Genomic DNA, 229,004 nt, shown 5'->3' on the forward strand with positions numbered 1-229,004 from the left:
TGGACTTGAGTTTTTCTTGTATAAATATCTTCTCTCTTTGTCATCTCATTCCTCAATTTGAAAAGGAAAAGGTCTACCTGTCTACCTATCTAGCTGTCTGTCTCTCTGTCTGCCTATCCATCTAATCATCATCTCTTCATCATCATCCATGTATCTAACTGAACCTAGGCTGTTTATCACACCACTAAATTTCGGTGTGTGTGAAAAGTTTTCTAATAATCCTATCAGTTTCACCCAATTTTATCCAATCCTGTATATGATTGATTCTAAAGATTTTTCTTTTCTCCCCTTCCTTTCCCTTCCTTCCTTCCTTCCTTCCTTCCTTCCTTCCTTCCTTCCTTCCTTCCTTCCTTCCTTCCTTCCTTTTCCACCACCTTTTTGGGCCTCTCTAAACTGGCTGGAGGCTGAGTTGAAGCTCTGAGCATGAATGGGTTTCATGTCCATAAGCTGAGACTATCCATGCCAAGTTGCCACACTACTTTAAAGCTTGTATAAAAAGTCACACTATCAGGCCTTAGTTTGGGCTTTTCAGTGCCTGTTAAGGGGAAGATGGCATCATCATGAATTCTGAGTAGTTGTAACCTGGGGCATGAACCTTGACTGCTGAGAAATGAGATGGGGGAGCCACACAGATAAATTCCCAGTGTTCTCACCTGGCTGTGGGCTGTTCAGAGGTGTGGGTTTGTCTCTTACATCTCCCTATAGCTTTGTTTCATGTATCTCCTTGCCTCGCTTCCATCTACTCCTCACTCTTTGTAACTGTCAAGTCATGTCAGGTCTTTAGTCCTTGCCTCTGCCTCTAAAGGACCACCTTTATTTTAATACGGCAACCAAAGTTCAGGAGTTGGTTTGTTCAAAATCAGTTGGCAGCAGCCCTTGGATTTGCATCTGGATCCCAGACCAAGCCAGATTGCTGTTAAGTGTTTCTAAATGTCTACTTTCATGTTTGTAATGTTCTTTTCACAGAACAGTAACAATCAGTTCAGAAACCAGCACTGGTCAGTGGACCATCACCATCCTGATAATACCAGCACTGCAAAAGCCCTGGGGTCTCGAGTTGTATTGCCTTTGCCATCTCTACCCTATATCTCCTTCCGGCAGCACTCACTGCTGGCAGATGTCAAAGGGACTTGTAATTTATCTATTATGTATTAAGTAATTTAAATGCCATTGCTTTCCTTCTTTATTTAGAGATGGAATTAATAGTTTAGGATCCTGGAACATCTCTCAAAAGTTCAAGAGAGCATTGTGTTTGATGGGGGAAAATAAAAGTTTGTTTTATTTAGATTATCATTTCACCTGGGCTGCATTCCGTCTTCCTGTATTGGGTCCCAAAGCTCTATAGCTCAATATATATATATTTTTAAAGATTCATTTATTTATTTGAGAGAGAGAGAGCGTGTGCATGCATGAGTGGGGGAAGGGACAGAGGGAAAGAGAGAATCTCAAGAAATTCTTTGCTGAGTGTGGAGCCTGATACAGGGCTCCATCTGAGGGCCCTGAAATCTGGCCTCAGCTGAAATCAAGAGTTGACATTTAACCGACTGGGCCACCTAGGTGCCCCAAAATATTTTTAAGTTTATTAAGAGAGAAAGTTCATTTGTAAGGGAGGTAGAAGACATTTAGAGGTTGATAGGAAGCTGTAGAGTCAGATAGATTTAGTTTCAAAATCTAGCCTCACTTATAATTTAACTGTGTGCTGGGGTAAATTATTTAAGCCCTTTAGATCTCAGTTTTGTCATTCTGAAAAAGGGGATAATAATAACTAGTGGCTAAGGGCTCAGGCTGTGGAGTTAGGCTGCTGGCATTTGCATCCTGGCTTTATACTTACAACTTCGGAGAGTCTTCTTGGGTGTGTTACATAACCTCTATTTCACTTTCCTTAAATATTAAAACAGAGTTAATGCCACTACTACCACATAGACTAGTTGCAGATTATAAATTACGTATTAAGTATCGAGTTCTTAAAAGATGGCATGGCATAGTACATAGTAAGATCTCCATAAATGTTAGATACTACCTTAGGAATAGGGTTGTTGTAGTGGTTGAATGAGATAACCAATGTAAAGCCTCTGACACATGAGAGATATACAGTAGATTGAAAACCTTACTCGATCATTAGATCCCTAAGAAGTACATCACCTCTTTTTTTTGCTGCAAAATTATAGTAATTTTGCATTGAAAATTAATGTCTTTTACAAGACTTTTTAACTTAATTTTATTGACATATAATTAACATACAATGTTACATTAGTTTCAGATGTACAACGTATTGATTCAACAATTCTATACATCGATTTAACAATTTTATATGCTACTCACCATGATAAGTGTAGTCACCAACTGTCACCATTCACTGCATTTCCTATGTTGTACTTATTATCTCCATGACTTTTTATTTTCTAATTGTAAGTTTCTACCTCTTAATCCCCTTTATCTGTTTCACCCATCCCCTGCCCACTCCCATCTGGCGACCACCACTTTGGTCTTACACATCACTGCTGTTTGAAGGTCATGATGCATGTATACATGTAACAAAGAACATTTGGATTTTCAGTTGGCAGAACTGTTTTGGAAAAAACCTGGGGAATTCTATATAGATTTGCACCTAGATTTATACCTCTTTTAATGAAAACTTACTGAATACATGCAATGTGTTAGATATTGCAGCCAACTCTCTGAAGACTATAACAGTTGACCCTGCCCAGAACTAAGAACTGTGAACTCAAAGCTACATAATTGGGATAAGACATATTCACAAATAACTCGTGCCATGCTGAGCTGCTGGGTTCTAGAGACATACAGAGTATTTGGGAAATCCCAATGAGGGGGAGATCACATCTAGCTGGAGGAACAGGTCACTTAAGACACTAATCACTTAGGGATGCTTGCGTGACTCAGCAGTTGAGCATCTGACTCTGGCTCAGGGTATGGTCCCAGAGTCCCAGGATCGAGTCCTGGGATGAGTCCCACATCGGGCTCCCTGCGTGGAGACTGCTTCTCCCTCTGCCTGTGTCTCTGATTCTCTCTTTCTCTGTGTCTCATTAATAAATAAATAAAATCTTAAAAAAAAGAGAGACTAATCACTTAAGCGAGTCTTAAAGTCTTAGGAGGACATTCATAGAAAAAGACAGGAAAAGAGGGCATTTCAGGAGTCAGAATCAGCATGAACAGAAGTCTGAATTTAGGGAGATAGGGATAGCATTTGGTAAGTAAGCATTTGGCAAATAGTAAGTAGTCCAGAATGAGGATAGCACAGGGTGAGTGTACACAGAAAATTGGCTGTATATAACTGGAAGGGTGGCTCATGGATTAAGTATGACAGATTATGATTCCAGTTGTTACATTTATTCCTTGTTTCACTGGTTTCCAGGAGGAGAGATTGTCCCTAAACACTCCTGACCTGTTGACCTACTCCCTCCCCTACTCCTATTTTAAGGTGAAGGGATCTTTCTGCTTCATGAGTTCAGGGGCAGAAACCAAGCCTAGCTCCTTCTTTTGCCTTCTTTTGTTTCTCTGAGAGCCATAGACCCACAAGAAGGCCAGAAACCACGTGGTGGATTTTGCAGAGGCAGAGTGAGAAAAGGAATGAGGGGTTGGGGGAAGCCTAGGGTCCTTTTTCCCCCCTGTTTGGGATGTTCTGATGCCATCTATCTAAGCCTTGTATTTCAGCCAACTTTTACCAGTGATAGACTCCTATATATTTATTTACATTTACATGTTTATCTCCATTTGTTTCTCTTCCTTTTTTGTGTGTTCTTGGAGATGTTGTGTCATAACATAACAAGACATAACCTCATACTATTAATATCCTGTTAGTATAGTAGAACACACCTGAAAGCTTATCTCCAATGCCATAGGATAGTAGGTGGAGCCACTATCCTCCCACCCTCCTTCCCTCTGAGAGTGTTCTTGAACCTGCCATCAGGGGAGCTGGTCATCAGAAAAAGCAGTTTTCTCTGTCCTGCCTCCATCTTCCCAGCAAATCATTTTTACCAATCTGATAGGTGAGAAATGATATTTTATAATTTTAATGTCAATTTCTCTTATAATAAGTGAAGATTAACATCGTTTTTGTAAGGACTATTAGTGTATATTTTTTTGAGGACAATTTATTTATATTTTTTTACTTTCTTCTGTTAGGTTTTAATCTATTTTCTTGGTTTTAAGAGCTTTTTATATGTAAAGGAGATTAGCTTTTTACCTGTGATATGGTTTATCAATATTTTCTCCATATTTGTTTGTTGTGTTTGATTTACCTTAGGGTCACTTTGACAAGCAATAGCTGGACTTTAAAAAATAGTCATGTGGTCAAATTTATCATCTATTTTATGTCTCTTGATTTTGTATCACAGTGAGAGTCTTTCCATACTCCGAGATTATAAAGGAAATTTACCTATTTTTCTTTTTCCCATTTTCAAATTTACATCTCACCCTCCTTTAGAGTTTACTATAGAATAAGATATATGCATAAAATTTACTGAGCATCTATTATGTGCCAAAATGAAACCGTTTCTACAAGGATATGTATAAGTCTCAAAATATCAGAATTTGTAGGTTTTAACAGATCATCCAGGACAATTCATTATTCATAAGAAACCTTCTATAAAAGTAATATTTTGTATTCATAATGAACACTAGTCTAGAAATCAGGTGACTCTGGTCACTAGAACTGATTTGCTACTAAATTTCCTTGTGACCTTGAGTAAGTCATTCAACTTCCTATTCACTAATAGTAAATATTGTCTACCCTACATTTCAAAGATTTTCTTAATTTACATTAATCAAAATTACTCTGTGTCTCTCATGAATAAATAAATAAAATCTTAAAAAATAAATAAGGGGCACCCGGGTGACTCAGTGGTCAAGCATCTGCCTTTGGCTCAGGTTGTGATCCTGGGGTCCTGGGATCGAGTCCCCCATTGGGCTCCTCACAGGGAGCCTGCTTCCTCTGCCTATGTCTCTGCCTCTATCTCTCTCTGTCTCTCATGAATAAATAAATAAAATCTTTAAAAGTAAAAAATAAGTATATTGGTAAAAATTAAAACACTCCTTTAGGAGAAAGGTAACATTCTTACAGTTTGTTATGACAGTAAGTAACTCAGTTGAACAAGAAATAAAGTAGATTGAATATATGTTATGTTGAACAAAAGTCATACATTTTGCACTAAACTATTAGAGGATCTCCTTTACATAAGAAAGTTTAAAGTAAATATAAAGTTTTAAAAGTTTATTGCTTATCTTTGTTTATAAGAGCAGCAAAGTTTATTGAAGAAAAACTGAAAGACTAAAAAAACAGTAAACAAACACCCATAATATCACCCATAGCCCATAGCCTAAAAAATAGCTCAGGAGAAAACATTTCATAACAACAGAAGAATGTAGCCCTGCAGCAGGACTTTGCAGACAAAGCACAAAACTTGAGAGCCATGCATAAAAAGATTGAAATGCTGTGTAATTAAAAAATTTATTTCATGGCAAAGCATAGTCAAAATCAGAAGGCAAAGAGCAAACAAAGATATTTCTAATGCATATGAGACTAAAAGAGTATATTTACTTCATTGTGTACAAAAATGTGTTAAAAATAATAAGAAAAAAAATCATAAGAAAAGCCAACAAAACAATAGAAAAATAGTAAGTATATAAGGAGGCAGTTTTCAGAGAAACAAATACAAAAGGCTTTAAAAACTGTGAAAATGCACTCAATTTCACTTACCATGAAAGAGAAGCAAAGATACATAGATATAGGTGTAGATATAGATATTATTTTGAAGATTTTAAAAATTTGTTTATTCATGAGAGACACACACAGAGAGGCCAGAAACAGGCAGAGGGAGAAGCAGGCTCCCTGTGGGGAGCCCAATGCAGGACTCCATCCCAGGACCTCGGGACCACGACTTGAATCAAAGGCAGATAGATGCTCAACTGCTGAGCTACCCAGGCATCCCCAATATTTATTTTTATTTAAGTTTGGTCTGCTCCCAACATGGGGCTTGAACTCACAACTGCACGATCAAGAGTCACATGCTTTACTGACAGAGCCAGCCAGGACCACTATTATAATTGAACCCTTGATATATGCTATAACTAAGAAAAAAGACAATGATTTATTTTCCTGATACAGATGGAGAACTGGCATTGAAAAGAAATAATAACAGCAAACTGAACACACACACACACACACACACACACACACACACATAATTATGAACTGTAAAAAATGCCATGAGAAAAAGTGAAGTGTGAAATGAGAGCATTTCACAGAATGTGTCAGAGAAAGCATTCCTGAGTAAGTGACCTTTGAGTAGGGGCTGACTAAAAGTTAACTAGGAAAGGTGGCTGGAAAGGGGAGGAAACATTGAAGAGATAAGAATAGTATGTTCAAAGGCGCTGAGGCAGGAGAAGAGAGCAAAACTTGTGCAGCAAGCAGAGAGAATATGAGGGTATCTGGAGGAAAGGAAGCAAAAAGGTGAGAGTATGACATGGAGAAGTGGACAGAGCCATATTACCATACAACCCTGAAGGGCATATGCAAAGCAGGCAGGTTCAAAACAGTGAAATATGCTTATTTTGGCTATTTGAAAAATAATTAGATACATAAAAGTTAACAGCTGGTCGGCTATTAAGCTATCAGGCCGGGTCTCTGTCAAGAGTGAAGTGAACAAGCTAGGATAGGAGCCAGTACACAGAAGCCGTCATTTGCTCATTAATACAATAGTCTGCTTTAATTTCTCTCAGCAGTGTTGTTTAGTTTTCAGTGTACAAGTCTTTCACCTCCTTGGTTAAACTGTATTTTAAGGTATAAGTAAAAGGTGTTTAGGTAATAGGTCTTTCATTCTTCAGGTGTTACTGCGAATGGAATTGTTTTCTTAATTTTCTTTTCTGATCGTTCCAGGCTGTTGTATAGAAAAGCAATTGACTTGTCTGTGTTGATCTTGAACCCTGCAAATTTGTGGAATTTATTCATTAGCTCTAGTAGCTTTCTTGTGGGTTTCTTTGGGATTTTTCCGTATATAGGATTATGGCATCCGTGAATAGAACTTTCCTTCTTCCTTTCTTTTGGTTTTTTTTTTTTTTTTTTGCATTAACTATTTCTTTTTTTATAATAAATTTATTTTTTATTGGTGTTCAATTTGCCAACTTACAGAACAACACCCAGTGCTCATCCTGTCAAGTGCCCCCCTCAGTGCCCATCACCCATTCACCCCCACCCCCCACCCTCCTCCCCTTCCACCACCCCTTGTTCGTTTCCCAGAGTTAGGAGTCTCTCATGTTCTGTCTCCCTTTCTGATATTTCCCACACACTTCTCCTTTCCCTTATATTCCCTTTCACTATTATTTATATTCCCCAAATGAATGAGAACATATAATGTTTGTGCTTCTCCGATTGACTTACTTCACTCCAGTTCCATCCACGTTGAAGCAAATGGTGGGTATTTGTCATTTATAATAGCTGAGTAATATTCCATTGTATACATAAACCACATCTTCTTTATCCATTCATCTTTCGATGGACACCGAGGCTCCTTCCACAGTTTGGCTATTGTGGACATTGCTGCTATAAACATCGGGGTGCAGGTGTCCCAGCGTTTCATTGCATCTGCATCTTTGGGGTAAATCCCCAACAGTGCAATTGCTGGGTCGTAGGGCAGGTCTATTTTTAACTCTTTGAGGAACCTCCACACAGTTTTCCAGAGTGGCTGCACCAGTTCACATTCCCACCAACAGTGTAAGAGGGTTCCCTTTTCTCCGCATCCTCTCCAACACTTGTGGTTTCCTACCTTGTTAATTTTCCCCATTCTCACTGGTGTGAGGTGGTATCTCATTGTGGTTTTGATTTGTTTTTCCCTAATGGCAAGTGATGCAGAGCATTTTCTCATGTGCGTGTTGGCCATGTCTATGTCTTCCTCTGTGAGATTTCTGTTCATGTCTTTTGCCCATGACACAAGGCTGGCTCAACACTCGTAAAACAATCAATGTGATTCATCCTATCAGCAAGAGAAAAACCAAGAACCATATGATTCTCTCATTAGATGCAGAGAAAGCATTTGACAAATTACAGCATCCATTCCTGATCAAAACTCTTCAGAGTGTAGGGATAGAGGGAACATTCCTCAACATCTTAAAAGCCATCTATGAAAAGCCCACAGCAAATATCATTGTCAATTTTCCTTCTGTTACTGATTTTTAGTTTTATTCATTATAGATAGTCAGAAAATATACTTTGATTTCAATCTTTGTAACCCTGTTGAGACTTCTGGCCTAATCTATGACCTGTCTTGGAGAATGTTCCATGTGCACTTGAGAAGAATGTGTATTCTGCTTTTACTGGGTGTTGTAAACTCTTTTTTTTTTTAGGCCTAGTGAGTTTATCCTGTTCAAGTTCTTTATTTTCTTATTAGTCTTCTGTTTAGTTGTTTTATTGAAAATGGGATATTGAAGTTCTGCCTTCAGTTCTATTAACATTTCATATAATAGGGGGACGGGGCACGATGGCAGAGGAGTAGGGTCCCCAAGTCACCTGTTCCCACCAACTTACCTAGATAACTTTCACATCATCCTGAAAACCTACAAATTCGGCCTGATTTAAAGAGAGAAACAGCTGGAATGCTGCAGAGAGAAGAGTTCACACTTCTAACAAAGTAGGAAGAGGAAAAAAAAAATCCAGTGGGGGAGGAGCCCCGCGAGAAGCCGGGCTAAGGGGGGCAGCCAGAGCCTCCAGGACAGGAAAGTGCAGCCCTGGAGAAGCAGCAACTTTAAAAATCCATACCAGATTCTCCCCAGACGGAAAGGCGCTTAGCAGGGAGCTCGGGCAGGATCCCAGGAGGGGCAGTGGAGCCCCCAGGTTCCCGGGGTCACTAACAGAGGAGGTGCACCCAGGGGAGAGCGGCCACACCCCGCAGCCGAGCTCCCTAAAGGGAGCTGCAGCGGCGGGCAGCGGGGCCCTGGGAGTAGCTTGGGCGGTGGCTCGGGTGGAGGGGGCTGCGTGGGAAGGGGGCTGCGCGGCCCCGGAGCGATCCCAGCAGCGCGGGTCCTGGAGCCCAGGGCGCCGGGGGACACAGCCCGGGATCCGGTGCTCCCCTTGGGACAGGTGGAGGCCGGGAGGGCACAGGACAGCGAGGATGCTCCTGCCGCTGGGGCCCCGAGCTGTGCAGATAAGTGCCCCCCACCTCTGGAGCATGCAGGCCCCTGTGGACTGGGAGCTGTGGTAGTTACTGTGGGAGCTGACTCCAGGGCTGGAGAGCTGGCCACCGCCAGTGGGGTTGTGGGTTGTTCATCCTGGTGTCACCTGGTGCCGGGGCGGGGGGGGGGGCGCTGCCAGGGAACAGGCCTCCCAGGGTAAACAGCTCCCACTAAGCCGTGCACCTGAGAATCAGCACAGCAGCCCCTCCCCCAGAAGACCAGCTGGAAGGACAGGGGAAGAGCAAGTTCTGGACAGAGCAGCACTGGAAAGCTCTAGGGGAAGTCGAGGGATTTACAGTATACAGAATCAGAGGATACCCCTCCTGGTCTTTTTCTGTTTTGTTTTGTTTTTTTCTTTTTTGTTCCTTTTTCGAGTACAACTCGGTTTTAGCCACTCTGCACTGAGCAAAATGACTAGAAAGAAGAACTCACCACAAAAGAAAGAATCAGAAACAGTACTCTCTGCCACAGAGTTACAGAATTTGGATTACAATTCGATGTCAGAAAACCAATTAGAAAGCTACCAGTGGCTCTGGAAAGAAGCATAAAGGATTCAAGAGACTTCATGACTGCAGAATTTAGATCTAGTCAGGCCTAAATTAAAAATCAATTAAATGAGTTGCAATCCAAACTGGAGGTCCTAACTATGAGGGTTAATGAAGTAGAAGAAATAGTGAGTTACATAAAAGACAAGTTGATGGCAAGGAAGGAAGCTGAGGAAAAAAGAAAAATAATTAAAAGACCACGAGGAAAGGTTAAGGGAAATAAAGGAAAGCCTCAGAAGGAAATTTTATATATATATAAATCTATCTATCTATCTATCTATCTATCTATCTATCTATATAAAAGATTTTATTTATTTACTCATGAGAAACATAGGGAGAGAGAGAGGCAGACACAGGCAGAGGGAGAAACAGGCTCCATGTAGGGAGCCAGACATGGGACTCAATCCCGGGTATCCAGGACTGTTCCCTGGGCTGAAGTCTGTGCTAAATCACTGAGCCACCTGGACTGCCCAAAAAATCTATGTTTAATTGGGGTTCCAGAGGGCACAGAAAGAGACAGAGGACCAGAAAGCATATGTGAACAAATCATAGCTGAGAACTTCCATAATTGGGGAGGGAAACAGGCATTCAGATCCAGGAGATAGAGAGATCACACCTAAAATCAATAAAAACCATTCAATACCTCAACATTTAATAGTGAAACTTGCAAATTCCAAAGGTAAAGAGAATGCTTAAACCAGCAAGAGACAAGAGATCCCTAACTCATATGGGGGGAAATATTAGATTAGCAGTAGGCCTCTCCACAGAGACTTGGCAGGCCAGAAGGATATACTCAGGGTCCTAATGAAAAGAACATGCAGCCAAGAAGACTCCATCCAGCAAGGCTCTCATTCAGAATAGAGGGCGAGATAAAGAGCTTCCAAGATAGACAGAAACTGAAAGAATATGTGACCATCAAACCAGCTCTGCAAGAAATATTAAGGGGCACTCTGTAAAAGAAAGAGGAAGCCCAAAGAAATAAGCCACAAAAACAGGGACTGAATAGGTATTATGATGACATTAAATTCATATCTTTCAATAGTAACTCTGAACTCGAATGGGCTTAATGACCCCATCAAAAAGCGCAGGGCTTCAGACTGGATAAAAAGCAAGACCCATCTATTTGCTGTCTACAAGAGACACATTTTAGATCTAAGAACACCTCCAGCCTGAAAATGAAAGGTTGGAGAACCACTTACCATTCAAATGATCCTCAAAAGAAAGTAGGGATAGCAATCCTTATATCAGATAAAGTTTATCCCAAAGACTGTAGTAAGAGATGAAGAGGAACACTATATCATACTTAAAGGGTCTATCCAACAAGAGGACCTAACAATCATGAATATTTATGCCCCTAATGTGGGAACTGCCAAGTATATCAATCAGTTCATAACCAAAGTAAAGACATAATTAGATAATAATACACTTATACTAGGAGACTTCAACATGGCACTTTTTGCAAATGACAGATCTAAGCACAACATCTCCAAAGAAAGAAGAGCTTTAAATGATACAGTGGACCAGATGGATTTCACAGATATTTATAGAACTTTACATCCAAACGCAACTGAATACACATTCTTCTCAAGTGCGCATAGAACTTCCTCCAGAATAGACCACATACTGGGTCACCAATCAGGTCTTAACCAATACCAAAAGATTGGGATCATCCCCTGCATATTTTCAGACCATAATGCTTTGAAACTAGAACTCAATCACAGGAAGAAATTTGGAAGATATTCAAACACATGGAGGTTAAAGACCATCCTGCTAAAAGATGAAAGGGTCAACCAGGATAACAGAGAAGAATGAAAAAGATTCATTCAATGAGAATGAAGATATAACCATTCAAAATCTTTGGGATACAGCAAAAGCAGTCCTGAGAGGGAAATACATTGCAATACAAGCATCCCTTAAAAAATTGGAAAAAACTCAAATACACAAGCTAAGAAACTGGAGCAACTAAAGGAACTGGAGAAAGAACAGCAAATAAAACCTACACCCAGCAGAAAAAGAGAGTTATTAAAGATTTTGAGCAGAACTCAATGAAATAGAGATCAGAAGAAATGTAGAACAGATCGACAAAACCAGGAGTTGGTTCTTTGAAAGAATTAATAAGATAGATAAACCATTAGCCAACCTTATTAAAAACAAAAGAGAAAATATTCTAATTAATAAAATCACGAATTAACACCAACCAACACTAAGGAAATACAAATGGTTTTAAAAACATATTATGAGCAGCTATATGCCAATAAATTAGGCAATCTAGAAGAAATGGGCGCATTTCTGGAAACCACAAACTTGCAAAAATGGAACAGGAAGAAATAGAAAAACTGAACAGGCCAATAACCAGGGAGGAAATTGAAGCAGTCATCAAAAACCTCCCCAAACACAAAAGTCCAGGGCCAGATGGCTTCCCAGGGGAATTCTATCAAACATTTACAGAAGAAACACTACCTATTCTACTAAAGCTGTTCTGAAAGATAGAAAGGGATGGAATACTTCCAAACTTGTTCTATGAGGCAGTATCACCTTAATTCCAAAACCAGACAAAGACCCCACCTAAAAGAATTATAGACCAACCTCCCTGATGAACACAGATGCAAAAATTCTCAACAAGATACTAGCCAGTAGGATCCAACAGTACATTAAGAAGGTTATTCACTATGACTAAGTGGGATTTATCCCCAGGATGCAAGGCTGGTTTGACACTCATAAAGCAATCAAGGTGATAGATCATATCAACAAGAGAAAAAACAAGAACCATATGATCCTCTCAATAGATGCAGAGAAAGCATTTGACTAAATACAGAATCTATTTCTGATCAAAACTCTTCAGAGTATAGGGATAGAGGGAACATTCCTCAGCATCTTAAAAGCCATCTACGAAAAGCCCACAGCAAATATCATTGTCAATGGGGAAACACTGGGAGCCTTTCCCCTAAGATCAGGAACACAACAGGGATGTCCACTTTCACCACTACTATTCAACATAGTCCTAGAAGTCCTAGCCTCAGCAATCAGCCAGCAAAAAGAAATAAAGACTTTCAAATTGGCAAAGAAGAAGTCAAACTCTCCCTCTTCACAGATGACATGATACTGTACCTAGAAAACCCAAAAGACTCAACCCCAAGATTGCTAGAACTCATAAGCACTTCACCAGTGTGGCAGGATACAAAATAAATGCCCAGAATTCAGTGGCCTCTCTATACACTAACAATGAGACTGAAGAAAGAGAAATTAAGGAGTCAATCCCATTTACAGTTGCACCCAAAAGCATAAGATAACTAGGAATAAACCTAACGAAAGAGGTAAAGGATCTATACCCTAAAACCTACAGAACACTTCTGAAAGAAATTGAGGAAGATACAAAGAGGTGGAAAAATGGTCCATGCTCATGGATTGGAAGAATTAATATTGTGAAAATGTCAATGCTACTCAGGGCGATTTACACCTTCAATGCAATCCCTATCAAAATACCACAGACTTTCTTCAGAGAGTGGGAACAAATCATCTTAAGATTTGTGTGGAGTCAGAAAAGACCCCTAAGGGATCCCTGGGTGGCGCGGCGGTTTGGCGCCTGCCTTTGGCCCAGGGCGCGATCCTGGAGACCCAGGATCGAATCCCACATCGGGCTCCCAGTGCATGGAGCCTGCTTCTCCCTCTGCCTATGTCTCTGCCTCTCTCTCTCTCTGTGTGTGTGTGTGTGTGTAACTATCATAAATAAATAAAAATTAAAAAAAATTTAAAAAAAAGAAAAGACCCCTAATAGCCAGGGGAATATTGAAAAAGAAAACCAAAGACTACAGCATTACAATGCCAGATTTCAGGTTGTACTACAAAGCTGTGGTCATCAAGACAGTGTGGTACTGGCACAAAAACAGACACACAGATCAATGGAACAGAATAGAGAATCCAGAAGTGGGCCCTCAACTCTATGGTCAACTAATATTCGACAAAGCAGGAAAGACTATCCACTGGAAAAAAGACAGTCTCTTCAATAAATGGTGCTGGGAAAATTGGACATCCACGTGCAGAAGAATGAAACTAGACCACTCTCTTATACCATACACAAAGATAAACTCAAAATGGATGAAAGATCTAAATGTGAGACAAGATTCCATCAAAATCCTAGAGGAGAACACAGGCAACACCCTTTTTGAACTTGGCCATAGCAACTTCTTGCAAGATACATCCATGAAGGCAAGAGAAACAAAAGCAAAAATGAACTATTGGGACTTCATCAAGATAAGAAGCTTTTGCACAGCAAAAGAAACAGTGAACAAAACTAAAAGACAACCTACAGAATGGGAGAAGATATGTGCAAATGATGTATCAGATAAAGGGCTAGGACCCAATATCTATAAAGAAATTATTAAACTCAACAGCAAAGAAACCAACAATCCAATCTGGAAATGGGCAAAAGACATGAACAGAGATCTCACAGAGGAAGACACAGACACGGCCAACAAGCACATGAGAAAATGCTCTGCATCACTTGCCATCAGAGAAATACAGATTGAAACCACAATGAGATCCCACCAGTGAGAATGAGGAAAATTAACATGGGAGGAAACAACAAATGTTGGAGAGGATGTGTAGAAAGGAGAACCCTCTTGCACTGTTAGTGGGAACATGAACTGGTACAGCCACTCTGGAAAACTGTGTGGAAGTTCCTCAAAGAGTTAAAAATAGAACTACCCTAGAACCCAGCAATTGCACTGCTGGGGATTTACCTCAAAGATACAGATGCAGTGAAACGCCAGCACACCTGCACCCCGATGTTTATAGCAGTAATGTCCACAATAGCCAAATTGTGGAAGGAGCCTCGGTGTCCATTGAAACATGAATGGATAAAGAAGATGTGGTCTCTGTATACAATGGAATATTACTCAGCCATTAGAAATGACAAATATCCACCATTTGCTTCGATGTGGATGGAACTGGAGGGTATTATGCTGAGTGAAATAAGTCAATCGGAGAAGGACAAACATTATATGGTCTCATTCATTTGGGGAATATAAAATTAGTGACAGGGAATAAAGGGGAAAGGAGAGAAAATGAGTGAAAATATCAGAAAGGGAGACAGAACATGAGAGACTCCTAACTCTGGGAAACGAACAAGGGGTGGTGGAAGGGGAGGTGGGGGGGGGTTGGGGTGACTGGGTGATAGGCACTGAGGGGGGCACTTGATGGGACAACCACTGGGTGTTATGCTATATGTTGGCAAATTGAACTCCAATAAAAATAATAAATAAATAAATAAATAAATAAATAAATAAATAAATAAATAAATAAATATCTTTAAAATAAAATCCCTTAAAAAACATTTCATATAGTCTAGGGCTCTGTTGTTTGGAATATGTATTATTATAATCATGTTTTTTTTTCCTAAATTGATTTTTTTAAAATATGTAATGTCTTTTGTCTCTTATAACAGTTTTTGATTCAGTCTATTTTGTATAATATTAGTATATTCACTTTGGTTCTATTTTTGTTAGTATTTGTATGGAATATTTTCTTCCATCTGTTCACTCCCAACTTATTTATCTATTTTGATGTAAATGAGTTTCATGTAGACAGCATGAGTAGTTGGCTCATTTAAAGAAACTCATCCTGCTAATCTCTGCAGTTTGGTAGAAGAGTTTAGTACATTTACATTTAAAGTAGTTGCTGATTTGTAAATCAAATCATGTAAATATAAATTAGTTTACATTTAAAGGAAGTTGCTGATAAGGAATGGCAGTTACTTCTGCCATTTTGCTGTTTTCTGTATGTCTTACACATTTTTCCTTTCATTTCTGTCATTTCTCCATTTTCTTCCATTGGTGCCTCCTGATTTGTTGAGTTGATTTTTTTTTTTTTTGTAGCTGTTTGATTCCCTTCCTGCTTCCTTTTGTGTATATATTTTTAGTTATTTTATTTTGGGTGATTATACTTAAACATCATAAGTTTATAACATTATAGTTTGAATTGATACCAACTTAAGTAAACACAAAAACTATTCTATTTAGCACCATTCCCCTCTTCTTTTTTCACAGATTATATCATTATATAGAATTTGCTCCTGAAAATATATTTATTATTATTTTTATGCATTATTCTTTCAATCTATGTATAAAATAAAAAGGAATTATAAAATCAAAAAATACAATAAAAGTGGCTTTTATTAGCCCACATAGTTACCTTTTCTTACATTTTTATTTTATTTATTTATTCATATTTAAACTCAGTTAGCCAACATATTGTACATCAGTAGTTTCAGATGTAGTTTTCAATAATTTATCAGTTGCATATGATACTCAGTGCTTGTCACATCATGTGCCATCCTTAATGCCCATCACCCAGTTACCCCATACCTCAACCCACTTCCCCTTCAGCAACCCTTAGTTTCCAAGAGTTAAGAGTCTCTCACGTTTGTCTCCCTCTCTGATTTTTTTTCCCCATTCAGTTTTCCCTTACTTCTCTTATGGTTCGTTGCACTATTTCTTGTATTCTGCATATGAGTGAAACCATAGGATAATTATCTTTATCCAATTAACTTATTTCACTTAGCATAATACTCTCCAGTTCTATCCATGTTGATGTAAATGGTAGTTATTCATCCTTTCTTATGGTTGAGTATTTTTTCACTATACACACACACACACACACACACACACCATATCTTTTTTATACATTCATTTATCAGAAGAGATCTTGGCTCCTTCCACCATTTGGCTATTGTGGACATTGCCACTATGAACACTGCGGTGCAGGTGCTCCTTTGTTTCACTACATCTGTATCTTTGGGGTAAATATCCAGTAGTGTAATTGCTGAATCATAGGGTAGCTTTATTTCACCTTTAGTGAAGATCTTTATATTTTCATTTTAAGTTACTATCTGGTGTCCTTTGATTCCAACCTGAAGTACTCCTTTTAGCATTTCATTTAAGACAAGTCTACTGATAGCACACTGTCTCACCTTTTATTTATCTGAGATTGTCTTCATTTCTCCCTCATTTTTATTTTTATTTATTTATTTTTTTCTCCCTCATTTTTAAAGGACAGTTTTGCTAGATTCAGAATTTTTGGTTGACATTTTTTTTCTTTCAGCATTTTAAATATGCAATACCAATGCCTATTATAATTTTTGATGAAAAATTGGCTGTTAATCTTCTGAAGATTCCTGTATGTGAGAAGGTGCTTCTCTCTTGCTGCTTTCAGGATGCCCCCCCCCCTTTTTTGGTCTTTTTACTGATTATAATGTGCCTTGGTGTAGATCTCCCTGAGTTTATCCTACATATAATAAAAGATTAGGGTCTTCTCAGGTCTTTTCTGAGCATGTATCTTGCCCTGTACATGTGTGTGGTTTTCTAAATCCCCCAATATATGCAGATGCTTTTAAATTTCTTAATTTCCCAAAGACACCTTACCCAACCTAGATGGTTTATTTTATGTCTCAACAATAATCTTTTGCCCCAGATCTGCTCTGCTTCCTTAGAGACTGAGGTTCCACAATGAGAATGCATATTACCATTTTCAAGACTTCTGCTAAGTGAGCAAGAGTGTGGGCAAGGGTAGGTAAAAATACCACAAAGCTTTCCCCACATTTTTAAATTGTTTGTTTGCTTGAATCGGTGTTTCCATGGTTGCTATAAATCTTTGAGTGTTTCCAGAGTTCTGATAGTTATTTCTGACAGTTTCTGCTTGTTTTCTGTTGTTTCTGTGGAGGGACATGAGCTTGGAGCTGCCTGTTCACCATTGTGCTCACATCATCACTCATTTCTGGTGTGTGGATTTTTGATGTATATCTTGGAATTGTTTATGATGCCTTCCACTTGAGGGTATCTGGGTTCTGTAGGGCCAAATATAATCAGGGAGTTGCACAGAAGAAAGCAAGACATGGTTTGAACTTTTTTTTTTTTTTGGTAACCAGGACTTGGGGCTTTGGGGGAAGGCAGCCTGGGGCTGAGAAACTGCTGACATGGGAGATTTCAAGTTTGGCTATTAAAAAAACTTTCAGGAGTTCTAAAATTTGATTAGCTTTGGGGGAGAAGAGCTGAAAGTTTTTCTGGTTTCCCCTTGACTGCATCCCTAGGGTTTCTCTGAACTTGGACACATTTAGTTCCTCAGTGTAAAACTCTCCTTGGGGACAATGAAGAGAAGGAAAGAAGGAGAGAGGAATTCAGAGAGAGATAATTGAGCTTCCATGTCACTATTATTATTGAACTTTCTCTTAAGTACTTGAAGAAGATAGTTTTATCTTACACTGAGTGAGGACAGCAGTAGCTTTCTCTGGGCCACAGAGTGTGCTCCGTACTAGTCCCGGAGGGAGTAGGCTGGGCTGATCCTTGGAGAGCCATAGAATATTCCAGTGTAGTCTCTTTCTCTAGAGGTGAGTATCTGTCAGGCTTCTCCTCTGTGAAGGAGAGAGTAAGAAAGGATCATCATGGGAAGTTCTGGGCCTGGCTGCTCTCTAGTCTACAACAAGGACACCTACAGCCTGAAGAGTGGTGAGATGGGCAGCAGAGTAGATGGGCTTATCTTCAAATCCTCCCTGCACAGCAGAGAGCAGATTCAACTCTTCCCTAACTCAATGCTGGACATAGGCACAGACCCTTGCTCCTATCAGGACCCTCCTGTGTCCATTCTTTGCATCTGGTCCTGGATAAACAAAAATTATGGGAGGAGACTATTGAGCTCTCCTGGTAATTCTGTCCCTGATCCTTGTTACCCAGTTTTCATTTCCTAGGCATACCCAGAAAGGGGATGGCATATTGACCAGGCAGTATTTCAGTGAAGACCAAAGGGAAAAGAAGCAGAGTTTGCTTCAAAAATTGACCATAGCCAGGACTAGATAAGCTTTCTTCACAAATTCATTCCTTAATTGATTGACTAATTGATTTATTCATTTAAAAATATTAACCCAGTGTCAGAAACAATAAGCAAGCATGACAAAGTTTCTGCTTTGACAGTTGTTTACACTGCTAAATAGGAGGAAATAAACAAAAAGTAAAAACACAATTTTAGATGAAAGCAAAGAATATATATAGATCCTGGTGACTGATAAAGAATGTGTTCTTTTAGAAAGGATCATGAGGAAAGGCTCTCTGATCCTGAGTGTTTGAGCAAATACCTGAAGGAAATGAGGGATGGATCCCAGAAATCCTATAGGGCTCAGGTCCTTTGGTCTGTTTTATGTTAGTTACAACTGATTCTTTTAAACATGATTTTGGAGGAAAAACCTATTTGTTGGCTCAGAGGAAACTCTACTTTCTGTTAGATGGAGACCATGGCCACCTGTGTGTAGGGCTTGGGCTAAGTCCAGAGTTCACACTTGATGACTTTGACTCTGCTGGATCTAGAGTTCTGAGCTCTCACAAAGGCAAAGGATGTTGATATTGGATCTTTAGCCTCTTGTCTGCCGGTCCCAACAAGATGTGATGTGGGACTGGTAGAGGATGGCAGCTCCTCCCATGTCCTCCTCTAGTTCCTCCTAGACTATACTGGGCTAGGTGGATTGTTGGTATTAGGATTGGGAGAGAGAGGCCCTTGATTGATCAAGCTCAGGTTCTGGTTAGTCTGTCACCTATGAGAAGACATTTACCTAGGAGAAAAGCAGGACAGGCTTCCCCTTCCAAGAATAGGGAGGCAAAAAAGGTGGTAATTCAGTCAAGCAGCTAGCTGATCTGTAGGCTGAGAAATACTTAGTCCTTGCCCTCAAGATCTTATAAAAAACCCTTAAAGAGTTGTTCATACTCATGTCTAGCAGTGACACCAATGATGATATAGAGGGAAAGGAAGAGCTTTCAAATGGATTCAGTGCAAATTGACCCTATGTCATGAAAAAGCAAAGTAAACACATACCAGCTCTTGGTAGGATTGGGCAGGAACACTTTCTGTAGTGTATGATACTGGAGCAGAACTCACAGGACAGAATATTTTCAGTATATCACATAGTTTAGAACATTTAAGATGGAAGGGAATTAGTGGTAAAAAGGAGCACAGTGGTCAGAGAGGCAGATTGGATGGCTATTCACAGCATGATGGAAGGCAGGAAAGTCTGTGGATTGAGAGATGCAGGTGGTGTACATGGGGCAGGGGGCTGGCGCCTATGATATGCCATTGGTAACTGGGCTCATTTTCTTGGCTAAATTTAATTTTCTTGACATATCATATCATGATTATTCTTTAAAAAAATCAGCACTGATTATGTAGAGGGAAAAGTAGAACCTCAACCCTTCCTAGTCATGTTGTGGAATCTATGAACAGGAGGGGAATATTTTCTCTATCTGAAACCATTTGGGATCAGAATCCGTGTGATCTCTTTTTTACTCTCTAGATTTCACAAGGAACAACCACTCAGAACTAAATGTTGGAGAATCATAGTGCCACTGAATTCTATCTCTTAGGCTTTCCTGGCTCCCTAGAATTATATCATATCTTATTTGCTACCTTCTTCCTCTACTACTCAGTGACAGTCATGGGGAACATGGTCATCTTTGAGATTCTATCTACTTCTATCCCCTTGATGCTCTGAGGGTTGCTGCTTCCTGAGATTCAGACAGTATCTTTGACACCATGCCATGCAGTTGTATTTGTACCTTTCTTTGGGCACATCAGAATTTATATTAATGGGATCAATGGCTGTGGACCAGTATGTGGCTATCTGTAACCCCTTGAGAAAAAAAATCATTATGAACAGCCACACCTGCATCTGGGTGGTCACTGTGTCATGGGTGTTTGGGTTCCTATTTCAAATCTGGCTAGTCTTTGCCACATTTCAGCTTACCTTCTGAAAAAAAAAATGTTAGACCATTTTTTTTATGTGACCGAGGGCAACTGCTCAAATTATCCTGTGATGACAGCCTTTTCACAGAGTTTATCCTTTTTTAATGACTGTATTCATTATGGTTGGTTCTTGTACCCCTACCTATAATTGTCTCCTATACCTTTATCATCTTCACCTCCTCAAAATCCCCTCAGCCTCTGGGTGGAGGAAAGCCTTTTCTATGTGTGTGTCATGATTGGCAATGGCACCTGCTTGTTCCTCTGTGTGAAACCCAAGCAAACACAGGCAGCCAAGTACAACAGGTAGTGTCACTGGTGACCCCTTTTCTGAACCCATTCATCTTCACTCTTCATAATGACAAATTTATTGAGGCCTTTGGAGCTGCTATCAACTCATCAAGGATTAGCTGTGTCCTAAGGACAGTCATGGACTCATCACCGTGGACCTGAATAATGTGAAAGCACTAATTCAATCTGAAATGATCATTTTCAACACCAGGTGGTTTGGATCTACGAGAGAATTTTAAGATAATGGGAATGCTTCAATATATAATTAGATGATTCCTACATGGGAGATCACATTATTATTTTTTAATTGGATATATGTTTATACACTCTTCTGTATCTTTAACAAGTGTAAATGTATAACGTGATTTTTTTTCTTTTTTAGGACTCTCAGATATTTTTCTTTTTTTAGAATTCTACGCAATCTTTATTTATGTGTTCTATATTTTAAAATCTATGGTTTTTAATTGTTTATTTATTTGTTCTTTCAATTCTTTGTTTAAATTCTAGTCAATATTAGTGTAATATTGGTTTCAGGAGTAGAATTTAGTGATTCATCATTTACATATAAGAACACCCAGTGCTCATCATAACAGGTGTCTTCCTTAATGCCCATCACCCATTTAGCCCATCCCCCCACCTCCTTCCTTCAGCCCTCAGTTTGTTCTCTGTAGTTAAGAGTGTATCATGGTTTACTTCCCTCTCTATTTTTTCCTTCCCATATGTTCATATGTTTTGTCTCTTAAATTCTACATATGAGTGAAATAATATAGTATTTGTCTTTCTCTGACTGACTTATTTCACTTAGCATAATGCCCTCTAGCTCCATCCATATCATTGCAAATGGTAAGATTTCATTCTTTTTTATGGCTGAATAATATTCCTGTGTGTTTGTGTGTGTGTGTGTGTGTGTGTGTGTGTGTGTGTGTATACCATATCTTCTTTATCCATTCATCAATTGATAGACATTTGGGCTCTTTCCTTAGTTTGGCTATTGTTGATAATGTTGCTATAAATATCAGGGTACATGTGCCTCTTCAAATCAGTATTTTTGTATTCTTTGGTAAATACCTAGTGCTGCAATTGCTGGTTTGTGAGGTAGTTCTAGTTTTAACTTTTTGAGGAAACTCCACACTGTTTTCCAGAGTGGCTACACGAGTTTGCATTCCCACCAACAGTACGAAAGTTTTCCTTTTTTCTCCACATCTTCTCCAACATCTGTTGTTTCTTGTGTTGTGAATTTTAGCTATTTAGGTGTGAGATAGTATCTCATCATGTTTTTGACTTGTATTTCCCTGATGATGAGTGATGCTGAGTATCTTTGCATGTGTCTGTTAGCCATCTGGATGTCTTCTTTAGAAAAATATCTGTTCATGTCTTCTGCCCATTTTTTAACTGGATTATTTATTTTTTGGGTGTTAAATTTGATAAGTTCTTCATAGCTTTTGGATACTAACCCTTTATTTGATATGTCACTTGAGAATATCTTCTCCCATTCCATAGGCTGCCTTTTAGTTTTGTTGACTGTTTCCTTTGCTGTGCAGAAGCTTTTAATCTTGATGAAGTCCCAATAGTTCATTTTTGCTTTTATTTCCCTTGTCTCTGGTGATGTGTTTAGTAAGAAGTTGCTGCAGTGAGGAAAAAGAGGTTGCTACTTGTGTTCTCCTCTTGGATTTTGATGGTTTCCTATCTCACATTTAGGTGTTTCATCCATTTTGAATTTATTTTTGTAGGTGGTGTAGGAGAATGGCCCAGTTCATTCTTCTACATGTGCTTGTCCAGTTTTCCCAACACCCATTTGTTGAAGAGACTCTTTTTTTTTTCCATTGGATATTCTTTCCTGCTTTGTCAAAGATTAGTTGAGCATATAGATGTGAGTCCATTTCCGGGTTTTCTATTCTATTCATCAATCTTTGTGTCTGTTTTTGTGCCAGTACCATAATGACTTGATGACTTTAGCTTTGTAATATAGCTTGAAGTCCAGAGTTGTGATGCCACCAGCTCTTTTTCAGGATTGCTTTGGCTATTTTTTTTTTTTTGTGGTTCCAGCATTATTTATTCTAGTTCTGTGAAAAATGCTGTTGGTATTTTGATAGGGACTGTATTAAATGTGTAGATTGCTTCAGGTAGTATAGACTATTTAACAATATTTGTTCTTCTAATCCATGAGCATGGGATGTTTTTTGATTTCTTTGTTCCTCTTCAGTTTCTTTCATAACTGTAGAACAGTTGCTCTTCAAATGGGAAAAGTAAGGAAGATTATAGTTCATTCTGTGGCAGTTAATTTCCGTGTGTGATTCTGGGTATTGGGTCATCTTCCCATACTGTGCTTTCATGATTTTCTCACTGCCTAAGGCATCCTGTATTCTGTGAGTGATCACAAGTCCAACCTCAGGCCACAACCTTTTCTTGATGTTCCTGCTTCTAGATCCAACAGGGACACTCCTTCCTGTAGATCTTCTGCTCATTTGGCAGTTGTGAGAGTGACCTCACTCCACAATCGTGCCTCCTTCCCATCCTCAGGGCCAGATGTGTGTTAATTCAGGCACGTCTCTAATTGGTGGGCTTCCTCAGGGTGAGGAGGGAGGGTCTTGGAAAGAGGCATTTTCTTATCTCGTGTGACTCCCATTTTCATGCCTGCCCCAAATGTGGGAGGTCAATGGGCTGAGTTCTGGGACCTGAAGTGACAAGCATGAGTTGACCTTGCTGTGTCCCTGGGCTGAGGCAGGAGTTCAGGGAGGGCAGAACAGGGGCAGCTCCTGGTCACTTCTCCCCACATTCCTCACATTGTTCAATCCTGACAGGGCATTCTATCTCCCTTCTTTCAGCTACATTTCTATCTTCCCTTCCCTCCCCTTACAAGGACCAGGTTTACCAAGCTGTCTTTCAGCTCTACAGTGAGCTTCCTAATCCACATCTCAGTTCCTATATTGTCCAGTTCCAGCTCCTTTCCTGTCATACCATTATCAACCAGTATCATATGACATTGGTTTACAGATACTTTTCTATATCATTATTTGTAAACACACAAATTTGGTATTAGCAATCCAAATGTATTATCAAAAGGTGATTACTTAAAGAATTTTTGGAATTTCCATAGAGCCAGATATTATGTACCTGTAAGAACAATGACGAAGTTTTCTGTGTGCATAAGAGAAAAATATCCAAGACATACTGTTGAGTAATAAAAGCAAAGAGCAGAACATTTTGTTTAGTTTATTACCTTTTGGTAAGAAAAAAAGTAAAAAAATATATTTATATTTGCATGGAGAAAAGTTTGTGAAGGGAGCCCAGGAGGCTGGTTGCTGGGGAGGTGGCTGTGAGGGGGGAATAGTGCTGGGGGTGAGGCTGGGTCTTTCTATGGTTCTTGAATTCAACTTCATATTGTGCCTTACTGAGTCAAAAATAAAAGAAATCATCCAGCTTCTAGTTGTTTGTTTCTGCAAATGTAGCAGAGAAGATGTTTTGGTAGAAAAACCCTTGGTAGGTCTGGACACTATATGGGTCTCTGTAGAACTGACTAGAGCAAGTGGGAGAATAATTGGGATGCAGTAACAGAGCTTCACATTTTTCTTATTCAGAGTCTTTGGCTAATTTTGTAGAGATGTAGAGATCATATTTAAATATTGTAGATATCGGTCTTTTGTTATCATACCTTTTGTCAGTTTGGGTTTTATTTATTTTTTTTCATTTTTGAATTGAAATCTTCTGTCATGCAGAGGTGTTAATTTTGCTGTTGTCAAATTTAATTTTTTTCTGTGATTTGTATTTGTGTTCATTGCTTTGAAAGTCTTTTCCCATTCAAAGGACCTAACAATAGTCTCTTATAATAGCTGTAGACTCTGACAATGTAGGAAAATAAAGATGAAATTAGAGAAGGAGGGCAGCTCCGGTGGCTCAGTGGTTTAGTGCTGCCTTTGGCCCAGGGCGTGATCCTGGAGGCCCGGGATCGAGTCCCACATCAGGCTCCCTGCATGGAGCCTGCTTCTTCCTCTGCCTGTGTCTTTGTGCCTCTCTCTCTCTCTGTGTCTCTCATGAAAAATAAAATCTTTAAAAAAAAAGAAGTTAGAGAAGGAGACAAACTGTAAGAGACTCTTAACTCTAGAAAGGAAACTGAGGGTTGCTGAAGGGGAGGTCGATGGGGGACGGGATGACTGAGTGATGGGCATTAAGGAGGGCACTTGATGTAATGAGCACTAGGTGTTATATGCAACTGATAAATCACTGAACTCTATCTCTATAATACACTATTTGCTAATTAACTGAATTTAAATAAAATAAAATTAAATTAAAAAAAATAAAAAATAAAATACTATGCTATAATGTGTAGCAACTGAGACTAGCATCATAAAATCTTTAAGAAATGCAAAGAAGTGGTTACTACAAGGTCTAGATTACAGTTGCTTTTGTGGATGAGGATTGTAATTGGAACGCACACATGGGCAGGATTCTAGGGTTTCTATCAATATTCTATTTCTTGATCTGGGTGGTGTTTTACAAGGGTGTTCAGTTCATAATTTCTTAAGCTATGCATATGTTTGGTTTGGTCTTTCTATATTCATGTTTTATGTTAAAATCAAATGATCAAAAAGTCTTTTGTGGTGTAGCTTCTATGGAAGACAATATGGAAGTTCCTAAAAAAATTAAAAATAGAATTATCATTTGATCCAATAATTTTACTACTATTTACCCAAAGAAAATGAAAATATTAACTTGAAAAGATACATGTATCCTTATGTTTATTGCAGTATTATTTATATTAGCTAAGATATGGAAGCAACCCAAGTATCCATTAATAGATGAATGGGTAAAGAGGATATGGTATATAAATGCCAACATAGAATATTACTGAGCCATGAAAAGAATGAAATCTTGCTATTTATAACAACATGGATTGATCTAGAGGGTATCATGATAAGTGAAATAAGTCAGAGAAAGACAAATTCCATATGATACCATTCATAATGTGGGATTTAAGAAACAAAACAAATGAACAGAGAAACAAAAAAGCAGCCCCTTATATACAGAGAATATTGGTCCAGACCAATAAAGAAAACTGGTGGTTGCCAGAGGGAGGTGGGGAATGGGTGAAATAGATAAAGGGGATTAAGAGTACTCCTATGATAAACACTGGGAAATGTATGGAATTTATTCAGGTGTATATTATACTGTACACCTGAAAATGTAGCACTGTTTGTTAATTATACTTGAAATAATAATTGAAAACATTCATATATATATATATATATATATATATATATATACTTCTAATAGTTTTAATTTTTGGATTTAGATATTTATTTTTTTAAACAAATGATTATTAATTTTGAGGCAGGCAAAAGGTTGGTGAAAACTTGCGTTCTCTACAAACATGAGCTTCAGACAAGGATTAACTGCTAAAGATTTATTTAAGAGAGTATAGTTCCTAGTATAGCAAAAGTAAAAGAAATTAGACAGGAAAGCATGGTAAACAACACAGTGTTGCAAAATACCATGCTGACCACTATATTATAATGAGTCTGGCCGTGCACGACTTCTTATAATGGTCAGACTTTCTGGAGAAATTGTGTCTGAAGACTCCTTTGAAGTGAGATAGGGATAGGGAATTTGTTTGCTTGTTTCTTCCAAGGAGGAAATTCTGGGAGCTGGGCTGGTTTGCCTAAGAAGGTGGTAATTAAGGCTGAATAACAGATTGAGAAAACAAGTGAGGTTGAGAGAATCTGAAGAGACACGAGAAAGCAGTAGAAACCTACTTTGCTTTTCCTATATAGATAACCAATTGTTACAGTACAGTTTATTGAACAACCAGGCCTTTGCACATTGATTTGAAATGTCCTGCTATCCTATAAAGAGTGTTTTTATTTCATTGGTCTATTTCTGAGCTCTCCATTCTATTTATATGATGCATTGGCTTAGGCTTCCCATTCAGATTTATAAAAAATCTTAATATCAGTAGGACATGTACAACTTCCTTTTTTAAATTAGAACTAATTTGGCTATTTTTGCCTATCTCCAAACTCTTACATATGAGTTTATTTTTTTTAATTTTTTTTAAATTTTTATTTATTTATGATAGTCACAGAGAGAGAGAGGCAGAGACACAGGCAGAGGGAGAAGCAGGCTCTATGCACTGGGAGCCCGACGTGGGATTCGATCCCGGGTCTCCAGGATCGCGCCCTGAGCCAAAGGCAGGCGCCAAACCGCTGCGCCACCCAGGGATCCCTTACATATGAGTTTAAAATAATTTTTAGTGTGTGTGTTATGAACAAATATTCTGAGGACTTTAATTAAAATTTCACTGACACTTCCCAAATTATTTTATGAGGCCATCATTACACTAATATAAAAACTAGACAAAGACAACAAAAGTTCAGAACATTATCTTTTAGGAACATAGGCACCAAAACCTCAGCACCATATTAGCAAATCATGTCTAGCAATACATAAAAAGGATAATATATCACAAACAAATAGATTTCATTCCAAAAATGCAAGATTGTTTCAGCATTCAAAAATTAGTCAATATAACCCATTATTTAAATAGATTAAATGAGAAAAAATTTTGATCATATTAATTAATATAGAAAGAGCTTTTGACAAATTCAATACCCATTCGTTATAAAACTTTCAAGATAGGGTATTAAAACAAAACCCTACAGCTAATGTCTTATACAGTGGTGACAGAGCAAATGCTTTTCCCCTGCTGAGGTTGGGAACAAGGCAAGGATGTCCTCTCTCACTACTCCTATTTAATATTGTACTGGAAATCCTAGTTAGTGCAATTGAGTTAAGATAATAAAATAAAGGGCATATTGAATGTAAAAAAAAAAAGGAAAAAATTGTCTTTATTCACAGATGACGATTGTTATTGTCTGTGTAGAAATCCCGTTAAGTATCTACCAAGAAAAGTATTTGAAGTAATAAGCAATTTTAGCCAAGTCACAGGATACAAGGTCATTATGCAAAAGTCAGTTGTTCTCCTGCATATTAACAACAATTATAATTGAAATGTAAAAAATAATACCACTTTTGATAGCACAAAAAAAGTAAAGTACTTAGATATAAATTGAATAAAATATGTTCAGAATCTGTAGTGGAAAACTACAAATAACCAATGAAAGAAATCAGAGAAGCTCCAAATAAATGGAGAGGTATACTATGATTATGGATTGGAAGGCAATATTGTTAATTCTTTACAATTTCATTCAATAGATTCAATGCAATCCCAGACAAATTCTAGCAAGCTTTTTTTTTGTAGATATTGACGAAATGATTCTAAAATTCATAAGGAAATGCAAAAGTAACAGAATAGCCAAAACAATTCTAAAAAAAACCCTCAGAGCACTCATGTGATTTCAAGGTTTCCATGGAGTTACACTGATCAACATAGTGCGGTATATTGGAAAAGTGTTAAGACAAATGGGTCAATGGAAGTTCATAGAGGACCCAGAAATATACCTAAACAGATACAGACAACTTATTTTTTGACAAAGTTGCAAAGGAAATTCAATAAAGAAAGATTAGACTTTTCAAAAAATGGTGCCAGAACAATTGGCTATCTGCATGCAGTAAAATGAACCTCAACATATACCTTGCACTTTACATAAAAATGAACTAAAAGTACCTAAATGTGAATCTATGTGAATCTCTTCTAGGAGAAAATCTGCATGATCTTGGGTTTGTTGTTTTTAGATACAACACCAAAAGCACCATGAAACAAGAAATTGAAAAATTGAACTATCAAAATTGAAAATGTTTTTTGCTCTGCTAAAGTCACTATGAATAGAAGAAAAGATAAGGCATAGAGTGGTGAAAATATTTAAAAATCATACATGATAAATGACATGTGTATCCAGAATACGTATATATAAAATAAAATTCTTGGAACTTAACACTAAGAAAACAAACAGGTCAATAAACAACAATGGGGAAATAATCTGAACACATGTATCTCAGAGAAGATATAAGGATGGCAGATTAGCATATGAAAAGATGCTCAACAACATTTGCTATTAAGCAATGCAAATTAAGACAACAGTGGGATACCACTATATATCCCAACAATGGGATACCACTATATACCACTAGAATGGCTAAAATTTTTAAAAACGACATTACCACATGCTGGAGAGGTCATAGATTATCAGAAATGTTCATTCATTGCTGCTCAGAATGCAGAATATTACAACCATTTTGGAAGGCAGTTTGGCGATTTCTTAAGATTTTATTTATTTATTCATGAGAGACAGAGAAAGTGAGAGAGAAGCAGAGACATAGGCAAGAGGGAGAAGCAGGCTCCATGCAGGGAGCCCGATGTGGGACTCTATCCCAGATCCCGAGATCATGCCCTGAGCCAAAGGCAGATGCTCTACTGCTGAGCCACCCAGGCATCCCAGCAATTTCTTATAAAGTTAAAGACTTAATATGTAGCTCGGAAACTATGCTTCCAAAATGAATGGAAAATCTACTTCCACATAAAAATTGCACACAAATGTTTATAGAAACTTTATTCATAATTGGAAACAACCAAAATGTTTTTCAGTAGGTGAATGAACAAACTATGATCCATGCCTACCATGTGAATACTGTTCAGCAGTAAAAAGATGAGCTAAAAACTCACATAATAATATAAAAAAAAGGGATCCCTGGGTGGCGCAGCGGTTTGGCGCCTGCCTTTGGCCCAGGGTGCGATCCTGGAGACCCGGGATCGAATCCCACGTCAGGCTCCCGGTGCATGGAGCCTGCTTCTCCCTCTGCCTGTGTCTCTGCCTCTCTCTCTCTCTCTGTATGACTATCGTAAATAAATAAAAACAAAAATTAAAAAAAATAAAAAAATAATATAAAAAAAATCTCAAATGCATTTTGCCAAGTGAAAGAAGCCAGAACAAAAGGCTACATATTGTGTGATTCAATTCTTTTTTTAATAAATTAATTTTTATTGGTGTTCAATTTACCAACATACAGAATAACACCCAGTGCTCATCCTGTCAAGTGTCCCCCTCAGTGCCCGTCACCCATTCACCCCCACCCCCCGCCCTCCTCCCCTTCCACCACCCCTAGTTCGTTTCCCAGAGTTAGGAGTCTTTATGTTCTGTCTCCCTTTCTGATATTTCCCACACATTTCTTCTCCCTTCCCTTATATTCCCTTTCACTATTATTCATATTCCCCAAATGAATGAGAACATACACTGTTTGTCCTTCTCCGATTGACTTACTTCACTCAGCATAATACCCTCCAGTTCCATCCACGTTGAAGCAAATGGTGGGTATTTGTCATTTCTAATGGCTGAGGAATATTCCATTGTATACATAAACCACATCTTCTTTATCCATTCATCTTACGATGGACACCGAGGCTCCTTCCACAGTTTGGCTATTGTGGACATTGCTGCTATAAACATCGGAGTGCAGGTGTCCCGGCGTTTCATTGCATCTGAATCTTTGGGGTAAACCCCTAACAGTGCAATTGCTGGGTCATAGGGCAGGTCTATTTTTAACTCTCTGAGGAACCTCCACACAGTTTTCCAGAGTGGCTGCACCAGTTCACATTCCCACCAACAGTGCAAGAGGGTTCCCTTTTCTCCACATCCTCTCCAACATTTGTTGTTTCCTGCCTTGTTAATTTTCCCCATTCTCACTGGTGTGAGGTGGGATCTCATTGTGGTTTTGATTTGTATTTCCCTAATGGCAAGTGATGCAGAGCATTTTCTCATGTGCATGTTGGCATGTCTATGTCTTCCTCTGTGAGATTTCTCTTCATGTCCTTTGCCCATTTCATGATTGGATTGTTTGTTTCTTTGCTGTTGAGTTTAATAAGTTCTTTGTAGATTTTGGAAACTAGCCCTTTATCTGATATGTTATTTGCATATATCTTCTCCCATTCTGTAGGTTGTCTTTGAGTTTTGTTGACTGTATCCTTTGCTGTGCAAAAGCTTCTTATCTTGATGAAGTCCCAATAGTTCATTTTTGCTTTTGTTTCTTTTGCTTTCGTGGATGTATCTTGCAAGAAGTTACTGTGGCCTGTGTTCTCCTCTAGGATTTTGATGGAATCTTGTCTCACATTTAGATCTTTCATCCATTTTGAGTTTATCTTTGTGTATGGTGCAAGAGAGTGGTCTAGTTTCATTAATCTGCATGTGGATGTCCAATTTTCCCAGCACCATCTACTGAAGAGACTTTCTTCCAGTGGATAGTCTTTCCTCCTTTATCGAATATTAGTTGACCATAAAGTTCAGGGTCCACTTCTGGGTTCTCTATTCTGTTCCATTGATCTATGTGTCTGTTTTTGTGCCAGTACCACACTGTCTTGATGACCACAGCTTTGTAGTACAACCTGAAATCTGGCATTGTGATGCCCCCAGATATGGTTTTCTTTTTTAAAATTCCCCTGGCTATTCGGGGTCTTTTCTGATTCCACACAAATCTTAAAATAATTTGTTCTAACTCTCTGAAGAAAGTCCATGGTATTTTGATAGGGATTGCATTAAACGTGTAAATTGCCCTGGGTAACATTGACATTTTCACAATATTAATTCTGCCAATCCATGAGCATGGAATATTTTTCCATCTCTTTGTGTCTTCCTCAATTTCTTTCAGAAGTGTTCTATAGTTTTTAGGGTATAGGTCCTTTACCTCTTTGGTTAGGTTTATTCCCAGGTATCTTATGCTTTTGGGTGCAATTGTAAATGGGATTGACTCCTTGATTTCTCTTTCTTCAGTCTCATTGTTAGTGTACAGAAATGCCATTGATTGCTGGGCATTGATTTTGTATCCTGCCACGCTACCAAATTGCTGTATGAGTTCTAGCAATCTTGGGGTGGAGGCTTTTGGGTTTTTATGTAGAGTATCATGTCATCGGCGAAGAGGGAGAGTTTGATTTCTTCTTTGCCAATTTGAATGCCTTTAATGTCTTTTTGTTGTCAGATTGCTGAGGCTAGGACTTCCAATACTATGTTGAATAGCAGTGGTGAGAGTGGACATCCCTGTCTTGTTCCTGATCTTAGGGGAAAGGCTCCCAGAGCTTCCCCATTGAGAATGATATTTGCTGTGGGGTTTTCCTAGATGGCTTTTAAGATGTCGAGGAAAGTTCCCTCTATCCCTACACTCTGAAGAGTTTTGATCAGGAATGGATGCTGTATTTGGTCAAATGCTTTCTCTGCATCTAATGAGAGGATCATATGGTTCTTGGTTTTTCTCTTGCTGATATGATGAATCACATTGATTGTTTTACAAGTGTTGAACCAGCCTTGTGTCCCGGGGATAAATCCTACTTGGTCATGGTGAATAATTTTCTTAATGTGTTGTTGGATCCTATTGGCTAGTATCTTGTTGAGAATTTTTGCATCCATGTTCATCAGGGATATTGGTCTGTAATTCTCCTTTTTGGTGGGGTCTTTGTCTGGTTTTGGAATTAAGGTGATGCTGGCCTCATAGAATGAATTTGAAGTACTCCATCTCTTTCTATCTTTCCAAACAGCTTTAGTAGAATAGGTATGATTTCTTCTTTAAACGTTTGATGGAATTCCCCTGGGAAGCCATCTGGCCCTGGACTCTTGTGTCTTGGGAGGTTTTTGATGACTTCTTCAATTTCCTCCCTGGTTATTGGCCTGTTCAGGTTTTCTATTTCTTCCTGTTCCAGTTTTGGTAGTTTGTGGCTTTCCAGGAATGCGTCCATTTCTTCTAGATTGCCTAATTTATTGGTGTAGAGCTGTTCATAATATGTTTTTAAAATCATTTGTATTTCCTTGGTGTTGGTAGTGATCTCTCCTTTCTCATTCATGATTTTATTAATTTGAGTCTTCTCTCTCTTCTTTTTAATAAGGTTGGCTAATGGTTTATCTATCTTATTAATTCTTTCAAAGAACCAACTCCTGGTTCTATTGATCTGTTCCACAGTTCTTCTGGTCTCAATTTCGTTGAGTTCTGCTCGAATTTTAATTAACTCTCTTCTGCTGGGCGTCGGGTCCATTTCCTGTTTTTTCTCTAGCTCCTTTATGTGTAAGGTTAGCTTTTGTATTTGAGTTCTTTCCAGTTTTTGAATGGATGTTTGTATTGCGATGTATTTCCCCCTCAGGACTGCTTTTGCTGCATCCCAAAGATTTTGAACGGTTGTATCTTCATTCTCATTAGTTTCCATGAATCTTTTTAATTCTTCCTTAATTTCCTGGTTGACCCTTTTATCTTTTAGCAGGATGGTCCTTAACCTCCACGTGTTTGATGTCCTTCCAAACTTCTTCTTGTGATTGAGTTCTAATTTCAAGGCGTTATGGTCTGAGAATATGCAGGGGACGATCCCAATATTTTGGTATCGGTTCAGACCCGATTTGTGACCCAGTATGTGGTCTATTCTGGAGAAAGTTCCATGTGCACTTGAGAAGAATGTGTATTCAGTTGAGTTTGGATGTAAAGTTCTGTAGATATCTGTGAAATCTATCTGGTCCAGTGTATCATTTAAAGCTCTCGTTTCTTTGGAGATGTTGTGCTTAGAAGACCTATCGAGGGTAGAAAGAGCTAGATTGAAGTCACCAAGTATAAGTGTATTATTATCTAAGTATTTCTTCACTTTGGTTAATAATTCGTTTAAGTATTTGGCAGCTCCCACATTCGGGGCATATATATTGAGGATTGTTAAGTCCTCTTGCTGGATAGATCCTTTAAGTATGATATAGTGTCCCTCTTCGTCTCTCACTACTGTCTTCGGGGTAAATTTTAGTTTATCTGATATAAGGATGGCTACCCCTGCTTTCTTTTGAGAACCATTTGAATGGTAAATGGTTCTCCAACCTTTTATTTTCAGGTTGTAGGTGTCCTTCTGTCTAAAATGAGTCTCTTGTAGACAGCAAATAGATGGGTCCTGCTTTTTTATCCAGTCTGAAACCCTGCGCCTTTTGATGGGGTCATTAAGCCCGTTCACGTTCAGAGTTACTATTGACAGATATGAGTTTAGTGTCATCATGATATCTATTTAGTCCTTGTTTTTGTAGATTGTTCCACTGAACTTCTTCTTAAAGGGGAATTTTAAGAGTACCCCTTAAAATTTCTTGCAGAGCTGGTTTGGTGGCCACATATTCTTTCAGTTTCTGCCTGTCTTGGAAGCTCTTTATCTCTCCTTCCATTTTGAATGAGAGCCTTGCTGGATAAAGTATTCTTGGTTGCATGTTCTTCTCATTTAGGACCCTGAATATATCCTGCCAGCCCTTTCTGGCCTGCCAGGTCTCTGTGGAGACGTCTGCTGTTACCCTAATATTCCTCCCCTTGAAAGTCAGGGACTTCTTGTCTCTTGCTGCTTTAAGGATCTTCTCTTTATCTTTGGAATTTGCAAGCTTCACTATTAGATGTCGAGGTGTTGAACGGTTTTTATTGATTTTAGGGGGGCATCTCTCTATTTCCTGGATCTGAATGCCTGTTTCCCTTCCCAGATTGGGAAAGTTTTCAGCTAGGATTTGTACAAATACATATTCTGGCCCTCTGGCCCTTTCGGTGCCCTCGGGAACCCCAATTAAACGTAGGTTTTTCTTCCTTAGGCTGTCATTTATTTCCCTTAATCTGTCTTCATGGTCTTTTTATTGTCTGTCTCTTTTTTCCTCAGTTTCCCTCTTTGCCATTAACTTGTCTTCTATGTCACTCACTCGTTCTTCCACCTCGTTAACCCTCGTTGTTAGGACTTCTAGTTTGGATTGCATCTCATTCAATTGATTTTTAATTTCTGCCTGATTGGATCTAAATTCTGCAGTCATGAAGTCTCGTGAGTCCTTTATGCTTTTTTCTAGAGCCACCAGTAGCTGTATAATAGTGCTTCTGAATTGGCTTTCTGACATTGAAGTGTAATCCGGATTTTGTAACTCTGTGGGAGAGAGGGCTGTTTCTGATTCTTTCTTTTGAGGTGAAGTTTTCCTTCTAGTCATTTTGCTCAGTGCAGAGTGGCCAAAAACAAGTTGTATTGGGAAAAGGAGAGAAAGAGAGAGAAGGAAAGAAAAGAGAAAGAGAAAAAAGAAAAAGAAAACAAAAGGGAAAAAAAGAGAAGAAAAAGAGAAAGAAAAAGAAAGAAAGGTGAAAAAAAGGGGGGGGTGGGGGAAGCAATCAGAAATCAAAAAGAAAAGAAAAAAAAAAACAAAAAACATGGGGGAGTATCTTCTGATTCTGTAGAGTTTAAGTCCCTTGACTTTCCCTGGAACTGGTCTGTCCAGCTGGTCTTCTGGGGGAGGGCCCTGCTGTGCTGATTTTCAGGTGTTAGCACTTGGAGGAGCTGCTCTGCCCCCTGCCTGGTGCAGGGCTCAGTGGGGGTTGTTTACCCCGTGAGGCCCCAGGAGGAACCACCCCAGTGGCGGGGCCAGCCCTGGAGCCCTGGAGTCAGCCCCCGCAGTAACTCCGGAGCTCTCGGTCTGCAGGGCCTGGAGGCTCCGGGGCGGGGCCGCTGATCTGCTCAGCTCGGGGCAGGAGCGTCCTCGCTGTCCTGGGCCCTCCCGGCCTCTGCCTGTCCCAGGGGGAGGCGGGATCCTGGGCTGTGTCCCGGCGCCCTGTGCTCCGGGGCCTGCGCTGTTGGATTCGCGCTCCCGCCCCGCAGCCCCCTCCGCGGAGCCGCCGCCCGAGCCCCTCCGAGCTGCTCCGGGTCCCGCCGTGCGCGCTGCAGCCCTTAGGGAGCTCGGCGCACTCTCCCGGGGCGCAGGTGTCTGTTAGTGTCCCCGGGAGCCCGAGGGCATCCCCGCCCTCCTGGCTCCTGCTCTAACTCCCTGCGGGCCCCTTTCCCCCGGGAAGGTTGGTGCAGCTCCTGCTCCTCCGGGACGGGGCTCTCCTGTCCTGGGGACACTCGCCCCGGCCTCAGCCCGGCTCCTCGCGGGGCCCCACCCCCTGGGAGGCCTTTTGTTTCTTTATTTCTCTTTCCCCGTATCCTACCTTGATAGAAGCGCGAACTCTTCTCACTGTAGCCTTCCAGCTGGTCTCTCTTTAAATCTCAGGCCGAATTCGTAGATTTTCAGGATGATTTGAAGGTTATCTAGGTAATTAGGTGGGGACAGGTGATTTGGGGACCCTACTCTTCCGCCATCCTGCCCCTCCTCCGTGTGATTCAATGCTAATTATATTTTGCAGAATGAAAATCTAATAGGGATGGAAAAGGGGTAAGTGGATACCTAGTCCTTTAGGATAAGTAAGGGGACAGTGTTTGACTAGGGAAGTATGAGGTGTTTTGGAGCAATAGACAATCTGTTTGCCACTATAGTTGTGAAAACATTATGCATTTGTCAAACTCATAGGACTTTACAGCATTAAAAAAAAAACTTTAATGTATACAAATTGTAAAAAAAAAAAAAATCAACCAGGGGATTGGGGGAGGGGAATCCCAAGACAGGGTACAGACAAAATAATTTACTGTATTATGAATGTATGATACGGATTCAGTGAAGAGGTTGGTGGAAAAGGACCTAAGAAATTTTGGATATCAGCATGGTTCTAAACATGTCCTGTGCAATTTTGGAAAATAGTATTATGACTAAAATTGTAAAGCTAAAGACAAAAAGCACCATATATAATCACTGTATTTTAATTGGCAAAGTTGCTTCTGTAAAAAGAATCTCCACATGAATTAACCATAAGTAAGACACATTTACAAATATGAAACAATGCTGGAAATTAGAAAACTTAAAAAACAACAACAACAACAACCCAGAATAGAAGCTCGTAAGAAAACAGGTGTGAAAAAAATGCTAAGTAAAGTTCAAGTAATTGAAAAAACAGTCAAAATCATCTCAAGTGAAGACTAAATTACAGGGTGCTTAAGGAGGACTATATTTTGTGAAAATATAATAAGTGACATTGAGAAGAGGAATGAAGACAACCAAAAACCTTAAAATAAAAGGCTAGAAATGATCAGAGGTAATGTGATCGGTTAAAACAAATTAAAAGACAAAAGAACCAAAGGCAATGCATGAATCTTGATAGGATAAAGATTTTGATTTTTTTTTAAAAGCTATAAATGTAATTGGGAAAATTTTAGGAAAATTTTTATATGGACTATACATTTTATATTACTGGAGTAATGTTAGTTATTTCATGTGTGATAATGGTATGTTGTTATGTAGGAGAATGTCCTTATTCAACGTAAAGTGTCTTCTTAGTACCAGGAACATAGTGGATGCCTTTATTGATCAGGATGAAGTTGAATGAATTTGGGAAGCATAATGATCCACAAGACTAAAACTCCTGAAAGCCATTTTAGGTGACTTTTGCAAAAAAGTAGTGAATAGATCCCTTAAGTAGTCTCTGCGCTATGCTCACCCTCAATCAGTCAGATGAGAATTAAAAAATAAACTCTGGGGGCACCTGGGTGGCTCAGTGGTTGAGCATCTACCTTTGGCTCAGGTCATGATCCTGAGGTCCCAGAAGCAGAGAGCCTGCTTCTCCCTCTGCCTGTGCCTCTCCCTGTGTGTCTTTCATGAATAAATAAACAAAATCTTAAAAAATAAGATAAAAAATCAGCTCTGATCTTTGGATTTTAAAAAAGACACCATAAAACTAACCTAAGGACTCCATCTAGCAATCTGCTAGATGCCTCATTGCAAACCCCATCCTGGAACTTCTCACATTACATTACATATGCTCATGACCCCTGACAAATCAAGAGAACATGTAAGAGAACTGAAGATATTCTCCCAATTTTCAAGACACTCTTTCTCCTAATTCTAATGGGATTATGGAAGCTAAATGGTTTGATATAGCTTATCTAACAGGTTAATACATAACTTAAGATTCTTGAGGTTCTAACTCTGAGATTCCATCTCCAGAAGTTGGATCGAGAAGAGTCACCAAGGAAAAAGGTCTTCAGAAATTCATCGCAAATACTTCATTAAATACCCTTTAGTAGGGTCCTTCAGGCTCTAAGGTTTGGAGAATAATGCCCTGATAAAATTTTATTCTATAAATGATCTGATTTTTAAGTCTAAACTTGAGACAGTGTTGCTCCTGTGTGACGCTGGTAATGTTGGAGTAATTATTTTACTGTAAGCCAAGTTCCCCAAACCCAGAAGTCAACAACTTCATCACTTTATAATGGATGAATAAGAAAAAAAAAAAGATGTTTTTATGCTTGATTTGTGATGGGGGAAGGGGCACAATTATGAGGCTGGAGAGTTGCAGCAAAGAGTCTCTGAAGAGAACTGAGTCATTTTGTGCTCTGATCTATTAGTAGGAGCTGAGTGAAGGTGAATGACATCCAGGCAAGAGATAATTGCTTGCATTCTTTACAAAGTTTTCAAGTGAAGAAATAATTAGTCCCTTGTGAGTCAGTGCTAATAAACTTTTCAGGTGGAGAAAAATATTTTTTCTTAGTTTTGAAGTGACTTCTGATGGTCACAGATGCTCAGAGATGGAGAATTCTCCACCTACTGTCCTGTGGCATTTGGAGAGGACCCTTAATTCAGGATTAAACAGTGATATGTTAACCAGACATTGATATCCATGAGTTGTGGTTCTGTGATATATTTATGTGTATACACGCATGCAAGTACTCAACACACCTGAGTGTAACCCATCTCTTCACCTCCAGCACAACACCAGCAGCCTTGATCAGAGAGTAGTCCTGCACTGTGAGGTCTGCGTTACAGATTATGAGGGATGCTTCTTCTCCAATTATAGTGTCAATGACATTAGCCTTGAAAGTGACTTAGCTTGTTTCCTTGTGCTCTTTAGGGCCTATTCATAACTATTCCTTTTTCTGTTTTTCTAATCCTGACTCTTTTACCATGCTCAGTCTAGACTAAGAAAATAGGATATTTTTCAAGGCTCTGTGATCCAAGCTGTGCATACAAGCATCCTCCCCATGATTCCCTAAACCTAGGAGAGAGCTCAGAGAAGGCATGCCTCTCTCTCTCTCTCTCTTTAAAGATTAATTATTTGAGAGAGAGATCAAGGGGAGGGACAGAGGGAGAGAGAATCTCAAGCATCTCGTTGAGTGTGAAGCCCAAAGCAGGACATGACCCTTAAATCATTACCTGAGCTGAAATAGTCAGGTGCTCAAGTGACTGGGCCACTGGGTACCCCAAAGAAGGCAACTCTCTTAAATCCACCCTTTCTTCAATACTTACCCCTCCCTTCTCACCAAAACACAGGTTTAATTTATTCTCTCTTTCTGGTCCAAATTGGACCACATTCACTCTATATGAGTTCCCTAGTAACCCTTTTGTGCTCTCAGTCCAGGGCCAGAAGATAGAGGATAAAGCATCAGGGAGGATCAAGATTCCTAACAAGCGGACAGCTGACCCTTCCCCTAAGATGCTGCAGTTAAGTTCCAAGGAAAAGAAGAAATAAGTAGCTTGACTTTCTGTTGATGATCAACTGATCATTGATTTCCATTTGTTCCCCCAACCATACTAAGAAGCACTCTAAGAATAAAAATGGAGTTAACTAACAAGGACAAAGAGAATGGGGAAAATGATGCAAAGATGATATTTTGCAATTTATTTTTGATATGAGAAAGCAGAGTTTCCAAGATAGTAAGATGATGCAATTCAAATGAAGGTTCTGCAAAGGGAAAAATTAAAAAAAAAAAACCCAGTAATTACATTTACTCAACAGAACTAGTAAAAGCCTCAGCACATGGAGGCACTCAGCACATGAGGCACCACTCATCACGGAAGATGAGAGGGAGGCTTGGGGATTAAAACAGGGGTGTTGGTTAAAAGTTGGCATACACAGCAGTTAGGCACCCAGAGTCCCCTGAATTTTCTGAGTAGCTGAAGACATACATGTTTCACAGGTAGAGTGCTGCTTATCTCATGTTGTCAAGGGCTGTTCCAGTTGTCTTTTTTGAAAGATTTTATTTATTTATTTATGAGAGACACACACAGAGAGAGGCAGAGACACAGGCAGAGGGAGAAGCAGGCTGCACGCAGGGAGCCTGATGTGGCACTTGATCCGGGAACTCCAGGATCCTGCCCTGGGCCCAAGGTGGCGCTAAACCACTGAGCCACCCTGGCTGCCCAGCTGTCCCAGTTTTAAAACAAAAAGTCCCACGTCCTGGAAACTCCCTCTGCCCACTGTCCAGCCAGAGCCCTTGTTCACTCTGTGAACAGCTGGAAGAGACAAGACTTTATTCTCATTAAAAAGAATTAAACTGGGAAAGTTCTAGATTTTAGGACTACAGATATAACATTTATAGCTTAAAACAAATGACCTTGCGAGCACTACAGATACTGATTTTAAAGTTACAAATAAAATTTAGTGAGCAGATGAATTTACAAATACAGAATCTGTGAATAAGGAGGAAGGACTATCATTCTCTTTTTTAAAAAAAATTTCATTTTGAATTAATTTAGAGTCCAGGTACCCATGTATTCTTACTTTTCATCACCGTAATCATATACACAAATTCTCACTTTGTCTTTACAACAACACACCATAGAAGTTTTTCCATAGTCTTAATTTTAGTAAGATACTCTTAATAAATACGTACTATGTGGTAGGCACTAGTGTGAAAACTACAGATTAAATATTTCATCAAGTAGTTGTAACATGATTTACTCAACCATTCCACTAAGTATAGATGTTACTTCTTTTCCAGTTATTCCTTTTATAGATGAAAAAAGGAGACCAAGAAGGATCTGTATCATTCTCTTATTGATGAGTATTTGTTTTGTATCAGTTTCTATAATGAACTAGACTGCTGTGCACATTCTAATGGAAGTCTTTGTGAGGACATGTTTTCATTTTCCTTGGGCACATACCTGGCAGTACATTTGCTGCATCATAGGGGAAGTGTATACTTAGCTTTGAAGCTACACTTGTGGTGAGCACAGCATAACATATAGAGAAGTTGAATCACTGTCATGCACCTGAAGTTAATGGTGTGTCAACTATAATCAAATAAAGTTTAAAAACTGGAACATTTTTTTTCCAATGAGTTTTACTAGTTTTCATTTGTTCCTACTCCTGAACTGTCTACTGAGCTACCATGGGTCTTCAACAACACTGGGAAAATATATAGAGTAGCCGAATTAGAGAAGCTGGTTGTGCTGTAAGAGGTTTGAGGAAAAGAGACAACCCTCCTTGGATTTCCTCATTTGCCAGTAGCCTTCCTTCACTGTTTCCCCAACAGTCAGCACATGACCCCAACACGGCTGCTCAGAGGATGACAGGCACATGGTGTGACAGAGGTGTCGTGGGCAGCTCTTAGCACACTTCCCATGGGGTGACAGCCTCTGGAATGGGTCCTTATTTCACACCGTGATTACTGACTCCTCCTGATATGTTAGTGTCATTTCTGGGATCTGCACAGGGTTAACGCTGAAGTGAAAATTTCAATGGGCCTTATTTTTTTTAATTAAAGATTTATTTATTTGAGAGAGAGAGAGAGAGAGAGAGAGAGCAGGGGGAGGGGCAGAAGGAGAGAATCTCAAGCAGACTCCTCTCTAAGGACAGATCCCTACATGGAGCTCCATCTCAAGACCCTGACATCATGACCTGAGCTGAAACAAAGAGTTGGACACTCAACAGACTAGCCACCCAGGCACCCCTGGGCCTCATTTCAAGAGATTTTAACTGATACACTTTTTTGGAGGATGATTTAATAATAGCTATTACATTTAATATAGTAATTTAGGAGGTTACAGCTGTACATGTGAAGATATTTATTGCAGCGGTTTTTTTTTTATTGGTGAAGAACTGGAAAAGGCAGTCACTTAAAATGGGAGAAGTACATTATTGCTAATATGCAAAGGCTTAATGCATGCACACATATAGGTATAACAAAAAGAAAGTAGCAGGACAATAGGCTTACTAAAATAGCAAATAAAGACCATATATAGACAAACTTGTATATGCATAGAAAATTTGGACACAACAAAAACTAATAGTCTTCAGCTCTAGAAGGTAGATCCGGAAAATCACACGTTATTGAGAAAGACTTTTGCATCTGTCTTATATCCCCATATAAAATTTTATTTTTGGGGACGCCTGGGTGGCTCAGCGGTTGAACGTCTGCCTTCGGCTCAGGGCGTAATCCTGGGATCTGGGATTGAGTCCCACATCAGACTACTTGCAGGGAGCCTGCTTCTCCTTCTGCCTGTCTTTCTACCTCTCTCTCTGTGTCTCTCATGAATAAATAAATAAAATCTTTAAAAAAATTTTTATTTTTTGCCATGTGTTGTGCCAACTTAATGATAAATGAAAAATGTTTTATTGAGGTAAGCATAAATATTTTAATTGTGATTTTGCTATTTTATTCAGTACCTCAGCCATCCTTACTTTTATGTACTATTTTTTTGTCAGTTCTCTATGTTGGTCTTATGCCCTTACCTCTCACTTCAAGTAGCTCAGGAAGGTGCCCTGATAGCATTTGAAGACCTACAAAGGAAAATGTGGCTGAAGAGCCACAGTTGGAATTGTGTGTGTGTTGCAGAGATGGGAACAGGTTGTGGCATTAGCAGATCCTGAAGTTGGTTTGCAGGGCAGATCCTATTTCTTTCTTACCAGAGTTACGGTAACTATAGTCAGAGAGTGTCTTGTAGAGGGGGAGTGCAGAAATTGTGTTGGGTAATATAGGATTCTTAGAACTTTCAGATGAAAAACTCTTTGACAGAGGCTAGTTGTTGGCTACTTTTTAAAAAAAAAGATTTTATTGATTTATTTGAGAGAGTGAAAGATTGCTGAGAATGCATCATGGAGGGGGGAGCACCAGCAGTGGGAGGGGGAAGAAGCACCATGGTGCGGGGAGTGTCGACAGGGGTGGGGGGTGCAAAGGGAGAGGAAGAAGCAGACTCCTGGCTGAGCAGGGAGTCCAACATGTAGAGGCACAGAAGAGAGCAGGGGCTGGCTGCTTACAGCTCAGACTATTAGGTGATTACCAGGACTTGGGGACTGGGTAGAAGGCAGCCTGGGCATTGAGAAACCCCTGACTAGGAGATTTCAAGTTTGCCCTTGACACAAAACTTCTCCATGTTTTAAATCTGATTAGTCTCGGGAGGAAAGGTGAAAGTTTCTCTGGCTTTTCCTTGACTTCATCCCTTGAGCTTCTCTGAATTGACAAGTTTAGTTTCTCAGTGAATAACTCTCTGTGGGGATGACAGGAGAAGGAAAGAAGGAGGGAGGGAGACAGAAGGAGACAGTTGGGATTCCAGAGCACTATTATTATTGGGCTTTTTTTCTAAGTACTCGTATGGGGACAATTTTCTCCTGTGTTGAGAGTGAGGACAGCAGCAGCTTGCTCTGGGCCACAGAGCGTGCTGTGTACTAGTCAGGAAGGAGGTAACCTAGGCTGATCCCTGGAGAGCCATAGAACATTCCAGTTCAGACCCTTTCTCTGGAGGTGAGTGTCTGCCTGGGCTCCCGTCTGTGAAGGAAAGAGTAAGGGAGGCTCAGCGTGGGAAGTTCTGGGGTTCATTGCTGTCTAAAATGAGGACACCTTCACTAGAGCATGAAGCGTGGGCTAGGGGAGCTGCGTAATGGAGGAGCTCAAATAAAATCCTCCCTCCATAGCAGAGACCCAATTCAGCTCTTCTCAGTGCTGGTGATAGACACAGCTCTCTGTCATGACCTAAGACCCTCCTCTCTCATTTGTCCTTATTTCTTGTTCATGTAAGCTTGCCATTTTGTTGGGGATCTCCAGGGAGAGAGAGCACAGATTGACCAGACAATGGTTTAGTGAAGAGTGAAGAGAGGGTCCTATTTTGTAACAGGAGGAAAAACAGGTCAGGGTGGATACTCTTTATGCATTCACTGACTTGTTTGGATAAATTTATTGAATAAATATGAAAAGAGTACATACCCTGTGTCAGACACTGTTCTTGGCACTGGATATGTGGTAGTGAACAAGAAAGACAAAGGTACTTCAATTTCAGCGATTGGTGAGAACCAATAAGAAGAAAGTTCTGCCTCATAGGAGGATAGAATGTGAAGATGTGCTTATACTGTTTTAGAGAGCGTGACTAGAGAGGGCTCCTGGTTGGAGACATCTGAGCAATGACCTGCATGTGGTGAGGAGGGACCCAGATATACTAAGCAGATATGCTTTTCCTTATTGGTACGACTCTGGAGAAAATGGGTGGACATAAACAGCAGATAGTCTCTGGGGACTTTTCGTAGCTTCTCCATGGGATGCAGACCATGGCTGGTTGTAAATAGAGACAGGCTGCCCTTTTGGCGGTCTTATCTCTTTGCTGAAACTAGAGATTTGAGACACAGGGAGGGCAGAGGATGTTGCTTATTTTCTTGTCTCTTGGTGCCAGGATGGAAATTGTACAGGTCAGATGGGAGTTGGGGATGGAAGTTCCAGCCTCCTCTTCACTCCTCTGGACTCCTACTCCCTGCTATCATCTGGTGTCAAAAGGAATAATCTCAGAGCTAGAAGTTAGCAACTGGAAACTAATGAGATTCTTCCTACCAGGAGGAGTCACAGTCACTGAAATGAGACACAGAGATGGCTTTCATGATGAGAACAAGGAGGAAGAAAGTGGATACTCCACTCCAGGGAGCCAACTCCCCAGAAGACAGGGAAAGACTCAAAACTTTGTCTCAATATAGATCTGATTTTATGACAATTTTCAGGTAGATCCCACCTCCCTACCAGCTGGCTCTAGCGACAGGCTGAAATGATGATTATGATAACTGAAGTGAGAACTTCAAGTGAACTAAGGCAAATGGAGCCCACATTCAGAGGAGAGGAAGGAAAGAAGTAACCATATCTGGGTGGGATTCTCAGGATTTTGTAGGGTATGGAGGCAAGAGGCAGAAAAGATAGTTTAGGGCATTCAATAGGGAAAGGTTGGTGGTATAAATGAGCACATTGTGATCAGGGAAGTGGACAGGGTGGCAGGTCAGAGCAGAGTTGGAGGCAGAAGGGCCAGTGAGTAGAAAGATTAGGGTGCATGCAGGGGTGAGTGGGTAGGTTTTCCTGCCTAGGATGTGGTATTGGTAATTATTGCTCATCTTCATATATATATATATATGTGTGTGTGTGTGTGTGTGTGTGTGTATTTTCATATGTATTTTCTTCATAAGACATTTAACATCAACCTTGTACAGAGAATAGTAGATGAATCCACTTGTCATATGTGGAGCCTAAGAGCAGAGATGATATTTCCTCTGCCTGGGAATAAACTTAGTCCTTTGAATTTAGAAGCATGTGAACTCCCCTTTGTTTTCTAGATTTCATAAAAGACAAGACGCAGGACTAAATGTTGAAGAATTATTCTAGTGCTGTTGAATTTTATCTCCTTGGCTTCCATGGCTCCAAAGAACAACACGATATTCTTTTTGCCACTTTCTTCTTTCTCTACTCAGTGACAGTCATGGGAAATATGCTCATCATTGTGATTGTCTGTGTTGATAAACGTCTGCAGTCCCCCATGTATTTTTTCCTTGGCCACCTCTCTGTCCTAGAGATCCTGATTACATCAGTTGCCGTCCCCTTGATGCTCTGGGGGCTGCTGCTTCCTGAGATGCAGGCAATATCTTTGCCAGCCTGCAGTGCACAATTATATTTGTACCTTTCTTTGGGTACATCGGAGTTGGTATTAATTGGAGCAATGGCTGTGGACCGTTACGTGGCAGTCTGTAACCCTTTGAGGTACAACATCATTATGAACAGCCACACCTGCATCTGGGTGGTCATTGTGTCATGGGTGTTTGGGTTCCTATTTCAAATCTGGCCAGTGTATGCCACATTTCAGCTTACCTTCTGCAAATCAAATGTATTAGACCATTTTTTATGTGACCGAGGGCAACTGCTCAAATTATCCTGTGATGACAGCCTTTTCACAGAGTTTATCCTTTTTTTAATGGCTGTGTTCATTATTGTTGGTTCTTTGATCCCTACAATCATCTCCTACACCTACATCATTTCCACCATCCTCAAGATCCCCTCAGCCTCTGGGCGGAGGAAAGCCTTTTCTACGTGTGCGTCCCACTTCACCTTTGTCGTGATCGGGTATGGCACCTGCTTGTTCCTCTATGTGAAACCCAAGCAAACACAGGCAGCAGAGTATAATAGGGTAGCGTCACTGATGGTTTTAGTGGTGACCCCTTTTCTGAACCCATTTATCTTCACTCTCCGTAATGACAAATTTATTGAGGCCTTTCGAGATGTCATGAAACGCTGCTATCATCTCCACAAGGGTTAGCTGTGTCCTATGGACAGTCATGGACTCATCATCATGGACCTGAGTAATGTGAAAGCACTAATTCAATCTGAAATAATCATTTTCAACACCAAGTGGTTTGTGATGCACAGAGGAACTCTACAAAATGCTTCAAGGGCGTTTTAACACACTGAAGGTGTTCCAATTTATAATCAGATGGTTCCTACATGGGAGATCTCATTAGTATATTTTAACTGGATATATACATTTATATACTTTTCTGTAAATATAATACATCTTACAATGTAAATGTACAAAATGTATGTGATATTTTTTAGTACACTAAGTTCTTTGGGCAAACAAGAAAGACTATAACTCATTCAGTGGCAACTGACTCTATGTTGGACTTTAGGTGCTGGGTCACCTTTCCGTATGTTGTCCTGTGTTTCCATGATTTTCTCTATTTGTTCTGAGTGACCCCAAGTCCAGCCTTAGGCCTCAACCTTTTCTTGAGGTTCCTGCTCCCAGGTCCAATAGGAACCTGGGGATAGGACTGGCAGTTGTGAGAGTGAACTCACTCCACAATCCTGCCTTCTTCCCATCCTCAGGGCCAGATATGTGTTAATTCAGGCACATCTCTAATTGGTGGACTTTCTCAGGGTGAGGAGGGAAAGTCTTGGACACAGACATTTTCTTATCTGCTATGACTCATATTATCATGCCAGTCCCAAATGTATGAGATCAATGGGCTGAGTTCTGGGACCTGAAGTGACAAGAGTGAGCTGAACTTGCTGTGTCCCTGGGCTGAGCCAGTGCAAGGAAGGCAAATGGGGAAGCCCCTGGTTCCTTCTCCCTGCTTTCTTTACATTGTTCAACCTGATAAAGGGCATTCCATCTCCCTTCTCCCTCAGCTGCATTTCTGTCCTGCTCTACAGTGAGCTTAACCCACGTCTCAGTTCCTATATTGTCCCATCCCAGCCTCTTTCCTGACACACCACCATTTTAATATTTATGCCATTCTAATGTGGTTAAGCAGGGGTCAAAAGATTATGCACATGAGACTACTTTCCCAAGATAATATATCTATGTATGATGGTGACTGTTCTATGGGCACTTGAAAAGAATATGTATTCTGCTGATTTAGGATGGAGTGTTCTGAATATATCTGTTAGATTTACCTGGTCCAATGTGTCATTCAAAGCCACTATTTCCTTGTTGACTTTCTGAATGATTTATCCATTGATGTAAGTGGGGTATTAAAGTCACCTATTCTTATTGTGTTACTATTCATTATGTCCTGCATGTTTATTAAGAGCTGTTTTATGATGTGGATACTCCTATGTTTAATGCATAAATATTTAAAATTGCTACATCTTCTTGTTGGAATGTAATGTCCTTGTCTCTTGTTACATCTTTGTTTTAAAGTCTATCTTGTCTGATATAATTATCACTACCCTGGCTTTCTTTTCTTTTGCATGAGCAATGCTTTTCCATCCGCATGTGTCTTAGGCCTTAAATGAATCTCATGTAGGCAGCAGATGGGTGGGTCTCGCTTTTATATTCATTCCATCACATATGTCTTTTGATTGGAGACTTTATCATTTACATTCAAGGTAATTATTTACAGGTGTACTTATTGCCATTTTGTTACTTGTTTTATGATTATTTTTATAGTTCTCTGTGTCTTTCTTCTCTCATGGCTTGCTGGCTCTCTTTAATATGATTGAATTTCTTTCTCTTTATTTCTTACATATTACTGGTTTTTGATTTGTGGTTACTATTTGGTTTATATATAACATCTAAGCACGTAACAGTCTCTAGTAAGTTGTGGTTGCTTAAATTTGAACCCATTCTTTACTCCTCACCCCCCCCTAACATTTAGGTATATGATATCATACTTTACATCCTTTTATTTTGTGAATCCCTTGACTGATTTTTATAGATGTACTTAATTTTTTTTTGCTTTGTGCTTCTTACATTTCTTACTCCTGCTTATGGTCTTTCCTTTCTACTCGAAGAGTCCCCTTTTCATTTATTGTGAATGATTTAGTGGTCATGAATTCCTTTAACGTTTTTGTGGGGGGGGGCAGTGACAGTGGCCCAGGGGTTTAGCGCCGCCTTCAGCCCAGGGCATGATCCTGGAGTTCCAGGTTCGAGTCCCACGTCAGGCTCCCTGCATGGAGTCTGCTTCTCCCTCTGCCTCTGTCTCTGTCTCTGCCTCTCTCTCTCTCTCTCTGCGTCTCTCATGAATAAATAAAGTCTTAATTTTTTTTTTAATTTGAGAAACTCTTTATATCTCCTGTTACTCTGTACCAAAGCCCTGCTGGATACAGTATTCTTGGTTGTAGGTTTTTTACTTTAACAACTTTGAACATATCTGGCCTGCAGAATTTCGGCTGAAATTAGATAGTCTTAACAGGGCTTTCCTTGTAGGTTTTATTTTCTCTTAGTGCTTTTAAATTTTTCTCCTTATCACTACTTTTGCCATTTTATTTTATTTAATATATTTATTTATTTGAGAGAGACAGAGAGAGAGGAGAGGGAGGAGCAGAGGAGAAGAGAGACTGTCTTCAAGCTGACTCCCTGGTGAGCATGGAGCTCATTGTGGGGCTCAGTCCCATGACCCTGAGATCATGACCCCAGCTAAAGTCAGATCCTTAACCAACGGAGCACCTTAGGCACCCTACTTTGTGCCATTTTGAATACCATGTGTCTCCATGTGGAGCTTAGTCTTATCAGTGCCCTGAATTCAGCTGCCAATCTACAGAAAATATGTGCAGAACAGAAAGATATATTTTAGTGTACCATAAGGGTGACATCACCAAAATCCAGACTACAGGAAACTACTGTCAAAACACCTTGTGAATGCAACAAATGGATTATAAGGAAAAGAAAGGGATGGTGAAAAGGTTTACAGATTAAAGGGAGTAAAGAATACATGAGATTTTTAGAAAATGGACAAGACTAAGCTATAGTGTGTGGTGATGCAAATTTGGTTGATGAAAGAAAGGTAGTAAAGTGATGATTGCAAAGATAGTTACTTGTGGGGAAATGAGGACTGTGATTATAATGGGGGTAATGCAGAAGGTTCTGGGGTTTCTATGAATGTTCTTTCTTTCTCTTTGATCTGGGTGGTAGTGACAAAGGTACTTACCTCATGATAAATTAGATACACATTTGCTTTGTGTAGCGTTTCTGTATCTGTAATTTATATTAAAATCAACTAATTAGGGATGCCTGGGTGGCTCACTTGGTTAAGTGTCTGCCTTTGGCTAAAGTCATGGTCCCAGGGCCCTGGGATTGAGCCCCAGATTGGGCTCCCTGCTCAGCCGGGAGTCTACTTCTTCCTCTTTCCCCTGCTCGTTCTCTCTTTCTCTAATAAATAAATAAAATCCAAAACAAAATAAAAAAAAGAAAAGGGAATACATATTAGAACAGAAGTTATTTATATTCTTTTTATTTGCTTTTTGACAGTTCTGTTTTTTGATTTATACTAAATCAAAGTTTTGATTTTATTAAATTTTATTAACACACAAATATATCAGTATGTTGAGAAAATATTTGCAAGAACAATAAATATGTGATGCTAAAAAACTAAAACCAAATGATTAGGGGGACTTTTGTTTTCCAGTTCAGTATGTAAGGATCTTGGAAGTTGTCACTGTTGCTGACAACAAGAGTAAAACACAAAGAAACTGAAAAGCATCATAGTTTCTTAAATCCATCAGAGAATTCAGGTCACAGGGCAAACCATTGCTCTCCAGATTGGAAAGATGGGCAAATACGATGAATGACGGGTACTGGGGCAGATACTCTGGAGCAGAAGCCCATTGTTGGAGCCAGTATAAAGTTAGAAGAATTTAAAGGTACATGACAAATTTTGGAGGCTCAGTGTGGACAACCTTGAGGGTGTCAGTCTCAGGAGGGCCCCCACACATTTGTGAATTGTGTCCCTAGGACCCTTGTCAGGATCACAGGGTGAAGATCAGAGAACTAGGAGTCCTATCAAATTAGGGGAAGGGGAAGAGTAACCATTGTGAAATACACCAAGAGCATCCTCTTCCTTAGAAGCCTACCTTCAGTGGTAACTATTTTGTTAACGCCTAAATATGTTTGATTTTCACCAGAGTCTAAGCAATCTGGGGAGAGGGAAATAGCCAGCTCCAGGTCTGTCTGTCCTTCCTGTTTCACCAAGGTTACAGGGAAGGTAACCCAGGGACACAGGCTCAGGGAAAGACTGAGACCTAATGATTGGACTATGGAATGCTTCACTCCCTCCACTCCTTACCACCACATCAGTAGGGCTTATGTATGATAACAGGGGATCAAGAGAAATAGCTGTGAGTCTAAGACCTTATTTAAGAAGGAGATTCTAGGGAAACACAAAGACAACAGATGAGACAGCAATAAGAACAAGAGATTTATTTTAGCCTCTCACACCTACAGCTGCATTAAACAGTAAACACAGCCCACCTCCTAGCCAGGTAAACATATGACTCATAGAAGACCAGTTTACCTCAGGTCTTCTCAAACTTTTTGTAATGTACAGCTTCCAGTGAAATATAACAAGGAATACTAAAATAAAACAAAACAAAAGAATACAGCCCCCACCCCCCCAAAAAAAGTATGAAGAGACAGGACAAACATGAGAACCAGACTCAGATATGGCAGAAATGTTGAAATAATCAGACTGGGATTTAAAAATAACTAGGTTAACACGCTAAGGGCTCTAGTAGAAGAGTGGCCAAAATGCAAGAGTCAATGAGTGACGGCAGTAGAGCAGTGGAAACCCTAAGAAAGAATAAAAATGAATTGTTAGAGAAGAAAACCGATTTAAACAGAAATAAAGCTGTCTTTAATGAGCTCAGGAAAAGAGTACACATAGTTGAGGAAAGAATCAGTGAGCTTAATGGTATTTCATAGAAACTTCAAAACAGAAATGCAAAGTGAAAAAGGAATAAAAGAGATAAAACAGAGTATCTAAGAATTTGGCATCATTACAAAAGTTGTATCTTCTGTGTCCTGGGGATACGAGAATTAGCAGTAAATTGTTAGAAGCAATAATAACTGAGAACTTTCTAAAATTAACAAAAGACATCCAACCACAGATCCACAAAGCTCAGAAACTAGGAGCAGGATAAATAGCAAACAATTCACATGTAGCCATATCCTATTAAAACTGCAGAAAATCAAAGACAAAGACAAAATGTGGAAAGAAACCAGAAGGGGAGAAAACACCTAATGTGCAGAGGACTAACAGTGAGAATTATATTAGAGTCCTCCTCAGAAAACGTGCAAGCCAAAAGGACAGCAGAGTAAAATATTTAATGTGCTGATGAAAGAAATCCACCAGACTGGAATTCTTTATCCCAGGAAATTATCCTCACAGGTGAACAAATACTTTCTCAAACAAACAAAATTTGAAGGAGTTTGTCAGCAGGAGATCAGCCTTGTAAGAAATGTTAAAGAAGATGTTTGAAGACAAGGAAAATAATATGATTCAGAAATTGAATCTATAGTAAAAACAAAGAATCATAAAGTAGAAATAAATTAAAGTAAAATAAAATATTCAAGTTTTCTTATTCTTACCTGATCTCAAAGATAAGAATTTGTCAGTACAGAGCAGCAACAAAGCGGGTGATCTAGCTTATGAATAAGGGAAATGTATGACAGCAATGTTTAAGATATGTGAGAGAGGTGCTGGGGATATTTGTTATACTTGCACTACCCCAGGTGATATAATATTATTGAAAATTGATTATAGCAAGGTCACAGGATATAAAGTTAGTATAGAAAAGTTTATCACTTTACTATAGTTGCTTTCCTATATGTCAGCAATGAAAATTGGATTTTATTTTATTTTATTTTATTTTTGAAAATTGGATTTTAAATTAAAAACACAACACCATCTACATTAGCACCAAAAGATACTTAGGTATAAATCTAACAAATTTGTGTACATTTTATCTGAGGAAAGCTACAGAAACTTCAAGAGTCTGATGAAAGAAATAAAAGATCTCAATAAATGGAGAAAATCCTATTTTCATGCACAGGAAAACAGTGTCATTAAGATGTCAATTCTTCCCAACTCGATCTATAGATTCAATGCAATCTCAACCAAAATTCCAGTAAGTTATTTTGTAGATAATGATAAAGTGATACCAGTGTCTATATGGAAAGGCGAAAGGCCCAGAATTGCCAACACAATCCTGAGGAAGAACAGAGTTGAATGCACTGACTCTACTCAATTTCAAAACTTATTATAAAGCTATAGTTACCAAGACAGTGTTTTATTGTTGGAATAATAGAAAAATATATTAGCAGATAGAATAGAAAGCCCAGAAATAGACCCACAGAGATATTGTCAACTGATGTCTAACAAAGAACAAAGGCAATTCAGTGGAGAAAGGATAGACTTTTCAACAAAAAGTGCTGTAACAATTGGACATTCACATGCAAAAATTCTGGACACAGATCTTAAACCTTTCCCAAAAATAACCTCAAATTGGATCAGAGACATAATTATAAAATGCAATACTACAAAACATCAGAACTTAACAGAGGAGAAATGTAGATAATCTTGGGTTTGATGAATACTTTTTAGATACAATACCAAAAACATGATCTATGAAAGGAAAAATGGAAAAGTTGCACTTCTGCTTTGGGAAAGACTGTTAGGAGAATGAAAAGACAAGCCAAAGTTTGGCAGAAAATCTTGGCAAAATACATGTGAAATATTCGACATGTATCCTAAACAAAGAACTCCTTAAAATCAACAATAAGAGCAAATAACTCAATTGAAAAGGGGGCAAAAGATAGGGACTGAGGCCTCAGGAAAACCTATGCAGGTGATAAATAAGCATATAAAAAAGATGCTGGACATTGTATGTCATCAGGAAATGGTAAATTAACACAACAATGCAATAACACCCTACACCTAGTAGAAAGACTAAAATCTAAATACCAAATATTGGTGAGGATGTGGAGCAAGAAGAACTCTCATTCATTGCTGATAGGAATGCAAAATGGTACCCGCTCTTGAAAGAAATTTGTTAATTTCTTACAAGTTAAGTATATACTCTTACAATAGAACCTAGTAATTATCTTCCTTAGTGTATACACAAATGAGTTGAAATCTTATGTCCACACATAATCTTGCACACAAATGCTTTTTGTAGCTGCATTCATAATTGCCAAAAGTTGGAAGCATCAAAGACATCTGGTATAGATTGAATTATATCCAACAAAATTTGTATGTTTAAGTTCTAACCTCTCAGTACATCAGAATATGAACTTGATTGGAAACGAGTCATTGCAGATGTAATTCTTGAAGATGAGGTCATTCTGGAGTGGGGTGGGTCCATAATCCTACTGACTGGTGTCCTTATAAATAGAACACCATATGAAGAGACACACATAGGGAGAATGATTTGAGAACATTAACTATAAACCAGATAGCAATAGAGAAGAATCAATAAAGCCAAATGTAATGTCTTGGAAAAGAATATGATTGACAAATCCCTAGCTAAAATGAGCAAGGAAGAAAATAGAAACACAAATCACCAATGTCAGAAATGGGAACAAGGGATATCACATTAGTGCAATAAACTATAAACATATAAAAATGGATAGCGTAAACAACTTTATGTTTATATACTTGACAACTTAGATGAACTAAGCAATTCACCCGGAAAACACAAACTGAAGGGGTGGGGTTTGAAAGGTCCTATAGCTAGTAAAGACATCTTACCTAGGGCAGCCCAGGTGGCTCAGCGGTTTAGCGCGTCTTTAGCCCAGGGCATGATCCTGGAGACCTGGGATCAAGTCCCACGTCGGGCTCCTGCATGGAGCCTGCTTCTCCCTCTGCCTGTGTCTCTGCCTCTCTCTCTCTGCATGTGTGTGTCATAAATAAATAAAATCTTTAAAAAAGATATCTGACCTGTAAATAAATACTTCATTACAAAGCAAAGTCCTGGCCTAGATGTCCTCGGTGATGGATTTAGCAAACAATTTAGAAGGAAATAATATAAACTTTTTCCCCTGTAAATTAGGAAAGGAGGACATACTTTCCAACTCATTTCATGATAACCAAAATTATCCTGATGCCAAAATCTGATACAGATCTTACCTAAAAGAAAATTATAGGCCGATAGCTCTCATTAACAGAGAGGCTAAAATCGTGAATAAAAAGCTAATGAATATAATCTAAGAATTTATAAAGAATAGCCCATATACCTCAGAACAGACTCCTAATCTTTCTCTTCAGCACCGAGGCAATCACTGTCGTGGTTTCTTTACAGATTACTTTTATCTATTCTAGAGTGTATGGTACCACATCCATTTTTGAGGGGTCTGACCTTTTCATTCATTGTAATACACTTGAATTCATCCATTTTGTGTCTGTCAGAGTTTTGTTACTTTTGGTTGCTGAGTAGTATTTCCTCGTATGAATATATCATTCTCTTGGTGATGAATATTTGTTTTCTGTCATGATTAGTTGTAATGAACAGAGGCACTATGAACATTATAACAGAAGTACTTGTGAGGACATAGGTTTTGAATTTTTTTTATTTTATTTATTTATGATAGGCACACAGTGAGAGAGAGAGAGAGAGAGGCAGAGACATAGGCAGAGGGAGAAGCAGGCTCCATGCACCAGGAGCCTGACGTGGGATTTGATCCCGGGTCTCCAGGAATCGCCCTGGGCCAAAGGCAGGCACTAAACTGCTGCGCCACCCAGGGATCCCCAGGACATAGGTTTTGATTTATTTTAGGCAACTACCTACAAGTGGAATTGCTGGATCATAGGAAGACAGATGCTTAAGTTTATAAGAAATGAAACTTTTTCCAAAGGAGTGTTATTACTTTATGTTCCTTCCTCCTTCTCCATTTCTAGTCTTCTAGTGTCTAGTTGATCATACTGGAAAGATATGTAAAGAAATGGAACCATGCCTGGAATTAAGAAAATTGGTTATGCAGTGAATGCTGTGACACAGAGTGTGCCCTCCACCCTCCCCAGATATCCCCATTTGCCAGTGATGTTCCTTCTCTATTGACTAGCAGTCATCATTGACCCCACCCAGCTGCTCAGAGGCTGACAGGCACATGCTGGGATGGAGGTGTCATGGGCAGCTGTTGGCACAGTTTCCATGGGGATGGGCCTCAGGGATGGGTCTCTACTTCACAGTATGAGTAGCGACTCCTGTTATGTGAGTGTCATTCTAGGATCTGCATAGGGTTAACACTAAAATAGAAATACCGCGACCAGAGGCTCTAGGCATAGGCTCAATGCAATCTCATTTAAGAAACCAAAGAAACAAGCAAAGGGGGAAGAAAGGAGAGAGAGAGGCAAACCAAGAAACATGCTCTTAGCAATAGAAAACAAACTGATGGTCACCAGAAGGGAGATGGGTGAAATAGGTGATGGGGATTAAGGAGCACCCTTGTGATGAGCACTGAGTGATGTCTGGAAGTGTGGAGTCACTATACTGTATACCTGAAACCAATACTACACTGTACATTAACTAACTGGAATTACGTGTAAAAACTTTACATAGAGATTATAAATTAATGCAACTTTTTGAGAGTGATTTGATACCCGCTAAACGTTATACAATTGAAAAGTTATGGGGTCCCCTGGGTGGTACAGTTGGTTCAGCAACGACTCTTGGTTTCAGCTCAGGTCATGATCTCCTGGTCTAGAGATTGAACCCCGAGTCTGGCTCTGCTCTCAGTGTAGAGTCGGCTTGAGATTCTCTCTCCCTTTGCCCCTCCCTCTCATGCTCTGTTTCTCTCTCTCAAATAAATAAATGTAACTTTAAAAAAAAAGTTGTACTTATATAACTTTTCAGACGTGAGAATATTTATTGCAGCAGCAATATAGATATGAAGAATTGGAAAACATTTATCAGCATGTTCATTAGAAAATAATTAGTGATTTCATAATTGAATATTAAGCAATCATGTAAAATGTGATTCACATATCATTGTTAATATAGAAAGTTTAATACACACACAAGCATAAATACACACACATAGATGTATATTAGAAGAAGGTAGCTGGCTAATATACTTACTAAAATATTATTTACTTAATCGTACATACGGATATTCTTAAAAACACATAGAATACGTCTGTATGAATACACTAGAAAACTCTAATAATAACTTATAGTAATATTTATCTCTAGCAGATGGATCAGGAAAATCAAACAGCTGGGGAGAGGGAAATTTACACTTTACCTTATATCCCTCCATGTGTTTTGAAATTGTGATCTGATTATTTTATGAAAAATGGTGGTTGGTTCTCAAGGTGTAAGAGTCAATATTTTAAAAGTGATTTTGCTGTGTTGCCCAGTAGCTCAGCTGTGCTCACTTTCATGTAGTATTTTGTTGTTGTTGATTCTGAATATTGTTTCTTCACTTTCACCTCTCAATTCAAGTGGCACAGGGAGGTGAGCTGAGAGCATCTGAAGACCTATATGAAGGGAAATATATGGCTGAACAACCACAATTGGATGCATGTTGGAGGGCCTGGTATGGGCTGTGGCATTAGCAGGATGTGAATTTGGAGTAGGGGATAGGTCTTGTCTCTCCCTCTCACCAGGCCCCCAGCACTGTGGACAGAGGATATGTGGTGGAGACTGTGCAGAGATCCTCTGGGAAGAACGTGCTTTGTGAAACCTTGGGAAGATGAAGACGTAGATGTAGGGACCTCTAGGCTTTTGAGGTATGTCTTGGAGCCATGAGTGGAGTCATCATCCTGGGGGTAGCTTAGGCTCTGTAGGGCTACATGGAGTCAGGGCAAAGCACAGAGCAGATCAGGGGGCCGACTGTTCACAGCTTGGTGGTTGTGCAGAGAAGAAGGCAGTCTGGACTCTGAGAAATTCCTGACTAGGAGTTTTTAAGTTTGCTCAACACACAGAACTTTTCCAGGATCTAAAATGTGATTATCCTCGGGAGAGAAGAGAAGAGTGAAATGTTCTCCAGCTTTTCCTTAAGTGTATCCCTAGTGTGTCTCTGAAAGTGTGCAAATTATTCCTCAGTGTATAACTGTCCTTGGAGACAGGTCAGGTAGAGAAAGAAGGAGGCAGAGAGAACGAAGGAGGGGGAGATAGGCAGATTCCTCTCAGCAATACTTGTGGACTATTTCTAAGCTCCAGTGTGTGGATGGTGTCTTCGCCATGAGTGGAGACAGCAGGAGCTGCCCCTGCCTCCCTAGCATGTCTCTTTCCTAGCCATGGGTAGCCTGGGTTGATACCTGAAGAACAATAGACCTTTCCAGTCCAATCCTCTTCTCTGGAGGTGGGTGTCTGCCAGGTATCCCATTCAGTGAAGGAGAGAGTAGAAGAGCATCATCATGGGAGGGGCAGGGCTTGGCTGCATATAGAACAAGAGTCTTAGAGCTTGAAGAGTGGATTAAGGGAGCCGCAGAGTACATGGCTCTCCCTCAGAGCTTCCTCCATAGCAAAAGGCAGGTTGATGGGGTCCAGTGCTGGTGATGCGTACACTCTCTGCCATCACCTAAGTCCCTGCTCTATCGTCTGTCTTCATGTCTTCCTTATATCTGCTTGCCATCATGTCAGGGATCTCCGGGAAGTGAGACTGCAGGCTGAGTGGGCAGTGCTTAGGAGCAGAGTGAATGGAGGGATACATATCCAAGTTGGAAACTCCTTGTTTCTTCACTGATTTCTTCCTTGATCTATTAATTGATATATTCATTTAAAAATATCTCTAGAGTATACACACTTTGTCTGACTCTGTTCTTGTCACAAGTGGCAATATAAGTAATATAAGCAACTTGCTTCGAGGTACTTCATTGTGATGTGGGATTTTGGGGATAAATTAAGAAACAAGTAAATATAGCATACGATTTGAGCCATTGATGAGAGCGACTAGAGAGAAAAATATGTCTTAAAGAGGTTAGAGGGTGAAATTGTGCATGTACCTTTTGGAGTGGACATCTTTGGGCAAAGACTGGATGTGGTGAATGAGGGATTCCAGACTCCCTGAGGATCTGGAGTATATCAATGATACACATGATCTCTATGAGTGTATTCTAACTTTTTCATTACCCTTTGGCCCTGGAGAAAACAGGGAGTCATAGATCAGCAGACGTGCTCTTTTCATTTTCCAAGTTGCTCTATGGCACTGACCCCATGACAGTTTGGTTGGAGAGATAGGCTGCCCGTTTGGAGGTCTTGTCTCCCTTTTGGAACCAGAGATTTGAGACCTAGGGGCTATGGAGGATTTTGCTTCTCTATCACAGGTGTTTTCTTGTCTTCTGGTCCAGGTTGTAGACACTGCAAGAGGTAGGAATTCCTTTCAATACCCTCCTCCATGTTATCAGCTACTGATGAGAGGAGTCAAAATCTTCAAGTTAGTGTTCACTAACAGGGACCTGGTGAGTCTCTTTCCTCTTGGAGGATATACATCCTTGAAATGTGAAATGGAGGATGGTTTTCATCATGAGGATAAGGAGGAAGTAGTGGATAATCCCCTTCAGGGAGCCAGCATTCCAGGTGTCAGGGAAAGACTCCATATTTTGTCTTAAAATACTCTTATCTTATGACAATATCCTAAATAGGTCCCATGTTCCAACATCAATGCAATGTTGATAGCATAATTGAGGCAGAACTTAACCTGAATATAATGCAAATAGAGCCTATGTTTAGAAGATACATAGAAATAACCATGTATGAGTGTAATTAGCTACATTTGGGATCAACCATGCTTATATCTCTTGAAATGTAGCAGGATTTTGCAGAACATACCAAATATAAGGGGCAGAGAAGACACTTTAGGGCCTTTGAGATGGCAGGGTTAATGGTATAAACAAGCACACTGTGGTCCGGAAAGAGGATGAGGTGGCAGGTCAGAGTAAATTTGGAGGGAGGATGGCCGGTGAGTTGAGAGAAAAGGGTAGAGACGGGGGTGGGTGGGTTTTCATGCCCTGAGTGGTATTGGTGGCTATTGCTCATGTTCTTGGGCATTTACATTTACCTTCATATATGATACATGTTCTTCATAAAACATTTAACACCAATCTTGTATCGATAATAGGAGCATTATGTTGTGGATTCTAGCAGTAGGATATTTTTCTCAAATTGGAAATGTCCTTAATCTTTTTGAGATCAGAAGCCTGTTTTCTCTCCTTGCTCTTTAGGTTTCCCACGGAACAAGAGCTCAGAACTAAATGTTGGGGAATCAGTCTAGTGCCACTGAATTTTATCTCCTTGGCTTCCCTGGCTCCAAGGAACTACACCATCTTCTCTTTGCTACCTTCTTCTTCTTCTACTCAGTGACATTAATGGGAAACATGGTCATCATCTTGGTTGTGTGTGCTGATAAACGTCTGCAGTCCCCCATGTATTTCTTCCTTGGTCACCTCTCTGCCTTGGAGATCTTGGTTACATCTGTTATTGTGCCTGTGATGCTTTGGGGGTTGCTGCTCCCTGGGATGCTAACGATATCTCTCACTGCATGTGTCACCCAGCTCTTCTTGTACCTTTCTCTGGGGACCACCGAGTTTGCATTACTGGGAGCAATGGCTGTGGACCGTTACGTGGCTGTCTGTAACCCTTTGAGGTACAATGTCATTATGAACAGTCGCACCTGTATCTGGGTGGTCATTGTGTCATGGGTGTTTGGGTTCCTTTTTGAAATCTGGCCAGTGTATGCCACATTTCAGCTTACGTTCTGCAAATCCAATGTGGTGAACAATTTCTTCTGTGACCGAGGGCAATTGCTCAAACTATCCTGCAACAATACTCTTTTCATAGAGTTTGTTCTATTCCTAATGGCTGTTTTTGTTCTTTTTGGTTCCCTGATCCCTACAGTCATCTCCTACACCTACATAATCTCCACCATCCTCAAGATCCCCTCAGCCTCTGGGCAGAGGAAAGCCTTTTCTACGTGTGCGTCTCACTTCACCTTTGTCGTGATTGGGTATGGCACCTGCTTGTTTCTCTATGTGAAACCCAAGCAAACCCAGGCAGCTGATTACAACAGAGTAGCATCACTGCTGGTTTCAGTGGTGACCCCTTTTCTGAATCCACTTATCTTTACCCTCCGGAATGACAAATTCATGGAGGCCTTTCGAGATATTGTGAAACGCTGCTATCAACTTCTCCGGGATTAGCTGTGTCCCAAGGTCAATTGTGACCTCTTCATCATGGATATGATTAATCTGAAAGCAGTAACTCAATATGTACTGGTCATTTTAATCATCACATAGTTTGTGATGTATAGGGAAATTCTTCAAAATCCTTCAAGGGAATTTTTAGACCTTGACAGTTCCCCATTTATAATCAGATGATTCTTACATGGGATATCACATTATTATTTTTGACTAGATATGTACAATAATTTACTTTTCTGTTGTTATAATACATCTCACAATATAATTTTGATAAGTGCAAATGTACACAGTATGTGTGATTTTTTTTCTTTTTTTCCAAAACACTCAGGTCTTTGAGTCAGAAAAACAGTAATTCATTTCATGGCAGCTGACTCCATGTTTGATTCTAGGTCCTGGGTCATCTTCCCATATGTTGTCCTATGCTTTAATGATTTTCTCACTGCTTAAAGCACCCTATGTTTCATATGAGAATGACCGCAAGTCCATCCTCAGGCCCCAACCTTTTTTTGAGGTTCCTTCCACAGATCCAGCAGGGACACTCCTTCCTTGTAGATCTTCCCCTCTACTGGCAGTTATGACAGTGAACTCACCACAATCCTGCCCGCTTCTCAACCTCAGTGCCAGATGTGCATTAATTCAGGCACATCTTTAATTGGTAAACTTTCTCAGGGTGAGGAGAGAGTGTATGGAAAGAGGCATTTTCATATCTGACATGACTCCCATTTTCATGCCAGCCCCAAATTTGGGAGGTCAATGGGTTGGGTTCTGGGACTTGATGTGACAAGAGTGAATTGACCTTGCTGTGTCCCTGGGCTGGGGCAGCAGTGCAGGGAGGGCAGGACATGGGCAGCCCCTGTTCACTTCTCCCCACTTTCTTTATATTGTTCAACCTGACAAAGGCATTTGTTTTCTCTTCTCCTCAGCTACATTTCTGTCTTTGTTCCCCTCCCCCACAAGGACCAGGTTTACCAAGTTATCTTCCAGCTCTACAGTGAGCTTCTGAACCCACATCTCAGTTCCTATATTGTCCCATCCCATTCCCTTTCCTGACACACCACCATTGCTAATATTTTTCCATTCTTATGTGGCTAAGCAGGGGTCAAAATAGTGTGCACAAAAGACTACCTTCCCAACATAATACATCTATCTATTCTGGAGACTGTTCTATGGGCACTTGATAAGAATATGTATTTTTCTGTTTTGAATTGCAGTGTTCTGAATATGTTTGTTAGATTTACCTGGTCCAATGTGTCATTTGAAGCCACTGTTTCCTTACTGACTTTCTATTTGGATGATTTATCCTTTGATGTAAGTTGGGAGTTAAAATCTCCTACTATCATTTTATTACTATTGATTATGTTGGGCATGTTTACTAAGAACTGTTTTATGAATATGGATGCTTTTATGTTGGATGCGTAAATATTTATAATCGCTACATCTTCTTGTTGGAATGTAATGTCCTTGTCTCTTGTTACATCTTTGTTTTAAAGTCTGTCTTGTTTGATATAATTATTACTACCGTGGCTTTCTTTTCACTCCCTTTTGCATGAGCAATGCTTTTCCTTTCCTTCAGTTTCCATCTCCATGTGTCTTAAACCTTAAATGAATCTCATGTAGGCTGCAGATGGATGGGTCTTGCTTTTATATTCATTCTGTCACACTCTGTCTTTTGATTGGAGCCTATAGTCCATTTACATTCAAAGTAATTATTACAGGTGTACTTATTGCCATTTTCTTACTCGTTTTATGGTTATTTTTATAGTTCTCTGTGTCTTCTCTCATGGCTTGCTGGCTTTCTTAATGATATGATTGAATTTCTTTCTCTTTATTTCTTACATATCTATTACTGGTTTTTGATTTGTGGTTACTATTTGGTTTATATATAACATCTAAGCACATAACAGTCTCTAGTAAGTTGTGGTTGCTTAAATTTGAACCCATCCTTTACTCCTCTCCCTACCCACTAACATTTAGGTATATGGTATCATAGTTTATATCCTTTTATATTGTGAATCCCTTGACTGATTATTATAGATATACTTAACTATTTTTTGCTTTTGTGCTTTCTACTTTTCTTACTCCTGCTTATGGTCTTTCCTTTCCACTCAGAGTCCCCTTTTCATTTATTGTAGGGTTGATTTAGTGGTCATGAATTCTTTTAACTTTTTTTTTTTTTAATTTGAGAAACACTTTATCTCTCCTGTTATTCTGAACCAAAGCCCTGATGGAAACAGTATTCTTGGTTGTAGGTTATTTACTTTCAGCACTTTGAACATATCATGCCACTCTCTTCTGGCCTGCAGAATTTCTGCTGAAAATCAGCAGATAGCCTTATGGGACTTACCTTATACGTAACTGTTTTCTTTTCTCTTAGTGCTTTTTAAATTCTCTTTTTATCACTACTTATAGCCTTTTATTTTATAAACTTATTTTTTTTTATTTGAGAGAGAGAGAGAAAGAGAGAGAGAGTAAGCAGGGGGAGGAGCAGAGGAGAAGGAGAGAGACTGTCTTCAAGCTGACTCCCTGGTGAGCATGGAGCTCATTGTGGGGCTCAGTCCCATGACCCTGAGATCATGACCCCAGCTAAAGTCAGATCCTTAACCAACGGCACCCTACTTAGGCACTCTACTTTGTGCTATTTTGAATACCATGTGTCTCCATGTGGAGCTTAGTCTTATCAGCGCCCTGAATTCAGCTGCCAATCTACGGAAAATATGTGCAGAACAGAAAGATATATTTTAGTGTACCATAAGGGTGACATCACCAAAATCCAGACTACAGGAAACTACTGTCAAAATACCTTGTGAATGCAACAAATGGATTATAAGGAAAAGAAAGGGATGGTGAAAAGGTTTACAGATTAAAGGGAGTAAAGAATACATGAGATTTTTAGAAAATGGGCAAGACTAAGAGTGTGTAGTGATGCAATTTGGTTGATGAAAGAAAGGTAGTAAAGTGATGATTGCAAAGATAGTTACTTGTGGGGAAATGAGGATTGTGATTATAATGGGGGTAATGCAGAAGGTTCTGGGGTTTCTATGAATGTTCTTTCTTTCTCTTTGATCTGGGTGGTAGTGACAAAGGTACTTACCTCATGATAAATTAGATACATATTTGCTTTGTGTAGTGTTTCTCTATCTGTAATTTATATTAAAATCAACTAATTAGGGATGCCTGGGTGGCTCACTTGGTTAAGTGTCTGCCTTTGGCTCAAGTCATGGTCTCAGGGCCCTGGGATTGAGCCCCAGATTGGGCTCCATCCTCAGCGGAGAGTCTACTTCTTCCTCTTTCCCATGCTCGTTCCCTGTCTCTTTCCCTAATAAATAAATAAAATCCAAAACAAAATTAAAAAAAGAAAAAGGAATACATATTAGAACAGGAGTTATTTATATTCTTTTTATTTGTTTTTTGACAGGTCTGTTTTTTGATTTATACTAAATCAAAGTTTTGATTTTATTAAATTTTATTAACACACAAATATATCAGTATGTTGAGAAAATATTTGCAAGAACAATAAATATGTGATGCTAAAAAACTAAAACCAAATGATTAGGGGGACTTTTGTTTTCCAGTTCAGTATGTAAGGATCTTGGAAGTTGTCACTGTTGCTGACAACAAGAGTAAAACACAAAGAAACTGAAAAGCATCATAGTTTCTTAAATCCATCAGAGAATTCAGGTCACAGGGCAAACCATTGCTCTCCAGATTGGAAAGATGGGCAAATACGATGAATGACAGGGTACTGGGGCAGATACTCTGGAGCAGAAGCCCATTGTTGGAGCCAGTATAAAGTTAGAAGTATTTAAAGGTACATGACAAATTTTGGAGGCTCAGTGTGGACAACCTTGAGGGTGTCAGTCTCAGGAGGGCCCCCACACATTTGTGAATTGTGTCCCTAGGACCCTTGTCAGGATCGCAGGGTGAAGATCAGAGAACTAGGAGTCCTATCAAATTAGGGGAAGGGGAAGAGTAACCATTGTGAAATACACCAAGAGCATCCTCTTCCTTAGAAGCCTACCTTCAGTGGTAACTATTTTGTTAACGCCTAAATATGTTTGATTTTCACCAGAGTCTAAGCAATCTGGGGAGAGGGAAATAGCCAGCTCCAGGTCTGTCTGTCCTTCCTGTTTCACCAAGGTTACAGGGAAGGTAAAGTCATGACCCAGGGACACAGGCTCAGGGAAAGACTGAGACCTAATAATTGGACTATGGAATGCTTCACTCCCTCCACTCCTTACCACCACATCAGTAGGGCTTATGTATGATAACAGGGGATCAAGAGAAATAGCTGTGAGTCTAAGACCTTATTTAAGAAGGAGATTCTAGGGAAACACAAAGACAACAGATGAGACAGCAATAAGAACAAGATATTTATTTTAGCCTCTCACACCTACAGCTGTGGGTCTAGGACCTTATTTAAGAAGGAGATTCTAGGGAAACACAAAGACAACAGATGAGACAGCAATAAGAACAAGATATTTATTTTAGCCTCTCATACCTACAGCCCAGCTCCTAGCCAGGTAAACATATGACCTCACATAGAAGACCAGTTTACCTCAGGTCTTCTCACCCATTTTGTAATGTCCAGCTTCCAGTGAAATATAACAAGGAATACTAAAACAAAACAAAACAAAACAAAAGAATACCCCCCCCAAAAAAAAGTATGAAGAGACAGGACAAACATGAGAACTAGACTCAGATATGGCAGAAATGTTGAAATGATCAGACTGGGATTTAAAAATAACTATGAACAGATAAAGAAGATGTGGTTTATGTGTACAATGGAATATTACTCAGCTATTAAAAATGACAAATACGCACCATTTGCTTCAATGTGGAACTGGAGGGCATTATGCTGAGTGAAATGAGTCAATCGGAGAAGGACAAACATTATATATTCTCATTCATTTGGGGAATATAAATAATAGTGAAAGGGGATAGACGGGAAGGGAGAAGAAATGGGTAGGAAATATCAGAAAGGGAGACAAAACATAAGGACTCCTAACTCTGGGAAACGAACGAGGGGTGGTGGAAGGGGAGGAGGGCGGGGGGTGGGGGTGAATGGGTGATGGGCACTGAGGGGGGCACTTGACGGGGTGAGCACTGGGTGTTATTCTGTATGTTGGCAAATTGAACACCAATAAAAAATAAATTTATTATTAAAAAAGAAAACAACAACAACAACAAAAAATAAAAATAACTATGATTAACATGCTAAGGGCTCTAGTAGAAGAGTGGCCAAAATGCAAGAGTCAATGAGTGACAGCAGTAGAGCAGTGGAAACCCTAAGAAAGAATAAAAATGAATTGTTAGAGAAGAAAACCCATTTAAACAGAAATAAAGCTTTAATGAGCTCAGGAAAAGAGTACACATAGTTGAGGAAAGAATCAGTGAGCTTAATGGTATTTCATAGAAACTTCAAAACAGAAATGCAAAGTGAAAAAGGAATAAAAGAGATAAAACAGAGTATCTAAGAATTTGGCATCATTACAAAAGTTGTTTCTTCTGTGTCCTGGGGATACGAGAACTAGCAGTAAATTGTTAGAAGCAATAATAACTGAGAACTTTCTAAAATTAACAAAAGACATCCAACCACAGATCCACAAAGCTCAGAAACTAGGAGCAGGATAAATAGCAAACAATTCACATGTAGCCATATCCTATTAAAACTGCAGAAAATCAAAGACAAAGACAAAATGTGGAAAGAAACCAGAAAGGGAGAAAACACCTAATGTGCAGAGGACTAACAGTGAGAATTACATTAAAGTCCTCCTCAGAAAACGTGCAAGCCAAAAGGACAGCAGAGTAAAATATTTAATGTACGGATGAAAGAAATCCACCAGACTGGAATTCTTTATCCCAGGAAATTATCCTCACAGGTGAACAAATACTTTCTCAAACAAACAAAATTTGAAGGAGTTTGTCAGCAGGAGATCAGCTTTGTAAGAAATGTTAAAGAAGATGTTTGAAGACAAGGAAAATAATATGATTCAGAAATTGAATCTACAGTAAAAACAAAGAATCATAAAGTAGAAATAAATTAAAGTAAAATAAAATATTCAAGTTTTCTTATTCTTACCTGATCTCAAAGATAAGAATTTGTCAGCACAGAGTAGCAACAAAGTGGGTGATCTAACTCATGAATAAGGGAAATGTATGACAGCAATGTTTAAGGTATGTGAGATACTTGCACTACCCCTGTGTGGTATAATGTTATTGAGAAGTGGTTATAGAAGGTCACAGGATATAAAGTTAGTATAGAAAAGCTGATCACTTTACTATATAGTTGCTTTCCTGTATACTAGCAATGAAATATTTAATTTAATTTTTTTGATTGGTGGGGAAATATTTAATTTTAAATTAAAAACACAACACCGTCTACATTAGCACCAAAAAATATTTACTTGTAAGCTTAACAAAATTTGTGCTCATTTTATCTGAGGAAAGCTACAAAAACTTTGAGTCTGATGAAAGAAATAAAAAATCCAAATAAATGGAGAAAACTTCATATTCATGCACAGGAAAACAGTGTCATTAAGATGTCAATTCTTCCCAACTTGATCTATAGATTCAATGCAATCTCAACCAAAATTCCAGTAAGTTATTTTGTAGATAATGACAAAGTGATACCAGTGTTTATATGAAAAGGTGAAAGGCCCAGAATTGCCAACACAATCCTGAGGAAGAACAGAGTTGAACGCACTGACTCTACTCAACTTCAAAACTTATTATAAAGCTATAGTTATCAAGACAGTGTTTTATTGTTGGAATAATAGAAAAAATATATTAGAAGAATAGAATAGAAAGCCCAGAAATAGACCCACAGAGATATTGTCAACTGATGTCTAACAAAGAACAAAGGCAATTCAGTGGAGAAAGGATAGTCTTTTCAAGAAAAAGTGCTGCAACAATAGGATATTCAAATGAAAAATACCTGGACACAGATCTTACACCTTTCGCAAAAATAACGTCTAATTGGATCAGAGTCCTAAGTGTAAAATGAAATACGATAAACATCAGAACCTAACAGAGGAGAAATGTAGATGACCTTGGGTTTGATGAATACCTTTTATATACAACACCAAAAGCATGATTTATGAAAGAAAAAATTGAAAAATCCCACTTCTACTCTGGGAAAGACTGTTAGGAGAATGAAAAGACAAGTCACAGTTTCGGAGAAAATACTTGGCAAAACACGTATTGGACATGTATCCAAAACATGCAAGGAACTCTTAAAACTCAACAATAAGAAGAAATACTCTATTTAAAAAATGGGCAGAAGATCCGAACAGATACCTCACTAAAAACACATGCAGGTGGTAAATAAGCAACAAAACTCTGACAACTCAAAATGAAAGAATTCAAGTACATTACAGTGAATGAAAAAGTCAGACACCAAAAAATGCATATGGTATGATATAGTACCATACACTCTAGAATAGATAAAAGTTACCTGTAAAGAAACCCCAACAGTCGTCACCTCAGTGCTGACGAGACAGAGTAGGAGTGAAAACTGAGGTATGTGGGTATCCTTTCTAAATTATTGGGTTATATTCATTAGCATTTTATTCAGGATTTTGCCTCTCTGTTAATGAGAGATTTTGGCCTATAATTTTCTTTTAGGTAAGATCCATATCATTTTTGGTATCGAGGTAATTTTGGTTATCATAAAATGAGTTGGAAAAAGTGTGCTCCTTCCCTAATTTATAGGGGAAAAGGTTTGTATTATTTCCTCCTAAATTATTTGGAGAAATCCACAAGTGAAGACATCTAGGCCAGGAGATTCTTTTGTGAGGAAATATTTATTTATAGGTAAATGTGTTTAGTAGCTAAGCTATAGGACTATTCAAAACCTCTGCTTCCTGTTTGTGTTTTAGGGGTGACTTGCTAAATTCATCCAAGTTTGTCAAGTTTATTAACGTAAAGTTGTTTATGCTATCCATTTTTATATTTTATACTTTATTGCACCATTGTGATATTCCTTGATTACATTTCTGACATTAGTGATTAATATTTCTATTTATTGCTTGCTCATTCTTGTTAGGGGTTTGTCAATCACATTTTCTTTTCAAACACATTACACTTGGCTTTACTGATTCTTAATGACTGTTGGGGTTTCTTTAACTACAGATTACTTTTATCTATTCTAGAGTGTATGGTACCACATGAATTTTTGAGGAGTCTGACCTTTTCATTCATTGTAATACACCTGAATTCATCCATTTTGTGTCTGTCAGAGTTTTGTTACTTTTGGTTGCTGAGTAGTATTTCCTCGTATGAATATATCATTCTCTTGGTGATGAATATTTGTTGTCATGATTAGTTGTAATGGACAGAGGCACTATGAACATTATAACAGAAGTACTTGTGAGGGCATAGGTTTTGATTTATTTTAGGCAACTACCTACAAGTGGAATTGCTGGATCATAGGGAGACAGATGCTTAAGTTTATAAGAAATGAAACTTTTTCCAAAGGAGTGTTATTACTTTATGTTCCTTCCTCCTTCTCCATTTCTAGTCTTCTAGTGTCTAGTTGATCATACTGGAAAGATATGTAAAGAAATGGAACCATGCCTGGAATTAAGAAAATTGGTTATGCAGTGAATGCTGTGACACAGAGTGTGCCCTCCACCCTCCCCAGATATCCCCATTTGCCAGTGATGTTCCTTCTCTATTGACTAGCAGTCATCATTGACCCCACCCAGCTGCTCAGAGGCTGACAGGCACATGCTGGGATGGAGGTGTCATGGGCAGCTGTTGGCACAGTTTCCATGGGGATGGGCCTCAGGGATGGGTCTCTACTTCACAGTATGAGTAGCGACTCCTGTTATGTGAGTGTCATTCTAGGATCTGCATAGGGTTAACACTAAAATAGAAATACCGCGACCAGAGGCTCTAGGCATAGGCTCAATGCAATCTCATTTAAGAAACCAAAGAAACAAGCAAAGGGGGAAGAAAGGAGAGAGAGAGGCAAACCAAGAAACATGCTCTTAGCAATAGAAAACAAACTGATGGTCACCAGAAGGGAGATGGGTGAAATAGGTGATGGGGATTAAGGAGCACCCTTGTGATGAGCACTGAGTGATGTCTGGAAGTGTGGAGTCACTATACTGTATACCTGAAACCAATACTACACTGTACATTAACTAACTGGAATTACGTGTAAAAACTTTACATAGAGATTATAAATTAATGCAACTTTTTGAGAGTGATTTGATACCCGCTAAACGTTATACAATTGAAAAGTTATGGGGTCCCCTGGGTGGTACAGTTGGTTCAGCAACGACTCTTGGTTTCAGCTCAGGTCATGATCTCCTGGTCTAGAGATTGAACCCCGAGTCTGGCTCTGCTCTCAGTGTAGAGTCGGCTTGAGATTCTCTCTCCCTTTGCCCCTCCCTCTCATGCTCTGTTTCTCTCTCTCAAATAAATAAATGTAACTTTAAAAAAAAAGTTGTACTTATATAACTTTTCAGACGTGAGAATATTTATTGCAGCAGCAATATAGATATGAAGAATTGGAAAACATTTATCAGCATGTTCATTAGAAAATAATTAGTGATTTCATAATTGAATATTAAGCAATCATGTAAAATGTGATTCACATATCATTGTTAATATAGAAAGTTTAATACACACACAAGCATAAATACACACACATAGATGTATATTAGAAGAAGGTAGCTGGCTAATATACTTACTAAAATATTATTTACTTAATCGTACATATGGATATTCTTAAAAACACATAGAATACGTCTGTATGAATACACTAGAAAACTCTAATAATAACTTATAGTAATATTTATCTCTAGCAGATGGATCAGGAAAATCAAACAGCTGGGGAGAGGGAAATTTACACTTTACCTTATATCCCTCCATGTGTTTTGAAATTGTGATCTGATTATTTTATGAAAAATGGTGGTTGGTTCTCAAGGTGTAAGAGTCAATATTTTAAAAGTGATTTTGCTGTGTTGCCCAGTAGCTCAGCTGTGCTCACTTTCATGTAGTATTTTGTTGTTGTTGATTCTGAATATTGTTTCTTCACTTTCACCTCTCAATTCAAGTGGCACAGGGAGGTGAGCTGAGAGCATCTGAAGACCTATATGAAGGGAAATATATGGCTGAACAACCACAATTGGATGCATGTTGGAGGGCCTGGTATGGGCTGTGGCATTAGCAGGATGTGAATTTGGAGTAGGGGATAGGTCTTGTCTCTCCCTCTCACCAGGCCCCCAGCACTGTGGACAGAGGATATGTGGTGGAGACTGTGCAGAGATCCTCTGGGAAGAACGTGCTTTGTGAAACCTTGGGAAGATGAAGACGTAGATGTAGGGACCTCTAGGCTTTTGAGGTATGTCTTGGAGCCATGAGTGGAGTCATCATCCTGGGGGTAGCTTAGGCTCTGTAGGGCTACATGGAGTCAGGGCAAAGCACAGAGCAGATCAGGGGGCCGACTGTTCACAGCTTGGTGGTTGTGCAGAGAAGAAGGCAGTCTGGACTCTGAGAAATTCCTGACTAGGAGTTTTTAAGTTTGCTCAACACACAGAACTTTTCCAGGATCTAAAATGTGATTATCCTCGGGAGAGAAGAGAAGAGTGAAATGTTCTCCAGCTTTTCCTTAAGTGTATCCCTAGTGTGTCTCTGAAAGTGTGCAAATTATTCCTCAGTGTATAACTGTCCTTGGAGACAGGTCAGGTAGAGAAAGAAGGAGGCAGAGAGAACGAAGGAGGGGGAGATAGGCAGATTCCTCTCAGCAATACTTGTGGACTATTTCTAAGCTCCAGTGTGTGGATGGTGTCTTCGCCATGAGTGGAGACAGCAGGAGCTGCCCCTGCCTCCCTAGCATGTCTCTTTCCTAGCCATGGGTAGCCTGGGTTGATACCTGAAGAACAATAGACCTTTCCAGTCCAATCCTCTTCTCTGGAGGTGGGTGTCTGCCAGGTATCCCATTCAGTGAAGGAGAGAGTAGAAGAGCATCATCATGGGAGGGGCAGGGCTTGGCTGCATATAGAACAAGAGTCTTAGAGCTTGAAGAGTGGATTAAGGGAGCCGCAGAGTACATGGCTCTCCCTCAGAGCTTCCTCCATAGCAAAAGGCAGGTTGATGGGGTCCAGTGCTGGTGATGCGTACACTCTCTGCCATCACCTAAGTCCCTGCTCTATCGTCTGTCTTCATGTCTTCCTTATATCTGCTTGCCATCATGTCAGGGATCTCCGGGAAGTGAGACTGCAGGCTGAGTGGGCAGTGCTTAGGAGCAGAGTGAATGGAGGGATACATATCCAAGTTGGAAACTCCTTGTTTCTTCACTGATTTCTTCCTTGATCTATTAATTGATATATTCATTTAAAAATATCTCTAGAGTATACACACTTTGTCTGACTCTGTTCTTGTCACAAGTGGCAATATAAGTAATATAAGCAACTTGCTTCGAGGTACTTCATTGTGATGTGGGATTTTGGGGATAAATTAAGAAACAAGTAAATATAGCATACGATTTGAGCCATTGATGAGAGCGACTAGAGAGAAAAATATGTCCTAAAGAGGTTAGAGGGTGAAATTGTGCATGCACTTTTTGGAGGGGATGAGGGCATAAGGGCCTGTGGAATGGACATCTTTGGGCAAAGACTGGATGTGGTGAATGAGGGATTCCAGACCTCCTGAGAAATGCACGATGATCTCTATGAGTGTATTCTAACTTTTTCATTACCCTTTGGCCCTGGAGAAAAGAGAGAGTCATAGATAAGCAGACGTGCTCTTTTCAATTTTCCAAGATGCTCTATGGGACTGACCCCATGGCAGTTTGGTTGGAGAGATAGGCTGCCCGTTTGGAGGTCTTGTCTCCCTTTTGGAACCAGAGATTTGAGACCTAGGGGCTATGGAGGATTTTGCTTCTCTATCACAGGTGTTTTCTTATCTTCTGATCCAGGTTGGAAACTGTATGACAGATAGGAATTTATTCTGGTACCCCCCCCATGTTGTCAATTACTGTCCAGAGGAATCAAATTTTCTATTTATAGGTCACTAATGGGGAGCTGGGGAGGCTCTTTCTGCTTGGAGAGACATATTTCTGCTTGGAGAAATGAGTAATATAGGATGGCTTTCACCATGAGGATAAGGAGGACGTAGTGGATAATCCCCTTCAGGGAGCCAGCTCTCCAGGAGTCAGGGAAAGACTCAGTGTTTTGTCTTAAAATACTCTTAGCTTATGACAATATCCTAGATAGGTCCAACTTGCTAACAACAAGAACAACAATATAATTGAGGCAGAACTTAACATGAATAAAATGCAAATAAAGTCTATGTTTAGAGGTTACAAAGAAGTCATCATGTCTGGCTGTCATTGGCTAAGATTTGTATTAGCTATGTTTATATCTCTTGAAATGTAGCAGGATTTTGCAGCACATACCAAATATAAGGGGCAGAGAAGACACTTTAGGGCATTTGAGATGGCAGGGTTAATGGTATAAACAAGCACACTGTGGTCCGGAAAGAGGACGAGGTGGCAGGTCAGAGTAGTTTTGGAGGGAGGATATCCGGTGAGTTGAGAGAAAAGGGTAGAGACAGGGGTGGGTGGGTTTTCATGCCCTGAGTGGTATTGGTGGCTATTGCTCATGTTCTTGGGCATTTACATTTGCCTTCATATATGATACATGTTCTTCATAAAACATTTAACACCAATCTTGTATCGATAATAGGAGCATTATGTTGTGGATTCTAGCAGTAGGATATTTTTCTCAAATTGGAAATGTCCTTAATCTTTTTGAGATCAGAAGCCTGTTTTCTCTCCTTTGCTCTTTAGGTTTCCCACGGAACAAGAGCTCAGAACTAAATGTTGGGGAATCAGTCTAGTGCCACTGAATTTTATCTCCTTGGCTTCCCTGGCTCCAAGGAACTACACCATCTTCTCTTTGCTACCTTCTTCTTCTTCTACTCAGTGACATTAATGGGAAACATGGTCATCATCTTGGTTGTGTGTGCTGATAAACGTCTGCAGTCCCCCATGTATTTCTTCCTCGGTCACCTCTCTGCCTTGGAGATCTTGGTTACATCTGTTATTGTGCCCGTGATGCTTTGGGGGTTGCTGCTCCCTGGGATGCTAAGGATATCTCTCGCTGCATGTGTCACCCAGCTCTTCTTGTACCTTTCTCTGGGGACCACCGAGTTTGCATTACTGGGAGCAATGGCTGTGGACCGTTACGTGGCTGTCTGTAACCCTTTGAGGTACAATGTCATTATGAACAGCCGCACCTGTATCTGGGTGGTCATTGTGTCATGGGTGTTTGGTTTCCTATTTCAAATCTGGCCAGTGTATGCCACATTTCAGCTTACGTTCTGCAAATCCAATGTGGTGAACAATTTCTTCTGTGACCGAGGACAATTGCTCAAACTATCCTGCAACAATACTCTTTTCATAGAGTTTATTCTATTCCTAATGGCTGTCTTTGTTCTTTTTGGTTCTCTGATCCCTACAATCATCTCCTACACCTGCATCATCTCCACCATCCTCAAGATCCCCTCAGCCTCTGGGCGGAGGAAAGCCTTTTCTACGTGTGCGTCCCACTTCACTTGTGTTGTGATCGGCTATGGCAGTTGCTTGTTTCTCTATGTGAAACCCAAGCAAACACAGGCGGCAGATTACAATAGAGTGGTTTCCTTGATGGTTTCAGTGGTTACTCCTTTCCTCAACCCTTTCATCTTCACCCTTCGAAATGACAAAGTCATAGAAGCCCTATGGGATGGAATGAAAAGATGCTGTCAACTATTCAATAACTATTCTTTTTCCTAATTATTATGGATTTCAGAATACTCTGGAAATTACTTACTCATCTTTGAGCTGCATCACAATCATCATCTAGTAATATGGGTGCAACAAATGCCTTTTAAATTATGGCCATAGTTTTTAATATAGTTTCTTGTTACTCAAATTTCACTTTATTTTAAAGATATCTCTCTCTTTCTCTCTGTCTATATATACATATATATATATCTTATATATATATATTTACAGATGCAGATCTACATACTGTTTCCTAGTTATGATCATTTCATAATAAAACTTTTAAAAATTAATTGTAAAATGATATGTGTGATATTTAAGTTTCTGAACAGGAAAGGCTAAGGAAAATATTCTCCAACTGCAGAATGGGATGACTACTGGATTCTAGGTCACTGAATCATCTTCCCATTCTTCCCATCTAAATTGTTCTGTGCTTTAGGTCCTCTGACTGGGCAAGCTCCCTGTTCCTTCCCTGGATCAAACATATTTTCTCTCTCCATCTTTTACCAAGACAAGGAGACTTTATTCTTTCAATTTGATAAATATGAGATTTCTAATATCAATGACAGAAATTCAGACCTAAGGTAGTGCCTCTCAAACTTTACTGTGTATTTCAATCAACTGGTGGTCTTTTTGGAACATACATTCTAATTCAGTGGTCTGAACTAAGTCTTGATACTCTACATTTCCAACCAGCTCCAGCTTATGTTGATGCTATTGTAGGGGGAGGATTTCCTCTGCCCTTGGTTTTCTATTGCCTTAGTACTTATCAGCATATTTTCTTGGCTGTCAGAATTTAGAAAATGAACTCATTCCACAATTAGGAACACCTTTACCCTCCCAGGAATGGTTGTTTTTAAATACAGACACATCTCTAATTGGTGGACTTCCTCAGGGTGTGGGAGGGAGAGCTAGGTAAGGCGGCATTGTCTCACCTGACAGCACCCAGATCATGGTGCATGCTGCCACAAAGGACATGGGGCAATGGAGCTGACGTAACAAGGGAGGGCCGGCCCTGCTTGGTCTCTGGGAGAAGGGGCAGTGAAAAGAGGGCAGAAGAAGAGGCAGCATCTTATCACATTCTCCACTGCTTTCAGATCCATGTTACCTGGCCCCTGCTTCCTGCCCCCTTTAGTTGTTGATCCTCTCCTGCTCACTTTCCTTCCTGATTCTTCTTTGTAGCTCTCTTCCTGTGGCTCAGTTCCGCAATTCATTTCTGGGTTCCCATTGCCTTTCCCCCTCCAAGACCCCCCCACAGACCCAAGCTTACTGTTCTGTCATCCAGCTGCCCACCAGTCAGCCCTTGTCCCTCTTTCCCAGCACTGCCAACTTCCCTCACTCTTCCCCTAGTCAGCCTGACTTTGGTCCTAATCGATGAATCCATTTCCTATGTTATAGGCACAGTTTTATCCACTAGCATTTTTGCAATAATCAAATATTGATGACCAAATGGGCTATCACTGGTGACTGATTAAATAAATTGTTTCATTCATACAATGAAATAATAAGCAGCTATAAAAAGAATAAAAAAGCCCTTTCTGTAATGATCAGATATGATCCTCAAGCTGTGTTGTTAAGTGAGAAAAGCAGAGCACATTGAACTTAGAATTTAGTTTTGTGTAAAAAGGGGTAAAAATAGTGTATATTTATATTTGCTTGTGGACAACATTGTAAGAAATTAAGAGGTGGTTACCGGTGGGATTGTGGTGGTGGGATAAGCAGATAGAATGGCGAAAGAACAAGATTTTTCATCCTTTGCCTTTTAGTATTCTCTTTATTATTTTTGTAGCCATGTATAGGTATTGCATATAAAAATAATTGCATTTCATTTATCTGTTTTAAGGGATGTAGTAATTTAACCTCTCACCTTTTTATTTGTTTATGTATTTATTTTTTCTCTTATTCAGGGATACCTGCTTATTTATATGAATACCTTTCTCTAACTGGAGGGCATTTGGTAAGTGGAGCCTTCTGTTAAATTTAAATATTTTGGGAAATATTTCTGGAGCATTATAAAGAAGCTAGGAACGCAAGAAAATGTCAGGTGACGGAGACCTGTATAGAAGTGACTATACACTTTCTTGAACTTAGGGCCTCGATTAGTATGTCTGATAGGGAAGAAATGGCTGTGGCAAAGAGAAGAGGCTGTTTCATTCTAAAAAATCTTGCTCTGGCACACAATAGTTACTTACCTGTGTACTAGGTACTAAGAGCCAGAGAGAACTATCCATCTAGGGCTCCATACTGGAAAGTAGTATAGCACTGGGGATAAACACTGGTGAGACCCAGTGCCTAAATTCCCTTATCCCTAACTTTCCAAGCAAAAGCTTCTTCCTATGCTAGATGCTTCTCTCTACTTCCCAAAATCAATTATAGAAATCCCTGGTTTAGGGATTCCTGGGTGGCTCAGTTGGTTAAGCATCTGCCTTCATCTCAGTGAGAGCCTGCTTCTCCCTTTCCTCCCCACTCGTACTCTCTCTTGCTATCTCTCTCTCTCAAATAAATAAATAAAATCTTCTTTTAAAAACAAAATCCTTGGTTTATATGTGTAATGCAAACAACAATGATAATATTAACAACCAATATTTCATATTATGCATGTCAAGAGCACCTTTCACATCTAGCCCTCGGGATTTCCTGTTGATTTAGCTAAAGTGGGACCTACTTGGCATCCAGGTCTGTACATGGAAAACCCAGAGGTTCTGGGGAGCTACTCCCAATTGGATGTAATTTGATCAATGAAAGTAGAAACCAGTAGATAATTTTTCCCCTTTTCCCCTCTGAGGGACAGTCATGAAACACAGTTTATATATCTTCTAAGGTAAGTAGTTCTAAAGATCAAGCAATTTACTATTATTACCCAGGCAACTCTGGCACAGAGACAGTAAGTGACTCATCCAGGGTCACATTGATTATATGCAAAGGTCCAGTATCCAAACTCAGGTGGTCTGGCTCCAGTTTATTCTCTTAACCACCATGCTAGATAGTCTACATTGCTAAATCATGAAGTGCTAATTGTATATCTTTATCTGAACTACTTGTTATTTGTTCTTGTGTCAATCAGGATAGTCTAGGTTATGTTATAGTAACATATAATCTCAAAATCCTTGTACCCCACAACAGCAAAGTTTGTTTTTGTTCTCATTATTTGTCTACTATGGGTCAGTTGCTCCTCTGCTCCTTATCATCTTTATTACAGTTTAGGTAAATGGGGCAATCTCTAATTGGGACTTGGCTGGTCTTGAGATAGTGGGGAAGAGTATGGTAAATCATGGCCAGATTTCATTCACCTAATTCAGTAAAAAGGCCAAACCTGCTGTTAGTACGAATGCCTAATTTTAATCCAGAACTATAAAATTGTATATATCTGAAAAAAGTAACATTATATGTTGTAATTTTCTTTGATTGTTATAGTCTGTTTCTTCTATAGCCTAGAACATTTACCTCATACCATATACAAAAAATTAACTCAAAATAGATCAAAGATGTAAGAGCTAAAATTATAAAACTCTTAGAAGAAAACATGGGGAAAATTTTCCTGACATTGAATTTGGCACTGACTTAATGTGTATTAAGTATGATACCAAAAGCACAGGCAACATAGTAAAATTAGAGAAATTGGACCTCATACAAATTAAAATCTTTTGTGCATCAAAGGACACTATCAACAGACTGGAAAGGCAACCTAGAGAATGGGAGAAAATGTTTGCAAATCATTTATCTGATAGGGGACTTGAATCCAGAATATATAAAGAACACTTATAACTCAACAATAAAAACAAGCAACCCAATTTGAAAGTGGGTAAATAATATGAATAAATATTTCTCTAGGGAAGATATACAAATGATGAATAAGCACATGAAAGGATGTTTCACATCATTAATGATCAGAGAAATATAAATTAGTACCACCCTGAGATAACACTTCACACAGGGTAGGATAGCTAGCATCAAAAGGATGGAAAATAACCAGTGTTAGTTGGATTCCAGATAGACCATCGGTGGGAAGGTGCTATGGTATGGCCACTTTGGAAAAACTTTCAGTTCCTGAAACAATTAAAGAGTTATCTTATGATCCAACAACTTTACTCCTAGGCATATACCCAAGAGAAATAAAAACATTCATCCACACAAAAAACTTGTTCATGAGTGTTTATAGTAGCATAAAAGCCAAAAGATAGTGACAACCTACATGCCCATTAGCTAATGAATGAATAAACAAACAGTGGAACATTATTCAGTCATACTAAGGAATTGTGATATGTACTACTGCAGGGATGAACCTTGCAAACATTATGCTAAGTGAAAGAAGCCAGTCACAAAAGGTTATATATTATATGATTCTATTCATATGAAAGTCTAGAATAGGGAAATATATAGAGACAGACAATAGACTAGTGGTTGCTTAGGGCTGGGGTGGGGGATGCAGGGATAGGTTGGGGATAGCTAAAGGGTGCAGGCTTTCTTTTTGAGGTTATGGTTGCAGATACCTGTGAATATACCAAAAACCACTGACTTGTGCACTTTAAATGGGTGAATTTTGTGGTATGCAAATTATGTCTCAATAAAGTTGTTAAAAATAGTATATTAGATGATGAAAAAAGTTCTGTGAAGAAAAGTGAGCTATGAGCATATAGGACCATCTGTTGAGGGAGTCCTGAAATTTTAAGTAGGATTGTCAGGGAAAGCTTGAGATACTGAAGTAGTGAGCCGTGTTACTGCAGCAGCAATCAACTTTTATTTTTATGCATTAGGGTCTCAGCTTCTCCAGGCTAGGCTCAATGGAAGCTCTGTTAATCACAGATGGGCTTATGTATGAGCCTAAGGACTGGAAGGCAGTCGGCTGACCTGGGCTGGGCCCATATTGATGTCTCAATTAGGGCATCTCTCCCCTTCTTCCTGGCATGAGCTGACTTGCCTGAGCCCTTCTTGCTATGACAGTGGCGGAACACAAGAAGACACAGATGGGAACACCAAGCCCTCCTAAAGCCTGGGTACAGAACTAGCACACTGAAGGTTCATTCTCATTCTGTTGGTCAAAGCCAGTTATGTGGAAGAATCCAGAATCAGTGCGTGGAGAAGTACACCACTGGTGGAAATGGAGGTAGGAAAGTGTTGACCAAGACAGCCTTAATGTTTCTCTTTCCTGTCTGAACTTTAGGCAGGCTTCTTCCTGACTCCAGACCCTTGGCCTCCCTTTTCTTAGATGATTTACTTTAGAACACTTATCATTGCAAATTCTTTTTCTGGACCTTTTTCAGACTCAGGAGCAGCACAGTGTGCCCACCCTGTGGATCAGCATCTCCCCACTAAGGTACTTCAGTGATTTTCTAATAGCTCATCTCAGCACTTAAAAACTCTCCCATTCTTTGTTTCAGTGGAGTTGGGTTCAGGCTGTGTTCTGACCCCTACCCACCCACTACAATAACCTCAAATAAAGTCTCTTGCCTGTTTAACTTTGTCTGGGGAAACTTTTGCTTTGATAGGTGAAGAGTGAATATTTTGAATAGTCTAATTTGCCACAAAAACCACTACAATAATGTAGTCTAGATATGGTCATCACTTGGATCAAAATGATAGCAGTGAAGGAGTACAGTGGTCTATTTGTTGACCCTTGAACAACATGGGTTTGAACTACATGGGTCCACTTATACAAGGATTTTTTTCAATAAATATACATATAGTACTGTAAAAGTATTCTTTCTTCCTTATGATTTTGTTCTGTTTTACCTAATTTTAATGTAAATTATGATTTCTTTAAAACATTTTCTTCTCTCTACTGTACTTTATTGTGAGAGTACAGTATATAATACACATAACTTACAAAATATGTCTTAATCAATTATTCATGTTGTTGGTAAGGCTTCTAGTCAATAATTGGCTATTAGTAGTTAAGTCTTGGGGGAGTCCAAAGTTATATGTGGATTTTTGACCATATTAGAGGTCAGTAGCCCAACTCCCGAATTGTTCAAGTCAACTGTATATTTTTTTCTCCCTTTCTCCCTATCATCTATCTATTTAATCCATGTCTATCTAGAGACAGTAGGATTTGTTTGGATGTGAAATGGAAAAAAAGGATGGATTAATGATTATATATTTTTTGGAAATAATTAACTGGAAGGATAAAATTCTGTTAACTTAAGCAGCACTATGGGATCAGCCTGTTTGGGGAGAATATCAGGAGCCCATTTATGAACAAACTAAGTTTAAGATGTCTACTATTAAATATCTAAGAGAGTATGTTGAGGAAGCAGTTAAATCTAAAGCCCTGGAGTTCAGGGCAGTTTAAGCTGCATTTAGAAATGTGAGTCAAGTGAGTGTAAGTGGTATTTAAGTCTATGAGAATAGTTGAGTGACCAAGGGAGGAATATAGATACAAAAGAAAAAAATAATGTAAATGACTAGGCCCTGAGTTTTCATGATTAGAGACAGTGAATAAATAGGAATCAACAAAGGAGACTAGGAAGTAGTGGCCACTTGACTAGAGGCAAACCAAGAGAGGGTATCTTGAAAGCCCATTGGATGATGTTTTTTTTTTTTATGAATTAATTTTTATTGGTGTTCAATTTACCAACATACAGAATAACACCCAGTGCTCATCCCGTCAAGTGTACCCCTCAGTGCCCGTCACCCATTCACCCCCACCCCCCACCCTCCTCCCCCTCCACCACCCCTAGTTCATTTCCCAGAGTTAGAAGTCTTTATGTTCTGTCTCCCTTTCTGATATTTCTCACACATTTCTTCTCCCTTCCCTTATATTCCCTTTCGCTATTATTCATGTTCCCCAAATGAATGAGAACATACACTGTTTGTCCTTCTCCGGTTACTGTGGCCAAGTTCAAAAAGGGTGTTGCCTGAGTTCTTCTCTGGGATTTTGATGGATGATGTTTTTTAAGGGGTTGATAAAGTATGTCACAGGGCCCTGAGACGTTAAGTAAGGTGACACCTAAGATTTGACCATGGGATTAGCTATTTGGAGTTTATTGAAGACTTTGATTGACATTGTGGTGACCTCAGAAGAGAAGTTCTTATGAAGCACTTTCTCTAGCACTCTTGAACTCAGGGAACATAGTCCAAGTCTTTTATACCCCTAACTTCTGAGTGTTTTACTGATCGTCATGCTTTATTTGAAATATATATCCCCTAAGGATGTCCATGGCTCCTCTGATGTCATGACTTTTTTTCATTCCTCTGAGCCTGGATGTGGGCGAGGTGTCCTTTTGCTTGTTATTATCTGCTCATAACCATTATGCATTCCCCCCCACTCCTTGCTTTAGGTATTATTTAACTTTGAAGCTGTTGCTCTACCAGCCACTTTTTTCCTGCTAGTTGCAGTTATCTGCAAACTGCCATTTAAACTAAATTTTTGGAGATTTTAATATCTAAATCACCATCATCTTCTATACTTCTACTGTTAGCTAATTCTGGTTCCCATCATCTACAGCTCTCTTTCTCATTCATTCTGTTACAAACATACTAACCTTCTTGGTATTTCTTGAACACACTAAATGCAGTTTTGTTCCAGGACCTTGTATGCTCTTTCCACCAGTTGGAATTACCCAAGTTATTTTCAGGAAGCAGTGTCTCACTTCCCAGAAATACTTCTTCGAAGTCACCTCAAGGAAGCTTCCTCTAAACACTAACTGAAAAATAACAAACTTCCACCTTCACTCTGAGAGTCCTTGTCCACCTATCATTCTTCATTTTTCTTTTTTTCAAAGATTTTATTTTTTTATTCATGAAAGAACAAACACACACACAGAGAGAGAGAGAGAAAGAGAGAGAAAGAGGCAGAGACACAGGCAGAGTGAGAAGCAGGCTCCATGCAAGGAGCCTGATGTGAAACTAGATCCCGGGACTCCAGGATCCGACCACGGGCCGAAGGCAGATGCCAAACCACTGAGCTACCCAGGGATTCCCATTCTTCATTTTTCTTAATAGTATTTATTACCATCTAATATATATATATATATATATATATATATATATATATATATATATACTAATTAACTTATTTATTGTTGGCATCATCCCACTAAAATGTATGTTTCTTGAGGGTAGGTACTTTGTTTTATATTCTCCTGTATCCTCAGCACCTAAAAATAGTGCTTGGCACTAAGTTTTTGAGAGATTAGGTAGCTTCTCCAAGGCTTCTCAAATAGTAAATTAATAGAACAAAGATTCTACCAAAGGTGTCTAAATAAAAATGTATGTTTTTAACTAGTACACTCGACATTCTTTTGGCGGTATCATGGTAATGCAAGACTAGTTTAGTAGGTAAATGATGCAGTATTAATCAGAAACTAACATACAAGAGTAAGAAGAGGGATATTGAACATCATCTGTCTCTAGCTTCAGGGCTTTGGAACAGAGAAGCAAAGCTCCAGGCAAGACGGTAGCTAAAAGGGTAAGGGTCAGAGTGAATTATCCTACAGTAAGTGACTTACATATTCAGAGAAGCAACAGGTGGCAGGCTTGGTTTACTGAAAATCATAAGATAAATCATGTTACATTATCCTGAAGTATTGATTTCATTGATTATAAGTAGTTAAACATTGTGCATATGAAAGCAAATATATGTATATGTATAAAGCATATACATATATATATATATATATACACCTACTAAATTTTGTAATAGACATTAAAGAAGACCTAAGTAAATTAAAATATATGTCAAGTTCAAGGATGGAAAGATTCAACATCATAAGGATGTAAATTATCCCCAAATTTATCTATAGATTCAATACTATAAAAATCAAGATTCCAACAAGATTTTCATGGAAATTGGTAAACTGATTCTGAATATTATTGGGAAGTGTAAGTGGCTAAGAATATTCAGAATTTTTAATATTTTATAAAAATGAAGAAGCAGAGAGTGGAATTTACCCTACCAGATATCAAGGTTTATTTTGAAGCTGTAGTAGTTAAGACAGTATGAATCTAAAGAATAGATGAATTAATGAACAGAATGAAATAGTGTCCCAAGATAGACCCACATAATATAGATCATTGGTATGATAAAAACGAGGAAAGGAAGAACAATACATGGAGCTGGAAAAAAGTTATTCATATGGCAAAAAGTAAATTGAAACTATATCATACCATATACTAAAATCAATTCAGGATGGATCAAACTCAAATATCAACACTTAAACTGTAAATCTTTTTGAAGAAAATTTTGGTGAATATCTTTAAGGTTTTGGCATAGAAAAAGGGCTTTTAAACATTATACAAAAAGAGTTAATATAAACGAAAATATAGATACACTTAACTTTATTAAAACTAGGAACTTGTATTAATTAAAAGACATCTTAGAGGTGGCAAAATGGCAAATTACAAACTGGGAGAAGAAATTTTCAATTAACATAACAAACAAAGTATAGTATAAACAACTTCTAAAAATCCTTTTAAAAGTACCAACAAGTCAGTAGAAAAAATAGGCACATATTACAATGTAGGTAATCACCAAACATTTCCTTTTCTTTTTGTACATGTAGGTAAAATAAAATTTCTACTCTTTCCTGCAGCTAGGAGTGGCCATGTGAGCGAGTTCTAGTCAATGGTAGAAGTGATGAACACAACTTCCACATCTAGTCCCAAAGACTTCATGCATAATCCTCTCTCTCTTTCATTTACATCCTTGAGGCTATATGTTGAAGGAATAAAACATTCCATCAACATAGGTCCCCGAATGAACCTGTGGAGCAGAGCCTGCGCCACCAGTAGGCATAATACATGACTGTACATTAATAAAAAATAAAACTTTATTTTGATTAGCCACTGAACATTTGTAGTTTTCTATAACATCTAGCACTACTCTAATTAATACATTAATAATTAGGGGAAAAATTAAGGCCATATGTCAATAAATATCAACCTCATATATTTCTATTATATATTTGGATGGGACTGAAAATTAATGTAATTTCTTTGGAAACTATTCTGCCGGCGGCTCCCGCAGAGGAAGAGGCTCAGCACGGAGGGGGCTGCGCGGCTCCGGGAGCAGCTCGGCGGCGGCGGCTCGGGCAGAGGAAGAGGCTCCGTGCGGAGGGGGCTGCGGGGCGGGAGCAGCTCGGAGGGGCTCGGGCGGCGGCTCCGCGGAGGGGGCTGCGGGGCGGGAGCGCGAATCCAACAGCGCAGGCCCCGGAGCACAGGGCGCCGGGACACAGCCCAGGATCCGGCCTCCCCCGGGACAGGCAGAGGCCGGGAGGGCCCAGGACAGCGAGGACGCTCCTGCCCCAGCTGAACAGATCAGCGGCCCCGCCCCGGAGCCTCCAGGCCCTGCAGACCGAGAGCCCCGTAGTTACTGCGGGGCCTGAATCCAGTGATCCAGGGCTGGCCCCGCCACTGGGGTGGTTCCTCCTGGGGCCTCACGGGGTAAACAACCCCCACTGAGCCCTGCACCAGGCTGGGGCAAAGCAGCTCCCCCAAGTGCTAACACCTGAAAATCAGCACAGCAGGCCCCTTCCCCAGAAGACCAGCTAGAAGGACAAGTTCCAGGGGAAGTCAAGGGACTTAAAGTATACAGAATCAGAAGATACTCCCCCGTGTTTGTTTTTTTCTTTTTTCTTTTCTTTTTGATTTCTGATTGCTTCCCCCACCCCCCCCTTTTTTCACCTTTCTTTTTCTTTCTCTTTTTCTTCTCTTTTTTTCCCTTTTGTTTTCTTTATCTTTTTTCTCTTTCTCTTTTCTTTCCTTATCTCTCTTTCTCTCCTTTTCCCAATACAACTTGTTTTTGGCCACTCTGCACTGAGCAAAATGACTAGAAGGAAAACCTCACCTCAAAAGAAAGAATCAGAAACAGCCCTCTCTCCCACAGAGTTACAAAATCTGGATTACACTTCAATGTCAGAAAGCCAATTCAGAAGCACTATTATACAGCTACTGGTGGCTCTAGAAAAAAGCATTAAGGACTCACGAGACTTCATGACTGCAGAATTTAGATCCAAGCAGGCAGAAATTAAAAATCAATTGAATGAGATGCAATCCAAACTAGAAGTCCTAACGACGAGGGTTAACGAAGTGGAAGAACGAGTGAGTGACATAGAAGACAAGTTAATGGCAAAGAGGGAAACTGACGAAAAAAGAGACAGACAATTAAAAGACCATGAAGACAGATTAAGGGAAATAAATGACAGCCTAAGGAAGAAAAACCTACGTTTAATTGGGGTTCCTGAGGGCGCCGAAAGGGCCAGAGGGCCAGAATATGTATTTGTACAAATCCTAGCTGAAAACTTTCCCAATCTGGGAAGGGAAACAGGCATTCAGATCCAGGAAATAGAGAGATCCCCCCCTAAAATCAATAAAAACCGTTCAACACCTCGACATCTAATAGTGAAGCTTGCAAATTCCAAAGATAAAGAGAAGATCCTTAAAGCAGCAAGAGACAAGAAGTCCCTGACTTTCATGGGGAGGAATATTAGGGTAACAGCAGACCTCTCCACAGAGACCTGGCAGGCCAGAAAGGGCTGGCAGGATATATTCAGGGTCCTAAATGAGAAGAACATGCAACCAAGAATACTTTATCCAGCAAGGCTCTCATTCAAAGTGGAAGGAGAGATAAAGAGCTTCCAAGACAGGCAGAAACTGAAAGAATATGTGGCCACCAAACCAGCTCTGCAAGAAATTTTAAGGGGGACTCTTAAAATTCCCCTTTAAGAAGAAGTTCAGTGGAACAATCTACAAAAACAAGGACTAAATAGATATCATGATGACACTAAACTCATATCTGTCAATAGTAACTCTGAACATGAACGGGCTTAATGACCCCATCAAAAGGCGCAGGGTTTCAGACTGGATAAAAAAGCAGGACCCATCTATTTGCTGTCTACAAGAGACTCATTTTAGACAGAAGGACACCTACAACCTGAAAATAAAAGGTTGGAGAACCATTTACCATTCAAATGGTTCTCAAAAGAAAGCAGGGGTAGCCATCCTTATATCAGATAAACTAAAATTTACCCCGAAGACAGTAGTGAGAGACGAAGAGGGACACTATATCATACTTAAAGGATCTATCCAGCAAGAGGACTTAACAATCCTCAATACATATGCCCCGAATGTGGGAGCTGCCAAATACTTAAACGAATTATTAACCAAAGTGAAGAAATACTTAGATAATAATACACTTATACTTGGTGACTTCAATCTAGCTCTTTCTACCCTCGATAGGTCTTCTAAGCACAACATCTCCAAAGAAACGAGAGCTTTAAATGATACACTGGACCAGATAGATTTCACAGATATCTACAGAACTTTACATCCAAACTCAACTGAATACACATTCTTCTCAAGTGCACATGGAACTTTTTCCAGAATAGACCACATACTGGGTCACAAATCGGGTCTGAACCGATACCAAAAGATTGGGATCGTCCCCTGCATATTCTCAGACCATAACGCCTTGAAATTAGAACTCAATCACAAGAAGAAGTTTGGAAGGACCTCAAACACGTGGAGGTTAAGGACCATCCTGCTAAAAGATAAAAGGGTCAACCAGGAAATTAAGGAAGAATTAAAAAGATTCATGGAAACTAATGAGAATGAAGATACAACCGTTCAAAATCTTTGGGATGCAGCAAAAGCAGTCCTGAGGGGGAAATACATCGCAATACAAGCATCCATTCAAAACCTGGAAAGAACTCAAATACAAAAGCTAACCTTACACATAAAGGAGCTAGAGAAGAAGCAGCAAATCGACCCGACGCCCAGCAGAAGAAGAGAGTTAATTAAAATTCGAGCAGAACTCAACGAAATTGAGACCAGAAGAACTGTGGAACAGATCAATAGAACCAGGAGTTGGTTCTTTGAAAGAATTAATAAGATAGAAAAACCATTAGCCAACCTTATTAAAAAGAAGAGAGAGAAGACTCAAATTAATAAAATCATGAATGAGAAAGGAGAGATCACTACCAACACCAAGGAAATACAAATGATTTTAAAAACATATTATGAACAGCTCTACGCCAATAAATTAGGCAATCTAGAAGAAATGGACGCATTCCTGGAAAGCCACAAACTACCAAAACTGGAGCAGGAAGAAATAGAAAACCTGAACAGGCCAATAACCAGGGAGGAAATTGAAGAAGTCATCAAAAACCTCCCAAGACACAAGAGTCCAGGGCCAGATGGCTTCCCAGGGGAATTCCATCAAACGTTTAAAGAAGAAATCATACCTATTCTACTAAAGCTGTTTGGAAAGATAGAAAGAGATGGAGTACTTCCAAATTCATTCTATGAGGCCAGCATCACCTTAATTCCAAAACCAGACAAAGACCCCACCAAAAAGGAGAATTACAGACCAATATCCCTGATGAACATGGATGCAAAAATTCTCAACAAGATACTAGCCAATAGGATCCAACAACACATTAAGAAAATTATTCACCATGACCAAGTAGGATTTATCCCCGGGACACAAGGCTGGTTCAACACTCGTAAAACAATCAATGTGATTCATCATATCAGCAAGAGAAAAACCAAGAACCATATGATCCTCTCATTAGATGCAGAGAAAGCATTTGACCAAATACAGCATCCATTCCTGATCAAAACACTTCAGAGTGTAGGGATAGAGGGAACTTTCCTCGACATCTTAAAAGCCATCTAGGAAAAGCCCACAGCAAATATCATTCTCAATGGGGAAGCACTGGGAGCCTTTCCCCTAAGATCAGGAACCAGACAGGGATGTCCACTCTCACCACTGCTATTCAACATAGTACTGGAAGTCCTAGCCTCAGCAATCAGACAACAAAAAGACATTAAAGGCATTCAAATTGGCAAAGAAGAAGTCAAACTCTCCCTCTTCGCCGATGACATGATACTCTACATAGAAAACCCAAAAGCCTCCACCCCAAGATTGCTAGAACTCATACAGCAATTTGGTAGCGTGGCAGGATACAAAATCAATGCCCAGAAATCAATGGCATTTCTATACACTAACAATGAGACTGAAGAAAGAGAAATCAAGGAGTCAATCCCATTTACAATTGCACCCAAAAGCATAAGATACCTAGGAATAAACCTAACCAAAGAGGTAAAGGACCTATACCCTAAAAACTATAGAACACTTCTGAAAGAAATTGAGGAAGACACAAAGAGATGGAAAAATATTCCATGCTCATGGATTGGCAGAATTAATATTGTGAAAATGTCAATGTTACCCAGGACAATTTACACGTTTAATGCAATCCCTATCAAAATACCATGAACTTTCTTCAGAGAGTTAGAACAAATTATTTTAAGATTTGTGTGGAATCAGAAAAGACCCCGAATAGCCAGGGGAATTTTAAAAAAGAAAACCATATCTGGGGGCATCACAATGCCAGATTTCAGGTTGTACTACAAAGCTGTGGTCATCAAGACAGTGTGGTACTGGCACAAAAACAGACACATAGATCAATGGAACAGAATAGAGAACCCAGAAGTGGACCCTGAACTTTATGGCCAACTAATATTCGATAAAGGAGGAAAGACTATCCACTGGAAGAAAGACAGTCTCTTCAATAAATGGTGCTGGGAAGATTGGACATCCACATGCAGAAGAATGAAACTAGACCACTCTCTTGCACCATACACAAAGATAAACTCAAAATGGATGAAAGATCTAAATGTGAGACAAGATTCCATCAAAATCCTAGAGGAGAACACAGGCAACACCCTTTTTGAACTTGGCCACAGTAACTTCTTGCAAGATACATCCATGAAAGCAAAAGAAACAAAAGCAAAAATGAACTATTGGGACTTCATCAAGATAAGAAGCTTTTGCACAGCAAAGGATACAGTCAACAAAACTCAAAGACAACCTACAGAATGGGAGAAGATATTTGCAAATAACATATCAGATAAAGGGCTAGTTTCCAAAATCTATAAAGAACTTATTAAACTCAACAGCAAAGAAACAAACAATCCAATCATGAAATGGGCAAAGGACATGAAGAGAAATCTCACAGAGGAAGACATAGACATGGCCAACATGCACATGAGAAAATCCTCTGCATCACTTGCCATCAGGGAAATACAAATCAAAACCACAATGAGATACCACCTCACACCAGTGAGAATGGGGAAAATTAACAAGGCAGGAAACAACAAATGTTGGAGAGGATGCGGAGAAAAGGGAACACTCTTACACTGTTGGTGGGAATGTGAACTGGTGCAGCCACTCTGGAAAACTGTGTGGAGGTTCCTCAGAGAGTTAAAAATAGACCTGCCCTACGACCCAGCAATTGCACTGTTAGGGATTTACCCCAAAGATTCAGATGCAATGAAACGCCGGGACACCTGCACCCTGATGTTTCTAGCAGCCATGTCCACAATAGCCAAACTGTGGAAGGAGCCTCGGTGCCCATCGAAAGATGAATGGATAAAGAAGATGTGGTTTGTGTATACAATGGAATATTCCTCAGCCATTAGAAAGGACAAATACCCACCATTTGCTTCAACGTGGATGGAACTGGAGGGTATTATGCTGAGTGAAGTAAGTCAATCGGAGAAGGACAAACAGTGTATGTTCTCATTCATTTGGGGAATATGAATAATAGTGAAAGGGAATATAAGGGAAGGGAGAAGAAATGTGTGGGAAATATCAGAAAGGGAGACAGAACATAAAGACTTCTAACTCTGGGAAATGAACTGGGGGTGGTGGAAGGAGAGGAGGGCGGGGGGTGGGGGTGAATGGGTGACAGGCACTGAGGGGGACACTTGACGGAATGAGCACTGGTTGTTATTGGTATGTTGGTAAATTGAACACCAATAAAAATTAATTTATTAAAAATAAATAAATAAATAAATAAATAAATAAATAAATAAATAAATAAATAAATAAAGGAAACTATTCTGCATTACCTAAAAAAAGTAAAAACTTATATACCCTATACCTCAACATTTTTCTTTTCAGGATAAACTCAAGAGAAACTCTTGTGTATGAACACCAAAAGAATGTTCATTGTAGCACAGTTTACATTTACAAAAACCTGTCAGAAATCTGATTGCACACCAACTAGAACAGTCATGGTTTTTATAGTCACACAATTGAATATTATATAGTAGTCAAGATTAATGACTCAACAATATGAATGAATCATTTAACATTAAATGAAAAAAAAAAAGAGAGAAGAAAACAAGTTCTTGGAGCACCTGGATAGCTGAGTTGTTTAAGCATCTGACTCTTGATTTTGGTGGTTCAGGTCATGAGATCAGCCCAACTCAGGCTCTGCACTCAGTGAGGAGTCTGCTTGTCCCTCTCCCTCTCCTCCTGCCCCCACCCCTGCCTATCCCCAACTCATGTGCTTCCTCTCTCTCTTTCTGAAATAAATAAATAGAAAAATATCTTTAAAAAAACAAGTTCTAAATGATTACTTACATCACAATGCCTTTTTATAAAGCCAGAAAGGATACATAAAATGAGATGAAAATGACTTTTTAAAAAACTGAATGATGAACACAGGAATCGTAATGGTGGCTGCCTATGTTGTGGAGAGATAGAAGGGTGGAATCAGAGAAGACCACAGAAGTAAATATAACTGTTGTAAAGATTCTAGTTTTCAGAGATACCTGGGTGGCTCATTCAGCTAAGCGTCTGACTCTTAGTTTTGATTCAGGTCATGATCTCAGGGTTGTGGTCTCAGGGCTGTGAGATTGAGCCCTGCGTTGGGATACCCCTGAGTATGGAGCCTGCTTAAGATTCTCTCCCTCTCCCTCTCCCTCAGTCCTTCCCCCCACCCCCGACTCGCCTGCTCTCCCTCTCTCTCAATGAAAAAGATTCTAGTTTTCATGTTCAGTAGTTTCATGAGTGTTATTACATATGTATTATATATAGTTATATATGGGTATCTATATATGTATACACACAGACATGTACAACTATAACAAAACAAATACACAAAAGAATACCATGCATGTGCCAATTATGGGAAGGTCTTATGAAGGATTTTTATTTCAATCTTTGTACCTGAAAGTTGAGCAAGATGATAGCTTGAGAGATACTCAAACACCTCTGCTACTGCAGACTCACTGGCCAGTAGTAAAGATACCTGAGGGAATCATGGGTGCCCCTTGCCGGAGTCATAGTCTTTATGAGAGGCTATGGTAAAAGTGGAGGGTCAGACATTTAGTGCATTATCACTGAGCCCCTGCTAAGGGAGACTCAGGAAGTGAAGCAGGACTATTCAGAATGCAAATGTCACCAGAGGATATGGCTTTTGAGGGTGGGGATTGGCAACAGGAGGGCAAATAGGCAAAGGTTACCTCTACCTGATGTTTTTAGTTGTGAATCAGTACTGATGTGTCAACATCTGTGGACAGGGGTTAATGACTTTGGTCATGGGCCCAACAACTCACACAGACAAGATGGGTAATGTAAGCCAGAGCCATGGGAGGTATGGTTTTGACAGTCACAGAATTTTTGAAGTACCTTTTCCTGACTTGGACATATTTTTATTCCTATATTGTAAATGAGTAAACAGAAATTCTGAGAAATTAAGTGGCTTTCCTACATTCAGCTTTTAGCTATTGAAGAGCTCCTTCTTGGATAAAGATCTCAACTTCAAATCTTCCACAAAGTGCTTCCCCTATTGTTTATGGCTGCTGAGGGACATAGTGGGAATTTTACTTAATATACACAAGAATTTTGTGAGGAGGGGTTACTGCCTCATTTTATAAGTAATGAAATTAAGGAACAGAAAGAGTAAGAAATCTGTACAGATTTATATCACATATTGGAAGCAAAGCCAAACATTCTAATCCATGGTTTGCTAAATTTCCATTGCATTAAAAAAAAATACCACTGCTGCCCAATAAGGTCACATTTATCTATGCTCTTCAAGATCCAACAACACCTGTACTCCCCAGTAATGAATTTAAAACCGAAGGGTCCGTATTCCCTATATGCTACTTACCTCCACCTCAGCCCACTGGGCCTCTTTTAGAACTTTCATAGAAGTATGTCCTCATCTTGGGAAAAATTTGGGCTGTCTACTAGGGAAATTACTACATGTCTACATTTCCTGACTTTGGAAGTCTGAAATTTATTCTGTCACAAAACAAGAAGTATGGCAACCACAATTCTCCCTTCTCAAAATAGAACAGTTGGGGTTTTCTTTCTGTTGTCTGGATTCTGGGGCTTACACTTGGTGTATAATTCTGTTTATTTTTTTATCAAGCATAGTCTCAGCCTCTCACCACTCCTCAACTGCAGCATTTATTCTTTGCTAACACCACATCTGCTCCACCCCAAACAAATTATTTCTGGTAACTTCCTTCAAACAACTTCTAACACTTAATATATTACCTCATTAGCCATGCCAATTGGACAAAAATTATGAGACCTAGGAATATAGAAACAGAACCTAGTATTGTAACTAAAAATTAAACATTAATTTTCTTTGACACACATCTGATGATATACACAGTCATTGTGGTATGTTGTCATTAGACACAAATGGTGAACAGTTTACTTAGGTGACTATAATTTCTATTAGTTTTACTACAGTCTTCTCTTATGGTTTAATTCTTGTTACTCCAAACACAGAGGCATGTCACTTTTACTTTCCATTTACTGAAGAGAGTATGAAGTTGATGTTTTGTTGCAAGTGCAGAGAATTGCCAGGATGCCCCCAAGACTTTTCTGCCTTTTTCTTGCCTTTCTTCCAGTATGGCCAAATGAACTCTGCTTCCTCTTGCATATGATTGCCACTTGTCCCTGGTGTTCTCTCTCTACTCTCGCTACTGTATGTCTACTTCTTGCCTACACCCTATGTTTCCTTGAGCAGTCCTCTTCTGTTTTACTCCTTGGTCAACTGGACCAGTTCTGGGTTGGTGTGATGTCATTCAGTACAAGGCTATAACATCTTTGGGTCATGAGCTATACCTGGCAGCAGGGCCTCTCTAAACTGCAGGTAGGAGTATCTTGTGATCACTGGGGGACAGGAGACTCCTATAAATTCTTAAAATACACTTAAAAAGCATGGTCAGGTAATAAAAACCTACTAAAATGGAGATTCAGGTCAAGACCAGGAATGTTTAAGCTTGAGTGTCAATTCAGAGCTTTGTAGAAAAATATTGATAAAAAAAAAAAAGAAAAATATTGATCAGTTTGCTTGGTCATCTTGGCTGTCTGGTTTCTTTCTTTCTTTCTTTCTTTCTTTCTTTCTTTCTTTCTTTCTTTCTTTCTTTCTTTCTTTCTTTCTTTCTTTCTTTCTTGGATTTTATTTATTCATGAGAGACACACACAGAGAGAGGCAGAGACTTAGGCAGAGGGAGAAGCAGGTTCCCTGTGGGGAGCCTGATGTGGGCCTCGATCCCAGGACCCTGGGATCATGCCCTGAGCCAAAGGCAGATGCCCAGCCACTGAGCAACCCAGGCTTCCCTGTCTGGTTATTTTCAAAAGGATTTCCTGGAAGATTCCTGTCCTGGCTGGACCCCTCTCCATTCCTGTGAACAATGCTATCTCTGCTCTAAGCTTGGCTCCAGGAACCCTTCCCCAGGCCTGGCCTCAATTCAGCCTGAGGAGGACTCTGCTATCCCACCTGGAGTGTAGGTCGGGAGCATGTGAACAAGGATCTCTTAGGAACAGAGATGAGGTCAGGGAGCTGAGTTTATCTCTCTTCTGTCCCTGCTATTTTAAATAATGTTTTCACCTATTGAGTCTGCAGTTTCTCCCCAGTAGTAGAGGCATGTGTTCTGAGGATAAAACAGACCCTGGCAACAGCCTAAACCCTGTTGATCAGTCAGAAATACTCAGTTCTGTGGAAACAGACCTTGCCATTGTATTAACTGAGTTTTCTCCATAAAATGACCCTGTCTCCTGGGCTAGCACCTAATCCCCCAGAGCAGAAGATAATTTCCCTACATGGGCAAGGACCTCTCCTAGTAGATAGATGGAGAAAGGAGTCATTGACAGGTGCCTGGTACATACCTAAAAAGAGTCACAGGTGTGACGCTCAGAGGAAGTGGAGTCTCAGGGGACTTGCTGGCCTAGAATGGGGAGTTTGCCTCTGTTGTGTGTATGTGAGTCTATTTGTGGAGGGGCTGGAGCACTAGCCCCAAGGATGAGTTAGGGAGCTCTGTTAGTGATCTGTGGAGGACTGACACACTAATTTGATGCTCTGTGTGTCCTGGACCAATCCTAATTATATTCTTTTGCTTTCTCCATAAGTATATTTGTCATTCTTGTCAGAGGCCACAGAGAACTGCAATCATTTGGCCTCCTTCTCACAGATCCAGCGGAAGTTGACATCACAAGGTGCAGCATCATATGTATTTGTTAGGCCAATGGTCGCACAGTTGAAGCTCTGATGCTGATTGGTAATGCTAAATGGGAGAGAAAGTGTGGTAAAGGCCCATCATTTCAGCCCTGCTTTTTACTGATCCTCGTCCCCAAATCCAGCTCCACACTCGCCCTTTCCTGTGAGCTCTCCTGTGAGTGTTTGTGGACTCACAGTCTTGGACTAACTCACTCTTGTACTTGGTTAGAAATACCACATCTGTCTTTTGCTCTCAGAAATAATGTTTTAATACTATATGCACTACATTCACAGCAGGAGGGCCAGGAGGAGGTGGAAAGAGGAACCAGCTGGCTTTAGAAGAAAGTGTGTTGACTTTCTACCTCTTTTTCTGTCATTCAATCTGACTGGAAAGAGGTTTCATGGAAAGATCATTACTTTTGTAGTCGAGTGCATGTGGAATTAAAATGTGGCTCTTCCATTTCCCAGCTTGGTGATAATCAGTACATTTTTAAGCCTCTCATCCTCAATTCAACTGTTAAACGGAGATTAATAAAAGCATTTTCTACAGCTTCTTTGTGAATACTTTAGGAAATGACATGAGTAAGCACTTAGCAAGTGACTAGCATTTAGTAGACATTGAATGAATCTTAATTTCCTCTTTCTGTGAGAAGCCCCAGTTATAGATTGGGGAACTGACTTACATTCTGTCTGACAACATCTTGATACATACACCAGGAATGTCATGTTCTCCACCAATGCTCATGTCCATGGAATGACACATAGAAGATATCTCTTGGGAATTAAAGCTCATAGTTTTATGGCACAGACATTTGCTAATAATAACTTTTTTTAAAAAAATAACCTTTCTTTATATAAAGAAGCCCCATCTGGGGAATTTATAAGAACTTAGTAATAAAGTATGGTCTGTGGGTTAAATGAGACTTACGAGATACATCAAACAAATGGAATGTAGATGGATTTGTTTGGATTTTGATTTAAACAAAATAACTCATTGTATGAATAAATACCCTTCTACTTAAAAATGTTTGATATTTTTCTTTATAAAAGTTTACAAAAAAAATGTCTCTCGAAATAGATGGGTGGAAGTAAGGAGAGGAATAAAACAAAAAACTAAGTCTCAGCCTTTGTGTTATTCCAGGACAAACCCACTGAATCTCAGGTCAGGTTTCTTTAGGCGAACTAAGATTCTCAGAAAAAAATGTGAGATATTCACATACTTGCCATTGAACATGGAGTTGTCTATCCAATGCCATCTGTTCTTTTCTTGCTGGTGTAAGCCAATAAAATACTTCTCAGCACCAGTTTTGTCCTGGAGAAATTTCTAGAAGTTAACCGAAAATAAACAGTTCAACAAAAAAGGTGGTTTTTTTTTTTTTTTTTTTTTTCTGCAGTCTCCCTTTGCCAACAGGCCCTAATTATATCTGATTCTGGGAACAAGAAAGGCTGGTAAGAGACTCTGGATCTGGCTGTAGCTGCCACTCACATAACCCCTAGAGTTGTTTTCAGTAGATACGGAGCGCCAGGATCACCTGGAGGTCTTGTTAAAACACTGCTTGCTGGGCTTCTGGTTCAGTAGGTCGGGTGTAGGGGACCAAGAGTTTACATTCCCAACAAATTCTCAGGGATCACACTTGAAAAATGAAGAGGAAGGATACTGTATGATCTAAAAGAGGGCAATTTGAAATACTTCTTTTTTTATTTGGAATGCCTCTCTGCATAGAAGTATTTCATTGCCAGAAATTTTACATTCCAAATGAAGTTGGATCAAGTGAACTTCTTCAATAGTTAGCAAGGGAATACAGTTAGGGAGTTTTAAAAGTGTGTTGAGAAATAATCAGTGTTTTTTGAGTATTTGCTAAATTGACACCAATCCATGTTATCATAGTTTCTTTATTAAACTCATGAATCACAAATCATTCCAACTAGTAGTCTGGGAGTCCTTGGGCTCTTTCCTGTACTTTTCACATACCTCCTATAATCAATAGGTATCCAAATTCACTTGGATATTCCCTCCATACCCAGAGTTGTTGCCTTTATTCCTCCTTTTCCAATATTCTCCTTCCCCCAAATACCTCATTTCATTATTCTTTAAAATTATTGTCTCATTTAACAAAGATTTCTTGAATGTCTGGTGAGCTGTGGTCCAAGGCAGGGGACATGAAAGCAAATTAGTGTCTCCTTAAAGAAATTATGATCTAAAACAAGGGTTGGCAAACTATAGCCAGTGGACAAAATCCAGACTTTAGCCTGTTTTTGTAAATAAAGTTTTAATGAAACACATGCAGGCCCATTTTTACATGTCATCTATGGCTAATTTTGAGCCACAAGGGCAGCATTAAGTGGTTGTGATAGAGACCTTATGACCCAACATACATAAAACATATACTATATGACCATTTAAGAGAAATTTGCTGACCCATGGTTTAAAGTACAGGTTCTTAACCCTTAACTCTCTTGCACAAAGTCATGTATGATTACCAAGGGGATCCCTGAGGCTGTTGGAAATTTATTCAAACTATCATGCCAATATGTTGTTTCTGGGATTCTATAGATTTCTATCGATTTTATCACCATTTTAAAATGTCAGTGATTCCAACATGGTGAAAATCCACAAGTCCAATAAGAGAAGATAGAGGAGTTAACCAGCATGGCAACAAGGTGTCCCAGGAGGAATGCTAGGGAATATGTACTAGATAGAGCACAGGCAGAAAGGAAGAAGTGATCAATTCTACATGGATTTGGGGTTTTTCTAGAAAGACTGTAGATGAAGTGATCCTGGAGATGGACTCTGAGAGATAGCTGTTTGTCAGGAAAACACAAGGGGACGGCATGGGTCAGGACTGGACTTTCTGGAGTGGAGAGATTTGGATCACAGGTAGTTTGCTGAGCAGTCTGGGGCATTTTGAGGGACTGCAAGCTGCTTAATGTGGTTGTGCAGAGGTAGAAGGGAGGTGAGTGGAGAGATAAGACTGGCAAGAAGGCGGGTGCTAGACTGTATAATGCTGGAGAAACCAGACTTTAACCCACTTTAATTTGGAAAATGGCACAGACATTTTAGAGTTTTAGAGATGTTATTGTGTGGGTTCCATGGAGGATAGGTAAGAAGGGGCAAAATCAGGGGCAAAGAGATGAGTTAGAAGAATTTGGAAGAAATCCAGGTGAGATATGAAAAATTTGCTGTGGGGAGAGAGGAAAAGACTTGGTTAGCAGCTAATTTAGGGGAGAAGAGAAGAGGTAAAGTCTCAGAAAACCATCACATTCAATCTTGGGTGGAATGACTGCTCATCAATACTTGGAATATAAAAGGAGAAACCAGTTGAGGCAAATATAATTTTGCTCAGTTTTGAGCATGGTGAATTTTTGGTGCTTTTGAAACATCAAAGTAGATTTTGATATTCTGTTTGGTCCAGAGAAGACTCACTGGGGATACCGACTTGAGATCACTAGCAAACCATTGGTGTAATGAGCTTTTAATGGAGAATGCCAACGAAGACACTTGAGATGCACCAGAACTTGAGGGTTGAGTAGAGGAAGAGGCTGTAAACTTCCTCTCTCAAACCTCTTATTCCTCTCTTCTTTTCTCCCTCCCAACCCTCCTGCCATTTTACTCCTGGCTTTCTACTGTAAGGCATTTCCCCTTTCCATCTGTGTACTCAGCCTCAGAGGATCTGTAGCATCCTGACCCTTGCTCTTTGTTGGACACCTGTTACCAAAATTCAGAAAGGGCCCTTTTATGAATCCTCCTCAACCACAGGAGGACTTTATAGAGTAGGAGTGAAAGATGGAGGGCAGAGAAGCCGGCGTACAGTATCTCCCACATGCCTAGCACTCAGCAGATGCTTAGGATTTGAAGGAGAGGCAACTATAAACTTAAATAACTTATGATCTAAAATTGATTAGAGTGTGGGTTTTAGAGCTAGTAAGATCTCAATTCAATCCCGCCCTGTCACTTAAAAGGTATATGACCTTCTAAGGTCAAATTATTATTTTGTGCCCTAGCTTCCTCATATATAAGATATGGATAATAAAACCTCCTCAGAATCATTAGGAGGATAAAAAGAAATAGTAAAATAAAGGATTTTGCATTGTGTTAACCATCTTTATTATCATAATTATACACTGCAATCCCAATTCTATGACCTGATTCTTTAGTGTTCATATGGCTAATTTTGTTAATTTGCATCTTCCTTATTTATGAGGCTGACTTGCATGATACATTAAGAGGTCATGTATATGAAGTATTCTATAAGTTTTAAGCAACTCTTAAACACATTTGGGGTTATTCCCTGCACTTTAAATATCCTGCCCCATCCTCAGGATACCAGTGCACCACTAAGCCTCATGGGAGACACCAAAAGTGTGGATTTCCCTCGCTCAGGATGATCTGAGGAATATTCCCCACTGCTACTGAGAAGAGTCTCTCACCTTCAGATTCAGAGCAAGGAGCTGGGACTCTCAGCCAGCCACCTCCCCATTCTTCACCTCCACCCTGCCCCTGTCCACTAATCAAATTGCCCCACCATCTCCACCTGCTATAGGGGGGGCTGCTTTACTGCATCATCCCAGTGCTCTCACCAGTTTTTCTGGTGTGTTGACAATGGCCAAAGTGGATGCTTCTGTTTTGCAAAAGTCCCTGCTTTCGTACCAAGACAGTTCAAAAGGGGACAACCAAAAGCATCTTCTTTGAAGAAAATACCACGTCCTGGAGCAAGCTAAATAAATCCAAGAGAAGAGAGTATAGGATTAGTAGTTTGAAGTGTGAACCTTGGAACTGAGTCAAACCATAGTGAGGCTTGAGTTTCTTTATAGAAGTCATATCAATGTAAATAATTTTTAATCCCGAAAGAAATCCCGTGCAGTCTAGTCTGAGTTTTCCTGTGGACAGAGTGAAGGGGATGAATTAGAAGGTCTTTATGGCCCCTTTGGGCAAGAAAGTTCCATGAGAAAGGAGGCAATGGGTAAAGTGCCTAAGAATTCAGCACATAAAGACCTGGGATGGAGAGGAGAGTATGATCATGCAATTTACCTGTTCTAGAACTCTCTGTGGGAACTGAACTGACATCACTGCTCCCAAAAGTCGGTGACACTGAAACAGAAGCAAAGGATGTGGGATATTGGCAGACACAGAGGGAGGTGAACATCTAGAAATTTCCTATGGACAGAGAAGAGTCTATTTGTTTCTTTAAATATAAATAAGGGAATTGATAGGCCTCTAAGAAGCCTCATTTTTCCTAGGAGCACTGTCCGGCCAAGTGAACCATGCAGTGGCTTTGGAAGCTGGTGAAACCCCTTTTTTGGTGCCCAGTTATTTGTCCTGTGTGGCTGAAGACCACTTTAGTTTACCCAGACACCACATCAGCTACTTCCAATGACAGGAATGAAACATACCAGTTAGTATTCACTTTTTATTTCAGTTCCCAGTTCAAAGGTTCTTTGTAATATAAAATAACCTGGTTTTTAGGAGAAGCCATGTGAGGATTATAACTAAACAGAACTCCATAAATAAATATTTCATGAATTGCTTCCATATAGCTCACTGTACTGGGAGCCTCAGTTGATAACAAAGTTGAACAAGAAATTATCTCTCTCCTCAAGATGTATGTAGTAATAAATGTTTTAAGATGAAGTGAGAGGGAGGTCCTTGGATAAGCTTTAAGAGGAGGAAGGTTTAATCTGGAGAGCCACATCTCAATCATCACTTTATGCCCCTTGACTTCTGGCATGGGGCCTTGTGCTTCATAGGAGATGGTTGACTGATAGCTCCTGTTCTGATTCTTCTATCGTTGGTCTAGCAGAGCACTTGGAACACAAAAAAGTGCTGAATACAATCTTTGAGTTTTACTGTGGGACACAGGTTGGGGTTTTTTGTTTTGTTCTGGTTTGGTTTTGGGGATTTTTTTCTTGTATAACAATTCCTTTAGGTGTACAACATGTCAGAGTTTATAAAGTCCTTTCCTATGACATTACAGTGATTATATACAAATCATCCTCATACCCAGGAGAAAAATCAAGGATCAAAAATTTTGATCAGCTTAGTCTGGGTTTCCTATCTATAAAAACAAGGGAATTAATTAGAAGATCTTTTTTCTTTTTTTTAAATCTCTGAGTGTACTGCATTTATTTTTCCCGCTTTATTGAGATATAATTGGCTTAAAACATTGTGTACGTTTCAGGCGTACGAGGTGATGATTTGATTCATGTATATGTTGCAAAATCATTAACCACAGTAAGGTTAGTTCTAACCTCTATCACCTCACATAATTACCTCTTTTTTTTTTTTTTTGGAGTGAGAACATTTAAGATCTACTCTCTTAGCATCTTTCAAGTAGTGTATAATAGAGTATTAACTATAGTCACCATGCGGTACGTTAGGTCCCAGAACTTATTCCTCTTATAGCATATCTTTATGGACCCTCCCTGCAAATGAATTTCTTGGGAAAGGAAGCCTTGAGAAAGGTCTGTAAGAAGTCTGCACACATGAACTGAGAGGGTCAGAGGAGATCATTATCATGTACATTACCTCTTCCATAGATCTCAGTGGGAAGGAGGCTGTCTTCACTTCCGCCAAAAATCTGTGGGACTACAAAGAGAATCAACTGTTGGTTCAGCCCCAAAGGTGGTGGTAGGATGAATATAACAAACTAACACCCCCCCTCCCCCTCCCCTCCCCTCCCCCTGCCGGGGCTGCTGGGACACCATGACTCTTGCTGTGAGATCCAGAGCTCTCCCACTCAGGTCACCAAAGGATGCATAGATGGGATTTTTTTGCAAATGTGTTTACTTATTCATATTCATATTTCGTTCCTGCTCTTTTATATGGCACTCATTGTGTCTTCAGTTTAGGTCAAAGGGAAGATGCCTCTTACCTAACTGCTGTCTTTTACTCACATTTCCTTCCTCATTTATGTTCCCCACTGGTTCCTGGGGCTGGAGAAGATTCTTGCAGCTATGGAAAAACCCTTTCCTATGAGGCCTCTTCTAAGCATCTGGATGAAAGTTTCTGTAGACATAGAGGGCAATTTCTCTCCCAGTAAAATCCCATTACCTCATCATGCTGCTCTTCAGCCTTATCATTGGGTTGAACTGGCACTGATTTTCAAGTTTGAGGAACAGTAACAAGCTGATGAGTATTTCACCTCAGATTGCCCAGCTAACACTGCAGGGGCAAAACCTTTGTGTGGTGTTTTAACCATCAGATGCTGGCCAGTTCTGTATCTCCAAGGCAGACTGAGGAACCTGGCCCATGGTGTGTGTCAGGGAGTGAGAAGAGTATCGTCAGTTGCCCCTACACTGGGTTGTTGCCCTAAGGTGGAAAGACTTAAGCATGTAGCCTTTATAGTCAACTTTGCATTCTGAGAGGAAAGTCAAAGAATAAGAGGGAATGTGGTTGGGATAAGAGGTTGCTCAAATACTCACAATAAAGCAGAAATAAGGTCATCCCAACAATTTTAAGCACCACTATGGTAAGCACAGAGATGATCATGTGCCAGTTCATGATGGAGATGCTGAGGAGACCTGTGGGGATTAGAGCACAGTCCACTTTTAGGATCTGGGAGAAAAGAAAGGCTTCTTTGAGTAGGACACATGCCTTTCTCAGAGCACCCCTGGAGGGCTTGGAAGGCAGGTGTAGCATTGACAGCTAGCTTCAAGAATGAGATCCAGCCCATGCCTAGAAGACACACAGGATCTTGTACTGATTGGGAGCCTTTGAACTTGGCATGGTACCTCTCCTTCACCCATATCTTAGCTCTAGATTTTAGCCCTCTCTAACTATGGCCTCCTAAACTCTGTCTAATGGAGTAAATCCTCTCCTGGACTTTGAGAACCCTTAGCTTTGAAATGACCTTGTTCTCTAGGACCTTCTCTGTGGTATTGGCCATACTGACTTCAATTGTCAGAAGTCTCAGTCTCCCAAAGACTATGCCAGGACTCTGACAGACAAGACAAGTGTCTTTTGGCATTGGAAAAGGGTCAACAATCATACAGTGAAGACAAACAGACTTACCTGCTCTCTCTTGGGAAGGCTGGCCTAGTTTTCAGGTGAGGATCTTCTGGGTGGCCTTATGTTTGGTGTGGTGGGCAGAGGCACCTTCAGAGAATATGGTCTTCTGTTCAAGCACTGCCCTTCTTTCTTTACACAGTCTCTCTATCTTGGTAGCATCCCTGAGTAAAGGCCTCTTCCTGTTCAGTGTTCTTGGCAATGGGAGTGGGTGGCGCAAGGAGGGGAAGGGAGTTTATAGCCTCTGCAAGAGGAAGCTTCCTACCAGAGGGTTTCTAATACAGGGGAACATTTTTTTAAAAAGATTTATTTATTTATTTATTTATTTATTTATTTATTTATTTGAGAGAGAGTAAGAGAGAGAGTAAATAAAAAAAATGCACAAGGTTTGGAGGAATGGTGGAAGTTGAAGAACAAGTAAGGCTGGGGCCCTTAAGCTGACCATCGGCTTTCTCTGACACCTCTCCTCATCTATGTCTGGGTTTGGTCCCTTATGTCTATGCTCTTACAGTACCCATGTATATCTCAATTATGCTGTCTTTTTGTTATTTAATTTCTTCTTCCTTGTTGATCTCGATTAGTTCACTGAAGCAAGAGGTATCTTTTAGTGCTGTATCCCAATGCCCCGTAAAAGTCCTCATAGTTAAATACTCAGAATGTCTATCAAATAAATGAATTGTATCTTCTGGAATAGGGACTCCCTGAAAGACCAGATCTTGACTTCTTGTTTGCTAATGTATCCCTTTGTGCCTAGAAAACTCCTTGGCACATGGGAGGTCCTCAATAAATATTTCTAACGGGAAAAAATAAAAACAAAAGAAATGCAGTGGGAAAGACAGGTAGTAAAATGTTAACAAATAGAGAATCTTGTGAAGGGTACCTGGAAATTATTTGTACTTTCCTTGCAACCTTCCTGCATTTCTGAAATTATGTCAAAATTAAAATTTTAAGACAAGAAATCCACCTGAAGTTACTAATGTTAGAGAGCAGGTCCTCCTATGCCCCATCTGTTCTATTCCATGTCATACAGCTCTGCACAGCACCCTCTGTCATGGACTTCTCCTCTCTAGCCCCAGCTCACCTTCTAGACTATGTGCCATGTGAAGATGGGGACCATTCAGTATTTCTTGAGTATGACACTCTGCTAGATACAGGAGTGAAGTGAGGGTGAATAGTCTTATTATCAAGGAATTTCTACTGCATGTTAAATTTGAGGTTTTCCTTTTATTATATTTCCCCTAATATAAAAGCTACATGTGCTCATTATAAAAAAATGGCTAGAAAATATTTTCAGGGAAAATTGAAAAAACAAAAAAGTTCATATAAGTTCACAAGTTTAGCTATAGTCACTGTTAACATCTTGGGTGTATATTCTTTCTAAATGAGTAGGTAGTAGACAGATAGATGATAGATACTGTATGAAAAATGAGATCATATTGCATATGTTGTTTTGTAATCCATACACCAGAAATTAAACTAGTACTATATAAATATACTTCTGTGTTAAAATATAGATTTGGTAATGTATTATCTTTATTTATTTTTAAGTAATCTCTACACCCAACATGAGGCTGGAACCATGATCCCCTGAGATTAAGAGTCCCATGCTCCACTGACTGAGCCAGCCACCTTCCCTGGAAATGTATTATTTAATATACATATAGTATTTGGGTGTAAACATAATATAATTTACTTAATAATTGACAACTGTCTCTGGAAAAATTAAGGGGCTCCTGGGTGGCTCAGTTAAGCGTCTGACTCTTGATTCTGGCTCAGGTCACAATCTCAGGATTGTGAGATTGAGCCCTTAAGATTCTCTCCCTTTCCTTCTTTCTTCCACCCCTGGCCCTGCTTCCTCTTTCTCTCAAAAAAGAAAAAGAAAAAGAAAGAAAAAGAAAAAGAAAAAGAAAAAGAAAGAAAAAGAAAAAGAAAAAGAAAGAAAAAGAAAAAGAAGAAAAAGAAGAAAAAGAAAAAAAGAGAAAAAGAGAAAAAGAAAAACAAAACAATTGACAGTTGTGATTCTTCTGGTAAAGTATAGTGGATAAGAACAAAATTTTTAAGTTAGTCCTGGGTTTGGTTACTGCTTCTGCCATTCACTAGCTGGATGTCATTAACTAAGTTCCTTAATCTCTTTAAGCTTCCATTTCTTTATCTAATAATGGAGTAATTGTAGTAAATGCTACATACGATTGTTGTGAGAATTAGCAAGGTAATGCTTATAATTTTATCAGCATGATACCTGTCACCTTGGTATAAATTCTTAGTACTTTAGTGATTTTCTCACATGCTTAATGTATAGAGAACACTCAAGTACAAGCATCTCCATACACAACCTAAATAATTTCCTTAGACTAACTTCTCTGCAGCTTAGGTGCTGGATCACAAGACATGGACATTTTGAGAGGTTTTTTTTTTTTATTTTTTTTTTGAGAGTTTTGAAATATTAAAATTGCCTCTTATGTACTTGGAGAGTCTTCTAAGCTGTGTGTGTGTGTGTGTGTTGTTGTTGTTGTTGTTGTTGCTGTTGTTTTTAATCTGATCAAACCTGATTTTCTCTGGTCACAGTGTAATTACTTGGAGACCCTGGGTAGCTATCCAGAAGGACTCCACATATTTATTGGACCCCAGTTATGCTCACCATGTCACTATTCTAGGCAGTGTGGGTTTCAGAGACTTGACTGTTGTTACGTAGGAGCTGTCTGACTACTTAAGAGACTTGCTGATGAACTTTATCAATAAAATTAATACACTTTAGTGTCAGGTGAATTTTCTACTACAGCAAAGCATAAAATCTTTCAAGTAACACCAGAAGGGGAGAAAATGTCATAATACAAAGGAATGTCTGCAGAGGATTTGGGGGAAGCCTTATGACTGACACAACTTGGGACACTTCTGTCTCTTGTGAAGAAATCTAAAGAAAGATCCAAATTCTTTTTCAAGGCGTTTGGAGTCCATTGATTTCTTTAAACCTGACAACATCAGAAAAATTGCTATAGAATCAGAAGTCTGCAATGGCCAATAAAAGTGCCACTGAAGGGTTACCGGAGAAGATGTCAACAGCATTTGGAGTCCACAGCCCATTGCTTTGGGAAAATCATCAGGAAGGACCTTCTAGCTGCATGGTTATAAGGAATGTACCCATATATTGTTCTTTGAAAAAAGATGAGATCACTATAATCCTCATTTAGTTGTTATAGGCTGAGAAATAAGACTCTCTGCTTAGTGAGTTAAATTGGACATTTCTTCTCCAGACTAAACATAAAAATACAGGAGAAAGTCTTTTTTAAGGAGGAAAATTGAGTTTAATGGATATAGAGTTTCAGTTTTACAAGATGAAAAGAGCTATGGTGATGGATGGTGGGGATGGTTACACAGCATTGTGAGTGCACTTACAAATGGTCAAGATGGAGAATTTTATGTATATTTTCCCACAATAAAACATTTTTTAAAGAGAGAGAAAAAAGATCTGACTTTGGTAATCTTCACATGATATTAAAATGAAAATGCAGTCTTTAGCACGTATATTCTGCGATGTAATAATTGTCTTACTAAGACAATGGAATTTGCTGTAAACTCTAATTGCCAGAGTTCAGGGCAATAGAAAACCATGCCCACACCTGTTCTTAGAAAAAAACTTGAAGGATACACAGTATATAGCTAAACAAGGCTCTTCTGGGTATATTGTGGGTGTGCTATAGGGAAAACAGCGTGTGTGTGTGTGTGTGTGTGTGTGTATATGCGTGTGTGTGTGTGTCAGAGAGAGAGAGAGAGAGTAAGAGAGAGAGAGAGAGAAGAGAATTGAAATGGGCAGTTATTAAGAACTCTTCCAAGGGAGAGCAAAAATAGGAGTCATAGAGTTTCCCTTCACTCAGCTTCTAGGATCAACTATTAAAGCTGGCAGGTATGGCACCAAACAGATGGACTACCTGTTTTCAAAATCTACACCCTGTGGTGACAAGGCAGCAAAAATACCAGTGACAGTAGGAACTGTGACTGGCCACTTTGGATTGATAAGCAACCATAGATATCACGGGGTGGTATCTGGGAAGGAAACCTAGAAGAAGGGGCTCTTATGATTCATTGCTTGCTGTTTTGGAGTGGTATCAATATGACTGTTTACCAAAATAACTATATTTTATACATCACACAGAGAAAGATAAATTCTGTCTCTTGAGCTTTATTATTAGGCACATGGACATTTAAATGTATATATTGCCTTCATTATATATTGCAGGAATTCTTTCAAGCAGTTTAATGAGAAAACTTGGAAATTGAAAGAGACCTCGTGTTTCTTTTTAGCTTCACAGTCACAACTCTTGAAAGGATTGTCAGTTTTTACTGCCTCACCTCCCACTTTCTCCTCAGGTCACTCCAATACATATCCCACCATGACTACATCACAAAGTAATGACCCCTACTCATTAGTTAAATTCATACAGTTTGGTCTTCATATTTCCTGATCTTGAACAAGGGCCTACATCATCTTATGTTGTATACCTTTTTTTGGCCTCCGTGATTCTACATTCTCCTGGTTTCCCATCTTTCTCTCTAGCCTCTCCTTTTACTTTCTTCTCCTATGTGTATTCCTTAAATTGTATACTTATCTCTCTTCTCTTCTGAGCTCACAGTTTCAGTCACTCCTAAAGTGATTCTTAAATCTTTATTCTGAGTTTCAGATCTGTGTATTTTCTGACTGTTTCAGTTTTCACTGAGATACTCCATAGGCAACCTGAAGTCAACATGTCCCTAAATTTATTAATTACTACCCTCTACTAAAGCACATTCCTCCCCTTATATTCTCTCTTGGAATGTGAAGATCATCTATTCAGCTGCCCAAATCATAAAATATGGGTCTTCTCCTTGGCTTCTCCCCTCCCCTCCCCTCCTCTCCCCTCCCCTCCCCTCCCCTCCCCTCCCCTCCCCTCCTCTTCTCTTCTCTTCTCTTCTCTTCTCTTCTCTTCTCTTCTCTTCTCTTCTCTTCTCTTCTCTTCTCTTCCCCTCCTCTTCCCTTCCCTTCCCTTCTCTTCTCCTTTCTTCCACTCAGACTCTATGCCGTGATGACTCTGACTCAAGTCTGTCAACCTGTGTTCTTTTCTTCTTTCTCACAGCTCGCTCCTGCTCTCTCACCAGGTCTATCCTCCATCCTCTCAACAATTTCCAGAGAAACCTCTTGCCATAATCTCGCTTCAACTGTTAACTCTGCAATCAGAATGATCTTTCTAAAATACAGACTTGATTGTATCATTTCCCTGATGAAACATTTGAATAACTTTCCTTTGCTGTTAGAATAATGTTTTGGTTCCTCAGTGTGGTCTGTGAATCTTTATATGTTCATTCTTTTCACATATGTTGCTGAGTGCTTGCCATATGCCAGATACTCTTCTAGGCACTTGGGATATACGTTCTGGTTTTTCTGTACATCTCTGGACACCACATATACCCACGGACTATCTGCTAGTGACATTAGACTTCTAGTTCTTTATACACTCTCTTAGATCAAGGTTTTTGTATATTCACCTGACATATCCTTACTAAGCACATAATACGTGCAAAGCGGTAATCAAACTACCTCCTCTCTCCAAGGTGTGTGTGTATGTGTGTGTGTGTGTGTATATATATCCCTATATATTCTTTTTAACTAGATACTTTTCACTCATTCTTTGAGTCTCAGGTTGAAGGTGACTTCATTCAGGAAATTTTTTCTGATTCTCCTTCCTTACTCCAATTGGGTTTCAGTGCCCTTTATCTATGGACTTAAGGTATCATGTACTTTCTCCCTGAGGGCAAAGGGAAATGCATGATAATGCAGCTGTTTGCTTCCTCTGCTAGACTCTCTGAAGTTGTGAAGGCAGGGGTGAGCTTATTCTTATCAGCACTATAACCCCAGAACATCCACAGTGCTTGGAACACTGCAATATGGCACTAGGTTTCTAGGCTTGTTGGATTTTTATCATTTACTTAGGAGAGTGCGGTAGGGCCTATAAAATACATTTAATCAATTAAAATTTTGTGTAATATTCTTTGTGTGAGTTAAGTAGTTTTTAATAAGGATAATTTAAGAGCTAGACCATCTCTGAAGGTGGTGATTCCTGATTAGAAAGTTTCATATCTTACTTAAATAACCACCCTGAAGTATGGATTGTGACAACAATACTTCAAATGAACTATCACCTCTTAGTTTATATAGAGTTAATTTATGTTCATAATTTATGTTCATATATATGATACTAAACTGTGTTATTTTAAAGTAAATTGCCACATTGCAGATAATGTGACAACACAGAATTCATAGGATGTGTGGAATAAGCCTGCTTTGGGAGCAACTAGAACTCTCTATTAGAACTGTATTATGTGGGGCACCTGGGTGGCTCAGTTGGTTAAGTGTCTGCCTTCAGCTCAGGCCATAATCCCAGGGTCCTGGGATCAAGCCAGCATCAGGTTCCCTGCTCAGCGGGGAGACTGCTTCTCCCTCTGCTTCTTCCCCTGTTTTGTGCTGTCCCTCTCTCTATCTTTCTCTCTCTCAAATGAATAAGTAAAATCTTAAAAAAAAAAAAAAAAGAACTGTATTATGTATGCTCTAACATTAAGAGTCAGGAACTGGAAGTGAGAGGTAGCAGTGGAGCCTAAAGAGGGGAAGGTTTAGAGCCTATGGGAAGGGTGTCAGGTTCTGGAGCCTACCAGGAACAACATGGAAAGTTGGCTTCCACTTTGTGCAGTGGCTCACTGAATAAATGAGAGGTCATGCTGCAGGGGATAGTCATCCACTTGGATAATGAGGACATTGCTGCATTCATAGCCAACTACTGCAGCATCAGGACAAAGAAACACAATGCTCAGTGGTCAGACTTCCTACTCAGGTTGTCTTTGGCAAAACAGAACCAAAGGGTGGAAAAACTCCCCGCATGTTCCTTCATCAAATCCTATAAGATTTGACCCTTTTAATATCATAACAGTCTCATTTCCACCTTGAGTGTAGGGGAGACTCCCTAATCTCCCACTTCCAGTTTTAACACAGAGGAAAAAAAGATCAGTGGATATGTGAGAATGCAATCACTCAAAATAGGGTGAACATTGTGAAGAAAGACCTGCCATGTCTGTCGGTGACACAAAGTCATTATCAGACATAGGAAATGCTAGAAAACATCTCTTACATTTTCACTATTTTAGAGAATACTGACTGATTTTATAAAAAGAATGGGCCCTCATATCATGAAATGGACAAACAAATGGTTTGAGATGTAGTGGCTGATGTTTGAGACAGTTTGTGGAGTGAAGGGTTCTGAACAGCAGATTAGATACTGCGAAAAAAAGAATGAGAATATTTGAAGATATCACTAAGATGTCAATTCAAAATTTACAGAAAAAGAAAAAAAAGAAAGAAGTGTTATTGGAGGAGGAAGAGACTGTGATGCTGGATCCAGCAGAACTTTTATGTATGTTGTGCTGTGCTTTGCCAGGGAGGAACGTGAAACTGATATTTATAAGAGCTGTAATGGTCAAAGAAATTGTGAGAGAAAGTGTAAGTGAAAAAGGCTGAAAGTTAGGCAAAATCAATGAAAAGGGATCCAAAAATCTACATAAACTGGGGCTTTGTTTAAAAAAGAAGAAAAAAAATATATTCCAGAGGCCTCTAGGTAGAAAACTCTATGAAGGAAGTAAAATACTATGTGTGTTTCAGATTTTTGTTCAAAAATTCTAAGTCCCAGAAGGTAAGTCAATGTCTAGAGTTTTGATGGAGATGCTCAGGGACTAATAACTGAAATACATGACAGAGTTGAACTTAAACTTGTTCATGGGATGTGGCTGCTAAAACTCAGAATTTGGAGCCCAACCCCTGTTCTCTCCACATGGCGAGCACCTAGAACTTGTCTGTGGTCACTGCGATCCAGGACTAACTGATGGGAAGCCTGATGGGAGGCAAGACTCTACCCTTCTCTTTAGTCCCTAAACTCAGCAGCCTTCAGGAGAATTCCTCAGGGCAATATTCTTGCTCTGTGCCCATCAATAGGAAAATGACATCAGACTAGAAGAATCCACTATAACATTCTGGGTAATTCTACTTAAATAGTGTCTTCTGAAGAGTTTCTCTCTTGGTTTCCTCTCTAGTTCCTCATCTCTTGTGAGTAAGTGCCCAAACAGGAAAACACCTCACACCACACGAGAGTGAGGTCATAGATTGGTAGCAGAGGTCATGGGATGGCAGCCCACAGATTGCATTCAGCATGCAGCTATATTTTGTTTGATCTCTTCAGTGTTTTAAAAAAATTGAGTCAACATTTTGAAATTTTGGAGCTTTCAACACATAGCCAAGTATTTAGAAGTTCTGATACTGCTGAGAACACATTCCCACAGGGAGCAGTGGGCTGGAGGCTGGACCAGGAATCTGGACTCACCAGGTCTGTCTCCAGTGCTACCTCAGTGGAAGGAGTTTAGTTGGTAGCTATTGTCATGCTTGCAAAACTATTTTTTTTTCTTAGAGTAGAGCAAGAGTTTAAAGTCAGACCTCTACTGAAAGGGGGAAATCAGGATGAGGCCATATGCTGCTAGAAAAATGGGAGAGAATGCATTTCTTTGTGAAAAGCAAATAATACTTTATGTATTGAAAGTGCAAAATATGTCTTTGCGAAAAAATAAAGTTTAAGATACCATTACAAAATAAAGAACAATTGCTGTATAGAAAAGATATCTGATGAAAATTTAATTAAGTGGAAGAAAGAATTAGAATTTCCATAGTATTAATTTCTGAATGAAAATAAAATAGGTGATGCTTTTGTAAAAAAAAAAAAAGCGGACATAAAACTTTTACAATGCTCTGAAAGATTGTCTGTGGAGTGAAGGAGAAATTATATGACTACCTTATAGCTAGGAATACTGTGGTGTTTTAAATATTGAAGATGGTGGAGCACTTACTAGAGAAGAATGAATCTATGATATTTTATTTTATTTTTTAGTTTTTTTAAGCTACTACAAGCAATTTATTTTATTTTCGAAGTCATTCAACTCCTATCAAGCATCATTCTAACTGTACATGTTCAAAAGGCTAAATGGAATTTAGAGTGTTAGATTTCTTTATTTAAAATTTAAATTCAAGTTAGTTAATATATAGTGTAGTATTGATTTCAGGAGTAGAATTTAGTGGTTCATCACTTACATGTAACACTCAATGCTCATCCCAATGAGTACCCTCCTTAATGCCCATCGCCCACTTAGCCCATCTTCCCACCCACCTCCCTCCATCAACCCTCAGTTTGTTCTCTGTGTGTGATATTTTATAATCGCAGCTGATTCATTCAAGAAAAAATGTTGTATTAAACTGAACATAAAAAAATAAATAAATAAACTGAACACAAAACACAAAATATATGATATTGAGACAATGTTTTAAATCAACTGAAAAAATACCAATTGAAAATTAGAAATGTTTAATTGTTAGATTATATTTTAACAATTTTATAATGCTTTTGATTTGGAGTTAGAAACATAATTCTTTTTCTTTTGCAGATTACAATTTTAGATTAATAATGTTCATTGAGATATAATGTGCACTGAGATTTTAACTAGAAACATTTAGTTGCATTCTGCTTCATAATGGAAAATAGTTGTTTTCAAGTATGGATTTTTAAAAATGTGAATAGAATATTTGATGAACAATTTTGAAATTAGAAACATGTTGGAAATTAATCTTTTATTTTGTAACTTTAGAAATTTATTTAATGTCATCTGTTTCACTTATGAAAAATTTTAGCATAGAAAATAGGTTAGATTATTTAGTGTTAAATAAGTTTTCCAAAATCAGACTTTTAGTAGAAAGAATGAGTCCGATTTATACAATTGTGTATCTACGTGTAAATGTCCTAACAAAGAAGTATCCAGAGTGCTTAAATTGTGTGTAATGTCAACAAAAACAGGGCTGAGTCTTTGATTCAATCTTTCAAAAAATGTATCATGTAACATTTCAGAGCTATAAAAAGGAATAAAGAATAATATAATAAATGCCCATCCATCTCTTAATCTCAGAAATGAAACATCAAAACATAATTAAAATTCATCTTGTACTACTCACCAAGAGCAGGTTGGCTTTTGGTAGGCTATTTTGATAGGCTTAGAATGGATAGGCTCCTGAACTTGATGTTTATAATTCTTGCATATTTTTTCTTTTTTTTTAATTTTTATTTATTTATGATATTCACACAGAGAGAGAGAGAGAAAGAGAGGCAGAGACACAGGCAGAAGGAGAAGCAGGCTCCATGCACCGGGAGCCCACTGTGGGACTCCATCCTGGGTCTCCAGGATCGTGCCCTGGGCACGCTAAACCGCTGCGCCACCCAGGGATCCCCTGCATATTTTTTCATACTTTGTTACACACTTATCTCTGTATAATATATTGTGGTATATTCTATATAATATATTGTGGTATTTAAGGCCTACATAGATGGGATTGCATGAATTGTCCTAAAACATGCTTTTCTCATTTGACAGTAAATTTGTGAATTCACTGCTGTGTTGTATACGATCTCATGCATATGTCACAATTTATTCATCTGTTCATCTATCAGTAAATACTTTGGTGTTTCAAATTTAGTCAGTGTTGTAGCTGAGATTTGAAACTATCAGGCTTTAGGACTCTAGAACCCCTATGCTTAATTAATCACTGACTACATTATTCCCTGACTACACTATGAATTGTCTCTCTGAAAGTTTCTATTCTAGAAGCAACGAGTGGCAAGAAAAAGCATTTCTACCTGATATTCAAAGTCATTGTGCAAAGATCCAAATGGAAAAAGAAACATACAAAATAGTGCAGTAGAAAAATCCAGGTTTACACAAAACTAAACTCTGTATAAACAACTGCTCGGATCCATTGAGTGTTAGGCTAACTTCAGAGTCAAATATCACCTCCCCCAGGAATCCTACTAATCATTTCAATAAGTGTGAGGTTGGAATGTTTGGAATGAATGCTGGAAATTCTTAGTTCATAGATGGGTGGTTAGTTTTCTCATGCTTCCTTTGTTTTTTGTTTTTGTTTTGTTTTGTTTTGTTTTGTTTACATTTTTAAAATTTAAGTTCAATTTGCCATCATATAGTATAACACCGTAGTGCTCATCCCATCAATCATGCTTCCTTTGGATATGTGCATATGTATGCATGCTTTCACTTAGGAAGATTTCAATGGCCTTTCTGGTCAAACTAAAAGGATCCAGAGGACCTGAATTGTGTCTGTACTTGGCAGATCTGGTTCTCACCAAAATAGGGAAGCACATACTTTATTATCACTAGCTCTTTTTTTTTTTTTTTAATTTCCCCTATGTCCACTTTTAGCATGAATATCCCTCAGCTATACACAGAAAATTTGCTGGATGATGAGGAGAGATTATCTCGAGTGAAGGAGACTTGGGGCATTTCCACCAAGTACTTACAAAAGTAGTTGTGCATATTTAGAGACTACTTTGTAAGAGAGTTTAGGATTGTCTCCTATACCATCACCTCCTCTTCCCCTCACCCCCTTTAAAAAGCATAATACCTTCTCAGGAAATGAACCATGAGAAGCTGCTGGATTTCATGTCTTACAAATTTTTCTTGGATCAAGTTAGAAAAGTAGGTTTTGGTAGATTTTGATAGGCTTAGAATGGATTCATCGAATATGGTCAGAGGGCAAGATCCTGGTACATATCTTAGTTGGAGCATGAAGAGCAATTATTTCTGTGTGGAGGGGGAAAAAAGGTACTAGGAAGGCAATAAACAAAAATCTAGTCCATTCCAAGCAACCATTCTCACTACCTCTAATTGCTCCGCCTAACCTTGCCAATATATTTTCTTCTAACTTTATGACCAATTGAAGATTTACATTTACATTACATTACATTTTTCAAGATAGATTCTCTTTTGATGACCACAGGTCTATTGGTTCTGTCTTCTAATCTGAATTTCAGTTCTTTGTTTCCAAAATTATGCTGTGTTTTCCAAATAGATAACCTGATATCAATCCAGCTGCAGGAAGTTCCAAACCACATATACCACTTTCTTCAAACTCAATCCCACTTCTCTTCTCAACTTCTTTATTTTTGTTAGTTATTACATCATATTACAACACACGCACTGGAAACTTCCTTGAATCTTCCTTTTTTTGTCTTAAGATGCTAGTTGATGTTTTTTGAAAGCTCTTTCATATTTATTCCATCTACTCCATTTCTACTGCCCCATTCTAGTACAAATCTTTAACTGCAGTTGAAGTTCAAATGGTTTAAACTCTTTTCCTCCTCCTCTTCAAACCAATATTAGACAAATCTTTATAAAATTATTGCTGTAATCATATCCCTATTTAAAGTTCTTTTATAACCATTAACATGAACAAGTCTCAACTCTTGAGTCTGGGAGAAGATATCTGTAAACTACATATATGATTAAGGAATCAATATCGAAAATATAAAAAAGGAACTCATACAATTCAAAAGCAAAAGAATAAATAACCTGATTAAAAATGGGCAGAGGACTTGAATAGACATTTTTCCAAAGAAGACATACAAATGGCTAACAAGTACATGAAAAGGTTCTCAATATCAAAATCATCATCATCATCATCATCATCACCAGGAAATGCAAATCAAAACCACAGTGAAATACCATTTCACTCCTGTTAGAATAACTACTATCAAAAAGACAAGACCTAACAAATACTAGTGAAGATGTGGAACATTTGTGCCCTGTTGGTGGCAATGTAAATTGATACAGTTACTGTGGGAACCAGTATGGAGGAATCCTCAAAAGTTGTAAGTAGAACTACCATATGATCTAGTAATCTTACTTCTGGGTATATGTCTAAAGAAAATGAAAACAGGGCATTGAAGAGATATCTACTTTCCTATGTTTATCATAGTATTATTCACAGTAACCAAGACATGGAAACGATCTAAGTGTCTATCAGTGGATGAATGGACAAAGAAAATGTGATATGTATTATTCAGATGGAAACCTTGCAATCTGTGACAATATGGATGGATCTTGAGGGCATTTACTAATAAAATAAGTCCAACAATGATAACTACTGTATAATCTCACTTGTTTTTAAGATGTAAAATCATTGCACTCATAGAAACAGAGAAAGATGGTGGTTTCCAGGGGCTGGGCTGGGGGGAAAGGAAGGGGAAAATGTTGGTCAAAGGCTACAGACTCTCAGTTATTAGTTAAATAAATTCTGGGGATCTAATGTACAACATGATGACTATAGCTGACAATACTGTATTGTATATTTGAAGTTTCTATGACAGTAAAGATTAAATATTTTCACCATAACCAGGAACAGCAGAAAAATGGAAATTATGTAAGACAAAGGATGTATTAACAAACTTTATTGTGGTAAACATTTTGCAAACTGTATGTATACCAAGTTATCACACGTACATCTTGTTACAAATGTTGTATGTCAATTACATCAGCAAGCTGCAAGGGAATACAATATATTGAGCCTTGTGAGATAGCATGCTTAGCAGAAAGTTAAAGCTTTAAATGTCTATGTTAGAACAACAAAAAAATTAAAGTCAATTATCTAATTCTCTGCCTTGAGAAGCTAAAACAGGCAGAGAAATTAAACCTACAAAGTAGAAAGAGGAAAATAATAAATAATATAATGTACTGAGTAGAAAAATTAAAAGTAAAGAAAATCAAGTGAAACAAGAAGTTTATTTCTTGGAAATATCAATAAACTGATAAATCTCTAGAGTGATGAATTAAAAAGAGAACAAAAGTTGTCAAACTTGGGAATGAAAGAGGATAGCAAAACAAATGCTATAGACATTAAAATGATAATAAAGGAATATTATGATCCAATTTATGGCAGTACACTAAAAAACCTAGATATAATAAGTAAATTCTTTGAAAAATGCAACTTTCCAAGAGACACAAGAAGAAATTAAAAATCTTTATAGTACTATACCTATTCAATAAATTGTAATTTGAATAATTTAGAAAACCTCCCTAAACAGGAAATTTCAGGTCCATAAGATTTCTGATTAATGCCACCAAATATTAAGGGGAAGATAATACCAATTTTATACAAAATCTTAAATGAATTTAAAATGGATGAAACATTTCCCAACTTGTGTTATGTCAGAATAACTCTGATACCAAACCTGAGAATGGTATTAAAAATATAGAGGTGAGTATTCCTCATGAACATAGTTACAAAAATTTTTAACAATATATTAGGAAGTCAAATAGAGCAACATATAAAATAATAATACATTTTGATTGAGGGCTTGTCCCAGGAATATAAGATTGATTTAACATTTAAAAATTATTCAATGCAAATCCTTACGTTAACAAAATAGAAGAGGGACGTTATTTTATACACACACACAATGCTACCAAACTCCCACAAATTAATTTTAAAAACCCATTCAATATAAAAAGGGCATCAGCTGTACTTAAATAATAAAATTTTTTAAAAGATCAAACAAATAAAAATCGAACAAATCAGTCCCTTTATAATACAAGATATACAAATGGTCAAAAAGCACATGAAAAGTTGCTCCATATCATTAGTTATCAGGGAAATGAAAATTAAAACCACAATGAGACACCATTCACCCTGCTAGAGTGGCCAAAATTTCCAAAGACTGGTAACACCAAATGCTGGTAAGAATATGGAATGACTCTGTTACGTTATTGATAGGAGCATAAAATGTTTGACTAACTTCGGAAAACCCTTTTGCAGTTTTCTTATGAAGTTAAATGTACATCAATTTAACAATCCAGTAATTCTACTCTTAAATATTTATCTAAGAGAAATGAAAAAATGGATTTAAGAACATAAAAAAAAAACTTTATTCATGGGGCACCTGAGGGGTTCAGTTGGTTAGGCATCTGACTCTTAGTTTCAGCTTGGGTCAAGATCTCAGGGTCATGGGATTGAGCCCTGCAATGGGCTCCACACTTGGCCAGGAATCTGCTGGAGATTCTCTCTCTCTGTCTCCTTCTGCCCCATCCCCCCACACATGCCCTCTTTTCTCCCTAAAATAAATAAATAAATCTTAAAAAAATACTTTGTAATAGCCCCAAACTGTGACCAATGCAAATGTTTATCAATAGTAAGTGAATAAACAAGCTATGACTAATGCAGTATTAAGGATCAAAGACATTATTATGTTGAGCAAAAGGAGAGGAAACCAAGGAGTATTTACTGTAGGATTTATATAAGAACAGGCAAAACTAACCTATGGGAAGAAATGAGTATAGTGGTTGCCCAAAGTGGATGGGGATTGACTAGAAGAGGAATACTGGATCTGTCTGTGCTAATGAAATACTGTACATCTTATTTGGAGTGTCACGTGCCTGTGTACGTTTATTTCACATAGTACGATGTTGTACGTTTAGCATCTGTGCATTTTGCTGTACATAAATTGTACCTAAACATGAAAAAATACTATAAACAAATATTGAATTCTAGTTAGCCATTTTGCCTTTTGCAGTGCTATAGGATAACAGTTTCAAAACTATATAATCTAGGTATAAGCAAATGAGCAAATATATTAAGCATAAATGGAATGTATTTCTCGTGGTAAGACAAGGGAGTTACAAGTGTGTAAAAAGGAAAACTAAAGGGAATCATGTATTATTGGATTAGAACTGGAAGTATCTGTGTGGGGGACTGAAGAGAGAAGTGGGGTAAAACATAAATAATGAGTGAATGTGGGTAAAGGATATATGGGAACTCTTTCAACTTTTCTATAAATTTGAAATTGTATCAAAATATAATGTTAAAATGAAGCCATGGAGAGGAGTCAGAGGTAATGGAGACTGGTTCAGAGAGAATTTATACAAAAAGAAAAAAAGCAAAATAAGGAATGTTCTCTATTTTCTTGTACGATTACATTTTCCCAAGTACTCTAGGGGAAAAAGGAATTTTAAAAAGGGCACAAGACAGGGCACCTGGGTGGCTGAGTTGGTTAAGCTTCTGACTCTTGGTTTCAGCTCAGGTCATGATCTCAGAGTCATGAGATAGAGCCCCACGTTGGGCTCCTCCTTCAGCGTGGAGTCTACTTGTCCCTCCCCCTCCTCCTCTACCTCTCTCCCACTCCCCCCGCTTGCTCTCTCTCTCTCAAACAAATAAACAAATAGATAAAATCTTTAAAAATAAAAAGGTCATAAAACAAGTCTTCCACGGGAGGGTCTGACATCATTCAGCTTAAGACAAAAAGCATCTAGAGCAGTGGTTCTCAACATTGGCTACAACCTGGAATCACCTGAGGGCTTTAAATGATTCATGGGTTCTACTTCTAGAGATCTGATGAAATTGGCCTGATGTGCGGCCTGGGCACTGAGATTTTAAAAAGCTACCCAGGTGATTTTAATGTGCAGTCAAGAGTGGGGACCCCTGCCTTGCAGGGAAATCTAGGACAACTTTGGTGTCCACCAAGGAAAGGAAACCAGATGCAGTTACAAATTGTGTAGCCTGTGGAGGTGACAAAATGTTAGTTGGTTTTGGAGGTTTTGGGTAACTGATAGGAGGAATTGGATGCTGGAGAAGAGGAAGTAGTTGCTCAGCATCTCCCACAGCTGGCAGAGCTATGAGCCTCTGTGGATGACCTGCTATGCTTTTGAAGCCTGTCAAGATTTACAGGTCTTATATATCTTTTTCTCTGAGTCTTGTAAGATCCAATTTGAGGAGAGCCTTCCTGGCTACGCTCCTGTGCAGACAGAGAATGCTGAATCTCTATGTCTCTCAGCAAGACTATTTTGGCAGGTTCCAATGTTTGGTACCAGGCAAAGCACTGTGTTCAAGGGCAAATAAAGCAGAGTCAGAAGGCACATTCCAGTGCTGGTATCCTGGGTACCCACCAAGCAGATATCTACCTCTCTTTCTTCTTACTATAAAAGCAGGTTGAATGTACATTTCTGAATTGGTGTATTTTCAGGCAAAATGACCCCTATTCTCTGGTTCCTGTAGGAGTTTTAGTGTAGTACCTCTTGAAGCTGAAGTGATGACACTTGATCTTCCATATCTTTCATATCTTACACTTCCATGAAAATTGTGGAGTTTGAAGAGGATTGTGTAATTGTAGTAGTGTAAATATTTTCAAATATTTAGCTAGCACCTGTTTTAAGAAATAGATTTAGCAGTCATATGAAAAACCAACCATTTTATCTTGGGGTTTAGATAGTATTTCATAAGAGGTCATTGGTCATGGTTTGGTTCATATCAAGCACTAATAAACTACAGTATACAAAGCATTTACACTGAGTATCTCACCCTCTATTTCATTCATTTTCAAAGCTTGGAGAACCCATGCATGGTATCCTTGCCTAGGCCATGGATAGAGCTTTAATTATTTTATTCTACTATAAGTATAGGGACTCTCAGTTATGTCCACAGAAGAAATTGGAATAAGTTTCTGAAGGCTTCATGAATAATTGGAGGCATATTCGTGAAGAACCCATTTTGTGTCTGCTCTCAACATAGATCTGGAGTCCTGAGATCTGCCCTGTGGCCTGCCCTTACCTTAAGGCTGCTCTGAACCCAGAGTAGAATGGTCTCCACAGCTCTCCTCAGCTTGGCATTGCCTGAGATCAGGATGGCTGCATGTATAGAGGGACAAGCTGCTAGGATCCCTACACAGATCATTACCCCGATCTTGTTGTGCCACACCATGGTTAAAGGCACTGAGATAAGGGCAGCACAGAATGACACCACATAGAGGCAGAGAAAGGAGATGAGAGATATGAGTGCTTTGATATGGGCCTCCAGGCTGGGGTCACCGGAGTCTTTGGTGTTGGCCTTCATTGTCCTCATGTGCCTTCCCAGAGAGATAATTAGCACCCCAGAAGAAACCAGAAAAAACATGAAAGGAGGGATTGACCCCAGGGTACAGAAGATGGAGGAATAATAGAAATTGAGTTTTACAATTTGTGAATTAAATTCTGTATTATTCATGAGTAGCACAGTTGTGAATGCAAAGCCAGATCTACTAAAGAAGTCCCCCAAACAGAGGAGAGTGCAGGCAAAAGAGAAAAGCATGGCACCCAGGAGCATCTGGGGTGCCTTCCTGGAGACCCAATTTGCCAAGCAGAGAAGGAGGGTATGAGAGAAATGGACAATCTTGGAGCAGTAGAAAAGACTGAGACAGGTGGTGAGCCAGAGCCCAGCTTGGTTTGTGATCATCCAGAGCATGATGATGGTCTGGTAGCTGAGGCTCAATGGGTCTTTCATCCGCTGGAAGTATGTAAGCTGGATGGCATCCAGAAACAGCAGCCCATGCAGGAAAAGTCGAGTGAGGCTGAGACTCAGAAGGATAAGATCGCAGTTGCTCAGTGGCTGCCTCCTCACCACATCCCAAAAATTCACCAAGAAAATGAAGGCATTGGTCAGGATCCCCACCGCGAGCTCCAGTACTGAAAGGAACATAAATGCACTCTTGACTTCATAGGACACAGTTATAACAGGAGTCAGAGCCAACATGATGTCTCTTCTTACTTGGCTATCTAAGGCTCAACATACCACCCAGCAAAGAAGGGTCAATGTGCATTATAAGCCAGGACCTCTCCTTCACAAGGCATCAGGCTCTTGCCTGATCTGTCCCAGAGTGAATGCATAAAAATTTCTGAAAGCAAACTTAGAGGGATATTGTTGCTTTCGAATATCTCTTGGATACACACAAGGACTCACTGTAAGAGTAGAAGAATGATGGTTCTTTCTCTTGGGTGATGCAGAAGCTTTTAATAAACCCAGGTGTGTCCATGCAGTGTCCCTCACAGCATCAGGGATGCAAATGAGACAGAGTCTCAGTTTCCCAAGTCTGATTTTGCATGCCCATCTGGACCTGCACGGGAGGAGAGGGGAGTGGGATTTGCTTATGAGTTTGAAGGGAACTGGCAGCAGGCAAAGCATATCTTCTTGATGAACTAAGGTTTGAAATGGTGCCTCTTTCCATTTGCATGCCTTCTTCTATCACCTCTGAGGCATGACTCTTCTCATAGACTTTGTTTTTAATGGGGACAAATAGATGGTTCCTCGCCCGGGATCAGCCATGAGTTATGACTGCTGTTGCTAAAATTTCATTCAAACATCATCATTATGCCAAGCACTGTGCTGGCAAGAGGAGCATTGCTATGAACAAGGCCAGCACCTGCCATGAAGGGATAGGGCCGGGGGTGGTCTGGCCTGGCTTATTGCAGAAGCCTTTTAATTTTTCTCTCTGCTTTCTACCCCCATTCCTTTATCCCATTTTCTACAAAGCAATAATAGCAATCCTGTTAAAATATAACTAAGATCATGTCAAGGCTTGCTCCGTTCAAGCCTTTCGGGGCCTCTCAATTCCCTCACCATAAAAGTCAAGTCCTTACAGTGGTCTATGAGTCCTTCCTACCTAATCAGGGCCTCTGTCCCGTCTCAGATGTCATCCATGATACTTGCTTCCTCCTTCCTCCACACCAGCCATATGGGCCTCCTTCATGTTCTGTGAACTCACCACACATGCTGCCACCTCAGGACTGGTGTGCTTGCCCTTCCCATTGCCCAAATTGCTTTTCCCCTACCTACACAGGTGTTTCAATTTCTTCCCAAGGGTCACCGTATCAGAGGGACCTTCCTGATCATCCTGTGGATGGCATCTCTTACCCACATCTTGGATGTTTGTAATTATAGTTACCCTCTTGTATATTCCTGCACATGCAGTTATTCATTGCCTAACCTACACCTCACTAAAAATACAGGCTTCATGAAGACACATAGCAGGGACCCAAGAAATATTTTTTGAATGGATTAAATGCCCACAAATGAAGTGTTTATTAGTCTATAACATCCCCGTGGGTTATATATACGACAGTTTTAACATTCCAAGGCATTATATTAACATACACTAACGTACCTGGCTGTAATTTCTGAAGTCTAGCTCTCTCCCCTTTTAAATATTTCCAAATATTTGAGGTATTTGGGCCTTCTGGCATCTTTAATTCTGCTTGATCTCTAAAGGAATATGAGCTGATTTTCCAGACCTTTCTGCAAGTTCTGTAAAAATTCAGGCTAGTTAACTCAGTGGAGATTTAGAGAGCTGATCATTTAGAGACCAGATGTTGTTTCATAACATTTCTGCCTCACCTGGTGCTTCTTTTTCACTCTTACAAATGCTTTAGCTTTTCCAGTTCTTTTATTGTTGTCTTTCCTGCTTCATCTGGTCTCTCACTTGTTTTGTGGAGTAATGGAAAGGAGCAGTTGAATGGTTGGTTTGCAGTCTGTCATATGGTAACATTTCCTCTAAGAGGTGGAATTTTTTTTTACCTCTACTCTTCTACTTGCTCAGCTTCCTGCCTCACTGGCCATTTTTGCTAACTTTTCACAGTCTGGCTCTAGAAAGTATGCTCCTGTGAGTGAGCTTGTAGCTCTGTAAAGCATCTTGAGGAAGGGTGTTCTGTGTTCCAGAGAGCCTCTGGAACCAGACTCCTGAAGGTTGAGGCCTGACTGCTACTTTCCCTCTGTGTGACCTTGGCAAATGATTGAATTTTCTATATTTATCTCATATGAAATGGAGATGATGATCAGAATAACATCCAGCTCAGAGAACTGGAAGGATTACCTGAATTGACACATACTACAAGCTTGGCATTGTGCTTGCCACATGACATCAGATCAATAAATGTTAACTATAGGACCACTGCATCATCTAGCAATCATTCTTCTGGGATATATAGCCAAGGGGAATGATGTGGGTACCTTGAAGAGGTATCTGTGCTCCCATGTTCATTGCAGCATTATTCCCAATAACTGAGATTTGGAAACAACCTACGTGTCTATCAGTGGATGAATAGATGAAGAAATTGTGGCATTGGGATGCCTGGGTGGCTCAGTGGTTGAGTGTCTGCCTTTGGCATGATCCAGGTCCAAGGATTGAGTCCCACATTAGGCTCCTCGCAAGGAGCCTGCTTCTCTCTCTGTTTATGTTTGTATCTCTGCCTCTCTCTCTGTGTGTCTCTCATGAATAAATAACTAAAATGTTAAAAAAAAAAAAAAGAAATTGTGGCATATACATATAATGGAGTATCATTCATTCTCAAAAAAGAAGATCCTGCCATTTGCAACAATATGGCTGAACCTGGAGGACATTACGTTAAGTGAAAGAAGCCAGTCACAGCAAGAAATATATTGCATGATACCACTTATATATGGAATCTAGAAAGAGTTGAATTAATAGAAACAGAGAGTAGAATGGTTGCTATTCGGGGTCATGGTTGGGGGTGATGGGGAAATATTGGTTAAGGGGTAACCTACTTTCAGGAAGTGTGGAGGCTGGGGACTCATCCCCATGTCTCCAATGTCCCCAGATAATTGGACAACGAAATGGGCCCCAATAAACTGGAAAAATCTTATAATCACTGCCATTTTCCCAGAAGTTCAAAGCAGCTTGGGACCCAGAACCCGCCTCTCGTTATCTAACAGCTCCCACCAGGGGGCACCAGACCACTGTGAAGCCTGGAATTCCTGCAAGCTTACTGTGCAGGCCACGCCCAGCTATTTACATGATCTTGAGAAAATGTGGCCCCGTATCTTACAGAATTGAAATTGTAGACTCCACTTACTACTTTATAGTAGGATGAGTATCCTTTAATCTCACAGGTACCCTGTGAAGACCGTATGCTACTTCCACTTTATTGACAAAGTAGAGTTTCAGGAAGGTTAAATAGTCTCAATATCTCTGCCAGGATAACTAAAGTACTAAGTGAGAAGCTGGGCTTCTAATTCCAGACATTCTGATTTTATGTTTGGTGTTCTTTCTCCTAAGTCTAGCTACCAATCTGTAGAGTGGGGTGTAATGGATATCCTTATTTGAGTAAAATGTCTGGTAGCATTCTTTCCAACCTGAGTCCTATTTGAATGGGTTTATTTTGGGGGGTGGCAGTTGAGCCCTTGTGAACTACCTCAGAGTAGAAGTAGGGGTAGGGATCGAGGGAAAGATGAATAATCATTCTATTTTCAAGAAAGAAAAGTTGAGGGATCCCTGGGTGGTGCAGCGGTTTGGCGCCTGCCCTTGGCCCAGGGCGTGATCCTGGAGACCCGGGATCGAATCCCACGTCGGGCTCCCGGTGCGTGGAGCCTGCTTCTCCCTCTGCCTGTGTCTCTGCCTCTCTCTCTCTCTGTGTGTGACTATCATAAATAATAATAATAATAATAATAATAATAATAATAATAATAAAGAAAAAAAAGTTGAGTCTGGTGGGTTCATATCCCAGGAAATGACTATTCTTACAGGGAAAGGTATGGGGGAAATCTCTGTTGGCTCGGGTAAGGTCATTGAAAGAAAATGTCTATCTACCTAGGAGGTTAACATAGCTATTAGCAATGTATAAATATAAGTATAAATGAACTTCTTTAGAATGTCTTTGAGGAGATCTGGGCTGAGGCCTTTTTTTGATGCCCTCCTATAGACTTCCTACGTCTTCTTTGCTTCCATACCACCACTTTGTCCATAGTGCTATTATATTGCTTACTATATTGATCAAAATAGGCATTGGTTTAGAATTGTGTACCCCAATTACACTGAGTTGTTCAAAAGCAGGGATTGCATATTATTCATTCTTTGCTCCTCATGATATATGACATCCAGCTAGATTTTTGTTCATTTACTTGGTCATTTGCTTTCAGTTCAGGGCGGTGATGTGATCAGTTGTGCTTTCTGATGAATGTAGTATGTGGGCCCTGCTTGAATGTAGATGAATTCACTCCTGGAATTCAAATGTGTTTTCTGCACTGAAGATTAAAGGCTGAAAATCTCTCATAGCCTACGCCATTCAGGAAAGCACTCATCCTAAAGGAAGAAAGAATTAGGCAGTGAAATTTAGCCCAGAAACAACTGGAGCCACCAGCTCATAGGCAGGATTCTAAGGGATGTGGTGTTTGTCCTTAGATCTTGTCCTTTATCTGACCTTATGGGCAGAACCCATAAGGGTATGTTAAGCAGCTTCTTTTTGCTGCAAGGAGTAAAGATTCATTTGGGTCATCTCCAGTAATGCAAATTTACTATCAGTTACACCAGACCATGGAGATCATTATCAGCGGAGAACTTGTGGGAAATGCAAACTCTTGGGGCTCACTTAGAACCATTGAGCCAAAATCTCTGAAGGTGGAGCCCGGTGATCTGTTTTGACAAGCCATTTAAGTGGTTCCAGTGCTCACTAACATTTGAGAACCCCTGGGGTAAAAGGGCATAAGGGACTTCCCAGGATCCCAGCAGTAGCCCCACCCGAGTCTGGAACATGGCTCTGGCACTGGCTATCTATTCAGAATCCGTGTTTTAGCAGTAAGAGTTAATTGCCATTCACTTGGCTGATCCACCATAGTGAGATTCAGGCTGTTGCTAGAAATTAAAGACAGTTGTTAATGCTTTTAGACAGCGCAGAGCCAAGAGCTCCAGGAATTCCCAAACCCAGCTCTGCCAGTCACTCTTATTACATGTAGGGTGTGTATCACTTTATTTAAAGCTAGACCAGTGTCTGAAGAGTCCCGAGGCAGAGCTGTATGTTGAATGGAGCACATTGGATGGAGCATGCAGCTGACTTAGGCAGAGTCCACACGTCCAACTTGCCACCCTGCTCGTGATGGGTTTTGCTGATTGCCTACACTCTCCATTACCAACAGAACCCCTGTGTTATTGGCTGTGTCAATATTCCCATCTAAAAATAAACTGCATTTCCCATCTTTCTTACATATAGGAGCAGCACTTGGGACACAAGAAGTAGTTATTGGGTGGAATATTTTAGAAAACCCTTGTTGCCTTTTCTTCTTTCTGTGCCAACACTTGAATGTTATGGTTGGGGCTCTGACCGTGAGGGAAAAGCCAAGAGAATTGCAAAGCCCTGTCTCTGAATTCTTTGAGTACTTGAAATCACATCAGCAACTACTCTGCTCCAGGCTTCTTCCCTGAGAAAGGTAATTTCTTTATGGTTTTAAGTCATAAGGCTTGAGCCATCATTACTGAAAGGTGAATGCCATTACTAGCTGATAATTTGCCTGCAAGAAGGGCCCTGGGAATCTGTCTGTCTGTCTAAGCCTGGAAATGGTATGGAGGGAAGGACAGAGAGCCTTGCCTCTGTCGAAGTGTGCTTGTCACAGAGAGGCAAGAATCAGGAAGCACAAGAGAGGAAACAAAAGGAAGGATGTTTCTGCTTCCTGCATTTTAAAGCCTATTTTGTCCACTCATGGTTGTCAAAAGGATGTGGGCAGAGTGGTACTGGTATGGGGAGAGGAGGTTCAGGATTGTCTCACTACAGCTCTTATTTCTGATTCTTTCTCTTTACATTTTGCTCTTACTACTAATTGATCCTGCTGCAAGTTCTCTCTGTGTCTCACACTCAGAAAATCTTTGTAAGAGACTGGTTGAAACAAGGATTTGCTGTCTTTGGATTAGGTGCGCATCCCTGGTCTAGTCATGGGATCTGGTACCAGCGTGGTGGTGGTATTAACATGATTTATCCTTAAATCCTGGGCCCCTTCTTAAGCTTCATTTTGTTCACTAAAGTGAATTAAGGAAGAGGAGGTTTTCAATAAAAGTGGATAGAACTGTAAGACATTCTGTTTCTCTGTGACGCAATAATGTAGGAGAACATTGTTCAGCCTTGACACCTTGAGAGGTTCTCTGTCCAGCAGAGACAGGGAGATTGTATGGACATGCTGATTTCCAGAGAGCAGAACAGAGGGAAGCATGGGAGTAGGGAGAGAGGCCGAGCCAAGGAGAGTAGCAGTGACAGAGAGAAAGTCTATGCATGGCTGTAAGATGTTTCCTGTGCCATCCTGTTCACATGTTTTCCCCTGGGATGGGGGCAAAGTGGGGAAGCATACTCACTAGCATCTCATCACAGGGGTAAATTTCTGTAAAATTTAGTATTTCATGTTGAAAAACATCATGTAGATTTGCATGCTACTTTATACTGTCACATTTCTCATAATTCAAAATATTGATCTAAATTACTTATTCTTCTCTAGTGATCTTGGGCTAAAATGGAATTTCCAAGAAAATGTACTATGTATATCTCTCAGCAGGTCACTGCATAACCCTAGGCTATGTGTCTCCTGATCTAAAAAAATACAATTCTATGGGGATGCCAAACAATTCAGAGAGACTTTGTTGGGATTTGAAGGTCCTACGATTATTATGAGTGGTCATAAAGGCTAACAAAACCCAGATGGTAGGAGGGTGTTTTTCAGCTGGAATGGTTAGAGATTTTTGGTGAAGATATTTACACTGGGCAAAGGGAGAAAACCGAGAGCCTGTGCACCAGGGCTAGCAGGACTGGTTGATTGTCAGCCATGGAAACTCACAGAAATTATCTGGAAGAAAGGATGATGATGATGATGATGATGTGGTGGTGGTTAGTAGTAGAAGAGATGGTGGTAGTAACAGTAGGGATAGCTTTTGGTGAAGATGCAGGAGTATCAGATGAAATTCAGTTGTACCTTGGCCTTCTCAGAAGTAGGAGAAATACTCTCTGTGCTGTTCCTCCTTTGGATTTGAGCGGTCTTTTATTTCCACTACTTTCCACTACTTTCTTCCATCCTCTTTTGAGTAAACAAATATCTTCAGCAAAGCTTTAATTTCTTTCTCTCTATAACATGACTTGACCTCACAGACTTAGTGCCCAGTGAACTATGATTCAGACTCTGTGTCTCTAATCCTAAACTCTGGGAGAAAGAATCCAACCAGACCAGGTTGGTCTGCTGCTCAGTGCTGGGTCAGTCAGCTGGGACCAGTGGGTCAGGGTCATGCTGGGCTCCCTTACATGAGTGGACAGGTGTCTTCCAGGTGTGGGGAAGGAGAGCCACGGTGGAGACCACGGGAATCTCTAGTACAAGATACAGGCTTAAAGAGAAATGGCCAACTCTAAGGTGAAAGTGGCAGAGTTTGATAATGGATGGGATCTGAGAGTCTCCACTTTGGGAGATGTGGTAGAGAATGAACTCAGAATTGGCCAAATGAATGAACAAATATTTAGTCTGAAGAAGAAAAGTCTATATTTACTGAGTTATTTACCAACTTCAGACTCTGAACATTGGACTACTCTATTGAAATAACTACGAGCTCGACTCTGCCATGATTCTAATGACCTTTAGCAAATCATCTCTCTTAGTTTCTGTTTCCTCATTTTTATATGGGGATTAAAACATCTGCCCTATCATATGCAATTAAAGAAATAATACAGGTTAAAGTGCTCTGAGAGCTACAAGGTATAATACAGCTGATGTTTTATGACTGACACATGAGTACAAGGTAACGTACTATCCCCAAGAACTCGCTCCCTGGACCCATACCTGAGTGTGCACGTGTTCCTGTCTGAGGGGGTAAGAGATAGGAAGGGATGCAAGGCTGCGTCAAACTGCTGAATAACAGATATTTCCCAAGGGAAGGAAATGCTGTAATGCTCAGTACGGGTCGCTCGCTCTCCCCCTCCTTTTCTCTGAACACTTCTAGAGAGAGAAATCGCTCCTACCTCAGACATCTGTTTCCCATTTCCAGGTAACCTCTGATGTGAAGAGCTTATATTTGGAACAAAAGAAGGAAAACCAATTCAGCTGCAGTTAGAAGAAAGAGGTACAGCTTAAAGGTTGTGGGCAGTGGTGACCGGTGACAGGAAGGGTGTAGATGGCATGTGCCTGTGAGTGTGAGTGCCTTAGTGTGTGTGCATGTGCACGTGTGCAGGGGATGGGATAGTCCTATTGAACAAAGTTCTGGGTTCTGCCTGGATTTCCCCTGCTGGCCTGGGGAATCAGTTCTATGTGGCAGGTGTGGACAGCTCTCTGCTGCCTGTCAGTGGTCCATGGAGGGAAGAGCCCACTGCCTCCAGCCCAAACCTCTCCTGAGGCTCTCTCTGGCAGTTGATGAACTGGAGGAAAAGTTCTAAACAGGATTTAAGCCAATGCCCCTGCTCATTGGGTTTTATCTGACTTTATTTTCAGAAAAGTCCAGTTAGGGAGAGACTGGAAAACTGATCCTGGATGTCAGGCACTTACTATCTCAGCATAGGCTCAAAAAATAATATTATGTCATGTGTATTGTCATCTGTAAGTTACAGAGAAGGAAGCTAAGCTTCAGAAAATTTAAATGACTGCCCAAAGTCTGTAGCAAGTAAGTAGGGACTCTGATATTCAAGCTCAGGCTAGTTTGATTCTGAACACCATGCTCTTTCTGTGACTTATCTTGATTCCAATCTTGTATTCAACTGTTTGAGGTTAATAGGCTCTAGGGACACTGTCAGAGTTATCTTATCCACCCCGAGTCGGTAAGGTACAAGCAGGTGTATACTTTGTTTCCTATAGAATTTTATTCCAGGGAGGGAAAATCCAATAATGTGTTCAGTGCCAGGAGGAAAGAGACACACACCAGTGCTCAGCAGTCAGAATGGGCTCCTCACCTGGGTCTATCTCTCATGCGACGTTTGGGGGAACTCAGCCAGCAGGGGCTTGATGAGTGGCTAGCACTCCTCTGAGCACTTTGGGGTATGCATATCTATAAGTAGAACCATGTATTCTTGAAAATAGTGCTACTTTAGTAGTTCAGAAAAGGGGGAGCATCAAAATGACTTGAGTTTAAACTTGGCTTTGCAATAAGAGTTTATATAGGAAGATAGAGGATATAGACATTTCAGGGGGAGACTGCCCCAAATATGCAGAAACAGCACTGAGCCAAGCTTTTTGGTGAATATTGAAAAAATGTGGAAATGGTAGAGTCAAGAATAATAAAGAAGCCTTAAAGAGAAAGAAGAATTTGAGGATTTATCCTGAAGAACAGACTGACTCTTTTTTGCGTTTAGAACAGAAGCCAGAATCAAGTGTTGTTTAGGGAAGGTCAACACGGGGAGAGACAGATGTTCGCATCAGTACTGGTGAGGTGATTCACTGCTCTCTTGATCTTTAGGGGATACCTGTGGGGATCTCAGGGTGGCGGAGTTCCCCACTTTTGTGTCACTCCATGGACAAGCAGCTGGTACAGCTTCCAGAATTCCTTACTGATAGGCACTTGTTCTGTGTAGAGGTGTGGGAGACTAAATATTCTGACTAAAGACTAAAGAGACAGATTTGCTAGGATTTTGAGTCCTGGGCAGAGAGCTCAGAAATTGATTTCATGCTTATGGCAGCTCTGGGCAGTTTCTTATCTCTGATGGTTCCCTGTTGCTAAGAGGCTAGAGTCTCCTCGATGTGACTCCAGTGTGCTTTGTAAATAGTGTCCCTGACTTTCTCCCAAAACTGTCTTCCTTGTCTCTACCTTCTTGCTGCCGTTTCTAAAACAGGTCCCATTCTTTCTACTCTGAGCCTTGCATATGCTGATCCCTTGGCTCAAAGTGTCTTTCCTTCTTCCCTGCCCACTCCCACCTTTCCATGCCTTCAGTTTCTTTCTTGTCCCTCCCAATTGTGTTCTCTGTCCAACAGCATAGTCAGTGCTGTCTTGTCTTTTGTCTGGTAGCCACTTGACTTCTATCTTTTCCTGGCCATTATGGAAGCACCACTCATGTTCCTGTTTGATTGCAGATTTGACCAGACTGCCTGGGTTTGCATTCTGGTTTCAACTCTTCTTAGTGACAGAACCCGGGGCAAGTAGCTCTTTGTGTCTAGGGTTTCTAGTCTGCGAGACTGGGGTGACGGCTGCTACCTCACAGTGTAGTGACGAGGAGGAAGTGAAATCATGCATGTGGTCACTTAGCATAATGCACAGGCCATTGGAAGCATGTCATAAATGTTGCTGTTGTTGCCCTTCCAACAATACCTTGCTTATAGATACACATGTACCTATATGTTGAATTGAATTGTGTTTATGAAGTGGTTAGTGTTGTGTTTTCAGAGGTCAGAAGCAAAGACTGGGGGTCATGAAAGTCTAAGTAAGGGTGGTGTCTAGGGAATGGGGAGGAGGAGGTGTCACCACGTTACTGGTTCTTATATCAGCACGGCTTCCATGGCTCCCAAGTACACGTGTTTTCCTGACATCCTCAGGCCAGGTAAGGCCGTGTCACTAAGGCAACAAAGTACTCTAGGTATCATGGTACTTGTACCTTGGTCTGGCCTGAATGACCTCTCTCTCTCTTTTTTTTTTTAATCTAGGGGCTAAACTTTTAAACTGTTACACTCAGACAGCCACATAGATGTCTCTATGTAGTACAGGGCCTTGTGCAAAGTAGGTACTCGATAAGTTTTCTTTTTTAAACATTAATGAGTACCTACTACATTTGGAGTACCGATTGGGGGGCAAAGGAGATATTGACGTAGTTGAAGGTGCCTTGGGTTGTGAGTCCAGGGTCTGGGCTCTAGTCATCACTGTGTAGGTGCATAATAATCTTAACAAATATAACTGACTCTTACCGAGTAGTTATTTGGTAACACCAAGTCTTTTACTTGTTTTGTATTATTTAATACCTTTATATCTTTATAATTTGATTGGATAGGTACCACTCCTGTCTTCATTTATGTTAAGGACATTGAGGCTTATGTGGTCCTGCATCCCAAGCCAGTAAGCAGACCTGGGCTTTTAATTCAGGTCTGCCCAACTTCAGATCTAAACCTTTTGTCACTACGCTCATGCACACCTCAAAATTCTTGGGTCCCGGTTTCTTCCTCTGGAAAATGAGGGGGCTGTCATTGGTGGTCCTTAGAGGTCATACCAAATGCTCCAACCCATCTGGGCTGTAACGCTGGGTAGACAGGCATTTGGCAGGCAGTTCAGGTCCTCATTGCTGTTGGGCTGTGGTGTCTCTCAGTGAGACAATGCAGGCAAACGGCCTCGGTGCCCAGCAGGCTTCCCTGTACCTTCCGTTGCCTTTCCCTCCTCTTGTAGCTCTAAATTCTTTGACTTCCTGATGCCGAAGAAATATGGTAGGTCCGTGCTGCCCAAAATCTGATCTGTAGGCTTTGTTGGTTCCTGACAACATTTTACTGGTGATGGGTGATGAGAGAAATGAGGACAAGGGAGGGGACTTTTTAAAAAAAGAAAAGATGATTTCATTATAATAGTCTGTGTCCCTGATAAAATGATGATGATAAGAAATCATGACTTTAGTTTTTTCAGGCAATGTACACAGTCTATGACTTTAGGTCCCATGACCCAGATTATGCCTGAATTTTCACTGGTCTGTAAAAGCAATTCATTTTCTGGGAGTAACACCTGGGGCAGGGTTTTTAAAAACTCTCTGTGCTAATGAGATTTTTTTTTCTTTAATTTCTACCATGTCACAGACCAAGATTCTTGTAAATTTAAGGTGCAATTGCATTACAAGAAAACTACAGTGAAAAACCAGGCATATACAAATATCCACTCCATTTTTTAAATCATGAGGGTAAAAGGACAAAATTATGCTATTTGTAGCAAAAACTTCTAATTTTGGTACTTATTTCTTGGGAGACTGGCAAAAACAGATTTATGGATCACACTTGAACACAGGCACAGAGGGGAGGACACCCCCCTACTTTGAGGGGGGGAGATCTGCCAGGAAATAGAACAGGATTCTTAACCAGAGATTCATGCGTATAATTCAGAAAGCAAGTGAATTTGGAAGGAACAATACTTATTTTTTCTTTGCTGAAATCCAACTGAAATCTGGCCTGTCTTTTAAGTATAAAGTGAGGTCACAAACCTCAAGACTGTTAGAAGTACCTAAGATTTGGTTCCAGGAGAAGCTACAGATACTTTTTTATCATATTTTGAAGATACTCTCTAGGTACTATTTACACTTATTACTATTTTGAGATTGTGGTAGCTGTTAGACTTGTTCCTAGGTTAGCTAATACATCATTAAAGAAACACATGCATTATTATACTGAAATTTGAAAAGAAATTCTAGTAACTAATTCGATGGAATTGGTTTCTTTTGAATTCTTAACATATTTTGTCTCATGCATTTAAGAATGTAATTCTAAGAGAGGTCTATTGGAGGCACCAGCCTGCCAAAGGGTCTCCACTGCATGAAAATGCTTGAGGGCAGCTCTTCTAGAGACAAGAAAAGAAGAAAACTACTCTGAAAACATTTTCAAAGTTATTTCCTTCAAACACACATCAGCAGATTGTGCTAGTAAATGTCACTGGGACCCTGGGATGGTTTATTTGTTGCTCTTTATCATCTACCCATTGACTCAGTCTGTGTTTCTTTGCCAGGCCCCCCGAGTGTGATCAGTGCTGGATGTATATTCAGCTCCTGGAGGGGTTAGATGGGGGCAGGGTGGTCGCTTCTTCCTCCAGGTTCTTAGGGATGGTCTCAGAAGAAGACTACGATTACTAATTAACTAGCAGATCTGATCTGGAGAATGAAATCTGGGCAGTCATTTGCATTTGAAACCCATTAACCTTAACACACTCACAGCTTGCCAGGGCTGTGGCAGCCCTCGGTGGACTGTGCTCCTTGCTTTGATTCCTAGGCCATCCTTCAGTGAGACAGCAGGAACAGCAGCAGGAGGTGGTGAGGTATGTTTGTGACCTGTGACTCGTGTGTTCATTTGTGGATGTAAATATGAGTGTGCAAGTGTGTGTGAACTGCCACTGATCTCCGTGAGTTAGTGCACCCTTGAAATTGGTTAAATACAAAACTAAATAACAGAATACAGCATTACACAAAGACACACATAAAACAAGATTCAACTCTTTTCTTTTTTGGTGTGTGTGCCTGTGTGTGCGTGTGCACACGTGCCCATGCCTCCAGACTGAGGCTGGGTCCGCAAACCCTGCTGTACCTAAACTTCTGTGTGTGTGTGTGTGTGTGTGTGTGTGTGTTGGTGTGTATGGGTGGGGGGTGCTGGATGTGAAAGAATAAATATTCAGGGTAGCAGTTCTTTCTGATTCAGGAGGTAAGGTGGGAGAGGGGAGGCAGAGGAGTTAAAATAGAACCAGTGGGGATGTTCCTTCTGAGAGGATGTGGGGTTGTGATTTTGGGGTGGTCATTAGAGAAACCGTCGTGGTCAGGAAATTGAGAAACTATTACAAAGCTCCATGAGTTGGGTGCCTTAGTGACCGAATCAAGAATTATTCTAGGGAATAGTCTCAGGAGTGTGCACGCGTCGGTGTGCTGGGACCTGTGAGGCATGGGAGCGATTTTAGGTGGAGTCTGTTAGGAGGATGTGGAGGGAAAGTGTAGGCCCTGGATGGGGGGTCATGTGTGAAATAGAATGGAAGTGCTCAGGGGAAGGGGGGAAGTAGTGGCTTGTTGCTGGCCTCTCTCTGGTAAAACTTAAAGAAAGTCTGGTCCTTACTAGTTGCTAAAGTCTAGCTAGATACAAGTGGGCGTTTCCTGGCACTGAGGTGGGAAGAAAGAGTTTCTGTTGGGGAAAGAGGAGGAGGCCAAGATCAATGCCATGGTCTCACTAGAATAGGCTTACCAATGGTCCCTGATACAGGGGCTGAACGATGGTTTCCATGTGCTAAAGGGACCTCCTGATCCCCAACTGGCTATCGCTCTGATGTCAGGTGGTAGAAGAGTGAGTACACGTGTGCTGGGCAGGGAGGGAGTGAGAGGGAAGTGGTCTTGGACTGTTGAGCTGGGTTGAGCCAAAGTATATCAGGGAGCAAATGAAGTAGAAGGACACTCTGTCCTGTACCCTAGTTTTAAGATAGCTCATCACTGTTTCACTCATACTTGCACACGATGTCGGTGATTTCTCGTTGTCAACCATTCCTTCACAAGTGAGTTTTGATGAGCTAATAAAGTTACTTCACAAACGGCATGGAAGCATGGAAGAGTCATGAGTAGAGGGACTCCGAAGAAGAAAATTTCCATTTGAAGTTAGCTTGGGAGTTAGCTGCAGAAGATGATGAGAAAAATAAACCTTTGCATGTCCTGATGTTGGGGTCATAGTAGGCCATACATGTCTAATAGAGATGATCCCTTTGTGGTTCAGGGAAGGAAACTGAGGCCCAGAGTGGTTAGATAGTAGCTGGGAGATGATGAACCAACCCAGGGAGTTTTGCCCAGGATTTAGTCATGGATTTAGACTATTTTAGAGAAGTAGTCATGACTTGCCAGACTGCTTTTTGCAAGTGATTCCTAGTCTGTAAAACTAACCCTCTCTTTTTCCACTAGATCTCTTGCCTTGTGTTATCAAGGGGTTTTTAGAAGAAAGACTTAGATCATCATATTGCAAGTCAGACACTGATCAGATGATCCTATGCAAATACAGACACCGTATTTAGAAAATATGACAATTGATTATCCAGTTTTTCCAGATTAATTCAGATAGCTCTTTCAACACTTTGGGCCCCTACCTGATTAATCTATCTACTTTGCTTAAACAGTTATAACAATACCAGGAAAATAACCTTTGGCAACTATTCATATAACCACTTTAATTCAAGAAGAGAAAATTACTGTTGTAGTCAGCACAGTTTATGTACAGTAATAATTTGAACCTTCCAAGCGAGCTTTGCCTTGACCAGTCTAAGCGAAAGCACACCACATTCCTCATTGCCGCCTCCACCGTTTTTTCTCCGTAGTACCTACCACAGTCTAACCCATCATAGATGTACGTATTTTGTCTATTGTGTCTTTTTTCTAACCATAAGAACATAAATCCCATGAGAGCAAGGATTTTTATCTGTTTTGTTTGTTTTAGAACCAGCTCCTGGAAGAGTGCTTGGCACATTTTGGGAGCTTAATACATAATTGATGAGTAATAAATAAATTGCCCAAAGACGCAGCATTGATAACTCGATGATGAATAAACATGGAAAGTGTGCATCAGCAGCTCATTCTCCTTCATCTCACAGAGGATTTAACACACTGCCGTGGGCCATAAACTAAAAGCGAATTGACTTCTATGGATGCTTACAAAAGCACTTTGAATCTCCCAGGTGCTATGGGGACTGAAATGTTGCCACATATTTGTTTCCTTTTCTTTCCCTAAGCCTTCCAACCCCATGATTGTTTCTGGAAAAACACAGCCATCTTCCATACATCCTACCTCATCTTAATTTAGCAGCCTTAATTATTTATAAATATAGAAGTTTGCTATATTTACATTACACTGTGGAAGCTGGCTTTGGAGTCATATTGCCTGGTTGGAAGCTTGGCTCTGAGTTCTGGACCATGGGCACTGCAGCTTCTAGCAGGCCCCGTTAACTATTTATAGAATGAGGATAATAACAGTCCCTCCTAATAAGGTAGCTGTGAGGACTAATGGAAATAATGCATCTATGTGCTTAGCCATGTACCATGCACATTCTGAGTACTTGGTTAATGACACAGATACTATCTGATAAAACCACAATCTCACAAAAAGCCTAAAAAAAAAAAAAGCCTAAGCGTGTGTACAATATGGGACATTATACCATAGAATACAGAGTAATGGTTGAAAGTTCTGGCTGTCGAGTGCAAAGGCCAGGTGTTGAAATTGTGGCTATGCTTCTTATCAGCTGTGTGACACTAGTCAAGTTATTTGACCTTGCTAAAATTTTAATTTCCCCATTAGTAAGTGGGCCTGTAGGAGTAAGTAACATGGGGTTGTTGTAAGGATCGTATGCAACAAATTATGTGACTTCTTAGTACATTCACTCACTCTTCATTAGTTATTTTTATCATTATTATCAAATTGCACAATTTTTGTAATATGAAATAGAATATTCAAAGTTGATGACGGACTTCCAAGTAGCTGTTTGTTAAAAATATGTTTTTTTCAAGATTTTATTTATTTATTAATGAGACAGAGAGAGAGAGAGAGAGGCAGAGACACAGGCAGAGGGAGAAGCAGGCTCCATGCAGGGAGCCCGACGTGGGACTCGATGGAGGGACTCCAGGATCACACCCTGGGCCAAAGGCAGGCGCTAAACTGCTGAGCCACCCAGAGATCCCCTAAAAATATTTTTTAAAAAACAATTAAGCAATTTAAATAGTTTTCTTATTGTATTTGCCTTTTGCCATCTGTCTTGATTTTGTTTTCCTAAGTGGCATTCCTAAATGAGACTGTAGGTTTCACCATTAGGATCCCTGTGATTCAGAAAGTAACATTAGCCAGATGATGCTGATGACAGTGTTTGTTTTTTTCTTAAGGTTTAAGGAAATGTTTCTCTTTTATAGCTAGAAAATTATTATTATTGTTCCAGAGAGCAGGTAACTGTATTTGAATATATGACATAAAAAGACTTTTGATGAGACAAAGGATTTTTTAAATGCAAATGATACATTATTAGAAGTCTTATTTACCCAAGTGTATTAATTATCTCTTGCTGCATAACAAATTAGCCCCAAATTTCACAGCTTGAAACAAATGTTTTTTTGCCTCATAGCTTGTATGCGTTAGAAATGCAGGAGCAGCTCAGTGAGGTGGTTCTGCTTCAAGGTCTCTCCTGACCTTGCAACCAAGATGTTGCCAGGGACTGTAGCCATGTGCAGACTTGACTGGTGCTGGAGAACCCACTTGTGAGGTGGTGCCCTCACCTGGCTGTTGGCTAAAGGCTTCAGTTTCTCGTGGGTTGTTGGACCTTTCTAACAACGTGCTAGAGTGTCACTCTGACATGCAGCTGGCTTCTCCAAGAAATGAACCAAGAAAAAGAGTGAGGAAGTGATCTAACAGAAATAGAAAGGAAGAAGCTGTACTGCCTTTTATAACCTTATTTTGGAAGGTATGCACCATGCCCTCTGCCATATTTTGTTTGTTAGAAATGAGTCACTGAGTCCAGCCTACCAAGGAGTGAGGGATGGGAGACGTGGCTCCACCTCTGAAGGGAGGAGTATCAAACAGCTTGTGGACTTCTTTTTTTTTAACCACGATATCATAATTTTGAATATCACTGAATTTTATTTTATTGCACTTTTTACTCAGTCCTCTCTCGATGGATGTTTACACTAGTTTCAATCTCTTGCTCTTATGGATGTTTCATGTCATGCTACAGTGCAAAACCTTTATCTCTACATACTTGTGCAGGTGTATTTGTGGGCTAAAGCTCTATAAGTGGAATTCCAGATTGAGGGTGTACATAGTTTTAATGGTTTTTGCCAAACCTTCATTAAGCATATTTTGTTTACATTTGACTGTGGGTACCTTTTACTTCATCATCTTTCACACAATGTGTTTTATAAACATTGGAGGGATTTAAAATAAACAATCCCCTATCTCATAACCACTAGCAACAACCAAAGAGGAGACATGGCCACTTAGGGCATTCTGATAACTTCTTTCTTTGCCAATGAACGTGAGATCACTCTTCACCTCATTAGCTAACTTCATTCTATTAGGTATGGAAGTCTGAGATTCTCTCTCCCTCTGCACTCCCGTGTGCTCTCTTCCTCTCTCTCTCTCTCTCAATAAAGAAATCTTTTAAAAAAAGAGGGCATTATGTTGACAAAGAGCAATTTCTCATCAGTGTATAGGAAGCAAATCCCCTTGTGATTTCATCCTTGGGCAAAGGATTGAGGAGAATATGGAGTTTGCGTGAGGACACATTGATGGGATGGAGAGCAAGGCTGCAAGGCTGTTCTCAAACAGTAAGTTCAAGATTCTCAAGCTGGGAGCTTTATACTAGGGACTGAGGGAAGATGGGCAGGGATATGCTTTTTGAGTAAAGTTAGTGGGATTTACAAGGCAGCCTGCGAGAGGAGCAGTAGCTGTTGGGGCAGAAAGTGGGTCTTGGATGGGTAAGCTGCCGCCCTGGCTCCCACTGTTTCTCCTACCTTTCTGCACATGTGTCTCAGGTAATGAGTGACTCACCCAACATATGGCCGTAAAGCACTCTACAGATGGGTGGGAGGATCAGAAAAGGTTCATAAGGGCAGCAGTCAGGAATATGCATCTCCCACCTCATGAAACCCTGAGTGAGGTGCGATGCCACACTCATTGAAAGCAGAATGGATGTAATTCTTAATGACATGTTGCTTCTTACTCATCACCCATGAATTGTCTTCTCTAAGACAAATGATAATGTAATGGCAAGTTGTGCTTTGTTATTTAAAGTGTTTTTATGGGATCCCTGGGTGGCGCAGCGGTTTGGCCCCTGCCTTTGACCCAGGGTGCGACCCTGGAGACCCGGGATCGAGTCCCACGTCGGGCTCCCAGTGCATGGAGCCTGCTTCTCCCTCTGCCTATGTCTCTGCCTCTCTCTCTCTCTATCTGTGTGACTATCATAAATAAATAAAAATTAAAAAAAATAAAGTGTTTTTATTTGAGAGGCTCCTGGGTGGCTCAGTTGAGTGCCCAACTTGATTTTGGCTCATGTCATGATCTTGGGGTCATGAGACAGAGCCCGTGTTGGACTCCTCGCTCAGTGGGGAGGCTGCTTCTCTCCCTCTTCCTCTCCCTCTGCCCCTCCTCCACTTGCTCTCTCTCTCTCTCTCTCTCTCTCAAGTAAATAAATCTTAAAAAATACAGTGTTTGATTTAATTTTCACAAAAGAAGGTGATGATAGGTAATACTCTAAGTACTGTTAATTTCATTTTTGCAGATAAGAAAACCAAGACTCACCAGTATTAGGGAAATTAATTTGGCTAATGCAGCAAGAAATGGTAGGGCAGGGAGTCAAGTGCAAGTCTTTTTGTGACCTATTTAGCTAGCTCTCTGTTTTGAGAAGGAGAGTTTCAGGATAAGATAAAGCAGGAAAATACTAATGAAATGTTTAGCACAGTAATTGACCAGGAAGTAAAATATTATCAATCAATAGGTATTGATTATGCAGATTCGACTAGTAGATACTTAGGAAGGAAATAAAAAGGTATGAGCAGCCATCATTTTTATACCTTGGGAGCTCACAATTTGAGAGAGAAAAGGGGTGTTGCAAACCTATGTAAGTGGATGCACCTTTTGGGAGAAAGCTTTAGGAAAAAACTTATCTACTTGACCACAAATGAGCTGAGGATAGACAGGGTGTGTTGACATATTGGAGGAACTGGAAAGGGTGCTTTGATGGGCTTGATAATTTCACAAGAGGTTACTCATCCCCTACTACTCCCTCCAAATATATTATTTGGTGTTTAGTTGTTACTGTCTCCTACTTAATGTTTGTCCCATTTTTCACTGTCCTCAATTTACACCTGCACTCCCACTCTATAGCATAGTATCTTGCAATATTATTAAGTCCGCTGATAAACTCAAAATTCCAAAGTGATTTTCAAAGAGCAGTAGAAGGGGCTGAGTATTTAAGTTATCTGGGGAACTTTTAAAACCTACCCAGAAAGGTTCAAGATGGTAGACTGGTCACAGGACTTTACCTGTTTTCCTTTCCAAACTTTCATTGGCATTCTTATAAAGATGTACTAAATGAAATGAGTCTGTAACAAAATGGAAAAAGAAAAACAGCCATGAACAATGTGCTGAGTATAACAGAGCAGAGAATACCTCTTGGGTGTCTGTTGTGGCGTTGGGGGCAGTTTTGCACAGAGAGACCACTGGGCCTTAAGCAATGATGAGCAAGGGGAGGGTAGAGCAGCAGAGGGGTGTGAACTGGTGTTCAGCTATGGTTGGGCTTAATAAAGGGGTTGTGAAGAGCACTGTTTTCCAGAAAGTGGATTTACTCATATATGTTTTCTTTATAAAGAGGTGGTTGGGACATCTGGGTGGCTCAGCGGTTGAGCATCTGCCTGCGGCTCAGGACATGATCCCGGGGTCCTGGGATCGAGTCCCTCAGGCTCCTTGTGGGGAGCCTGCTTCTCCCTCCGTCTATGTCTCTGCCTCTCCCTCTCTCTGTCTCTCATGAATGAATAAAGTATTTTTTTTAAAAGAGATGGTTTCCAGCTATTACTTTTTATGTTTACAGCTCATATGAAAGCTGTAATTCATATAAGCTATAGTTACAAAGGTCATATAGAGAGGGAAGTGGCTGTATATTCTGGAAAAAAAAAAACAAAACCAACTCCCTAGAGATATCGATTATCTCTCCATCCTTCAAAAATGGTTGATTAAAAGAAAGCTTGACTTGAATACTTTCATAAAATAAATAACTGTATTCTTTTTTTTATAATTGTTTATATCTGATTTTTTTTTCTTTTTCTTTTTTTCACTTGGACTCCTGTGGTTACTGGCGAGATTGTTAGGATGAAGGCATACTGTTTCCTGCCTTTCATCCCTCTCGTATCCCTCAGGAAAGAGGAACAGGTTCTCTGAAGTGCATCTGTGGCAGAGAGCATAACATGGTGGTATTTATACTCAGTCTTACTTCCAAATCAGCAAATGCTCATCTAAGCACTTGCCAGGGGGGCATCCAGTGAAGCATTGTAGAGTTCTTCCCAACATTTTCCCCATGATAGAGCACAAAGAAAATGATAATGGCATCATTAGGCTAATTGAAAGGGATCTGGATTTCCAGAAGAGACAACTCTCAGCAGAAGCATGCCCCAGCCCTGGACTCTCTGCTCTTGCCCCACCCAGTTGCCCACAGAACCAGGGAGTCAGTATCTCAGGCTCTCAGGTTGAGAGGGTCACTCAGGGAGGGGTGAGAGACTCTCACATACTGGCTTCTGGCAGCTTAAAACTTAGGAGGGGAAGACAGATTGTCCTCAGAGTTATGAATATAGATATAGAGAGTTTGAGAGCAAGAGAGGGAGAGAGGGTTAATTTTAAGTCCTGGAGGAGGTATTGTTTGAACTGAAGAAGCAGGATTCTGATAAGGAGAGAAGGTGGGGTTGGGAGAGGGTGTGGGCTTTGCTATAGTTCTGAAGAGAAGTATGCCTTGGAGCATAGACTGGGAGTGAATTTCAGCTCCAATATTTATCATTGCTGATAAGCTTTATACCTTTCTGACCTCTGTTTCCTTACTCATAAAATAGAGATGAATAATACCTGCATTTGGGGATTATAAAGATAACTAGTAATGTCTGGAAAATACTGGATAGAGAAACCTCAAAACATTAGCTATAATTATTACTAAGAATTAGACCGTAGTGGTACCATTTAGTCTTGAAAGTGATGGCATTACAAGATTGTGAGGCCCCAAAACCAATGGCCCCACTCGTGGAGGCAGTTCTGCTCTGCTCCTCTTCCCTTTGACTTTACACTCCTCACTACGTCTGATTCCAGATTCTGCTGATGTGCAGTCTCCTATTGCTCAAGGGGATACAAGGAGCTAGTTAGATCAATGAAACTCACTTTAGAAATCATTCCGTCACACCATCCAACTTGACAATGGATTTGTTTACTTCTTCTATGGAAGATCTTATAAGAGACGTTTTTCTCTCCATGCTGATCGATGTATTGATTGTGACTTGTCAGCTTCACTTTCTGTTTAATGACACATTTCTGCATTACAATATGGCTCTATGTAGTTTCTCATGCTTTTGAAAAAGTGCTGTGTCTGCTCCTATAGATGAACATCCTCACACAAAATGTGAAAGAGTGTTGCCTTTACCTAAGAGGCAGTGAGGTCATAAAGACAATCTCTAAGGCGGAAGTCAGCATCCCTAATTGTGCCACAGACTTGTCCTAAGCCTTGGGAGAGTGTCATTAAAACACAGAGCACATAGGGGAGCCTGTGTAGCTCAGTTAGTTAAGCATCTGACTCTTGATTTTGGCTCAGGTCATGATCTCATGGGTCATGGGACTGAACTCCACGTTGGGCTCCACACTCAGTGCGGAGTCGGCTTGAGATTTTCTCTTGCTCCCTCTCTTTCTGCCCCACCTCCCTCTCTAAAATGAATAGATAAATCTTTTTTAAAAACCACGTAACACCTCAGTCCTTTCATCATCCACGGTATAATGGAAAATTAGCCTGGTCATTCTAGTATCTCAGTATTGTTGCATATATAGAATGCAATCAGAATAGGATGTTGCTATCTTAGGTAAACAGGATATTTCAGTGATTCTCAAAACTTAGCTCAGCTAATGGCATGAAATGTCGAGCTTTCCTTTTCAAAGACAGCAAATGTTATCTAATAAAATGCTGTTGGAATTTGACACAAGTGACTGAAAGATATGATTTACTCAATGTTTGACAGAGTATACAGAATGTTAACTTGCAAAGGACACACTTTCTAAAGAATGGTAGTAGTGGGTCAGAAGAAGGAGGTGGTAAATACAGTGGCATCTGGGACAACCCTGGGAAGGATACGGAGTGGGTGATAGCGGAGTCATCTTCCTTGCTACTGCTGGAGGACGGTGCCACAGCTCAGGCCAGAATCAAAATTATCCCTAACAAAGGACAGAATCCTGCAATGCAGACACTGAGGCAGATTTCTAGAAAGGACTGTTTGTGAGGCATAATTGTCATCTGAATGGGTACACAGTGCCTAACTCCTTATTGGAAGAAAACCTTAAATGTAGTCTGTGCATTTGTGGTAGGACTAAGGGAAGCTGCTCAAAGGCCCCAGTGACATTGCCAGTTGCGGTGGTCCAGGCTTTAACAGCTATGAGTTTTTTCCTTTCCTCCTTCAGGTCCTGTTTCTGTCTTGTTCATCATATTCACCCTTAGGAAGGTGGTATCTTATTTTTATTCAAACATTTGCCATATTGCTGTGCTCCATACCTAGACTTATGGTATCAGTATCCATCCTGGGAGCAGTTCAGCTGCTCTCTGGGCACCGTCTCCCTTAGTGTTAGCAGGTTCAATGAGTGAAGGTTGACTTTCCATCATCCTTCCTTGTCAGTGAGAAGATATTTCAAGGCATTCTTTGTCCCGGACCTCTGAATATGAAGGAGAATGATTTTAAGATTTGAATTCTATGAGTCTTTAAGACACAAATTTTCACTTAAAATACTGTCTGCATTTAGCACCCCCCAAAAGACCAGCTTCGTTGTTGATCTCAGTGTGTGGTGTGTTTGGCAGGAAGCAGTGAGCAGGGGATCACATGCTGCTGTGTCAGACTCCACAGGGGGAGGCCACCAACTTCTGTGTGGGAAGTTCTGTGGTCAGAAGTTCTGGAAGTTAGATGTTTTGAGGAGAAGAATACTTCGTTCCAAGGCAGTTTATAGTAGTAGTTGGTTGGTACATATCAAGTTCTTTACAAACTGGAATGCAATACTTTGAGTCAAATCTTTTTTTTTAATATTTTATTTATTTATTCATGAGAGACATAGAGAGAAAGAGAGGCAGAGACAAAGGCAGAGGGAGAAGCAGGCTCCCTGTAGGGGAGCCTGATATGGGACTTGATCCCAGGGTCCTAGGATCATGATGTGAGCCAAAGGCAGATGCTCAACCGCTGAGCCACCCAGGCACCCCCTTTGACTCAAATCTGATGGAGATCAGGAGCTGATTGGAAGAAGGGGTCAGGAATAAGATAGGTTGAGATGAGTTGTTGAAGACCAAGTTGTGGTAGGCTCAAGCATGTTCTGTCCATGAGGGGCCCACCAAAAGTTGCCAGGAGAGATACAGTAACCAAAGGGAACTACATTCAGCCTTTTGGGAAATTTGGTTCTAGTTTTTGACTAGGTGGCTCTGAAAAAGACACTTGACTGACCATGCCTTACTTTACTTATGCATAAAATGGAGGGTCTTGACTATTGGTTCCATTTCTTTTTTCTTTTTTTTAACTTTATAGATACCATTTCTTAATATATTTTTACCTGATAAAATGCATTTTTACGATTTATAAGACCATGATAGGGTCACTGTTTCTGAAACATAGTTGCATATTGGAATTATCTGTGGAGTTAAAAAAAAAAATCAGATATCCAAGCCTTAACCCCAGAGATTTAGATTCACTGAGGTTGAGACAGTAGGCAAGTGCTGAACATCTGATTTAAACTTCTTGGCAAAATAATTTAATCCCCAGCTAGGATTTATAATGACCATAACATAGGTAATAAATGTGTTATTTCTGTATTTTTTTTTAAATTGACAATTCTCCCTGGGACTCCAAAGGTAGCCAGTTGGTCAGGATGATCCTTTAGGTATCTTTAGTTGTAGAATTCACCAACTCTCACTGAAACTGTGGATTCTGGGGATCCCTGGGTGGCGCAGTGGTTTGGCGCCTGCCTTTGGCCCAGGGCGTGATCCTGGAGACCTGGGATCGATTCCCACATCGGGCTCCCGGTGCATGGAGCCTGCTTCTCCCTCTGCCTATGTCTCTGCCTCTCTCTCTCTCTCTGTGTGACTATCATAAATAAATTAAAAAAAAATTAAAAAAAAAGAAACTGTGGATTCTGAGTATTGTTCCCACTGGAAAAAAAAAAAACAAAAACAAAGCCTCCTTAGAGATGTTTGATTTGAGTCTGGGGGAAGGGGATGTACAAAATAAGCCTAGATCTTCATGTTATAACAGAGAATAAGGAAACTATCAAAGACTACTAGGAACCAATCTGAAGAGACTCCCACTAGGTACAGATGAGACAGAATGAGCATTAATGATAATAATAATATCAATGGATTAGTACAGATAAGATGTGTTTAAATCCATAACTTCACAAATATATTGGGCAAATAATCTCACTGGTCCTCTTTCAAGGGTGTTAGGGCAACAACTCCTTATTCTGAAACCCAGAAAATAGGGTCAAACATTTATCCTACCTTCCGTATATGAATTTTATCTTTATGTCCAAATAACAGATGAGGGGAAGTTTTTCTCTATAGTAATATTTCATCAAGTATATAAGGAATGGTATAATTACAGTATCACTGTCACAACTAGTGAAATAATGGATCTAAGAAATATACTCACCAATGGCTATTAATATGAAAAAGGGAGAATCTGCTAGATTTTATGTGTCTCTTGCCAGAAGATTGTATATGAGCTATGCACCATTCTTGCTAAAAAGACCTATATCTGCCAAAACTCTAGATCTGGTAATTAAATTTGCAGGAAACATAAGGGTAGAAAAACATATTAGTATATCCACAGACGCAATTGACAAAATCCAGACTATGGGGAAATCTACAGAACAAACCTACTGATTTAATGAAGATTAACAGAGGGACCCTGGGTGGCTCAGTTGGTTAAGTGTCATGCTCTTGATTGTGGCTCAAGTCACAATCTCAGGGTCTTGAGATTGAGCCCCCCGTTGGGCTCCATGCTGGGCACGGAACCTGCTTAAGATTCTCTCTCTTTCTCGGCCCTACTTTCTACCCCAGGCTCATGCAAGTGCATATGCGCTCTCTCTCTAAACAACAACAAAACACTTAACAGACACAAACCAATTACAATATATAAATCTTGCTTGCATCCTGATGAAAGTAGAACAAATTATAAAATATTAGACAATGAGAGAAATTTCAACATTGACTAGATATTTGATGATTAAAAATTAAAAATACCTTTGGTGTTCTAACAATATCTTGATTGGGTTGCATGAAGTTTATTTTTTAATACTTAAATATTGAAAGTAAATTTTTAAGTAATTTCTATACCCATCATGGTGCTCAGACTCACAACTCTGAGATCAATAGTCACATGTTCTATAACTAAGCCAATGAGATGCCCCAATACTTAGATATTTTCAGATTCAAAAGTATCTAAGATTTGCTTTAAAATAATCTAAGGTTAGGGAGAGAAGTAGGAATAAAGACAAAACAAGATTGTCATGAATTGATAATTTTTTAATCTAGATGATGGATGTGTACCTGAGTGTTTGCTAGTTATTCATTTTACTTAAGTGACATTTGAGCTTGTCCATTACAAAATTACTAAATTAAATGAAACTCAAATCTAAAATTGTTTCCCCACACCGCCTTTTCTTTTCTTTTTTTTTTGCAGATGGCAAGAAGGAAGTGGAAAGATTTCACGACTTTGGAGCTTATGCTCAGTGTTCTTCTACTTATGGTGTTTATCATCACTATTCCTCTGTTTGTGCTTTCAGCTCAAGATTCTTTGGAATCAAAAGGTAACAAGGAACTCTGATGTTCTTCTCTATGTGTTGCTCTTATCAGAGTAGAAACCTCATAAATGGCAGGGAAGTGATGGTCTCCTGTCCATTGGTGTGAATGCGTCTGTGTGTTTATGGGGGGGGGGAGAGATGTTATATGTGTGTTGGTGAGCCCCTGACTGGAACTGTGGCTTGTGGCAACTCATTAGGTATTCACTGTACGACTAAGCTGATACTTTTATTTCCCAGTTAACACATTGCCGGATTCCACAACTGACTCTTGACATAAATTTGCTGAATTGCATTGATGAACTCTCATTTCATTAACAACATTATTAACCTTTATTAACTAATTATCTCTTACATGCAAGGCAATCGAATAACTATATAATCAAAGTATTTTAGGTGAAAGTTCTGTTTTTAAGAAAGTGGTAACTACCAGACTTCTTTAATTAGACAATTATTGAATTGTCTTATTCAGAAACGGGCTGGATTGTGCTCAGTTATCCCTGATTTCTTATCTGGTTCATCTAGGAACAGCTTCTGTGAACCAAGTGATGAAGGGTCAGTTTATGGCTAGAAGAAGACTTCTCTGCTCCCACTCCCTCTGTCCCAGCCCTGACAATTTCTACTTTTGTGAGGAGTTAGATCAAATAATCTTAAAGATGGTTTAACTCTTAAAATTCCATGATCTTGAAGATGCAACTAAAATCCTCATGCAGAAAGTGGCACAATATTGAAGTCCTCTTAATCCATCACTTTTAAATTGGAAAAGAAATTAGAAAACTAATTAAAAGCCTCATTGTTCTATCTTAATGTCCTTATTAATTTACCACAGAGTAACTTAAAGAACTCTCACTTCCTTATTTTAGAATGTAATAAATGTGTGCTTTTTATTTAACTAATTTTAACATCTGAATCAAGACCCTTGGGCAGTTCCTAACTGCCAATTTTTAGATTGGTGGCCTTCCTTTACATTTTTGAGATACGAGACTTTATGTTTACATAAGAATATCACTCAGAAGTGTTCCTGTTGAGGGAATGCCTGTTGACGGAGCAACCAGAATTGAGGTTACTCTGATTAGGGTGGTAACGTTCAAGACAGCACACACTGGGCATGTTTTATGTGCAAACATATTGTAACCAGCTGCTGGGGGTGTAAGTAAAGGACCAGAGAAGTCTGCAAACTTTTCTGTGAAGGGCCAGGTACTTAATGCTTCAGATTTGGCAGGCCATATGGTCTCTCATAACTAATCAATTTTGCCATTGTAGCACAAAAGCAGCTATAGATAATACATTAAAAAGTGGGTGTAGCCATGTTCCAGCAATACTTTATTTAAAAGTCAGGCTGTGACCTGATTTGGCCCATGGGCAATAGTTTGCTGACTCCTGGACTAGAGAAAGTAGATTTGGTTCTTGCCTTGGTGAACTTTTGATCTAATGGTAATGCCAAACTCCTTGCTCTTATGTGAACCATCTCAAAAAGGGTGTTGGTGGTGGAAGAAGAGGATGCAATATACACAGAGGTAAATACAGTTAGCATGAACAGAATGAGGCTTTCTAAAGTGAATGTGTGCATTTCAAGGACATCAGGGTGAAGCCCAATCAGCAGTAGAATTCATATACTTGGAGTAGTAGAGTTCATATACTTCATAGACTTGGAGGTATTGAGAACTGTGACAATCATATTAAATGCTTACTTTTTTAAAAAAATTATTTATTTACTCATGAGAGACATAGAGAGAGAGAGAGAGAGAGAGAGAGGCAGAGACATAGGCAGAGGGAGAAGAAGGCTCTCTGCAAGGAGCCTGATGCAGGACTCAATCCCAGGACTCCAGGATCGTGCCCTGAGCCGAAGACAGATGCTCAACCACTGAGCCAGCCAGGTGTCCCATATCAAATGCTTATAATGTTAAATCTGTCTGATGGTCATTTTATGTTTGTTTTTGGGATTACCCCAGATCCTGGGACAGTAGTTACCCCAGATCCTGGGACAGCAAGTACCACCCCTGATTCTGCTGTGTGCCCGGTGGTAGATGAAGCAGAACGGATCAACTGCATTCCTGACCAGCCACCAACAAAGGTTTGGATTTTTGATCTTGTTTTCATTTAAGAGTTGATGCTATTGGATAGTTTTTGTTGTTAATTCCTGTTGTTTGTAACTCTCGGGAGTTGCAAACTGCATTGCGACTATTGGTGGCTCAGGCAAATGAATCCTGTATCCACGCCTGAGTAACAACAGTAACTATCATAAATAAAAAATATATATATATGAATTTCATATCTGAAATCATGAATACGTTTTTATTTATTTAAAAATTTTTTTTTAAATTTTTATTTACTTATGATAGTCACAGAGAGAGAGAGAGAGAGAGAGAGAGAGAGGCAGAGACACAGGCAGAGGGAGAAGCAGGCTCCATGCACCGGGAGCCCGACGCGGGATTCGATCCCGGGTCTCCAGGATCACGCCCTGGGCCAAAGGCAGGCACCAAAACGCTGCGCCACCCAGGGATCCCAATGAATACGTTTTTAGCATGAGTGTCCCAGGCAAGATTTGGAACTTCTACTAAAAATGGATTTGTCTTTTATCTGGCAACACTACTCAGTTACTAGTTCTCTCTTTGTTACTGCCTCTGTTTCTTGCCTTTTCTCTGTCTCTCTCTCTTCATGATTCCCAAAGTCTATCTAGGATCTACAATGAAAAGTCATATACAAGCAAAAAACATTTAGAATAAGGACTAAATTATAGGAGACATGTTTTGGAAGGAAGAAGGTAATAAATACCAGATTAAAGATAGTGCAGTCATCTGGTCTTTATTTTATTGCAGTATTTCCTGATCATCAGCTGAAGTCCAGCTGATTATTATGGTTGTAAAGTTCATTACACACACAATATCAATCACCTTTCACACTAAGAATGAATGAAAACAAAATACAGGCTTCTGAGTGAAGTCCACTGATGTGAAATGGCAGATTTGTATCAGACACAGATAGGACACTGGCTGCATGTGTTGCCTGGGCACATGGCACGCTCACATTGATCTCTTTAGCCATCCTATTATTAGTAGGCTGGAATAATCTGTAATGGTCTTGAGAGTTGCTGTTTTGGTTTTTCTGAAGGTCCTAACACCAAAAGACATTTTTTTCTTTTCTGTTTTTTTTTTTCCTCTTTCACATTTCTGGAGGCTACATGTCCCAAATCAAGATGTTGGCAGGGTTGATTCCTTTTGAGGGCTCTCAGGAAGAAGCTGTTCATGCTTCTCTCCTAGCCTCTGGTAGTAACAGTCAATCCTTGGCATTCCTTGGCTTGTAGCTGCATCACTCCAATTTCTGTCTTCACATGGGTCCCCCCTATGTGTGTGTCTGTTCAAATTTCCCATTTGAATAAGAATACTTGGCATATTGGATTAAGGGCTTACCTTATTCCACTATGACCTCATTTTAACTAACTACATCTGCAGCAGTCCTACTCCCAAATAAGATCATAATCTGAGGGGTAAAGATTAGGACTTCAACATGGCTTTTCTGAGGACATAATTCAGCCCAAGTCATAGAGAGGGGAACTGTGGAAAGTGGGAATTGTTACAGTTTGAGACTTTGGTGTTGACTGACTGGGCATAGATGCTGAGTCAATGAGAACCATTGCAGCTGAGAGAGAACAGATGAGATCAGCCGTAAGATGTGATGGACCAGGGTTGGGGGAAGTGTGAAGTTAAGGCAGAGAAGGGAATCAGAGCCAGATAAGTAGCTTGGTATAGAGAATATGCCTAATATTGGAGCAGAGTGATGGGATAGAACTATTCAGGAAGTACAGGTACTATGTTGAAGGCAAGAGAGAGACCCAATCTTACCGATAGTTAAGGATCAGGAAATTCCTAGACAGGAGGACGCAGTGCCCTGACTAGCTGTTTATGGCACCAAAGGGTAGCAGCCTGAGCAGTAAGTCTGCTAAAGTAGAAAATTTTTCCAGTTAGACCAACTTAACTTACCAAGAATATCATAGTATTTAGTTCCCTTTATCTGGCATCTTAGCCTGACTGAAATGAACTTGACCTTCTCTTAGAATAGTGAAGAGAGTTGCCTTCTGGGAGTAGGAAGAAACAAAACTGAACAGGAAAGGTGGATTTAAATTTTGGAAGACCTTGGAAGTCAGGTAGAGGAGGCTAGTTTTTGATGTGATACATAGCAGCTAGGGACAGCCATTTAAGGCTGAATAGAATCATGTAATTGAAGCAAAGGAAAGAGAACATCAAGGGATCCCTGGGTGGCGCAGTGGTTTGGCGCCTGCCTTTGGCCCAGGGCGCGATCCTGGAGACCCGGGATCTAATCCCACGTCGGGCTCCCGGTGCATGGAGCCTGCTTCTCCCTCTGCCTGTGTCTCTGCCTTTCTCTCTCGTTCTCTCTGTGTGACTATCATAAATAAATAAAAAATTTTAAAAAAAGAAAAGAGAACATCAAAACAGGAATAAAGGAAAAAGAAAATAACAGGAAGAAAGAAAAAGCAGAGCACTTTGGTATGAGGCCAGATGTCAAAGTTCAGCATTTGGGATGATAGGCTCAATTAAATGAAATATTTTTCTTCTCATAGATTCTTGTAGAGAAGATAAGCCAAGTAAATAAATAACTGGCATATGAAACAAAAGTCATAAGATATAAAAGAAATATGATGGGGATCACAGATTAGAAGAGAATATTATTGGGATGACAGTGTGGAGTTAAAGATAAGGAGGATTTTGACATAAATAGGAGGAATGGAAAGTGGATTCAAGATAGAAGAGGAATGTAAATAAAGTGATGGACGAGAAAATTGTGGGGAACACACATGACATATCAAATGGTCCCATATGGCCAAGATACAGAGTGGGTGCCAGAGAGAAGATATTGCCTGAGACTGTAAGGTAAATTAGAGCTTGATGAGAGAGGACCATTAATGTACTGGTTTGTCAATAGGAAAGGGAAGTTGTGGTCTAGATATGCCACATCTAAGCAGGATGTTTGGCACACTTGGTTTGCGGAAGGTTGATCCACACCCATTCACTTGCCCCTCTCACAGTGTGCTGGGAACCTTGTTGCTCGGGAGGCCAGCTAGAAGACTCTAATGCATCCTAAGTCTATTCACTCTCCTAAAGCATCCTAGCTTGATATTGACTATTGAACTTCAGATGTCATTATTGCCTTATTGCAATTGCAATAATTGCATTATTGCATTATTGTCTTTGGTGTTTTAGCCTAAACCCTTTAAATAAATTCTCTGGTATCAAGATTATAGTTTAATAAATGAACTTTGCCTTTTTCTATATTTTCTATATTTTGACCAATCAATCTGTGACCTTGACATTCATTCACTGGCCCCCTCTTTAGCTCAGCCAGAGAGAAATGTTCTGGGAGTACTTTCAATGGCCTGTTTCTTCATAGAAGATATATCTTATGTATTTTGGTGCATGTTTTAAATATCCTGGGTACTATATGCTGCCCCAGAGTGTTGTTGAGAGGCTGAGTCTATGGATAATGATGTATTTATATAATGTACATGTTAAAGGGAAGTACATGGCTGTGTGGAGTAGGGGAGTGGAAAGAAATTATGAAATTGATACGAGGCTAGTGGAATGTTCCAGTGTGGAGGCCATTGCTGTGACATTTTATCAATCCTATCTCTTTGTCTCCTCCAGGGTTACTTATGAGGAACTAACAGTATAAATTTCCCTTCAGATAATTCTTTGTTGTAGATCTCATTGTTTCTAACTCCCAATAATGGGAGGGAATCCTATGAATCTGTCATGCCCCATGGAATACTCTTGGGAGATATTTTGGGAGAGAAAGAACTCCAAGAGTCCTTTCCACGAGTCTCGGCGGGGAAAAAAAGGATGACTCAGTCATCAAAATCTCTGCCTCTGATGTTTAGTTCTGGGCTTGCAGCTGGTTGCAGGGCATCTCACTTGGGTGTCCCTTGATCACCTCTCCTGAACTCGTCACCCTTCACCAAATCTTATTTCTCTCCTCAACCATCAGATTCTGTTCATACCTCTGTTATGTTTCTTGTCTTGGTGGCAGAGACAGCAGAACTCTTGCCTGGCTCATCCCTTCAAGCACTTTGGTCAATATTTTATATATTTTAAACATTTTCCTTAACAATGTCTCCCAGAATAAGCGCTTTATTCCCCTTCTCACTTTGGTCATGCTGGCCCTTTACCACCTCATGATTAGTCCCATAGACTCCCCAGTGCCTCTTCTGAATTTTTTCTCCTCTGTCTATTTCATTACACATGGGATTAAAATTACCCTCTTGAACATCCTACTTTCATTTCAACTCAAATTACTACTCAACTTGAATACTAATAGCCTTCATTACTGTTTATTGATTGGGTCGAGATCAAATATCTCAATCTGTCATCTTTGACTGGATTTAAATTTTGTGCCTCTAAAGCTGCATATAGGCCATCTCCTGTGCAGATTTTAGAGACAACTCTCTATACTTATCTGAAATCTATCCATTCCGAAAGAGCATATCACTTTCTCCCTCATCATGAGGTCTTTTAGCTAAATTCAGAAATTTACCCACAATTCAAGAGTTGAAAGATCCCATTGATGGCTGGGAGCAGAAAGACAATCAATTCCAGATACTCAGCTCAGGAAAGAGCCCATAGACAGTAATTTAAAACTCATTGGTTGCCAGGATTAGAATATATTGTATAAACACGGGAGAGCAGGTTTACATGCTTAAAATAAACCTGCATATCCTGACTAACTTTTAGAATGGGTAAACTGAGAACTGTTTACACTAAGTCCTTTCTATGGATAACACTAGTACTAGTGATAATCTTTCTGATGATATTTGAGAAGTTACCATGTTTTTTATTCAGAAATTTTGTCATATTTTATAGCAGACACACTTGGTAATTATCTATGTATTATATACTTGTTGGCTTGTGATATATTTTTGCAAATTCCATTTTTTTAAATCAAGAAGCGTTTAATGGATCAAGTCTTATGAATATCAGCAAGCAAATTGCATTTTGCAAAGATCATTATGAGTCTCCACCTTCAAAATTACTCTGTGTTTACACAACATTAGTTAAGAGCCATTATTTGGTGCTAGGAAGAGCAGTGGGCTGTCAAACCCTGTATACAGACAAGTTTATGCTTTATCCTTGAGTTAATAGTGTAGCCCTTGGACAGCAGCATGTTAGGGGGGCACCAGTACCTGGTTCTAGTCCTGGCTTTGCACCTGAAGAACTCTGTGACTTGATCACTAAGACTTGTTTCCTTGCAGACTGTCAAATCTTTGTCAGTGAAATGAGGCAGTGTGCTCAGGTAAATCTGTCCATTAAACAAATGCATGCTGAGCTTGAGCCAGGAATTATACTAAACTCTGTGCTTTCCACAATTTTAGAATATTTACCTCTAAAGTACTGGCAGATGTTCTGAACATTCACTTTAGTGTTATTGGGGGGACTAGAAAGTCTGGATTTTCAGAATTACAGAGTGGCATGTTTTTGAAAGTCTTTGCCACCAGACCTCACTTTGGGATGGAAGGAAGTGCCCAAGGTAACTTGTAAAACCTGACTTGAAATGTGTGTATTATACAATAGTCTGTAATTACGGGATTTCACTGATTTGAGGTTAATTTTACTTATTCATTCATTTGTCCAAAGATACTGGCTATAAAAATAGGTAATAGTTTGATGACTAGAAGGTGATTTAGAATTCCTTTATCATAAAGTGTTTTTTAACTTCTAAAATTTCTGCCATTGTTTGAAAAAGGTATACTTTTCCTTATTTTACTCATTGTCCTTGTACTGAGACTCTCTGGTTCTTTTTGTTCACAACATCATGTTCCACTGGCTTTTTATTTTTTTATTTTTATTTTTTTAAAAGATTTTATTTAGTTATTCATGAGAGACACAGAAGGAGAGGCAGAAACACAGGCAGAGGGAGAAGCAGGCTTCCTTCGAGAAGCCTGATGTGGGACTTGATCCCAGGATCCTGGGATCGTGACCTGAGCCAAAGGCAGATACTCAACCACTGAGACACCCAGGCATCCCATCCACTGGCTTTTTAGAAAGTAAAGTCTTTGTTACCTATAACAACAGAAGGCAGAAAAAATACGGAAGCTAGGTATTTTAAAAATATATTTATAGTTGGATATGGAATCTATTTTATTTGAATGAGTGCAAGTCAATGCTTTGGGGATCTCCTGAAAGCCAGTGATACTGCTTTTGTGGGAAGAGCTGGAAAACTGTGAGCCCAGCTCCTCCTTATCTACCCTAGATTCTCTCTCTATTGGACTAAACACCAGCCTAGCTAAAATTGTTCTAAGTCCCCCTCTTTCTTAGAGCCCAGACTCTCCATTTATCTACTCCTGCAAAGTGAGCCAGAATTAGTGGCTTAAAACAACAGTCATTGTACTATATTTCATGATTTTATGAGTCAGAGATTTGGGCAGGGTTGGTGTGGATGGTTCTGCTCCATATGGTGTTGACGGGGATTACTTGATGCTATATAGCTGGTGGCTGATCTGTTCCAGGGGATCCAAGATATCTTCATTGACATGCTCAGCACCTTGGTGAAGATGGTGAAGAGGACTGACCTCCCCTGGGTCTCTCTCTTTTTCTGTGCTATGGCCTCCGGATCTCTCTCGATGTCTCAGTGGTCTTCCATAGCAGGGCCCATGGATTCCTTCCATGGGAGTGACAGAGATGAAGCTACTGGTCCTCTAAAGACAAAGCCCAGAACCCACACAGCAGCACGTTTGCTGCAATCTGTTGCTCACATCCGCCAGACTCAAGTCAAGGGAAAGAGCAAAGATCCCACCTCCTGATGGGAAGTATGTCAGAGAACTTGCAGCCATTTTAAACAGCAGCAGAGAAATGCTTATTTTGCTCAGAGTAGGCATCAGTAACTGTGAAGGCTGCAGAATGCCCCGGACAATACAGAACAGAGCAGGATGGGGCTTCATGGGGTTAGCAGAGCCAGCACTAGGGTTGGCAGGGCCAGGTGAGCAAAGCCCAGTGCAGCCGGAAGGAAGCCCGTGCCCATTTCCTCCAGTGGCAGGAGGTGGCTAATGCTGCTGACTTTCTCTACACCTGAGATCCTTCCTTGTACCTGCTTGCATTTGCCCTTGCAACTTTGCCTGCTTTTTTTTTTTCGAAATGCTACAGTTGCTGAGGTCTTGATTGTTTTTTCTATCTTAGATCTGCTGCTTCCTGATGACCTAATAATGCACGAATTCCAAAGTATGTATAATCTTATCAGGAGATTATTTTCAACTCACATGTGGAAAGACATGTGGAATTACTTCTGAGGAAGTTTCTGATTAATAACTGATTTCTTCTTAGACATGTATCTTTCAGTGTATAGGGCAACAATTTCTCTTTTATGTTAAAATATTTGATTTGTACAAGTTTCTTATTCGTGTTATTCTGGATTCCAATTCCTTTTTTTGATAGAGAGAGTGTGCATGCAAAAGAGCACGAGCAGAGGGAGCTAGATGGGCAGAGGGAGAAACAGACTCCCCACTGAACAGGGAGACACACTAGGGGCTCCCTCCCACGACCCTGGGATCATGGCCTGAAGACAGATGCCTAACCGACTGAGCCACCCCAACACCCTTGGATTCTAATTCATATCTTTATTATATATGTTGCAAGTATTTTCTACTCTGATAAGGTTACAACTTTTTCAGTTTTATCTGTACAAGCCTATCAGCAGGAGATAAGAAGGCACTGTGAGGGCATTTTGAAGGTTCTAAAGGAGTATTCATTCATATCACGTATTTTATTGAAATGTAGAGTTTTAGTTCTAATAAGTTTCCATCAGCATAGGGTATAAGATGGTTTTTAATAATGAATTTGTGTGGCTTCTAGCCTTCAACTTTTACTCTGAATGTGTTTTTCTTTCCTCCCCCCCCCCAAATTTCTCCTCACCTAATAACACAATCCCCCAACTGTTACTAACTGCTTGTTTAGTTGGCTCAGATAGTCTCCTGTCCACGGAAGCTGAGAATCTGTGAACGCCATACCTTGAGGCAACAAGGATGATCTGAAAAGAGCTATAGTGTGGGTAGCTTGAACCCAGACGGAAGCAGAAATTCTCAGCTCACTATTGTCTTGGCAATTGTGGCTGCTGCTCATGTCACCATTTTATCCAAGGACCAATTCTGGGTGAACAGCTCTCTTCACAGGACATCACATACGCTTTGTGGCTAACCTGACAGCCACTTCTTTTCTCAGTCTCCTTTCCTCATGCTTCCTCTTCTATATGACCTCCAAATATTGCACAATTTCTTCTCTATCTGTATTCAATCTATGATGATTTTATTCAGGGTCCTGCCTACAGATGGCAACTCCTCTGTACTCATGTATCACAGTTAATGACTTTGGCCTAAATCACTTCCCTGAATTCCACATTTATGTATGCAACTGCCAATTCACCTTTCTCATTCGGGTATCTAAAACGTATTTCAGGGGATCCCTGGGTGGCTCAGCGGTTTAGCTCCTGCCTTCGCCCCAGGTGTGATCCTGGAGTCCTGGGATCGAGTCCCACATCGGGCTCCCTGTATGGAGCCTGTTTCTCCCTCTGCCTGGGTCTCTGCTTCTCTCTCTGTATCTCTCATGAATAAATAAATAAAATTTTTAAAAATAAAAAAATTAAAAAAAAAATAAAATGTATTTCAAAACAAACATGTCAAAATTGAACTCTTGATCTCCCATATGTGCTAAAACCTGCTCTTCCTCTAGCCTCCTCACTGCATTGTGGCAATTCTGACCTTTTCCCCTTGCATTTGGAAAAAGTTACAACCTTCAGAAGAAAATAAAGCATCTAAAATAATAATGAGATTTTAAATTCATCTCTACAAATCTTGGATTTCTACATGGACAATTATTATATCTGGAAATAATGATAATTTGGCTTTATTCTTTTTTAGTCTCATAAATTATCTTTCTTTTCTTGGCCCATTGTATTGTTAAGGACTCCAATATATATTTTTTAAGACCTCCAATATATTTTTAATTATAAGAAGTCAGAACAGGAGTCAGCTAGTATTCTTTTTATTTTAAAGGGTATGTTTCTGACATTTCTCCATTTAGTAACGTGCTTATTGTAGCTTTTGGTAGATACCTTTATCCAACTAAGGAAGTTACTTTTTATTTCAGTTTGCTAAGAATTTTATGATGAATAGCTGATGATTTTAAATGACCATCAGGTGTACTTAATTTGATAAATTATTGTGGTAAATTACAAAAGTGGATTTTCTGATATCAGAAGATCCTTGTGTTTCTAGAGAAGATCCTTGTGTTTCTAGAAGAAATACCACTCGTCATATCAAATATATTGCTGAGTTCCATTAATGCTGTGTGCCCTTTTTCTTTTAGACTTTTGCATTTCTGTTCATAGATAAAGCTGAACCCTAGTTTTCTTTTCCCTTTCATGTTTCCTTGTGGTATAAATTACTTCCCTCTTTGTTTTTTCTCTCTTTTAATTGTGGGGAAGCATCAGGGTTGGAGGAGACCTCAGGGAGGGCTTGATTAGATCTTACATAGTGTCTTCAGCCTCTGGTTTCTCACCACCTCTGAGTTCACTTGAGCTCTTTGTGTTGGTAAAAAAGCCTGTATATATCCATCATGTAAAATGTAAAATAAGTAAAAAATAAAGTACATCTTTACCTTGTTATGTACTTTGTCAATTATTGAGCCAGCTCCTTGAAAATAGTGTGATTCTTTTAAAATTTTCTGTAAATACTTGAGTCTTATTTCTTAGGTGAATATCAATTTGCGATGTCACATCTTCCTGGAGCGTTGAACCTTTTGTCATCCTATAGTGACTCCGTCTCCCTAATAGTGCATTTTTACTTGAGACCTATTTGTCAGATATTGCTATAGCAACACTAGCCTTTAATTAGGGTCCTATTCACATACCTGTTTCTTCCCCTTTTATTCTTAAGCACTTTTGTGAGCTTAAATTTTAGGCGAGCCGTTTTAGCTGAATTGATTTCTAAGCAATTATAGTTGAATTTATTATTGTAGTTATAAGCTATCTTTGTCTTTTGAATTAAGTTTTTAAAACATGTGATAATTGACATGACAAATTTTTTTAAAAAATTGAAATTCAATTAGCCTCCATATAGTACATACTTAGTTTCATGTGTAGTGTTCAAAATTTATCAGTTGCGTAGAACCCCCAGTGCTCATCACAATTGTGTGACCTCCTAATGCCCATCACCCAGTTACCCCATCTCCCCACCGACCCCAGTTTGTTTCCTAGAGTCAAGAGTCTCTCATGGTTTTTCTCCCTCTGGTGACTTCCCATTCAGTTGACAATTTTTTTTTTCCTAAGGTCTTATTTTGTGTTTTCCATTTGTTCTGTTTCGTTATGTGTTGCTCCCACAGGTAGGGACCTGTCCCCTGCCCTGTCCCCAAATGTGTTTTCTTTCCTTATTTTCTTGCACTGAGGATTTTTTCTTCTGAGTTTTTAATACTGTCTTGGAAGTTACATGTGCTATATTATTTTAGCAATGACTCTTAAATTTAAATTCTCACAAGAACTTAAAGGGACCTTTGTGTCTTGGGTCTGATTCTTCCCTTTGTGTGCCTTCAGTCCTATCCACGTCATCATTTTGTAGAGCTTCTCTCTATGACAGCTTTTCTAGGTTTCACATCCCCTTTACTCTCCTGTTTATGTGCACCACACTTCTCTTCCCACTTCTCGTAACTCCTTAGTACTACTGCAGGGACTGGTTTTTTCAAGTTGGCCAACAGAGACGATTCACTTTTCTGGCTCCTTTGGCTATTCTTTGATCTTTGTCCTTTCCAGTTCAATGAAGAAATTAGTAAGCCCTGGAAAGCATGCAAAAACCATTCTTTTTAACAACCTTTACAGCACATTGCTCTTTGTCTGATGTACTGAGGTTTCATCTGAGTGGATTTTAAAAGGAAAAAACAATCTGCTGATTGAAATAGACTTCAGCCCGATCCCACATCCATGTCGTCCACAGATGGGCACTGTTTTCCCGTCCTTAAATTGGTATTCACATAAAAATAAGCATGTGATGAGATCCAATTGTCCATATATCTAAGCAATTTTTTTTTGTCTTATCATTTGTGAAGCATGGCCATGTCCTCCTGAAAACATGCTTAACAGAACCTAAATCCAGAGTATAGAAAAAAGGCAATGGATAGCAAGAGAACCAAGTTTTGGTGATTGCCTTCTCAATAGCTCACCTTTGGCTGGTCACTTCACCTCCGTGAATTTCAGCCTGTCTCAGGTTCTACACCTGCAAAATATGTAGCAGATGTATTAGTAACTTGTTGCTTTGTGACAGATTATCCCAAAATTAAATGGCTTAACACAACAAACATTATTTTCTCACATTTTTTTATGGTCGCAAATCTGGCTTTACGATAGCTGGATGCTTTTGGCTCAAAATATTTAGAAGACTGCCATCAAGGCATCTGCTGTCACTATGCATGATCCTCTTCAGACTTACTCATGTGATTGTTGGCAGGATGGAGATCCTTCAGGATTGTTGGATGGGAGTCTCAGTTACTAGAAGGCCATTGGCCAGAGACGTCTCTTAGTCACTTACCATGTGGTTCCATGCACAGCACATCTCATTTCCCCCAGAATGAGGGCTCCAGTAGAACAAAGGAAAGAGCAAGCCAGATAGGAGACATCATCTTTCTGTAATCTAAAATCTTAGAAGCAACATCCTATTATTTTTTCTTTATTCTGTTAGTTACAAATTATTAGGTCTAATCTACACTCATGAGAAAGATTTCTTTGTACTTTTTTTGTAGTTAGCCTTGTGCTCCTTCCAAATAAATGAGTTGCATGAGAAAGGGATTACATTCATTTTAGTCTCCACTTGAATTAATTAATAAATTACCATTAATTGTGGTATAAAGCAGACAGGTTTCTTAACTAAAAATTAGAATCTCTTTGGGTTTCAAGGAACAATTTGTTTCTGCTTTTGGGGAAGTTGAGAGACTATGTATGTACGTATGTATCTATCACATATATGTAACATACAGACGTAATAAACATTTAAAAGTCAAAACTGATTTTATTTCAAAGTTTATGAATAAAACAAAGTCCTTAAAAACAATGTAAGTGAAGCTTCATTTGTGATTTTGAGTTTCTAGTGATATAGTTATATTGTAGTTTAGGATATTTAAATAAAGTTACCAATTTTATTGTGATGGCAGATATGGGACTGCATTGTGATCCCTATGTTATTATATAATAATAATAACAGAGTAGGACATTGGCCAGAAAAATAAGTTTTGAGTACAAGCTGTGCATTGACTGGGGTATAGCACAATTTCTCTAAATATCATTGTAAAATGAACTTGATACCATAACCTCAAATTCCACTTATAAATTATAATGTTCCACAAAGAAATGGAATGATTTCACTCATCTTTTATTTCAGGCCACATGTGATCAGCGTGGGTGCTGCTGGAGACCTCAGGGGACCATAAATGTACCCTGGTGCTACTATTCTAGGAGTCATGGTTATCAAGGGGAGGGTGATGTTGTAAAAACGAATGCAGGTAAGCCAGCTCCTGAGGCAGGAGCTTCCCTTCTTTTGAGAAATAAAGCCTTTTCACAGCCCCTTTGACATACAGCTTAATTTTTACATGACTATTGCTTGTGAGTTTCCACAACCTTTTCCCCTCTACATACTAGGGTTCACAGCCCAGTTGAAGAGGTTGCCTTCTCCATCCCTATTTGGAAATGATGTCAACAATGTCCTTCTCACAGCAGAGTATCAGACGTCCAATCGCTTCCACTTTAAGGTTGTGGTTTATTTATTTAAAAAAAATTTTTTTTTAAAGATTTTACGTATTTATTCATGAGAGACACACAGAGAGAGGCCGAGACACAGGCAGAGGGAGAAGCAGGCTCCCCATGGGGAGCCTGATGCAAGACTCAATCCCAGGACCCCATGATTATGACCTGAGCCAAAGGCAGATGCTTATCCACTGAGCCACCCAGGTGCCCCTCTGTAAAAATCCTTTTGAAAAGTTCTCATTCTCTACCTGACGGCTACAGTTGTAACAAGATTGACAGTGTTGCTGACGGAAGCATTTTTGTCAACCGGCATTAGACTTCATACCTGTGTGTTGAAGATGTTTGTGGCCTTCTTTCAATGGGATAACTTCCTGAACATAGTCTATAGAGTCAAATGGTGAGGTTTGGCTTTCATTTAGTTGTCCATGATATCATGTGAAATGTAGTCAGGAGGGAAAATAAAAAGAATGATCACAGCTGTGACGATTCTAGAGCTAGTCTGTTTTGTAGACTTACAATGTATATTTCTACCTAAAGGCTAATTTCTACCCAAGTATTAAACATTTGCATTTGGTAGTATGATGGGTATGTCTACTTTTACGTCATGCCATTTGGCTCAGTATCCATATTCAGTACCATGAGCATAGTCATTGGGAAGCACTGCTGTTGGTAGGGAGGTTTCTGTTTTAGAAATACTGAGTTTTCATTTTGGCTTTCTTTTCCTTCATGTCCCGAGCAGTTAACTGATCAGAGCAAGGACAGGTATGAAGTGCCCCATGAACATGTGCAACCCTTTAAAGGAGATGCTGCTTCACCCTTGACCTATGAAGTTGAGGTTTCCAAACAGCCATTTAGCATCAAAGTAATCAGAAGAAGCAATAATCGTGTTCTGTAAGTTTTGAGAACCTCTCTGGGGATCAGTGTAGGAAGGACATGGGGGAGGGAGGTCTGTGAGCCTGAGGAAGGGTGTATGCATTACAATAGGACTCCCAAAGGTCATCAGCCCATGGTTGCTGACCAGGCTCTCCAAATGTATACTTTTTTTGCCTTCTCCTCTTCCGACTTTTTCTTATGTTGTGGTGGTGGTATTAAGCATTTATTGTAGTCCAGGAACTGGACTGGGTCCTTTTTTTTTCTCATTTTTATTACTGCATGATCATTTTTTTTCCTCTTTATTTTTCCCTTTCCTCCATCCATCTAACCAAGTATCTACCAATAACTATTTACAGAACATCTATTATCAGGTAAGAAGACTATTTGGGTCATGTAGTAGGATATCTAAGGGGACAAGAAGTCCTGATCTCTTGATGTCAGTGGGAGAACATCACAGGAGGGTGAATGGGACCAGTTAAACAGGGAATAATGAGTCATTAAAATGTAAAGGAACCTTTTCTGAAAGGTTGTGTCCTCTCTACTCTACTTGCCTGTCTGTCCCTGTGTTTTGCATTGGAATCTAGGCTGGACTCAGGCATTGGACCCCTCCTGTTTGCTGATCAGTTCCTGCAATTCTCCACCCGACTGCCCAGTGCTAATGTGTACGGTCTGGGAGAACAGGTGCACCAACAGTACAGGCATGATATGAATTGGAAGACCTGGCCTATATTTGCCCGGGACACAACTCCCAATGGGGTAAGCTTTAAGGATGGGCCCCTCTGCACTGAAGGTCAGCCTCATTCTTGAAGGTCACTTCTGGCAGTACAGAATAATAGTTAAGAGTGAGATTCTAAGCTGAGGCTGTGTAGGTTTGAATGACACTGCCACTCACCAATTAAGTGGTTCTGGGTGAGTGACCTCTATGCGTTTCCAGTTTCTCATCTATAAAACAGGGGTAATATACTTTCCTCATAGGGCTGTGATGGAAATTAAAGGAATTTATCCATATAGACTCTAGAGGAGCGTGTCTGCTACATAAAAAGTGCTCAATAAATGCCAAATACTCTTTATTTTATTTTCCTTTGGAATTAACTAGTTGTGGAGAAAAGATTACTAATATTGACTCTGCACACTAGGTGGGTTATTATGTCCATAAGTTTTGGGCTGACCTTTATAAATCACTAACTTATACCAGGCTTGTCAACAAAATAGGATAAAATATCAACTAAAATACTGTCTTGCTCATTCCTGTGTGAAGAATGTTTGGGGCAGCGAAATAATAAAATAAATAGAGTTTTGTTGCTATTGTATCATTTTTGTTTTAGTTTTTATATTGCTTTGACTGTGAAAATCCAAATCAGAGTTACTGTCTAGGCTCAGCAATATTACCTACAGATCTTGGTCAGCAACTTTCCTGATTAAGCAGATTAGCTTCTGGATAAAGAAGATAATTGGAATAATTTATTAAGTGATTATTTTAATATATGATCTCTAATTTACCAAAAGAACCCTTAAAAATAAGTATAATTTGCTCCATTTAACAGGCAAGGAACAGGCTCAGAAATAGCCTAATATTTTAAAAAGTTTGAAGTAGCAGAAATAGGATCTAACTCTGTGTAATGTTAAGCCCATGCTCCTTACTCTATCATACGCCTACCAGAAAGAATAGGTGCTGAGTCAGAAAAGCTCAGCTGGGAATTATTTAATAAGGAGTCTGGGACCTTTGCTACTCAAATGGACATCACCAGGTGAGAAATGTGGGCTCTAAACTCTTCCTTCCATTTACTGAATTAGAGTCTGCATTTAACTAAAATTCATATGTAATTTCTATTCACACCAAAATTTGAGAAATGCTGTTCCAGAGCAGTGATTTCAAACATGGCTACTGATTAGAATCTCCTGGAGAAATTTAACAAAATATCAATGCCTGCTTACACCCCCAGGGATTCTGTTTTAATTGGACTGGGATGCAGCCCCAGGTTGAGACCTATTCTTCTAAAGTCTTGGAAGATTAGCTCAAGTTCTAAAGTCTAGGTTCTAAAGACTAGAAGACCAGCTATCTTGAGTAGAGCTCCATCTAGTTGCACTTTAGAGAGATGTCTGATTCATATTAAGGCTTGACGGAGCTTTTGCAGATGGGGTTAGGTTGAGCCTTTTTGAGGGAATAGATTTTTTTGAACCACAGTTTCAAAGTTCTTGTTCTCTCACATTTTAACATATATCACAAGCTCACCTTTCTATGAGATAAATGGTCATAACTGGCTCAATTTAAAAAGAGGGTACTAATTCACTTGGTTGACATCAACCAAATATAGACTTGATATTTTATAGATTTATTTGTGTCTTCTTTGACCATGAGTTCCCTGACAATTATTCATATGATTAACCCTGATTTCTTTTTTTTTTTTTTTTTTAGATTTTATTTATTTATTCATGAGAGACACAGAGGGAAAGAAAGAGGCAGAGACATAGGCAGAGGGAGAAGCAGGCTTTCTGCAAGGAGTTCCATGTGGGACTCAATCCCAGATCCTGGGATCACATACTGAGCTGAAGGCAGACGCTCAACCACTGAGCCACCCAGGGTGTCCCAACACTGATTTCTTAAGTCATTTCCAGCTGTTTGGGGTTTAGATTATTAGATGGTAAATTTGTATTTTTAATTTTCTTTCTCCAGGATGGAACTAACTTGTATGGTGCACAGACATTCTTCCTGTGTCTTGAAGATGCTAGTGGATTGTCCTTTGGAGTGTTTCTAATGAACAGCAATGCCATGGGTAAAATACTAAAGGCATATTCATGGAAAAGATGGATAAGAACAATTTTCAGCACTGTGATAAAAGGAATAGAGCCTTTTAGGAATGGCCAAGCCATAGCTCAGGGGCTTGCATGTTCTCTGATTGTCCCATCTGTAGTTCATTACCTTTTGTTATATGGTGGCCATGAGTAGGGCTTTTTCTCCTAGCTAATGATTTTCTTGACTCTGGTCGCCTCTTTTAGAATATTTTCTATTGCAGAGTTAAAAACAACTAAGCCTTTCCTATAATTTACTCAGAGGCAGTTTCTACTAATTTGTTCTTGTCCTTTAGACTTTCATCCAGTAGAGGGGTTGATAGAAATGCTCGTAAGAAAACAGCCAAATGCCTTGGGCCTAATGGGCCTAACTAGGTAGCTACAACTGAGCAATGAATATTTCATTCAGATAATCCACAGGTAGCAAGGCAAAGTGGAGTCGCAAGGGTCATACACAGTAAGACCAATTTGTTTAAGACCAAACAATGTAACATTACAGGGATTCCAGAAAGTAGCTAGCTTCCCCATGTTTGAAGGTTTAGACAGGATCAGTGATGCTCCAGTTTTTTTTCTGCTTGCACCAGTAACAATGGATCTCAGTGGCAATGAATCAGTCACCACAGGGGTAGAGGAGATGTATTAGAATCTCTCAGGGTCGATAGGATATTGATCCCTACCTCTTTTCAACTGAGAATCAATGGACTGGATCAGAGCTACTCAAAGCATGGCCTATGGATGGTTCACAGACTGTTTCAGGTCTACAGTAAAATGAATATAGAAATGGAAAGTAAACATTGCTGTAGCATCCAAGTATGTACACGAACCCTTTTCTAGTAATTTGTTTTCATGTTATTTTGTGGAAAGTATCAGATTGCAAAGAATTAGAAATTTAAAACATAAATCTCTGATCCTTCATTTGTAGATTGAGACTCACTCTAGGTGATCTAAAATGCTTCTAAAATACAGAATAGTCTAAGAATTGACTGAGATAGTACAAGGATTGTACAGTTTCAGGGTGTTGGAAGGAACCAGAAAACAAGTTAAGACAGGCTTAAAGGGCAAGTTCTCAGGATCTTAGATACTCTGTGTGAGTTGTTCTTATGATCGAAGACTACATTCAGTAGATCTTGAAGCCTTTTTTCCTAAATGCAAACCGAGGCTATGGGGAGACTTCTCTGAGAATTGTTATTGAGGCTTAGATAGATTTTGAACTTGTAATGTTGTCTCTGACTTTTTTTAGCTTGGCTTTTGCCTGAAGTGAGATTCGCTGAGGCTAGTACCTCAGTGTGTCTAATTGGGCTATGTTCTTGCAATGGTGATGGGGTATGGGGCAGGAGCAACGGGTTTTGTAATTGTGAATGTCAGAGAAGAAAAACTTGAGGGGGGCACTTGGCGGGATGAGCACTGGGTGTTATGCTAAATGTTGGCAAATTGAACCCCAATAAAAAATAAAAAATAAATAAATAAAAGTTGAATGCAAAAAAAAAAAAAAAGAAAAAAGAAAAACTTTTCCTCTGCCCTCGCAGGTCCAGTATTTGGGGTCTGTGAGTCAAAGGGACAAGAGATAGGTTAGCAAGAGAAAAGACAGTTTATTTACATGTGTCACATAGGTACACAGGAGAGCGCTCAGCAGAGTAACTTCTCAGAGGGGTGGTTAGAATTTGGGGCTTATATCCCACCTTGATATGTAAATAGGAGGGGGAAGAAAGGGTACTTAAGGAAAAACAAATGACTTTTGGGAAAGATAAATGAGCCTTTAGGAGAACTGCTGGTGGATAGGATATTCTTATGATAATGTCTCTTTGGGTGTCCTGCCAACCTATTGACTCAGAGAAGATAGAGTTGCTTCAGGGGTAGGAATTTATGACAACTGAGTTTATTTGGAAAGCTCTGCTTTTTGGCTGATTACGGATTTCAGAAACTCAAATGTCTTCAGCTTAAAATAATTTCTGTGCTACAGTGGCTTATTCTGGACCCCTTCACAAAACTGAGTGCTTTTTCATGAAAGCCTGAGTCCTGATACAGTAGTGAAGACACCCCAGTCACCGATTAATCAAAACCTGTCACAGATCAAAGGCTTTGCCTCTCTTGTGCTGCAAGGGTGGACTTGATCATCAGAATGTGTCCCTTTGTATACAAAATTTGAGGCATTAGATTCACCTTCTTAATATTCAAATGATTGGCTATCCTTTGGTCTAAAACTTTGCAGTTATTACTCTAGAGTAAATTCTAATTTTTATGTTTTTCACTTTTAAATCTTGCAAGAGGTTGCCCTCCAGCCCACCCCAGCCATCACTTACCGCACCATCGGGGGCATTCTCGACTTCTATGTGTTTTTGGGAAACACTCCAGAGCAAGTTGTTCAAGAGTATCTAGAGGTAAACTTACAATATCATGATGATGACTGAGGAAATAAATCCTAAATCATACAAAGAAAAGTAAATTTAATATGCAGATGTGAGGCACAAAAATCTGCAGTTGGAAGTAGCTATTATAAATCTGCTACTACAAATCTATCTTACCCTCAGTGATTTATAGAGGGGCTAGGAGACTAGGCTAACATTCCAACATTAATGAAATGGTGTATTGGAAATTGGAGTATGTCTTGTGCTGCCAAACCAATGCTTACAAAATTTTGTTAAAGATAGAGTATTTGCTAACTTTTATTTCATGTACTTCTTTCAGCTCATTGGACGGCCAGCCCTTCCCTCATACTGGGCCCTTGGATTTCATCTCAGTCGTTATGATTATGGAACGCTAGAGAGCATGAGGGAAGTTGTGCAGAGAAACCGTGTGGCTCGGCTCCCTTATGTAAGTCAGGCTTTAAACATCCTCCAGAAATAAAGGAATTCCCTTGGGGAATAAGAACAACTTCTTATGCTTTCTCTCCTGGAGTTTTTTTTTTTTAATATATAATAAAAAGAATTTTACATATTCAGAATGCTAGACTTTTTTGCTGGGCCGGCCATTCCCCTAAGGAACCCGTTTTTTCATAGGAAATAATACTTAGAGACCACAATTTTGGAGTTTGGAGGCAATCTGTTTGTCTGTTTTTCTTATAACATTTTATTAGTAACATTTTCGTATGCTTACCATATTGACTACTTTTATATTTTTTAATTTTAGTTCTCAAAGCATTTCTTTCCTAGTTTAAGTGAGCAAAAGCACATAGTACATAAACATAATAATAGAATATTTTTATATTTTGAATGGCTCAACTTGAACATATCTGTTCTATCATGGAGAGTAAGGCTTTTCAGGAGGTGCAAAGGAGAAAGCCCAGTAGTCTCTGGAATAATCCTTCTCTCCCATACCCCTTTCCCTTGAAGGCAGACACATAGATCTTGAGTAAGAATCAATTTCATTCTGGGCACCACTATTATCATACAGGTAAAATTAGGAAAAAAATAAGTGCCAAAGAAAACTTGAGTTAGAAGAAAGGCAACGAAACAAAACATGGGGCAGTAAAATGACAGAGACATGGGACAAACTGTCTCTTCTCCCTTTCAGCTTGTGGATGGGGTAGGATTTAGGTATGCATATAATTTTGATTGTTGTAATTGTTATGGTTTGTTAGATTGGCTTTTAGTGCTGGAGTGCAACAAGGCCTGGTGATGCAGTTAACCTGATTCCAGGGGTGGGGGTCAGGCCTTAGGGGATACAATGGATCGTCTGTTTTTGAAATTACTAACGGAGAAGAAACACTTCGATGCCAGGGACTGATCTAGAACCTGGTTTCTAGCCCAGCACAGAGTCAGTGTGTATGGGGGTCTTAACAGTGATCATTTGACTGAGTCATTTGAACAGGGAAATTCCTGAGTGCTAAATTGTGGACTTTGCCTACACTTTTAGGATGTGCAGCATGCCGATATTGATTATATGCATGAGAGGAAGGACTTCACTTATGATCCAGTAAATTATAAAGGCTTCCCTGAGTTTGTTAAGGAGTTACACAATAACAGTCAGAAATTGGTCATCATTGTGGTATGTGTCATCCTCTCTTTCCCCCAGATCAGTGGCTTGCTCTTTCTTATCTTTGCAGCCACCTCTTTCTCCTTTGACCCTCAATTTCCAGTCTCCTTTCTGTGCCTCGAGCTTGAAGCTGAGTCCTTCATTATTTCTTTCCTCTTCTTAGGATCCAGCCATCTCCAACAACTCTTCCCCCAGCAATCCTTACGGCCCATATGACAGGGGTTCAGGTGCAAAGATATGGGTGAATGCTTCAGATGGGTTGACGCCGCTCATTGGAGAGGTAACTGAATGGGGGACCTCGGGACTTCTGGGGGGGGGGCCACTGTGGCAGAGTGTGTGTGTGTTTGTGTGTGTGTGTGTGTGTGTGTGTAGTTGCCTTGACACTTTCAAATGCCTTATATATTCTGGAGATAAACTTGTTCCTATCTCTTCATCCCTAGACACCTAGACACCTCTAGCTCATGCATGCCCCCCACAGCTGAATCCCTTTGAACAGTAGCCTGCACCCTGAATACTCATGTCCTCGTGTCCCCTTCACTCTCCAGCTGACAGTAGGCTTCATGGCACTGGTGCTGCCCTGACGGATGCCACCACATACCTCCTAATCACCAGGTCCAATGGAACTGGTTCATTCCTCTCCTTTGTAATACTTGACCAATTTGACTACTTCATCAAACTTTTGTTTGTCCATGTTTTCATGAGGGTGTGATCTCCTGGTTCACTTCTAACATCTCTGCTGTCCCAAACACACACAAGTGTCTGAGAGGACGTGGGTGGCAGGAAATACAGAAGAGGAAATGATGCTCTGAACCCACAACTTGTGACAGCTCAGTGGACACTTGGACAGGACTTTCCTGAATTTGCTGTTCTTGGGCCTGGAACTATAGAAAGTGAGGGGGAAGGTGTAGCAGAGGCAAAGATGAACAATGTAGATGATGCCTGTGTCCGTGGATTCCTTTATTTGGGGCTTTATTGGTTTTTAAAATAAGTTTTTCCTCATATGACCAACTGAGTCCACCTGACATTTATTATTATTGAGTATTTGGGGTGCTTCCCATTCCCAACTGGAAAAAGCCTGTGCCTAGATATCTCCATTGCCATGACCATATTGGGAATCTCTTTGCAAAATACTCTGTTTTATCCTATATTCGTTTAATTGACTCTGGTCAATGTTTTTCTTTTTCTACTGTAGGTCTGGCCTGGAAAAACTGTGTTTCCTGATTATACCAACCCTAGCTGTGCTGTTTGGTGGGCAAAGGAATTTGAGCTTTTCCACAACAAAATAGAATTTGATGGAATCTGGATTGTGAGTCCTTATTACTGAATTTTCGGTGACTCATGTTTAGACTGTGTATCTATGTCACTGAGTCAAGGAACATGGCAGGAAGGAGATGAAAAGAAAGCACATATAGCAGTAATTCTAATATTCCCTATGTTACTATTTAATATTACTGAAACATGTAGCTTAGAATCTAAATCAGATAATTAGTTCTGGAAGTAAACTCAGAAGTTTGTTTTTTTTCTGAATCCAGCTCTTCTTTTGAAAATGGATGGGTTGATGGTGTAACTAGATGATGGGCATTAAGGAGGGTATGTGATGTGATGAGCACTGGGTGTTATATGCAACTGATGGATAACTGAACTCTATACTTGAAACTAATGATTACTATATGTTGGCTAATTGAATTTAAACAAAAGCTGAAGTAAAAATAGGTCACATATGCCTTACGTTGTTGCTAAGTACATGGATTGTTCAATTGCCAGTTCAGAGCTCTTTCATTTGAACACGTTGGACAGATTGATCAGAACCAAAGTACCCAGTGATAAATGACAAAGTTGTGGGGGTGGTAAGGACAAATGTCACCCATAATATCAAATGAAAACAAATGCAAAGCAGCAGACATTCAGGAAATTTTAGGGGGCTCTAGAGTTGAACTTTTTTCTATCTTTAAGAGAAATGTAGAAAATTAGGACAATACAGAGAGCTAAAAGGGTGAAAGCAAAGCCCCTCTAAAAAGTTATCAATTGCAAACATCTACCATCAATATTTTGGTGTGCATCTTACCAGACCCCTCACCTGCTCAGCTATTGGCAGGGGCTTATCCCTTCATCTCTCTATGTATATATTAGTATATATGTATTAATATGCGTGTGCATTCATAGCTGTATTTGGAAATATGGAGAATGTATAAGTTGATTCGGGCACCCAGTGCACATTGCATCATGTACCCTCCTTAATGCTCATTTCCATTTATATGGAATCATATAAATTGAGATCTTTTTTCACGTAATATTTTTGAAAATGTTTCATTTCCCACAATTATAGACATATAGCATTTTTAAAAATTTAAATTCCATTAGCCAGCATATAGCATTTTGAAGGGATTTTAAGAGACTTCTCTGTGAAACCTTCAGTGGGTAGAGAAAACAGGAAGATCTGTTTCTGTCTTGTGCATAAGAACCTCTTTAAAGAAGAAATATCTAGAATCATTTCTCTGATTCCTTAAAAAAATGGAGATAAACATTAGTACAACGTAAGGGGGCTTGTCACTTTTCCGTCATGGTAGTTTTACTCTTTGTCTTGTAGGATATGAATGAAGTCTCCAACTTTGTTGATGGTTCCATTTCAGGGTGTTCCACGAGCCATCTAAATTATCCCCCATTTGTTCCCAGTAAGTCTTGGTGGTAGTATGATTAAATTGGCAATGCATATTTGGTATTTTACATTCATAAGGATAGATATGAACTACCTAGAAAAGAAATTTGTACATGTATGTGCATAGGGAGAGGAAAATGTGGGTAATATATACCAAAAATTAGGAAAGAAAATCAAAGCACTCCAAGCTTTCCTAAATGAGGCATAAATTAAATGGAGGCCACTAGTCTTTTTACCTACCGTCTGGGCTGTTTCTAGGGGAAGGTCCAAAGAACATATAGTACAGAAGCCAGAGGCTAGTGATTAGTTTTTATTACTCTAGAGTGAGTATCTCCAGAGGTCAGGGCTTACAAGAGAAAGTCCAGATAACCAGGCTTGGTCTTCAGATGAGGGTGAAGTCTGGTGATACCAAGAATGTGAAGAACAGACATGAACTGTAGGATGAAAAGAAGCCAGAACCCAGGCTTTGAAGGTCAAAGTCAGAGTCAGTGAATATGATGCTATTGAGCTCCGACTGAACTTTGAACAACACCATCTCTCAGGGTATGGCCCTGGAATCACGGCATTTATTGTAGTTTGAAGGAAGCTAGAGGATCACTGATATATTTTATCTTTATTAAGGAAAGAATGTGGTGCTAGCATTATGGCATCTTATGAAGACTTTTAGTCTAATGAGAAAATAGGAAATTGGGGCAGATGGGCCAGGGATTTGGGTGGGAGGCTAAATAGTTCACATTTAATTCTTTAGTGATGGAAGCTATTTATGTTTTCATATAAGGGAAATAGGATAGTTGAATGGTTTGGGATATATTAATCTGGTGCTAGTACAGTATGAATTCGAAGATCAATAGATCAGAAGTAAATAAGCCATTAAGAAACTACTGCAGTAGTTAAGATGCAAAGGTAATTGGGATCAGAGTCAGGATGGTACAATGGGAGCAGAAAAGAATAGAAGTATGAGAGATATTGGGGAGGTAGCCTTTATACAATCCGTCAGTGGAGAGAAGAAGTGAACAATAAATTTACACTTTCATCAAATATTTCTATTCTCAAACCACATGATTTGGCTCAGTTAGAAGAATTCAGATTAAATCTCAAGTCTAATTGGATCCTCTGGCTTCCAAAGGCCTGCTTTGAGTCAACGTGAGTGCCCAGGGTAGAAGAATGTGTATGGGGCAGCACAATTTATTTATATATCAAGAAACTACTCCAAATGTATAACCCTCTGATAGTGAGGAAGCTGTGTGGCAGGATGGCCACAGTAAACCCCCACCCAAAGTGCCACGATTCCTTCCAGTTTCTGCCATATGACAGTCCAGGAGCAGGGAATGTGCATCTGAGGCTCTCACTGACTGATCCCTCTTTTGCCCCAGGAATCCTGGATGGGTACCTGTTCTCCAAGAGTCTCTGCATGGATGCAGTGCAGCATTGGGGCAAGCAGTACGACGTCCACAATCTGTATGGCTACTCCATGGCGATCGCCACGGCAGAGTAAGGCCACTGCTGCTCTGGACTTAATACATGATCAAAGTATTGATCTTTGTTAGATTCCAGGTGCCAGGGTGTTATTTTTAAAAACTCTGCAAGATAAATGTGGTTATTATTACTGAATGAATGAATAAACTACCTGGCACATAAAGAAGAAGGAATCCAATAAATATTTGTGGAATGTATAAAATCAAAGAATGGATGAATTTGAAAACTACATCTGAAACTAATGATGTACTGTATGTTGGCTAATTGAAATTAAATTTAAAAAGACAATGCATAGAATTTAAAAAATTATTTCCATTAAGCTATAGGAGAAAATAAATTTTGAACTGACAGATAATGTCAAAAAAAAAAAAAAGAATGGATGAATATATGAATGAGTGGAAGGTTGGAAGAAATAAAGGGAAGTAACTTGACCAAGGGCAAACAGCCAAGACGTTGTAAAAGCAAAATTTAAATCATTTTTGCATGAATCCAAAATCCATGTATTTTCCTCTCTGCTACACTGTATAGATGGAGTATGGAGGGTAAAGTAACTTATAGACTCCTTGAGCTTCAGGGCTTTAGATACTGGCTCAACTTCCACTGTGCTTTGTCTACCCTGGTGTATAGACTCAAGTTCTACAGTGAGGAAAACGTACTGAGATTTTACTGTAACTTTGTCAGCAGGAAGTCAGAACAAAACCACATTCCTTCATTAGCAAAGTCATAGTATAAGTTTAGCCTTCTTGAAAGTTGTTTTAAAAATTGTAGAGCAAAATTTTTAAAATATATGTGTGGGCTTCTTATTTTAAAAATATAGATGATAAGTAATTGTAAAAGTACACAAAAGCATCTACAAATTTAAAATGTCTTTTTTTTTTATTACAAAATTATGGCCAAAGTGTTTCTATTTAAAAAGAACGTAAGTTCCAAAAGGCTGGTCCTAAGGTCATTTTTTGCATATGCTTAAAATAGCACAATGTGCAAGATCAATGTTTATACATCTATATAAAGATAAATTTCACCTTTATAAAAAAATATTTACCTTTGTTCCATAAAAATTGGATACTAGCCTTTTCAAGGCTGCTTTTAAAAATCTTGGAAATTAAAGATTTAATGATGTACTTAAAACAAATCAAAACAAAATGTAAATATACTTAATGCTGCAGTCTGCTTCTGTAGCAACTCTAACCCTATTGGAAAGAGCTAAAAGAGAATGATCTTCGGCATGGTCGCTGTATCTGTGGGGCCAAGTCATGCTGAGATCACACATTGATTCTAAGTTTCTCTCCCTGTCTAGAGCTGTCAAGACCGTGTTCCCTAATAAGAGAAGCTTCATTTTAACCCGTTCTACCTTTGCGGGATCTGGCAAGTTTGCAGCCCACTGGTTAGGAGACAATGCGGCCACCTGGAATGATCTTCGGTGGTCTATCCCTGGCATGCTCGAGTTCAACCTTTTTGGTATCCCAATGGTGAGTCCCCATCCCAACCTTAATCCCCAGAAAGCCTCATTACAGAAAATTCTGAAAACATGGAGCTCACCTCTCCCACCCTTCCTGGCTCAGGGGTTTAATGTCTTAAGAACAATGGCTTCATTTATATCATTATAGTTCTGATATTACTACATTCTTTCCTGCACTGACTTATGAAGAAGACAGTGCACCCCTGACGTGCTATCACTGGAACATTTTTTCTATTAAAGTATAACATACACACAAAAACATATACATATACTTAAGCATGTAGTTGATGAATTTTACAAGCTAGACACATCTGTGTATCCAGCACCCACATAAGAAAACCTAACGCTGCCAGGTCCCTAGAGGGTGCGTTTGACATCTTTTAGTTAAATTCAACATACGTATCTATGGAACTCCTTCTATGTGCAAGGTACTAAGCTAGGTACTCATGGTAAGGGTAGAGAGAAGCATAAATATAGTAACAGAAACACCTTCTCTTTGCCTTATATATAAAATATAACAAATAATTATGACAAGTTAGGGACATATAAATTAAACGTTGAAGGAAATCCTGCGCAAGATACTTTTTAATTCTGACAAGATTACAAGGAACACAGAGAATCAGGAGAAACTTCATGGAACAGGTTGCACTTGAGTTTACCCTTGAAAAGTGGGTTTATCTTGGGAAGCCTGGGTGGCTCAGTGGTTGAGTGTCTCCCTTTGGCTCAGGGAGTGATCCTGGGGTCCTAAGATTGAGTCCTTCATTGGGCTCCCCGCTGGGAGCCTGCTTCTTCCTCTGCCTATGTCTCTGCCTCTCTCTCTCTCTCTCTCTCTCTGTGTCTCATGAATAAATAAATAAAATCTTTAAAAAAGTGGGTTTATCAGATTAATGGGGAGGTCATTTTAAGATTGAGAAATAAACATGAGGAAAAGTAGTAAGGGGGAGAATTTATGTGTCTATAAGGGTTGGTTTGTAGGACCGGCGTAGAAAGTGATACTGGAAGGGTGGGTTGGAACCAGGTTTTGAGGAGGTGCTAGCTAAGCTGTGAGGAGACCTGGAGATGTTTGAATAAGTGAGTGACAGAATCAGATTAGGCTTTGGAAAGTTAGTTCTGATAGTGATGTGGCCAAAATAATAATACCAGCGGTAATTCTAGTTCTACCCATCAAAAAGCTCTTATTGTATGGCAGGGCATACAATATGCGTTGGTGTCCACCTCTTGGTTCAGCTCAGGTCATGGTCTTGGGATTGTGAGATTAAGCCCTGCCTTGGGCTCCATGCTTACTGGGGAGTCTGCTTGGGATTTTCTAGCCCTCTGCCTCTGCCCTTACCAAACTGCCGCCACCCCCACCCCGACCCCCTTGCACACTCACACACACTCTCTCTCTCAAATCCATAAATAAATCCTTAAGAAACAAAACCTATTGTATGTCAAGTGTTTTACTTCCATTATGTCATTTACTAAAACCCTGTGTGGGTAATTAATGTCCACTTAAATGAAATGAGTAAACTGAGGCAAAGAAAAATGAAGTAGCTTTGTCATGGTCTTCTAAGAGTAAAGAGTGAACATGAGGAGTGCCTGGGTGGCTCAGTTGGTTAAGTGTGTGACTCTTGATTTGGCTAGAGCCCTGTGTTGGGCTGCACACTGGGTATGGAACCTGCTTAAGATTCTCTCTCTCTCTCTCTCTCTCTCTCTCTGCCCCTCCCCACCTAAAAAAAAATATGTAAAAGAGTGAACATGGGATGTGACCCAATTCTGACCACACTCTATAACCCTTCTCAGTAAAAATTGGCAAAGTGAATTTGGGAGGTCCCTGATATCAAGCAAAGGGGGCAAGATGATGGAAATGAGGTATATATCCTGTCTGTGTGTCCTTCCAGGTGGGTGCTGACATATGTGGCTTTGCACTGGACACCTCTGAGGAGCTCTGTAGGAGGTGGATGCAGCTGGGAGCATTTTATCCATTTTCCAGGAATCACAATGGCCAAGGCTACAAGGTAAGTCTCCCAGGAGACATGATTAAGATAAGTTTGACATATGTTAGAGCTGGATCTGTCTGCATCCTCGCCAAGACATCTGCTGAGCCAGCCTCCTACCTGGTGCTTCACTTAGGCTAATTTGCAATTAACCAGGGCCTCTGGCATGCCATGAAAATGCTCTGCTGTCACAGACTCTGCTCTTGGTAGTGCTACAGTCAAGGAGGTGGCGGGTCTGTGAAGGTTCTTACCAGATGTCTGTACATTCTATCTACATTGCTCATTTTGTAATGAGAATCAGATGAGGAAATATTTCTAAATGATTGAAATGACAATCTGCTGACAGAGCAAGTCCTAAGTGTGAATGAGGCTGGATGAGCTGCCAGCTGAAGAATGGTACTTACTTGGTGACGGGATCTCCCTCTACCCACCTGTGCTGCTCAGAGGCTGAGTTTACACCCTAGGCCCCAGGCCTTTGGGGAAGGGAACTCTTGGTTCTGATGAATGGGTCTGGAGTTCTCCAGATGCTTCTGTTATTCATAGTCGGATCACAATGGCAACCTCTTCTTCCTCCCAGGCCCAGGATCCTGCCTCTTTTGGAGCTGACTCTCTGCTGTTGAACTCCTCCAGGCACTACCTTAACATCCGTTACACTCTATTACCCTACCTCTACACCCTCTTCTACCGTGCCCACAGCCGGGGAGACACAGTGGCCAGGCCCCTTATGCATGAGTAAGTTCACATCATCCAAAGGGGTTTTGTTATTGTGACTGGTGACCCAACATGGTCTGTTAATCAAATATCAGAGTGGACATTGAGACACTTCAAGTGGTTATTCAGACATCTATATATCTATATCTATATCTATTAAAAGATTTTATTTATTCATGAGAGAGACAGAGAGAGGCAGAGACATAGGCAGAGGGAGAAGCAGGCTCCCTGTGGGGAACCTGAGGTGGGACGCGATCCTGGGACTCTGGAATCATGCCCTGAGCCAAAGGCAGATGCTCAACCACTGAGCCCCCCAGGCATCCCAATCTATATATGTATATTTTAACTGAAATATTCAGTTGGCATTTGCAAGGCCACTGCTGCCTCCATACTGTTCTAGAGGTATATTTAAGGTATATTTAAGTGGAATAGCCTGCTCCCTTTTATGGATAGAAGTAGACTAAAATCACAGGACTTTGAGGTCTTTGTTCTACCACCAACTAACTTAGACAAATCATTTAAGTTCTTTCATCCTTCTTTTCTTGATTCTTAGTTTAAAGGATTTGATAGCTTGAACAGAATGGTGTCTTCTGTAACACACTATGTTTAGGTTCTAGGATGAACCTATCATTTATACACGAATAAGAATATTATAGAGGATTTCTAGAGTTCCAGAATCTTTACTGCCAGCCTTTACTGCCATCTCCAACTTAACTCTGAAAAAGGGCCCTAAAGACACTTTCCTTGTCAAAATGCAGTTAATTCTCTTAGGGATCTGACATTCTAGGCTCTCAGGCACATATCTGCTATTATTATTATTATTATTATTATTGTTATTAATTATTACTATTATTACACATTCATTATTTTTTTAATTTTTTTTATTATTTATTTATGATAGTCACACACAGAGAAAGAGAGAGAGAGAGAGAAGCAGAGACATAGGCAGAGGGAGAAGCAGGCTCCATGCACCGGGAGCCCGATGTGGGATTCGATCCTGGGTCTCCAGGATCGTGCCCTGGGCCAGAGGCAGGCACTAAACTGCTGCGCCACCCAGGGATCCCACATTCATTATTTTTGAGTCACTTTTTACCATCTCCTGGAATTTTCTGTTAAAAGGCAGATACCCTAAAAGGGTAGAATTTTAAATTATCTGCTAATTGTGATTGTACCCAGTTCCTTCTTGATAGTCAACTGAAGTTGTAAGATGCATTGCTTATTTTACTTATTTTATTTAAAGGGGGATGTGGTGAATAGACTTGCAGTCTGGACCCTGCCTCACATATGTCCTGGAATAGGCACCTGTGTCCAACCAGGGAGAAGAAAAGGAGAGTGCATGGGTTGGGGAAAGTGAATCTGTCTGCCAGAGCACAAGGCAGGGGCTGAGTGGGTGTCCCAGAATAATGTGGGGGGTTACCACAGGCAGGCACCCTGCATATTTTGGACACTTGTGGGGAGGGTTATTAGGAAGCATTGGCCCAGATCTCAGTGAACGTCTCTTGATCTCCAGGTTCTATGGGGATAGCAGTACGTGGGATGTACACCAACAGTTTTTATGGGGACCCGGCCTCCTCATCACTCCAGTTCTTGATGAGGTAAGTGTCCCACAGAGGCACCCGGATGGTCTCTGCTTCTGTTCTTGCTACCCTCCAAACTCTTCTCTTCCTGGAACCATTTATCTTCTCTTTATTCCAAGTCTGATTGTAGTCCCTATGGCTGAGTCGGCCTTGAAGACAGTGTGCTGAGGTTTGGTGAAGTTGGAGATGTGTTCCTTACATATCTTTTTTTCTATATGAGTCTTTTTCCTCTATCAAGTTCCCAGTCACTGGAGAAGCATCTAATGGTGGCTCTGGGGCTGGAAATGGTCCTATTTGTCATCAGATTTTCATAGCAGATCCTACTTGCTCCTTGAGGTAGAGGCAGAATGGAGCAGGGGTCCAGCACTGTCTGTAAAGTTGGGTGGAATCAGGGTGTGATTGCTGCCTCTGCCTCACTTAGTACCATGTGCCCTGGGGCGAGTTCCTCAGCTGGAAAGGTGAGATCATGAGAGTACCTGCCACTGGGGACAGTTGGATTACATGAGTTCATGTAAAGCTTGAATTTTTACCACAACATATTTTTATTTTATTTTATTTTATTTTACTATTTTTTTACCACAACATATATTTAAATATTATTATTCCTAATGTGGTTCCCCTGGGATTTTTCTTTCGGTTGCCAAGTTATTGCTTCTACTATTCCTATCGGAAGAAAGACACAATTTGTTAACAGAGAAAAGAAAGGATGTTTATGCTCTCTCAGTATATGGTTAAGAAGCTCCATTGGGAATGCTAAGAAATCCATTTTATTCCCTTCAGAGGCTGTGCCACGAGGAATGATATTTTGTTTTAATTTCAGGGTGCAGAGAAAGTGATGGCTTATATACCCGATGCCGTCTGGTACGATTATGAGACTGTAAGTAGCTTTGACTTTTCTTAAACTCCTCAAGACCACAGCTGCAAAGACAAGATGCCTCCCTGGAGAGAGGAACATCTATCAGTACCCCAAGGAGTATTTTTGTACTGTTTTCTATAATTTCATAGCACAGTTGATAAAGTGAGCCTAAATCACTTAATGTCAGTCATGAAGAGATCTGAAAAAAAAAAACACTTTTATATGTTTTATTTAACAGTAAGATAAGAGCAAATATTGGAGAGTTCAGTGGAGGGTTCAGTGTGGTCAGGTGTCAGCTAACTTGTTTAAAACTACCCATTCATCCAATATATGTCAGATAGCCTCAGCGTGACATAAATGCTCCCCCAAATGCCCAAGTGATGGCAAAACCTGTTGTTCTTAATTTGTTTCCTTCCTCTCATTTGATTGCCTGACTAGACAGTAGGTCAGCCAGGTGGAAAAAAAAAGAGAGCTGTAGATAACTCAGCACATAGGTAAGAGGGGGGTGCAAATGTGCCATCCTGCCAAGGTGCTTGACAAGTGTGCCCCTCCATCAGGGGGCCCGAGCAAGATGGAGGAAGCAAAGAGTGGAGATGGGACTTCCTGCAGACAAAATTGGACTTCACCTTCGCGGAGGCCACATCTTTCCCACACAACAGCCAGCCACCACCACGGTGGCCAGGTAGAGCATGGTTGGAGTTTCCTTTGAGGGGGAGGCTGCTGACGAAGCTGGTCATTTCCGTTCCCATCTGTTGCCGATGTAGAAGATGCTGAAGCTTTCTGTGGCATGTGGGGACGGGGAGGGGGGGGACTGGACTGTGTGTGTGTCCATCATACTCTGTCCCTTACGTTTCTCTCAGCCTCTTTGGAGGAAGTTGGGATTTACAAAATAGATTTTGAAAGAACTTAATCCCTATCCTTCCTTAAACCTCCTGCATTTCTCCTCAAAACACACTGACCGCTGGGGTGGTCATCCTTCCTGATTTCCCCAGGACCGGTTCAAATTTAGCACCAAAAGTTTCATGTCTTGGTAAACCTTTCAGTTCCAGGGAAATGGGGTCTGTTGATTACTCTACCTGCTTGGTAACCCATTATGCTATGCTCTTGACCCATTCCTTCTCATTTCCATTCCTCTATAATTTCAATTTCCCATTCCTTTCTTTCCACTGAGCCACTTCTTTTCCTGTGATGCAGAACAGGGTACAAAATTTACTTGTTCACGTCAAGTCTATCTCATATCACTGATTTCTCCTTTCTGACTCATTGATTCTGAAATTCTAGATTCCATCTGTACTAATGATGTACACATTTATATATGTCTCAAAATATTATTTGTCTTTAATAGACTGGGAGGTTAGAAATCTTTCTTTTCTTTTCAACTTTCCTTACCACCTAAATTTTTCTAGCTGCAGACTTTTTTTTTTTTAAAACTGCAGACTTGTTATGATAATGAGGCCAAATACTTTCACATCTCATACCAAATGGTTTCTTTTTATCTTATTGTTCAGCTTCAGGCTATTCTGCATACTGATACCAAAATTATCTTTCTAGAATGAAGATTTTTTTTTTTCTTGTTGTTTCCCTGCATGAAGTCCAAATCCTTTCATTAGCAGGGTATTCCAGGCCAATCACAATCTAGTTGCAAGTTAACTGTGCCTCCTGAGACATCTGAATACACACCTGTAGACCAGCCATGCCCAAAAGCTTGCTATTCCCAGGCATACCTATTAAATAAATAGGGCATTTGGGCTTCTGCACTTATGATCCTTTCCAGCATCCTTTGCCTGGTGTGTTCTTCTTAGACATTCTCCAATTTTAAGATTTCATCTGCAAGAAATCTTCCTCAATTCTTCCAGCAGAGGGCCTGCTGCCACTACAAACTTTTTAAATACTTTTTCTCTTTGGTGTACTGTTAAATTATTTTTTGCTCCCTAGCGGATTTTTTTTTCTTTCCTTCTCAGTATTTTTAAGTATTTCAAACATAGTTACTTTATGCCTTGTATTTGAAAATTCTATTATCTAAAATCCTTTGGAGAATCCAAATTATTGTTCATTTTTTTTGCAAACTTTCTTTCATGCTGGCTTATTACTTTGTACGCTTAGTCATTTTTTTCCCCCAAATGTAGTGATCTTAAGGGTCCAAATGTGGGGTCTCATTACTCCAGAGAGATCTTGCCTTTTTACTTGGTTGCAAGTCAGGATTGCTATCATCTTGAAGGCAGTTTAAGCAACCTTTAAGGATCATGTGTTGGGTGCATCTTTCAGGGTGCCTGGTATCCCCCAAAATATTTGGTCAGCCACACTCCTGGAACTGCCATACTGGACTCCCATATAAGTCTTTTGACTTGTGTGTCCCTCTACTTCCTGTCTTGATTATGTGGTGAATATGTTCAGTCCTTCTTACAATATTTAAGGCCATCAACAGGGCTATGATCTATTTGTCTTTATATCTCTTACTTGCTGACAAATAAAGCTACTTAATACATATGTGTTAAGAAAAAGCAGGTGATTTGATTGATAATGGAACCTGACTTCATAGGGCACACTGGAGGGCTGACCAGGGAAAGAATATAAAATGTGAGGCCAGGGAGGGACCAATGGGAGCAGGAAGCTGGGAAGTAGTCAAGGGAGTGGTGACACAAGGAGGGCTTCCACATGAAATGGCTCTTTTTCCCTCTTTCTCAATGCCCATCTACCTCATTGCCTTTTTAAGTCATGTTTTGTGTTTCATATTTTAAATTATAAAGCAGAAAACTCGAATGTTTTATTTTCCTCTCCAAATGAACTAATTATAAATAATAAAATTAGGAAAGTTGCCTTAAATAGATGGACTCTATTGTATTTTATTGCCTTCTGAGTCAAAATGGTTCTTTGGCAGGAAAACAAAAATTTATTCCCCCAACCATAGTTCGTTTCCCTTGTATGAACTCCAAAATTAGGCTGAGACAATTATTGTCTAGAATTTCTTTCTCTTCTAATAGTCTGCATTCTAAATAATAGTTGCATCAGCAAGTTTTATAGTAGCAATCACAGTGATGCTGGCACTTAAATTCTTGCTTTCTACATAGATGTTTATTGCCAATGTTCGCAGTATTTCTGTCTCCTGTGATGTTACTGATTCTAGAGAAAGATGCGCTTGCTGATTTTGCTTTTGTGCCTGGAGAAAAGCGAGCCATCTGCTATAACCTTTCCCATTTGAAATCTGATGGCGGGAGCCCGTGGGTGGTATAGTCAGTTAAGCATACATACAACTCTTGGTTTAGGCTCCGATTGTGATCTCAGGGTTGTGGGATATAGCCCCATGTCAGGCCAGTGCTCTCTCACTCCCTCTACCACTCCTGCACGTGTGTTTTCTTTCTCTTAAACTGGTTTCAGTTGGTGCATAAAAGAAAAAAAAAAAGAAAAGAAAAGGAAAGAAATCTGATGGCAACATTCCCAGCTCTTTCGGCAAAGTTCTTTGAGTCTTAAGTCCCTAAATCTTGTTTCCCACAGTCGCCGGAACCCCCTTGGTCTTATCATTGCCCTGGATGAAAACAAAGAAGCAAAAGGCGAACTTTTCTGGGATGATGGGGAAACTAAAGGTGAGCACTGTTACAACAACCTGCATCTGTGAGTTATTCCCACTGATCATTCAGTGGGGGAGAAATCTCACCAGGCACAGCAACGCTAATCACTCAGAGGAGAATTTTAGTTTGGGTTGCACTGTTCACTGCTAGTGGTAGATGGACCTCAGATGGAAGGAAAACATGTTTCTACTTCTTAGAATGCTCTCATCAAACAAGCAATATATACAGGCTCTCATTTTATTGTCAACAGGCATCTGAAAGAGATGTTTTCAAGACTATTCCTGCCATTAACTGTAGATCTCTTCCCCTAAAATACTTCTGCACAAATGTTGATGATAAGAAACACATACCCATGCCAGTGAGGCAGAGTGAGAGTATATTCTTCTCATGTGCCTGTATCCGGTCATGCTTCTTCACACATTTTTCTGGCTCCAATATATTAACAACTCTTGTGGCTCAAGCTTAGGGGATAGATTCACTTGAGGCATCTGCCTTGGAAGCTCTTGGAAGGGAATCTTTTCAAGGGTAAGGTAGGAAGGAAGAGGGAAAAAACAGTGGCCTGGCCTTGGACACCTGTCTATAATCTTGTCATTCTCAAGATGTAGCTTTCGATACAGCCGAGGGGTCATCTGTTCTTCTGTGGTGGGCAAGCCAGAGGTTGATTCACCTTCCTTGCACTTTCAGATACTGTGGCCAATCAAGTTTATCTCTTATGTGAGTTTTCTGTCACCCAAGTAAGTAGCACATTTTAATGAATCTTAGGTGTGGGCTTTTGTCTGATAGCTCATGTGTGTTTGTGTACATGTGTAGTTATATGTGTAGTTTCACATGCCTTTATGACTGTAGGTGAGTCCATTTCCTTTTTTGTGAAGGTAAAAGAACTTTATTTTTTATTATTATTTGCTTTTATTTTAATTCCAGTTAGTTAAAATTCAGTATTATGTTAGTTTCAGGTGTACAATATAGTGATTCAGCATATCTATTTATCACCTGGTGCTTAGATGGGCACATTTCAATTTATGACTTAACTCTCAATAATTGAATCATCCATGTTAGTAAAAAGAGGCAATGATATGGATAAATCAAAGTGGACAGCCTTTTAAAATGCAGTTTAAAAATTCCTCTGTGTGTATTTCTATCTTTTTTGTTCAGGGGAGTATTAAAATAAATTTGTACTCCTTGAGCACATGTTATTTGAGACAGTTAAGAGGCATTCAAAGAAGTTTTGGGTATCTGGTCTAGGATAGAACATTTGAGGGACTTGGCCACCAATCAGCAGATCTTTGTGTTTCTTTTGCAGAACCGCTTGGATGTGAAGATTTTGCAGTCAACTTACAAAGACCCCAATAATTTAGTATTTAAAGAGATTAAAATTCTTGGGACCCAGGAACCTACCAATGTTATAGTGAAACACAATGGTATCCCAAGTCAAACTTCTCCTAATGTCACTTATGATGCTAACCTACAGGTAAAAATTCATTTTGTTGAGATAGTTTATCAAGAATTCATAGCTTATGGTGTTCCTTCTTGCCGAAGTTGTATGGGTTCCTGAAGAACCAGGACACACTCCGAGGTCTGGGGTGGGGAAGTCAGAGGGTTAGGAGAGGAAAAAAAAGCAAGGGGTAAGCTAGAGCTAGAAGGGAGCAGGGAGCTGCTGAGAAACTGGAATAAGATAAAATGGTCTTTTCATCCATATTCCCTTATTTGCCCATCAGTCTTCTGTTCTCTCTGATGGAGACAGAAGAAGAGCAAAGTGAGGAGTGTGGGGGACAGGATTAGAGGGAAAGTGGGTCTGAAACCTGCTGGCTGAAGCTAGAAAGGCAAAGTGGGAGTTGAGATCCCCATTAATTAAAATTTTGAAGTGCATTTTTTTTACTGTGTTCAGATATATGGAATTTCTCTCCAACATATACATTTTAAAGAAATAATTCAAGTTGAAGAATCTGACCAGCTTAGCTAATGGCTACTTATTTGGTTAGATAAGGATAAAAAATAATTTTTCATCAGTTGTAATGAGACTTGATGCTCCTGAGCAGGTTGTAATCTGTTCACTTGGTGTCTTAGTGTTATGAAAAATCCTTTCCCCCATCCTCCTCACTCCAGGCTCTCCAGATGATTTGGGACTGGGAGCTCCTGGGTCAGCATGTTTGTGAGAGATCTTCCCCATTTGGAGAAAATAAGTAAATCTGGCATTCTCCCATAATGATGTATTGATGACATTGGCCATTTTGCCTTCCAGTGTAGGTTGAGGATGCGTACATTATAAAGTTAGAATTAAAGTACAGTTGACCTTTGAACAGCATGGGGGACACTGACCCCCCCATGCCATCAAAAATTCATAACTAACTTTTGACTCCTAATCTTAACAACTTGTTTTGATCAAAAAGCCTTATGAGTAAACTGTCGCTTAACACATCATCTGAATTTGTACATCATCTGAATTGTACACCGTATTCTTACAGTAAAGCCAGTGAGAGAAAAGAAAATGTTATTAAGAGAATCATTAGGAAGAGAAAATACATTTGCAGTTCTGTAGTGTATTTATTGAAAAAAAAAAAAAAAGAACGATGCGTGTAAGTGGACCCACGCAGTTCAAACCTGGGTTATTCAAAGGACAACTGCACTATATGATTAGTTATGGCAAAGTGCGAGCCATTTGAAATGTGCACATACCAAAACAAGCTCAATAAATACCTGCTAAGTAAATTAATTAATGTAAGAGCAAAGGAACTGTCGGTGCTTGAATTTGGGTGGTGGAGAGATACAATTTATATATGTGACACTACTGGGAAGGGGACAGGCAATCCAAAGCAAGAGAGGAAATGTTAACTTACGTTATACCAGATTTAATGTTCAAAGCCTCATGGAGTAGCTGAGCAAAGCCATTGGAAAAATCAGGGTTTAAGCTGGACTTTGAATGAGGGTGTATCAGACAGAGATTCATTCAGCCACAAGTGATAGGAAACTGAGCAAAATGGGACTTTGAACAAATTGGGATTCTCTTCTTCATGCAATAACAAGTTTAGAAAGTGGTGAGTTGCTGGTCTTGGTTCAGTCGCTCAAGGTTGTCAGGGTTGGTTGGAAGTGACTGCTTAGTACCAGCTGTTGTGGCCCTATTACTGCAAAATGAAAGAAGAGTCAGGAAGGGAAAGGTGCAGGGAAGGGGCAGGCCCTTAAATGAAGAAGGAGACTCTGAGCCAGCAACTCCTAGTGGACTTGTACTTGCCCATTTATGGCCACAGCTATGTTATGTGGATTAAAAATTTAGTTCTTAATCATGAACTTTAATATTCTAAGCTGAAATAGTGAGTCAGAAAAGAACTTTTATATAAGGCAGGTAACTAGCAGTGTATTCTGCAAAAGGGCACCATTTTCCTAGAAAGAGCATTGGTCTCTTTCAAAATAAGCCAATCGAAGGATTGAGATCAGCCTTACATTAGTTTGCAAGGATTATATAACGAGAAGAGGTCGGGGATCAGTGTGGACAAATAAGTTGTCATCAGATTTTGGATGGTCTTAGCTGCCAAAGTGAGAAAGATCTGATTCTCAAAGTGTGTCCTATAGATCCTTGAATCAAGGCTGTGCCATTGTCAAAGCATTGCTCTGGGGAGTGGGATTTGTGAATTTAGACTGAGAAGAGCCTGGATAAAGGGTGATTATCCTTAGAGTGTGATTTTGTAATTCTGGGCAAATGGGGACCTTCCCTATGGAAATTGCTAATTAAAGAAGAGATATAAATACACAGAAAATATTAAATATTTGAATTAGTGGGACTCAAAGAGGCAAGGTTTCAGGTTTTGAGGCTTTGGTCGTGGAAAAATAAAGAGGTTGGGACGTTAGAAATGGAAGGAAATGTAATGATTTTGCCAACTCCCCACTTTTGCAGTTGATGAAACTGAGACCCAAAGATCTGAAATGGTTTGACTAAATTTTCCTAGCAGATGGAGATGAGAGCTCAAGCCACACAATTGTTACTCCTGTTTTCTTGCCACTGTTCCAGGCCAGGACAGGACACCCGGGGTTAAAAATGGAGGGCAAGAACATAAGCTCGATTTCTGGATGGCCCCGTGAGCTCATGTGTGTTATGCCACAAGGAGAAACACAGAAGGCCTTCTGACCAGAGAAGGAAGAGGAAGGGGAATCAGGGAAGGATAGAAAATGGGTGATCACGGAAGATTTTATTTGGCCTAATTCTCTTCCAAATGGTGTACAAGATTCTGATAGTTGGGACATTTGCACTCTTCCCCCTCCCTCCATGTGGCTCCCTTCTTAGCAGCTCCAGTGTGGTGTCATTTGGATTGTTGAGAGCCTAGTCCGGTTTCTATTTTCTTTCCTAAAAGAGGTTTCAGATCTTACAAGGCCTTTCTTTGTCCTCAGGATAAATTTCCTTGTCACTTGCCCATCCCACACAGGTTGCTCTTATCACAGAAATTGATCTTATCCTCGGAGAAGCATACACGGTGGAGTGGGACCTGAAGATACGGGATGAAGAGAAAATAGACTGTTTTCCTGATGAGAGCGGTGCTTCTGCAGCAAACTGTACTGCCCGTGGCTGTGCCTGGGAGGTAACCATGCTGACTGCACTAAAATGCGTTGAAATCCTTGGGCAGCCCGGGTGGCTCAGTGGTTTACTGCTGCCTTCAGCCCAAGGCCTGATCCTAGAGACCTGGGATCGAGTCCCATGTCGGGCTCCCTGCATGGAGCCTGCTTCTCCCTCTGCCTGTTTCTGCCTCTCTCTCTCTCTCTCTCTCTCGCTCTGCGTCTCTCATGAAGAAATAAAATCTTAAAAAAAAAAAAATCCTTGACACTCAACCTGCAGTTTCATGAGTATAGCACCAGTATCTGTGTCACTACTTAAAAACCCATAGAAAGCAAGGACTTCCAAAGGAACCTGAGTTTGTATCTGGATATAAAGAATAGGTAGGGACAGGAGTGGGAGGGTTTTTTGTTTCTGTTTTTTTTTTTTTTTTTTTTTTTTTTTTACAAATACTTCGTAAGGAGATCAGGAATTTAAACTTACGTCACTATCAAAGAATATATAAGAAAATGAGTGATGGTCTGGCTTTACTCCCTGTAAATGGCCTTTTCTAGCCCCTTTATATTTGATAATTCTAGGACCACATGTAGAGGTAACCTTTGCTTTCCTTTTCAGGCATCCAGTTCTCCTGGAGTCCCATTCTGTTATTTTGTCAATGATCTGTACTCTGTCGGCGATATTCAGTATGACTCACATGGAGCCACTGCTACCATCTCCTTAAAATCTTCTGTCTATGCCTCCGCTCTGCCCTCAGTGCCCGTGACCTCTCTCCGCCTGCGTGTGATCTACCATAAGAATGACATGCTACAGTTTAAGGTATATGTTTGCAGTACACATATGTATCAAGTACCGACTGGGCACTTGGCAGTTCCATTACTTTTTGCTAGTTGAGGTCACAGAACCCTAAGATAAGTGTGCTCCTCTGAGCTCCCCGTGCTGCAATATACTAGATTATTATGCTGAGAACACTGAGAAACCATTGATGGACCAGTGCTGCCTGTTCTGATGTGCATTTTGAAAAGATCACTGTGTCTATTGTGAGGAAAATGGTTGGGAGGGTAAGAATGAAAAAGGAGAGGCCACCCAGGAGGTTACTGGTTAGGTTGTCCATGTGAGTGACCAAGTGTAGACCAAAGATAAGGAAGGAGAACGATGGTGGACATCTTGTTGGATCACAGGATCCAGTGATGACTGCAAGTAGGCAATGAAGGAGAGGGAGGGATCAAGAATGATTGCCATGTTTCTGGCATATGTCTATATATGGATGGTGGTGACATTACTTGTAATGGGAACACTGGAAAGATTTGGGCTTGGGCAAAATAAGATGATGAATTCAGTTTGGGAGGCTGAGTTTGGGATATTTGAGAAATAGCCATGAGAATGTAGTGATCTTGGTTTTTTTCCTGTGATTTAATTAAGCTAAGGATTAGTGACAGGCTGTTCTTATGTCTATTTCTCTACTACTTGTAAGTTTCTCAAAGATGGGTATTTGTCCATTCATCTTTGTGTTTCTGAAATCTGACACAGAGCCTGGTAAATAGTTAGCACTCAGATGTTTCCTGAGAGAGTAAATGAAAGACATCGAGCACTGCCCAAAGTTTCGTAACCACCTGCTATCGACCTGGACTAGGAGTCCTTTTACATCTTCTAGTGCAGGGAAGATGCTCTTTGATATTTCTGTCCTCACCTCAGGACTGGCCTGTGGTAGGCACCTAGTTTTGAACAAATGAATTTACTTGCATTTCCTGCTTTAACCCTTTCCTGTCCTACCTCCTGATCACACAGTAGCTCTCCCCCCCAGCATTTGCCTCTTTCTGACCCAGCTTTATTTTATTTATTTATTTATTTTTTCTCTGACCCAGCTTTAATACTTTCGGCCTTTGCCTTTGTTTCACTACCAGGAATGACTTTATCTCCTTGCTGTGCTTGGTTAATAGCTGCAAAGGTTTTAACACTCAGCCTGTAATTTTCACATGATATCATGTCAGTCTTCCAGAAACTGTGTTGGGCATTTTCTTCTCTGTAATCTCACAACACTCTTGCGTAGCTCTACAGGAGCACGTATCAGCCCGGGTGCTGTGGATACCTCTTTTACGTCTGGTTAGCATGTGAATTTCTTAAAAATAGTAATTGTGTCTTGTCTGGTTTAGTGTGTCTAGTGTCTGTAGTACAGTATAGTACAGTGTAGTAGAGTACACATTTTGTGAATCTACTTAGATCCCATTTTTAGGAAGGACATCTGTGGTAATTTTAATCAAAATAGAGTTCATGTTTTTTGATGGATTTTTTTTCAATTCAGAGAAGCTTTCAGATAATCACATATATCCACACACAAAGCAATAAATACTATATATGTACCAAGCTGATTTTAGACTGATTTTCCAAGATATCACCAATGTCGAAGGGAATGTGTTACTGTAATAGGGGCCTTAAAAATGAGATATGACAGATTCAGACCAAAATGTTAATTCTAACATTGTTCTTTGATATAGTAAATAAATCCCTGGTGTCATGAGTTTAATGAAAAGAGAGAAATAATAGAATTCAGACTCCATGTCAAAGATAACAAGTTTCTGCTAAGGATATAGGTTTCTGGAGTACTATATTTTCCTAATTTTCTTCCCACTCTCACCCTAGATTTATGATCCCAATAATAATCGGTATGAAGTTCCCGTCCCTCTCAACATACCCAGGGTTCCATCCAGCACCTCTGAGAGTCAACTCTATGATGTCCTCATTAAGAAGAATCCATTTGGAATCGAAATTCGCCGGAAGAGTACGGGCACTGTGATGTAGGTGGCTCCTGGTCTGACTTGGGATTGATAGTTACCTGTACATTCACTGCCAAGTCCATTGTCCTTGGAGATATCCTGGCTCAAAGCATCACACTATCCATTTCCAGGTTTATGAATATGTTATTCCCTTTGGACTAAAGATTTCTCAATCTTTAGCCTCCTGGCAATAAGATTACTGAGGCATTTACATGTACTAGGGATTCATTCAACCAATGTTTACAGGGTGGTTAGGCTATATTATCTCTATATTAGGTAGTTTTAGAAGATAAAGTCTTTCTTCTCATGACAAAAATTAATGCTAGATAACAAAGACAAGTTAAAATATAAATAAGAAAGTTTAGGTAGCAACAACTGCTATGTAGGAAAAAGAACAGGGTAATCAGAGTTATAGGGAGTTTACTGCTTTTGATACTGTGATCAGAGTAGGTGTCTCAGAGAAGGTGACATTTGAAATAGGACTTGGATGAGAAGGATCCACCCCTGTAGAGATCTGGAGGAAGGGGAAGAACATTCCAGACAGATGGAATAAGAAGTGCACAGGCCATGAAACAGGAGCACACTTGCCATATTGAAGGGGGAAATATCCACCATGGCTGGAGCACATTGTAGTTGGATTGCTCTGGATGTTAAGTAGCAAATGGACTGTAGAGAGCAAGAGTGGACTGCCAGGCTAGTGTCGGGTGGTAGCACCCAAGACGGTGAAAAGTGATTGGATTTGGCATCCTGAAGAGAAAACTGAAGAAAGGCAATGAGAGAGGAAAACAGGAGAATGAAGGCTGGCACCTGGGCTGGTAGCAGGTGCATCTAAGATTATTTTAATTGAATAGACTTTGTGTCTGTTTGGAAGATTAACAGGCTCTGGGTGGAAGAGGGAATCGAGAGTTCTGTTGTCCTTGAAAGGTCAGGTACTTGAAGCCAACAGGTTAGCTCATTTCTTTTCCAAATACTCTCTTTTGTGTTGCAGTTGGGACTCTCAGCTCCTTGGCTTTACCTTCAATGACATGTTCATCCGTATCTCCACTCGCCTTCCCTCCCAGTACCTCTATGGCTTTGGGGAAACTGAGCACACAGCCTTTCGGAGAGACTTGAACTGGCACACATGGGGGATGTTCTCCAGGGACCAACCTCCGGGGGTAAGGGCAGAGCATCTGGGATCTGTGTCTCCCTCTCTCTACATGCTGTGTATACTTCACGTGTCATCTTCCCAGACTCACCTTAGATGGGCACGTTTGGCACTTAGGCAAGTGGGCCAGTGTTTACGCTCCCTTGATTTTCACATACCTAAAGTTCATTGTAGAGAAGACAAAATGTACCTTGTCAGTCATTTTTTGTGGAGTTTTTTTCTCAGTCACAATGTCTTTTAACTTCTTACCACTTTTGCCCCATGACTCTCCCAGTACAAGAAGAATTCCTATGGTGTCCACCCCTACTACATGGCACTGGAGGAGGATGGTAGTGCCCATGGGGTGTTACTGCTCAACAGCAATGCCATGGGTAAGATGATGCCAACATCTCCCTTTATTTTTGTGAACCAGTCATTCGTGAGTAATGTTACAATGAGTTTGAAACTGCTTCCCCCTGGAGTCAAAATTATCATCTTGGGGACAGTGTTTTTGTTTTTACTTTTTATTTTCTGGGTAGACTTTCTATTTATTTCAGTTCAGTAGCATGTGGTAATGAGAGTTAACTCTTATTTGGCAAAAATGTAAGAAGGGATAGAAAGACCAAGTGAGTCTGAAATATCCTGGAGGTCAGCCGGTAGGAGCCATCTTTTTAATTTGAGTTAGTGGTGAAGCTATGGATAAGAGTGCTCACTCTGGGGGTATGAGGGTGTGAAAAAAATTTATATGGTTTATTGGAAAGAGGGTGGAAAATCAGGAGGTGTGGGGGAAAGCATGCACGTAAAAACTGGTCAAATCAGAGCCAGGTATATTCCCGACTTAATAGTTTTATATGAATGTCAGTTTCCTGGTTTTGACAATGTACAATGGTTATATAAGATGTCATTGAGGGAAGCTGAGTGAAGTATACAGAGGACCACCAGTGCTATTTTTGCAACTTCTTATAAATCTTAAAGTATTCTAAGATAAAAGTTATAATAATTTTAAAAGAACAGAATGACAAAACATATTATAAAATAATAATAAGCCCAATGGCAAACAAATCCAGGGGTAGCACCCTGTAGACTTTCACTCGACTTCTTCAATTCTATGTAGGTATGGTAAAAATTCTTTCTCTTAATACTGTATAATAAGGAGGCATAAGGAGAAGGCAAAGGGAAGAATTTCAGGGATTATTCCTCACCTTGAATGTTTCCAGCTTGATTGATATTTTCCTATATTTTCAGATGTGACATTCCAGCCCCTGCCTGCCTTGACATATCGCACCATAGGAGGAATTCTGGACTTTTATGTGTTCTTGGGGCCAACTCCAGAGCTTGTCACTCAGCAGTATACTGAGGTAGGAGGGAATTAAACTGATTATCAAGTATTCATCCAGTGCATTCCGAGTTTCCAAATCCACATTTATTAGTGTAACTCTCAGTTGATACCTGGAATTGTTGACACTTTTGGAAGATAGACTATAAAATGATGAACAAAATATATATCACAATAACCATTAAGTTTGCAGCCTCTCAAAGATTGCAGAGCAGTAGTGGTGCCGGTGGTGGTGTTGGCAGTGGCAATGGTGGTGGTGGAGGTGGTAGTGGTGATGGGATTATAGTAATGGTGGAGGTGATAGTGGTGATGGAAGTGGTGGTGGAGGTGGTGGTCATGTGGTAATGGTGATGGTACTGTTAGTAATAGTGGTCACAGTAGTCATGGCAGTCACTTTGGCAGCAGCAACAAGCACATATACAATTTACTGTGTGTCACTGATTATTTTACGTATATTAACTCATTCAGTCCTCACAAAAACACTATGAAGCAAACACTATTATTATCCCCAGTTTACAAGTGAAGGAACTGATGAACAAGAGGTTTTTAACTTTTGCACAGGGCCGCTTAGCCAGCAGGGATTGGAGCCTGGATAGTAAACCAGGCATTTTTGCCTCTAGATTCTGAGTTCTGAACCAGTAAGCTAGGCTGCCTCTAAGAATCAGGATAAAATCAGATTTTCCAAAATCCTTGGGGAAGAAGGTCAGATCTAGCAGAAAGATTTCTCCAAGATATCCCAGGGGCTCTGTATCCTCTCCGTTTCCCTCCATTTTTGAATTTGTTGATTATCTAACTTGGGCCACGGGAAAAAATATTCTTAATTTGTTGACAATTTCAATCCAGATTCTCCTTTTTAAGAATTAAATTTTCTGTCTATTTTTCTAGATGATCGGTCGGCCAGTGATGGTTCCTTACTGGTCCTTGGGGTTTCAGCTGTGTCGCTATGGCTACCAGAACGACTCTGAGATTGCCAGCCTGTATGATGAGATGGTGGCTGCCCAGATCCCTTATGTACGTTTTCCGTATGTGGTGGTTTGGCTCTGGGACCTCGTGGCCAACACTAGTGGTTTCTGTGTCTGGATTAGCTTGACTTGGGTGGAGGAGGGTGTTCCTACAACTACACAACTTTAAAAGACTTGGTCAAAACCATCTTTGGTATCTTAAGAACAAAAGGTTGCCCAGTTGGTAGTTTTGCTTAATTAAAAAGAAAATGACCCCAATTCAGTCAGATCACAGTAGGTGCAGATATAACCTCAGTTCCAATGCTTTGCTGGTATGACAGTGTTCCCTCGACTTTGAGCTAAAGTTGAAAAGAGGGATCTTGGGGTGCCTATTTCCTGATAAAATACATACAAAAACAAGTTCTGTTCTTCACTTGAGGGCTAGAGGGGTCCAAAAATCAGAGAACTGATCCCATAAACTTCTTACATATTTAATTTTATTCTATTTATTTTTCTATTTCTTACAATTATTGCTATCAATTGTAAGCATAGCATGCCATATTTCATTTTTAGTAAGAAAGCTGTGTCTGATAACCCCCAGGATTGGATATTCTAAAGCAACTACAGGAGCCTTTTTTTAAAAAGGTAGATTTACCATCCATCCAATTGTATCCGTGCTGGGGAGTTTACATTATGTTCTTTTCCCTGAAAGTGAACCACTGATCCCAGGAGCAGCCTCTTGGGAGGTAGGTAACCACAATCACTCACACTGGCCACTCACAAGGCACTTTCTCATCTGCTGTCTTCATTTATCCTTGCAATAGGCTTGCCACAGAGGCATCATCCTATTTTTGCTAATTTAGGGTTTTTTGGTTCTATTTTATGTTTGAAAATTTGAAAATTTCCCAGGATCTAATACCTGATACCTGGGATTAGAAAAAGTCAAAAGGAAGCCATCTGAAATTCACCATTGGTTAGTTGAGGTTTGTCCTCACCTGGAACCTGGCCTTTTACAAGCAGGAGCCATTCACTGCCCCCGTGTGCTCCCCCAGGATGTGCAGTACTCCGACATCGACTACATGGAGCGGCAGCTGGACTTCACCCTCAGCCCCAAGTTTGCAGGGTTTCCAGCTCTGATTACTCGCATGAAGGCCAACGGAATGCGGGTCATCCTCATTCTGGTTAGTCCCTCTGCGAATGGGTGGCAGTTGTTGGGGAGACTGAATGGGCTTTGGTGGAGAAAGCTTTCTTTTTTTTCCTTTTTCTTCTTCTTCTTTTTTTCTTTTTTAACAGTAAATGGACCTTTATTTAAAGACATTAACCCACAAGGGGAAAAAAATGGAAGTGACAAAAATGGCAACCAAATTTAGAAGCTGAATGTCTGATGAATGTTGAATGAGTTAACAGACCTGAGAAAGGTCAATTCTAAAGTAGCACTGAGGAAGGCTGGAAAGCATCCCACTTTATGTTGCACATCCCCTCTAAGGCTCGGATATTAATGAAAAGTGAAAGGAAGGATGAGGTGGGGCTGAAAAGAGAGGACAGTTATAGTTATACTTTCTTGCCCCCAAAAAGATTGAAGTTTCATTCTTGCAGAGAATCAGAGTATCTCTGGACTGGGGAACACCCAAGCACAGCTGTGTGTGGCAATGCTGATCTGAAAATCACTGAGAACTTTCAGTTACTCCTCTTCTGCCTTTTACTTCTCCCAGAAGACACTGGAAGTAGGCAAGATATAGGAAGTAATCTTTGAAGAATGAGACCAGTGAGAGAAAAGACCTAAAGGTATTAGCCTCAAAGATTCCCAAGAAAATGGTGTAGCTATCCACACTAGAATAAAAACCTCATTTGACAAGCCTCACACACATACTGAAATTTCAGTCATTTATAATGTTTTTTCATACTTATGAGAAGATGGCGAAGGCATTTGAGGACCAAAACATTATAAATTATGGAACATCAACAAACTTAAAAAGCAGGTTAGAGGAAGTAGAATTTATTTAGGGAGAACATTTCAAGAAACTATTAGAGTATCCTCAAAGAGATAAGGTATTACTTTCATGAATTAGAAAATAATAGAACAGAAGAGATGGAAAACTCAATGAAAAGAAGATAAAATAGAAGCGTTCTCTCAAAAAGTAAAGCAAAAAGATAAAGAAAATTGGAAAGAAATGAAAGTAGGAGGCCCAATATCCAAATAATAGAAATTTTAGAATGAGCAAAGAGAGAAAATAGAGGGGAAAAATTCATCAAATAAATCACTAAATAGCATTTTTCCAGAACTGAATGATGGGTTTTTAGGGTTTATTATTATTATTTTATTTAAATTCAATTTGCCAATATATAGGAGATGGTGAAAGGGACTATAAGGGAAAGGAGGGGAACTGAGTGGGAAAAATTAGAGAGGGAGGCAAACTATGAGAGACTCCTAACAAAGGGTTGCTGAAGGGAAGGTGAGTGAGGGAATGGAATAGCTGGGTGACTGGCACTGAGGAGGGCACTTGATGGGATGAGCACCGGGTGTTATGCTGTATGCTGGCAAATTGAATTTAAATTAAAAAAAATAGAAAGCTTTCTATTGTATTTCCTTCTGTGTTACGAGTGGAGAAGTTGAGGTTCAGTAAGAAAGATGTATTTCCCAGGATTCACACAAGCACTGTGGTTTGCGCGGAAGCTGGTGCCTTCTTTTTGGGAATTCTTTTTTTTTCTGTCCTGAGCTGTTCTCTGGCTTTGGACTTCTCCCCAGATCTGTGCTTTGGTTTCAGGACCCAGCCATTTCTGGTAATGAGACGCAGCCTTATCCTGCATTCACTCGGGGTGTGGAGGATGATGTCTTCATCAAAGCTCCAAATGGTGGAGGCATTGTCTGGGGGAAGGTACGGTGTGAGCAACGAACCACTAAACTTCAGCCTGGGGGTGGGGGTGTGTGTGTGGTTAGTGTGCATGTTGTTTTGGGACCTTTTCCATTTGGGTTCTGAGATCAGAAGTTCTCGTTTTGTCCATCAAAATTTGTCAACACGCTTAAGGAATGTCTAGGGAATGTGTAGATGTGTGTGCATTGTGGGATCCACTTCCCTAGACCAAAATCAACTATTACCACCCACAACCATGTTTTATAGTTTCTTAGGAAGTTTGTAAGGTAAATTATCTAGGGCATTGCTTTTGAACAATTTTATCTCCACAGGTGTGGCCTGATTTCCCTGATGTCGTCATAAACTCATCCCTAGACTGGGATAGTCAAGTGGAGGTAAAGGGACCTTCGGGGATGCGGGTGAAGTGAGGGTGACTGTACTTGGGACAGTGGACATACCTCAGCCATGGGTGTGGGCCTGGTGAGGAATGCACTGAGGGCTTGTGTCCTGTGTGTTCATCTGTGTGCAATCACTTTACATATAACATTTTACTCCAGACTGGGAGGCAGGGATTATTATCCTCAGCATAACCAGGATTCAGAGAGCTTAAATTACTGCTCTATGGGTTTGGGTGGCCCAGTGATGATTTCAGGTCAAAAACTGTCAGATTCCCAAGGCCCATGAAATTTCTACCTTTGAGAAATCCTGTTTGCCCAGAATTCATGGGTTTATTATTGTTTCTGTTGTTGTTCCTGAGTATCCCAATTTTAAACACAGTCTCCACACCCTGTCTGTAGTGTGGGATCTTTTTCTCTGTACATCTTTTCCATGGATGGGCTTCTCCATCTTCACTCTTACAAATCCCCAAACCTGGGGCACCTGGGTGGCACAGTCGGTAGCACTCAACTCTTTGATTTTGGCTCAGGTTGTGATCTCAGTGGTGTGAGGTCAAGCCCTGCACTGGGCTCTGTGCTCAGCATGGAGTCTACCTGAGATTCTCTCTCCCTCTCCTTCTGCCCCTCCTGCTTGTGTTCTCTCTTTCTCTCTCAAATAAAGAAATTTTAAAAAATAAAATAAAATAAAAATAAATTCCCCATCCTTCCTTGGGTTTCTCGACTTTGCTCTTACCTCCCAGTTTCCAGCTTTATGTTAAAACTACTCTCTGTGGGGAACAAGTTCTTATTTGTAATGCATCGCATCTTAGATAAGGGTTCAAGGGGGAGGCCCTAGCTTCCTCTTTTGCTTCTCATGGGAAACTACTTGAAGTTGGCTGATCCAGGTGGGCCACATGAACACAGGAGTCTTCCAGGCCAGAGAAGTTCAGGGTCTCCTTGACATTCATTCATTCATTCATTCGTTCGTTCGTTCATTCATTCTTTTTTTGGGGGTGGGTATTTTTCCCATAGCACAATTGAAATATAACTGACAAATCAAATTGTATATATTTAAAGTGTACAGTGTGGTGATTAATTAGATATATATATATCATGAAATGATTACCATAATCAGGTTAATTAACACATCTATCACCTCATATATTTGCCATTTGTCTGTGTGTCGTAAGAATGCTTAAGATCTACAGTCATAGCAACTTTGTATGTACAATACAGTATTTTTAACTGTAGTCACCAGGCTGTACATTAGATCTCCAGGACTTATGCATCTTAAAAATAAAAGCTTATATCCTTTGATCAGCATCTCCTCATTTCCCCCACCCCCTACCTCCTAGTAACCACCATGCTGCTGTTTCTATGAACTCAACCTTTTTTTTTAAGATTCCAAATATAAGTGAGATCATATAGTATTTACTTTCTTCTGTATAGTTCTTTTTATTTAGCATAATATTCTCCAAGTTCACGTATGTTGTTGCAAATGGCAGGATTTCCTTCTTTCTCGCGGCTGAATAATATTTTATTGTATGTATGTATCCCATTTCTTCTTTGCCCTTTCATCCACTGATGGATGCTTAGGCTATTTCCACATCTTGGCTTTGGTAATAATGCTGCAATGAACATGGGAGTACGTGTGTCTCTTTAAGATATCTATTTCATGAAAAAAAAAAGATATTTATTTCATGTTATTCAGGATATATATATCCAGAAGTGGGATTGCCAGATCACATGGTAATTCCATTTTTAATTTTTTGAGGAATGCCTATATTGTTTTCCATATGGTCGATGGGGATGAAGATGATGATATCCAGGTCTGGCCTGGCCGAGGGTAGTATGAAATAAGCAAACAAGCAAATAGCAGGCAGCCTGTGGAAAGCAGATTGCTGAGTCTGAAGCTCAGATTGAATTCAGTAGGCCTAGGGTTGGGCCTAAGAATTGCATTTTGGTAGCATGCGCATAGTGGGTTGTGATAAGTGATCCTATGGCTGGACATGCAAGTAGGAGCATCACTAGTTGAGACCCAGGAAAGTGGGGGCAAAAGTAACAAGGCAAGAGCTGATACAGACAGGAGTAAGGCAGAGCCAGCACCTTGGAGAATGGCAAAGTGTGTATTTCATGGGTAAGAGCCATCAGAGTGCCTTTCAGTGAGGCTAATGAATTAGAGTTGGTCAGGAGTCTCATTTGTCCCCTATATGGGATTCAGTGGTGACTCAGGCATGGCTGGATTCGACTCTGTTTACCCTAATTCTCCATCTCCCTCCTCTACACCATGTTTCTAACCCTGCCACAGCTAGAGCTGTCTTTCTAGTGAAAGATTCTATTCTTGGGGTTCCATGTCTCTACCTCTGTTCTCTAGCAAAAAGGCATCTCAGGATGCCTCCCTTTCAAGAGACTCTCAGGGATGTGGTTTACTCCCCTTCCCTTCTCTGCAAGCTGGATCTCTGCATTCAGTTGCATTTCTCTTTTCTTCTTTGTGTTCCTTTTTTGGCCTTTTATCTAGACCTATGGGTTCTTACTTGCCTTTTGTCTCTTGTGTATAAAAATGGGAGATTTCCTAAACCAAGTCCTCCTTCTGTTGTCCTCATTCCTCAGGAGCCTGTCCTCCCCAACCAGCAGTGTTACTTAGCTCTTTGACTCTTACATCACAGTGAGGAGCACAGAGGAACCCACTTACTGGAACATACAAAGGACCATAAAGTTCCAACACAAGCAACACGGGCTGTATAGAAATTTATGAATATCTGCTGCTGCTGCTCAGAGGTGTGAATTCACAATTATGCACCGAGCATTTATTTCATATAGGGTTTGAAGCTAAGCACTGTGGGGAAGTCCAAGGATCCACCAGCAGAGTATAAAAACAAGGTCCTTGTTTTCAAAATCCTTATGATTTAGTTCAGCTTTGGATCCACTCTCCAGATTAAAATACAGATAGAGCTTTTATTACTTGAAGGAGATAAAGAGAAGGGGGCAGTGTTTAAAAATTCCTCTTTAGCTCCTCCCAAGTGACCTGACACACAAGTGCAGTTTTCAAGTGATTTCCTTAACTATGGAAAACACAAGGGTGCTGGTTAGACATCTCACCCCTGTCCTCCCTTCCCCAGGGGGAATGAAACCAGAGAGCCTGCTTGTTGCCTTCCAGCCTGCTGACAGTGCATCTGATGTCTTTCAAGCTGCAGTCCCTCCCTGGCTCCTACTTTGACTCTGAGTCGAGCTTAAGAAATTGTCAGCCAGAGCTTGAAAGTTAAGCATCAAGTGAGACAGTGAGTGCAGGGTGTTGGTTGCTACCACTCATGTTGACACAAAAAGGACAGTCCCCAGATACCTTCCAGATGCTAAGCAGGTGTCTAATGCATGCTAATGTCTCTTCTGTGCACTCTTTATATTTCACATAAGCCGCGAACGTTATTTTGACTCTGGATTATCTATCACCACGCAGTACAGGTGTGTGCATGAATTATGATATAATTTGGGGGAGGACGCATAAACTATATGTCATTTTTACAGCTGTACCGAGCTTATGTGGCCTTTCCTGACTTTTTCCGTAACTCCACTACCACATGGTGGAAGAGGGAGCTGCAAGAACTATACACCAACCCCCAGAATCCAGAGAGGAGCTTGAAGTTTGACGGCATGTGGATTGTAAGTGTGTGAGTTTGCATCTGTGCACATGTGGGTGGGCATGTTTCTATCTTTGTGTTGCTAAGCTTATGGATCATGACCTTTAATCAGGAGGGCTGATAATCATCCAAGAAAGACTTTGGACGCATCAAATTGCAGTTCCTCCAATCATAAGTGGAGCATCTCTGATATTCCTCATATCATATACCTTGCCCGAAGTTCCTGCTGTAAAATGCAAGGTGATTACTAGGAATTTCTTGGACTTGAGCCTTGCCTCATACCTTGAGGGAGATTTTTTTTTTAATTTTTTTAAATTTATTTATGATAGTCACACACAGAGAGAGAGAGAGGCAGAGACATAGGCAGAGGGAGAAGCAGGCTCCATGCACCGGGAGCCTGACGTGGGATTCGATCCCGGGTCTCCAGGATCGCGCCCTGGGCCAAAGGCAGGCGCTAAACCACCGCGCCACCCAGGGATCCAGATTTTTTTTTTTTTAAATGCTCTAGCCAATCATTCTTGAGGGCTTCATTGATCTTTCTAGTCAGTTCTCAGCTGGATCTGATGAGTCTCCCTGGGTTGATATCTACGGGATTGCTGGAAGGTGAATGATTTATTCACTGCTTCCTTGTCTCTGAGTTGGCAGGATGTAATGATTTAAAAAAGTAAGCTATATCTGTGTTTGACATTTCTAGGATATGAATGAGCCAGCAAGTTTTGTGAATGGAGCAGTTCGCCCAGGCTGCAGGGATGCCACTATGAACCACCCCCCCTATATGCCACGTAAGAGCCCTCGGTCTCCTTTTTTGGCAGAGCCATGGCTATGAGGAGTGACCTCAACAAGAACCCAGCAGCCAGGGTTTATCCTGACTGCTCAGGGCATATCTTAACTGGCACTGTGGTTTTTAGGGGGAACAAAGACATACATGCGTCAAGTACTTTATCCAGTTGAGTGTGTATAAGTTACTGGCCCTGTTGGGTGAGTTTCTCGAATATGTTCAGAAAACAAACGGGTGGGCTCAGTTGGTTAAGCATCTGCTTTCGGTTCAGATCATGATCTCGGGATCTTGGGATCGAGCCCTGCATGCGGCTCCCTGCTCAGTGGGGAGTCTGCTTCTCCCTTTGTCTCTCCCTCTCCCTCTGCTTTTCCCTCTCTCTCTGCCACTCCCCCCTCACTCGTGCTCTCTCTCATGCTTTCTCTCTACTCAAATAAATAAAATCTCAAAAAAAAAAAAAACCACTTAATATCAGTTATGTCTCCAAAGGATTCTAGAACTAAGTTTCTTAATTCTTCAGGCCTCTGTGAATTCCTCCACAGGAATTTGTTAGGCCCCCAGTGGGTGGAAAGTAGTGGCTCCCCCTTATCATGAAGTCGATGGACTTTGGTGTTGTACTTGTGTTCATATCTTGGTTCCAGAAATTATATTTACTATGAATTGTGTGACCTTTAACAGGTTACTTGATGTTTCCAAATCTGTGTTTTAAATTGTGAAGGGAGGGGCACCTGGGTGGCTCAGTGATTGAGCATCTGCTTTGGCTCGGGGCATGATCCCGGGGCCCCCACATGGGGCTCCCTGCATGGAGCCTGGTTCTCCCTCTGCCTGTCTCTGCCTCTCTGTGTCTCTCATGAATAAATAAATAAATTCTTAAAAAAAAATTGTGAAGGGAGATAGTGCTCTTTTATAGAGTTATAGGAATTACATGAAATGACTTACAAGAAAAATGCTTAGACTGCATCCTGTCAAGTAATTAGTTGTTTCTTTTTTTTAAGATTTATTTATTTATTCATTCATGAGATACAGAGAGAGAGGCAGAGACATAGGCAGAGGGAGAAGCAGGCTCCCTGTGGGGAGCCCCATGTGGAACTCTATCCCAGGAGACCCCAGAATCACATCCTGAGCCAAAGGCAGATGCTCAACCACTGAGCCACCCAGGTGTCTCAAGTAGTTAGGCATTTGACACCTGTGTTTTCCTCCCCCTACCCCTGCTTTCTCCTGGAGAACCCTGTAGGGGACCTTATGTTGAAAGCACCTGTGGGTTCCATTGCAGCCCCAAGCCAAGCATGTTCCCATGCCCCTGAACATGCCCCTGAGGAGAAGAGGAACCCATGCACGGGTCTTAAGATCTAGCGTCCAATTCCTTAAAGAGGGGTCAGGAGTAAACAGGAGCAGACATGGCATTTATATCACTAGATCTTTCTCCTCAGATTTGGAGTCCAGGGATAGAGGCCTGAGCAGCAAGACCCTGTGCATGGAGAGCGAGCAGGTCCTGCCAGATGGCTCACGGGTGCGGCACTATGATGTTCACAGCCTGTATGGATGGGCCCAGACCAGACCCACCTACGAGTGAGTCATGTTCTCCCTTCTCTGGTCCACATGACCTGCAGGGACAGCCAATGACTGAGGAAGTTACCCTGCATTTCCTTTCATGCCCCATCTCAAGGGTTAAGAACATATTAATTACAAATGTGTCACAATGCTTATTTTTTTTAAAGATTTTATTTACTTATTTACTTATTTAGAGACAGCATGAGCAGGGGCAGGAGCAGAGGAGGAGGGAGAGGGGGAGAATCTCAAACAGACTCTCTGCTGAGTGTGGAGTCCAATGAGGGGCTTGATCTCATGACCCTGAGATCATGACCTGAGCCGCACAATTCTTACATATTAAGCGAACACAAGCATGGAGCCAGGCTCCATGATCATGGTTAGAAGGACAGGTTTAAGTAAGACATGGTCCTAACAGCGAGAGACAGATAGTCCTTGTAGAGGAGACACACATGGAGACACAAGCAATGATCACACAGTGCAGCTGATGCTATAATTAAATATAAGAGGTGAAGGGAACACAGAAGACTAGCTCTCCTTTTATTTTCTTTTGAAAGTGACTCATCTCTGTTGGGTTTTTTTGTTTTAGTTCTGCTGAATTAGTGCTATCCCATTTTGTGAGCTCAGTCAATGAATAATAAGAATTATCCTAAGGAAAGCCTTACAAAGGAATTTATTTTCTTCCTCCGTAAATATAAAAATATAAAAACTTAGTATTTAGTAAATAAGTGGTAAGACTTTGTGGTTATTCATTATTTTTAGGTGATCCAGTAAGTTTATCACAAAGTTTGTCGCAAAACACTATTTAAAAGCACAATTGGACCATCATTTCTATCATCCAGGGTCAATCAGTGGGGACTTCATTATGGCTCAGATTTCCATATTTCCTCCAGCAATGCAGGAGACATTTTGTTGCTATGCCTTGGGCTCTGAAACTCTGGATGGAGAAGCTCTGTGGCCTTTTCTTTCCTAATCTGCTCTCCAATCACCTCCTTTCCCCCTCCAACTAGAGCTGTGCAGGAGGTGACGGGACAGAGAGGGATTGTCATCACCCGCTCCACATTCCCCTCTTCTGGCCGCTGGGGAGGCCACTGGCTGGGTGACAACACGGCCGCGTGGGACCAGCTGAAGAAGTCTATCATTGGTATGTGGGCTTATCCTTAGGGTCCTCTGCTGGTGGGAGGGGCGCTAGGCCCCCTTGATAAAGGATTCTTGAGGAGGGAGGAGGAAACAGATCATGAATCCCATCTCTCACATAGCTGTGTTCTTGTTGCAGGCATGATGGAGTTCAGCCTCTTTGGTATATCTTATGTAAGTGTCTTTTGGGTCACTTCTAATCCCCAAGAAGATAGTCACATCTTTCAGAAATCACCAACAAGCTTGTTTTATTCTACCTTGTTTCAGACAGGAGCAGATATTTGTGGGTTCTTTCAAGATGCTGAATATGAGATGTGTGTTCGTTGGATGCAGCTGGGGGCCTTTTACCCCTTTTCGAGGAACCACAACACCATTGGGACCAGGGTAGGATGTTAACTTATAGCTCAAAAGTCTTGTGTCACTAGGAATACAACCTCCAAATTTGAGCTACAATTAATTAATATTCTCTATGACATCCTCAAAACCATCAAACCCTTATGTTTCTTGTTTTTTTTTCTTATTTGATACACTTATGTATTGTGAAATGTTTACCATAGCAGGATTAGTTAACACTTCCATCACCTCACATAATTGCCATTTCTTTTTTGTGGTGAGAACATTTAGTATTTATTCTTTTAGCAACTTCCAAGTATAAAATAGAATATTATAAACTATAGTCACCATTCGATTGTGCATTCGATTACCAGAACAAATTCATCGTGTAACTGGAAGTTTGTACCCTTTGACTGATACTTCCCCATTTCTCCTATCCCCCAGCCCCTGATATCCACCATTCTGTTCTCTAGAGGAATGAGAGGTAATAGATGTGATAGATGTGAGGTGATATCTCACTGTGGTTTTGATGTGTATTTCCCTGATGATGAGCGTTATTGAGCATCTTTTCATGTAACTGTTGGCCATTTGCATGTCTTCTTTGGAAACTGGAAACCAATAACAGGAGAAAAACTGGAAAACTCACAAATATGTGGAAATTAAACAACCAATGGGTCAAAGATGAAATCAAAAGGAAAATAAAGAAAATATCTTGAAACGGATAAAAATGGAAACACAATATACCAAAACTTATGGGATACAGCGAAAGCATTTCTAAGGGGAAGTTTATAATGATAAACACCTACATTAAGGAAAAGAGAGAAAGATCTCAAATAAAAACCCGATTTTATATCTTAAGGAACTAGCAAAAGAAGAACAAAGTAAGCCCATGGTAAAAAAAAGAAATAAAGATGAGAGGAGAAATAAGTGAAATGGAGACCAGAAAAACAACAGAAAAAATCAACAAAACTAAGAGCTGGTTCTTTGAACAGATAAACTAAATTAACAAACCTTTAGTTAGATTTGTTAAGGAAAAAAAGAGAAAAGACTTAAATAAATAAAAAATATAAATGAAAAAGGAGACATTAGAATTGATACCACAGAAATGCAAAAGATCACAAGAGACAGCAATTATATACTAACAAATTGGACAACCTAGAAGAAATGAATAAATTCCTAGGAACATACAGTCTACCAAGACTGAATCATGAAGAAATAGAAGAGCCTAACAGATAAATACTGAAAAAGGAGATTGAACTAGTAATCAAAAATCCCCTAACAAAGAAAAGTCCAGAACCAGATGTTTCCCAGATGACCTATACAATGAAAACCATTGGACATATATGAAAGAAATTGAAGAATACACAAACAAATGGAAAGATATTCTATGTTCATGGATTAGAATTAACATTGTTACAATGTCTATACTACCCCCAAACCATTTATAGATTCAGTGCAATCATTATCAAAATTCCAGTAGCATTTTTCACAGAAATAGAAAAAACAATCCTAACATTCATATGGAACTACAAAACACCCCAAAGAGGTAAGGCAATCCTGAGAAAGAAGAACAAAGCTGGAGGCATCATGCTTCCTGGTTTCAAATTATATTACAAAGTTATAGTAATCAAAATAGTTTGTTATTGACCTAAAAATAGATCAATGGAACAGAATCAAAAGCACAGAAGTAAACCTTTGCAAGAATATTCAATGGAGAGAAGACAGTCTCTTCAAAAAATGCTGTTGGGAAACTGGAAAATCACATGCAAAAGAATGAAATTGGAGCCCTGTCTTATAACTCACAAAAATTAACTCAAAATGATTAGTAATTTAAACATAGGACTTTAAACTGTGTAAGTTCAGGAAGAAAACAGGAGAAAAGCTCCTTGATGATGTTCTTGGCAATGATTTTTTGGGATATGACACCAAAAGCATAAACAACAAAAGTAAAAGTAATAAGTCTAGGGATCCCTGGGTGGCTCAGCGGTTTAGTGCCTGCCTTCGGCCCTGGGCGTGATCCTGGAGACACGAGATCAAGTCCCACGTCGGGCTCCCTGCATGGAGCCTGCTTCTCCCTCTGCCTGTGTCTCTGCCTCTCTCTCTTTGTGTCTCTCATGAATAAATAAATAAAATCTTAAAAAGATAATAAGTCTACATCAAACTCAAAAGCTTCTGCACAGCAAAAGAAACAACAAAATGAAAAGGCAACATATGGAATGGAAGATATTATTTGCAAACTATATATCTGATAAGGAGTTAATATCCAAAATACGTTAAGGCACTCATTCAAATCAAGAGCACAAACAATCTGGTTTAAAACACATAAACAATCTGATTTAAAAATAGGTAGACTTACCACATAGACATTTGTCCAGGAAGACATACAAATGGCTAACAGGTACATGGAAAGGTCCTCATGCTTCAGTGAACCAGATTCCTTAGGGCTTTTTAGATTTTTGTTCGTTTAGGCTGTGTTCTACCAAATATATCCCAAAAAGAATGTCTTATGGAGAAATTTCATCAACTGTCTTGGGAAAGCTTGAGGGACTTCTTTCAATATATTAAGAATTTTCTCAGGCTCGTCTATAATCAAATTGATCAAATGTGATCTTCATTTGTAATAAGCATTCGGTGACATCCTTAAGTTTCCAGGTCCCAAGGTAAGCTCTGAGCATTTCTTTTCTCTCCTTTAGAGGCAAGACCCTGTGTCCTGGAATGCAACCTTTGAGGATATCTCCAGAAGTGTGCTGCAGACCAGATACACCCTGTTGCCATATCTCTACACCCTGATGCACCTGGCCCACACGGAGGGCAGTACTGTCGTGCGGCCCCTTCTCCATGAGTGAGTGTCTAGCTGGGATCCCAATGACTAAGGGATAATATCATTCTATGTGATGGCTTCTGGGAAAGTACTTCCAAATTAAATTAAAGACATGATTGCCCTGTGCCATAAGCTTTCCGGGCACAGATCATACATTATAACACCTTTTAGCACAGCATCAGTCATGCCCAAGGGTCTTTGATAAAATGTTACTGAATGAAAAAAAAAATTCAAAGTGATTATAATACAACATGGAATACTTTCTTTCTAAATTGGGCATATGAAGAGCTGCTGCCTATCTTTTGTAGTGGCTCAGGTCACAGAAACAAGGCCAGATATGAGGGATGGAGATTTGAGGGTGGAAAGCCATTCTTGGATTTAAAACCTGCCATAGTTAAGAAACATGGAAATATTTATAGGTGAGAACATGTCTAAATCCAACCATTGATGGGGTTTGAAGAACATGACAGAAAGCAAGTATGTATCTGATTAAGGGAGACATAGGGAAATGGTAAAGGAAGCTGTAGAATGCAGCTGAATTTCTGACCTGGGTCTAAACTTAAAGAGTTTCTTTTTTCTTTCTTTCTTTCTTTCTTTCTTTCTTTCTTTCTTTCTTTCTTTCTTTCTTTCTTTCTTCTTTCTTTCTTTCTTTCTTTCTTTCTTTCTTTCTTTCTTCTTTCTTTCTTTCTTTCTTTCTTCTTCTTTCTTTCTTTCTTCTTTCTTTCTTTCTTTCTTTCTTTCTTTCTTTCTTTCTTTCTTTCTTTCTTTCTTTCTTTCTTTCTTTTTCTTTCTTTTTTTAATTTAAATTCAATTTGCCAACATATATAACACTCAGTGCTCATCCCACCAAAGCCCTCCTTAGTGCCCATCACCCTGAACTTGAGTTTCTTCAGGGTCTTGGCCTAAGGCCTTTTGGGGTCTTAATTGTAGTACCTTGGTTTCTCTTTCCAGGTTTGTGTCAGACCGGGTGACCTGGAATGTAGACAGTCAGTTTCTGCTGGGCCCAGCCTTCCTAGTCAGCCCTGTCCTGGAGCCTGTGAGTATGGGTGCCTCTGATGAATAGAGAATTAGAGTTCTAAGGCCTAGTGACTAGAGGCAGCAGAAGAGGCCTGGTCTGCTGGAAGTCCTGAGATGTGGTCTCTTATTCTACTTCTGTCTCTCCCTCTCCGTCTCCCTCTGAGTTGAATTCCATTACTTAGGTGCTCTGTCCTCTGCTCCCTAATCTTTAAAATCAGCATAACAGATTCTGATTCCTAGGAAAATCAAGAAGAAAGAACCTTATGATACATTTGAAGATATAATCATTTCTTTATTAACTAAAATAAGACGAATGGACCAGGTAAATCAAGCTATGTTATAAAAATTCATTTCAGTCCTTTATCACCATTAAAAACAATTTTGCAGGATGTTTATACCAATTTGCATAATCTTTTTGTGGGCTAGCCCTTCTCTTCCTTCTATAAGATGTCCTTAGGCAGCAAAAGCCATTTCTTCATTTTTTTTCTCTTGATGTATAGGCTTCTGATTAGAATACCAGCTAATTCCATCCTCCCCAAAACTTACTGCACTAATTATAATCCCTAAAGTACTGGCACCAAAAAATCTACAAAATTTTCTTCTACTCCAGTCCCAACGAGAGGGTATGAGATAAGTCTATAAGCAAATGATGATTTTTTTCCCCAAAAGTCCTGATCCCAAAGGGCTTTAGGGAAACTATTAGTTTCTGGTAGGCAACTCTCCCATTTGGGAAGAGGGGAGGCATGGGAGGAAAGGCTTCCCCAGCATTGCTGGTCTCTAAAAGATAAACTTGTGGGTCCAAGACCAACACTATTGTTTTGACCCTTTTACTATGCAAATTGGTTACATTGCCCAGGATGGAAGAGCCCACCGCCAAAGTCTTGTTTGTGTTTAATTTTAGAATGCCAGAAATGTCACTGCATATTTCCCTAGAGCCCGCTGGTATGATTACTACACGGTAAGTTTTTCTGATGATTTATACAACTTGGGAAAATGGTAGTGTACACAGGCTTCAGAATCTGACACATCATCCATCCGATTCTGGCTCCGTAACTCATTTGATGTGTGTGAGCTTGGACAATCACTTTTAACCTCGTAGCCTCAATTTTTTCACCTCTAAGTAGGATAAGTGCACTTTTCTCACAGAGCTGTTAAAAAATAACACATTTTGTGAGTGTTCTTTATGTGTTAGTTTTTATCTTTCATGCTGGTGTATAATGGCAGCACTAGTAAATACTTGAAATTGTGCTGTCAAATGTAGTTTTTGTTCATATCATCCCTTATAAGACTGTAAGTCCAAAAAGTATTGAGGCCCTTCCTTTCTTGTTTTTTTTTTTTTAAGTTTTAAAGATTTTATTTATTTATTCATGAGAGACACAGAGAGAGACATAGGCAGAGGGAGAAGCAGGCTCCATGCAGGGAACCTGATGTGGGACTCAATCCTAGGACCCCGAGGTCATGACCCGAGCTGAAGGCAGACGCTCAACCACTAAGACACTGAGGTGCCCCTCCTCTCTTGTTATTAAATATCTCCTTCTATAGCATGGATGCTCCAGGAGGAGTTGTTAAATGTAATCTCCTGACGTAAGCACAGTCTTAGGCAGTATTATAAAATGCACATGGAGGTATGAGACGCAACCAACCCTTGTGTGCCAGAGCAACGCAAGTGCATTTAGAAATGGAAGATGAACATGTCATTCTCTGTTCTAGAACATTTCTACACTAGTGGGGGCTCCAGAGACTCAGCTGAGTAAACAGGGCCTTTCAAAGCAAGCACAAGGCCATGTTCTCTTGTAAGGACAAAAGTCGGATTTTGATTCTTGAGGAAGAATCAAAGGAGGTAATTCCTCTCCCTGTAACCAAGCCTACTCTGACTTTTCTGAGGAGAGCAAAGCAGAGGACTCAAAATCCAGCAAAAGGAGAATAGCGGGAGAACAATAGGCAGAGCATACTCTGGACCTTTGGGTCAATGCATTTGCGGTGTGATTAGGTGAAAACTGGACAAGAACAATGGAAGTCTTGTTCCTCCTCCTCTTTGTCTCACTGGAGCCCCGAGTCCTTCCCCGACACCTCTCACATCTTTTTTTTTTTTTTTTTCCCCTCGTGGGTTGGATCTGTCCTCTAGATGGCCCTGCGTTAGGACTCTGCTGTGTGCTTCCCCAGCCAGGGCCTGCAGCCGGGGAGCAGCCAACTGATTTTAAGTCACCTAGCCTTGGTCCTGAATTTGCATGTTCACTGCTCCATTCACTCACAGAGATTTTGAGTACCCGAAGGTTCGGAACAGTGGAATACACGAGTTGCCTGGGCATGCAGTTTAAAGAGGTCCTCCTTCGTAGGGCTGAGCCAGTGTTTGTATGACCCTGACAGTGAGCACTGCCTTAAACTGGGCCCCCTAGGCATCTCACGTAATTCCACTCTAGTCCCAGCCTGGCCCAGGTGCAGGCCACCTTTTGAGCTTCAGGTGTTAGAATACTGTGACAGCTTCCCATTGAGTGCACCCTGGAACCTGGAGCTGATATTTGCATGTGGTCAACACTACTACTTATGTACATAATCGTAGACACTACATGAAAGAAAGGGAAGTGTGAGGGCTAGGAAAGAAAAGTATCCTGGAAATTGTTGATTTTATACATGGCTTTTAAACAGAAGAGCTTTGGTTGAGGAAGGAAAGGGGGAAAATCACTTAGGAAGGCTCAAGTTGATGGAGCAAACCATTTAGAAAAAAATTAAATTTTTCCTGTTAAATTAAAATGGAGATTCTGTGGTTAGAATTAATGAAGAAGTGTCTCCTTGATTAATCTTTACGTGGTTGGGTACCTATTTTTGTACAAGAGCAGAGGTTGGCAAACTACCACCCACAGCTACATCTGATTCATACTTGTTTTTATAAATAATGTTTTATTGGAACACAGGCATGAGCATTTGTTTATTTATTGTCAACAACATCTGTATTCACACCAGCAGAGTGGAGTAGTTTCACCAGAAGTCATCTGACCTGCAAAGCCTAAAATACTTAGTATTCGGTCCTTTATAGACAAAATTTACCAATTCTAGTTCTAGCAGATATACATGCAGTATGAGGCCTAGTCCACCATCTGATCATGTGAAAAGGAACAAATTCATTATTCAGTATAAGGAATACAGTGGAATATTAAAACATAGTGTCAAAAGTTAGAGGAAGAAGAGCTGCAGATGTACTGGTTAAAGGATAAAAGTCACCAGGGGGAAGATAAGATTGGAAGGGTACCATGAAAGATATGTAGGGTTCCAAAAATACGTTAGAAGAGTAGAGATACCTCCCCTGGTATAAATACAAACATTGGAGAAGGGCAAACATGGTAAAATGGAAAGTAAAATTCACCATGTTCCTTATCTCCCAACTGCTGGTCCCCCTTCTAGAGCTAACCCCTGTTAACAGTTATATATCTTTGCTGATAAAAGTTTGTGCATAGACTAGCATATGTGTATTCTTTTTTATTTACACAAATAGTATCTTACTGTACATACTAAAAGGCTCCTTAATTAATTCACTTAATAATATATCTTGAAGCTTTTGTTTATTAAAGAACTTTGAACTTGAACTCTTTGAATTTGAAGCTCTTCCCTATTTTTTTAGCAACTATATTATATTCCATTGTACGGAATCATTTAGCAAATCACTTGTGTGGATGGACATTTTGGATTTAGGTTTGCCTGCTTTCTTTTTATAAGTAGTGGTACAAGGTTATAGGTAGCACCATTGTATGTGTATCTCCATATAAGTTTTGTCAGTGGAATTTCTGGGATTTAAAAATTTGACAGATATTGGCAGGTTGCTTTCTGAAAAGGTTTTATCAGCATTCAATCCCACTGAGTGTTTATAAAAGTGCCAAGCAAAGATACTTAATCAACAACTGTGCAGTTGATGCAAATTCCCCCTACAAAGACACTTGGGTTGTCTATTCTTATTTTAGTAGTGTGCTTTTAGATTTTTACCGTACAGTCATATCTTAATGGATATTTAAACAGGAATTTGTTAGACTACTCTGGTCAGAAACTACATAATGGAAAGTAAATAAGCTTCTGATAAATCAAGTATTAGAAATGAAATCATGAGATTAAACTCACATCACATTTACATAATGTGTAGTAGAATAGAAATATTATTGAGAGAAATAAAGAATTTGGTAGGGAGATAACTTTGACATTTTTATATGTGTCGAGTTTCACTGGTAGGCAGGATAATCAATGGAGGAAATGTCCAATGTTCATAAGATACCAGAGTGAAATGTCATTAGAGATCATATAATCGGATTTTCTCATGTTATCAGTGAGAAAACTGAAGAAGCCCAGAGATGTAGGACTGAAATTTTTATTAAATCCTGTAGACTCTGGAGTCCTGAGGCAGGCCTCAGGGAGTATGGCATCAGTCACCATGCTTCCTTCTGACCACTTACCCCTATGGTTCACACAGGCGAATATGGCTAAAATGAACAAAAGGGACCAAAGTGGAGGAGTGTTATGGTAGCTTTCCTCCTTACCTTTAAGATAGCAATTATCAAATGGGGGGATTTTTTTGCCTACCAGGGGACATTTGGCAATGTCTGGAGACCTTTTGGGTGTCATTTGTGGCTGAGGTGGGCTGGGGGAGGTGCTACTGGCATCTAGGGCATGGACATGGGTTAAGCATTCCAAAATTACAGGACAGCCCCCATGACAAAGAATTATCTGGCCCCAGATGTCTACAGTGCTGGAGCTGGAAAGCCCTGCCTTAGGTTGAAGAAATGTGGAAGGCTGGTTTCTTAGAAACTGAGCTTCATGGCTCTGGGTGAGAGAGCACTTCTCCCTGTCACAGGGGAGGCAAGATAAAGATGTTAAACATAAAGGAAGTTTAGTGAGTTAAAGATAAGGATTTGTAAAGTAAGTCAGTTCATTTTAATTCTGTCAAGTAGGAATCAAAGCTTTAGTAAAGTTGGTCAGGGTGAGGAAGTGGGGGCAGTAAAAGGAGCTGAAAGAGAAGGTCTAGAAATGCCATTGCAGGGCATGTATCAAAAGCTAACAAGAAATAAGCAAAAGAATTCCTCAACTTCCTCTAGCACTGCTCTCTGACACAGAAACAGGATGTGGAATGAGGGTAGGCTGAGATCCACACTACCATCTCCTGTAGTACGTACGGTAGAAACCCCAGAAGACAAGGGGTGCTGACATGATGTTGGAGCATCAGGGTAAGAGTCCACCCAGTAGCTGAGTGAAAGTGGAGATGGGTAATACCAGCTGTGTGCTGGAAGGTCATGGACAGGCAGCAAGTCCAGAACAGTAGACAAGGTGTCTGGTAAATGCGTTGTTCAGTGAGGTGTGTTCTCTTACCCTCACCCTGTCTTACCTTCTTCTGGCCCACAGGGTGTGGACATTGGAGCAAGGGCAGAGTGGAAGTCCTTGCCAGCCCCTCTTGACCACATTAATCTTCATGTCCGTGGGGGCTACATCCTGCCCTGGCAAGAGCCTGCACAGAACACCCACTTAAGGTGAATGATGGGACAAGGCTTCTCCTTTACCTGCCAGTTAGCTTAGATCCTGCTGAAGCCCGCCAATCTGTAAGCAGCACCCTCAGACCCCAAAGGAATTTTACTAAAGACATTTTTGTTGTTGGCTTTTTTGTGTTTTAACTTTTCCTAGACTCTGCACTCTTTGAACAATTATTAACAATTATTTTAGATTCCAGTGGGTGAGATAATAGGTCTAACTGATAACACTTGAAATGGAAGTCAAACAAGGAGCAACCCAATTCATACTAGTTTTAGAAGACTATCTGAATCTTAATGGACTCTGCTAAGAAAACTATTGCTAAAAAATTATGTAAGCCACATTGCAATTGATGGCTGAGGCTGAGATTCCTCACATACAGGATTTTAGAGTTCTGGACCTAAGTCTACACAATAATTAATAATAGCTAACATCAAGTGAATGTTTGCTCTGTGCCTAGAACAATACTAATATGGAGTTTTCTATTTGAAAATCTATTTTTCTTAACAAAAGGACAAAGGAAAAAATAAACTCTGTGATGAAAATGCTATTATCCCCATTTCACAGATAAGCAAAGAGAGGCTTCAAGTGGTCACACAGTTTTTAGGTAGTTGAGCACAGACTAAAATCCATGAATGTCTGATGCCAAACTAAAATCTTAGAGCCATACTCATTTGATTAAAAAATTCAGTTAAAAACTAAAGAGCTTAGGACATTTATAAACAGAGCTCACTGTACACGTCCTTAGGAAATTATGTCATGAAAAAAGAAAGATCACATCAGGATTTTTCTTACAGAACCACTGAATTTGCTTGTAGTTTCTTGTAGTACTTTTACAGCACGTGTAGGCTTTATAAAACCTTAAAGGAAAATTCCCCTACTTCATTCATTCATTCATTCATTCATTCCTGACCTGAAATCATATAGCCACTGGAGACAGAACTAGAGCTAGATCATAAGTCTCTTGCCTAGTACCCAGTCTTTATACTATGAAGCACTTCCATTATGTCTCTATGAAAACTCTTGGTTTATGGCTGTGGTTTTGTTTTTAGCTAACGGCTCTTTCCTACCTCATTGCAGCCGTCAGAAATTCATAGGCTTCAAAGTTGCTTTGGATGATGAGGGGGCCGCTAAAGGCTGGCTCTTCTGGGATGATGGGCAAAGCATTGGTGAGTAGGATTGCCTTGGATTCGTGTCAATACCACTGACTAGGGGACAGGCCTGCTGTCCATGTTAAAACAATTCTGCATTCCTAAACATAGCCATTTGTCATTTTAAGTGCATGGTAGCTATTGTATATGATCTGTATGCCTCATGTAAGTGAAGTATAGCTCTGAATCTCTCAGCATTACCCAACTGTCCTAATTCACTGTGTGAGATAGCAGTATGGAAGCCATAGGGAGTTTCTTAGTAGTCAAGTGAGATATACTTCCATATGGTTTACATTCAAGGGCACATTTCCTAATTACATGGTTTACTGTCCCAGTAAGAAAGACAATGCCTCTAGCAGCCATGCTATTTATTTGGAGGGATTTTCCATTAGGAGTTTACAGGAACTGGCAAACTCTTGGGACGAGGCTTATGCTCCATTAGCTCTATCTAAGCCATTTCTGTCCAGTGCAATGATGGAAATAGACTGTATCTGTGTTGCCCCATATGGTAGCAGTTGGCATAGGTGACTATTGCACATTTGAAATGTGACAAGTGCATCAGAGGAACTGAATTTATTTATTTAATTGTAATTAACCCTAATTTAAATAGGTATATACTATCAGTGGCTGCCATCTTGGATGGCATAGCTCTAGAGTGTAGCCAATGCCCTCTGATTGAGTGGTAAGCAAATTAGAAAGAAGCTAGAATATGGGGGAAGAGTGAGCAAGCCCCAGAAGTTGGAGATAGGATGGGGATGGCTATGCTAGACAGGCTGAGCTTCATATTCTCCATGAACCTGTGGCATACATGAAGGATAAATGACAAAAAAGTCTTTTCTTGGTCTCTGGAGACTGCATTAAAAAAATTGCCTCATACCTCTCAAGCTGACCAAGATACCAGTGATGTTTGTGATGCGTGTGTACATGCACGTGCACACATCTGTGTGCCTCTAGCAGAAGGGATCTGGGAATTCTGAGGTGACAAGGAAGGTGTGGGGAATGGTAGATCATGAGAAAGAGAAGCAGATTAAAGAGTGGTGTCAGGAAACTGCATTCTATGAGGGATTCTATTAGCCAGGTGCATCTATACACACTCATTTCAAACGCTGTGTAAGCGGAGTTTGGGGGAACACCTGAGCTCACAAAATGGAACTCTGTAAAGAAGAAAAGTAAAATGAGGAACAAAAATCATCCCTACTTTCTTAACAAGTAAGCAATTGGAATTCAAGAGCACAGCTCCAGATCACTTACTTTGTTGCTCATTTGCAGACACCTATGGAAAAGGACTCTATTACCTGGCCAACTTTTCTGCCAGCCAGGTGAGTGTAACTGGTACTGTGAAGAGAGAACAGAGTTCTGTTGGCTTAGTTGAATGCTGGATATCATAAGGGCATTACGTACCGTCTAGAATCCCTTCCCTGCTTGTCTTCTTAATTTGCATCTTTCCCTTCCTCTAGACTTCACATGGACATTTAGTAAGCTCTCAGGAAGTTCTCTGTGATTAAACCCATTCATATTTCATCAGTAACTTATTCCAGTTCACCAAGGCACAGACGGACAGATTGTTTCTGCGTTATCTGGCCCTTGCTCCCGTGTTGCCTTGGGATGGTCTGCACATTTTGTGACTCCTCTACATGTAGAGGATACAGTTCCTGATAGCTGAGACTTTTTGTCTCCCTAGAGTTCAGGGTGAGTCTAGAGACACTGCAGGTGCTTAGCCAATGCAAAGCTGGATGATAGCTAGAAGCAGGAGATACCGGGCTGAAATCATACTCTGCATTATCCAAGGGCACAAGATGGGGACTCTCACATTGTCTTAACTTCATGACCTATATTTGTGCCTAAAAAAAGGTTGGGAAAAATTTAAATGGATTTTGTTTTGTTTGTTTGTTTGTTTGTTTGTTTTTTTCCCCCTCTGGTTTCCTTTTATCTCCAATGGACAGAATATGATGCAGAGTCATATAGTTTTCAACAAATACATCACCGATGCAAACCCTTTGAAACTGGGCTACGTTGAGATCTGGGGAGTGGGCAGTGTTTCCATCTCCAGTGTCAGCATCTCTGTGAGCGGCATGGTGATAACGCCCACCTTCACTTACAACCCTGCGACACAGGTTTGTGACCAGTGAAAAGTCCCTATGGTATTTCCTGGGCTAATCCTAGGGCAGTCCCTGCCTACTTCCTTTCCAAATGACAGCCTTTCCTGCAGAGCCCTTTGGGAAGCTGTGTTCAGTGCACCAGCAGTAGACAGCATGGAGATGAAGGGGAAATTCCTGACTTATTATCATTGGGAATTGTGGGTCTCGAGCCTTTCTTTCCACATTTTTTCTTCCCTGCAAATTTATATAAAACTGTCTTTACTCCTTCACCTTGCCTTAGAGCTCTACTTCCCAGACAGCTCGAACTACCTTATTGCATCAAATATGACACCATACTTAGAGTTGTCCCATTATTTCATGTGGCATGAAGAAGGAAAAAAAAGTTACAAAAGTATGATACAATGCTTTCATATCATTTAAAATCTCTACTTTAAACACACAGAGAGCTTTGCAAACTTTCTTAAAGATTTTTATCATTTTAATGTTAGTGATAATACAGAGGAAAACATTGGGTAGGGACACATGGACATTGATAAATTTGCATTAAAGTAATTTAGACAAGGTAAACTCTGAATGTGAAGAAATATTAGAAATGCCTTGCTACGCCTGGGTGGCTCAGTCAGTTATGCGGGTTAAGCACCTGCCTTTGGCTCAAGTCATGATCCCAGGGTTCTGGGATTGAGCCCCCTGTTGGGCTCCCTACTGAGCAGGGAGTTGGCTTCTCCCTCTGCCTCCACCCTTCCCCCTCCCCATGCTTGTAATCTCTCTATCAAATAAATAAATAAATAAATTATTTTTTTAGATAAAGAAATGGGGATGCCTCGGTGGCTCAGCGGTTGAGCGTCTGCCTGCAGCCCAGGGCGTGATTCTGGACCCCTGGGGATTGAGTCCCACATTGGGGTCCCTGCATAGAGCCTGCTTCTCTCTCTGCCTGTGTCTCTGCCTCTCTCTCTGTGTCTCTCTGTGTGTGTGTGTCTCATGAATAAATAAATAAAATCTTAAAAAAAAAAGAAAAAGAAATGCCTTAGCCAATTTGTATCACAGATTTTTCTTTTAATATTAAAATTTGTATGTGAATATGGCAAATTACCATCTTATTATTATTTAAAAGAAGAATATGTGGCATGAATGGGTTAAGGTATTTCTCTGTGCTATCAGAAAGAAGCATTGGTGATACATCATTTCAAAAAAATTCTTCCACCAATCTCTATGGGATTTTTTCCAAAGCTAGCAAATGCATTATACAAGTTTTCATCCTCACACTTTCTTGATCTTACTACCAGTCAGGTTTCCTATTTTTTCCTAAAATAATCCTTAAGTGGTTCATAGTCCATCCATTCATAATACCAACAATAGCAATGAAGTTCATGCATGTACAGACAGTAACAATTGTCATGAATGCTACTTAGCTCACAGTAATTCTAAAGCTGTTGACTGTAAGACACATTCTGATTTCATGAATGTTAAATATGTAGAAAATTTGCCCCTTAGCATCAATGGAGTGTGGTGTTTCCAACACTTGTCCTCATGGTAAATGGATCTTTCTGTGTGTGCTTGCTTCTTGCTTTTTTTCTGGACTTTTTCTTTCATAATCCTTCCTGATTACAAGGCCTGAAACAAAAGTTTTCCCTTCAGTTTTGTATTTTTTACTTGTTTCCTCATACTTGTGGCTTTCTTCTCAACCAACTTCCCCAACTCTACCAAGAGCTCATAAAGAACTTTGCCCAATCTTGTTGCTGACCCACTCCTGGACTGTCATACTAGCTGCTGACGGCACTCACAATGACACTTTATGGAAGCCGTTTGCCTAGAAAAAAGCTGAACTGTTGGACTACTTTCACTGGGGAATCACCAAGTCGCTATGGGGGGAACAGGAAAAGGAGAAAAAGAAAGGAGGGTTCCAAGGAATGGAAATGAAGACATCTCCAATTTTCTGTGCAGTTGTTTTAGGGTAGTTGCATTATTTAGGGCCCACTGTCATTTCCCTATCACTGAATAAATTTTGTACTCTAAGGAATCAAGAAACAGCCTCTTCACCTGAAAATTTGGGGGCTTCCTGACAGCTAGGCAATGATTTGTGAAAGTAGCAGAGTACACGTGAACCATTGGCTTGTGTCTGATTCACTTGAGTGCAGGAAATTTCAATTGCCAGATGCCCACTCCTTTTCCTTTGGTTCCCAACAGGTGTTAAGCATTGATGTGACCGGCAGAGATATCAGCCTCCATAATTTCATTTCACTGACGTGGAGAAGCACTCTGTGAATTTTTAGAGCAAGATTTTAATTATGAATAGCTTTGGAACTACTTCTATTTCATGCTTATAAAGTTGTTGAGTAGTTAATTGGTTCATGCTCAGTGTGGGTAAAGTATTTTATTAATTTTGTCACATATTTTTGTCTGTGTCTTGGCCCTGTGGTGTAGGCCATAGGGAAGTGTGGGAAATCTATGGGTTGTTTTTCTGTCTCTGTGTGATTAACATGGTATTGCTGGCTCATCATACAGTATCTACTGAAGATGAACTGGGTCCATGATTGAAGTTGTGTGTGTGTGTGTGTGTGTGTGTGTGTGTGTGTGTGTGTAATCATTGAATGGGCTCCACTCTTGCTGAATACATAAGTAAAAGCTTGCCAGAACAGTCCAGGTCCTGGAGTTGACTAATGCCTCAAGAAAGTATCCAGAAAGAACATCGGCTAGTTGGTTATAGGGCAAGGGGAGCAATAGGCTGAGAGCATGATATGAGGGGAAAGCAAGGAAACACAGGAAGAGTTAGCAGGAAAGATGAGAGGAAACAGAAGATGGTGATAAGAAGCCATCACCACAATAAGAAGAAACCACAGAAGTCTCAGAATAGTAGACTCAGGGGGAAGAGACAAGAAGGGCCAACTCACATGGAAGCAAGAAGATGGGTAGGGCAATGCTTAGCATATGGGAATAGGGGTAAGGATGATATTTAAGCAGGCAAAACTGAAGGAAGGAGTTTGAATGTAAAAAATGTAACTTATTTGTCAGTGGTGTGCTTCAAGATATGTAAATCGTATTTCTTTGCTCTGTGTCTAACATATATAACCACCGTTTACACAAATGTGTACAACTTAAATGCCAGAGAAAAATAAAACCAGCAAATTTACAAGAGATTTTGGATTTTGTGGTATTTTTACCCTGGTTAACCACCCTTTGGGGTTAAAGCTTCTTGCTTAGCAAGCCCTTGTAAGTTGGTCTTGTTCTCTGTGGCATCAGAGTTCCTACAGTCTAACCCACTGACGGAATGATCAGATTTATGATTATCCACTCTTTCCCTCACACCACCGGATGGGTTTTTCTTAGGATTCATGTTTGCAGAAGCATGTACTTAAGTGGTTGTCGTTGTTTTAGTCATCATAGCAACTATAGCAACTGTTATATCTGGTAAAATGTCTACTGATAAAAACAGAATTTGCAACATTATTAGTTAAAATTTGAGATGGTTAAAATTTGGGATAAAGAAATGACATATTAGTGTTCAACAGGAATATTTACTTGAAATATTCCTTGAAAATGAGTATGTTGAAAATAAATATGTATACTTCCCTAAGCCTTTTTTTAAAAAAAAAAAAAGATTTTATTTGTTTATTCATGAGAGGCACAGAGAGAGAGAGGCAGAGACACAGGCAGAGAGAAAGGCAGGCTCCACGCAGGGAGCCTGATGTGGGACTCGATTCCAGGTCTCCAGGATCACACCCCGGGCTGAAGGTGGCGCTAAACCGCTGAGCCACCGGGGCTGCCCTTTTTTCTCTTTTTAAAACACCAGGAATGCATACTATTTTAAAGAAATCCTGTTAAATTAAAATACATTAAATGAATATTTAAAAATGTAATATAGTAATACATAAGGCATTTTTAATGATCACTTTAAATAAGATCTAGCAGTGGACTTCATAATGTCCCAATTTCCTCGTGATGATCAGCATAGACAATATTTTGAGATATCTACTACTGTTTCCTAGTGTGATATGATTTATCTGTGCTTCTATTTTTGAAAGACTCATGTGTACTGCTAAGACTGCTGTGCTCTGCTCTTTACATTTATAATCTAAGAAAATGCTAAATTTCAGTTAGTAATTAGTAAACAAAGATGTATTTTTCCCGTCAATACTTGCACATTCCCTAAGTTATACTTATACACCTTGGATTTCTGGGGACCTCGGTTCAAGAATTCCTAGATTAAAGCATGTCTGCTTCTCAGACTTCAGATTAGTGGCTGGGTTCCTATGTGGCTCTAGCATTTTAAGAGTCCCTAAGCCTCAGCTGGTCACATGTTTCTTGAATTCATTCATCCTTTTTCTATTTTTTAAAAGATTTTATTTATTTATTCATGAGAGACATACACAGAGAGAGGCAGACACATAGGCAGAGGGAGAAGCAGGCTCCCTGCGGGGAGCTCAATGCAGAATTTGATCCCAGGACTCCGAATCACGACCTGAGCCAAAGGCAGACCCTCAACAATCAAGACACCCAGGTGTCCCTATTTTGGCTTTTAAACAGCCAGTTCCTTATGGATGTGAAGACTTTCACTATAGGACTGAAATGATTCATAGTAGCTCTGGGAGGGGGGTCAGTGAGGGAGCTGGCTCTGTGGCTCCCTTAATTTCTCTCTCTGAACAGAGTTGTCTTTCTTACATATAAGGTTACATCCTGCCTGGCCCCAATCACAGGTGTTTGATCCACCGGTTGAGCATTTTCTGGGGCTTTCATTTGAGTGACAAAAACTCAGAAGCAAACAAAAACAAAAACAAAAAACAGAAGCACTCTTTTGGGTCAGGGACTTGGTGAATTCATCACTCTGTCTCTTGGGGATCATGCCTCCTCATCTGCAAACTGCTGGTGTCAAAGCTGAAATTTCCAAACACTGGAAAGGAGCTTTGCCTTGCTCTCTGGGAGTGGGTGTAGAAGGCAGATTGGCAGGGGTCTGAGCTCCCCATCCTGTCTTCAGTCAATCACTCAGTTACATACTGGAATTCTATTTGAATAAATAATTTTAAATACATATACATAGATATTTATATACAAAAGTCTATATAATACATACACTTAAATTTTTTATTCAAGTGGAATATATATATATATATATATAGCCTCATATACATTTCATGTATCATATTTATGTAAAAAGTTTGAAAATCAGTACACCAAGTCACCAGTTCCATAAACATTTTGGTCCCAGCAACTCTTTTACAATCTGAAAAGATATTGAGAATTCCAAAGCTTTTGTTCATAGGGTTCTATCTATCAGTATTTATTATATTAAAAGTTAAAATGATTAATTGTACACCTAAAACTAATATTATACTGGAATTTAAATTAAAACTTGGGGAAAAAAATAAGAATCAATACACATGGAGCCATATACACTTGTGGCTGCCTTGAAGCAGACCTGTAACATGCACCTACACCCGTAACTCCTGGCAAGCTATTGGGGAAAGGTTGGAGTCTTTTTGAGACAATCTCTCTCTCCAAGGCCACATAATTTCACTTTAACACTTTGTAGGTATGCTAAAAAAACAAACAAAAAAACAAACAAACAAAAACCAATCTGAAACCCTTTCACTTAAAGAGGAATAAATTCATTCCTTTTCTTATTAAAACCATCCTTGTTATAATATTAATCATCATAGTTACCTACAAAGACAAGGTTTGTGTTGACTTTGGCAGATGTGGTCCAAGTGTCGGCAACATTCCTTTCTTGTCATTACAGCAATATCATTGAGATTTTTGAGTCTTGCCTTAGAGGAAGGTGCTTTGAAAGTTAAGGGCCATGCATATTGTTGGTTTCTGACTTGATTCAATCATCTGCTTGCTTTGATCACTTCATAAGTTCTGTCAAGAGCTAACTTTACCATCCTTTTTACTAATAAGCAACTGGAAGAAAATTAAGTGGCATGCTTGTTTCTTCTCTTCAAAATGTCTCGTTTTCATTGATCAACACAAGTATGTGACCCAGTATCTTCCAGTTGCTAGTGAGCAAGAAGGGATGGCAAAATTAGCTAATTTCTGCAATTTAGGAAACAGATAATAGCTGGGATAGTCAGCACTGAAATGTGAATGATGTCATAAATGAGCCTGGGATGTGGGGAGCTAAGAGTAAAGTATCACACAGAGAATAGAATGATCTTATGTAGCAATAAATCTCCTTTCTTGATCTTTTGCCAAGATACCATCCCAATTTGAAATGAGATCCAGGGACATTTTCCCTCTGACAAAGGCTCTCTTTTACTAGAGTTAAAGATAAGGTGCTTATGTCATTCCTGAAGTTCATAAAGGTAGAAACCAAGTCTCTCTCTCTCTCTCTCTCTCTCTCTCTGTGTGTGTGTGTGTGTGTGTGTGTAAGCTTGCCATACACTGAACATTTGAAGCAAACATGGACTACTATTGCTACTACATTATTTATGGATCTTAGATGCCATTGAAAGATGGCATACTCTCATATATTGTTTTATATATATATATAGGATATATGACTATATACCCTCATATATTGCTAGTGGGAATGTAATATGTTACCTGCCACCATGTTGGAAAATGCAATTCTTCATAAAGTAAGGATAGAGTTGTCATATGATCCAGAAATTTCACTCCAAAGTGTATCCCCAAAAGAATTGAAAATGTATGTCCACACAAAACTTGTATGTGCCTGTTTATAGCAGCATTGCTCATAATATCAAAAGAAGGAGAAACAACCGAAAGGTACATCAACTGATGAATATATAAACAAACTGTAATATATCAATGTAATGAATATTATCCAGCCATAAAATGGTATAAAGTACCTGAGGGCACTTAATACCTACAACAATATGGTTGAATTTTGAAAACATTATGCCAAGTGGAGAAACCAGGCACAAATGGCTGCATATTGTATGATTCTATTTATAAGAAATGTTCAGAATTGGCAAATCCATAAAGAAAGATAGTAGAGGGTGCCTAGGTGGCTCAGTTGGTTAAGCATCTACCTTCAGCTCAGGTATGATCCCAGAGACCTGGGGTGGAGCCCCTTCCCTGCTGAGCAGGGAGCCTGCTCCTCCCTTCTGCTTGTGCTCTCCTCTTGCTATTCCTCTCTCTCTCTCTCTCTCTCTCAAATAAATAAATAAAATCTTTAAAAAAGTATAAACAGAAAGCAGATTAGTGGCTGCAGGAATGGGGGAGAGAAAAATGGGAAGTGATCACGAATGAGTGATGGCTTTCTTTTGGAATGATGAAAATGTCCTGGAATTGGATAGTGGTGATGGTTGCAAAACTCTATGAATATACCAAAACCCACTGAATTGTATATTTTGAAAGGATGAATGTCATGGCATGTGAATTATATTTCATTATAAAAGTAACCCACTTTAGCTAGCTTAAGAACAAAAAGGAATTTTGAAAGATATTAATGACTCACCGAAACTCCAGGAAGTCTAGGGTGTCGGGTTTGGTGTGGACTATGTGGCTAGGTACAGCAGCCTGATTGCCTTGTGGGAGGTTCCACTGCCACTGTCTTTAGTACATGTCCGGCAGCCTGTACCCCCAATACCGAGCATAGGATGCCACTAGGTTCCCAGTCCCTGCTGCCTCTGAAACAATGTCTCTTCACCATGCTGGATTCTGCGTGGTACCTCCTTCTCTCCACTTTCTTCCCGGGTCACATTTCATTGGCCGAGCACAGGTCACTTGCCTCTACTTTGGCTGAAAGGGAGATTGTGAAAGAGAATTTCTAGCCCCTTACTTGGAAAGTCAGAATTCTCAAGGTGGAAAGTTCCTTAAATATTAGAAATTTTTTATAGGTGCCGATCAAAGAGCATGACAAATTTCCAGTAGAGATGTCTTCCCCCTTTGAGATTATATAATGTCTACGTTGATGGTGCTTTTTCTTTTTTTATTAAGAATAACTGATGGGAAGGCTTATTTAAATTAATGGAAAGCTTAGTTATTCAAGAGACCTTTGGGAGACAAAATGGAAAAAGGATCAATGTGGGTGAACCAAGCATGAGACATTCATTCTTTCATTTACTTATTCAACAAATAGCTATATATTTAAAACTGCAGGTGTTGGGCAGGACCTGCACGTAGGACTGAAGATGACCAGCTCCTGGGCTCTTTAGGCCACCGGGACAGACAAGCAGGTATAATGTAGTATGACAAGCAAAGTAATTGGATATGAACAGGAACACAGAAGAAGCATACTATTAGAATAAAACCCCACCTTCCTCTTTTATTAACAAATGGAGCTTTCTCCAAGTCACCAGGGAAGCAAGGGCCCTTTTATGGTCAGTTGGAAAATGTACTCCTCTCCTCCAATCGCCATCAAATTTACAGGGCAATAAATCAATCCTGGCAGAAGCTGGCGACACCAGTCTTCTCACCTTTGCTCAGTGCTCCTCAAGAACCACTGACAGATAGACACAACAAATAAAGGGATACGGCTATGAGGTGAGTACTTTTCCCTATCCATGTGGTGCTTTGAATAAGTAGTGTTCTTTTTTTCTTATAAATGCCCCTATCTGCTCTGCTACATGATCTGGACAACTCGCACTTTTCTTCTGAACCTGATGTTTTCTTCCTTTTCCAGAAACTATAAGGAGTGGGGATGAGATAGCACATGGAGTCACAGGCCTACTGGACAGGAGAGGGATATGTGTGTGTGTGTGTGTGTGTGTGTGTGTGTGTGTAACAGATGGAGAAAATCAGATGCATGATATTCTTCTCTCACTGGGATAAAACAGGAAAGAATAAACAAATAGTATTCCCTTCTGGAAGCTAGCTGAAAATGACATGGATTGGGAAGAGAGTGGATGCATCTCTTTGGGCAGAGAGGGAAATCGTATACAATCATTAAGGTTTTTAATAATAACCTGGATTTTAATTTTTCTAAAATTGTGGTTGATAATGTGGCTGTAGGTAGGAAGAGTGTCTAAGTAGCAGAGACTTTGTACCTTTAGGAATCCCCATCTATCTACCTGCAATCTGCCAAGATGGTAATAGTTCTTGTGGCAGGAAAATGCCTGAGGTCGTCGTCCCCAGGGTATCCTGAGCTTCCTGAGCCACAGGTGTTAAAACTGCTTCCCCAATTCAGGAATTGTGGAAGAGGTGGCTGCCTTGGGTTTGTAGAGGCTGGAAAGGAAAGTCTCTTCATGGAGAGACACAGTGCTTGGAGAAGGGAAGCTGAGTGACAATTGTTTGCTGTGGTAGTGAGTCGTGGCCTCTATGTATAAGAAACAAAGTCAGGTATTGAGAGCATGTGGGGTGGATCCGTCAGACTTCTTTCACTGCCTGAAATTCCACCACTGAAGGTCCAGCCTCTAGATCTGTAAGCTCTGAAGTGTAGGAGACATTGTGGAGACAGCAAGAATACTCAAAGACTAGTGTAAGAGGCAGAGCCTTAGTGTTTGCCTCAGTTATACCACTAACCATGGCTAGGCAAACAAAGTTCCTTAACATTTACATGAAATGGGAATCATAATGCCTGCCTGGTGAACTTTGATGTATGGGTATCATGGCAATATAATAATATAATAATAATTATATATATATATATATATATATATGATATATATATATATTATGGAGGTTAGAGTAAACTTTTGAATAATTTAGAGGAGACAAACCTGATAGATTTAGGCTAACAGGAAAAAATAGTTAATACACTCTAACTTCAATCCCAAACCTCAAACCTAACTCCCCCCTCCCTTGGCAAATTATCTGTAGATCCTTGCTCCTTACCCCCATTTCAGAACTAAGGTGCTTTTTTACTTGGCTCATTACACATTAACCAAAATCCTGCCTCAATTAAAAAGTGAAACTAGATGCATATGGAAAAACTAATAGAAATGGTCATGGCATTGGGCCAGGGCTGAGAAGAATAGGGGTGCAGGGAAATGCAGTTAAAGGAGAGGTGAAGTAAAAAAAAAAAAAGAAAGAAAATTCTTTGTTCACATGGATTTAAAGGTTATCACTACACAGTTGTTGGTTTGGTGTGGCTAGAACGTAGAGGAGAGAAGAGGCAGGGGAGGTGGCATAGGTAATGTCATAAAGACCTTTGATTACAAAGCTAAAGAGTTTACATATTATTTGAAGAACCACCGAGGAGTTGAATATAGGAAACCCAAATAACCCTGTTTGTGCAGTAGAAAGATGAATCCATCTGCAGAATGGAAGCAAGGAGCCAGTGGGGAAGCTGTGGTCACAGTTCAGGTCACAGTTCAGAAATGATGGCCCGACTACAGCATTTCTAGTAGTGATGCAGGGGAAGAAACAGATTTGAAAGATATTGGGAGAGGAGTCTGACTGGTGACTGGCTATGAGAACTACAAGAAAGAGAGGAGTCAAAAAAGTTACCCAGACTTTTTAATGAAATTGTGATTCTGTTCCTCAAGATGTTATTTGAGGAGAGGCCAGTTGGGCAGAATTGGTGGAAGTTGGGACTGGGGTATGGGGAGAGATGAACACATGTTCAAACATGTTGAATTTGGTTAAGTGTGTGGGACATCCAGGTGAGATGTCTAATAGGCAGTTGCACATATAAATATAAATCTCGGGATCCCTGGGTGGCACAGTGGTTTGGCGCCTGCCTTTGGCCCAGGGCGCGATCCTGGAGACCCGGGATCGAATCCCACATCGGGCTCCCGGTGCTTGGAGCCTGCTTCTCCCTCTGCCTGTGTCTCTGCCTCTCTCTCTCTCTCTCTGTGACTATCCTAAGTAAATAAAAATTATTAAAAAAAAACTTTATAAATATAAATCTCTGGGCTAGAAATATAGATTGCACTGTCCTTGGGTGTTATATGAAATCGTATGCATGGTGGAGCTTGCTAAAAGAGGGGATGGCAGACCTATGTTGAAAATATAGGGAATATCAATACTGGATGAAACAGAGGACAAAAGGAAAATTGAAGAAAAGCCAGAAAAGTGGGTGAAAACCAAGATTAAATGATAATCAAGGAATCCAAACATGGAGAAATTTAGAGAGGAAGGAGTGGTTGATAGTGCTGGATGATTAAGAGAGCGCCCATTGTATTTAGCAGCTCAATCACCGGTGACCTTGGCAGGAGGAATTTCAGTGGAATGCAAGAAACAGAAGCCATGCCAATAATATAGGAGGAAGGTAATGCAGATAGCATTCCATTATCTTTTTGGAAAGTTAGCTATAAAAGGAAAAAGAAAGTTATAATGGTACGTGGAGAAGGACACAGAATCGTCACCAGAGTTTAGGATGATTTGGGATGTACTTTTAAGGAGAAAGAGCACATTTGGAGGGAGAGGTTTTAATGCAAGAAAGAGGAAGGATAATTGGTGGAACAAGATTTTTGAGAAATTCAAAGTGTGTGGGATCTACAGAAAAGGTACAAGGGTTATGCTTAGACAAGAGGAGGGAAAACTCTTCCTTTAAGAAAAGGGGGAAAGATAAGAATTTACCTAGATATGGATAATTTATATAAAGAAGTTTGGGTTGAGAAGCAGGGAGATGAAATAGTTTCTGCAAAAATAGTTGTTTTATTTGTGATGTTGGGGATGATTTTGGCTGAGAGTAACACCATAGGTGACAAAGGTTGGGTTTGAAAACAAGGATCAGTGTTGGAAATTTCTCCTGTGAAGAATGAAAGAAGGTGGCAAGATTGTCAGTCAGTTTGAAGGCCCCGTGTATTTGTCAGATTATGAACCCAAGGC

At 39.9% G+C, this 229,004-nt stretch overlaps 6 protein-coding genes and 1 pseudogene across 11 annotated transcripts; 5 read left to right on the forward strand and 2 right to left on the reverse strand.

Annotated features, from left to right (window-relative positions):
- The first annotated feature begins 6,402 nt into the window (after positions 1 to 6,402).
- MGAM (maltase-glucoamylase) lies at positions 6,403 to 220,456 on the forward strand. 6 transcript variants are annotated; one of them, XM_055334813.1, is made up of 49 exons: positions 6,421 to 6,469; positions 75,678 to 75,727; positions 146,566 to 146,692; positions 148,636 to 148,757; positions 161,103 to 161,223; positions 161,360 to 161,469; positions 162,204 to 162,355; positions 162,922 to 163,093; positions 165,012 to 165,111; positions 167,393 to 167,505; positions 167,813 to 167,938; positions 168,980 to 169,111; positions 169,263 to 169,379; positions 170,292 to 170,405; positions 171,687 to 171,771; positions 173,129 to 173,246; positions 174,529 to 174,700; positions 176,571 to 176,687; positions 177,244 to 177,398; positions 178,888 to 178,972; positions 179,775 to 179,831; positions 180,368 to 180,492; positions 183,303 to 183,391; positions 184,061 to 184,110; positions 184,677 to 184,844; positions 187,789 to 187,941; positions 188,529 to 188,729; positions 190,551 to 190,705; positions 191,673 to 191,841; positions 192,106 to 192,202; positions 193,056 to 193,168; positions 194,032 to 194,157; positions 195,140 to 195,268; positions 196,853 to 196,963; positions 197,272 to 197,334; positions 200,836 to 200,970; positions 201,643 to 201,730; positions 203,154 to 203,292; positions 204,282 to 204,415; positions 204,548 to 204,582; positions 204,676 to 204,792; positions 207,435 to 207,583; positions 208,514 to 208,598; positions 209,481 to 209,537; positions 213,959 to 214,083; positions 215,162 to 215,250; positions 216,502 to 216,551; positions 217,176 to 217,346; positions 219,516 to 220,456. In XM_055334813.1, exons 3-49 carry the CDS (start codon positions 146,566 to 146,568, stop codon positions 219,591 to 219,593), a joined length of 5,496 nt encoding a protein of 1,831 aa, XP_055190788.1. In that variant the 5' UTR covers positions 6,421 to 6,469; positions 75,678 to 75,727; the 3' UTR covers positions 219,594 to 220,456. The 6 variants fall into 6 exon arrangements, with proteins under 6 accessions (XP_055190792.1, XP_055190788.1, XP_055190791.1 ...); XM_055334816.1 differs by lacking the exons at positions 6,421 to 6,469; positions 75,678 to 75,727 and adding an exon at positions 104,026 to 104,045; XM_055334814.1 differs by lacking the exons at positions 6,421 to 6,469; positions 75,678 to 75,727 and adding an exon at positions 128,426 to 128,510.
- LOC129515738 (olfactory receptor 9A1-like) lies at positions 20,086 to 20,954 on the forward strand (annotated as a pseudogene).
- On the forward strand, positions 44,951 to 45,895 carry LOC129515739 (olfactory receptor 9A1-like). The gene has a single exon (XM_055334773.1). It carries the CDS (start codon positions 44,951 to 44,953, stop codon positions 45,893 to 45,895), a length of 945 nt encoding a protein of 314 aa, XP_055190748.1.
- LOC129515802 (olfactory receptor 9A4-like) lies at positions 59,049 to 59,993 on the forward strand. The gene has a single exon (XM_055334820.1). It carries the CDS (start codon positions 59,049 to 59,051, stop codon positions 59,991 to 59,993), a length of 945 nt encoding a protein of 314 aa, XP_055190795.1.
- On the forward strand, positions 72,823 to 73,779 carry LOC129515740 (olfactory receptor 9A4). The gene has a single exon (XM_055334774.1). It carries the CDS (start codon positions 72,823 to 72,825, stop codon positions 73,777 to 73,779), a length of 957 nt encoding a protein of 318 aa, XP_055190749.1.
- On the reverse strand, positions 90,834 to 102,164 carry CLEC5A (C-type lectin domain containing 5A). Its single transcript, XM_055334824.1, has 7 exons — positions 102,025 to 102,164; positions 101,436 to 101,534; positions 100,540 to 100,599; positions 99,046 to 99,105; positions 98,595 to 98,731; positions 95,237 to 95,340; positions 90,834 to 94,083 (listed from the first exon to the last, which is right to left on the reverse strand). The coding sequence occupies exons 2-7, from the start codon at positions 101,512 to 101,514 to the stop codon at positions 93,969 to 93,971; spliced, it is 555 nt and encodes a 184-aa protein (XP_055190799.1). The 5' UTR covers positions 101,515 to 101,534; positions 102,025 to 102,164; the 3' UTR covers positions 90,834 to 93,968.
- Positions 119,465 to 120,469, reverse strand: TAS2R38 (taste 2 receptor member 38). The gene has a single exon (XM_055334818.1). It carries the CDS (start codon positions 120,467 to 120,469, stop codon positions 119,465 to 119,467), a length of 1,005 nt encoding a protein of 334 aa, XP_055190793.1.
- Positions 220,457 to 229,004: the final 8,548 nt, after the last annotated feature.

Source organism: Nyctereutes procyonoides, unplaced genomic scaffold (genome assembly GCF_905146905.1).
Source record: "Nyctereutes procyonoides isolate TBG_1078 unplaced genomic scaffold, NYPRO_anot_genome, whole genome shotgun sequence".
Classification (NCBI taxonomy): domain Eukaryota; kingdom Metazoa; phylum Chordata; class Mammalia; order Carnivora; family Canidae; genus Nyctereutes; species Nyctereutes procyonoides.

Excerpts from the sequence above, each read along its gene's own strand:
- LOC129515739 (XM_055334773.1), top strand. The coding sequence starts at position 44,951 with ATGTTGAAGAATTATTCTAGTGCTGTTGAATTTTATCTCCTTGGCTTC.
- LOC129515802 (XM_055334820.1), top strand. The coding sequence starts at position 59,049 with ATGTTGGGGAATCAGTCTAGTGCCACTGAATTTTATCTCCTTGGCTTC.
- LOC129515740 (XM_055334774.1), top strand. The coding sequence starts at position 72,823 with ATGTTGGGGAATCAGTCTAGTGCCACTGAATTTTATCTCCTTGGCTTC.
- CLEC5A (XM_055334824.1), bottom strand. The coding sequence starts at position 101,514 with ATGAACTGGCACATGATCATCTCTGTGCTTACCATAGTGGTGCTTAAA. Across the intron at positions 100,600-101,435 it reads GACCTTATTTCTGCTTTATT|TCCCACAGATTTTTGGCGGA; the intron begins GTGAGTATTTGA and ends TTCTCTTTGTAG. Across the intron at positions 95,341-98,594 it reads TCAACACACCAGAAAAACTG|AAATTTCTCCAGGACAAAAC; the intron begins GTGAGAGCACTG and ends GTTAACTTCTAG.
- TAS2R38 (XM_055334818.1), bottom strand. The coding sequence starts at position 120,469 with ATGTTGGCTCTGACTCCTGTTATAACTGTGTCCTATGAAGTCAAGAGT.
- MGAM (XM_055334813.1), top strand. The coding sequence starts at position 146,566 with ATGGCAAGAAGGAAGTGGAAAGATTTCACGACTTTGGAGCTTATGCTC. Across the intron at positions 161,224-161,359 it reads TGTTGTAAAAACGAATGCAG|GGTTCACAGCCCAGTTGAAG; the intron begins GTAAGCCAGCTC and ends TCTACATACTAG. Across the intron at positions 184,845-187,788 it reads CTTATGATGCTAACCTACAG|GTTGCTCTTATCACAGAAAT; the intron begins GTAAAAATTCAT and ends CATCCCACACAG.